This window comes from Stenella coeruleoalba (genome assembly GCF_951394435.1).
Source record: "Stenella coeruleoalba genome assembly, chromosome: X".
In the NCBI taxonomy this organism is placed as follows: Eukaryota; Metazoa; Chordata; class Mammalia; order Artiodactyla; family Delphinidae; genus Stenella; species Stenella coeruleoalba.
In genome coordinates, this window is record NC_137152.1 from 65,763,114 (window position 1) to 66,051,471 (window position 288,358).

Below are 288,358 nucleotides of genomic sequence, written 5' to 3' on the forward strand. Positions count from 1 at the left end.
GCACACAAATCATTCTCCAAGACAGATCACATATTGGGTCACAATTTACTCCTCGGTAAATTTAAGAAAATTGAAATTATATCAGGCATCTTTTCCCACCACAGTGTTATGAGACTACATACCAATTACAGGGAAAAAACTGTAAAATATTCAAACACATGGAGGCTAAATGATATGCTAATAAACAAAAAAGAGGTCACTGAAATAATCAAAGAGGAAATTTTAAAATACCAAAAAGAAATGACAATGAAAACTGGATGATGGGACACCTATGGGATACAGCAAAAGGAGTTCTAGGAGAGAATTTTATAGCAATAAAATACTACTTCAAGAAACAGGAAAAATATCAAAAAAAAAAAACAAATAAACTTACACATAAAGCAATTAGAGAAAGAACAATAAAGCTGATTCACTTTGTTATAGAACAGAAACGAACACACCATTGTGAAGCAATTGTACTCCAATAAAGATGTTAAAAAAAACTAACCCAAAGTTAACAGAAGGAAAGAAATCATAAAAATCAGATCAGAAATAAATGAAAATGAAATGAAGGAAACAATAGCAAAGATCAATAAAACTAAAAGCTGGTTCTTTGAGAAGATAAACAAAATTGATAAACCATTACTAGACTCATCAAGAAAAAATGGGAGAAGACTCAAATCAACAGAATTAGAAATGAAAAAAGAAAAGTAACAACTGTCACAGCACAAATACAAAGGAACATTAGAGATTAGTACAAGCAGCTATATGCCAAAAAAATGGACAACCTGGAAGAAATGGACAAATTCTTAGAAAAATACAACCTTCCAAGATGGAACAAAGAAGAAAAATAAAATATTAATCTGTGAACCACAAGCATCAAAATTGAAACTGTGATTTAAAATCTTCCAAAAAAACAAAAGCCCAGGGCCTGATGGCTTTACAGGTGAATTATATCAAACATTTAGAGAAGAGCTAACACCAATATTTCTCAAAATCTTCCAAAATATAGAACAGGGAGGAACACTCCAAAACTCATTCTATGAGGCCATTATCACCCTGTGGAATACTGAAAGCATTCCTCTAAGATCAAGAACAAGACTAAGCTGCCCACTCTCACAACTATTATTCAACTTAGTCTTAGAAGTTTTAGCCATGGTAATCATAGAAGAAAAAGAAATAAAAGTAATCCAAATTGGAAAAGAAGAAGTAAAATTGTCACTGTTTGCAGATGACATGATACTATACATAGAAAATCATAAAGATGCCACCAGAAAACTACTATAGCTAATCAGTGAATTTGGTAAAGTAGAAGGATACAAAATTAATGCACAGAAATCTCTGGCATTCCTATACACTAACAATGAAAATTCAGAAGGAGAAATTAAGGAAACACTCCCATTTACCATTGCAACGAAAATAACAATATAAGTAGGAATAAACCGACCTAAGGAGACAAATGACCTATATGCAGAAAACTCTAAGACACTGATGAAAGAAATCAAGGGTGATACAACAGATGCAGAGATATACCATGTTCTTGGATTGGAAGAATCAACATTGTGAAAATGACTATACTATCCAAAACAATTTACAGATTCAGTACAATCCCTATCAAATTACCAATGGCATTTTTTACAGAGCTAGAACAAATATTCTTAAATTTTTTATGGAGACACAAAAGACCCTGGGTAGCAAAAGCAAACTTGAGAAAGAAAAACAGAGCTGGGGGAATCAGGCTCCCTGACTTCAGAGTATACTACAAAGCTATAGTAATCAAGACAGTATGGAATTGGTGCAAAAACAGAAATATAGATCAATGGAACAGGATAGAAAACCCAGAGAGAAACCCACACAACTATGGTCAACTAACATGATAAAGGAGGCAATAATATAAAATGCAGAAAACACACGCTCTTCAATAAGTGGTGCTGAGAAAACTGGACAGCTACATGTAAAAGAATGAAATTAGAACACTTCCTATTAGCATACACAAAAATAAACTCAAAATGGATTAAAGACCTAAATGTAAGGCCAGACACTATAAAATTCTTCAAGGAAAACATAGGTAGAACACTCTATGAATTAAATAACAGCAAGATCCTTTTTAACCCACCTCCTAGAGTAATGGAAATAAAAACAAAAATAAATAAATGGGACCTAATGAACCTTAAAAGCTTTTTCACAGCAAAGGAAATCATAAACAAGATGAAAAGACAACCCTCAGAAAGGGAGAAAATACGTGCAAATGGAGCAACTGACAAAGAATTAATCTCCAAAATATGCAAGCAGCTCATGCAGCTCAATATCAAAGAAACAAAAAATCCAATCCAAAAATGGGTGGAAGACCTAAATAGACATTTCCCAAAGAAGACATACAGATTTCCAACATACACATGAAAAGATGCTTCACATCACTAATCATTAGAGAAATGTAAATCAAAACTGCAATGAGGTATTACCTCACACTGGTCAAATGACCATCATCAAAAAATCTACAAACAATAAATGCTGGAGAGGTTGTGGAGAAAAGGGAACCCTCCTGCTGTGTTGGTTGGAATATAAATTGATCCAGCCACAAAAGAGAACACTATGGATGTTCCTTAAAAATCTAAAAATAGAACTACCGTATGACCCAGCAATCCCATTAGTGGGCGTATACCCTGAGAAAACCATAATTCAAAAGGAGACGTGTACCACAATGTTCATTGCAGCACTATTTACAATAGCCAGGACATGAATACAAACAAAATGTCCAGTGACAGATGAATGGGTAAAGAAGATGTGGCACATATATCCAATGGAATATTACTCAGTCATAAAAAGAAATGAAATTGAGTTATTTATAGTTAGGTGGCTGGACCTAGAGTCTGTCATATAGAGTGAAGTAAGTCAGAAACAGAAAAACAAATACCATATGCTAATGCTTATATATAGAATCTAAAAAAAACCAAGTTGCTGATGAACATATTAGCAGGACAGGAATAAAGACGTTGACATAGAGCACGGCCTTGAGGACACATGGAGGAAGGGGAACCTGGGGCAAAGTGAGAGTAGCATTGACATATATACAATACCAAATGTAAAATGGATGGCTAGTGGGAAGTTGCTCTATAGCACAGTGAGATCAGCTCGATGCTCTGTGATGACCTAGATGGATGGTATAGGGCATTTGGGAGGGAGACTCAAGAGGGAGGAGATATGGGGATATATGTATACATATAGCTGATTTACTTTGTTGTACAGCAGAAACCAACACACCATTGTAGAGAAAATATAGTCCAATAAAGATGGAAAAAAAGCCAATTACAGAATGTTTGGATTTGCAGAAGAACACAAGGATAAACAGTCAAGAGCTTATTTAAATAAAACAATTGCTGAGAATTTCCCAAACCTGGGGAGAGACTTGGCCATCCCAGCTCATGAAGCTTATAGCTCATACCATTATTTGAATCTAAAATGATCTTCTCCAAGAATTATAATAAATTTTCAAAAATCAAGGACAAAAGATAAGCCTAAAGGCAACAGGAGAAAAGATTTTGACTTACAAAGGAACCTCATTATGCCTAGTATTGCATTTCTCAACAGAAACCTTACAAATCAGAAGATAGTGGGATGATATATTCAAAGTGCAAAAAGAAAAAAAAATTGGCTACCAATAACACTCTATATAGCAAAGTTATCCTTCAAAAGTGAAGGAGAAATAGAATTCTACAGAAACAAAGCTGAGAGAATTAATCACCACTAGACCTACATTACAAGAATTGCTGAAAGGAGCTTTCTCTCTTTTCTTCATGGTGAGTCTAGCTAAAGGATTATTAATTTTGTTTATCTCTTCAAAGAACCAACTGATAGTTTTATTGTTATTTTCCATTTTTTTTTGTCTGTGTTACATATATTTCCACTTAGCTCTTTATTATTTTCTACTAACTTTGGGCTTCATTTGTTCTTCTTTTTCTAGCTCCTTTAAATAAAAACTTAGATTGCTTATTTAAGACATTTCTTGTTTTTGAGGTAGGCCAGTATCGCTATAAACTTCCCTCTTAGAACTGCTTCTGCTACATCCCATGGATTTTGAAATGATGTATTTCCATTTTTATTTGTCTCAAGGTATTTTTTTTAATTTCCCTTTTGATTTCTTCATTGGTCTATTGGTTGTTCTGTAGCATGCTGTTTGATCTCTACACATTTGTGTTTTTTCTGGTTATATTCTTATAATTGATTTCTAGTCATATTATTTCTATTTTTGTCTGATTCAGTCTTGGAAGTATACCTTTCTAAGAATTTGTCCATTATTTCCAGGTTGTCCATTTTATTGGCATATAGTTGCTTGTAATAGCCTCTTATGATGCTTTGTATTTCTCTGGTGTCCATTGTAACTTCTCCTTTTTCATTTCTATTTTTATTGACTTGATTCCTCTACCTCTTTTTCTTGATGAGTCTGGCTAAAAGTTTATCAATTTTGTTTATCTTCTCTTAAAACCAGCTTTTTGTTTTATTGGTCTTTGCTATTGTTTCGGTTGTTTCTATTTAATTTAATTCCGCTCTAATCTTTATGATTTTCTTCCTACTACTAACTTTGGGTTTTGTTTGTTCTCTTCCTACTACTAACTTTGGGTTTTGTTTTTCTTCTTTCTCTAGTTCCTTTAGGTGTAAATTTAGGTTGTATATTTGAGATTTTTCTTGTTTCTTGAGGTAGGATTGCATTGCATAAACTTCCCTCTTAGAGATGCTTTTGCTGCATCCCATAGGTTTTGGATCATCGTGTTTTCATTGCCATTTGTCTCTAAGTATTTTTGATTTCCCGTTTGCTTTCTTCAGTGGTTTCTTGGTTATTTAATACGGTATTGTTTAGCATCCAAATGTTTGTGTTTTTTACAGTTTTTTTTTCCTATAATTGATTTCTAATCTCATAGCATTGTGGTCACAAAAGATACTTGATATGACTTCAATTTTCTTAAATTTACTGAGGCTTGATTTGTGGCCCAAGGTGTGATATATCCTGGAGAAAGTACCATGTGCACTTTAGAAGAAAGTGTAATTTGCTGTTTTTGGATGAAATGTCCTATAAGTATCAATTAAATCTATATGGTCTATTGTGTCATTTAAAGCTTGTGTTTCCTTGTTAATTTTCTGTCTGGATGATCTTTCCATTGGTGTAAGTGAGGTGTTAAAGTACCCCACTATTGTTGTGTTACTGTTGATTTCCTCTTTTATAGCTGTTGGCATTTTCCTTACGTATTGAAGTGCTCCTATATTGTGTGCATAGATATTTACAATTGTTATATCTTCTACTTGGATTGATCCCTTGATCATTACATAGTGTCTGTCCTTGTCTCTCATAATATTCTTTATTTTAAAGTTTATTTTTTTCTGATATAAGTATTGCTACTCCATCTTTCTTTTGATTTCCATTAACATGGAATATCTTTTTCTATCCCCTCACTTTTGGTCTGTATGTCTCCCTAGGTCTGAAGTGGGTCTCCTGTAGACAGCATATATACAGGTCTTGTTTTTGTATCCATTCAGACAGTCTGTTTCTTTTGGTTGGAGCATTTAATTCATTCTCATTTAAGGTAATTATCGACATGTATATTCCTATTATCATTTTCATAATTGTTTTGGGTTTGTTTTTGTAGGTCCTTTTCTTCTCTTTTATTTACCACTTAGAGAAGTTCCTTTACCATTTGTTGTAGAGCTGGTTTGGTCATGCTGAATTCTCTTAGCTTTTACTTGTCTATAAAGATTTAGATTTCACCATCAAATCTGAACGATAACTGGGTAGCATATTCTTGGTTCATCTTCTTCCCTTTCATCACTTTAAATATGTCCTGCCACTCCCTTCTGGCTTGCAGAGTTTCTGCTGACAAATCTGCTGTTAACCTGATGGGGGGTCCCTTGTATGTTATTTGCCATTTTTTCCTTGTTGCTTTTAATAATTTTTCTTTGCCTTATTTTTTTTTTCAATTTGATTACTATGTGTCTCAGAGTATTTCTCCTTGGCTTTATCCTGCCTGGGACTCTCTGAACTTCCTGGACTTTGGTGGCTATTTCCTTTCCCATTTTAGGGATGTTTTTGACTATAATATCTTCAAATATTTTCTCAGGTCCTTTCTCTCTCTCTTCTCCTTCCAGGACCACTATAATGCAAATGTTAGTGCATTTAATGTTGTCCCACGGGTCTCTTAGGCTGTCTTCATTTCTTTTCACTCTTTTTTCTTTAATCTGTTCCATGGCAGTGATTTCCACCATTCTGTCTTCCAGGTCACTTATCCATTCATTGCCTTAGTTATTCTGCTATTGATTCTTTCTAGTGCATTTTTCATTTCAGTTATTGTATTGTTCATCTCTGTTTGTTCTTTAATTCTTCTAGGTCTTTAACATTTCTTGCATCTTCTTGGTCCTTGCCTCCATTCTTTTTCTGAGGTCCTGGGTCACCTTCACTTTCATTCTGAATTCTTTTTCTGGAAGGTTGCTTATCTCCACTTCATTTAGTTGTTTTTCTGGTGTTTTATCTTGTTCCTTCATCTAGGACATAGGAATCTGCCTTTTCATTTTGTCTGTCTTTCTGTTATTGTGGTTTTCATTCCAAAGGCTGCAGGATTTTAGTTCTTCTTGCTTCTGCTGTCTGCCCTTTGGTGGATGAGTCTATCTAAGAGGCTTGTGAAAGCCTCCTGATGGGAGGGACTGGTGGTGAGTAGAGCTGCTTGTTGCTCTGGTGGGCAGAGCTCAGTAAAACTTTAATCTACTTGTATGCTGTTGGGTGGGGCTGAGTTTCCTCCCTGTTGGTTGTTTGGCCTGAGGCAACCAGCACTGGAGACTACAGGCTCTTTAGTGTGTCTAATGGTGGACTCTGTGATGGCTGACACCACTGAGTACTTCAGAGGACTTCTGCTGCAAGTGCCCTTGTCCCTATGGTGAGCCACAACAACAAACCCCCACAGGACACCCTCCAATACTAGCAGGTAGGTCTGGTTCAGTGTCCTATGGGGTCACTGCTCCTTCCCCCTCGGTCCTGCTATGCACACTACTTTGTGTGTGTCCTCCAAGTGTGGAGTCACTTTTTCCCCTAGTCCTGTGGAAATCTTGCAATCAAATCCTGCTGGCCTTCAAAGTCTGATTCCCTGGGGATTCCTCCTCCCATGGCTGGAGGCCCAGGTTGGGAAGCCTGAAATGGAGTTCAGAACCTTCACTCCAGTGGGTGGACTTCTATAGTATAATTGTTCTCCAGTTTGTGCGTCACCAACCCAGCAGTTATGGGATTTGATTTTATTGTAATTGCACCACACCTACCATCTCATTGTGGCTTCTCCTTTGTCTTTGTATGTGTGATATCTTTTTTGGTGAGTTTCACCGTCTTCTCGATTATTGTTCATCAGTTAATTGTGATTCCACTGCTCTTGCAAGAGAGAGTGAGCACACATCTTGATGAAATTTTTGTCTGAAGATCTATCCAAAGATGTCAATGAGGTATTAAAATCCCCAACTGGGACTTCCCTGGCGGTCCAGTGGTTAATACTTTACACTTCCATTGTAGGGGCCACAAGTTCAATCCCTGGTTGGGGAACTAAGATCCTGCATGTAGTGTGGCACAGCCAAAAATAAAAATAAAATGAAAGCAAGCAGTACAATATATTTAAAGTCTCCTAATATTATTGTATTGCTTTCAATATCTCCCTTTATGTATGTAAATATTTTCTTTATATATTTAGGTTCTCTACCAATATACACTTAGTAGCCAGATGTACTAGTTATTCTTTGTTTTTAACTTAATTACTTTTACATATTAATAAGGTGACCAATTGGATATCAAGAATTTACACAAAGTAATATTGCTTTGATAAAGTCACCATGGTCCAGATACATCTGGGCTTAATCTTCGAAGATTTATAATCTGGACATACTAGTAAGCAATCCAATGAAGAGAATATTTTCAATAGCTGACATACAATAAGTTCTCCAGGCCAAAGTGACCTTGAGAAAAGAACAAAGCTGGAGGCATCACTCCCTGCTGTCAAACTATACTACAAAACTACAGTAATCAGAACAGATTTTTACTGGCAAAGAAAGGAGCAGAAATCAATAGAAAAGAATATAGAGCACAGAAATAAACCCACCCTTGTATGATCAATTAATCTATGACAAAGGAGGTAAGAATATACAATGGTGAAAAGAAGCATCTTAAATTAGTTTGGGAAAACTTAATAACTACAAGCTAAGGAATCAAAGTGATTAATTTCTCACACCATATAAAAAGAGAAACTCAAAATGGATTAAAGTCTTAAATGTAAGATATGAATCCATAAATTTCTGAGAAGAAAATATAGGTTCTCTGACATCAGTTCCAGGAATATTTTTTTTTAATATATCTCCTTACACTAGGGGAACAAAAGCAAAAATAAACAAATAGGACTATCTCAAACTAAAAAGATTTGTACAGCAAAGGAAGCTATCAACAAAATGAAAAGGCATTCTATTAAATGTGATAAGATATTTTAAACAATATATCCAATAAGAGTTTAGTATCAAAATATGCAATGTATTCATAGAACTAAACACCAAAACAAATGAAGAAACAAGATCCAGTTTAAAAATGGACAAAGGACCTGAATAGACATTTTAATAAAGAAGATATACATATCACCAACAGACACATGAAAAGATTCTCAATGTCATTATTCATTAGGTAAATACAAATCAAAACCACAATGCGGTACAACCTCACACCTGACAGGATGGCTTTCATCCAATAGAAAACAAATTACAAGTGCTGACAAGTATGAGGAGAAAAAAGAATCATTGTGCACTGTTGGTGGGATTGTAAATCAGTGCAGTCAGTACAGAAAACAATATGGAGTTTCCTCAAAAAAAAAATAGAACTTCCATATGAACCAGCAATTTAATTTCTCAGTATTTACCTGAAGAAAACAAAAACACTATTTTAAAATTATGTATGTACACCAAAGATTTTGCAACATTTTTTACAATAGCCAAGATATGGAAAACATAAATATCCATTGACAGATAAATGGATACATATAATAGAGTGTATATAAATGGAATATTATTTATTACTGTGCCATTAAAAATCTTGCCATTTTCCACAACATGGATGGATCTAGTATGTATTATCTTAAATGAAATAAATCAGACAGAGAAAACAAACACCATATTATTGTCTCACTTATATATGAAATCTAAAAAGCTAAAGAAACAAACAAAACAAAATGAAAACTAACTCACTGGTATAGAGAACCAAAGGTTGGTTGCCAAAGTGGAGATGGCTGTGGGGGCAAAATAGGTGCAAACCTGAGATAATAATGTTGAAGTAGGAGAACACTGATCTCACTTCCCTCCATGAACACATCAAAAAGTGCATCTATATGTGGAGCAACTCTTACTGGAAACAAAATAGAGAGTGCCAGAAATACTCTTCAGCAACCAAGGCTGTAAAGAAAAATCCACATGGAGTTCAGTAGGAACGGAGGAGAAGTGATCAGATTGGGACCTTTGCCTCTTGCAGGGAACACAGAAGATGATAGAGATATCATGAGCTCAGAAATACTCATCAGTAGCATGAAGTTTCAGCCACATATTGTTGCTCCCCAATCCTGAGGTCCAACCCCAAGAGGAAGAGTCCCATAAGCTAGTTTGAAAACCAGTGGGATTTACAGGAGGGATGTAAGAAACTGAGACTCCATTCATGAAGAACATGCACACGTGCTTGCTTACTCCTGGGAAAAAGGCACAGGAAGAAGGTAGAAACTTCCTGGGACTTTGGCCAGTTACACATGATCACCCCTGCATAGGACTGTCCCAGCCCCTCTTACTCAGGCACAGCTCCCCACTAAGGAAGAGGCTGCAATTGCAGAGGATGGTGTACACACGGTGGGGAAAGAGCTGGCTTGAACCCAGCCCTGCATTTGAATAGGGCAAGAGTGGCCTTTGCTGGTATTCACAAGGGAGGTGGATTGGGAGGTGTCTGAAGCTTTATCTAGCATGTTGTACTGTCCCAGAATGCACTGCATTCTGCACTGGGTGCCTAATCCAGCACCCCTTGCATCAGTGTTGCTCCCCATAGAGGTAAATGTGCTAATACCAAGAGGGGAGAGAGCATACACTTAAAAGGAATGGAACCAACTCAGACCCAACACTGGTCTTTTGCTCTAGAACTTTGAATACAACTCAAGCCTGCTAGGATGGTGATGGCCACATAGCATAGGAGAAGACACAGCTCACATCTGACTCTGGCTTTAGTCCCTCCATCTGCAGCCTCACCTCCCACCTAGGTAATAGCTGCCAGCACACTCTGGGGGAAGACATGACTCACACTCACTTCAGATCCATCTATCCCACCAAAGTCACTGGGCAAATACAGACTGCATAAGGATGCTCCAACAGAAAGACACCCCTTCAAGACCGGAATAGGTAACTGTTACACCTAATTTCATAGATACAGAGAAAATTAAACAAAAGGAAAAAAACATGGGATTTGTTTCAAACAAAAGAACAAGAAAAATCTCTTGAAAAAACATCTAATGAAACAGAGATAAATAATTTACCAGATAAAGGGTTCCAAGCATTAGTAATAAGAATACTAACTGAACCAGGAAAAACAAAAAAAGATGAACACAGTGGAAATTGTAACAAGAAACTAAAAAATATAAAAAGAACCAGTAAGAGATAAAGAATCAAATAACTGAAATGAAAAACACACTAGAAGGAATTAACAGCAAACTAGGTGATACAGGGGAATGCATAAGTGATCTGGAAGATAGAATAATGGATATCACCCAATAGGAACAGCCAAAAGAAACACAAAATGACTAAATTAGGACAGTTTGAGGGACCTCTGGGACAAAATCAAGCATACCAACATCTGCATTATAGGGATCCCAGAAGGAGAAGGGAGAGAATGTGGTCAAAAGTGGATGAAATTATGGATGAAAACTTCCCAGAGCTAAAGAAACAAACAAATTTCCAGGTACAGAAAGCACAGAGATTTCCAAAGGAGATGAACCTAAAAAGACATACTCCAAGACAAATCATAATTAAAACAGCAAAGTTAAAGATAAATAGAGAATTTTAAAGTCATCAGGAGAAAAAACATATATTCACATACAAGGTAACCCCATAAAGCTATCAGTTGATTTTTCTGCAAAACCTTTGCATACCAAGAGGGAGTGACATGAAATATTTAAAGTGCTTAAAGGGAAAAAAAAACTTTACAATGTAAAATACTCTACCTAGTAAAGTTATCATGAAGAATTGAAGAAGAGATAAAGAACTTCTCAGAGAAGCAAAAACTAAAAGATTCAACAAAGCTAAACTGACCCTACAAGAAGTGTTACTATGACTTCTCTAAGTGGAAAAGAAAAGGATATAAGAAGAAGGAAGAATGTATGAGAAAGGAAAGAATCTCACTAGTAATGACAAATATATTGTAATGGCTGTAGATCAAGCACTTAAATAAATTATTATGAAGACTAAAAAAAATAAACTGTAAAATCAACTATAACTACAATAAACAGTAAAGAGATAAACATGAAGATGTAAAATATAAGATCAAAAACATAAAACACGCAGGGGATAAAAAAGGTGGATCTTCAGAATGTGTTTGAACATGAATGACTGTCAGTTTAAAAAAGTAGATATAGTTATAGCTCAACATATATGAACTTCATGATAAACACAAATCAAAATTCTGTAATAGATACACAAAAACTAGACAGAAAGGAACACAGCATACTAGTAAAGAAAATCATCAAACCACAAAGGAAGAAACTAAAAGAAAAAGAAAAGAACAAAGAAGAACTACAAAAACAACCAGATAACAATTAACAAAAAGGCAATAAGTATATACCTGTCAATAATTACTTTATATATCAATGGACTAAATACTCCAACCAAATAACATAGGGTGGGTGATTGGATTAAAAAAAAAAAGATCTGTCTATATGCTGCTTACAAAATACATATTTCAGACCTAAAGACACACAGAGACTAAATGTGAAATGGAAATGACCAGAGACTGGAGTTAGCAATATTCATATCAGATGAAATAGACTTTAAAACAAAGTCTATAACAAAAGACCAAGAAGGGCATTATATAGTGATAAAATTATCAATACAAAGAGAAGATATTACACTTGTTAACATATGTGCACCCAATACAGGCTTTAAGTATATAAAACCTATATTAACAGGCAGAGGCAGAAATTAACAATATTACAGTAATAGTAGGGGACTTCAACACCCCACCTACATCACTGGACAGATAATCAGACAGAATATTAATAAGGAAACAGTGGCCATAAGTGACACCATAGATCAGTTGGACTTAATAGATATCTACAGGATATTCCATCCAAAAACAGCAGAATACACATTCTTTTCAAGTGCACATGGAACATTCTCCAGGATAGATCACATGCTAGGCCACAAAACAGATCTCAACAAATTTAGGAGAACAGAAATTATATCAAGCATTTTTTTCTGACCACAAGGGTATGAAATTAGGAATCAATTACAGGAAGAAAAATGGGAAAAGCAGAATCATGTGGACACTAAACAACATGCTACTAAAAAACTAATGGTTCAATGAAGAAATCGATGAGGAAATCCGAAAATACCTCCAGACAAATGGAAATGTAAAGCCAACACACCAAAACCTATGTGATAACAACAAAAACAGTTATAAAATAATAGTTTATAGTGATACAGGCCTTCTTCAAGAAACTAGAAAAATCTCAAATAAACAACCTAACCTACCATCAAAAGAAAGTGGAAAAAGAGAAAACAAAGCCCATAGTCAGTAGAAGGAAGGAAATAATAAAATTCATAAAGAAAATAAATAAAATATATAGAGAAAATGGAAAAAATTAAACCAAAAGCTGATTTTTTGAAAACATAAACAAATTTGATAAACAAATTTATCCAGGCTCATCAAACAGAAGAGAAGACTTAAACAAAATAATAAATAAAGAGGAGAAATAACAACTGTTACCACAGAGAAACAAAAAGTTATAAGAGAATGTTATGAACAGTTATATGACAACAAATTGGACAAACTAGAAGAAATGGACAAATGTCAAGTAACATACAACCTGACAAGATTGAATAAGGAAGAAAGCCAATCTGAACAGACTGATCACTAGTAGTGAAATTGATTTTGTAATACAAAAATACTCCCAGGAAACAAAAGTCAAGGACCAGACAGCTTCACAGGGGAATACTAACAAACATATAAAGAACTAATACCTATCTTCTCAAACTATTCCAAATAATTGAAGAGAAAGGAACACTACCAAACTTATTTTATGAAGTCATCACTGGTCTGATACCAAACTAGAAAAAAAAGACATTACGAAAAAGAAAATTACAGGCCAGTAACTCTGATGAATATAGATGCAAAAATCCTCAACAAAACTTTACCAAACCAAATTCAACAATATATCAAAAGGATCATACACAATAATCAAGTAGAATTTACTTCAAGGATACCAGGATGGTTCACTATCCACAAATCAATCAAGATGATATGTCACATTATGAAAAGGAAGGCTAAATATCACATGTTCATCTCAATAGATTCAGAAAATCATTTGATAAAATTCAACACCTGTTCATAATAAAAACTCTAATCAGTGTTGATATCGAGGGAACATATCTCAACATAATAAAGTTCAAATATGACAAATCCACAGCTAACATCATACTCAACTGTGAAGAGCTGAAAGCATTTCCTTTAAGAACAGGAGCAAGACAGGGATGTCCACTCTTGCCACTTCTATTTAACATAGTGTTGGAAATCCTAGCCATAGCAATCAGACAAGAAAAAAAAAATAAAATGTATCCAAATTGGAAGGGAAGAAGTAAAACTGTTACCATTTGCAGATGACATAATACTATATAGAGAGAACCTTGGCATCTCCATGAAAAACTATTAGATCTAATAAATGAATTCAGTAAAGTTGAAGGATACAATATTAATATACAGAAATCTGTTGCTGTTCTATACAATTATAATTCATTATCAGAGTGAAAGAATGAAAATAATCTCATTTAAAATTGAATCAGAAAGAAAAAAATATCTAGGAATAAGCTTAACTAAGGATGTGAAAGACCTATACTCTGGAAACTATAAAATATTGATGAAAGTAATTGGAAATGATACAGCAAAATGAAAAAATATACTATGTTCATAGATTAGAAGAATTATTATTGTTGAAATATCCATATCACCCAGATAAATCTATAGATTTAATGTAATCCCTACCAAAATGCTCATGATTTTTTTACAAAATTGGAACAAATAATCCTAAAATTTTTTGGAACCACAAAATATCCCAAATAGACAAAGTAATCTTGAGAAATAAAGAATAAAGCTAGAGGTATCATGCCCACTGACTTCAGACTATACAACAAATTTATAGTAATCTAAACAACATGGTACTGGCACAAAAACAGATACACAGGTCAATGGAACAGAATTGAGAACCCAGAAATAAACCCACGCACTTATGGTCAATGGATCTATGACAAAGTAAATGAGAAGATACAATAGAAAAAAGAGCTTCTTCAATAAGTGGACCTGGGGAAACTGGATAGCTACATATAAGAGAATGAAAGTAGAATATTTTCTCACACCATATACTATATATTTTATATATATATAATTAAAGACCTAAATGTAAGATTGGAAACAATAAAACTCCTAGAGAAAACATAGGCAGACATTCTTTGACATAAATTGCAGCAATATTATTTTGGATCTGTCTCCTAAGGCAAAGGAAAGAAAAGGCAAACATAAATAAATTAGACCTTACTGAACTGAAAAGCTTTTGCACAGCAAGGGTAACCATTGATAGAATGAGACAACAACCTAAAGAATGGGAAAAAATATTACTAAGTGATATGTCCAATATGGTTTTTAATATCCAAAATATACAAGCAACTCATCAACTCAATATAAAAGAAAATACCCAATTAAAAAATGAACAGAAGTCTTGAATAGACTTTTTTTCCCAAAAAGGACACGCAGATGGCCAACAGGCAAATGAAAAATGCTCAACGTCACTAATCAATAGAGAAATGCATATCAAAACCACAATGAGATATCACATCACACCTGTCAGAATGGTTGTCATCAAAAAGATCACAAATAAAAATTGCTGACAAGAATGTGGAGAAAAGGGAAGCCTTGTACACTATCAGTCATAAAGTAAATTGGTGTAGCCACTTTGGACAATAGTATGGAGGTTCCTCAAAAAACAAAACTACACATGATCCAGCAATTCCACTCCTTGCTATATATTCAAAGAAAACTAATACACTAATTAGAGAAGATAAGTACACCTTGATGTTTATAGCAGCATTATATACAATTGCTAACATATGGATGCAACTTAAGTGTTTTTCAACAGATGAATGCTTAAAGAAGAAGTGATCTACATATACAATGGAATATTATTCAGCCTTAAAAAATGATTTTTTTTTCATGTGTAACAAGATGAGTGGACATGGAGGATACAATGCTTAGTGAAATTACTTAGATATAGAAAGCCAAACACCATATGTTATAACTTATATGTGAAATCTAAAAAATAAAATAAAAGAATATAACAAAATAGAAACAAGCTCATAAATATAGAGGTCAAACTCTATAGTTTGATAGAGTTTGATATAGATCAAACTCTATATCAAACAGGCTTATAAATATAGAGATCAAACACTCTATATAGTGTTTGATCAAACTAGTGTTTACCATTTGGGGGAAAGAAAGAAGAGGGATAAGATAGAGATAGGGGATTATGAGGTACAAACTATTATGTATAAAATAAATAAGCTAGAAGGATATTTTGTATAGCACGGGGAATGTATCCAATATTTTATAAGAACATTAAAGGGAGTACAATTTATAAAAATATTGAATCACTATGTTGTACAGCCAAAATTAATATGATTGTAAATCAACTATACTTCAATAAAAATTAATTACCTAATAATAAAATATCTTTTCAGTAAGTCTGATGTCTGTGCTTCCTCAGCAATTGTTTTTGCCAATTTATTTTCTTCCTTTGAGTGGATCACGTTTTCTTGTTTCTTTGTTTGCCTTGTGCTTTTTATTGGGCATCTGAAAAATGAACACTTCCAGGATTGTTATATCAGCTTTGTGCAAGGACAGTTCTCTGATTATTAGCTACATATTATTTAAGCTTTGAGATTAATCTGTTGTGAAGACTTAAGTTTATTTTGTGTCTTTTCTGAACATGTGTTGCCTGAATCTGTGTGTGTTTCTGCATGCCTGAGAGTGGCTCTTGCAATTCCCCTATATACATGGCTGTTTTTGTATTTCTTAATTTCCCAGAGTCTCACCCCAGCTTTTCCTTGGGAGCATAGAAGTTCTATTGTTTGTCTCTACTAATAGTCTTTTGGCACAGTCCTCTGTAAGTCTTTACACCCCTTAAAGATTGTATTAGCAGTGCCCACTTGCTTTCTGCCACTTTTCACAACCCAAAATCTAAGTTATACCACTTTCATCCCCTGATCTCTTCTTTAGTCAATACAGAGACTAGTTTTTCAAGCAGTCCCCAAGATTAGGGAGAACTTTGAAAAATAAGGTATGCTCTGATCCCTCATGTTTGAGGGAGTGAATGAATTTGGGACTGTGTTGCTACCTTCTCCAGACCAAGACCACGCTACATCAGTGAGGTATGAGGCAAAGGTAAAATAAAATTTCCTCCAATTTCCTACAGTTTTGAATGTGGCTATTTCTTAATTAGACATTCACTTGATTATTCTAGACTTTAACTGTTTTCCAGAACTCCTATTAAATTAGTTTAGCTAGTCTTTAGTATTTTTTTAATGTTTCCATGTGGCAATAAAGGCCTGGGTGTTTCTAGTCTGACATTTCTCTGATGTCCTACATAAAAAAAAAAATTTTTCCTTCTACCCTTATGTTAGGAACCATTAAGAATTTTAGGGATTACTTAAAAACTTCATGCCAGTTTTCATCAAAAAATAAGACTAAATTTTTCAAACTAATATTTTCTACAAGAAACTGGTGAATGTCTGTTATAGCTTTTTCCAGAAGAAATTAATTTTTGTACCAGACAGACCAGGGTTTGTGTCTTGGTACTGTCTCTTGCTAGACATATATTTGCTTCTTATCTTACCTGTGTCTCTATGCTTCCCTTTACTTATTAGTAAATTGATATTATTATAATACTGCAATTCTCACTTCATAGGATGTATGGAGGAATTAATTTAGATAATATATTTATAATGCTTAGCACACATCCTGATACATAATACATTCATAAGTAATCACTAATACTTTTTTTTTTTTTTGCAGTACGCAGACCTCTCACTCTTGTGGCCTCTCCCATTGTGGAGCACAAGCTCCAGACACGCAGGCTCAGCGACCATGGCCCATGAGCCCAGCCACTCCGTGGCATGTGGGATCTTCCTGGACCAGGGCACGGTCCCCTCCGTTGGCAGGCAGACTGTCAACCCCTGCACCACCAGGGAAGCTCCACTAATATTTTTTAAAAATTAGTTTATGTTTGACACTGACCCATCTATTACCATCCCTTTTTTCAGAGAAAGAAAATATATGGGTCTAATCAAATTGCACAACTTCAGAATAGATTTTAGACTATAGATTTTTCATTGGAATCATTTTCACAATAACATGACTATAATAAAATTAGGTCAATAGTTCAATCTTCAACAGTGTTAACAACAATTGCATCCTAGCATACTTTCTTTTTAATATTTACCTTAATAACCTTGTACAGATAACAGGTTGTATTTTCTGTACTAGAAGCAGTCTTAGGTATATTTGAAACTGTTGATCAGTTAATAGAAAGATCAACCTATCATAAACGATTATTTTATACTTGGTTTGTGTTCACCCAAAATTTTTGTAATCAATCTTAACTACATTCAACATGTCAAAACATTTAACTACATGGAGGTGTATTTTGAAATTGTTTCATTTCAGTCTGCTCATAGAAACCCTCTCATTTTTTAATGAAATACACTTGCAAGAATCTTCCCTTTAGAGAATATTTGCTCGCCTCTTGAAAATCTGATTGAAAGTATTTTTTCACCGTTCTAATATCCTATACATGTGTCTTAACTGGCTATATAATTTAAAATAATGTAATTTAATGTTTCCTTTTTGCTGTGGATTCTTGGAGGCTGACATACTGCCAAATTCAGTTTTGAAATGAATAAATTAGCTCATCTTACGTCAGAGGAAGAGAGTGGAGCCTTGCTAAAGATATATATTATTAGTTTAGTAATAACTAATAACAACAGGCCAGCCACACTATTATGTCTAATATTTTTAAATTAGGACTTACCTTAGAATTTATTTTTATTCACTCATTGGTCTTTTTGTACTACGTGTTCTGCCTTCTATTTTTAAGGATTATTTTTCCTTCTCTCACTAGTTCACTTATGTAAATGAGATTATATCCACAGAAACTTTCAGAAGCAGAGATTTATTGTAGAACTTTGGAATTATGAGAATCTGGCTAAAATCAACATTGCTAAATCCAGTTCTAACTCCCAAAGGGAAAAAGTCTAGTAAAAAGTCAATGATAGGAGAAACAAGGCACTTTTTATAACTAGCTATATTCATTCTGGACCAATAAGATATTATCACTGATGAACTGGGAAGAGTTTTGACCAATGCACATTCTTGAGTATGTAAAACAATCCCATGGGCATCATGAGAGGAAAAATACTAGTGGAAAACTAAGGCAGTAGAAAAGGTTTTATGTTTCTCTTTACTTTTTACGCTGAATAAAAATAAACTCTGAACTATTAGCTACACATTCATGTTTAAAACGGGCTTCTTTAGAAATGTGAACCCCATCTCCCATTTTCCCAAAATCTATTAACTACAGATTTTTCAAATTATGAATGGAAGATACTCATTTCAATTATTTCACTTAAATAGAAAACATTTTATTTTTCCATTTTCCCAAGATATGCAAATGTTGTTTGTCTAAATTTATGAATGAGAATCTTCATGAAAAGGACATTTTGAATACTTATTATTTGAAGGTTATGAGTAAGCATAACCCCTTCTTTGTGAACACAAGGCAATGTTTTTTTTAAATTACACATTGGGAATAATCTCTAAGACACAGTTTCACAATATTTTGCATTCATTTAAAAGTGAAGTATATTTTATTTGTCTCCTTGCCAACATTTTGAAGTCTCCTTCCCAGGGTCCTGTCCTTTTTTATGAACCCCTTAGGACTGCTTTTATGCTTCTCAAATGAAAGATTCTACTCCCTTGAACACATGAAATTGTCAGAATTGGACTCTTTCCCAGAATGAAGGAGACTGTTGGAGGGAGAAATTAAATTGAACTGTATCCACTCCATCCTGAGCTGCATTCATTCCTATCATCAGTATATTTTTAAATGCTTAACAAGGACAATATTTTCAGTACTAAAATTGAATTACTAAACCAAATATCATAACTTCCAACAATAAAAATATCATTCTTTCTTTTTAACAATCTTTCTTTCCTAGTGACACACCTTCTTCCAATAATTTGCAGGTGAATGCTAAGTGTTCCATATTATAATTAGGGGACAAAATAAACTAGAACTATAACTAAAATCCTACCTTTATTTATTTACCCCATTGGTCGTATTATTAATAACAACAAAAATATCTATAGCCATTTCCTTATGTATAGTTTTCCTGTAATTTCAGAGAATACTCAGATCAAGGACCAAACATATTAAGGAAAATTTGTATTTATATTTTTCAGAATGTGACTTGATGGTGAGGTTTTGTTGATTTTGCACAAGAATTAGTTGCTTCTGTGATCTGTAGCACAACCCCAGTAATACATACAAAGTGTTGCTATTTAGAATAAATGAATTTGCATTTCAGTTTCTGATCTCCAGTAGCAAGTGTTAGACTGCCCTCTGCAGTTCTCAGAGCCAGGTCACATTTGCTTAGTTTGAAACAAGTGGAAACACTAAACAATTTATTTGAAAAATCAAATGTAAACTGGGTACTGAGAAATTATCTTTTACTACACATTTTTAGCTTTGTTTCTCACCAAAATTCCCCACACACAATTGAAGCTCCTTGGTACCCTGAATGCTCCCAGCACTTTCTGTTGTCTGTTCATTGTACTACTGCCTGAGGTGTTTCCTTGCTGACTGACCCAGACCTTGGCCCAATCCAGCCTCCATGAACACATGGCAAATTTTTCCTGTCTGGGTGTGCATGTGTCCAAATTTCCCTTTTCTCATAAGGACACCAATCATTGTATTAGGGCCCACCATAATCCAGAATGACCTCATCTTAACTTGATTACACCTGTAAAGACACTATTTCCAAATAAGGTCAAGTTCACAAGTACCAAATGGTAGGTCTTGAATATATCCTTATAGGGGACACAAGTCAACTCACAACACTGGGTGCTGGGTTGCCTTCTCTACTGAAGGGATAGCTCCTATAATTAACCCTTCTTCTGTATCCTCATTTTTTCTTTTTATTACCCAGTTTTATGGAGACAATTAGCATATAACATTGTGTAAGTTTAAGGTGTGCAATTTGATGATTTGTTGCACATTTATATTGCAAAATGATTACCACTGTAAGGTTACTTAACACATACATCACACAGTATAATCACTGTTTCTTTTTTGTGGTGAGAATATTTCAGGTCTACTCTCTTAACAACTTTTAAGTATATGATATGGTACTGTTAACTACTGTCTATTAGACCCTCAGAACTTATTCATCTTATGATTGGAAGTTTGTACCTTATGACTGACACCTCCACATTTCCCCCACACTGCAGCCCCTGGCAACTACCATTCTACTATCTGTTTCTATGATTTCAAATTCTTTTATATGTCACAAATAAGTGAATCATATAGTATTTATCTTTCTCTGTGTAACTTATTCCACTTAGTATAATACCCTTAAATTTCATCAGTCTGGTCACAAATGGCAGGATTTACTTTTTACCATGGCTGAATTACATCCTATGGTATATCACACTTTCGATGTCCATTCATTTGTAGACAGACATTTATGTTGCTTCAATATATTGGCTATTGTAAAAATGCTTCAATTAACATAGGAGTGCAGATGTCTCTCTTTTTAATATATATTTATTTATTTGTTTTTATTTTTGGCTGTGCTTGGTCTTTGTTGCTTTGCACGGGCTTTCTCTAGTTGCGGCAAGCGGGGGATACTCTTCATTGCAGTGCATGGGTTTCTAATTGCAGTGGCTTCTATTGTTGTGGAGCACAGGCTCTAGGCACATGAGCTTCAGATGGTGTGGCACACAGGCTGTAGAGTGCAGGCTCAGTAGCTGTGACGCACAGGTTTAGTTGCTCCGTGGCATGTGGGATCTTCCTGGGCCAGGGATTGGACCTGTGTCCCCTGCATTAACAGGCAGATTCTTAACCACTACGCCACCAGGGAAGCCCTCTCTTTTTTAAATATTTTAATTTTATTGGTGTATAGTTGAGTTACAATATTGTGTTAGTCTCAGCTGTACAGCAAAATGATTCAGTTATATATATATATATATATATATATATATATATATATATATACACATACATACATACATATATTCATTCTTTTTTAGATTATTTTCTCAAATAGGTTACCACAAAATAGAGAGTACAGTTCCCTGTGCTATACAGTAGGTTCCTGTTGGTTGTCTATTTTATAAATAGTAGTGTGTGTATGTTCATCCAAAGTTCCTGATTTTTCCCTCCCTCACAATGTTTCTGCTTTGGTAGCAAGTTGGTTTTAGATTTCTGTAAGTCTGTTTCTGTTTCGTAAATAAGTTCATTTGTATATTTTTTAAAATTCGGTTCCACATTTGAGTGATATTATATGATATTTGTCTTTGTCTAACTTACTTCATTTAGTAAGATAATCACTTGGTCAATTGATGTGGCTGCAAATGGCATTATTTCATTCTTTTTTACATCCAAGTAATGTTCCATTGTACATATCTACCATGTCTTCTTTATCAATTCCTCTGTCGATAGACATTTAGGTTGCTTCCATATCCTGGCTATTGCAAATAGTGCGGCAATGAACATTGGGGTGCATGTATCCTTTCAGACTATGTTTGTTTCTGGATATATGCCCAGGAGTGGGATTGCTGGATGATGTGGTTGTTCTATTTAAGTTTTATAAAGAACCTCCATACTGTTCTCCATAGTGGTTGTACCAATTTATATTCCCACCAACAACAATGTAGGAGTGATCCCTTTTCTCCATACCCTCTCCAGCATTTATTTTTTGTAGACATTTTGTTGATGGCCATTCTGACCAGCGTGAGGGGATATCTCATTGAAGTTTTGGTTTGTATTTCTCTGATACTTAGTGATGTTGAGCATGTTTTCATGTTCCTGATGGTCATCTGTATGGCCTCTTTGAAGAAATATTTATTTATATCTTCTGCCCATTTTTTGATTGTATTTTTTGTTTTTTTATTATTAAGCCTTATGGGTTGTTTGTATATTTTGGAGATTAATCCCTTGTTGGTTGCTTCATCTTTTTGTTTTGTTGATGGTTTCCTTTGCTGTGCAGAAGATTTTAAGTTTAATTAAGTCCCATTTGTTTATTTTTGGTTTTATTTTAATTGTTCTAATAGGTGGATCAAAAGAGATATTACTATGATTTATGTAAAAGAACGTTCTGATTATGTTTTCCTGTAAGAATGTTTTACTGTCCAGCCTTACATATAGGTCCTTGATCCATTTCAAGATTTTTTTCTTTTTCTGTTTCTTTTTTTTTTTCTGGATAGAGTTAGAAAATATTCTGATTTCATTCTTTTATGTATAGCTGTCAGGTTTTCCCAGCACCACTTATTGAAGAGACTGTCTTATCTCCATTGTATATTCTTGTCTCCCTTGTCATAGATTAATTCACAATAGGTTAGTGAGTTTATTTCTGTGTTTTCTATCCTATTCCATTGATCTATATTTCTGTTTTTGTGCCAGTACCATACTGTTTTGATTACTGTAGCTTTAAAACTTCCAACAAACAGAAGTCTAAGACTGATGACTTCTTCGCTGATGAATTCTATCAAACATTTAGAGAAAAGATAACAACTATCCTTCTGAAACTCTTCTGAAAAATTTCAGAGGAAAGAACACTCTCAAGCTCATTCTATGAGTCAACCATCACTTTGATAGCAAAAGGAGACAAAAAAAAAAGGAGGATGGGAACCTTCAAAATGGCAGAGGAGTAAGACATGGAGATCACCTTCCTCCCCACCAACACATCAAAAATACATCTACATGTGGAACAACACCTACAGAATACCTACTGAATGCTGGCAGAAGACCTCAGACTTCCCAAATAGCAAGAAAATCCCCACAAGCCTGGGTAAGGCAAAGCAAAAACAAAAATCAGAGACAAAAGAATAGGGATGGGACCAGCACCTCTGGGAGGGAGTTGGGAAGGAGGAAAAGTTTCCACACACTAGGATGGACCTTCACTGGCAGAGATGGGGGTAGGTGGGGGGGGGGAAACTTTGGAGCCATGGAGGAAAGCATAGCAACAGGGGTACAGAGGGCAAAGGGGAGAGATTCCTGCACAGAGGATTGGTGCCCACCAGCATTCACAAACCCTAGAGGCTTGTCTGCTCACCCACCAGGACAGGTGGGGCTGGGAGCTGAAGCTTGGGCTTTGGAAGTCAGATCTCAGGGAGAGGACTGGGGTTGGCTGCATGAACACAGCCTGAAGGGGGCTAGGTCACCACAGCTAGCAGGGAGGGTGTCGGGGAAAAGTCTGGAACTGCCTAAGACGCAAGAGACCATTGTTTTGGGGTGCACAAGGAGCTGGGATTCCTTCCCTGTCTGCCCACAGAAGGCAGAGCATCATAAGTGAACTCCAGAGACAGGCACACAATGTGACTATCAGCTCAGACCCCAGAGACTGGTATGAAATGCTAACGCTGCAGCTGCAGCCACCAAGAATCCTGTGTGCAAGCACAGGTCACTATCCACAAACCCCCTGGGGAGCCTGTGTAGCACACCACTGCCAGGGCCCCATGATCCAGTGACAAGTTCCCCAGGACAACATATGGTGCACCTCAGGCTGTTGCAACAACACGCCAGCTTCTGCTGCCACAAACTTGTCCTGCATTCCAATTATAACTACAGTACCGCTCCGTCCACAAGGCCTGAATAAGAAAGATCCCCCTAATCAGCCGCTGTTTAACCCCTTCCTATCTGGGAGGGAACAGAGGCTTGAGGGCGACATACACACAGAGGTGGGGCCAAAACCAAAGCTGAACTCCAGGAGATGTTCCAAAAAAAGAAGAGAAAGGGAAATTTCTCCATGCAGTCTCAGGGGCAGCAGAATAAATCTCCACAGTCAACTTGAGGTACCCTGCATCTGTGGAATAACTGAATAGAACAATGATCATCCCAAACTGAGGTGGTGGACCTTGGAAGCAGCGGTAGACTTGGGGTTTGCTGTCTGAGACTGATTTGTTTCTGATTGATATGTTTAAATTAGTATAGTTTTAGCACTTGCTATCATTGCTGGATTGTTTACTGCTTTTGTTGTTATTTTTTTTATTGTTTGTTTTTAATTAATTTTTTTTCTCCCTTTTCTTCTGAGCCATGTAGCTGACAGGGTCATGGTGCTACAGTCTGGTGTCAGGTCTGAGCTTCTGAGATGGGAGAGGCAAGTTCAGGACATTGGATCACTGGAGAACTCCCACCCCACAAAATATCAAACAGCAAGAGGTCTCCCAGAGATCTCTGTCTGAATGCTAAGACCCAGTTCCGCCCAAAGGCCAGAAAGCTCCAGTACTGGATGCCCCATACCAAAAAATGAGCAAGACAGGAACACAACACCACCCATTAGGAGAGATTGTCTAAAGTAATACTAAGTTCACAGACACAAATAAACACACCAGCAGATGTGGCCATGCCCACCAGAAAGACAGAATACAGCCTCACCCACCAGAACACAGGCACCATTCCCCTCCACTAGGAAGTCTACACAAACCACTGAAACAACATCACCCACAGGGGGCAGACACCAAAAACAACAGGTACTATGAACCTGCAGCCTGTGGAAAGGAGGCCACATACACAGTAGGTTAAAATGAGAAGACAGAGATATATGCAGCAGATGAAGGAACAAGGTAAAATCCCACCAGATAAAAAATGAAGAAGAAATAGGTAGTCTACTGGAAAAAAAATTCAGTGTAATGAGAGTAAAGACGATCAAACATCTTGGAAATAGAATGGAGAAAATACAAGACATGTTAACAAGGACCTGGAAGAAATAAAGAGCAGACAAACAATGATGAACAACACAATAAATGAAATTAAAAATTCTTGAGAAGGGATCAATAGCAGAATAACTGAGACAGAAGAATGGATAAGTAACCTGGAAGGTAAAATAGTGGGAATAACTACCACAGACCAGAATAAAGAGAAAAGAATGAAAAAATTTGAGAACAGTCTCAGATAACTCTGGGACAACTTTAAATGCAACAACATTCGAATTATAAGGGTCCCAAAAGAAGAAGAGAAAAGCCCTGAGAAAATATTAGAAGAGATTATAGATGAAAACTTCCCTAACAAGGGAAAGGAAATAGTCAATCCAGTCGAGGAAGCACAGTGAGTTCCATACAGGATAAATCCAAGGAGTAACATGCCGAGACACAAATTAATCAAACTATCAAAAATTAAATTCAAAGAAAAAACATGAAGAGCAGCAAGGGAAAGGCAACGAATAACATACAAGGGAATCCCCATAAGGTTAAGAGCTGATCTTTCAGCAGAAACTCTGCAATCCAGAAGGAAGTGGCAGGACATATTTAAAGTGATGAAAGGGAGAAAACCTACAATCAAGGTTACTCTACCCAGGATGATTTCATTCAGATTCAATGGAGAAATTGAAACCTTTAAAGAAAGCAAAAGTTCAAAGAATTCAGCACCACAAAAGGACATTACAACAAATGCAAAGTGAACTTTTCTAGGCAGGAAACAGAAAAGAAGGAAAAGACCTACAAAAAAAAAAAAAAAACCCCAAAACAAGAAAATGGTAATAGGAACATACATATTGATAATAACCTTAAATGCGAATGGATTAACTGCTCCAACCAAAAGATATAGACTGGCAGAATGGATAAAAAAACAAGAACCACATATATGGTGTCTACAAGAGACACATTTCAGACCTAGGGACACATATAGACTGAAAGTGAGGGGATGGAAAAAGATATTCCATGCAAAGGGAAATCAAAAGAGAGCTGGAGTAGCAATTCTCATATCAGAAAAAATAGACTTAAAAAAGAAGACTATTCCAAGAGACAAAGAAGGACACTACATAATGATCAAGGGATCAATGCAAGAAGAAGATATAACAATTGTAAATATGTATGCACCCAATAAAGAGCACCTCCATACATATGACCAATGGTAACAGCCAAAAAGGGGAAATTGAAAGTAACACAATAATAGAAGGGGAGGTTAACACCCCACATTCACCAATGGACAGATCATCCAAAATGAAAATAAATAAGGAAACACAAGTTTAAATGATGCATTAAACAAGATGGACTTAACTGATTTTTATAAGACATTCAATCCAAAAACAGCAGAATTCACTTCCTTCTCAAGAGCTCATGGAACATTCTCCAGGATAGATCATCTCTTAGGTCATAAATCAAGCCTGAGTAAATGTAAGAAAATTAAATCATATCAAGTAACTATTCTGAGCACAACGCCATGTGACTAGATATCAATTACAGGAAAAAAATGTAAAAAATACAAACATATATAGGCGAACAATACGTTACTGAATATCCAAGAGGTCACTGGAGAAATCAAAGAGGAAATTGGAAAACACCTAGAAAAAAAAGACAATCAAAACACGATGACCCAAAACCTGTGGGATGCAGAAAAAGCAGTTCTAAGAGGGAAGTTTATCTGTAAAATCTTCCCGCATGAAACAAGAAAAAACTTCAAACAAACAACCTAAACTTACATGTAAAGCAATTAGAGAAAGAAGAACAAAATAACCCCAAAGTTAGTGGAAGGAATAAAATCATACATAACAGATCAGAAATAAATCAAAAAGAAACGAAGGAAAGAATTGAAAAAAAACACTTAAATCAGGTTCTTTGAGAAGATTAAAAATTTTGATAAATGATTAGCCAGACTCATCAAGATAAAAAAGGAGAAGACTCAAATCAACAGGATTAGAAATGAAAAAGGACAAGTAACAAATGACACTGTAGAAATACAAAGCATCAAAAGAGATTACTACAAACATTTATATGACGTTAACTTGGACAAAATGGAAGCAATGGACAAACTCTTCGAAAAGCACAATGAACTAAGACTGAATCAGGAAGAAATAGAAAATATAAACAGGCCAATCACAAGCACTGAAGTTGAAACTGTGATTAAAAATCTTCCAATAGGGCTTCCCTGGTGGCGCAGTGGTTGAGAGTCCGCCTGCCGATGCAGGGGACAAGGGTTCCTGCCCCGGCCCGGGAAGATCCCACATGCCGCGGAGCGGCTAGGCCCGTGAGCCATGGCCGCTGAGCCTGCGCATCCGGAACCTGTGCTCCGCAACAGGAGAGGCCACAGCAGTGAGAGGCCTGCGTACCACAAAAAAAAAAAAAAAAAAAAAAAAAAAAATCTTCCAATAAACAAAAGCCCAGGACTAGACGGCTTCACAGGTGAATTCTATCAAATATTTAGAGAAGACCTAATGCCTATCCTTCTCAAACTCTACCTAAATATAGCAGAGGGAGGAACACTCACAAACTCATTCTACGAGGCCACTATCACCCTGATAGCAAAACCAGACAAATATGAAATAAAGAAAGAAAACTACAGGCCAACACCACTGATGAACATAGATGCAAAATTCCTCAATAAAATATGAGCAAACAGAATCCAACAGCACATTTAAAGGATCATACACCATGATCAAGTGGGATTTATCCCAGGAATGCAAGGGTTCTTCAATATAAGCAAATCAATCAATGTGATACACTATATTAAAACATTGACAAATAAAACCATGTGATGATCTCAATAGATGCAGACAAACATTTGCTAAAATTCAACACCTATTTATCATAAAAACCCTCCAGAAAGTAGGCATAGAGGGAACTTATCTCAACATAATAAAGACCATATATGACAAACTCACAGCCAACATTGTCCTCAATGATGAAAAAATGAAACCATTTCCACTAAGAACAGGAACAAGACAAGGTTGCCCACTCTCACAACTATAATTCAACATTGTTTAGGAAGCTTTAGCCACAGCAATCAGAGAAGAAAAAGAAATAAAAGGAATCCAAATATAAAAAGAAGTAAAACTGTCACTGTGTGCAGAAGACATGATATTCTACATTAGCAATCCTAAAGATGCTACCAGAAAATTACTAGAGATAATCAATGAATTTGGTAAAGTAGCAGGATACAAAATTAAGGCACAGAAATTTCTTGCATTCCTATACATTAATGATGAAAAATCTGAAACAAAATTTAAGGAAACACTACCATGTACCACTGCAACAAAAAGAATAAAATACCTAGGAATAAAACTACCTAAGGAGACAAAAGAACTATATGTAGAAAACTATGAAACACTGAAGAAAGACATTATAGATGATACAAACTGATGGAGAGATATACCATGTTCTTGGATTGCAAGAATCAACATTGTGAAAATGACTCTACTATACAAAGTAATTGACAGATTCAATGCAATCCCTATCAAACTACCACTGGCATTTTTCACAGAACTAGAAGAAAAAAGTTCACAATTTGTATGGAAACACAAAAGACCCTGAATTGCCAAAGCAATCTTGAGAAAGAAAAACGGAGCTGGAGGAATCAGACTCCCTGAATTCAGACTATACTACAAAGCTACAGTAATGAAGACACTATGGTACTGACACAAAAAGAGAAATATCATGAATGGAACAGGACAGAAAGCCCAGAGATAAACCCATGCACATATGGTCACCTTACTTTTGATAAAGGAGTCAAGAATAACAATGGAGAAAAGACAGCCTTTTCAATAAGTAGTGCTGGGAAAACTAGACAGCTACATGTAAAAGAATGAAATTAGAGCACTCCCTAACTCCATACACAAAAATAAACTCAAAATGGATTAAAATCTAAATATAAGGACAGACACAAAAAAAATCTTACAAGAAAACAGGCAGAAAACTCTATGACAATAGTGACAGCAAGATCCTTTTTGATCTATCTCCTAGAGAAATGGAAATAAAAACAAAAATAAACAAATTGGACCTAATGAAACTTCAAAGTTTTTACAGCAAAATAAACCATAAACAAGACAAAAAGACAACCCTCAGAATGGGCGACAATATTTGCAAACGATGCAACTGACAAAGGATTAATATCCAAAATATACAAACAACACATGCAGCTCAATATCAATAAAACAAACAACCTAATCCAAAACTAGACAGAAGACCTAAATAGAGATTTCTTCATAGAAGATATACAGATTGCCAACAAACACATGAAAGGATGCTCAACATAACTAATCATTAGAGAAATGCAAATCAAAAATACAATGAAGTATCACCTCACAACTGTCGGAATGGCCATCATCAAAAATCTACAAAAAATAAATGCCTGAGTGGGTGTGGAGAAAAGGGAACCCTCTTGCACTGCTGGTGGGAATGTAAATTGATACAGCCACTATGGAGAACAGTATGGAGGGTCCTTAAGAAACAAAAATGGAACTACCATATGAGCCAGCAACCCTACTACTGGGCATATACCCTGAGAAAACTATAATTCAAAAAGTCATGTCCCACAATGTTCACTGCAGCTCTATTTACAATAGCCAGGACATGGAAGCAACCTAAGTGTCCATCAACAGATGAATGGATAAAGAAGATGTGGCACATACATACAATGGAATATTACTCAGCCATAAACGAAATTGAGTTATTTTTAGTGAGGTGGATGGACCTAGATTCTGTCCTACAGAGTGAAGTAAGTCAGAAAGTGAAAAAAAAGTATTGTATGCTAACACATATATATGGAATCTAAAAAAAAAAGTTCATGAAGAACCTAGGGTTAGGACAGGAATAAAGAAGCAGACTTACTAGAGAATGGACTTGAAGACACAGGGAATGAGAAGCATAAGCTGGGACAAAGTTAGAGACTGACATGGATGTATATACACTACCAAATGTAAAATAAATAGCTAGTGGGCAGGAGTCACATAGCACAGGAGATCTTCTTGGTGTTTGTGCCCACCTAGAGGGGTGGGATAGGGATGGTGGGAGTGATGGAGACTCAAGAGGGAAGATATATGGGGATATATGTATATGTATAACTGAGTCACTTTGTTATAAAGCAGAAGCTAACACACCATTGTAAAGCAATTATACTCCAATAAAGATGTTTAAAAAAATGCCTACAAACAAATGACAATGAAAACAGGATGACACTAAACCTGTTGAATGGAGCAAAAGCAGTTCTAACAGGGATGTTTACAGCAATAAAATCCTACCACAAAAAACAAGCAAACTCTCAAATAAACAGCCTAACCTTTCACCTAAAGCAATGAGAGAAAAAACAAATATTAAATATCCAAAAGGTAGAATAAGAAAAGTAATCATAAAGGTCATATCAGAAATAAATGAAAAAGAAATGAAGGAAATAATTGCAAAGACCAATAAAACTAAAAGATTTCAGAAGGTAAACAAAGCTCATAAACCATTAGCCAGACTCATCAAGAAAAAAAGGGAGAAGGCTCAAATCAACAGAATTAGAAATGAAAAAGAAGTAATATCTGACACTGCAGAAATACAAAGGATCATAGAAATTACTACAAGCAACTATATGCCAATGAAATGGACAACCTAGAAGGAAAGGACAAAGTCTTAGAAAAGCACAACCTTCTGGGACTGAACCAGGATGAAATAGAAAATATGAACAGACCAATCACAATCACTGAAATTGAAAATGTGATTAAAAATCTGCAACAAACGAAAGCTCAGGACCAGATGGCTTCACAGGCAAATTCTATCAAACATTTAGAGAAGAGCTAACACCTATCCTTCTCAAATTTATCCAAGGTAAAGCAGAGGGAGGAACATTCCCAAACTCATTCTACATGGCCACCATCACCCTGATACTAAAACCACCAAAGGTGTCACAAAAAAATAAACCTACAGGACAATATCACTGATGAATATAGATGCAAAAATCCTTAACAAAATACTAGCAAACAAAATCCAACAGCACATAAAAAGGAACATACACCATGATCAAGTGGGGTTTATCCCAGGAATGCAAGGATCCTTCGGTATATGCAAATCAATCAATGTGATACACGATATTAAAAAATTGAAGGATAAAAACTGTAAGATCACCTCAGTAGATGCAGACAAAGCTTTCAACAAAATTAAACAACAATTTATAATAAAAATTCTCAAGAAAGTAGGCACAGAGGGAACCTACCTCAACAAAATAAGCGCCATATATGAAAAACACACAGCCTACATCTTGGTCAATGGTGAAAATATGAAACAATTTCCTCTAACATCAGGAACAAGACAATGTTGCCCACTTTCTCCACTATTATTTAACATAGTTTTGAAGTTTTAGCCAAAGCAATCAGAGAAGAAAAACAAATAAAACAGATCCAAATCTGAGAAGAAGAAATAAAACTTTCACTGTCTGTGGATGACATGATACTATACATAAAGAATCCTAAAGATGCTACCAGAAAACTACAAGAACTAATCAATGAATTTGGTAAAGTAGAAGGATACAAAATTAATGCACAGAAATCTGTTGCATTCCTATACACTAATGATGAAAAATCTGAAAGAGAAATTAAGGAAACACTTCCATTTACCTTTGCAAAAAATAAAATACATAGGAATAAACCTATCTAAGGAGACAAAAAACTTTATGCAGAAAGTTATGACAATTATGGTGAAAGAAGCTAAAGATAATACAATCAGATAGAGAGATATACCATGTTTTTGAATTAGAAGAATCAACATTGTGAAAATGACTCTACTACCCAAAGCAATCTACAGATTCAATGCAATCCCTAACAAACTACCACTGACATTTTTTAACAGAACTAGAACAAAAAATTTCACAATTTATATGGAAACACAAAACACCCTGAATAGCCAAAGCAATCTTGAGAACTAAAAATGGAGCTGCAGGAATCAGGCTCCCTGACTTCAGACTATACTACATAGCTACAGTAATCAAGACAGTGTTGTACTGGTACAAAAACAGAAATACAGATAAATGAAACAGGATAGAAAGCCCAGATATAAACCCACGCACCTATGGTCACCTTATCTTTGATAAAGGAGGCAAGAATATACAATGGAGATAAGACAGCCTCTTCAATAAGTGGTGCTGGGAAAACTGGACAGGTGCATGTAAGAGTATTAAATTAGAACACTCCCTAACACCATACAAAAAAATAAACTCAAAATGGATTAAAGACCTAAATGTAATAACAGACACTATAAAATTCTTAGAGGAAAACGTAGGCAGAACACTCTATGACATAAATCACAGCAAGATCCTTTTTGACCCACCTCCTAGAGAAATGGAAATAAAAACAAAAATAAACAAATGGGACCTAATGAATCTTCAAAGCTTTTGCACTGCAAGGGAAACCATAAACAAGACCAAAAGACAACCCTCAGAACGGGAGAAAAAAATTGCAAAGGAAGCAAGTGACAAAATATTAATATCCGAAATATACAAGCAGATCATGCAGCTCAATATCAAAACAACGAAAAACCCAATCCAGAAATGGGCAGAAGACCTAAAGAGACATTTCTCCAATGAAGATATACAAATTGCCAACAAACACATGAAAGGATGCTCAGCCTCATTAATCATTAGGGAAAAAGTAATCACAATTACAATGAGGTATCACCTCGCACTGGTCAGAATGGCCATCATCATAATATCTAGAAATATTAAATGCTGGAGAGGGTGTGGAGAAAAGGGAATCCTTTTGCACTGATGGTGGGAATGTAAATTGATACAGCCACTATCGTGATCAGTATAGAGCTTCCTTAGAAAACTAAAAATAGAAAAACCATATGACCCAGCTATCCCACTACTGGGCGTATACCCTGAGAAAACCATAATTCAGAAAGCCTCATGTACCACAATGTTCATTGCAGCTCTATTTACAATAGCCAGGACGTGGAAGCATCTTAAGTGTCCATTGACAGATGAATGGATAAAGAAAATGTGGCACATATATACAGTGGAATATTACTGAGACATAGAATGAAACAAAATTGAGGTTTTTGTTCTGAGGTGGATGGATCTTGGGTCTGTCAAACAGAGTGAAGTATTTCAGAAAGAGTAAAACAAATAAGTATGCTAACATTATACATATATATATATATATATATATATATATATATGGAATTTAAAAAATTGTTTCTGATGAACCTAGGGGCAGGACAGGAATAAAGACAGAAGTAGAGAATGGATTTGAGGACATCGGGAGTGGGAAGTGTAAGCTGGGATGAAGTGAGAGTGTAGCATTTACATATATACACTACCAAATGTAAAATAGATAGCTTGTGGGAAGAAGCTACATAGCACAGGGAGATCAGCTTGGTGCTTTGTGACCACCTAGAGGGGTGGGAAAGGGAGGGTAGGAGGGGATGTAAAAGACAGAGGATATGGAGATATATGTATACATATAGCTGATTCACTTTTTTATACAACAGAAACTAACACAACATTGTAAAGCAATTATACTCCATTAAAGATGTTAAAAAAATTTAAGGCTGATTTAGAATATTTCTCGCCATGTTAAAAGAATTTATAGAAATGATAATTCTTAAAATGATGAGCAACTTTTTTCACTTCAGTGGATTATATAATTTTCATTGAGGACAAGATTTTGTTCTATAAATTTAAGTGCTAAGTAAATTGTATACCCTAAACTCCAAAAGAAACAAAAAAAAAAAACAAGATGCAAATGTAGAGAATGGACTTGAGGACATGGGGAGGGGGAAGGGTAACCTGGGACGAAGTGAGAGAGTAGCATTGACATATAAACACTACCAAATGTAAAATAGATAGCTAGTTGGAAGTAGCTGCATAGTCCAGGGAGATCAACTTGGTGTTTTGCAACCACATAGAGGGGTGGGACAGGGAGTTTGGGAGGGAGATGTAAGAGGGTGGGTATATGGAGATATATGTACAGATTTTCACTGATTCACTTTGTTATACAGCAGAAACTAACACAACATTGTAAAGCAATTATACTCCAATAAAAATGTTAAAGAAAAAAGAAAAAGAAAATCCCATGCCCGTAGCACTGATGAATACATAGAGGGGTGGGACAGGGAGTTTGGGAGGGAGATGTAAGAGGGAGGGTATATGGAGATATATGTATAGATTTTCACTGATTCACTTTGTTATACAGCAGAAACTAACACAACATTGTAAAGCAATTATACTCCAATAAAAATGTTAAAGAAAAAAGAAAAAGAAAATCCCATGCCCGTAGCACTGATGAATACAGATGCTAAAATACTCAACAAGATACTAGAAAGCCAAGTCCAGCAATACATTAAAAGTATCATACACCATGATCAATTGGGATTCATCCCAGGGATGCAAGTGTTCTTCAATATCTGCAAATCAATCAGTGTGATATACCACATTAACAAACTGAAGAATAAAATCTATATGATCAGCTCAATAGATGCAGTAATAGTTTTTGACAAAATTCAGCATCCATTTGTGATAAAAAGCTCTTACTAATGCTGGAATAGAGGGAACATATCTCAATATAATAATGGCCATATATGTCAAACCCACAGTTAACATCATTCTCAATGATGAAAAACTGAAATCATTCCCTCTACGATCAGGAACAAAGCAAGGATGTCCATTGTCACCACTTTTATTCACTGTAGTTTTGGAAGTCCTAACCATGGCAATCAGAGAAGAAAAAGAAATAAAATGAATCCAAATTGGAATAGAAGAAGGAAAACTGTCACTGTTTGCAGATGATATGATACTATATATAGAAAATTCTAAAGATGCTACCAGAAAACAACTAGACTCATCAGTGAATTCAGTAAAGTTGCAGGATAAAAATTTAATGCACAGAAATCTCTTGCATTCCTATACACTAACAACAAACTATCAGAAAGAAAAATGATAGAAACAAACCCATTTCCTGTCTCATCAAAAAGAATAGCATACCTAGGAATAAACTGAAGTAAGGAGACAAAAGTCCTCTACCCTGAAAACTGTAAGACATTGATGAAAGTAACTGGAGATGACACAAGTTATCAGAGATGGCAAAATTAGAGTGGAACAACCAATATGGTCAAAATAACTATATTACCCAAGTCAATTACATATTCAATGCAATTCCTCTCAATTACCAATGGCATTTTTCATAGGACTAGAGCCAATATCTCTTTGATAGAATGATTTCATTTCCTTTGGATATATATCCAGAATTGGGATTGTGGAATCATATCGTAGTTCTATTTTTAGCTTTAGAAAAACCTCCATCCTGTTGTCCATAGTGGATGTACCAATTTATATTTGCACCAAGGGAACACAAGGGTTCCCTTCTTTCATAGTCTTGCTAAAACTTGTTGTATTTTCCCTTTTAGGTAAGAGCCATCCTAACAGGTCTGAGGTGATATCTCATTCTGGTTTTGATATGGATTTCCCTGATGATTATAGATGTCAAGCATTTTTTCTTGTGCCTGTTGACATTTTGTAGGTTGTCTTTGGAAAAGTGTCTATTTTATTCATTTTCACATTTTAACATTAGGTTTTTTTTTTTTTTTTGCTATTGAGTTGAATGAGATCCTATTTTATTTGGGATATTAACCCCTTATCAGACAGATGGTTTGCAAATATTTTATCCCATTCCCTAGGCTACCCTTATGTTTTGATGATTGTTTCTTTTCTGTACAGAAGTTTTTCAGTCTGATATAGTTCCCCTTGTTTATTTTTGTTATTGGTGATGGTGGCACGTTTGGTGTAACTTTCATATAACTGTTTGTTACTTGTACCTATCCTTTGAAAATATATCTTAAGGTCTTTACCCATTTTAAATCAGGATTCTACTTTACTATTGAGTTGTATGAGTTCCTTAAATATTTTGGATGTTAGTTCCTAACCAAATAATTGGTTTGCAAATTTTCTCCCATTCCATTTACTGCTTTTTCATTCTATTGAATGTTTCTTTGCTGTGCAGAACTTGTTATGTGAAGTAGTCCCACATGTTTATATTTTCTTTTGTTGCCTCTGCTTTTGATGTCATACCCAAAAATCAATGTAAGAGTATATCAAGGAGCTTTTCCCCTATGTTTTCTTCTAGGAGTTGTACAGTTTCAGTTCTTATGTTCAGGTCTAATCTATTTCAAGTGTTGTGTAAGATAGGGATCCACATTTATACTTTTGTGTGTGGATATCCAGTTTTCTCTTATGGAAGTGATTATCCTTTCCCTATTTTGTGTTCTTGGTGTTCTTGGGATTAGTGAACCAAATATTCATGGGTTTATTTGTGGATTCTTAATTTTATTAATTTGCTCTATGTTTTTGTTTTTATGCTAGTACCATACTGTTTTGAATAGTATAGCTCTGTAGATTAATTTGCAATCAGGAAGTCTGATGTCCCTAGATTTATTCTTCTTTCTCAGGAATAATTTGGCTATTCATAGTCTTTTGTGGTTCCATACGAATTTTAGAATTGTGTTTTTAATTTCTGTGAAAAATGACATTGGTATTTTGCTCAGGATTGCATTTAATCTATATAATTGGCTGTTGGAAGTACAGATATTTTAACAATATTAATTCTTATGATCCATAAACATGGGATATCTTTCCATCTGTTTGTATCATCTTCATATTCTTTCCTCAAAATCTTAGAGTGTACAGGTATTTAACTTCCTTGCTTAAATATATTCATAAGTATTTTATTATTTTTATACTTTTGTGAATGAGATTTTCTTTCTTTTTTCTTTCTTTGTTTCTTTGTTTCTTTCTTTCTTTGATTGTTTCTTTCTTTCTTTCTTTCTATCTTTTTCTTTCTTTTCAGACATTTTTTGGTGTGCAGAAACACAATTGATTTTTGTGTGTTGACTTTGTATCTTGCAAGTTTACTGAATTCACTGATTAGTTCTAACAGTTTTTGGTGGAGAGTTTAGGATTTGCTACATATAAGGTTATATCATCTGCAAAAAAACATAATTTTACATACTCCTTTCTATTTATATGCATTTTTTACTTCCTATCTTACTTAATTGCTCTGGCCAGAGCTTCCAGTACTATGTTCCTAATCATACAGGAAAATCTTTCAACATTTCACCATTGAGTATAATGTAAGCTGTGGGCTTGTCATAGACGGCCTTTACTACTTTGAGATATATTTTTTCTATAGTCAACTTGTCCAGAGTTTTATCATGAAAGAATATTGTATTTTGACAGAAGATTTTTATGCATCTATTGAGATAATAATTAATTTTTTCCTTCATTCTTCTAATGTGTATCACATTTACTGATTTGCATATGTTGAGGCATTCTTGCATCCCAGGGATGAATCTCACTTGATCATGGTATATAATCCTTTTAGTGTGCAATAATTTAGTTTGCTAATATTTTGTTGAATGTTTTGCCATAACATTCATCAGGGATATTGGCCAGAATTTTCTTTCCTTACAGTGTCCTTTTATGGCTTTGGTATCAGGGTAATGCTGACTTCTTAAAATGAGATTGTTAATGTTATCTCCTCTTTGACTTTTGGGAATTGTTTGAGAAAGATTAACATTAGTTCTCCTTTAAGTGTTTGGTAGAATTCACTAGGGAAGCCAAATGATACTGGATATTTCTTTATTGGGAGATTTTAAATTACTGAAGCAATCTCCTTACATATTATTGGTCAGTTCAGATTTTTTATTTTTTCATGGATCAATCTTGGTCAGTTGTAAGTTTCCAGGAGTTTATCCTGTTCTTCTAGGTTTTACAATTTTTTGACATATAATTGTTCATAGTAACCTTTTATGGTCTTGTATTTCTGTAGTAATGTTTGTAATGTCTCCTTTTTCATTTATAATTTTATTTATTTGAATCTTTCCTCTTTTTTCTCAGTTAGTCTAGGTAAAAGTTTGTCAATTAAAAAAAAAACAGGTCTTAGTTTTATTGATATTTTCTATTGTTTTTCTGGTGTTTATTTTATTTATTTCTATTCTTTTTCTTATAGTTCCTTCCTTTAAACTTGGGCTTAGTTTGTTTTTATTTTTCTAGTTCCTTGAGATGTAAAGTTAGATTGTTTACTTGAAATATCTCTTTTTCTTAATGTAGTTGTTTATTGTGATAAAACTTCTTTGTCCTGCTTTTGCAGCATCCTATTTTTTGCTATGTTGTTTCCATTTTCATTTTATTAATATATTTTTGGATTTCCCTTTGGACATCTTCTTTGACACATTGGTTGCTCAGGAGTGTGTTTAATTGCCATATATTTTTGAATTTTTCCATATATCTGTGAATTTTTCCCTTTTTTTTCCTGTTTTAGGTTTCTAGTTTCATACCACTATGGTTGGAAAAGATACTTGGTATAACTTCAATCTTGTAAATTTCGCTAGTACCATTTTGTGGCCTAACACATAATCTATCCTGAAGAAGGATCCATGTGAACTTGAGAAGAATGTCTATTATGCTGCTATTGGATGAAATTATTTGTATATGTTTTTCAGGACTGTTTGGTCTAAAGTATAATTCAAATCCAATGTTTTCCTATTGATTTTCTGTCTGGATCATCTTTGCATTGTTGAAAATGGAATATTGATTTTCCCTACTTTTATTATACTTTTCTCTATTTCTCCCTTTGATCTGTTAGTATGTGTCTACTATATATAATTACTCTGATGTTGAGTGTACATATACTTATGATTTTTATATCCTTTTCATTAATTGAATTCTTTATTATTATATAATGATCTTCTATGTTTCTCATTACAGCTATTTTTTTCTGATATAAATATTTTTATCCCTATTTTCTTTTGATGTACATTTGTATGGAATATCTCTTTCCATCTTTTCATTTTCATCCTAAAAGTGTCCTTGAATCTGAAGTGAGTGTCTTACAGGAGTGCATAGTTGGGTCTCATTTTTATCCATTTAGCCAATCTGTGCCTCTCAACTTGAGAATTTAATCAATTTATATTTAAAGTAATTATTAATAGGTATTGCTGTGTTGTTAATTGATTTTTGGCTCTGTTGTAGTTCCTTTTTTCCTTTATTTCTCTCTTGATATCCTCCTTTGTGAATGATGATTTTCCATAGTTGTATATTTTGATTGTTTTCTCTTTATCTTTTGTGTATCTACTATAAGTTTTTGTTTTGATTTTTGTTTTGGTTTGCTTTTTCTTCCAGTTTTATTGAGATATAATTGATGTACAGCACTGCATAAGTTTAAAGTGTACAACATGATTTGACATACATATGTCATGAAATGATTGCCATTATAAGTTTAGTGAATATCCATCATCTCATGTAGATTTAAACTAAAAAAAATATTTTTTCCTTGTGATAAGGACTCTTAAGATTTACTATCTTAACAACTTATATATATATATAGCGTTCAGCAGTGTTAATTATACTAATCCTGTGTACATTACATCCTTATTTATCTTATAACTGCAAGTTTATTTATAGTACACTGTATAAAGTTATTTATAAATTTGACCACTTTGTTTTGTAATTACCCAGAGGTTTACTTGAAACTTTATAAATACAACATTCTTTTTTAAATGTGTAAGTTAATTTTGATCACATACTAAAACTCTACCCACTTATTCCCTTTTATATACTTATGATGTTGCAATTTGCCACTTTTTAGTTGTGTATCTGTTAACAAATTACTGTATCTGTAGATATTTTTCATAATTGTTGTCCCTTAACCTTTAAATTAGAGTTAAGTGGTTAACATGTCCTCTTATTATGATATTAAAATATTTTGAATCTGACTATATTCTTACATTTATAAGTGTGTTGTATACTTTCATATATGTCTTCATGTTACTAGTTAGTATCCTTTTGTTTCAGCTTGAATGACTTTTCTCAGCATTTTTAAAATTTATATATTAGGCTTAGGTGTACAACATAATGATTTGACATTTTTATATATTGCAAATGATCATCACAATAAGTCTAGTTAACAACCATCATCATACTTAGTTACAGATTTTTTTCTTGTAATATGAATTTTCAAGATTTACTCTCTTGGTAACTTTCAAATATACAATACGGTATTATTAACAGTGGTCACCATGCTGTATATTACACACCCATGATTTATTTATTTTATAACTGGAAGTTTATATTTTTTTAATCCTTTTACTGATTTAGCCCAGCTGAATGCTCCGTCTATGGCTAACCCAACCTGTTTCTGCATCTATGAGCTTGGTTGTTTTGTTTTGTTTAATTTTACATGTAAGTGAGATCAAATGGAATTTGTCTTTCTCTGGCTGACTTATTTAACTTAGCATAATGCCTATAAGGTCCATTCAGATCTAACTATGTTGTTGTGAATGACAAAATTTCGTTTTTATAGATGAATAATATTTCAGTATATATATGCATATGCATACATAATTTTCTTTATCCACCCATCCATCAGTGGACATTCACACTGTTTCCATTATAGTTGCTACTGTCAATGATGCTGCAATGAACATGAGGGCACACATATCTTTTCAAGTTAGCTTTTTCATTTCTTTACATAAACACACAGAAATGGAATTGCTGGGTCATATTGTAATTCTGTATTTAATTTTGTGAGGAACTGTTTTCCATAGTGAAAGCACCAATTTACTTTCCTACCAACAGCTCACAAATGTTCCCTTTTCTCCACATCCCTCCAAACCTTTGTATCTCTTGTCTTTTTGATGATAGCCACTCTAACAGATGTAAAGTGATATCTCATTGTGGTTCCAATTTACATTGCCCTATGATTATTGATGCTGAACATCTTTTTATGTACCTGTTGGACATCTATATGTTTTCTTTAAAAAAATGTCTATTCTGATCCTCTGCCCATATTTTAATAGAATTGTTTTGTTTTTATCTGTTGAGATTTATGACTGACATATATTTTGGATATTAATCACTTATCAAATATAGGATTTACAAATATTTTCTCCCATTCTGGTTTTTTTAATCTTAATTGGAGTATAATTGCTTTACAATGGTGTGTTAGTTTCTGTTTATAACAGAATGAATCAGTTATACATATACATATGTTCCCATATCTCTTCCCTCTAGTGTCTCCCTCCCTCCCACACTCCCTATACCACCCACCTAGTTGGTCACAAACCACCGAGCTGATCTCCCTGTGCTATGCAGCTGCTTCCCACTAGCAATTTATTTTACGTTTGGTAGTGTATATAGGTCCATGCCACTCTCTCACTTTGTCACAGCTTACCTTCCCCCTCCCCATATCCTCAAGTCCATTCTCTAGTAGGTCTGTGTCTTTATTCCTGTCTTAGCTGTAGGTTCTTCATGACATTTTTTTCCCTTAAATTCCATATATATGTGTTAGCATATGGTATTTGTCTTTCTCTTTCTGACTTACTTCATTCTGTATGACAGACTCTAGGTCCATCCACCTCACTACAAATAACTCAATTTCATTTCTTTTTATGGCTGAGTAATATTCCATTGTATATATGTGCTACGTCTTCTTTATTCATTCATCCAATGATGGACACTTAGGTTGCATCCATCTCCTGGCTATTGTAAATAGAGCTGCAATGAACATTTCGGTATATGACCCTTTTTTTTTTTTTAGTGGTACGTGGGCCTCTCACTGTTGTCACCTCTTCCGTTGCAGAGCACAGGCTCCAGATGCACAGGCTCAGTGACCATGGCCCACCTGCTATGCGGCATGTGGGAACTTCCCGGACCGAGGCACAAACCCATGTCCCCTGCATCAGCAGGTGGACTCAACCACTGTGCCACCAGGGAAGCCCACATGACTCTTTTTGACTTATGGTTTTCTCAGTGTATATGACCAGAAGAGGGATTGCTGGGTTGTATGGTCATTCTACTTGTAGTTTTTTAAGGAAGTTCCATACTGTTCTCCACAGTGGCTGTATCAATTTATATTCCAACCAGCAGTGCAAGAGTGTTCCCTTTTCTACACACCCTCTCCAGCATTTATTGTTTCTAGATTTTTTAAGGATGGCCATTCTGACAGGTGTGAGATAATATCTCATTGTAATTTTGATTTGCATTTCTCTAATGATTAATGATGTTGAGCATGCTTTCATGTGTTTGCTGGCAATCTGTATATCTTCTTTGGAGAAATGTCGATTGAGGTATTCTGCCCATTTTTGGATTGGGTTGTTCGTTTTTTTGTTATTGAGCTGCATGAGCTGCTTGTAAATGTTGGAGGTTAATCCTTTGTCAGTTGCTTCATTTGCACATATTTTATCCCATTCTGAGGGTTGTCTTTTTGTCTTGTTTATGGTTTCCTTTGCTGTGCAAAAGCTTTTAAGTTTCATTAGGTCCCATTTGTTTATTTTGTTTTTATTTCCATTTCTCAAGGAGGTGGGTCAAAAAGGATCTTGCTGTGATTTATGTCATAGTGTGTTCTGCCTATGTATTCCTCTAAGAGTTTGATAGTTTCTGGCCTTACATTTAGGTCTTTAATCCATTTTCAGTTTATTTGTGTGTATGGAGTTAGGAAGTGTTCTAAGCTCATACTTTTACATGTGCTTGTCCAGTTTTCCCAGCACCACTTATTGAAGAGGCTTTCTTTTCTACATCGTATATTCTTGCCTCCCTTATCAAAGATAAGTTGACCATATGTGCATGGGTTTTTCTCTGGGATTTGTATCCTGTTCTGTTGATCTATATTTCTCATTTTTGCCAGTACCACACTGTCTTCATTACTGTAGCTTCGTAGTATAGTTTGAAGTCAAGGAGCCTAATTACTCTAGCTCTATTTTTCTTTCTCAAGATTGTTTGGTTATTTGGGGTCTTATGTGTTTCATAAAATCTGTGAAATTTTATTTTCTAGTTTTTTGAAAAATGCCGGTGGTAGTTTGCTAGGGATTGCATTGAATCTGTAGATTGCTTTGGGTAGTAGAGTCATTTTCACAATGTTGATTCTTCCAATCCAAGAACATGGTATATCTCTCCATGTATTTGTATCATCTTTAATTTCTTCCATCAGCGTCTCAGAATTTGCTACATACAGGTCTTTTGTGTCCTTAGGTAGGTTTATTCCTAGATATTTTATTCCTTATGTTGCAATGGTAAATGGTAGTGTTTTATTAATTTCAATTTCAGATTTTTCATCATTAGTGTATAGGAATGCCAGAGATTTCTGTGCATTAATTTTGTATCCTGCTACTTTACCAAATTCATTGATTAGCTGTAGTAGTTTTCTGGTAGCATCTTTAGGATTCTCTATGTATAATATGTCATCTGCAAACTGTTACAGCATTACTTCTTTTAATTTTGAATGCTTTATTTCTTTTTCTTCTCTGATTACTGTGGCTAAAACTTCCAAAACTATGTTGAATAAGAGTGATGAGAGTGGGCAACCTTGTCTTGTTCCTGATCTTAGTGGAAATTCTTTCTGTTTTTCACCATTGAGGACGATATTTGCTGTCGGTTTGTCATATATGGCCTTTATTACATTGAGGAATGTTCCTTCTATGCTTACTTTCTGCAGGGTTATTATCATAAAAGGGTGTTGAACTTTTCCAGGTGCTTTCTCTGCATCTATTGAGATGATCATATGGTTTTTCTCCCTCAATTTGTTAATATGGTGTTTCACATTGATTGATTTGCATATATTGAAGAATCCTTGCCTTCCTGGAATAAACTCCACTTGATCATGGTGTATGATCCTTTTAATGTGCTGTTGGATTCTGTTTGCTAGTATTTTGTTGAGGATTTTTGCATCTATGTTCATCAGTGGTATTAGCCCATAGTTTTATTTCTTTGTGACATCCTTGTCTGGTTTTGGTATCAGGGTGATGGTGGTCACGTAGAATGAGTTTGGGAGTGTTCCTCCCTCTGCTATATTTTGGAAGAGTTTGAGAAAGATAGGTGTTAGCTGTTCTCTAAACGTTTGATAGATTTGGCCTGTGAAGCCGTCGGGTCCTCGGCTTCTGTTTATTAGAAAATTTTTAATCAGAGTCTAAATTTCAGTGCTTGTGATTTTTCTGTTCATATTTTCTGTTTCTTCCAGATTCTGCCTTGGCACATTGTGCATTTCTAAGAATTTGTACATTTCTTCCATATTGTCCATTGTATTGGCATAGAGTTGCTTGCAGTAATCTCTCATGATCCTTTGTATTTCCGCAGTGTCAGTTGTTACTTCTCCTTTTTCTTTTGTAATTCTATTGATTTGAGTCTTCTCCCTTCTTTTCTTGATGCATCTGGTTAAGGGTTTATCAATTTGTTTATCTTCTCAAAAACCAGCTGTTCGTTTTATTGATATTTGCTATCATTTCCTTCATTTATTTTTCTTTTATATCTGATCTGATCTTTATGATTTCTTTCCGTTTGCTAAACACGTTTTTTTTTTTTGTTATTCTTTTTCTAATTGCTTTATGGTCAAGATTAGGTTCTTTATTTGAGCTGATTCCTGTTTCTTAAGGTAGGATTGTATTGCTATAAACTTCCTTCCTAGAACTGCTTTTGCTATCTCCCATAGGTTTTAGGTCGTCGTGTCTCCATTGTCATTTGATTCTAGGTATTTTTTGATTTCCTCTCTCATTTCTTCAGTGATCACTTCATTATTAAGTAGTGTATTCTTTAGTCTCCATGTGTTTGTATTTTTTACAGATCTTTTCCTGTAATTAATATGTAGTGTCATAGCATTGTGGTCGGAAAAGATACTTGATATGATTTCAATTTTCTTAAATTTACCAAGGCTTGATTTGTGACCCATGATATGATCTATCCTGGAGAATGTTCCATGAGCACTTGAGAAAAATGTGTATTCTGTTGTTTTTGGATGGAATGTCCTATAAGTATCAATTAAGTCCATCTTGTTTAATGTATCATTTAAAGCTTGTGTTTACTTATTTATTTTCATGTTGGATGATCTGTCCATTGGTGAAAGTGGGGTGTTAAAGTCCCCTTCCATGAATGTGTTACTGTCAATTTCCCCTTTTATGGCTGTTAGTATTTGCATTATGCATTGAAGTGCTCCTATGTTGGGTACATAAATATTTACAATTGTTATATCGTCTTCCTGGATTGATCCCTTCATCATTATGTAGTGTCCTTCTTTGTCTCTTGTAATAGTCTTTAGTGTAACGTCTATTTTTTCTGACATAAGAATAGCTACTTCATCTTTCCTTTGATTTCTATTTTCATGGAATAACTTTTTCCATCGCTCACTTTCAGTCTGTATGTTTCCCTAGGTATGAAGTGGGTTTCTTGTAGACCACATATATATGGGTACTTTTTTTTTAATCCATTCAGCCAGTCTGTGTGTTTTGTTGGGAACATTTAATCCATTTACATTTAAGATAATTATCTATATGTATGTTCCTATTCCCATTTTCTTAATTGTTTTGGGTTTGTTATTGTAAGTCTTTTCCTTCTTTTCTCTTTCTTGCCTAGAGAAGTTCCTTTAGCATTTGTTGTAAAGCTAGCTTTGTGGTGCTGAACTCTCTCAGCTTTTCCTTGTCTTTAAATGTTTAATTTCTCCATCAAATCTGAATGAGATCCTTGCTGGAGAGAGTAATCTTGGTTGTAGGTTTTTCTCCTTCTTCACTTTAAATATGTCCTGCAACTCCCTTCTGGCTTGCAGAGTTTCTGCTGAAATATCATCTCTTAATGTAATGGGATTTCCTTGTGTATTATTTGTCATTTTCCCCTTGCTGCTTATAATATTTTATATTTAATTTTTGACAGTTTGATTACTATGTGTCTTGTTGTGTTTCTCCTTGGACTTATCCTGTATGGGACTCTCTGTGTTTCCTGAACATGATTAAATATTTCCTTTCCCATATTAGGGAAGTATTCATCTACAATCTCTTCAAATATTTTCTCAGTCCCTTTCATTTTCTCTTCTTCTTCTGGGACTACTATAATTCGAAAGTTGGTGCATTTAATGTTGTCCCAGAGGTCTCTGAGACGGTCCTCAGTTCTTTTTATTCTTCTTTCTTTATTCTGCTCTGCAGTAGTTATTTCCACTATTATATCTTCCAGGTCACTTATCCATTCTTCTGCCTCAGTTTTTCTGCTATTGATCTCTTCTAGCGTATTTTTAGTTTCATTTATTGTGTTGTTCATTGCTGCTAGTTTCCTCTTTAGTTCTTCTAGGTCCTTGTTAAATGTTTCTTGCATTTTCTCTATTCTATTTCCAAGATGTTGTATCATCTTTACTATCATTATTCTGAATTCTTTTTCAGGTAGATGCCTATTTCCTCTTTATTTGTTAGTCCTGGTGTGTTTTTTCCTTGCTCCTTTATCTGCTGTGTGTTTGTCTGCCTTCTCATTTTGCTTATCTAACTGTGTTTGGGGTCTCCTTTTTGCAGTCTGCAGGTTCGTAGTTCCCATTGTTTTGGTGTCTGTCTCCAGTGACTAAAGTTGGTTCAGTCCGTTGTGTAGGCTTCCTGGTGGAGGGGACTAGTGCCTGTTTCCTGATGGATGAGGCTGGATCTTGTCTTTTTGGTTGGTAGTTCCACGTCTGGTTTTGGGGTGTCTGTGGCCTTATTTTGATTTTAGGTATCCTCTTTGCTAATGAGTGGGGTTGTGTTCCTGTCTTGCTAGTTGTTTGGCATAGGGTGTCCAGCACTGTTGCTTGTTGCTCGTTGCGTGAAGCTGGGTCTCGGTGTTGAGATGGAGATCTGTGGGACATTTTCACCATTTGATATTACATGGAGCTGGGAGGTCTCTTGTGGACCAGTGTCCTGAGCTTCACTCCCCCACCTCAGAGGTATAGTATTGACTCCTGGGTGGACCATTAAAAGCCTTTCATCCACATGGCTCAGAATAAAAGGGAGAAAAATTAGAAAGAAAGAAAGAAAGAAAGAAAGAAAGAAAGAAAGAAAGAAAGAAAGAAAGAAAGAAAGAAAGAAAGAAAGAGGATAAAATAAAATAAAGATAAAATAAGATAAATTAATAAAATAAAAAAGAATTATTAAGAAAAAAATAATTTTTAAAGTAAAAAAAAAAATAGTATCGGACCGACCGAACCCCAGGACAAATGGTGAAAGCAAAGCTATACAGACAAAATTTCACACAGAAGCATACACAAGCACAATTCCAAAAAGAAGAAAATGGGAAAAAGTAATATATTTTGCACTCAAAGTCCACCTCCTTAATTTTGCATGATTCTTTGTCTATTCAGGTATTCCGTAGATGCAGGATACATCAAGTTGATTGTGGAGATTTAATCCTCTGCTCCTGAGGTTGCTGGAAGAAATTTTCCTTTGTCTTCTTTTTTCACACAGCTCTCAGTGTTCAGCTTTGGATTTGACCCCACCTCTGCCTGTAGGTCGCCTGAGGGTGTCTGTTCTTCATTCAGACAGGACGGGGTTAAAGGAGCTACTGATTTGGCGGTCTGGCTCACCCATGCTGGGGGACAGAGGTGTACGGGATGAACCTTCGGTGGCAGAGCCTGGTGTGACATTGCACCAGCCTGAGGCACACTGTACATTCTCCCAGGGAAGTTGTCCCTGGGTCATGGGACTCTGGCAGTGGTGGACTGCACAGGCTCCCGGGAGGGAGGTGCGCATAGTGACCTGTGCTCGCACACAGGCTTCTTGGTGGCGGCAGCAGCAGCCTTAGTGTCTCATGCCCATCTCTGGGGTCCACTCTGATAGCCGCAGCTAGCGTCCATCTATGGAGCTCCTTTACGCAGTGCTCTTAATCCCCTCTCTTTGAGCACCAAGAAACAAAGAGGGAAGAAAAAGTCTCTTGCCTCTTCAGCAGGTCCAGACTTTTTCCCGGACTCCCTCCCGGCCAACCATGGTGCACTAACCCCTTCAGGCTGTTTTCACGCTGCCATTCCTCTCCCTGCGATCTGACTGAATCCCAAGCCTCAGCTCCCAGCAACCGCCTGCCCTGGTGTTTGAGTACACAAGCCTCTCGTTCTGGTGAGTGACGTTCAGCACGGACCCTCTGTGCAGGACTCTCTCAGCTTTGCCCTCAGCACCCCTGTTGCTGTGGTCTCCTCCACGGCTCCAAAGCTTCCCCCCTCTGCCAACTGCAGTCTTTGCCTACCTCTCCCATTCTGTTGATTTACCTTTTCATTTTGTTGATGCTTTCCTTTTCGGTGCAGATGGATTTTAGTTTGATGTAGTCCCAGTTGCTAATTTTTGCGTTTGGTGTCAAATCCAAAAAACATTGCCAATATGGATGTGAAGGAGCTTACCACTGATGTTTTCTTCTAGGATACTTTTTTAAGGTTTCAGGTCTTATGTTCAAAGCTTCAATCCTTTTTCAGTTAGTTTTTGTGTAAGGTGTAAGATAGTGGTCCAATTTCATTCTTTTGCAGGTGGCTATCCATTTCTCCCATCACCATTTATTGAAGAGACTGCCTTGTCCCCATCATGTACTGTTGGCTCCTTTGTTGTAAATTAATTGATCCAATATGGATGGATTTATTTCCAGGGTCTCTATTATGTTGCATTGACCTATGTGTCTCTTTTTATTCCAATACCATACTATTTTGATTACTCTAATTTGACATCAAGGATTGTGGTACCTCCAGCTTTGTCCTTCTTTCTCACGAGTGCTCTGACTATGTGAGGTGTTTTAAGGTTTTATAAAATAGCTCCTTTCAGCATTCCTTGTGAGGCAAATATAGTCGTGATGAACTCCCATGGCTTTTCTTTGGGGAAGTCTTTATCTCATATCTGAAGGAAAACTTTGGTGGGCAAAGTGTCCTTGATTGGCAGGGTTTTTTTCTTTCAGCATTTCACTATAACACCCCACTTTCTCCTGACCTGCAACGTTTTTGTTGAGAAATCCACTTATAGACTTATGGTAATTCCCTTGTATAAGACAACTCTTTTTTCTCATGCTGCCTTTGAAATTTTACCTTTGTCTTTGATATTAGACATTTTTATTATAGTGTGTCTTGGAGAATATTGTTTTGGATTGAAATTATATTGTGACCTCTTAGCTTCATGAACTCAGATGTCCAAATTACTCCCCACTTTGAGAAGTTCTCAGTCCCTTTTCCTTAAATAATCTTTTTGTCCCTTTATCCTTTCTTCTTCTTCTGGGATTCCACTAATATGTAGATTTTTCTCTTAAAGTAAGCCATAGACTTTATTCATTCTTTTTCACTCTTTTGTTGTTATTGTTTTTCCTTTGTCTCTATAACTTCAAATGGTCTGTCATTGTGCTCACTGATTCTTTCTTCTGATGTTACAGGCTGCTATTTAATCTCTTTGTTAAACTCTTCAGCTCAATCATTATACTCTTCGGTTCTAAGTTTATTTTTTTTGTTTTCTATCTTTCTGTTGGACTTCTACTTGTATTCTTCTACTGTTTTTATAATTTTGTCAAAGTGTTTTTCTGTGTTCTGTTATAGGTGCTTGAACCTCTTTAGAATAATTATTTTGAATTATTTGTTGCACAACACCTGTAGTTCCATTTCTTTGGAGTCAGTTACTGGATGTTTACTTTGGTTCGTGGTGGTGTCATGTTTTTCTTGGATACTTTGTGACCCCAGTGGCTTTGTGTAGGTATCTGCATATTTGAAGCAGCAATCACGTCTTCCAGACTTTATGGACAGACTTCAGTAAGAAAGAAGTTGATGGAGGTATGCTGGAGCACCCTATGACCACATGTCTAGTAGTAAATGGAGCCAAGTGTAGGGACATATGGTGGCTATAGGTCTGGGAGGCAACATAATGTCTCATCTGCAAGGCCACTGGAGTCCATAACATTTCCAACTGTGTGGGTCTTAACAAGTTCTATAGGGTTCTCTAATGGTGCCTAGGGCTATTGGTGTCCTCAGCGTCACATCCTGGTCCAATGGCAAAGCACCATGCATACAGCATTGGTGGCTGAGACCAGTGGTGTTCAGATTCACAGCTGTGTGTGTGTCATGGCTTTGTTAAAATAATATTTGTTCAGTAGAGCACAGAATGTTGAACAGTGAGCCATGGTTCAACAATAGCCTACAAAAAAATGGAAATAGAGAAATTTGTTACTCACAGGTCCTGGTGGAAATACATAGCATACCTTGTTGGACTACATAAGAAGGTCAAGGCAGAATGTAGACAGAGAAATATGGGACCTAGGTCTCATATGTTTATTAAGTTCCATAGGTGGAGTACATTGTGGTTTCCCAGCTAGGCTGAGATGGTCAATAAAAGCCAAAAGAGAGGAGTTTGATAAGCTCCATAGGGGTCCTATTTAAGAAGCATATAAGGCATACAGGCCCTAGGAAGCAGGGAAGACTGTTGATCACAAGGGCTTTTGGGGAAGTCATATCAGAAACTTAAATCTGCTTGTGATTCTGTGGTTGCTATCTAGGGAATGCATTTGCATGAGGGAGTTATTGTGAGTCTAAAGTGAACAGTTGGGGGCGATCTCTGTTGGTGCACCCAGTGGTATTGGCCAGTGACAGGAGATAGGCCAAACCCAGGCCCAGAAGCCGCTGGTAAGTATCTTTGCTGTCAGCATGCACTTCCATAGTTATAGGGTCTCACCACTGGCATAGCACATGGCAGTAGAGGCTGATGATGAGAGGTAGGACAGCAGCATGTATGTGCACAGCTGGAGGGTTTATCCCCAAGTGAACTCTTATTTGTAGGGGTCAGTCGAGGGTGGACTAGGCTGGTGATTTGCACTCATGCATCTTCAGATGCTGCCTGCATGGATCATGTGCTCCAGAAGAGGTGAAAGGGAAAGGGAGTGGGAAGGGTCTCAGGATGCTGGTGTCTGTGGTAAGGAGTAGTTCTTGAATAAAAACAAACAAACAAACAAAACAATAAAATCTGCAGTGGATCCATGGTGGCTGTGCTGGTCTTTGCTTACTTCAGTGGTGACAATTGCTGGAGTCTTCTGCAGAACAAGCCATCTGGAACCGTGCTTGCTCCCACTGCACAGCTACTACTAGTAGTCTCTGCTATTCTTCCTTGTTCATATATGTCTTTGTAAGTCACAGATTTGCCAGTCTTGGGGGAGGTGAAACCAAAGTGGGTCCTTCGTGCTGTGCTCTAAAAGGTGAGCAAAGCTAGACACTCACCCCACTCTCCTTTTCTCAGTGAGGGTTATTCTTTCTAGCTGAGGAGTTCTCCCCCTAGCTGCTGAGACATGCTGGCCGGGGAGATGAAGTGATGCAGGCAAAATGAAGCCATTCCATTTTCCCCTTTTGTGCATTTGTTCTCAGATTTTTTTTGTTCCACTGTGATGCTGAAGTTTCTTAAGTGGACACCTGTGCTCTCACAGAGCTGGTTTTGTTCATGAATAGCAGTCTAATTGTTGATCTTTCAGTGGAGTAGAGGCTGAGGTCTTCTACTTTGCCATCTTGGTGACATCACACTTTTTAATACTGACCTGCACTCATTCTAGTCTGCTTTTTATTCTTTATATGTTAAGTGTCTGTCTCATTCCACTAAACCATAAAACCCTAGATGGAAGAGTTAATGAAACATTCCTTTCTGTAGGTTATATAGTGCCTTACATAATAGGGATTCAATAAATATACATTGAATTCAATTAAGTCAATGATTAGATAGGGAGACTGAGTAGGTTTTCTTATCAATGTTATTTAAACAAGAGTCTCTGTTTCTTTTGTGTAATCTAGTGTGATACATAAATATGTGGTTTCAATTATTTTATTATGGTCTCTATATTATTTTTCCCCAAAACACATTCTTTCCAATTTGAAGCCAACAAAGTGATCAGAGTTGTTATGAAATTCTTCCTGCTAGTGGTTAAATTCATAAGGTTACGTTCCTTACATTCCTTTCTTAATGGAGATTATTTTTAAATTGATATGTTAACAGTATTCTTCAGAGTGTGGTATCAACGTCCCATTACCAAGAATTATTTATAATCATTACTTTTCAGAATGAAAGAAACCACAAAAGATAACTTCATTCTGAATCCTTCCCTCAAGGACACAAGGTTTTATTATCTCAATTTTAAAGAAAAGACAATTAAGGCCTGGAGATGTTAAGTTACTTCAGATCATACTGGTGGTCAGTAGCAGATTAAGTTGCAGAATTCTCAATCAAAATTTCTTTCCCTAATAACACTCTACCTCCCTCTTGGGACAACAGAAAATCACTATTAAAATTTGTTTCAGTGCACTAAATGATAGTGTTGGTCTGATGGAGCAATTGAGGTGCATTAGGTGATACAATGGTTTGCTAGAAGAAAGAGCTACTTAAGGTTAATGTATACTTGCTAAAAAAAAACTAACAAATAATACTCACCATAGAGTTAAATTCTGAAAAGGAAACCTAGTTTTTAGCTTTATATGATTTTATTATAAAAATATGAAATGTAAAATGTTTTTCAACTCTCATCTTATGGATGGTAAATATGTATAAATTTCAATCATTTATTCAACATTCAACATACAGGTATATATCCTGTACAAGATATAAAATTGTGGAAGGCAGTTTGAGGAGATGTGACCAAGAGGACTCACCATCATATGCACATGAGACTAGACTACTTGTAAAGGTCATTTTTAACTCTGACACCCTGTGAACTTATGCATGTATAAACTCCCTTCTGCTTTTGTGCTGTGTTTTTTCTTTCTTTTTTTGATCTCTCCCAGTACAGCTTGCTCAAATCTAGGTTACTGCATTTGCCAGCTTAACAAGCTCTAGACTTTTCATACACTTTTTAAAAAGACGGAAGTATAGTTGACTTATAATACTGTGTTAGTTTCAAGTATATAGCAAAGTAATTCAGCTATATATTTTTCAGATTGTATTCCATTATAGGTTATTACAAGGTACTTAACGTAATTCCCTGTCCTATACAGTAAATTCTTGTTGTTTATCTATTTTATGTATAGTAGTTTGTATCTGTTAATCCCATACTGCTAATTTGTACTACCTTCCCTCTCCCTCCCCTTTGGTAACCATAAGTTTGTTTTCTATGTCTGTGAGTTTGTTTCTATTTTGTATATAGATTCATTTGTATTATTCTTTAGATTTCACATATAAGTGATATCATATAGTATTTGTCATTGTCTGAATTACATCATTAAATATAATATTCTCTAGGCCCATCCATATTGCTGCAAAGGCAATATTTTATTCGTTTCATGGATGAGTAATATATATATATATATATATATATATATATATATATATATATATATATATATATATATGCCTCACATCTTCTTAAGCCAGTCGTCTGTTGATGGGCACTTGGGTTGTTTCCGTGTTTTGGTTATTGTAAGTAGTGCAGCTGTGAACATTGGGATGCACATATATTTTTGAATAAGAGTTTTCCTTCTTCTGAGATATATGCCCAGGAGTGTGATAGCTGGATCATATTGTAGCTCTATTTTTAATTACTTAAGGAACCTCCATACTGTTCTCCATAGTGGCTGTACCAATTTACATTCCCACCAACACTGTAGGAGGGAATCTTTTCCTCCACACTCTTTCTAGCATTTATTGTTTGTAGACTTTTTGATGATAGCCATTCTGAATGGTGTGAGGTGATAACTCATTTTGGTTTTGATTTGCATTTCTCTAATAATTAGCAGTGCTGAGCATCTTTTTATGTGCCTGTTGGCCATCTGTATATTTTCTTTGGAGAAATGTCTATTTAGGCCTTCTGCCCAATTTTGGTTGGGTGTTTGTTCTTTCAATATTGAGTTGTATGAGCTGTTTGTATATTTGGATATTAACCCCTTGCTGGTCACATCATTTGTAAATATTTTCTCCCATTGTATAGGTATCATTTCATTTTGTTTATAGTTTGCACTGATGTACAAAGGCTTTTAAGATTGATTAAGCCCCATTGATTTATTTTTATCTTTTATTTCTTTTGCCTTGGGAGACTGACATAAGAAAATATTGATATAATTAATGTCAGAGAACGTTTTGCCTATGTTCTCTTCTAGGAGGTTTTTTTTTTTTTTTTCAGTACGCAGGCCTCTCACTGTTGTGGCCTCTCCCATTGCAGAGCACAGGCTCCAGACATGCAGGCCGCAGGCTCCGTAGCCATGGCTCACAGGCCCAGCTGCTCCGCGACATGTGGGATCTTCCCAGACCGGGGCACGAAGCCGTGTCCCCTGCATCGGCAGGCGGACTCTCAACCACTGTGCCACCAGGGAAGCCTTCTTCTAGGAGTTTTATGGTGTCATGTCTTATATTTAAGTCTTTAAACCATTTTGAGTTTATTTTTGTATATGGTGTGAGAGATTGTTCTAATTTCATTAATTTACATGTAGCTATCCAGCTCTCACAACACCACTTGTTGAAGAGTCTCTCTTTTCTCCATTGTATATTCTTGCCTCCATTGCAGTAGATTAATTGAATGTAGGAGTGTGGGTTTATTTCTTGTCTCTCTATTCTGTTCTATTGATCTATATGTCTGTTTTTCTGTCAATACCACATTGTTTTGATTACTATAGCTTTGTAGTATATTCAGAAGCCTGGAAGAGTTATGACTCTAGCTTTGTTTTTGTTTTGTTTTGCTTCTCCCCCTTCCGGATTGCTTTGGCAATTCTGGGTACTTTGTTGTTCCATATAAATTTTAGGATTATTTGTTCTAGTTCTGTGAAAAATTTCCTGGGCATTTTGATGGGATTGCAATGAACCTGTGTTTGCTTTGGGTAGTATGGCCATTTTAACAACATTAATTCTTCCAACCCAAGAGCATGTGATACCTTTTTCATATTTTTGAGGTGATTTTAACTGTGTTTTTTTTTTTTACATTCTGGTATTTCATTATTCGTGTAAAAAAATGCCACAGACATGTATATCATGTGTCCTGCTACCTTACTTAATTCATTTATTCATTCTAATAGTTTTTGTTTGGAGGTTTTAGGGCTCTCTATACAGAGTATCATGTCCTCTACAAACACAACTTTTAACTCTTTCCTTCAAATTTGGATACATTTTATTTCTTTTTCCTTTCTGATTGCTTTGGCTAGGACATCCAATGCTATGTTGAATAGAAGTCGTGAGAGTTGGCCTCCTTGTCTTGTTCCTGAATTTAGTGGGAAGGCTTTGGCTTTTCACCACTATTTATTATTTGTGGGTTTGTTGCAAATGACTTTTATTATGTTGAGATATGTTCCCTCTATACCCACATTGGTGAGACTTTTTATCATGAATGCATGTTTAATTTTGTCAAATGCTTTTTCTGTGTCCATTGAGATGATCATGTGGTTTTTGTTTTTCTTTTCATTAATGTGATGTATCACATTGATTAATTTGCATATATTGAACCATTCTTGCAAATCCAGAATGAATCTGACTTGATCATGGATCATGGAGTATTATCCTTTTTATGTATTGTTGGATTCACTTTGCTAATACTTTGTTGAGGAATTTTGGATCTATAGTCATCAAAGAATGACCTGTACTTTTCTTTTTTTGCAGTCTCTTTGTCTGGTTTTGTTATCAGCATGGTTGTGGCTTCATAAAATGAATATTGAATTTTCTCCTCTTTAATTTTTCAGAATAATTTAAGAAGGATGGGTATAAGTTCTTCTTTGCATGTTTGCTATAATTCTCCAGTGAAGCTCTCTGGTACTGTACTTTTGTTTGCAGGGAGTTATATTATTATTAGTATTATTACAGATTCTGTTTCACTCCTGGTGATTGATCTATTTAAATTATCTCTTTCTTCTTGACTCAGTTTTTGCAGGCTGTGTATTTCTTCAAACTTGTCCATTTCTTCTAGGTTATCCAATTTTTTGGCATATAACTGTTCATGGTATTCTCTTATGATATATTTTTTTACTTACGTAGTATCAGTTTTTATTTCTCCTTTTTCATTTTCTATTTTCTTTATTTGGTCTTCTCTCTTTTCTTCTTGGTGAGCTTGTTAGAGGTTTGCTGATTTTGTTTATCTTTTCAAAAACCAGCTCTTGGTTTTATTGATAATTTTTATTATCTTTTATCTCTGCTTGATGTATTTTCTCTCTGAGCTTCATTATTTCATTCCTTCTGCTGACTTTTTGTTTTGTTTTTTTTTCTGTTTATTTTAGATAGTAGGTCAGGTTGTTTATTTGTTTTTTTGTTTCTTGAGGAAGACCTTATTGCTATGAACTTCCATCTTAGAACCGATTTTGCTTTATCCCATGGATTTTGTTAGGTTGTGTTTTTACTTTCATTTTTCTTTAGGTATTTTCTGATTTCTTGTTTGATCTCAACTTTGACCCATTGATTTTTCAATAGCACATTGTCTAGTCTCCATGTGTTTGTTTTTTTTCCCATTTTTTCTATCTGTGCTTGATTTCTAATTTCATTCTGTTGTGGTCAGAAAAGATGATTGGAATAATTTCTATCCTCTTAAATTTGTTGAGGCTTGTTTTGTGACCTAGTGTGTGGTCTATCCTAGAGAACATTCCATGCATGCTTGAAAAGAATGTGTACTCTGTTTTTGGGGGGGGATGTAGTGTCCTGTAGACATCAATTAAGTCCAACTGGTCTATTGTTCCATTTAGGACCTCTGTTGCCTTACTGATTTTCTGTCCAGGTGATCTGCCCTTTGATTTCAGTAGGGTTTTAAAGTCTCCTAATTCTATTGTATTATTGTCCATTTCTCCCTTTATATCTGTTAATACTTGTTTTATATACTTAGGAGCTCCTCTATTGAGTGCACATATATTAATGAGGGTAATATCCTCTTCTTATATTGATCCCTTTTTCATTACATAATGTCTTTCTTTGTGTTTCTTTCTAGCCTTTGTTTTCAAGTCTATTTTGTGTGATATGAGTTTTTCTACCTCCACTTTCTGGTCATTTCCATTTGCATGAAATATCTTTCTCCATCCCCTCACTTTCAGTCTGTGTATGTCTTTCACCCTGAAGTGAGTCTAATGTAGGTAGCATATTATAGATTCTTGTTTTTTTTTAATCTAACATGCCATCCTATGTCTTTTGATGAGAACATCTAGTCCATTGAGAATTTGTAATTTTCTTGTCCTATTTTTATCTTCATGTTTATCGTTTTACTGTTAATTGCAGTTGTAATCACTTTTAAAATCTTTTTACTATTTTTAAATCTATATACTTGTTTATTTAGGTGACCTTCAATCCTTTTATAAATTTCTTACTGTGATTTTCCCTTTTCTATAGATTGTTGCTTCTTTTATATTTAGGGAAAACTCTTCAATATTTATTTCTGGGTAGCTTTAGTATTGTTGTATTCTTTTAGTTTTTGCTTGTTTAAGAAATTCTTTATCTCTCCTTTTATTCTAAATTATAATATTGCTGGGTAGAGTATCCTAGGGTGCAGTTTTTCTCTCTCAGGACTTTGAATATATCATGGCATTTCCTTCTGACCTGAGAAGTTACTGCCAGTAAATCAGCTGATATACCTTATGGGGACCCTTGTAAGTGACAGTTTTCTCTTGCTGTCTTTAGAATCTTCTCTTTATAAAGATTTGCCTTTTGTATTATGATGTGTCTTGGTGTGTGTCTGTTTGAATTATTCTTGTTTGGGACCCTCTGTCATTCCTGTAGGTGGATATCTGTTTCCTTCTTTAGTTTGGGGAAATTTTCAGCCATAATTCATTAAGAGGCATTCTTGATCTCCTTCTCTCTATATTCTACTTCTGGAATCCCTTTTATGAATAAGTTGGCACACTTTATATTACCCCACAGATTTCCAATGTTGCTTTAATTTTTTTTGTTTTTTTTGTCTTTCTGTCTGCTGTTCTGGTTGGGTGATTTCCATTATTCTATCAACTTATCACTTAATTCTTATTCTGTGCTGTTTAGCCTGCTGTTTGTTGTTTCTAGATTGGTTTTTATCTCAGAAATTGAGTGTCTATTTTTGATTGGTCCATCATAATAGTTTCTAGTTTCTTGTTAAAGTGATCTGCATTTCTATTGAGAAATTTTCTTAATTTCTGTGGCATTTTTATTACCTCCTTTTTGAACTCAGGTTTTAGTAGATTGTTGAGGTCTGTTTCATCATTTGTTTTTCAGGGGATTTCTCTTTTTCATTTAATTGTGAATAATTCCTCTGTTTTTTTTCATTTTAGTTAACTCTCTGTCTCTATGAATTTAGGTGAAATAGTTACCATTTACAATGGAGAAAACACAGTCTCCTCAGTAAATGAAGAGAATAAATGGTGGTTGGAAAACTGGACAGCTACATTTAAAAGAATGAAATAAGAACAATCACTAACAACATGCACAAAAATAAACTCACAATGAATTAAACACCTAAATGTAAGACAGGATACTATAAAAGTCATAGAGGAAAACTTAGGCAGAACACTCTTTGACATTAGTCACAGCAAGATTTTTGTGATCCACCTCCTTAGAATAATGAAAATAAAAAGAAAAATAAACAAATGGGATTTAATTAAACTCAAAAGCTTCTGCACAGCAAAGAAAACCATAAACAACATGAGAACCCACAGAATGGGAAAAAATATTTGCAATTGATGTGACTGATAAGGGATTAATTTCCAAATTTACAAACACCTCATGTAGTTCAATATCAAAAAAAAAACAACCCAATCAAAAATGGACAAAAGACCTAAATAGACATTACTACAAAAAGACATACAGGGAGAGAAGATGGCGGAAGTGTAAGATGTGGCGATCACCTTCCTCCACACAGATACATCAGAAATACATATACATGTCGAACTGTTCCTATAGAACAGACACTGAATGCTGGCAGAAGACCTCAGACCTCCCAATAGGCAAGAAACTCCCCACATACCAGGGTGGGGCAAAAGAAAAAAGAAAAAACAGAGACAAAGGAATAGGGGCAGGATCTGCATCAGTGTGAGGGAGCTGTGAAGGAGGAAAGGTTTCCACACACTATGAAGCCACTTCGTGGCGGAGACTGCGGGTGGCAGAAGGGGGAAGCTTTGGAGCCATGAGGAGTGTGCAGCAACAGGGGTGCAGAGGGTACAGCAGAGAGATTCCTACACAGACGAGTGGTGCCGACCAGCACTCACCAGCCCAAGAGGCTTTTCTGCTCTCCTTCCAGGAATGGTGGGGGCTGGGAGCTAAGGCTCGGGCTTTGGATGGATCACAGGGAGAGGACTCAGGTTGGTGGCATGAACACAGCCTGAACGGTGCCAGTGCACCACGGCTAGCAAGTAGGGAGTCTGGGAAAATATCTGGACCTGCCAAAGAGTCAAGAGACTTTTTCTTCCCTCTTTGTTTCCTGGTGCATGAAGAGAGGGGATTAAGAGCACTTGCACTGCTGGTGGGAAGGTGAATTCGTTCAGCCACTATGGAGAACAGTATGGAGGTTCCTTAAGAAACTACAAATAGAATGACCATATGACCCAGCAATCCCACTACTGGGCATATGCCCTGAGAAAACTATAATTCAAAAAGAGTCATGTACAAAATTGTTCACTGCAGCTCTATTAACAATAGCCAGGAGATGGAAGCAACCTAAGAGTCCATCAACAGATGAATGGATAAAGAAGATGTGGCTCATATATATAATGGAATATTATTCAGCCATATCAAGAAACGAAATTGAATTATTTGTAGTGAGGTGGATGGACCTAGAGTCTATCATACAGGGTGAAGTAAGTCAGAAAGAGAAAAACAAATACTGAATGCTAACACATATATATGTAATCTATGAAAAAAAATTTCATGAAGAACTTATGGGTAACACAGGAATAAAGACACAGACTGACTAGAGAATGGACTTGAGGATATGGGGAGGGGGAATGGTAAGCTGTGACAAAGTGAGAGAGAGGCATGGACATATATACACTACCAAATGTAAAATAGATAGCTAGTGGGAAGGAGCTGCATAGCAAAGGGAGATCACCTCGGTGCTTTGTGACCACTTGGAGAGGTGAGATAGGGAGGGTGGGAGGGAGGGTGACACAAGAGGCTTTGATATGGGAGCGTGTGTGTATGTGTGGCTGATTCACTTTGTTGTAGAGAGGAAACTAACACACCATTGTGGAGCAATTATACTCCAATAAAGATGTACAAAAAAAAGTTCATGATGAAATGAAAATATTATTCTCAATATAATTTGTTTTCTCTTAGGCTAAATTTATAAAATTTTCTGTGTTTACCTTTAAAAAAATAAAAGAGTGCTGCTTAAAGGAGCTCCAGAGAGGGGCGTGAGCTGCGGTTACAAGCGCGGACCCCAGAGACGGGTATGAGACGCTAAGGCTGCTGCTGCAGCCACCAAGAAGCCTGTGTGCGAACACAGGTCACTATCCACACCTCCTCTCCCGGGAGCCTGTGCAGCCTGCCACTGACAGGGTTTCAGGATCCAGGCACAAATTCCCCGGGAGAGTGCACAGTGTGCATCAGGCTGGTGCAACGTCACGCCGGCCTCTGCCGCCACAGGCTCATCCCACATCCGTACCTCTCCCTACCCCCAGTCCTGATAAGCCAGAGCCAGCAAATCAGCTGCTCCTTTAACCCCGTCCTGTCTGAGCAAAGAACAGAAGCCCTCCAGTGACCTACACACAGAGGTGGGGCCAAATCCAAAGCTTAAATGTGGGAGCTGTGTGAACAAAGAATACAAAAGGAAATTTCTCCCAGCAGCCTCAGAAGTAGTGGATTAAAGATCCACAATCAACTTGATGTACCCTGCATCTATGGAATACTTGAATAGACAAAGAACCACCCCAAATTGAGGAGGTGGACCTTGGTAGCAATATATATTATTTTAACCCTTTTTCCTCTTTTCTTGAGTGTGTATGTGTATGCTTCTGTGTGAGATTTTGTCTGTATAGCTTTGCTTACAACATTTGTCCTAGGGTTTTGTCCAGCCGTTTTTTTTTTCTTTTTTTGTTTCTACTTAAAAAAACTTTTTCTTAATAATATTTTTTTTATTTTAATAACTCTATTTTCTTTTATCTGTTATTTTATTTTATCCTCTGTCATTTTTTCTTTCTACTTTTTCTCCCTTTTATTCTGAGCTGTGTGGATGAAAGCTCTTGGTGCTCCAGACAGGCATCAGGGCTATGCCTCTGAGGTGGGAGATCCATCTTCAGGACACTGGCCCACAAGAGACCTACCAGCTCCAAGTAACACCAAATGGTGAAAATCTCCCAGAGATCTCCATCTCAACACCAAGACCCAGCTTCACTCAACAACCAGCAGGCTACAGTGCTGGACACTCTATGCCAAACAACTAGCTAGGCAGGAACACAGCACCATAAATTAGCAGAGAGGCTGCCTAAAATTATAATAAGGCAACAAACACCCCAAAGCACACCACCAGACGTGGACCTGCCCACCAGAAAGACAAGATCCAGCCTCAGCCACTACAAAACAGGCCCCAGTCCCCTCCACCAGGAAGCCTACACAACTCATTGAACCATCCTTAGCCACTGGGAAGAGACACCAAAAACAACGGGTACTGCGAACCTGCAGCCTGCAAAAAGGAGATGCCAAACACAGTAAGATAAACAAAATGAGAAGACAGAAAAATACAGCAGATGAAGGAGCAAGGTAAAACCACACCAGGCCTAAGAAATGAAGAGGAAATAGGCAGTCTACATGAAAAAGAATTCAGAATAATGATAGTAAAGATAATCCAAAATCTTGGAAATAGAATAGAGAAAATGCAAGAAACATTTAACAAAGACCTAGAAGAACTAAAGAGGAAAGAAGCAATGATTAACAACATAATAAATGAAATTAAAAATACTCTAGAAGGGATCAATAGTAGAATAACTGAGGCAGAAGAATGGATAAGTGACGGGGAAGATAAAATATTAGAAATAACTATTGAAGAGCCGAATAAATGAACAGATCATCCAAGATGAAAATAAATAAGGAAACACAAGCTTTAAATGATACATTAAATAAGATGGACTTAATATTTATAGGACAATCCACCCCAAAACAACAAAATACACATTTACCTCAAGTGCTCATGGAACATTCTCCAGGATAGATCATATCTTCAGTCACAAATCAAGCCTTGGTAAATTGAAGAAAATTGAAATTGTATCAAGTACCTTTTACGACCACAACGCTATGAGACTAGATATCAATTACAGGAAAAGATCTGTAAAAAATACAAACACATGGAGGCTAAACAATTCACCAATTAATAACGAAGTGATCACTTAAGAAATCAAAGGGGAAATCAAAAAATACCTAGAAAGAAATGACAATGGAGACACGATGACTCAAAACCTATGGAATGCAGCAAAAGCAGTTCTAAGAGAGAAGTTATAGCAATACAATCCTACCTTAATAAACAGGAAACAACTCGAATAAACAACCTAAACTTGCAACTAAACCAATTAAAGAAAGAAGAACAAAAAATCCCAAAGTTAGCAGAGGGAAAGAAATAAAGATGAGATCAGAAATAAATGAAAAAGAAATGAAGGAAACGATAGCAAAGATCAATAAAACTAAAAGCTGGTTCTTTGAGAAGATAAACAAAATTGATTAACTATTAGCAAGACTCATCAAGAAAACAAGGGAAAAGACCCAAAACAAGAGAAGTAGAAATGAAAAAGGAGAAGTAACAACTGACACTGGAGAAATGAAAAGGATAATGAGAGATTACTACAAGCAACTATATGCAAATAAAATGGGCAACTTGGAAGGAATGGACAAATTCATAGAAATGAACAACATTCTGAGATTGAAACAGGAAGAAATTATAAAATATGAACAGAACAACCAGAAGCATTGAAACTGAAAATGTGATTAAAAATCTTCCAAACAACAAAAGCCCAGGACCACATGGCTTTACAGGTGAATTATATCAAACATTTAGAGAAGAGCTAACACCTATTCTTCTCAAACTCTTCCAAAGTATAGCAGATGGAAGAACACTCCCCAACTCATTCTACAAGGCCACCATCACCCTGACACCAAAACCAGACAAGGATGTCACAAAGAAAGAAAACTACAGGCCAATATCACTGATGAACATAGATGCAAAATTCTTCAACAAAATACTAGCAACAGAATTCAACAGCACATTAAAAGTATCGTACACCATGATGAAGTGGGGTTTATTCCAGGAATGCAAGGATTCTTCTATATATGCAAATCAATCAATGTGATACACCATATTAACAAATTGAAGGAGAAAAAACATATGAACATCACAATAGATGCAGAGAAAGCTTTCGACAAAATTGAACACCCATTTATGATAAAAACCCTGCAGAAAGTTGGCATAGAGGGAACTTTCCTCAACATAATAAAGGACATATATAACAAACCCACACCAACATCATCCTCAATGGTGAAAAACTGAAACCGTTTCCCCCACGATCAGGAGCAAGACAAGTTTGCCCACTCTCACCACTCATTCAACATAATTTTGGGAGTTTTAGCCACAGCAATCAGAGAAGAAATAGAAATAAAAGGAATCCAAATCGGAAAAGAAGAGGTAAAGCTGTCACTGTTTACAGATGACATGATTCTATACATAGAGAATCCTAACGATGCTACCAGAAAACTGCTAGAGCTCATCAATGAATTTGGTAAAGTAGCAGGATACAAAATTATTGCACAGAAATCTCTGGCATTCCCATACACTAATGATGAAAAATCTGAAAGTGAAATTAAGAAAACACTCCCATTTACCGTTGCAACAAAAACAATAAAATATCTAGGAGTAAACATACCTAAGGAGAATAAAGACCTGTATGCAGACAATTATAAGACATTGATGAAAGAAATTAAAAATGATACAAATAGTTGGAGAGATATACCATGTTCTTGGATTGGAAGAATCAACAGTTTGAAAATGACTGTACTACCCAAAGCAATCTAGAGATTCAATGCAGTCGCTATCAAACTCCCACTGGCATTTTTCACAGAACTAGAACAAAAAAATTCACAATATGTATGGAAATACAGAAGACCCCGAATAGCCAAAGCAATCATGAAAACTAAAAATGGAGCTTGAAAAATCAGGCTTCCTGACTTCAGACTATACTTCAAAGCTACAATAATCAAGACAGTATGGTACTGGCACAAAAACAGAAATATTGATAATGGGACAGGATAGAAATCCCAGAGATATACTTATGCACATATGGTCACCTTATCTTTGATAAAGTAGTCAAGAATATACAGTGGAGAAAGGACAGCCTTTTCAATAAGTGGTGCTGGGAAAACTGGACAGGTCCATGTAAAAGTATGAAATTAGAACACTCCCTAACACCAAACACAAAAATAAGCACAAAATAGATTAAAGACCTGAATGTAAGGCCAGACACTATCAAACTCGTAGAGGAAAACAGGCAGAATACTCTATGAGATAAATCACAGCAAGGTAGTTTTTGACCCACCTCCTTGAGAAATGGAAATAAAAACAAAAATAAACAACTGGGACCTAAAGAAACTGAAAAGCTTTTGTAGAGCTAAGGAAACCATAAACAAGACCAGAAGACAACCTTCAGAATGGGAGAAAACATTTGCAAATGAAGCAACTGACAAAGGATTAATCTCTAAAGTTTACAAGCAGCTCATGCAGCTCAATATCAGAAAAACAAACAACCCAATCAAAAATGGGCAGATGACCTAAATAGACATTTTCTTCAAAGAAGATATACGGATTGCCAGCAAACACATGAAAGAATGCTCAACATAATTAATCATTAGAGAAATGCAAATCAAATCTACAATGAGATATCATCTCACACCGGACAGAATGGCCACCGTCAAAAAATCTAGAAACAATAAATGCTGGACAGGGTGTGGAGAAAAGGGAACCCTCTTGCACTATTCGTGGGAATGTAAATTGATACAGCCACTATGGAGAACAGTATGGAGGTTCCTTAAGAAACTAAAAGTAGAACTACCATACGACCCAGCAATCCCACTACTGGGCATATACCCTGGGAAAACCATAATTTAAAAAGGGTCATGTACCAAAATGTTCATTTCAGCTCTATTTATAATAGCCAGGATATTGAAGAAACCTAAGTGTCCATCATTGGATGAATGGATAAAGAAGATGTGGGACATATATACAATGGAATATTACTCAGCCATAAATGAAATTGAGTTATTTGTAGTGAAGTGGATGGACCTAGAGTCTGTCGTACAGAGTGAAGTAAGTCAGAAAGAGAAAAACAAATACAGTATGCTAACACATATATATGGAATCTAAGGATAAAATATAATTCATGAAGAACCTATGTGTAAGACGGGAATAAAGACACAGACCTACTGGAGAATGGACTTGTGGATATGGTGAGGGGGAAGCGTAAGCTGTGACAATGTGGGAGAATGACATGGACATATATACACTACCGAACGTAAAATAGGTAGCTAGTGGGAAGCAGCTGCATAGCACAGGGAGATCAGCTCAGTGCTTTGTGACCACCTAGAGCGGTTGGATAGGGAGGGTGGGAGGGAGGGAGATGCAAGAGGGAAGAGATATGGGAACATATGTATATGTATAACTGATTTGCTTTGTTATAAAGCAGAAAATAACACACCATTGTAAAGCAATTATACTCCAATAAAGATATTAAAAAAATTTAAAAAGACATACAGATGGCCAACAGGCACATGAAAATATGCTGAGAATTGCTTATTATTGGAGAAATGCAAATCAAAACTACAATTAGATATCATCTCACACCAGTCCGAAGGGCCATCAACAAATAGTCTACAAACAATAAAACCTGGAGAGGGTGTGGATAAAATGGAACCCTTCTACACTGTGGCAGGAACGTAGTTGATATAGCCACTATGAAGAACTATATGGAAGTTTCTTGAAAAAACTAAAAATAGAACTACCATATGATCCAGCAATTTTGGGCATATATCTGGAGAAAACCTCAGTTCAAAAGGATACATTCACCCTAATGTTCACTCTTGCAATAGTCAAGACATGGAAGCAAACTAAATGCCCATTGAGAGATGAATGATAAAGAAGATGTCGTACATATATACAATGGAATATTTCTCCACCATTGAAAAGAATGAAATAATGCCATTTGCAGCAACATGGATGGACCTACAGATTATTATACCTAGTGAAGTAAGTCAGACAAACACAAATATCATATGATGTCACTCATAGGTGGAATCTAATTTTTAAAAATTATATAACTGAACTTATTTACAAAACAGAAACAGACTGACAGACATAGAAAACAAACTTATGGTTACAGGGGGGTAAGGGCTGGGGGTAGAAATAAATTGTGAGTTTGGGTTTGACATTTACACACTGTATTATATTTGAAATAGGTAACCAACAAGGACCTACCATATAGCACAAGAAACTCTGTTTAATATTCTGTAATAACCTAAATGGGAAAAGAATTTGAAAAAGAATATATATATATACATATATATATATATAACTGAATCACTTCACTGTACACCAGAAACTAACACAACACTGTAAATCAACTATAGTCCAATATAAAATAAAAATTAAAACAGGAGATAGTTACCTATTATGGTCTTGAAAGAGTGTTTTTATGTGTGAGCATCCCTATGTAGACTGTGTTTGCCCTATTCTTTTGGTGGGAGGGCTGGTTTTGATATAAACTCCATTCACGTCTTTCCCCAGGATATGCTAGCAGCTTGGTAATAGGTGTAGCTGGTGATGGAGGAGCTGGAGCCTGTGCCAGATTGAGTGCAAGGATGTGGTGTGGAGTAGGCTAGGGCTGGGTGTTGGACATTGTGACTGCAGGAATTAAGGTGGCTGTGTTGTCTCTTGAGGTCTGGACTGCCTCTGTGACAGACTTCACCCAGGACTTATCTGCCCCAGATCTAGCACTAAGCTGTGAGTGGAGTGGGAAGAGCCTGGGCTCTCTCACTGGGAAACAAACTGCTGTGTACTCTAGCCCAGTACTTATCTGCCTGAGATTCAGTACTTAGCCACTGTGCATTTTTGTCACACCACCCAGTGTTTGCACTGACAGTTGCCACAGTGGCTTTACTTGTAGCACTGTGCATGCACTGACAATGGGCTCTGCAGCTTCACCCAGATCACACCCTAGGCCCTTCAGGCTGTTTCTGCATAGCTGGATTGAGTCCTCCCCCAGTACCTGTCTACACTAGATTCAGCCCTTAGCCTCTGAGCATTCTTGTTATGCCACTCCGTGGGTGTGCTGACAATGTTCTCCACTGGCTCCACCCAGATCACAACCCAGGCTCCTGGTCTGTCTGTGTAACTAAACAGAATCTTTGCCCTGATCTCACAAAAGCTGTAGTGTGGGCTGAGCAGGACGTGGTGTTCATCTCTTTGGATTGGGAAGTGTAACAAGGCAGCAGCCACCAGTGCAAGGTTCTAGGCCCTTATTGTTAGCAAGCCAGCATGCATGCACTCCTCATGAGTAGAGTCTAGGATTCTCCAGCCATCCTATCTGTCTCAGCAGACTCCCCAGCAGGCAAGGGTTCTTGTCTCCTCCCTGCAGGGTCCCAGGACTGGGATCCCTAGATTGTGCATCAACCTACTGACTCCCCAGTTTGAGGGGGCCACCTGTGTATATTTTCTTATCCTTACAGATCCCTCCCAGGGGCCCAGGTCCAGACCTGATGTCTTTTTGTCCCATCCTACCCTGTTAAGCGGAGATCATTCTTGCAGCTTTCACAGTATAGGAGTGATTCTTCCAGTTTCCACTTAGTTTTCTGTGAGAATTGTTCCATATGAAGATGTATCTTTTGATGTATTTGTTTGGGGGAAGTGAGCTCCACATTTTCCTACTCCACCATCTTAAGCCCTCTCCTCCATACACTTCTGATTATTTGGATTTTACATTTATCTAACTTATGCAGTTAAGTCCAGAGTTATGGTATACCAGATCCATGCTGTTTTATAATACTGACTCTAATGTACCACCTGTCAAGAAGTTCAAACTCAATTAAATGGCATAAAATATATAAATACATAATTACAATGTAAGGATACATGTTAAATATCACTTAAAGGATACAAGCTGAATGTTAATGTTGTTCAGAGAATATGGATGATGTTTTAGAAGTAAGGATCACAAAAGTGATACTTTACCTGGTCTTTAAGAAAAAATGAGAAGGAGCATTCTGGCCACAGGTGTGGTGATAGAAAAATGTAATATGTCCTTTAGGAAATTACTAAAGAAAACATGTGGAAGAAAAGAGAGAAGTCTGGGAAAGGTAGATTTAGGCCCTATATGGATTTTTTTTTAATGACAGGGAAGAAATTTAGACTGAATTCAGTAGGAGATGGGAACCAAGTAAAGACTTTTGAAGTCGAGGCTGTATTGTACGAAGAATATTTTGTTGCTGTTAAGGACAGATTGTAGAAGAGGAGACCATTTCATGAAATTTGGAGTCTAATGCAGTGATCCACAGGAGGGGGAATTAATTCCTAATCTAAGATGATGGCATTATAAATGAAAAGTAAGGAATGTACTTAATGGATACAGACTAATTCCACAAATAATTTACTAATTTTAAGAATGTTGCCTTAGTACTTGTGGGAAGTATGAAAGAAAAATGTATCCTTCCTGAAAAGTAAGAAGGAATTTTGAGCACTTGAATGCCTATAGGGAATTCTTGAATGGTAAGTGGAAGAGAAAGAGTTATTAGAAGTGACCATTACCTGTGGTGTTTCAGAAAGACTCCCAACTAAAAATAGTTCCCCCTTTCAAGTACCATAATATTTTTGGTTCTACAATTAGAGATTGATCTCTTGAAGTTAAATCTTGTCATATTCATGTTTCCTTTGAAAATAAATTTGAAAAACATCATACATTTTTTTCTAATGCCTTAGTAAATATGAGTTTATCAGATGCTTTCTCCCTGCTTGAAGAGACAAGTCAGATTGATAAAAGTGACAGCTAACATTTATTGAATATTTTCTATGTTCCATTTACTGTGCTTAATATATTACACACATATTCTTATGTAATTCTCATAACAGCTCTGTGAGATAGATTCTATTATATCTACATTTTACAGATGAGAAAACTGATGTACATAGGAATGAAGTAGCTTGCCCAAGTTACTTCAGATAGTAAATGGCAAAAAAGTGAGAGAGTGGCATAGACATATATATATACTACCAAATGTAAAACGGATAGCTAGTGGGAAGCAGCCTCATAGCACAGGGAGATCAGCTCTGTGCGTTGTGACCACCTAGAGGGGTTGGATAAGGAGGGTGGGAGGGAGGGAGATGCAAGAGGGAAGAGATACGGGAATATATGTATATGTATAACTGATTCAGTTTGTTATAAAGCAGAAAATAACACACCACTGTAAAGCAGTTATGCTCCAATAAAGATGTTAAGAAAATCAATATTTTAAACAAGGGCTTTTGGACACAAAAGGTACACTGCTAAAAACCTCGTTATACTGGGCAATACAGTTCCAGATAGAATGGTTGCTGGAGGGTAATGGAGGGTAGCACAAATGGAGAAAAATGTTGTCAAGTGACTTTGAAAACCAAATTATGAACTTGAAAAGTTGACCAATGGCCCAGAAAGATATTACTGAGAATTGGGAGTACTCACATGTCAGGGGAAAGCTGGAGGTATCTGTTTCCCTATTTACCCTATATTACTGGAATCTTTATTTACTCTAGCATGGATGGGGTTCTAGGTTAGTCCATAGTCAAACAAAATTTCTGCTGATAGGGAGAATAATGCCCTTCCAAAGATGTGTACTTCTTAATTCTTTTTAAAAAATAATTTAATATACAAAAGAGATGAGGTGGATGACAGATGAGTCTGCCATACAGAGTGAAGTAAGTCAGAAAGAGAAAAACAAATACCATATGCTAACACATATATATGGAATCTAAAAAAAAAAGAAAAATGGTTCTGATGAACCTAGGGGCAGGACAGGAATAAAGATGCAGACACAGAGAATGGACTTGAGGACATGGGGAGGGGTAAGGTAAGCTGGGACAAAGTGAGAGAGTAACAGTGACATATATACACTACAAAATGTAAAATAGATAGCTAGTGGGAAGCAGCTGCATAGCACAGGGAGATCAACTCGGTGCTTTATGACCACCTAGAGGGGTGGGATAGGGAGGGTGGGAGGGAGGCAAAAGAAGGAGGGTATATGGGAATATATGTATATGTATAACTGATTCACTTTGTTATAAAGCAGAAACTAACACACCATTGTAAAGCAATTTTACTCCAATAAAGATGTTAAAAATTAAAAATAAAATAAGCAAATATTTGTTGAAAAAATAAATAAATGTACCCTTAGTGTAATGTGACTCAAAATGACACTACCTTTGTGTTCTTTATTTCCCGAACCTGTAACCCAGTCTAATCATGAAGAAAATAAACAAATTCAAATAGAAGGACAATTTTCAATATACCTCAAAATTATCAAGGTCATTAAAAACAAGGGATGTCTGAGAAACTGTTACAGTCAGGAGGCACCTATGAAGACACGACAACTAAATGTTGTCTAGTATATTTTATGGGATCGTGGAACAGAAAAAGGACACTAGTGGAAAAACCAGTGGAATTTGAACAAAGTGTGTGTAGTTCATAGTAATACACTGACATCAGTTCTTTAGTGGTGACAAAGGTATCATAGTTGTATGTAAAGTGTCACCTTTGCTGTACCCTAGCCAGTGGTTGAAAAGTTCCTTCTTAAACCTTCCAAGCCACAAATTGAGGGAGCCTGTTCCAGCTTTAGTCAGCTCTGAAGATTAGATTACTCACTTTTCATTCCCAGTCATTCATTCAATTAGGACTGGTTGCACACCTTAAGACCTCCTGCTAGACATAAAGGTACATCAGTAAAGAAAATAAATGTGGCTTCTGTCCCCCAGGGGTGAATAGGAAGTGCATGCCTTCAATAAGAAGACATCAATTTCCTTGCAGTATTTACCCAGTGATCCTAGTTCTACATGTCTTTGTGCCACAAAGTATATAGAGAATCTCTCTTGCTCAAAAAAATCTTCAAATTTAGGATGGCAAGGACCATGCTTCCTCCGAATTTGCTCCAGACAAAATGCTGTCTCTTCCCTTCAGTATTTTCTCAAATATACAGTCTTGGTTCTCCTCTAAATCCTGTTTGTCTTCCAGGTTTTTCATATTCTTCCTGGGGTATGGAGTTCAGAATAATTTTAACCACTACTATGTACCTAGTCTGCTAGTTGTGTGACATACTTTCACAAACGGTTTATTTTTGATAACCTGCAAAGCTGATATTGTTACCTCATGTTACTGATGAGAAACTGGTACCTAGTTTAAGGACATTAATTCATTTACAAATGAATTTATTGAGGAACTACTTTGTACCAGACCCTCTTCAAAGTGATGGGGATAAAACAGTGAATAAAGCAGATTAAGTCTCAAAATAAAATCTACAAACAATAAATGCTGGAGAGGGTGTGGAGAAAAGGGAACCCTCTTGCACTGTTGGTGGGAATGTAATTTGATCCAGCCACAGTGGAGAACACTATGGAGGGTCCTTAAACAACTAAAATTAGAACTACCTTATGACCCAGCAATCCCACTACTGGGCATATACCCAGAGAAAACCATAATTCAAAAAGAGTCATGTACCACAATGTTCTTTGCAGTTCTATTTACAATAACCAGGACATGGAAGCAACCTAAGTGTCCACTGACAGATGAATAGATAATGAAGATGTGGCACATATATACAATGGAATATTACTCAGCCATAAAAAGAAACGATATTGAGTTATCTGTATTGAGGTGGATGGACCTAGAGTCTGTCATAAAGAGTGAAGTTAAGTCAGAAAGAGAAAAACAAATACCATATGCTAACATAAATATATGGAATCTAAAAAAAAATGGTTCTGATGAACCTAGGGGCAGGACAGCAATAAAGACGCAGACATAGTGAATGGACTTGAGGACATGGGGAGCGGGAAGTATAAGCTGGGATGAAGTGAGAGAGTAGCAATGACGTATATACACTACCAAATGTAAAATACATACCTAGTGGGAAGCAGCTGCATAGCACAGGGAGATCAGCTCGATGCTTTGTGACCACCTAGAGGGGTGGAATAGGGAGGGTGGGAGGGAGATGCAAGAGAGAGGGTATATGAGGATATATGTATACATATAGCTGATTCACTTTGTTATACAGCAGAAACTAACACACCATTGTAAAGCAATTTTACTCCAATAAAGGTGTTAAAAAAAGGATAAACAAAAACATAGTGTATGATAGCCAGCCGCTATTTGTGGCCCAGTTGAGCTCCATGACTATAAATTTACAATGGTATCATCCGTCTACTTTTGTACATTCTAATTCTTGAAACCTTTGAATATGTCACCTTACATGTCAAAAGGAAAGGGGGATTTTGAAGATGCAATTAAAGACCCTGAGCTATAAAGAGTTTATTCTGGATTTAATCTAATTACATAAATCCTTAAAAGCTGAAAATCTTCCACAGTTTTAGTCACTCAGAAGGAGATGTGACTATGGAAGAATGTTCAGAGACATGCAAAATTTCTGGCTCTGAAAATGGAGGAAGGAGGCAGAAGCCGAGTAATATGGGCAGCTTCTAAAAGCTGAAAAAGACAAGGAAGCACTCTCTACTACAAACTCTGGAAAATTATTTTAGCCCAGTAAGATTTTGTACTTCTTACCTGCTGAACTGTAGGGTAATAAATTTGTGTTGTTTTAAGCTACTGGGTCTCTGGTAATTTTTTTACAGAAGCAATAGAAAACGAATACATTACTCAAAGAGCTTAGTATTATTATCAGATGAGTAGGTTGGAATAATTTGTGCATTGTTTTAAAAATAATTTATTTAAATTAAATTCATATAACAAAATTATTATCTTAAAGTGAAAAATTCAGTAGCACTTATTACATTCACAGTGTTTTACAACCACCCCTCTATCAATTCAGAAGTATTTCCAACACTCCAAAGTAAAACTGCTTATCCATTAAGTATTTTTCCCCTACTCCCCACATCCCCTATGGCTTGGGAATCTCCAATTTGTATTCTGCCTCTGGATATTTTATATAAATGAAATAAAACAGTATGTGATTATCTGTGCCTGGTTTCTTTCACTTAGCATAATGCTTTGAGCTTCGTCCACATTGTAGCATTTATCAGTGTTTAATTTTATGACCGAAAAATATTTCATATATATATGTATATATATACATACATATATATATGTGTGTGTGTATATATATATATATATATATATATATATACCACAATTTGTTATCCATTTATCTATTGATGGATATTTGGGTTATTTCCCCTTGTTGACTCTTCTGGGCTATTCTGAACAGTGCTTCTATGAGTATGCATGTATATGCATTTGTTTGAGTACCTGTCGTTAATTCCTTTAGGTATATACCTAGAAATGGAATGTGGAATCATGTGGTAATGCCACGTTGAAATTTTTGAAGAACTGCCACAATGTTTGCAACATTTTTAATTGTTTTGCATTCCTACCTGCAAAGTACAAAGATTCCAATTTCACCACATCATTTCCAACACTTTTTATTTTCTGGGTTTTAACAATTGTTATAGCCATCTTATTGGGTGTGAAGTAGTAATTCATTGTAGTTTTGATTTGCTAATGACTAATGATGTTGAACATTGTTTCATGTTTCAGTGGCCATTTGCATATCTTCTTTGGAGAGATATTCAAGTTCTTTGCCCTTTTTTAAGTTGGGTTGCTTGTCTTTTTAATGTTGAGTTGTAACTGTTCTCTATATATTCTGGATACCAGATCCTTATCAGATTTACAAATATTTTCTCCCATTCTGTGGCTTGCCTTTTCACTCCATTGTTACCGTCCTTTGATCCACAACAATTTTTTTTGATGATGTCCAATTTTTTTCCTTCTGTTGCTTCTGCTTTTGATGTCATGAAAAAATAATTGCCAATCAAAAGTCAAGAAGATTTATACCTATTATCTTCTATGAGTTTTACAGTGATACCTCTCATATTTAGGACATTAGTGTGTTTATGAACTTTTTGGGCAGCTCAATATTTTGGGTCCTTTTTTTAAAACATTTTGTGAGGTAGCAGTCTGACTTTATTCTTTTGCATGTGGATATCCTGTTGTACTAGCAGCATTTGTTAAAGAGGTTATTCATTCATTGAATAGTCTTGGCATCCTTGCCTACAATCAATTGGACATAAATGTATGGGTTTATTTCTGAACTTTAACTTCTATTTCATTGGTATATATGCCTATCCTTTGCCAGTAACATACTGTTTTGATTACTGTAGCTTTGTAGTAAGTTTTGAAGTCAGTAAGTGTGAATCCTCTAACTTTGTTCTTGTTTTTCAAGATGTTTTTGACTATTTGCGTCCCCTAGCAATTCCATATGATTTGATGATCAGCTTTTCTTCCAAAAAATGCCACTGGAATATTAGTGGATTGCATTGAGTCTGTAAGTTTCTTTGGAGAGTATTAACATTGTAACAATATTAAGTTTTCCCATTCATGAACACAGGATGCTTTTTCTATTTATTTAGGTTTTCTATAATTACTTTCAGCAATGTTTCAGAGTTTTTGGTGCACAATTTTTCATTTTCTTTGTTAAGTTTATTCCTCAGTATTTTTGAGGCTATTGTAATTGAAATTGTTTTCTTAATTTCCATTTTACCTGTTTCATTGCTGATATGTTGAAGCACAAGTGATTTTTGTGTGTTGAGCCTGTAACATACAACTTGGTTATTTTTTTTAATTAATTCTAGTAGATTTTTGTATATTCTTTGATATTTTCAATACTATGTCATTTATAAATAGTTTTGCTCTTTCTTTCCAATTTGGATGACTTTTATTTCTTTCTTGCCTAATTGCTCTGGCTAGAACTTCAAGCACTATGTTAAACAGAAGTGTCAAAAGTGGTCATGATTGTCTTTTCTTCTGATTATAGAGGTAAGGCTTTAAGCTTTTAAGATATTAGCTTTTAAGAATTTTCATATATGGCTTTTATTATGTAGGTAGTTTCCTTCTATCTCTCCTTTTTGTGTGTTTGTCTCATAAAATGTGTTTAGTTTTCTCAAATACTGTGGCCATCAATTGAGACAACTTGTTTCTTTTTTTTCCAGTTGCTCTGTTAATGTAGTGTATTACAATGATTACTTCTTTATCTTGAAACATCCTTGCATTCCAGAAATAAATCCACTTGGTTATGGTGGATAATCTTTTCCATATACTGTTTTAATTCTGTTTGGGAGTATATTGTTGAGGATATTTGCATCAATATTTATAAGGGATACTGGCCTTTATAGTCTTTTCCTGTAGTGTTTTTGCCTGGCTTTGGTATCACAGCAATGCTGGCCTCATCAGATATGTTTGGAAGTATCCTCTCCTCTGTAATTCTTTGGAATAGTTTGAAAATAATTGGTATTAATTATTCTTTAAATGATAGAATTCACCAGGGAAGGCATTTGCTCTTAACTTTTCTTATAGGGAGATTTCTGAATGCTGATTCAATCTCCTTACTGTTCAGGTTTTCTATTTCTTCATGATTCAGTGTTGGCAGGTTATGTGTTTTTAAGACTTTGTCCATTTCATCTAGGTTATACAACTTGTAGGGTTTAATTGTTCATAGCACTCTCTAATAATCCTTTTTATTTATATAAAATTGGTAGTTATGTCCCCATTTTCACTTCTGATTTTATTTATTTGAGTCTTCTCTTGTTTTCCCTAGCTAAAGGTTTGTCAATGTTTTTGACCTTTTTGGAAAACCAACTTTTGATTTTCTTAATTTTCTCAATTGTTTCTCTATTATCTATTTTATTTATCTCTATTGAAATATTTATTACTTCCCTTCTTCTGCCAGCTGTGAGTTGAGTTTGTTCTTTTTGGTTCCTTAAGTTGGAATATTAGGTTTTTGTTGTGAACTCTTTTTTTATATAATATAAGAATTTACAGCTATACATTTCCCTCTTAGCACTGCTTTTGCAGTGCTAAATTATCTCATAAGTTTTGCTATGTTGATTTTTCATTTTCATTTATTTCAAAATATTTTCTAATTAACCTTATGATTTCTTCCTTGACTCATTGATTATGAGTGTGTTGTTTAATTTCCACATATATATAATTTTTCAGGTTACCTTTTACTATTGATTTCTAGTCTCATTCCATTATAATCAGAAAAGGGTATATATTGTCTTATTCAACTCAGGCCATAACAGAGTACCATAAATTTGATGGCTCATAAACAACAGATATTTGTTTCTCACACTTGTGAAGACTGAAATTCTAAGAGTAAGTTGCTTGCAGATTTGGTGTCTGGTGAGATCCCACTTCCTGGCTAAGGACTAACAACTTCTTACTGTGCCCTCACAAAGCAGAAGGGGGTGAGAGAAACTTCTGTGGTCTCTTTTATAAGAGTACTAATCCCATTCATGAGGGCTCAACCCTTATGACTTAATTACCTCCCAAACCACCTCAGTGTTAGTATAATGTGTCTTAGAGAAGGTCTTTTTGCATTGAGATAATAGATTGATCTATGATTTGTGAACTTGAATATCCAAGTCTTTCCACAGGTTTGGGAAGTTCTCACCTGTTTTTTTAAATAGATAATTTTTTTGCTCTTTTCTCCTACCCTTCTCCTTTTGATATTCCAATTATTCTAATATTTGTTCTTTTGATGGAATAGTATATCACACAGGCTTTCTTTGCTCTTTTCATATGGTTTTGCTTTTTGCTGAGTTATTTCAAAATTTCTATCTTCTAACTCAATTATTTAATTTTCTATTTGCTCTACACTACTGCAGATGCTCTCTACTGCATTTTTCATTTTGTTCATTGAGTTCTTCAACTCCAGATTTTCTGTTTGTTTCTTTTTCATTTCAATCTCCTTTACTATTTTATTTCTATTTCTTTGGTAAAACTGTCATTTTTATCATATATAATTAGAGATTTTCTTGAATTGTCTTTTGGAATTTTTTTGTAACTCATTGAGTTTCTTCAAAACAGCTATCTTTAATTCATTATCAGCTAGATCAAAAAATTCCATGCCTTGGAGCTCAGTTATTGGGAAATGAATATTTTCTTTTTGTGATGGCATGTTTCCTTGATTTCTCATGTTTCCTGTGGTTTTGCATTGCTGCTTTCATATTTGAAGTAGCAGACACTTTCTTAAATATTTGCTAGTTGCCTTCAGATGGCAAACTCTGTCCATTGTTGATATTACCTACAGGATTTTCTTGGTCTTTGTATGGGTACACGACTCCACTCTTCTTTCTCCCCCTTGCGGCAGAATTCTTAAGCTTTTATGTCCTCTCTTGTCCTTACAAATCACCAGACTTCCTACTAAAAGCCTCTTTTTTCTTTCCTAAAAAGTTGCATTATAACTCAATTTCGCATTTTTCTCCCCTGCTCATAGACTGTGCCCTGTTTTCTGAGAACACTCCCTGTCTACCCTAGATCTCTCATGCTGCTGCACATAGAGGCATGAACAAGGAAGCAGCCACAGCATGGGAAGAGGTATGGCTTAACACTCAAGGCATGAGAGGTGTCCACAGATCTGATAAGGAGATCCCTGTTTGTGGTATTCCCCGGGCATGTGGGTAGACTTACTGCTGAGTGCAATCCCTTAATTCCCTTGGAAATTTTTATCTGTTCTTTTCTTAATCTCTTCCCTCACCCCAGTCACAGAGGTCTCAACTTAGTACTCTAGGTGCTGAAGAACAGAGATAGGATTTTTTCAGCCACATCTTGCACAGCTGAGGTAGTGAGACACTCACCAATCTCCTTTTTCCTCATAGGAGAGGGTGCTCTAGCTAGATAGACCATCCTGATGCAATATCCTTGGGAGTGGGGGGCAGTGCTAGAATAGTTTCTCTTATTTTCCTCTCCACTGTGACAAAACTTATATTTGGAGGAAGTCCAATCATGTGTGGGAATCTCCCCTCAAGAAGTTTAGATGGCTGAAATTTTTCTCTGGTGTGTGGATATATGTTCAGATCAGCAGTCTCCAGATTTTGTTTTCCCCAAATAAGAAGGGTCTGTGCAGGTTTATTGATCTGCTGTTTATGCAGCCTACACCAAGTTATTTCTGCCTATTAACAGATACACAGGTAATTGAGACTCCTCCTGGTTCCCTTGGCATGTGTTACTAGATCCCACAACACCCACAAAAGCACTTTTGTCTGTGGATGAATGTCTAATTTGTTGCTTAAAATACTAGGGATAAAAAAGAGGAATATTTTATGCCAGCATGATGCTGATATCATTTCAGCTACTTTAAAATATCTTAATTTCCCTAATATATTCTACTTCTTCTCTGGTTCTTAGATTTTCTGTGTTATTCCTCTGCCTGTCATCGCTTTCCCCCAGTCATTCATGGGTCTGTTGTCCCCCAGTGGTTTTCACAAACTGCAGTGCCTTACATTGCCTCCTGCAATTTCCAACATAAGATTGAAACTATGCTGTTATTCCTGTTTGAGCTCAAAGTGAGGCAATACAGAAATCAGCTTGCTGCTAACAAGCAAGTCAGGATGCTGCAAACAAGTTCATTCACTTCTTTCATCCTGAGGCAGGGAACAAGGAATTGGGCCACTTCTTCCCAACTGTGCCATGCTTTTCTGGGGAGGAGGTGAAGCAAGAGTGAATAAAAACACCCTGAAATTTCCTACCATTTTGCGTGTGGCTTTTTTCTTGGTTGGATTTTGCTTGGTTGCTGCTTATCCATGATTGGTTTCCAGATCATCCCCAAAGCTATTTGAGTCAGTCTGTAGTTGTTTACTTGAGTTTACATGGGGGAAAAGGGGCATGGATTTTCCTGGTCCACAACCTTGCTGACTGCATACTGATCACTCTTTTTTTCCCAGCTTTGTTGAGGTATTATTGACAAATAAAAATTGTATATATTTAAGGAGCACAGTGTGATTATTTAATATAGGTAATTATGGTGAATGATTACAACCATCAAGTTAACACATCCATCACCTCACACAGTTGCCATACTTTTGAGAATACTTAAGATATTATCTTTCACCAAATATCAAGTCAATAATACAGTATTATTAATTATAGCTACCATGCTGTACATTATATCCCAGAATGTATTAATCTTATAACTGAAAGTTTGTACACTTTCAACAATATCTCCCTATTTTCCCCACCTCCTATCCCCTGACAACCATCGTTCTACTCACTTCCTCTATGAGTTTGACTTTTTAATATTTTATATTAAAATGATATTATACAGTATTTGTCTGACATTTCCCTTATCATAATGTCCATCAGTTTTATCTATGTTATAGCAAAAGGCAATGTTTCTGTCTTTTTTATGGCTGAATAATATTCCATTGTATATATAAACCATATTTTCTTTATCCATTCATCTGTCAGTGGAAACTTAAGCTGTTTCCATATCTTGGTTATTGTGAATAATTCTACAATGAATATGGGGATGCAGATATCTCTTTGAGATACTGATTCATTTCTTTTAGGTATATACCCATAATGGGATTTCTGGATCATATGATAGTACTATTTTTAATTTTTGAGGAACTTGTATACTGCTTTTAATAATGTTAATTAATTAATATATCATCTTCTCACATATTTACCTTTTTTTATGAGCACAGCTGAAATCTATTACCTGAGCATATTACCAGTGTTCAATATAGTATTATTAAGTATAGTTATCATATGGGTACATTAGATCCCCAAACTTATTCATCCTACATAATTGAAATTGTGTACCTGTTGACCAACATCTCCCCATTTCCCTCACCTCCTGGCCCCTGATGGCCACCGTTATATTCTCTGTTTCTATGAGTTTGCCTTGTTTTTTTTAAAATTTAGATTTCATATATAGGTATTTGTCTTCCTCTATCTGGTTATTACACTTAGGGTAATATCCTCTATTTCCATCCTTGTTGTCACAAATGTCAGGAATTCCTTCTTTCTCATAGCTGAATAATATATATATATATATATCTCACATCATCATTATCCATTCATCCACTCATTGATGGACACTGAAATTGTTTCCATCTTTCCTCCTGTGAAAATGCTTCAATATACATGGGAGTGCAGATATCATTTTGAGATACTGATCCTGTTTACTTTAGATATATGCCCAGAAGTGGGACTGCTGGATTATGTGGCACTTGTATTTTTCATTTTTTGAGGAAGCTCCATACTGTTTTCCGTAATGACTGCACCAATTTACATTCCCACCAACAGTGTAAAAATGTTCCTTATTTTGCATGTCCTCACCAACATTTGCTATCTTTTTTTAAAATAATAGCCATTTTAACAGGTGTGAGGTGGTCTCTCATTGTGGTTTTGATTGGCATTTTTCTGGTAATTAGTGATGTTGAATACTTTTTCATATATCTATTAGCAATTTGTATGCCTTTTTTAAAAAATATTTATTCATGTTCTTTGCCTATTTTTAAATTAGGTTGTTATTTTCTTGCCATTGAGTTGTTTGTGTTTTTAATATGTTTTGAATACTAATCACTTAGATTATGGTTTGCAAAAATTTTCTCCCATTCCATAGGTTGTCTCTTTACTCTGTTGATAGTTTCCTTAGATGTGCCAAAGCTTATTAATGTGAAAAATTGCTTTGAATTTTAATAGGGATTGCATTGAATCTGGAGATCACTTTGGGTAGTATGGATCTTTTAACAATAATAATTCTTCCAGTATATCAACAGGAGATATCTCTCAATTTATTTGTGTCCTGTTCAGTTTCTTTCATTGGGATCTTATGGTTTTCAGTGTACAAATCTTTTACCCTCTTCGTTAAATTCATTTCTAAGTACTTTTCGTTGCTATTGTAAATGGGATTGTTTTCTTAAATTCTTTTTCAGATAGCTCATTGTTAGTGCATAGAAATGCAACTGATTTTTGTATGTTGGTTTTGAATCCTGCATCTTAACTAAATTTCTTCATTAATTCTCAGTTTTATTGTGGAGTCTTTTGGGTTTTCTATATATAATATAATGTCATCTGCAAACAGAAACTGTTTTATTTCCTTCTTCCTGATTTGAATGCCTTTTATTCTTGCCTCATTGCTCTGACTAGGACTTCCAGTACTATGTTGAATAGGAGTGGCAACAGTGTCCTTGTCTTGTTCGTGAAAAATTTTCAGCTTTTCATCCATCGAGTTTGATGTTACCTGTGGTTTTGTCATATATGGCCTTTATTATGTTGAGGTACATATCTGTTGAGAGTTTTTATTATGTAAGTGTGTTGAATTGTTTCAAATGCTTCTTTTGAGATTATCATATGAGTTTTCCTTCATTCTCTTAACATAGTGTGTCACATTCTTTGATTTGTGTGTGTTGGATCATCCTTGCATCCCAGGGATAAATACCATTTGATCATGTTGAATATCTTTTTAATATGCTGTTGAATTTGGTTGGTTAACATTTTGTTGAGGATTTTTGTATCTAGATTCGTCAAAGGTATTGTCCTGTAATTTTCTTTATTTTATAGTGTTATTGTCTGGCTTTGGTATCATGGTGATACTGAACCCATAAAAAGGATTAAAAGTGTTTCCTCCACTTTAATTTATTTGAAGAGCTTGTGAAAGCTTGTTATTAATACTTCTTTAAACATTTGGAAGATTTTACCAATGAAGCCATTTGGTTCTGGGTTTATTTGTTGGGAGGTTTTTGATTAGTGACTCAATCTTCTGACATATTGGTCAATACATATCATTTGTTCTTTTTTCCAGTTCAATGAGGTGTGAAGTTATGTTGCTTGTTTGAGGTATTTCTTTTTTCTTTTGTAGGGATTTCTTGCCTCTAAGAACTAATTCTGCTGCATCCTATAAGTTTTAGTATGTTGTGTTTCCATTTTCATTCATCTCAATCTATTTTTTTAATTTCCCTTTGCATTTTTTGACCTATTTATTGTTCAGAGTTATATTGTTTTATTTCCACGTATTTAAAATTGTCTAAGTTATTTACTGCTATTGATTTCTAATTTCAGACCATTATGGTCAGAAAACATATGTGACATAATTTCAATATTCTTAAATTTTTTATAAATTATTTTGTGAACTTACACGTTATTTATCCTGGAGACAGTTTCACGTCTTTGAGAAGAATGTTTATTCGGGTGCAATTGAATTGAACTGAATTAGGATCATGTTGCCAATAATATTGTTCAAGTCCACTATGTCCTTATTGATTTTCTGTCTGGATGTTGTAAGTGGGGTATTGAAGTTCTCTATTATTATTGTATTGCATGGTTTTTTTCTCCCTTTTGTTCTGTTAGTATTTACTTGATATATTTAGGTGCTCTAATATTGGGTGCATATGTATTTAGAATTGTAATATACTCAATAATTGACTCTTTTATCACTATATAATGACCTTATTTGTCTCATTACTGTTTTTGACTTAAAGTCTGTTCTGTCTGATACAAGCATAGTCACCTCTGCTATCATTTGCTTACTATTTGAGTGGAATATCCTTTTCTATTCCTTCACTTTAAGCTTAAGCATGTCCTTAAAGCTAAAGAGAGTCTTATGTAGGCAGCATATTGTTAGATCTTGTTGATTTATCCATTCAGACACTATGTCTTTTGATTGGAGACTTTAATCCATTTACATTTAAATTAGTTATCAATAGGTAAGGATTTGCTCTTGATATTTTGTTCATTGTTTTCTGACTGTTTTGTAGGAGTTTTTTGTTGGTTTCTTCCTCTCTTGCTATCTTCTTTTGTGATTTGGTAATGTTTTGTAGTGGTATGCTTTGATTTCCTTTTTTTAATCTTTCATGTGTCTATTCCAGGATTTTAATTTTTGGTTACAAATAGGCTTACATAAAATATGTTATAGATATAATATAATATTTAAGTTGATAACAACATAACTTCTATAGCATACAAAAACTCTGCATGTGAATTACTTTTCCTCTCACATATTACATTACTGATATCACAGTTTACATCTTTTATATATGGTGTATCCATGAACTCATTATTGTAGCTATAATTAAGACAACTTTCACTGAGCTTTTATCTCATTGTGAGAAGTAATTAATGTATCACAATATAGTATTCGAGTATTCTGAAAAGTCTCACCTTGTAGTTATTTTTGTACTTTCACATATTTTAATGTTGGTGTCCTTTCCTTTCAACTTGAAGACCTCTCTTTTTCATTTCTTGAAAGGCAGGTCTAGTTGTGATAAACTCCAACAGTTTTTCTTTGACTGGGAAAGTGTTTAATTTTCTTTCACTTTTGAAGGACAAGTTAGCTGGGAATTCTTGGTTGGTCCTTTTATTATTTTAGCACTATTGTCATCCTACTCCCTTACACCCTGAAAGTTTCTGCTAAAAGTTCAATGATAGACTTTTGGGGTCACCTTTTATGTAAGATATTTTTTCTCTTGCTACTTTTAAATTTCTTTATTTTTGATTTTTATACACTTTTATTATGATGTGTTTTGGAGAAATTTTGAGGGACAAAATTTGGGGGAGAAGTCTAGGAGCTCATGCACTTGGATATCCAAATCTCTTCCTAGATCTGTGACGTTTTCAGACAATATTTTTGTTTGTTTGTTTGTTTGTTTGCGGTACACGGGCCTCTCACTGTTGCGGCCTCTCCTGCTGCAGAGCACAGGCTCCGGACGCACAGGCTCAGCGGCCATGGCTCACGGGCCCAGCCGCTCGCAGCATGTGGGATCTTCCTGGACCGGGGCACAAACCTGTGTCCCCTGCATTGGCAGGCAGACTCTCAACCACTGCGACACCAGGGAAGCCCACAGACAATATTTTTATAATTAACGTTTCTGCCCCTTTCTCCCTCTCTTCTCCTTCTGGGATAGCAATAATGTGTAGATTGTATCTCTTAATGGTATCCCATAATTCATGTAGGCTTTTTACTCTTGTATTTTATTTTCTTTTTTCTCCATTGACTAGATTGTTTCAAATGTCTTGTACTCAAGATACTGACTCCTTCTTCTGCTTGGTGGGTCTACAGTTGAAGTGGTGTGTTGAAATCTGCAGTTTTGTCATTTCTTATACTCTAGGATTTCTGTTTGACTTTTGTGTTCCTTTGTATTGAGATATAGCTGATGTAAAATAATATATAAGTTACAGATGTACAAAATAGTGATTCACAATTTTTTAAGTTATTCTCCATTTACAGTTATTAAAATATTAGCTATATTCCCAGCATTGCACAATGTATCCTTGTAGGTTATTTGTTTTATACATAAGAGTTTGTGCCTCTTAATCCCCTTCCCCTGTCTTGCTCCTCCCATTTCATTCCCCACTGTTAACCATTAGATTGTTCTTATATCTCTGAGCTTGTTTTCTTTTTGTTATATTCACTAGTTTGTTTTATTGTTAAGATACCACATATAAGTGATAACATACAGTATTTATATATATCTGACTTATTTCACTTAGCATAATACCCTCCAAGTCTATCTATGTTGTTGGAAATTGCAAATTTTCATTCTTTTTCATGGCTGAGTAGTATTCCACTGTAGATTGCTTAGATTGCTTCCATATCTTGGGAATTGTAAATAATGCTACTATGAACATTGGGGTGCATGAATCTTTTTGAATTAGTGGGTTTTTTTGAGGGGAGTGGTATATACCCAAGGGTGGAAATGCTGGTTCATATGGTAGTTCTATTTTTACCTTATTGAGAAACCACTATACTCTTTTCCACCAATTTACATTCCTACAAACAGTGTGCGAGGGTTCCCTTTTCTCCACATCCTTGCCAACATTTATTCATTGTCGCCTTTTTGATGATAGCCATTCTGGCAATATTGAAGTGATATGTCACTGTGATTTTAATTTGCATTTCTTTGAAGATTAATGATGATGAGATCATTTCATATTCCAGTTTGCTATCTGTATGTCTTCTTTGGAAAAGTGTCTATTCAAATCTTTGGCTCATTTTCTAATTAGGTTGTTTGCTGTTAAATGGAGTTGTATGAGCTTTTTATATATAATATTTTGGATATTAACCCTTTATTGGTCATATCATAAGGAAATAGTTTCTCCCATTCACTGGCTGTCTTTTCATTTTGTTGATGGTTCCTTTTGCTTTGCAAAAGCTTTTAGTTCTAATTAGGTCCCATTTAATATTTTTTTTTCTTTTATTTCCTTTACTTTAGGAGACAGATCAAAAAAAATATTGCTACAATTTATGTCAAAAAGTGTTCAGTCTATGTTTTCCTCTAGGAGTTTCATCGTTTTCAGTCTTAATTTTAGGCCTTTAATGCATTTTATATTTACTTTTGTATATGGTGTGAGAAAATGTTTTAATTTCATTCTTCTACATGTAGGGGTCCAGACTTCCCAGTACCACTTATAGAAGATAATGTCTTTCCTCCATTGTATATTCTTACCTCATTTGTCATAGATTTTTTTATTGTAATTGATTTATGATGTTGTGTTAGTTTCTGATGTACAGAAAAATGTTTCAGTTATACAAATATGTAATATTCTTCTTCATATTCTTTTCTATTATGATTTATCACAAGATATTGAACATAGTTCCTTGTGCTATACAGTAGGACCTTATTGTTTATCTATTTTATGCATAGTAGTTTGTATCTGCTAACCCCAAACTCCTAATTTATCCCTCCCCAACCCCTTATCCTTTGGTAAACATGTTTATTTTCTATATCTGTTAGTCTGTTTCTGTTTTGTAAATGAGTTCATTTGTGTTATATTTTAGATTCCACATATAAATGATATCATATAATATTTGTCTTCCTGTTTCTGACTTACTTCACTTAGTATGATGATCTCTAGGAGGATCTCATCCACGTTACTGTAAATGACAATATTTCATATTTTTATGGCTGAGTAGTATTCCATTGTACATATATATACCACATCTTCTTTATCCATTCATCTGTTGATGGACATTTCCATTGCTTCCATGTCTTAACTATTGTAAATTGTGCTGCTATGAACATTGGGGCACATATATCTTTTCAAATTATAGTTTTCTCTGGATATATGCCCAGGAGTGAGATTGCAAGATCATATGGCAACTCTATTTTTAGTGTGTTAAGGAACCTCCATAATGTTCTCCATAGTGGCTGTACAAATTTACGTTCCCACCAACAGTGTAGGAGGGAGGCCTTTGCTCCACACTGTCTCCAGCATTTGTTATTTATAGACATTTTGTGTGTGTGTGTGTGTGTGTTACACGGGCCTCTCACTGTTGTGGCCTCTCCTGCTGCAGAGCACAGGCTCCGGACGTGCAGGCTCAGTGGCCATGGCTCACGGGCCCAGCCGCTCTGTGGCATGTGGGATCTTCCCAGACTGGGGCATGAACCCAGGTCCCCTGCATGGGCAGGCGGACTCTCAACCACGGCGCCACCAGGGAAGCCCTATTTATAGACTTTTTAATGATGGTCATTCTGATTGGTGTGAGGTGGTACCTCACTGTGGTTTTGATTTGAATTTCTCTAATAATTAATAATTTTGAGCATTTTTTCATGTGTCTGTTGGCCATCTGTTTGTCTTCTTTGGAGGAATGTCTAGATAGGTCTTGTGCCCAATTTTTAATTGGATTTTTTTTATTATTGTGTTGCATGAGCTTTTTGTGTTTTTTAGAAATTAAGCCCTTGTCAATAGCATCATTTGCAAATATTTTCTTCTAGTCTATATGTTGTCTTTTCATTTTGTTTATGGTTTCCTTTGCTGTGCCAAAGCTTATAAGTTTGATTAGATCTTACTTGTTTATTTTTGCTTTTATTTCTATTGCCTTGGGAGACTGACCTAAGAAAACTTTGGTATGATTTATGTCAGAGAATGTTTTGCCTATGTTCTCTTCTAGGAGTTTTATAGTGTCTTGTGTTATATTTAAGTCTTTAAGCTATATTGAGTTTACTTCTGTGTTTAGTGTGAGGGTGTGTTCTAACTTCATTGATTTACATACAGCTGTTCAGCTTTCCAAACACCAGTTGCTGAAGAGACCATCTTTTCTCCATTGTATATTTTTGCCTACTTTGTCAAAGATTAATTGACCATAGGTGTGTGGGCTTATTTCTGAGTGTTCTATTCTGTTCCATTGATCCATGACAATACCACCTGTTTTTGTGCCAATACCACACTGTTTTAATTACTATAGCTTTGTGGTATTGCCTGAACTCTGGGATGGTTATGCCTCCAGCTTTGTTCTTTTTCCTCAGGATTGCTTTGGCAATGTTGGGTCTTCTATCGTTCCATATTAATTTTAAGATTATTTGTTCTAGTTCTGTGATAATTACCATGAGTAATTTGATAGGGATCACATTAAACCTGCAGATTTCTTTGAATAGTGTGGCCATTTAACAATATTAATTCTTCCAATCCAACAGCATGACATATCTTTTCATTTTGTTGAATTATCTTCAAATTCCTTTATCAATATTTTATAATTCTCAGCATATAAGCCTTTCACCTCCTTGGTCAATTTTATTCTTAAGTATTTTATGTTTTGATGCAGTTTTAAAAGGGATTTAAAAAAATTTCTTTCTGATATTTCATTGTTAGTGTTAAAAAAAGTAACATATATCTGTAAATTAATTTTGCATCCTGCTACCTTGCTGAATTCATTTATCAGTTCTAGCAGTTTTATTTCTTTTCCTTGTCTGATAGCTGTTGCTAGGACTTCCAATACTATGTCGAATAGAGGTGGTGAGGGTGGGGAACCTTGTCTTGTTCCATATTTTACTGGGAAGGTTTTCAGCTTTTCACCATTGACTATTATGTTGGCAGTGGGTTTGTCATAAATAGCTTTTATCATGTTGACAAATGTTCCCTCTATACTCACTTTGGCAAAATTTTTATCATGAATGGATGTTGAATTATTATTATTTTTTTAGTGATATGCGGGCCTCTCACTGTTGTGGCCTCTCCTGTTGTGGAGCACAGGCTCCGGACATGCAGGCTCAGTGGCCATAGCTCACAGGCCCAGCAGCTCCACGGCATGTGGGATCCTCCTGTACCAGGGCATGAACCCGCGTCCCCTGCATTGGCAGGTGGACTCTCAACCACTGCCCCACCAGGGAAGCCCTGGAAGTTGAATTTTATCAAATATTTTCTCTGCATCTTTTGAGATAATCATGGGATTTTTGTCTTTTATTGATATGGTGTATATCACATTGATCAATTTGAGCTGTCCTTGTGACACTGGGGTGAATCCAACTTGATTGTGGTATATGATCCATTTTATGTGTTGTTGAATTCTGATTGCTAACATTTTCTTGAGAATTTTTTTCATCACAGCTATTGGCCTATGATTTTTTTTTGATGTTGTCTTTGCTTTTGTTATCAAGGTGATAGTGGCTTCAAAGCATGACTTTGGGGCTCTTCCCTCCTCTTCATTCTTTGGAAAAGTTTGAGAAGGATTGGTATAAGTTCTTCTTTGTATGTTTGTTAGAATTCCCCAGTGAAGCCTTCTAATCCAGGACTTTTGGTTGCAGGGATGTTTATGTTGTTGTTTTTGTTTGTTTGCTTGTTTTTTTAATACAAATTCCATTTTAATGCTAGTGATTGGTTTGTTCAAATTACCTATTTTTTCTTTATTTAGTTTTGGTGGGCTGTAGAAACTTATTCATTTTTTCTAGGTTGTCCAGCTTATTGGCATATGATTGTTCATAGTATTCTCTTTTTTTTTAATTATTGTAGTATCAGTTGTTATTTCTCCACTTTCATTTCTTATTTTGTTTATTTTGGTCCTCTATTTTTCTTGGTGAGCTTTGCCAGAGGTTTATCAGATTTTTTTTTACCCTTTCAAAGAACCCACTCTTGGTTTTATGGATTTTTCTCTTGTTTTTTAACCTCTATTTTATTTATTTCCCCTCTGATCTTTATAAATTCCTTCCTTGTGCTGAATTTAGGTTTTGTTTGTTCTTATTTTGATAACTCTTTTAAGTGGAAGGTTAGGTTGTTTATTTGAGATTTTTCTAGTTTTTTGAGGAAGGTCTTTATCACTATGAACTTCCCTCTTAGGACTGCTTTTGCTGCATTCCATAGATTTTGTATGGTTTTGTTTCATTGTCATTTGTCTCAAGATATTTTTTTAATTTCCTCTTTGTTACATTGTTGACTCATTTGATATTTAGTAGCATGTTGTTTTGTCTCCATATATTTTTTTTCTCGTTACTCTTTCTGTGGTTGATTTTTAGTTTCAGACTCCTGTGGTCAGAAAAACTGCTTGAAATAATTTCTATCCTCTTACATTTGTTGATGCTTGCTTTGTGTCCTAGTATATGGCCAATCCTAGAGCATGTTCCATGTGCACTTGAAAAAAATATGTATTTTGGGTTTTTTAGGATGCAATGCCCTGAAAATATCAATTACATCTAATCATTCTATTGTATCATTTAGGATCTCTTTTGCCTTATAGGTTTTTGGTCAGGAAGATTTATCCATTGACATAAGTGGATAACAGTAATAACTCCTACTGTTATTGTATCACTGTCATTTTCTCAATTTATATTAACATTTGTTATATGTATTTAGGTACTCCTATATTGTGTGCATATATTTTAACAAGTGTAATATCCTCTTCTTGTATTGATCATTTTACACAGTGTCCTTTATCTTTCATTATGGCTTTTGTTTTAAAGTCTTTTGTCTGATATGAGTATTTCTACCACTGTTTTCTTGTCATTTCCACTTGCATGAAATATTTTTCCATCCTTTCACTTTCAATCTATTTGTGCTCTTTGCTCTAAAGTGGGTCTTTTGTAGGCAGCATATTGTAGGCTCTTTTTTTCTTAAAATCCAATCTGCCACTCTATGTCTTTTGATTGGACATTTATTCTATTGTCATTTAAGGTAATTATTGACAGATATGTATTTATTGCCATTTTAAACATTGTTTTCCAGTTGATTTTGTATTTCTTCTTTGTTTCTTTCTTTTTCCTTTTTTTTTGATTTGATTGTTTTATTTTGTATTATGCTTGTGTCCTCTGGTTTTTGGTTTTTGTTAATCTCCTGTATGTTTTTTATTTGTGGTTACCCTGTTTTTCAAGTATGTTAGCCCATTACTATGTCTACTTTTTTAGACTGTTAGTCATATAAGTTCAAACACATTCTTTAAAAAATTCTACATTTTCTTACTCTCCTCCCCCCCCCACATTTTATGATTTTGATGTCCTGTTTTACATTTTCATGTTTATCCTTTTGTTGTTCACTGTAGTTATCATCACCTTCACAAACACAAAAAAGAATGTGCACTGGCCTTTAAAAGAAGGAAATTCTGCAATATGGGACAACATGGCTGAACCTTAAGGATGTTATGCTAAATGAAGTGAGCCAATTACAAAATGATGAATACCACATAATTCCATTTATATAAGGGTCTAAAATAGTCAAATTAATAGAATCAAAGAGTCGAATATCGTTTGTAGGGGCTGGTGGGGAGAGTGAATTGGGGAGTTACTACAATGGGCATAAAGTTTCAGTTGAGCAAAATGAATTAGTTTTAGAAATCTGTTGTACAACATTGTAACCATAGTCAACAGTATTATATTGCACTCTTAAAAAATTATTAAAAGGATAGATCTCAGGTTAAATATTCTTGCCACAGTAAATAATTTTAAAAATGTGTACTGGCTTATTTAAGTGATTTACTTTCCATGTGTGATTTTCTCTCTCCTATAAATTCTTGCTACTTTTCTGTTTAGAGAATACCTTTAGATATTTATTTTAGGATAAGTTTAATATTGCTATATTCTTTTAGCTTTTTCTTGTCTGAGAAACTCTATCTCTCCTATTCTAAATGATAATCTTGCTGGGTAGAGTAGCCTAAGTTGCAAGCTTTTCCTTTTTAGGACTTCAAATATATCTTGCCACTCCCTTCTGACCTGCACTTTTCTGTAGAGAAATCAGCTGAGAGCCTTAGGGGGTCTTTGTATTTAACTCTTTGTTTTGTTGTTGCTGTTTCTTTTGTTCTTGCTGCCTTTAGAATCCTCTCTTTATCTTTAACTTTTGCCATTTTAATTTTAAAATATCTTCGTGTAAGTCTGTTTTGGTTCATCTTGTTTGGGACTATCTGTGCTTCCTGTACCTAGATATCTGTTTCCTTCCTAGGTTTTGGAAGTTTTCAGCCATAATTCCTTCAAATACATTTTTGATCTCCTTTTCTCTTTCTTCTCCTTCTGGGATCCCTATTATGCATATATTGGGACACTTCATATTATCCCATAGGTCTTGTATATTGCTTTCTTTTGTCTTCTTGTCTGTTGTTCTGATTGGGTGATTTCCATTATTCTAACTTCCAGATCACTTATTCATTCTTCTGCATTTTCCAGTCTGCTATTTATTGCCTTTAGCTCAGCTTTTGTCTCAGCAAATGAGTTTTATAATTTTAATTAGCCCTGCTTTATAGTTTCTAGTTAAATGTTACAGTAATCTGCATTTCTACCTATAGGTCTTTAAAATTCCTTCAGTAATTTTTTTTGGCTCTACCCCATGGCATGTAGGATCCAAGTTCCCCGACCAGGGATTAAACCCATGCCCCTGCAGTGGAAGCACAGAGTCCTAACCACTGGACCGCCAGGGAAGTCCCTCGTTCTGTATTTTTATTACCTCCATTTTGAACTTGGGATCTGGTAGACTGGAGCTGTCTGTTTCATTGTTTGTTCTTTCATGGAAATTCTCTTGAGTTTTAAATTAGGAGTGATTCCTCTGCTTCTTCATTTTACTTATATTTTTATGACTATGAGTTTAGGAGAAACAGTTATCTACTATGGTTTGAAGGGATGTTCTTATGTGAGAGTGTCCCTGTGTAGCCTCCATGAGTCTAATATTTTTGGTGAGAGGGCTGTTTTTAGAATGGATGCCTGCCACATCTTTTCTCAGTGTGTGCTGGCTGTTATCCCCTTAAAAGGGGTATGATTGTTGTGGTGGTGATGAGAGCTTACACTGGATGTTGAGCAGGGCCTCCTATTTGCTTTGTGGTTGTCACAGCCCTGTCAGAGGCAGAGTTTGCTCCCCCAGTTGCTTCAATAAATGCTCCCAGATCCGTTTCTGAATTGCAGTGTGAGGTAGGTGGGATAAGAGTGTTCCCACTGGGAGAGGAGCCACTGAGTATACCTCTGCAGGAGCTGTCCACTGGGAAGTGTGCTCTGTGGTGTCACTTGTCACCCATTGTGAGGGCTCACAAAATACAGTTTTGGGGGACTGCTCTCAGTCTTGCCTCAACCACGGGAATTCAGGAGGTTGGCCCAGGTGTCCCTCAGGCACTGTGCTCACAAAGTGACTAGCACAGATTCATTGGCATGGAACCACTGAGGTCAGGCACTGGGACTGCCATAGTCATGCATGTAGACATGCCATGGATGATACTGAGTTAACTCAGACATGGGGCCCTGTCTCTGTGCACATGCCTGGAGAACCTGCAGCAGGGCCTGCCACAGACACGGAAGCACCAGTAATTCACTCAGATGTCCCGCAGGCTCTTGGTTTACAAAGCAACCTCTGGTGCATAAATCCACGGATCACAAAGTCCCTGAGACACTCAGGTTCCAGCCCTGTTGAAGTCACGACCTCCGGGGATTTCAGCCCCACCTCCCAGTGTGGGCAATCCTAGGGAGCTTATGAGCTCCCACAACTCATAGAGGTGGAGCCACATCCACAGTGAGCATGCCAAGAGTGGGGCTGCTATGGTGGGCCCCACACTTCACTCCCTGTTAATATTTTAACAATGGGGTTTCAATGGCAGACCTGGGCTCCTTCCTGTGCACACCACTGGTTGTGGCTAGGAGCATGCTCCAGCCCCTTTAGGATGTCTCCACACAGCCAACCCCAGTCCTCTCCATGGGTCTGTCCTCTGAAGACTGAGGACACCCTATTTGCACCAGAATGCAAACATTTCAGGCTGGGAATGCAGTGAGGTGACAGGGACCCTCTTTGCTGGTCTCTCTCTGTTTTGTCTCCCACAAACTGTGTGCTGCACTCTCTTCTGAGCCTGTGAAACTCTTTCTGTCCTGGCTGATCTCCCCACTGGTAAAGGTGCTTCCCAGGGTGACAGAGCAGCTTCCTCCCAGGGGCACAGCTTCCTCCCAGGGGCACAGGTCTTGTCCTGATTACGTTTTTTTCCTACCAAATTACATGGTGATCTTTCTTGTGATTTTGGTTTTATGTGATCATCTGCCAGTGTTCTGCAGGTATTGTGATAATTTTTCCACATGTAGATGTATTTTTGATGTATTTGTGGGAGAAGGTGAGCTACACATCCTTCTATTTCACCATCTTGATCCGGTCTGTCATATATTAATTAACCATAAGTGTGAGTGTTTACTTCTGGGCTCTCTATCCTGTTCCATTGATCTATATGTCTATTTTTTTGTGGCAGTACTGTACTGTTTTGATTACTGTAGCTTTGTAGAATAGTCTGAAGTCAAGAAGCATGATTCCTCCAGATCTGATCTTCTTTCTCAAGATTGTTTTGGCTATTTGGATTCTTTATGTTTCCATGTAAATTTTAAAATTATTTGTTCTAGTTCAGTGAAAAAATGCCTTAGGTATTTTGATGGATATTGCATAGAATCTGTACATTGCCTTGGGTAATATGGTCATTTTAGCAATATTAAGTCTGCCAATCTATGAACATGGTAAATCTTTCCATATGTTTGTGCTGTCTTCAATTTCTTTCATCACTGACTTACAGTTTTCTGAGTACAGGTCTTTAACCTCCTTCAGTAGGTTTATTCTTAGGTATCATTCTTTTTGATATGATGATACATGTGGTTATTGCCTTAATTTCTCCTTCTGACAGTTTGTTTTTAGTGTAAAGAAATGCAACAAATTCCTCTATATTAATTTTGTATCCTGCAACTTTACCAAATACATTGGTGAACTCTAGTATTTTTCTGGTGGTGTCTTTAGCATTTTCTATGTATAGTATTATGTCATTTGTAAGCAGTGACAGTTTTATTCTTCTTTTCCAGTTTGGACTCCTTTTATTGTCTGATTGTTCTGGTTAGGAGTACAAATACTATGTTGAATAAAAGTGGTGAGAGTGGGAGTCCTCATCTTGTCCCTGATCTTACAGGAAATGCTTTCAGCTTTTCAACATTGAGTATGATGTTAGCTGTGCATTTGTCATATATGACTTTTATTATGTTGAAGTATGTTCCCTCTATGCCCACTTTCTGCAGAGTTTTTATCATAAATGATGTTGAATTTATCAAAAGGTTTTTCTGCCTCTATTGTGATGATCATACGGTTTTTATCCTTCGATTTGGATTTGTTAATGTGTTGTGTCACATTGATTGATTTGTGGATATTAAAAAATCCTTGAATCCCTGGGATAAATCCCACTTGATCATGGTGTACAATCCTTTTAATGTATTGTTGGATTTGGTTTGTTAGTATTTTGTTGAGGATTTTTGCATCTATGTTCATCAGTGATATTGGCCTGTAATTTTCTTCTTTGGTGGTATGTTTTTCTGGTTTTGGTATCAGGGTGATGCTGGACTCACAGAATGAGTTCAGAAACATTCCTTCCTCTGCAAGTTTTTGGAATATATTGAAAAGGATAGGTGTTAACTCTTCTCCAGTTATTTAGTAGAATTCACCTGTGAAACTATCTGGCCCTGAACTTTTGCTTGTTGAGAGTTTTAAATCACAGATTCATTTTTTTTTTTTATTGATAGTTGGTCTGTTCACATTTTCTACTTATCCCTGGTTCAGTCTTGGGAAATTGTATATTTGTAAGAAGTTGTCCATTTCTTCTAGATTCTCCATTTTGTTCACATATAAGTGTTCATAGTAGTCTCTCATTATATTTTGTATTTCTGTAGTGTTGGTTATAACTTCTTTGTCATTTCTGATTTTATTGATTTGGGCCCTCTCTTTTTCTCTTGATGAGTCTGGCTAAAGTTTTATCAATTCTATTTATCTTTTCAAAGAATCAAGAATCATAGTTTCATTGATATTTTCTATTGCTTTCTTCATCTCTGTTTCACTTACTTCTGCTCTGAGATTTATAATTTCTGTCCTTCTACTAACTTTGGGTTTTGTTTGTTTTATTTCTAACTCTTTTAAGTGTAAAGTTAGGTCATTTATTTGAGAGTTTTTTCTTTTTCCTGAGGTAAGGGTCTACTGCTCTAAACTTCACTCTTAGAACTGCTTTTGCTGCTTGTCATAGATTTCGGATTATTTTGTTTTTGTTTTCATTTTCATTTGTCTTCAGGTATTTTTTTATTTCTTCTTTGATTTCTCCAGTGATCCATTGATTGTTTACTAGTATATTGTTTAGCCTCCATGTGTCTGTGTATTTTGCAGGTTTTTTTCTTGTGGTTGACTTTTAGTCTCATAGCATTGTGATTGGAAAAAATGCTTGATATGATTTCAATTTTCCTAAATTTACTAAGCCTTGCTTTGTGGCCTACCGTGTGATCTATCATAGTGAATGTTCCATGTGCACTTGAAAAGAGTGTGTGTTCTGAGGATTTTTGATGGAATGTTCTACATATATCAATTAACTTCATCTGCTCTAATTTGTCATAAGACCAGTTTTGCCTTATTTGTTTTCTGTCTGGATGATCTGTCCATTGACATAAGTGGGATGTTAAATTCCACTAAATTTGTCACTGTCAGTTTCTCCCTTTATATCTGTTAATAGTTGCATTATGTACTTAGGGTGGTCTTATGTTTGGTGCATATATACTTACAATTGAGGTATCTTCTTCTTTATTGATCTCTTTATCATTCCAAAATGTTTTTATTTGTCTCTTATTAGAGTCTTTACTTTAAAATTTACTTTGCCTAATGTAAATATTGCTATGTTTCTTTCCTTTGACTTCCATTTGCATGGAATGATTTTCCCCATCCCCTCACCTTCAGTCTGTGTGTGTCCTTAGATGTGAAGTGAGTCTCTTGTAGGCAGCATCTATATGGGTCTTGTTTTTGTACACATTCAGCCATTGTATGTCTTTTGATTTGAGCATTTATTCCATTTACATGTACAGTAAATATTGATATGCATGTTCTTATTGCCATTTTGTTGTGTTGGGGTTGTTTTCATAGGTGTTCTTTGTGTCTTTCTACTTTTGTCCTTTTCTATTGTGATTTGATGACTGTCTTTAGTGTTTTGTTCATATTACATTTTTTTGTTCTGATGTATCTACTATAGCATTTAATTTTTCGTTACCATGAAGTTGTTATATAGCTAACATCTATCTATCTATCTATCTACATGACTGTTTCATTTCAAGTTGCTGATCTCATACTTTCAAATGTATTCTAAAAACTCTGCAGTTGTATTATCATTCCCTCACAATTACACTTTTTAATATCATATTTTACATCTATTTATTTTATTGTATTGTATTTTTATTGTCTTTTTCTAACATCTTTATTGGAGTATAATTGCTTTACAATGGTGTGTTAGTTTCTGGTTTATAACAAAGTGAATCAGTTATACATATACATATGTCCCCATATCTCTTTCCTCCCTCACACCCTCCAAATCCCACCCCTCTAGGTGGTCACAAAGCACTGAGCTGATCTCCCTGTGCTATTCTACTGCTTCCCACTAGCTATCTGTTTTATGTTTGGCAGTGTATATATGTCCATGCCACTCTCTCACTTTGTCACAGCTTACACTTCCCCCTCCCAGTATCCTCAAGTCCATTCTCTAGTAGGTCTGTGTCTTTATACCCCTCTTGCCCCTAGTTCTTCATGACCATTTTTTTTTTAGATTCCATATATATGTGTTAGCAAACGGTATTTGTTTTTATCTTTCTGACTTACTTCACTCTGTATGACAGACTATATGTCCATCCAACTCACTACAAATAACTCAATTTCACTTCTTTTTATGGCTGAGTAATATTCCGTTGTATATATGTGCCACATTTTCTTTATCCATTAATGTGTTGATGGACACAGAGCATGTTTACATGTCCTGGCTATTGAAACTAGAGCTGCAATGAACATTGTGGTACATGACTTCTTTTGAATTATGGTTATCTCATGGTATATGCTCAGTAGAGGGATTGCTGGGTCGTATGGTAGTTCTATTTTTAGTTTTTTTAAGGAACTTCCATACTTTTCTCCATAGTGGCTGTATCAATTTACATTCCCACCAACAGTGCAAGAGGGTTACCTTTTCTTCACACCCTGTCCAGCATTTGTTTTTTGTAGATATTTTGAAGATGGCCATTCTGACTGGTGTGAGATGTTATCTAATTGTAGTTTTGATTTGCATTTCTCTAATGATCAAACTCTTAGAGGACAACATAGGCAGAAAACTCTATGACATAAATCACAGCAAGATTCTTTTTGACCCACCTCCTCGAGAAATGGAAATAAAAATAAACAAATGGGACCTAATGAAATGTAAAAGATTTGCACATCAAAGGAAATCATAAACAAGACGAGGAGAGAGGGGGAAGATGGTGGAAGAGTAAGATGCGGAGATCACCTTCCTCCCCACAGGTACGTCAGAAATACATCTACACGTGGAACAACTCTTACAGAACACATACTGAACGCTGGCAGAAGACCTCAGACATCCCAAAAGGCAAGAAATTCCCCACGTACCTGGGTAAGGCAAAAGAAAAAAAATAAACAGAGACCAAAGAATATGGACAGAACCTGCACCAGTGGGAGGGAGCAGTGAAGGAGGAAAGGTTTCCACACACTAGGAAGCCCCTTTGCGGGGGGAGACTGTGGGTGGCAGAGGGGGGAAGTGTCAGAGCCGCAGAAGAGAGCACAACAAAAGGGGTGCGGAGGGCAAAGCAGAGAGATTCCAACACAGAGGATTGGTGCCAATCGGCACTCACCAGCCCAAGAGGCTTCTCTCTCACTTGCCAGGCTGGGTGGGGCTGGGAGCTGAGGCTGGGGTTTTGGTCAGAGCACAGGGAGAGGACTGGTTTTGGCAGTGTGAACACAGCCTGCAGGGGGTTAGTGCACCACGGCTAGACAGGAGGGAGTCCAGGGGAAAGTCTGAAACTGCCAAAGAAGCAAGAGACTTTTTATTCCCACTTTGTTTTCTGGTGCACAAGATGAGTGGATTAAGAGCTCTGCTTAAAGGAGCTCCAGAGACAGGCATGAGCCATGACTAACAGCACGGACCCCAGAGACAGGCATGACACTCTAAGACTGCTGCTGCCACCATGAAGAAGTCTGTGTGTGAGCACAGGTGACTATCCACACTGTCCCTCCCGGGTGCCTGTGCAGCCCACTACTGCCAGGGTCCCGTGATCCAGGGACAACTTCCACGGGAGAATACACGGCATGCCTCAGGCTGGCGCAACATCATGCTGGCCTCTGCCGCTGCAGACTCGCCCTGCACTCGATACCCTTCCTTCCCCCCAGCCTGAGTGAGCCAGAGTCCCGGAAGCAGCAGGTCCATTAACCCCGTTCTCTCTGAGCGAAGAACAGACGCCCTCCAGTGACCTAAATGCAGAGGCGAGGCCAAATCCAAAGCTGAGCCCCTGGAGTTGTGCGGAAAAAAAAATAGAAAGGGAAAACTCTCCAAACAGCCTCAGGAGCAGCGCATTAAATCACCACAGTCAGGTTTCCCTGGTGGCCCAGTGGTTGAGAGTTTGCCTGCCAATGCAGGGGACACGGGTTCATGCCCCAGTCCAGGAGGATACCACATGCCACGGAGCAGCTTGGCCCGTGAGCCATGGCTGCTGAGCCTGCACGTCCGGAGCCTGTGCTCCGCAGTGGAAGAGGCCACAATAGTGAGAGGCCCACGTACCATAAAAAAAAAAAATCTGCAATCAACTTGATGTACCTGCATCTGTGGAATACCTGGATAGAGAAAGAATCATCTCAAATTGACGAGGTGGGCTTTGAGAATAATATGTATTATTTTTTCTCCTTTTCCTCTTTTTGTGTGTATGTGTATGCTTCTGTGTGACACACTGTCTGTATAGCTTTGCTTTCACCATTTGTCCTAATGTTCTACTCGTCCATTTTTATTAAAATATTTTTTCTTAATAATTATTTTTATAACTTTATTTCATTTTATCTTACTTTATTTTATTTTCTTTTATCCTATATCTTGTTTCTTTCTTCTTTTTCTCCCATTTATTCTGAGCCGTGTGGATGAAAGGCTCTTGGTGCTCCAGCCAGGAGTCAGTGTTGTGCCTCTGATGAGGGAGAGCCAACTTCAGGACACAGGTCCACAATAGACCTCCCAGCTCCATGTGATATCAAACAGTGAAAATCTCCCAGAGATCTCCATCTTAACACCACACCAACTTCACTCAACGACCAGCAAGCTACAGTGCTGGACACCCTATGCAAACAACTAGCAAGAAAGGAACACAACCCCACCCATTCGCAGAGAGGCTGCCAAAAATCATAATAAGGCCAAAGACACCCCAAAACACACCACCAGACATGAACCTGCCCACCAGAAATACAAGGTCCAACCTTATCCACCAGAACACAGGCACTAGCCCCCACCACCAGGGAGCCTACAAAACCCACTGAACCAACTTTAGCCACTGGGGACAGACACCAAAACAACGGGAAGTACGAACCTGCATCCTGCAAAAAGGAGACCCCAAACACTGTAAGATAAGCAAAATGAGAAGACAGAAAAACACACAGCAGATGAAGGAACAAGGTAAAAACCCACCAGACCTAAAAAATTAAGAGAAAATAAGCAGTCTACCAGAAAAAAAATTCAGAATAATGATAGTAAAGATGACCCAAATCTTGGAAATAGAATAAAGAAAATGCAAGAAACATTTAACAATTACCTAGAAGAACTAAAAATGAAACAAGCAATGATGAACAACACAGTAAATGAAATTAAAAATACTCTAGGAAGGATCAATAGCAGAAAAACTGAGGCAGAAGGACGGATAAATGACCTGGAAGATAAAATAGTAGAAATTACTACTGCAGAGCAGAATAAAGAAACAAGAATGAAAAGAACTGAAGACAGTCTCAGAGTCTTCTGAGACAACATTAAATGCACCAACATTCGAATTATAGGGTTCCGAGAAGAAGAAGAGAAAAAGAAAGGGACTGAGAAAATATTTGAAGAGATTGTAGTTGAAAATTTCCCTAATATGGGAAAGGAAATAGTTAATCAACTCCTGGAAGCACAGAGAGTCCCATACAGGATAAATCCAAGGAGAAATATGCCAAGACACATATTAATCAAACAGTCAAAAATTAAATACAAAGAAAACATATTAAAAAGCAGCAAGGGAAAAACAGCAAATAACACACAAGGGAATCCCCATAAGATTAACAGCTGATCTTTCAGCATAAACTCTGCAATGGAGAAGGGAGTGGCAGGACATGTTTAAAGTGATGAAGGAGAAAATCCTACAAACAAGATTACTCTACCCAGCAAGGATCTCATGCAGATTTCATGAAGAAATTAAAACCTTTACAGACAAGCAAAAGCTGAGAGAGTTCAGCAGCACAGAGTCAGCTTTACGACAAATGCTAAAGGAACTTCCCTAGGCAAGAAAAAGACGAGAAGGAAAAGACCTACAATAACAAACTGAAAACAAGTAAGAACATGGGTATAGGAACATACATATTGATAATTAACTTAAATGTAAATGGATTAAATGCTCCCACCAAAACACACAGACTAGCTGAATGGATACAAAAACAACACCCATATATATGCTGTCTACAAGAAACCCACTTCAGACTTAGGGACACATACAGACTGAAAGTGAGGGGATGGAAAAAGTTATTCCATGCAAATGGAAACCAAAAGAAAGCTGGCATAGTAATTCTCATATCAGACAAAATAGACTTTAAAATAAAGACTATTAGAAGAGACAAAGAAGGACACTACATAATGATCAAGGGATCGATCCAAGAAGAAGATATAACAACTGTAAATATTTGTGCACCCAACATAGGAGCACCTCAATACATAAGGCAAATACTAACAGCCATAAAAGGGGAAATTGACAGTAACACATTCATAGTAGGGGACTTTAACACCCCACTTTCACCAATGGACAGATCATTCAACATGAAAATAAAGTAGGAAACACAAGCTTTAAATGATACACTAAACAAGATGGGATTAATTGATATTCATAGGACATTGCATTCAAAAACAACAGCATACACATTTTTCCCAAGTGCTCATGGAACATTCTCCAGGATAGATCATATATTGGGTCACAAATCAAGCCTTGGTAAATTTAAGAAAATTGAAATTGTATCAGGTATCTTTTTTGACCACAACACTATGAGACTAGATATCAATTACAGAAAAATATCTGTAGAAAATACAAACAAATGGAGGCTAAACAATACATTCCTTATTAACAAAGTGATCACTGAGGAAATCAGAGAGGAAATCAAAAAATTACCTAGAAACAAATGACAATGAAGACATGATGACTCAAAACCTATGGGATGCAGCAAAAACAGTTCTAAGAAGGAAGTTTATAGCAATACAATGGTACCTTAAGAAACAGGAAACATCTCGAATAAACAACCTAAGCATACACCCAAAGCATTTAGAGAAAGAAAAAAAAAAACCCAAAGTTAGCAGAAGGAAAGAAATCATAAAGATCAGATCAGAAATAAATGAAAAAGAAATGAAGGAAACGATAGCAAAGAACAATAAAAGTTAAAGCTGGCTCTGAGAAGATATACAAAATTGATAAACCATTAGCCAGACTCAAAAAGAAAAAAAGGGTGGAGACTCAAATCAATAGAATTAGGAATGAAAAAGGAGAGGTAGCAGCTCACACTGCAGAAATACAAAAGATCATGAGAGATTCCTACAAGCAACTCTATGCCAAAAAATGGACAACCTGGAAGAAATGGACAAATTCTTAGAAATGCACAACCTGCCAAGACTGAACCAGAAGAAATAGAAAATATGAACAGACCAATCACAAGCACTGAAATTGAAACTGTGATTAAAAATCTTCCAACAAACCAAAGCCCAGGACCAGATGGCCTCACAGGCGAACTCTATCAAACATTTAGAGAGAGCTAACATCTATCTTTCTCAAACTCTTCCAAAATATAGTATAGGGAGGAACACTCCCAAACTCATTCTATGAGGCCACCATCACCCTGATACAAAAACCAGACATGGATGTCACAAAGAAAGAAAACTACAGGCCAACATCACTGATGAACATAGATGCAAAATTCTCAACAAAATACTAGCAAACAGAATCCAACAACACATTAAAAGGATCATACACCATGATAAAGTGGGGTTTATTCCAGGAATGCAAGGATTCTTCAATATACGCAAATCAAACAATGTGATACACCATGTTAACAAATTGAAGGAGAAAAACCATATGGTCATCTCAATAGATGCAGAGAAAGCTTTCGACAAAATTCAACACTGATTTATGATAAAAACCCTCCAGAAAGTAGGCATAGAGGGAACATTCCTCAACATAATAAAGGCCATATATGATAAACCCACAGCCAACATCGTCCTCAATGGTGAAAAACTGATAGCATTTCCACTAAGGTCAGGAAGAAGACAATGTTGCCCTCTCTCACCACTCTTACTGAACATAGTTTTGGAAGCTTTAGCCACAGCAATCAGAGAAGAAAAGGAAATAAAAGGAATCCAAATCAGAAGAGAAGATGTAAAGCTGTCACTGTTTGCAGATGACATGATTCTATACAAAGAGAATCCTAAACATGCTACCAGAAAACTACTAGAGGTAATCAATGAATTTGTTAAACTAGCAGCATACAAATTAAGGCACAGAAATCTCTGGCATTCATATATTCTAACGGTGAAAAATCTGAAAGTGAAATCAAGAAAACACTCTCCTTTACCATTGCAAAAAAACAATAAAATACCTAGGAACAAACCTACCTAAGGGGACAAAAGACCTGTATGCAGAAAATTGTAAGACACTGATGAACGAAATTAAAGATGATACAAATAGGTGGAGAGATATACCATGTTCTTGGATTGGAAGAATCATCAGTGTGAAAATGACTCTACTATCCACAGCAATCTACAGATTCAATGCAATCCCTATCAAACTACCACTGGCATTTTTCACAGAACTAGAAAAAAAATTTCACAATTTGTATGGAATCACAAAAGACCCCGAATAGCCAAAGCAATCTTGAGAAAGAAAAACGGAGCTGGAGGAATCTAGCGCCCTGACTTCATACTATACCACAAAGCTGTAGTAATCAAGATAGTATGGTACTGGCAGAAAAACAGAAATATAGATCCATGGAACAGGATACAAAGCCCAGGGATAACACCATACACATATGGTCACCTTATCTTTGATAAAGGAGGCAGGAACTTATGGCAGAGAAAGGACAGCCTCTTCAATAAGTGGTGCTGGGAAAACTGGACAGCTACATGTAAAAGTATTAGATTGGAACACTCCCTAACTCCATACACAAAAATAAGCTCAAAATGGATTAAAGACCTAAAGGTAAGACCTGAAACTATCAAACTCTAGAGGAAAACTTAGGCAGAACACTTTATGACATAAATCACAGCAAGATCCTTTTTGACCCACCTCCTAGAGAAATGAAAATAAAAACAAACATAAACAAATGGGACCTAATGAAACTTCAAAGCCTTTGCACAGTAAAGGAAACCATAATTAAGACCAAAAGACAACCCTCCAAATGGGAGAAAATATTTGCGAATGAAGCAACTGACAAAGGATTAATCTCCAAAATTTACAAGCAGCTCATGCAGCTCAATAACAGAAAAACAATCAACCCAATCCAAAAATGGGCAGAAGACCTAAATAGACATTTCTCCAAAGAAGATATACAGAGTGCCAGCAAACACATGAAAGAATGCTCAAAATCATTAGAGAATTGCAAATCAACACTACAATGAGATATCATCTCACACCTGTCAGAATGGCCATGATCAAAAAATCTAGAAACAGGAAATGCTGGAGAGGGTGTGGAGAAAAGGGAACACTTTTGCACTGCTGGTGGGAATGTGAGTTGGTACAGCCACTATGGAGAACAGTATGGAGGCTCCTTAAAACACTACAAATAGAACTACCATATGACCCAGATATCCCACTACTGGTTATATACCCTGAGAAAACCATAATTCAAAAAGAGTCATGTACCAAAATGTTCATTGCAGCTCTATTTACAATAGCCAGGAGATGGAATCAACCTAAGTGTCCATAATCGGATGAATGGATAAAGAAGATATGGCACATATATACAATGGAATATTACTCAGCCATAAAAAGAAACGAAATTGAGTTATTTGTAGTGACGTGGATTGACCTAGAGTCTGTCATACACAGTGAAGTAAGTCAGAATGAGAAAGACAAATACCATACGCTAACAAGTATATATGGAATCTAAGAAAAAAAATGTCATGAAGAAACTAGGGGTCAGGCAGGAATAAATACACAGACCTACTAGAGAATGGACTTGAGGTTATGGGGAGGGGGAAGGGTAAGATGTGAGAAACTGCGAGTGTGGCATGGACATATATACACTACCAAACGTAAAATAGATAGCTAGTTTGAAGCAGCCACATAGCACAGGGAGATCAGCTCGATGCTTTGTGCCCACCAAGAGGGGTGGGATAGGAAGGGTGGGAGGGAGGGAGATGCAAGAGCGAAGAGATATGGGAACATATGTACATGTAAAACTGATTCACTTTGTTATGAAGCAGAAACTAACACACCATTATAAAGCAATTATACTCAAATAAAGATGTAAAAATTTAATAAAAAATAAAAAAAAATAACAAGACGAAAAGACATTCCTCAGTATGGGAAAAAATATTTACCAATGAAGCAACTGACAAAGGATTAATCTCCAAAATTTACAAACTGCCCATGCAGCTCAATATCAAAAAAACAAACATCCCTATCCAAAAATGGGCAGACCACCTAAATAGGCATTTTTCCAAAGAAGATATACACATTGCCAACAAACACATGAAAGAATGCTTACATCTATTTATTTTGTGTATCTGTTAACTGCTTATTGTACATATAGATGATTTTACTATTTTTTTTTCTTTTAACCTTCCTCCTAGCTTTGTGTGTGGATGATTTCCTACTTTTACGGTATGTTTACCTTCACCAATGAACTTTTTTTAAATTAATTTTCATGTTTCTAATTGTAGCCTTTCATTTTTCACTTAGAGAAATTTCTTTAATATTTTCTTGTAAAGCTGATTTGGTAGTGCTGACCTCATAGATTTTGCTTGTCTGTAAAGCTTTTGATCTTTCCATCAAATCTGAATGAGAGTGTTTCTGAGTAGAGTGTTCTTGGGTGTATGTTTTTCCCTTTCATCACTTTAAATATATCATGCCATTCCATCTGATCTGTGGAATTTCTGCTGAAATGTCAAATGATCATTTTATGAGGTTTCCGTTGTATGTTATTCGTTGCTTTTCCTTTGTTGTCTCTAAAATTCTCTCTTTATCTTTAATTTTTGCCATTTTAATTACAACATATCTTGTAGTGTTCCTATTTGAGTTAATTCTGTATGGGACTGTGCGTTTCTTTGGCTTTGCTGTCTGTTTCCTCTCCTAGGTTAGGTAAGTTTTCAGGTATGTCTTCAAATATTTCCTCAACTCCTTTCTCTCTTTTCCTTCTGTGACCCATATAATATAAGTATTACCGACCTTGTTGTTGTCCCAGAAGTCTCTTAAACTTTCCTTATTTATTTTCATTATTTTTTTCTTTTTCCTGTTCAGCATCAGTGATTTCCACAACTCTGTCTTCCAGATCACTGATTCATTCATCTGTATCATTTAGTATACTGTTGATTCCTTCTAGTGTATTTTTCTTTTCAGTTATTGTATTGCTCATCTCTGGTTGTTCTTTATGTTTTCTAACTCTTTGTTAAAAAACTTCTAAATTCTCACTCTGTGCATCCATTCTTTATTTTTCGGTACGCGGGCCTCTCATTGTTGTGGCCTCTCCTGCTGCAGAGCACAGGCTCAGGACACGCAGGCTTATTGGAACTTTACTAGTTTCCTCTGTTACATAATGTTTTCTTGATTATTTTTGACACCTGTGGTCTTTAAATTGGTGTCTACACATTTGAAGAAATAGACCCCTCTTTTAGTCTTTACAAACTTGCTTCAGCAGGTGATTCTTCACCAATCAGCTGATTATAGGTGTGCAGTTGGGTTGTATCCACAGGTGATTTTGTTGCTGAAGTCCTTGGATGTGCAGATCTGGTGCCTGGGTTAGCAGGTGGTCTTGCCTAATGCCTCAGTCCATAGCAGTGAGACTGGAGCCTAGTCTACTGGGGCAGGACTCTCATTTGGGTTCACAGAGTGGGCCTATTTCCTGAGTCTGCAGTGATTGGCCTAGGACCTGAGTCCACATGGTAGACCTGGATCCTGGGTCCTCAGCTTATTGGGGACCACTAGGATGGGCCTGATAAGTGGAATTGTGAAAGTAGTCCTGGTGTCTGGGTCCATGGGTTCCACTATGGAGGCTGAGTCTGCAGTAGTTAACCCAACACTGAGACGTGGCTGCACCCTGAGTGTGGGAGATAGCCTACAGCTTAGGTTCATGGAGGTTTTCTTGAAACTGGGGCAAGAATGAAGACTGGGCCACAGGACTCAACCTGGTGTTGACGTGGGCAGGGAGTGTTGGTCCATGGGAGACAACTTGGAGCCTGTGTCTGTGGGGACAGCTTGGTGCTGGGGTTATCCTAGAGGCTGGGGTTCCAGGTACAGGTTTGGCAGTTGGGTAAAGAGTGGCTGGTCATGTACTTGGGTGGTCTGGAAATTTCGAGTTCACAAGTGATGGTTTGGAGATTGGCCTGCCCAGCCTAGTTTGGAGCTGAGGGGCAAGGGAACTTGGGGCTATGGGAGCTTGCCTGTGGTGCTGAGACTACAGTGCTGGTCTGACACTCATACTAGACTGGTGATGGGTTTCATGGTTTAAGTTGGGTGCTCACTTAACTCCATTTTCCATGGAGAGGTTGTGTCTCTCCATGCTGGTATACTCAGGTTTGGAGGAGGGGTGATGGGAGTAGAAGGAAACTGTCTTTTCTACTCTCTTCAATCTGTTTTTTCTTAATCTGGGCTCCACCACATGCTATAATTTCTCATTTGGAATATTTAGCTCTTGTAAAAGTACCTGTGTACACTGATAGCTATTCAAACTGCTTTGGATATTTATAATCATTTTATGGTTCCATAAAAATTTTATGATTATTTTTCTATTTCTGTGAAAAATGCCATTGAAATTTTTAAGGAAATTTCATTAAATCTGTAGATTGCCTAAGGTAGTATGCACATTTTACAATTTAAGTTTCCAATCCATAAACGTGGGATATCTTTGTGTTTATTTGTTTCCCCTTAAGTTTCTTTCATGAGTGTATTATAGTTTTCAGTGTACAGATTTTTAACTTCCTTGAGTTAATGTATTCTTAAGTATTTTATTCTTGTTGATACTACTCTATATGGGATTTCTTTCTTAATTTCTCTTTCAGATAGTGTGTTGTTAGTGTGTAAACATGCAACTAAATTTTTATGTTGATTTTGTACCCTGCAGGTTTACTGATTTTTTGTTAGTTTCTACCAGTTTTTTTGTGAAGTGTTTAGTTTTCTATATACAATGTCATGTCATATGCAGAGACAATTTTTATAAACATCTTTATTGTAGTATAATTGCTTTACAATGGTGTGTTATTTTCTGCTTTATAACAAAGTGAATAAGTTATATATATACATATGTCCCCATATCTTTTCCCTCTTGTGTCTCCCTCCCTCCCACCTTCCCTATCCCACCCCTCTAGGAGGTCACAAAGCACCAACCTGATCTCCCTGTGCTATGCAGCTGCTTCCCACTTGCTATCTATTTTACATTTGGTAGTGTATATATGTCCATGCTACTCTCTCACTTTGTCACAGCTTACCCTTCTGCCTCCCAGTATCCTCAAGTCCATTCTCTAGTAGGTCTGTGTCTTTATTCCTGTCTTGCCCTTAGGTTCTTCATGACCTGTTTTGTTTTTTTTTTAGATTCCATATATATGTGTTAACATACAGTATTTGTTTTTCTCTTTCTGACTTACCTCACTGTGTATGATAGACGCTAGGTCCATCCACCTCACTACAAATAACTCAATTTCATTTCTTTTTATGGCTGAGTAATACTCCATTGTATATATATGCCACATTTTCTTTATCCATTCATCTGTTGATGGACACTTAGGGAATGTAAATTGATACAGCCACTATGTAGAAAAGTATGGAGGTTCCTCATAAACTAAAAATAGAACTACCATATGACCCAGCAATCTCACTACTGGCATATACCCAGAGAAAACCATAATTCAAAAAGAGTCATGTACCAAAATGTTCATTCCAGCTCCATTTACAGTAGCCAAACAGAGACAATTTTATTTCTTACTTTCTGATTTGTTACAATTTCTTTCTTTTTCTTGCCTAATTTCTCTGACTAGGGCTCCTGTACTATTCTGAACAAAAGTGGTGAAAGTGAGCACTAGTGTCTTAATCTTGATCTTAGAGGAAAAGATTTCAGTTTTCATCATTGAGCATGAGGTTAGCTCTAATCTTCTATTATATTGGCCAAGATTATCTTTAAAAACAGGAAATAAAAATCTTTAAGATTTCCATTAGAATCCAGAAACATTTGGACATCCTTTATCAACTCCAAAGAGCAGCTTATAAAATCAATATTTTGGTAAATATTTTCTCTTGTGAAAACACTTTTCATATTTTAAAATGTAATTTTAAACGTACTTTGTAGATAAGGCAGATTCCTACAAGAGCAGAAATTTTTAATAAAACAATAATTCACTAATAATTACAACTGATTCCCTTCATAAGGACTGCACAATGTTTAATATCTTATTATCTAAAGTACAGAACACCTTAATCTGCTGATACAATTGAAACTGTTGTTATAAACATATCTTTATACAGCCCTCATGTTTTAAAAAAATATTTATTTTATGATATTTTGGGGTTCATACTGACTGTAAATTCACCATGGAAAATCCAAAACTAAACTATGGAAAATTAAACTTTGACAGAATACACAAATAGTGGGATGGATTTCCTAAATCATTCATAGACATGCCAGTTTTGGGAACTATACTTTCATTGCCTTGGTGGACCAAATCCAATCAGAAAAGCAATTAAATAAGTCTATGCCCAGATGATTGACCATATTCACAGTCTTTCTAAATAAGAAGTCTAGTTCAGGGCTCAGTATTTTAAAATAAACTTATACCTCAGTAGTTGAACAAGCAGAATTTTATACCAAAAATAAAGCAAATAATTAAATAAACCTTACACTAAACCTACTTGCTGAACTCCAAATGACATATTATTTAAGAAAAATGCAACCTAAAAAAATTTTGAACTTGTTAAAATTCGTAGTAAGCTTGTGTATTCTGTAAAACAATTGAAATGATACAATGATACAAGTCCACTGGAAATTGGTCCAAACAAAACCTGAATTTAACTGACTCATTTTGATCCAATTCTAATCTGAAATATAATTTCAATTTTTCTTATTGATTTTGATGTTTCTTTGGTAATGGCTGAGTCCTTAGTTAAGGAGGTAGGGGATGAATTCAATTTTAAGTATTTAATGCTTTCAAAGTTTAGAATACTTTCTGAATATTCTAGATAATAATTAAGTCCTTGTTTTGCTGAAATGACTTAGGACACAACTTTTTAAAATGGAGTTTAAAAAATTAATTTTTTATGCATATGCAAAAAAAACCCTCAGTATTTGAATAGAATGTGCATAGTAGTATAGGGTGAGATGGACGAGATAAAAGAGAACTAAACACATCCAATATAAGAGTTATGGTTCATAAAGTAATGTAAAAATAAAACAGTAAAAATCTACTTTGCCCTCGAGGTGTTTGTGTTATCACAATTCTTGATGAATAGTTTTCTACATTATAAATTACTATTTTATTTGACTCTGAGCCAGACAATTAACACCTCTGTGTTTCAGGCTCCTTCTACCACAAAATATAGATCTTCTAATCCTGCACTTTTTATCATCAAAAAACCCTTCAAAGATGAATGAATCATAACTATGTAAAGGTGAGAAAATACTTTTAAGAAGTGTGTATGTTAAGAAAGGAAAAACTGATGGTTAAATAGGCATATTGCAGAGTTCAATTTCGTAGTTAATCCAAATTAATAAATTCCCCAAACCTCTAATTATACTTTGTACTTTATACCTTGTTTGTTCAGATTTTTGAGTGAATGACAGATTAACAAAACTAAAATGTGCATAGATGAAAGTTCTGAGAAGCAGTTGTTGACAAATGTGAAAAGTTTTACTCCTAAGAAGAGTTCATAGATCACTACAATTATAAGGTTAACTCAAAGGTGTACATTTCATATTCTATGATAATCAAGGAGTTATTTGACCTGTAGATTTTTCAGATATAGGATGTTACTGACTGAGGTGAAACCCCAGATTGAAGTCTTAAAGTCTAAAGTAGCCATTTAGTCACCACAAAGACATTTTTTCCATTCTGGACTTAACTCTTCAATTAAGATTCTTCATTTTAAGTTAGGTAAGGGACTTTGAGAAAACACTTTACTTCTTCATACGTATATTTATTTCATCATCAAAAGGGTATCATAGGGCTTCCCTGGTGGCACAGTGGATGAGAGTCCGCCTGCCAATGGAGGGGACACGGGTTCGTGCCCCGGTCTGGGAAGATCGCACGTGCCGCGGAGCGGCTGGGCCCGCGAGCCATGGCCGCTGAGCCTGCGCGTCCGGAGCCTGTGCTCCACAACGGGAGAGAGGCCACTACAGCTAGAGGCCCGCGTACTGCAAAAAAAAAAAAAAAAAAAAAAAAAAAAAAAAGGGCATCATAATGCCTGTACAACTTACCTTACACAATGTTTGAATAAGAGGATGTGAAGCATTTTGAAAAAAATGTAAGAATACTATTCACATGTAGTTTTGAAGGTCAACCTACCTACATCTTACGAAGTCCTCACATGCTGTGTCAAGTTCCATACACTTCAAAAACTCCCCCCAGAGAGTACCAGCTCATCTTATGCTATCATCTATTTATCGTATTGTTTGCTTTTGAGTCAAGTACACATATTTTGTTTTCTTAATCGACTATAACTTGATGATAGGAATGAGCATGTCTTAAAATACTTTGATATTCTCTACTTTACCTAGCACAGGGTTAAGCAGATAATAGACATTCAATTTTCTTTCTGAGTGTGTGGTATATAAAAAAAGAAATCTACCCTATTAAAAAGTTTAAGTGTACAGAAGAGTATTGTTAAGTATAGGCACATTGATTCTTGCACAGAAGATCTCTAGAAACTTGCATGACTGAACCATTATATTCATTGCACAGCAACTCTCTATTTATGCATCTCTTCAGCCCCTGGTAACCACCATTCTTCTTTAATAATATTTTTTGACAAACAAAATAAAGTGATTTGCTTAAAATATCTGCAAGGTCCTTAACAAATCTAAAGAGTCTCTGAGTCTATGATTAGTGATACTCTCTGAGACACTGTCAAAGTAGATTATGTAGCCAAAGATAAATACAACCTTTCTTCCATCTTTATATTATATCTTCTGGGGGGCAGAATGGTGTTGCTTTCTTTGTAGCTACATAACTTGTCATGCACCTCTCTTACTCTATAATTTTCTGTCTTCCATTGAAAGAAGTACATAATGTGACATATTCTGGTTTTCAGGGTCAATGCTGGAGATAATACTCTTTATTTTTTGGAGATAATAATACTCTTGAATGTAAAATGCATTGAATGATTGATGGGCATATGAAACATATCCCTTATTTCTATCCCTTATTCTTTATTCTCTCTGTCATCTATCCCTCTCCATCCAATCTTAATTTCTTCTGACCTGATTTTTTATGTCTCCTCAATGGGTCTATGATTCTAATACAACTTATTCATTGTGAGCAGAGTGATCTCCCTAAAACGTTTTCTTTGATAATGTCACCAAATTATTTGAAACTATGCAATATCTCTCCATTGACCACAGAATTAAGTCTAAAGTCCTTCACATAAAAATCAAGGTATCAATGATTGGGCCCAAACATCTTATCCTCTCGGCATTATTACCTACTGCATATTGCATTCTTACCTTGCATTTTAGTCAAATCAAATAATTTGCCATGTTGTGACTACTCTTCTCCAGCTTCCCTGAAGTTGCATTTGTTCATGATATTCTTTTCTCCTGAAATCTTTTCCTCTCAGCTTGTTGAAATCCCACTTATTCTTCTGGATTTGATCTAAACAATAATTTCCTAATTGATACAAAAACACTTTTAGACCACTCTTACATTATTACACTCTGTTTTGTGTTGTAATTATTTGTACATATTTTGTGTACACTTTGCCACTTCTACTTGAGGGCAGAGATGTTTTTTTTTGCTCATCTGTGTATCCTTCTACAGTACTTAGTACATAAGAGACACTCAGAAAATGTCCATTAAATTGAATTTAAATTGATGAAATATTTTCTGTCTTGCCAAAAGGAGCTTTTATTAAAATTATTAAGAAACTCAAGCCATAAAATTAAGACAAATTACATTAAGAATGATATTAGTAGCAAAGTTTGTGGTTACATATTAGAAGGGGTAGAGCATATTTCATGGTTTGATAAAGCATGATATTCTAATAACCATTAAACAGTATGCTACAATAAGAAACAACACATGTAAGAAATGTGTACAGAGTCCAAGTCCTATGTATAACATAAAAGTAAAAGCTCAGGGGAATGTCATGAAAGGAAGAAAATAAACTGTCAAAAATACATCATGGTTCTGGTTCAAGATGATGACATAGGAGGATCCTGAACTTACCTCATCCCATGGACACACCAGATCTGCAACTACATATGTAACAATTTCCTCTGAAAAAAAAAAATTAAAACTCTCTGAGTGACTCCTACATTTTGGGCAAATGAGAGAGGGGCCACACTGAAGCTGGTAGGAAAGCTGGGACACAATCTCACTATAATCTCCATCCCCAGAGCAGCAATTCACAATTGAGAGAGAGCTCAAAACCTGTAGCTACTCCCTGAGGAGAAAAGAATTTGACCCCTACATTGGGAACACCAACTTATAAGACCTGATCCTGAGAAATAAGCCCGCTAAACATCTAGCTTTGAAAACATATCAGGTTCATGTCTTTGAGACCCACAAGGTATAACAAACTGAGAAGCAGCTCTTAAAGGGTTCATGCACGGACTCACCCACAGAAACAGTTGATTGAGAGGTGCCCAGATTTTATGTGAGAATGGCTCAGTTTCTAATTTTAAAGTGTAGGCCTGAGGAGGAGGGATCTAATTTAATACACATCTAGGGACATGCTGATTGGTGGGCACTATCTTTGCAGTATTCTTCTACCTCCCTCCAGTCAGCAGGTATACTCACCCTCTACCACACTATAGAGTGTCAATATCTCCTAGAGAGGAGCTTTTACATCTGGTGCTCTGGTATTTACATCTGGTGTCTCAATTTTTGTAACTGGAACACAGGGGACATTCCTTGATCACCTGGTTCTGGAGGCCAGAGGGGCTTGTGTACCTGGATCCCATGGGACTGTAATAATTATAGAGACCATTCCTGGGAGGCTACCACATCTAGGGCCCTGTACAGACAGCAGACTGAAATACAACCCCAGTCTATCTATGAAAGATCCCCTTTTGTTTGTCTTGGAGCTTCAACCTCTGAGGCAGGTTTCAGGTCTTGCATATATCTAGAGACTACACAGGTTCTCTCTGGAAACATAGACTTATGAATGTTGTCTTTGAACTCTCTCTCTCTGTGCTTTGCTATAGCTTGCTGCTGTCTCCCAGAAAGGAGATTGTATGCTCATCTGGAGCCCCTATTTTCATTACTGCCACCCAGGGAACAACTCCAGATCACCTGGCTCTGGTGGCCAACAGAGCTTACACTTGTGGTCCCATAGGGCTACATATAATTACATATTTTTAAAGCTCTGCCTGCATGGAATAGGACCCCTGACTCTCCTCCCACAGACACACCAAATCTACAGCTACATGTGGAACAACTTGTTATGAAAGAAATCTAAAAACTGGTTCAAAAACCTCCTAGGTGAAGGAACAAAGGCTCACATCAAAGCAGGTGAAAACTGAAGCACTGAGAGATTAAGAACCATGACAAAAAGTAGCATAACTAAACATTCCAGAACCAGAGTTGTTTCAGGGATGCAGCCTTGAGAGAGTAAGGTGGTGTTGAAAACATCTGAACTAAATACATGACTTAACCCATATAAGAATATTTAAGATTCTGGGGGATGTGTGTGGAAATCTACTCATCTTGCCTCAGCCCAAGACAAGACTCCCTCAAGACTAATTTAGGTGAAAACCAGATGGAAAGTCTGATAGTGAAGGTTGTTGAATTATAATGTATCCATCTCAACACCAAGACCTGGCTCCACCAAACTGCCTGCCAGTGCTGGACACCTCATGCCAAATAACCAGCAAGACAAGAACACAGCCCCACTCTTCAGCAGACAGGCTGCTTAAAGTAATACTAAGCTCACAGATACCCCAAAACACATGACTTGATGCAGCTCTGCCTATCAGAGGGAAAAGACACAGCACCACCCACCAGAGGCCAGACACCAGTCCCTTCAACCAGGAGGCCTGCACAAGAACATGCACTAACCTCACCCACCAAGGGACAGAGAACAGAAACAAGAGGAAGTAAGACCCTGCATCCTGTGGAAAAGAGACCACAAACACAGTAAGTTAGAAAAAAAATGAGATGACAGAGAAATATGTTGCAGATGAAGGAGCAAGGTAAAACCCACAGGACCAAATAAATGAAGAAGAAATAGGCAATCTACCTGAAAAAAAATTTAGAGTAATGATATTAAAGGTGATCCAACACCTTGGAAAAAATACGGAGGAACTGATTGAAAAGATACAAAACAATATTTAACAAAGACTTAGAAGAATTAAGAATGAACAAACAGTGATGAAAAACACAATAACTGAAATTAAAAAGACACAAGAAGGAATCAATAGCAGAATAACCGAGGCAAAAGAACAGATAAGTGAGCAGGAAGATAGAATGGAGGAAATAACTGCCATGGAACAGAATAAAGAAAAAGGAATTAAAATAATTCAGGACAGTCTCAGAGACCTCTGGGACAAAATTAAATGCACCAACATTCAAATTAAAGAGGTCCAAGAAGAAGAAAAAGGAAAAGGATATGAAAAAACATTTGAAGAGATTATAGTCGAAAACTTCCCTAACATGGGAAAAGAAATAGTCAATCAAAGCCAGGAAGTGCAGAGTCCCATACAGGATAAACCCAAGAAGAAATATCCCGAGACACATATTAATTAAACAATCAAAAATTAAATACAAAGAAAAAATATTAAGAACAGCAAGGGAAAAGTAACAAATAAAATACAAGGGAATCCTCATAAAGATATCTGCTGATTTTACAGCAGAAACTCTACAGGCCAAAAAGGAGTGTCAGGATATATTTAAAGTGATGAAATGGGGGCTTCCCTGGTGGTGCAGTGGTTGAGAGTCCGCCTGCCAATGGAGGGGACAAGGGTTCGTGCCCTGGTCTGGGAAGATCCCACATGCCATAGAGCGGCTGGGCCAATGAGCCATGACCGCTGAGCCTACACATCCAGAGCCTGTGCTCCGCAATGGGAGAGGCCACAAGAGTGAGAGGCCCGCATACCACACACACACACACAAAAAACTGATGAAATGGAAAAACCTACATCAAAGATTACCCTACACAACAAGACTCTCATTCAGAATTGATGGAGAAATCAAAAGCTTTACAGACAATCAAAAGATAAGAGAATTCAGCACAAGCAAACCAGCTCTAAAGCAAATGCTAAAGGAACTTCTCTAGGAGGGAAACACAAAAGAAGAAAAAGATCTACAAAAACAAACAGTAAACAATTAAGAAAATGGTAATAGGAACATACATATTGATAGTTATCTTAAATGTAAATGGATTTAATGCTCCAACCAAAAGACACAGACTGGCTAAATGGATACAGAAACAACACCCATATATATGCTGTCTACAAGAGACCCACTTCAGACCTGGGGATGCATACAGACTGAAAGTGAGAGGATGGAAAAAGACATTCCATGCAAATGGAAATCAAAAGAAAGCTGGAGTAGCAATACACATATTAGACAAAATAGACTTTAAATTAAAGACTATTACAAGAGACAAGAGCACTACATAATGATCAACGGATCAATTCAAGAAGAAGATATAAAAATTGTAAATATTTATGCACCCAACATAAAAGCACCTCAATACATAAGGCAAAAGCTAACAGCCATAAAAGAGGAAATTGACAGTAACACAATAATTGTGTGGGACTTTAACACTCCACTTACACTAAAAGATAGATCATCCAGACAGAAAATTAATAAGAAAGCAAAAGTCTTAAATGACACATTAGTTGAGACAGACTTAATTGATATTTATAGGACATTCCACCTGAAAGTAGCAGAATAATCTTTCCTCTCAAGTGCACCCAGAACATTCTCTGGGATAGATCATATCTTGAGTCAAAAATTAAGCTTCGGTAAATTTAAGAAAATGGGGATTGTATCAAACATCTCTTTTGACCACAACACTATGAGACTAGAAATCAATTACAGGAAAAATATACTGTAAAAAACAAAAGCACATGGAGGTTACTAAATAACCAGTGGATCACTGAGTAAATCAAAGGGGAAATCAAAAAATACCTAGAAGGAAATCGCAACGAAAACACACTGACCCAAAACTTATGGGATGCAACAAAAAGAGTTCTAAGATGGAAATTTATAGCAATAAAATCCTCCCTCAAAAAACAAGAAAAATCTCAAATAAACAACCTAACCTTCCATCTAAAGGAACTAGAGAAAGAAGAACAAACAAAACCCAAAGTTAGTAGAAGGAAAGAAATTACAAAAAACAGAGCAGAAATAAATGAACTAGAAACAAAGAAAAAATAGCAAAGCTCAATGAAACTAAAAGCTCGTTCTTTGAGAAGGAAAAAATTGATAAAACTCTAGCCAAACTCATAAAGAAAAAAAGGGAGAGGACTCAAATCAATAGAATTAGAAATTAAAAAGGAGAAGTTACAACTGACAGCACAGAAATACAAAGGATCATAAGAGACGACTACAAGAAACTATATGCCAATAAAATGGAAAACCTGGAGGAAATGGACAAATTCTTAGAAAATTACAACCTTCCAAGACTGAACCAGGAATAAATAGAAAATATGAACAGACCAATCACAAGTACTGAAATAAAAACTGTGGCTAAAATTCTTGCAATATACAGAAGTCCAAGACCAGATGGCTTAACAGGCGAATTCCATCAAACACTTAGAGAAGAGCTAACACCTATCCTCAAAATCTTCCAAAAAATGGCAGAGAGAGGAGCACTCCCAAATTCATTCTACAAAGCCACCATCACCCTGATACCAAGACCAGAAAAATATATCACAAAAAAGAAAATTACAGGCCAATATCACTGATGAACATAGATGCAAAAATTCTTAACAAAATATTAGCAAACTGAATCAAACAACACATTAAAAGGATCATACACCATAATCATGTGGGATTTATCCCAGGGATGCAAGGATTCTTCAACATATGCAAATCAATCAATGTGATACACCATCTTAACAAATTGAAGAATAAAAACCATATGATCATCTCAATAGATATAGAGAAAGCTTTTGATAAAATTCAACACCCATTTATGATAAAAACTCTCCAGAACGTGGGCATAAAGGAAATCTACCTCAACATAATAAAGACCATATCCACAAACACATAGCTACCATCATTCTCAATGGTGAGAAACTGAAAACACTTCCTCTCATATCAGGAAGAAGACAAGGATGTCCACCCTGGCCACTGTTATTCAACATAGTTTTGGATGTCATAACCATGGCAATCAGAGAAGAAAAAGAAATAAAAGGAATACAAATCAGAAAAGAAGTAAAACTGTCACTGCAGATGACATGATATTATACATAGAAAATCCTAAACATGCCACCAGAAAATTACTAGAAATAATCAATGAGTTTAGTAAATTTGCAGGATATTAATACACAGTAATCTCCTGCATTCCTATACACTAACAATGAAGGATCAGAAAGAGAAATTAAGGAAACAATCTCCTTTACCACTGCAAAAAAAAATAAAATTCCTAGGAATAAACCTACGTCGGGAGGTGAAAGACCAGAAAACTATAAGATACTGGTGAAAGAAATCAAAGACGACACAAACAGATGGAGAGATATACCTTGTTCTTGGGTTGGAAGAATCAATATTGTGAAAATGACTACACTATGCTCAGCAATCACAGATTCAATGCAATCCGTATCCAATTACCAATGGCATTTTCCACAGAATTAGGTGAAAAATTTTACAATTTGTATGGTAACACAAAATACCCTGAATAGCAAAAGCAATCTGAGAAACAAAAATGGAAGGGAAAAATCAGGCTCCCTGACTTCAGAATATACTACAAAGCTAAGGTCATCAAGATAGTATGGTACTGGCACACAAACAGAAATATAGATCAATGGAACAGGATAGAAATCTCAGAAATAAACCAACGCACATATGGTCACCTAATCTATTACAAAGGAGGAGGCAAGAATATACAATGGAGAAAAGACAGTCTCTTCAATAAATGGTGCAGGGAAAACTAGACTGCTACATGTAAAAGATGAAATTAGAACACTCCCTAACACCATATACAAAAATAAACTCAAAATGGATTAAAGACCTAAATGTAAGGCCGGATACTATAAAACTCTTACAGGAAAACATAGGCAGAACACTCTGACATAAATTGCAGCAAGATCATTTTTGACCCACCTCCCAGTTTAATGAAAATTTAAAAAAATCAAGAAATGGAACCTGATGAAATGTAAAAGCTTTAGCACAGCAAAGGAAACCATAGATACAAAAACACAACCCTCAGAATGAAAGAAAGTATTTGCAATGAAAGGAACTGACAAGGGACTAATCTCCAAAATATATGAACATCTCATGCAGCTCAATATCAAAAAACAAACAACCCAGTCAAAAAGCATGCAGATGACCAAGAAACAAATGAAAAGATGCTCAACATCACTAATTACTAGAGAAATGCAAATCTAAACTACAATGCAGTATCATCTCACACTGGTCAGAATGGCTGTCATCAAAAAATCTACAAACAATAAATGCTGGAGAGGGTGTGGAGTAAAGGGAACCCTCTTACACTGTTGGTGGGAATGTAATTTGATAGAGTCCACTATGGAGAACACTATGAATCTTCCTTAAAACTGACAGTCTGTCATACAGAGTGAAGTAATTCAGAATGAGAAAAACAAATACCATGTGCTAACACATATATATGGAATCTAAGACAAAAAAAAAAATCGTCATGAAGAACTTAGGGGTAAGACAGTAATAAAGACACAGACCTACTAGAGAATGGACTTGAGGATGTGGGGAGGGGGAAGGGTAGGCTGTGATAAAGTGAGAGAGTGGCATGGACATATATACACTACCAAACGTAGAATAGATAGCTAGTAGGAAGCAGCCGCATAACAAAGGGAGATCAGCTCGGTGCTTTGTGACCACCTAGAGGGGTGGGATAGGGAGGGTGGGAGGGAGGGAGATGCAAGAGGGAAGAGATATGGAAACATGGGTATATGTATAACTGATTCACTTTGTTATAAGGCAGAAACTAACACACCATTGTAAAGCAATTATATTCCAATAAAGATGTTAAAAAATAAATAAATAAAAGAACTTTATGTAACAACAACAACAAAAACTAAAACTAGAACTACTATATCACCCAGCAATCCCACTCCTGGGCATATACCCAGAGAAACCATAATTCAAAAAGACACATGCATCCCAGTGTTCATTGCAGCACTATTTACAATAACCAGGACATGGAAGCAGCCTAAATGTCCATCAACAGAGGAATGGATAAAGAAGATGTGGTACATATATACAATGGAATATTACTCAGCTATAATAAGGAATGAAAGTGTGTCATTTGCAGAAACTTGAATGGACATAGAGACTGTCATACAGAGTGAAGTAATTCAGATACAGAAAAACAAATATTGTATATTAATGCATATATGTGAAATCTAGAAAAATAGTATAGATGAACTTATTTGCAAAGCAGAAATAGAGACACAGATGTAGAGAACAAACATATATGGATACCAAGAGGGTAATGAGGGTTGGGATAAATTGAAAGATTGGGATTGATACATATATGTACACTACTATGTATAAAATAGATAACTAATGAGAACCTATGTATAGCACAGGAAACTGCTTGGTGCTCTGTGGTGACCTAAATGGGAAGGAAATCCAAAAGAGAGGATATATGTTTATGTATGGCTGATTCACTTTGCTGTACAGCACAAACTAACACAATTGTGTAAAGCAAGTATACTCCAATAAAAAAAAGAAAGAAAGAAGAAAGAAAGAAAGAAAGAAAGAAAGAAAGAAAGAAAGAAAGAAAGAAAGAAAGAAAGAAAGAAAGAAAGAAAGAAAGAAAGAAAAGGAAGAAAGGAAGGAAGAGAAATGAAAGCTCTGCCTGAAGGTCTAGCTTTCAATAAGCTTGAATGTTTGTGCTGACTGAGATTCCCCCCTTTTGAATACTTCATGTCTTGTCAACCCTGAACTATGGGGAGTCATTGAAACTGCATTATATATATATATATATATATATATATATATATATATATATATCAATGTTTCTTTAAAGGGAAATGAGGGAAATGTGCCTTGGAAGAGAAGGGCCCAGAAAATTATTAAGTGAACATTAAAGAAGCTAAAACAATAAACGTATAACTGGAGAAAGATATGAGAGCAGACATAATTGAAATAATCCTCACCAGGTTAAATAGGATATGTTAGTTTTTTTTAAGTTAATTACAAATTTCCTGAAATATGATGCTGATTTTTGTGCTGACATTTATTAATATTCCATATAAAAAATAATTGCATTTAAAAGGTAGGGACCCCTCCTCTTCCCGCGTGTTACCCAACCTCCAGCCTAACAATCTTGCTGCCAGACTTTCACTCAAGGAGAGCACCAGCTCATGGGTTTCCTATATATTACTGAAATGTTTCTGTCCCCTCCTGACTCAGCTAACTTAGCAATAATTTCTGTGCCCTTTTGGTGTGGGAAACTCAGGGGTGACAAATGATCCAGCCTTGGGTCATCATGGTATCTCTGATCCCACCCTCCTTTTCTAGTGCACAAGCTTGTGTTGCTCCATGTCTTGCAGAGTTAGTATGGGTGGCTGGAGTGACACACTATTTAACTTCTTGATGTTGTAATCCCTGTGATCATCAGTTTGCCCAAAACTGTGGATCATGGAAGCAGGAGTTTTCATTCTGCATTGGTATCAAATTTCTCTTACTCAATAAAAGCTAACTGAGGTGGGTAGGGTGGGATACTGGGGAAGAGCACTGGACTATGAGTGAGAAGTACTAAGTTCTATTTTCTGTAGAGCCTATTTGAGATTTTAGGTAGGGGTGAGCTTGAGTGGTATTGACAGCTTTGATAAAGTGGAAAGAGAATGGCTTTGGAATAAACAGATGTGGGTTTAAGAATTTAAATACAATTTAGCTTAGTGGTTTTCAAGTCTTCACACCTCAGTTTCCTCTAAAGTAAGGTCAATAATTCTAAAAAATTTGGTTAGAGGCAAATGAAATAAAGTGAAAATGCTTTCTAAGCTTAAATAATTATATGAATATTATCATTAGCTCACTGTGTGACCTTGTTATTTTGTTGATCTGTAACTTACTTTTTTATCTGTAAAATAAAGAAAATTGCATGAAATTGTGTCTGGGGTAAATATATATATATATATAATTTATAAACTATATGTGTAAATAATTCAAAAATATATAAATAGCAATAATTTGGGAAGGGGGAAATGACTGTAGGTTCTTTAATTTCTCTTAAAAGCCTGCCCTCTTCAGGTCTCCTAAACCACAACTACTTTTCCACTATCCCTAGAACAATATCCTTCCAAGCATATCATATGAAAGAAAAAATACATTGGGTATGAAAACAAAATACTAAACATTTTATTCATGAGTTATAATGTATCTAATTTATATTTGTGAATAATCTACAGAGAACATGAGCTCAGTGTTTTAAAAGACTGATATGGGTATGCAGTCAACCTAAGTTATTATTTAGTTTGCCATATTTGTGTGTCCTGTCTGTAAGCTACCTCAGAATAGGGACCATGCTTTAGATCATTGTATTTTCAGGATGTAGTCCACTATATCTTACGTATACTATGTGTCCAATAAATGTTATATGATGCCTCCAGAATCAGCAATCATTCAGAGGCTTCAGTGAATTGAAAGGGAAAGAATACAAATATACTTATATGAATATCACCAAAGGAGTTACCTTGGACCCAACTTAATACAACTTTCTTCCCTATCCGTAAAAAGGAATCTGCGAGATCTCTTATTCACTCTCTGTAGCCACGATGGGATGAATTGAGAGAGGTGGAGGAAAGTAGGTAAAGATAGTGACAAACCAAACATTCATATTAAAAGGAGAAGGGGAAAAGGAGTTAAGATTACAATTACATGGTTTTGTACATTGTTTTGTGATATAATAATGCTTTTCATATCCAATAATAATATTTATTTTCAAAACAGGTAATGTAAATCACTGCACTCAAGGAAACTGTTCAAGAAAATGGAACACATGGATAATTCAAAATTAAATGTAAAATCTAAAAGTAAAGACCTTGTGGTTTCTACAATTATACATAGAGTTCCAATATGAAAATTTCCAAAAGGAAGTCTTAAAAAATAGCCACACAGGACTCACTTTTAAGAGAAAGATCCTTACAAAGCCTACAACACTAATGAGTTGGAAGCTTTAGTGAGATTTTGAAAATCTAAACAATTATTTAATGTTCTGCTTTTTCTACATTGGAAGATGACTATTTTAATACAAGATCATATATAAGTACTGAATCTGAGGAAACATAAAACTGAGGAAGATAGTGGTGATGAGGAGGAATTTTTTGATGCATTGGAAACTCTTGAAGAAGAACCAACTCCCAAAATTCATGAAAAAGTAACTGTTCCACAGGAAATAAATGATACAGCATGTATGACATATTCCATATTATAATTCAGTTCCAAGACAAAGATCAGAGAATAAAAAGAAAATTCTCAGCATTCCCCAGTATAAGATATTTGAAAAAATTTAATGTTCTAAACTAAAAACTTAAAGACTTAAAAAATTCTTTCCATCTTAGAAAGTAGCAATATTTTTTTCAAAATTTTTAACTATCAAACTTTGAAAGGAGATGACAAAGTCAAGATTTCCTAGTTATTTTCTGGATTTGATGCCAAGTTTGTGATAGAATTCTACAGATAGAAAGAACGTAGGTCTCAGGTTGAACTAGATGATCTTAATATAAATTCCCTACAAGCTCTAAAATCCATTTTTAGATAGATTTTGTGATAGATGATGATTATGATTATGTTGATGAAGATAGATAAATAGATAGATAGATAGATGATAGGTTTTGTGAAGTGTCAAGGATTCAATTATTTTGTTTTATGCTCTTATCATTTTTTATTTGTTTGAATCTGTGAAAAAAATGTTAAGTGCTTCAAACACATAAATATGTCTTATTTTCTCACCCCAATCCCATTCACATATTGTACATAACTATACTGTAGGAATTTAACCAAACACACAGCCAATTAAAAGGAAGGTGTCTCTAGTACACTCTCCTTCAGTATAAGAGAATATTTCTGTCTGCAATATTTCAGGGAAGCTTTTCTGTGGGTAGGGCTAGTCTGCCTAATTGAACAATTTCCAACAATATTTTTACATTTGTTTTTCTGCCCTTTATATAAACTTTCAATAAAGTTTTTATAGCACCAGACAGGTCAAAATACAAAACAAAACTTCATAACAAAAATAAAAGGCTCACAACCAATTCACTTAATTGTAAATCCCTGAATATATCTCTAAAAATATTGGCAAAAATGTTGTTTTTTAAAACATATGAAAGAATAAGTTTGAAAACAAATGTATAATTTTTTAAAAATCATTACATGTTTTAGTCCCCTGATTCACATGGGACTTATTAATGCTAAAAGGTGGTATGAGCAGAAAATATAAAGCATTAAGAAGGAAACATCTATATTTATATCTATCTATCTATCTATCATCTATCTATCTATCTATCTATCTATCTATCTATCTATCTATATGGGATTGTGTGTCAGAATTCCTGGCCTAGGACTCTTAGTATTTTTATTATTTTTTTTTGTGTCTGTGAGCAAATCATTTCTTCTCTCTGAGGCTTAAGTTTTATGTTTGTTTGTTTGTCTGTTTCCTGCTAAATGTGAAAGTAATAAATAATATTGAATGAAGTCTACAGTCTATTTAATCACTGGGATTCTATTAAATCCACAGAAAGTTTAAGAAGTTTTAGGAAGAGCTTAGATAAATTAATGGATGATAGATCATAAGGGATTTTCTAAAAGATATTAAAGATTTTTAAGGGACATTCCTATTCTGTGGATCATGGAAAGTGACTACTGTACTTTCTCACAGAATATCTCTGGTGTATCTGACAGAGATAAAGCTGTAGTTGGAAAATCCAATGTCATGACCCAACACAGCCATGCTTAGGTTCTCTTAGAATATTTATTTTTGAGTCTGTCTTAAGAGAAATTCCTTTATGTGGATTAAAATTTGGGAACTTACATTTCCCATTGAGTGAAAATAAACTAACATCAAGTGTTGATTAGACAGGTGAGCTACACTGTGAATTTTTTTTCCTTAGAAGCAGTATGCTTATAAATGTTAAAATTCTAGTGTCATGATCAGAACCACCATAAGAAAGAGAGAAACACACTGACCTAGACACACCTTTTAATGTAATCTCAAGCATAAAGATTTGCTGGATATTACTATTATTGATTTCATTCCCAGTGGTTAATTTTATGCATAATATTGGTCTTGGAAAGAAATGAGTTTTTGGTGACTACATCCATAAAATTAAAAAATAGTAATAAGTTTAGTACCCCTTTCCTAGAGCTAGATTCCATTACTGGTGAATTACCTCCAAAATCAACCATTAAAATCAGTCTCCACTTTCTGAAGCCTGTTGGTTCCCAAAGAAGAGCTAAATCTAAGTATTTTGCCAACAATGCAAAAGCTGTGTATTTAGCATCCAAATTATATTTTACACAACAAAATAAGATCTATTTATTGTGACTAGTACTATTTATGGCATGAGAAATGACAAAAGCCAACGTGGTCTAGCATCACTATGTCACGTTAGTCATTTCTGAAAAACTCGATATGAAGTAAAACTCATTTATGTTGAATCATGCTTTCCCTTTGCCTTTTCAAAGACCTATTTCAGCACAGGGTAGAAAAATAATCTAAGTATAAAAGAAAACACAATGAAGAATTCTAAATTTCACTTCACATATTTTGCTTTTAAAAATTCCTAATGTGCTTAAATCCCCAACAAAAACTGAAGGGATTAGTTAATGAACAATCAATCCACATGAAGAACTGTTCGCATTTAAAAACACTAAGTTAAAAACAATGAGACAGAAAAAATATGTCACAGACAAAGGAGCAAGGTAAAATCCTACAAGACCAAATAAATGAAGATGAAATAGGAAATCTACCTGAAAAAGAATTCAGAGTAATGACAGTAAACATGATCCAGAATCTCGGAAATAGAATGGAGGTACAGATTGAGAAAATACAATAAATGTTTAACAAAGATCTGGAAGAACTAAAGAACAAACAAACAGAAAGGAACAACACAATAACTGAAATGAAAAATACACTAGAAGGAATCAATAACAGAATAACTGAGGCAGAAGAACGAATAAGTGAGCTGGAAGACAAAATGGTGAAAATAAATGCCAAGGAGCAGAATAAAGAAAAAAGAATGAAAAGAAATGAAGACAATCTCCAAGACTTCTGGGGCAACACTAAACTCAACAACATGCGAATTATAGGGGTCCCAGAAGAAGAAGAGAAAAAGAAAGGGTCTGAGAAAATATTTGAAAAGATTAGAGTGGAAAAATTTCCTAATATGGGAACAGAAATACTCACCCAAGTCCAGGAAGCACAGAGAGTCCCATACAGGATAAACCCTAGGAGAAACACAACAAGGCATACATTAATCAAACTAACAAAATTAAATTAAAAAAAATATTACAAGCAGCAAGGGAAAAAACTAAAAATAACATACAAAGGAATCCCCATAAGGTCATCAGCTGATTTATCAGCAGAACCTCTGCAGACAAGAAGGGAGTGTCAAGATATACTTAAGGTGCTGAAAGAGAAAAACCTACAATGAAGATTACTGTACCCAGCAATGATCTCATTCAGATTTGACAGAGAAATCAAAAGCTTTACAGACAAGCAAAAGCTAAGACAATTCAGCACCACCACACCAGCTTTACAACAAATGCTAAAGAAACTTCTCTAGGTGGGAAACACAAGAGAAGGAAAAGACCCACAAAAACAATTAAGGAAATGGTAATAGGAACATACAAATCAATAATAACCTTTAATGTAAATGGATTAAATGCTCCAAACAAAAGACACAGACTGGCTGAATGGATACAAAAATAAGACCCATATATATGCTGTCTACAAGAGGCACAGGTCAGACCTAGGGACATATACATACTGAAAGGGAAGGGACAGAAAAAGATATTCCATGCAAGAGGAAATCAAAAGCTGGAGTAGCAATACTCATATCAGATAAAATAGATTTTAAAATAAAGTCTGTTACAAGAGATAAGGAAGGACACTACATAATGATCAAGGGATCAATCCAAGAAGAAAATATAGCAATTATAAATGATTATGCACCCAACATAGGAGCAACTTCATACATAAGTCATATATTAATAACCATGAAAGGGGAAATCGACAGTAAAACAATTATAGTAGGGAACTTTGACACCCCATTTACACCAATGGACAGATCATACAAACAGTCAATAAATAAGGAAACACGACTTTAAATGACACAATAAACCAGCTAGATTTAATTGATATTTATAAAACATTCCACCCGAAAGTGGCAGAATACTCTTTCTTCTCAAATGTGCATGGAACTTCTCCAGGATAGATCACATCTTGGGTCACAAATCAAACCTCAAAAATTGAAGAAAATTGAAATCATATCAAGCATCTTTTCTGACCACAGAGCTATGAGATTGGAAATCAATTAGAGTAAAAAAAAAAAAACTGAAAAAACCCACAAATACATGGAAGCTAAACAATGCACTACCAAATAACCAAGAAATCACTGAAGAAATCAAAGAAGAAATTAAAAAATACATAGAAACAAATGACAATGTACGCATGATGACCCAATACGTATGGGATGCAACAAAAGCAGTTCTAAGAGGGAAGTTGATAGCAATTCAATCTCACCTCATGAAACAATAAAACTCTCAAGTAAACAATCTAACCCTGCACCTAAAGCAACTAGAGAAACAACAAAGAAAACCCAAAGTCAGTAGAAGGAAAGAAATCATAAACATCAGAGCAGAAATAAATTAAATAGAAACAAAGAAAACAATAGCAAAGCTCAATAAAACTAAAAGCTGGTTCTTTGAGAAGATAAACAAAATTGATAACCCTTAGCCAAACTCATGAAGAAAAATTGGGAGGGCACGCAAATCAATAAAGTTAGAAGTGATAAAGGAGAAATCACACTGACACTACGGAAATACAAAGGATTATAAGAGACTACTACAAACAACTATATGCCAATAAATTTGACAACAATGAAGAAATGGACAAATTCTTGGAAAAGTACAATTTTCCAATACTGCACCAGGAAGAATTAGGAAATATAAACAGACCTATCACAAGTAATGAAATTGAAACTGGAATTAAAAATTTTCCAACAAAATCCAGGACCAGATGGCTTCACAGATGAATTCTACCAAACATTTAAAGAAGAGCTAGCACCAATCCTTCTCAAACTCTTCCAAAAAATGGCAGAGGGAGGAACACCCCCAAATTCATTCTACAAAGCCACCATCACCCTGATACCAAAACCAGAAAAATATCACAAAAAGGAAAATTATAGACCAATATTGCTGATGAACATAGAAGCAAGAATCCTGAACAAAATATTAGCAAACAGAATCCAACAACATATTAAAAGGATCATAGACCATGATCAAGTGGGATTTATCCCAGGGATGCAAGGATTCTTCAATATATGCAAATCAATCAATGTCATACACCATATTAATATATTAAGGAATAAAAACCATATAATCATCTCAATTGATGCAGAAAAAGCTTTTGACAAAATTTAACACCCAGTTATGAGAAAAACTCTGCAGAATATGGGCATAGAGTGAACCTACCTCAACATAATAAAGGCCATATATGACAAACCCACAGCTAACATTGTTCTCAATGGTGAAAAACTAAAATAATTTCCTCTAAGATCAGGAACAAGACAATGTTGCCCACTCTCACCACTCTTATTCAACATAGTTTTGGAAGTCCTACACCAGCAATCAGAGAAGAAAAAGAAATAAAAAGAATCAAAATTGGAAAGGAAGAAGTGAAACTATCACTGTTTGCAGCTGACATGATATTATACATAGAAAATCCTAAAGGGACCACGAGAAAGCTACTAGAACTAATCAATGAATTTGGTAAGGTTGCAGGATACAAAATTAATTAACAGAAATCTCTGGCATTTCTATACACTAACAATGAAAAATCAGAAGGAGAAATTAATGAAACAATTTCATTTACCATCGCAACATAAAGAACAAAATACCTCAGAATAAAACTATCTAAGGAGGTGAAAGACTTGTACTCAGAAAACTGTAAAACACTGATGAAAGAAATCAAAGATGACATAAACAGATGGAGAAATATACCATGTTCTTTCATTGGAAGAATGAATATTGTGAAAATGACTATACTACCCAAAGCAATCTACAGATTCAATGCAATCCCTATCAAATTACCAATGGTAATCTTTATAGAATTAGAACAAAAAAATTTACAGTTCATATAGAAACAAAAAAGACCCCGAATAGCCAAAGCAGTCTTGAGAAAGAAAACTGGAGCTGGAGGAATCAGGCTCCCTGACTTCAAACTATACTACAAAGATACAGTATTCAAGAGAGTATGTTATTGGCCAAAAACAGATATATAGATCAATGGTACAGGATAGAAAGCCCAGAGAGAGACCCATGCACATATATTTGTCATATAATTTATGACAAGAGAGCCAAGAACATACAGAGGATGAAAGACAGCCTCTTCAGTAAGTGGCTCTGTTTCTAGATATTTTGATGATGGCCATTCTGACCAGTGTGAGATGATATCTCATTGTAGTTTTGATTTGCATTTCTCTAATGATTAATGATGTTGAGCATTCTTTCATGTGTTTGTTGGCAATCTGTATATCTTCTTTGAAGAAATATCTATTTAAGTCTTCTGCCCATTTCTGGAGTGGGTTGTTTGTTTTTTGTTATTGAGCTGCATGAGCTGCTTGTAAATCTTGGAGATCAATCCTTTGTCAGTTGCTTCATTTGCAAATATTTTATCCCATTCTGAGTGTTATCTTTTTTGGTCTTGTTTATGGTTTCCTTTACTGTGCAAAAGCTTTGAAGTTTCATTAGGTCCCATTTGTTTATTTTTGTTTTTATCTCCATTTCTCTAGGAGGTGGGTCAAATAGGATCATTCTGTGGTTTACGTCATAGAGTGTTCTGCCTATGTTTTCCCCTAAGAGTTTGATAATGTCTTTCCTTACATTTAGGTCTTTAATCCATTTTGAGTTTATTTTTTTGTATGGTGTAAGGGAGTGTTCACACTGGTCAGAATGGCCATCATCAAAAAATCTAGAAATAATAAATGCTGGAGATGGTGTGGAGAAAAGGAAACACTTTTGCACTGTTGGTAGGAATGTAAATTGATACAGTCACTTTGGAGAACAGTATGGATGTTCCTTAAAAAACTAAAAATAGAATTACCATACGACCCAGCAATCCCACTACTGGGCATATACCCTGAGATAACCATAATTCAAAAAGAATCATGTACCAAAATGTTCATTGTAGTGCTATTTACAATAGCCAGGACATGGAAGCAACCTAAGTGTCCATCATTGGATGAATGGATAAAGAAGATGTGGCACATATATACAATGGAATACTACTCAGCCATATAAAGAAATGAAATTGAGATATTTGTAGTGAGGTTGATGGACCTAGAGTCTGTTGTACAGAGTGAAGTAAGTCAGAAGGAGAAATACAAACACCATATACTAACACATATATATGGAATTTAAGAAGAAAAAAAGGTCATGAAGAACCTAGGGGTAAGATGCGAATAAACACACAGACCTACTAGAGAATGGACTTGAGGATATGGGGAGGGGATAGGGTAAGCTGTGACAAAGTGAGAGAGTGGCATGGACATATATACACTACCAAAGGTAAAATAGATAGTGGGAAGCAGCCACAGAGCACAGGGAGATCAGCTCGGTGCTTTGTGACCACCTGGAGGGGTGGGATAGGGAGGGTAGGAGGGAGGGAGATGCAAGAGGGAAGAGATATGGGAACATGGGTATATGTATAACTGATTCACTTTGTTATAAAGCAAAACTAACACACCATAGTAAAGCAATTATACTCCAATAAAGATCTTAAAAAAAAAAGAAATCAGATGTTCAAATTTGGAAAAGAAATCGAAAATGTGGACCTGGGAAAACTTGACAGCTACATGTAAAAGAATGAAATTAGAACATTACCTAACACCCTACCCAAAAATAAACTCCAAATAGATTAAAGACCTAAATATAAGGTCTGGCACTATAAATCTCTTAGAGGAAAACAGGAAAAATACTCTTTGACATAAACCACAGCAAGATATTTTTTTTACCCTCTTCCTAGAGTAATGAAAGTAAAAACAAAAATGAACAAATGGGACCTAACTAAACTTAAAAGCTTTTGCCCAGCAAAGAAAACCATAAGCAAGATGAAAAGACAACACTCAGAATGGGAGAAATTTTTTGCAAATGAAACAACAAAGGATTAAACTCAAAAATATAAAAACAGCTTATAGAGCTCAGTATCAAAAAAACAAACAATCCAGTTAAAATATGGCTGGACGACCTAAATAGACATTTTACCAAAGAAGACATACAGATGGCTAAGAGTCACATGAAAAGTTGCTCAACATTACTAATTATTACAGAAATGCAAATCAAAATTACAATGAGGTATCACCTCACACCAGTCAGAAAGGTCATTATCAAAAAATCTAGATAAAATGAATTCTGGAAAATGTGCAGTGAAAAGGGAACCTCCCTGCACTGTTGATGGGAATGCAAATTGATACAACCACTATGGGGAACAGTATGGTGGTTCCTTAAAAAACTAAAAATAGAACTACCATATGACCCAGCAAACCTACTACTTGGCATATACTCTGAGAAAATCATAATTCAAGAAGAGACATGTACCATAGTGTTCATTGCAGCACTATTTAAAATAGCCAGGACATGGAAGCCACGTAAATGTCCATCAACAGAGGAATGGATAAAGAAGATGTGGCACATATATACAATGGAATATTACTCAGCCATAAAAAGAAACGAAATTGAGTTATTTGTAGTGAGGTGGATGGACCTAGAGTCTGTCATTCAGAGTGAAGTAAGTCAGAAAGAGGAAAACAAATATCATATGCTACGCATATATATGGAATCTAAAAAAAATATGGTACTTATGATCCTAGTGGCAGGGTATAAATAAAGATGTAGACATAGAGAATGGACTTGAGAACACGTGAGGGGAGGGGGAACCTTGGGCGAAGTGAGAGTAGAAATGACATATATACACTACCAAATATAAAATAGTTAGCTGATGGGAAGCTGCCACATAGCACAGGGAGATCATCGCAGTGCTTTGCACTGACCTGGAGGGGTGGAGTAAGGAGGGTGGAAGGGAAGCTTAAAAGGGAGGGGATGTGGGGTATATGTATGCATATGGCTGATTCACTTTGTTGTACAACAGCAACTAACACAGTATTGTGAAGCAATTATACTCCAGTAAAGATCTATAAAAAATATACTATAGATTAGTAAAGCAACTATACTCCAATAAAGAAAGAATAAGGCAAAAAATATACCATAGATTAGTATCCATTTCACTGAGAATTTTCTTTGCTTCCAACAACTCTTTTGCCAAATTACTGTGGAGTTTCTTTTTGTGGCTTGGTGGTGCCTATAAAACTTTGTACTTAAACATTCAGAAAATCCTAAGATACAGTGTACTTGTGCATTTATGAAAGTTACATAAAAGAGATTACTCATAGGCTTTGCCAATCAGCTAGTCATGGTAGTTTGTGCTATGGGGAGAGAAACATAGTGCAACTAGTCTACTGCCCTGATATTGAATTCTTCACTTTTAGTGGAAAAAAAATGATGGTTGTGGATTTGTGCAAGATAGAATTTAAATATTTCAGGTGTGTTAATGGCCACCATTTAAAAATATATTCATCTAGTTATGATCACAGTATCAATACACATATCACATTAGTCCATTCTCTATTATAGACTGGTGGAAACTAAAGGAATCCAGAGGGATTTTTAACATCTCTTTAGAGATTTGGATAATAGAGAGTTCCCCAGATTTTCTCATTACATATCACCTTTGAAACTAACTTTGTAATGCTCCTTAAGATTATTTGGAGTTTTGTTTTGTTCTGTATGGCTCAGGTTAGAGATCAGAAAAAGAACCTACCTGGGTGACAAATATATATGTCAACTAAACTGATGCTTTAATTGTTGGATTTTTAAAAATTGAAAATGCAATGAAGAAACCTGTGAAAGCCCAAGTTAAAATAGCTAATAGTAGTTTTTTTCTTATATTACTTTTTTTAATTTTATGTCATGTTTTCCCATAAAGTGATTGGTCAGCTTCTTTGAATTATATTTTAGATTAAAATTTATTAAAGTAACTCTATCTCAAAGAATACATTTCATTGAAATATATTGATAACCTCAATCAAACTACAGAGTCTGTGCCTACAGAGGCCAAAATCAGTTGAAAAGAGAAAGCTTCGGTCAATATATTAATTTGGTCTAAACAATAATATATAACTCATTTCATTTATCATTTCATTAATACTTGTTCTGAAAAAACATCAACTAGATATATTTTTGTGTGCTCTGTAGACTGAATCATAATGAGATTCACCATCCTGCCTCTTCAGTTAAGAGGAAGACATCCCTGCAAGAGAACAAAACACGTTCTATTGAATATCTCTTTGCTGCAGTTATATTATTTAATTCAATTAAATGTTTTTTAAAAACACTCATAGTACTATTTCATCAAGTTCTTGAAACCTGTGTGCAACTGATTCTAGCACTATTTGTGTTCCTAACACCACTCCTGAAACTGTCCTCAAGTTTTGTCATTAAAATATAGGAAACTTATTGAAACTTTGTGCTCTGTACTTATTCTATTACTTATTCTAGATAGTTTTAAAACACTAAGCAATACAGTACAAATACACATGCAATATATCTATTTCTCACCTATGCATCATTTATGGAAAGTCTTTATCTTATTAGTCTCTGAAAACATTGATGAAATCTGCAAAAGCAGACACCTGATGTATTAATAAATGATGGACAATCGAATAAAAGCAAGATGCCATAATGTATAAATAAAGAGGAAGCAATGTAGTATGAAGACAAGAATATTAGAGTGGAATCAGAATATAAGGTCTGTCAAGAGTTTAATTAAATTACCCCACAGTCTTGCTGCCTTGGCAACCATTTTGTTTGGCCAAGCAGCCTATAAGGACTTTAAACCAACACTAGCCCTCTCATGCAAGTGCATGTCGTATATAGCAGCCCACAGTGTCACAAACAAATGCAAGTTCTTGATATGATTTCCCCAACAGCCACTGTGATTGACAGTCTCCCCTGTCTCCCAGAGCCTGTATGCCTTATGTGAACCTTAGATAACACACCCATGGGGCTTACCAAAACCCTGATCTTTTGGTTAGATTGACGAAACCAGGCCTAGCCCAGGAATCTCAATGAACTCCACTCAAGAACTCTAATAAGGCATGTACACAGGCCCTGCCCTTTTCTCTGTCTGTACTCTGCATTGACCTCCTCGTGTGTTCCCTTTGGGTGTGCCATTTAATTCCTCCAAGACTTGTGAGTAACAAATTTCTCTATTTCAAATTCTCTTGTCTGTTGTTGAACCTCATCTCACCATCTGGCACATTGTGCTCCACTTTAATAAAGTCATAACGAGGTCCTAGTTTCATCTCTGATCCTCATGAAAAAAGTCCCTTATGTTCTCTGAGTTTTTAAATCTCTTTGGAGATTGGGATAATGGCGAGATCCCCAGATTTTCTGATTACAAATCACCTTTGTGTCTCAGTAATTTTTTCATGGTACCCTTAGGCCAAAGAAACACCTGACACCTCTGTTTGTCAAGTAATTATGTCCAAACAACTTAATAAGTATATATGCCCTAACAACCTAGTTAACTGTTTGAAAAAACTATATGCATGAATGGAAAGAAAAACATTTTTATTTTATTCTTATATAACCAGAATTACTTACTAATGGAATGAGTGTGTGTATTGGACGCTGTACAACTTCTCAAATTCAGCAATTAGATTGCACACCACCACTCTCATTACCTGTTCATAGGTAATGAATTTCATACAGTACTTGTTTTTTTATCACACCAACTACCATAAACCCAACTTCTAATATGATATCATCAAAAGGAATGTGTTGATATTGAATGTTGACACTGAACTACCTCAGTGTTGAAGATCACTGTTTTTCCTGAACATTAAAATTATCCCATGGCACCCCTGTGAGTTTGCTGTGTGGCAGTGCCTCAGGGCCTTCAGTGCACTGTGATATATGTTCTACCTATTTCATAGCATCATTGTGAGGATTGGATTAAATTAAATAATGGATTGAAATTGCTTTGAAAATTGTAAAATACGTAAGTATAAAGAATTTTTTTTATCACTTGGCAGACATCCACAGCCTATCCCTGAAACAGATAAAATAATTACAAATTTCAGAACCATCTGTGGGATTAGACAGGGCAGAAGTCACTGCCACCTCTAGTTAATTTTATTCAGATAAGGATCTTTGTGCATTAACACCAATTAATATACATATTTTTAAACTAGGTAATATCCTACCCCTTTGTTTCTAAGTTGTGTCACTTTTCTAGGAATTTCTTTTCCAGTTATGTCTAAGAGATGAGTGAATGGATAGATGCAACATATTCTTTACCTTCACTCAATAGGAAGGAAGCTGTTGAGAGGAGGGGCCATAATCTCATACCCCTATCTCTTCATCAGTGCTTCTTATAGTACTAGATACACAGTAGAAAGTCAGTCTTTTTGATTTGATGAAAGATGAACTAATGAATGTTGTCTTTCACTATCAGCTACTGCTGGCAATTATTGACACACAGGTAGTTCATGAGTATAAAGTACACTGAATACGTATAAGGTACAATATTATTAGATTCTTTGAATATAGAGTTAGACTTGATCCCTGTCCACATAGGGTTGTTGAATAGGAGAAAGAATGACTAAAAGGAAATAGAATAATTATAAGCAATATTTGTTCGTTGTAATTATTTCCTCCGTTATAAAGCACATCAAAGGAATTTCCTATCAAACCCACACTGAGAGTTTTCTTTTTCTTTCTAACAACAACAAAAATTCCAGATTCTGATTTAGACTATTCTTGACTATGAGAACAACATGTCTTATGACCCTAAACAGCTTGTTATCTTGTATTTCAAGTTCTACATTTGTAAAACATGCATAATTCTATTTGCACCTCCTCCTTTGTTTCCCATTAATCTCACAGATATTAAATAGGAAATGGCCGCAGGACGCACTGAGTTCTTTGAGAAAAAATATCTAGAAAATGCTATACTCAGACACCATGCTGAGTTAAGAGCAACAGGATCATAAAGTCCCTGTCATCATTTCCATCAGTAAGTAGAAAGTTACTTTTTTCTGAATGAATACTGCATTCAAATTGAAAGCAATAGTGAACCGCTCCTCATCAAGTTATGAATAGTTACACATTGCTCTCTCTCTCATATTCCACCTCATCCTTATTCCCACATCCTTGAGGCCACTTGAACCAAATTTGGAAATACAGGCATACTTTGTTTCTATTGTGCTTCACAGATATTACGTTTTTTTACAAATTGATGGTTTGTGGTAACCCTGAATTGTCAGATGATAGTTAGCATTTTTTGCAATAAAGTAGCTTTTATTAAGGTATCTACCTTGGTTGTTTTAGACATAATGCTATTGCACACTTAATTGACTACAGTATAGTGTAAATATAACTTTTATATGCACTGGAAAACAAAAAAAAATTGTGGACTGACTTTATTGCAATATCTTCTTTATCGCAGTGGTCTGGAAATGAACTTGCAGTATCTCTGAGGTATGCTTGTGTCTGCAATACTACACACACACACACACACACACACGCACACAGAGAGAGACATCAGGCTTTTGCTCAGTCAGTTATTCTATCTCAGGCAAGTTCTAACTATCACATAAGTAGATAGATTTTAAAAATTCTTTTCTGTCTAAAGTTGTCCTTTTTCTTATTTTCATTCTATTTGTGAGACAGTTTAGTGCAGAGGTTGGAACACAGGATTTGGAGTCAGATGATTTAGGTTATAACTCCCAGCTCTACTTTTTAAGATTCAGTACCCTTGGACAAGTTGTTTACCCTTTCTCTGAGCTTCAGTTTCCTCATATGCAAAATTAGTAAACTAACACTCCACTTATTGGATCATCGTCAGGATTAAAGGAGACAATTAATATAAAAGTGCTTAGCACAGTGTTTTGACAAATGTTATATATTTGATAAATGCAACTGTTACTATTTATGATTCAAAAAGGACCCTAATTGTGATTACAAATGACAAGGATGGTTAAAATTACACTCCCATCTCTAGGAAAAAGAAAGCATTGAGTTTTGAACTGAAATTAACAATAAAAAACCAGCAACATTAAATTCCAGAAACATAAGTACCCAGAAGATGCTTCAGAATCTGAAAAATATATATATTCCTAGATTCCTTTATTCTTCTGTAATAACCAACTATTCCTTTTGAAACAACCAGCATTTATATATAAATAAAGTATTAATAAAATACTTTACATTTCTTATATTTTTCTTTTTTATTGTTAGCATTGGAACTACATTGTCTTTTTTTTTCTATTTTTCATTCCAAATGTACACAATCTCATGTACTCGTGAATCACAAATGTACTTCAGAAAAGTATCTGGTTCATAATTTTGGAATTACCCAGCCATTGCTTCCTTCATTCAATTCTAAGGGAGTCAGATTCCTCTAATATGCAGACAACATCTTAGAAGTCACACTAGCTTTCTATCATCATAGGAGTTTTTCATGCCCAGCCAGCAGAATTAATGTATTGGGTTGGCCAAAAAGTGCCTTCGGTTTTTAAGTAAAAATCAAAGCCACATTTTTTATTTTCACCAAGAACTTTATTGAACAACATATTCACCTTTTTTTTGAATTTTATTTTATTTATGTTTTATAGAGTAGGTTCTTATTAGTTATCCATTTTATACATATTAGTGTATATATGTCAATCCCAATCTCCCAGTTCATCACACCACTACCCCCCGTATTCACTCTTTTGTTCCACTACCTTCTGCCATTTTCCAGACAACTTCATAATTCAATCTTCCCAAAACTTTTTTATCTGTTTGAGCAAAGAACTGTTCCAGGTGTCTTTTACATTCTTCCAGGGAATTGAAATTGGTTTCATTAAGAGAATTTTGTAAAGACCTAAATAAATGGAAATCCAAAGGTGCAATATCTGGTGAATACAGAAGATGAATCATAACTTCCAAGGCAAGCTGTAACAGTTTTGGCCAGGTCATCAAAGAAACATGCAGTCTTGCATTTCTTAATGGAAGATTATGTATTTTCTGTTGACTAATTCTGGATGTTTTTCATCAAATGCTGCTTTCAGTTGGTCTAATTGGCAGCAGTACTTGTTGGAATTAATTGTTTGGCTTTCTGGAAGGAGCTTATAATAGAGGACTCCCTTCCAATCCCACCATATACACAACATCACGTTCTTTGGATGAAGACCAGCCTTTGGTGTGGTTAGTGGTGGTTCATTTCACTTGCCCCATGATCTCTTCCATTCCACATTATTTTATAGTATCCACTTTTTTTTTTTATAGTATCCACTTTTCATCGCCCATCACAATCTGTTTTAAAAACAGAACATTTTCATTACATTTAAGTAGAGAATTGCATGCAGAAATATGGTTAAGAAAGTTTTTTTTGCTTAACTTGTGTGGAACCCAAAGATCAAAACGATGAACATAACCAAGCTGGTGCAAATTATTTTCAACACTTGATTTGAATATTTTGAGTATGTCGGTTATCTCCCTTGTGGTATAACATTGATCATTCTCAATTAATGTCTCAATTTGATCGCTATCAACTTCAACTGGTCTACCCAACCATGAAGTGAGAAATCTCCAGCATGAAACTTCACAAACCACTTTTGACCCATTCAATCAGTCACAGCATCTTCTCCATACACTGCACAAGTCTTTTTTTGTATTTCAGTTGCATTTTTACCTTTCTTGAAATAATAAAGCATGATATGCCAAAAATGTTGCTTTTTTTCTTCCATCTTCAATATTAAAATGGCTACGCAAAAATTTACCCATTTTGAAGTCCTTTTTTTAAATGCACACTGATACGACAGAAGTCACATACAATATAACAAAATTGTTTTGAATGAAGTTAAAGACAACTAAGTGGTACTAGAGGCATCTTACAGAAAACAATAAAATAAAATAAAATAAATAAATGAAAGAACAGTTTGGCCAACCAAATAGCTACTACAGAAGGCTGACTTATAATTAGAGACATAATCAGAGACAACATAAATATATGTTTTGTGATCCAAAAGAATTAACTATCATAAATTCATAGTAGGAATCCTCCTGAAGCTTTATGAACTGTACATACTCTGTGTGATCAAGGCTTAGAACACTGACAAGACAGAAAAGAGATATAAAGGAGTACTGATGGATAGAGAATAAATTCTGACTTATTTGTTTAACTCCTCAGCTTCTATGATAGGGTTTCTCATCAAGAAAATTGATTCCAGAGGAGTGAGGCAAGATGGCAGATTAGAAGGATATGAGTTCACACCTTCTTATGGAAACACCAACATCACAACTAACTACTGAACAACAACTAACAAACTAATGCTGGAACTTATCAAAACAGATACCCTACATCCAAAGACAAAGAAGAAACCACAACAAGATGGTAAGAAGGACGCTAATGTGATAAAATCACATTCCATACACCCTGGGTGGGTAACCCATAGACTGGAAAACAATTATACCAAAGAAGTTCTCCCACAGGAATGAAAATTCTGAGCCCCACATCAGGCTCCCCACCCTGGGGGTGTGGCAAGAGGAGGAGAAACCCCCACAGAAACTGGCTTTGATGGCCAGTGAGGTTTGATTTAGTAATTCCACGGGTCTGGGGGAAACAGAAACCCCACCTTTGGAGGGTGCACACAGGCTCTCATGCACACAAGGACACAGGGAAAAAAGCAGTGACCTCATAAGAGACAGTGTCAGACTTACCTGCTAGTATTGGAGGGTTGCCTGTGGAGGAGAGGGACAAATTTGTCTCACTACAGGGACAAGGACACTGGAGGTGGCAGTTCTGGTGAGTACTCATTGGTGTGAGCCCTCTTGGAGGCTGCCATTTTCTCACCAAGACCTGGCCCCACCCAAAAGCCTGTAGGCTCCAGAGCTGGGATGCCTCAGGCAAAGCAACCAACAGGGCAGGAACACAGATACACCCATCAGCAGACAGGCTGCTTCAAGTCTTCCTGAATAAAGAGGTGCCCAATAAACATATCCATGACACAGCCCTGCCCACCAGAGGGACAAGAACAAGCACCACCCCCCATTGGACATGTACCACTCCCTCCTACCAGGAAGCCTGTACAAGCCTCTTAGATAGCCTCATCCACCAGTGCACAGACAGCACAAGAAAGAACTACAAGTCTGCAGCCTGTGGAATGGAAACTGCAATAACAGAAAGTTAGACAAAATGAGACAGCTGAGGAATATGTCCCAGAGGAAAGAACAAGATAAAACCCCAGAATAACAACTAAAATAAGTGGAGATAGGCAATCTACCTGAAAAAGATTTCAAAGTAATAATAGTAAAGATGATACAAGATCTAGGAAAAAGAATGGAAGCACAGATCAAGAAGATACAAGAAATATTTAACAAAGACATAGAAGAACTAAAGAGAAAGCAAACAGAGATGAACAATAAAATAACTGAAATGAAAAATACACTAGATGGAATCAATAGCAGAATAAATGAAGCAGAAGAATGGATAAGTGACCTGGAAGACAGAATGGTGGAAATCACTGCCAAAGAAAAGAATAAAGAAAAAAGGATGAAAAGAAATAAGGACAGTATAGGAGACTTCTGGGACAACATTAAATGCACTAACATGTGCATTATAGGGTTCCAAGAAGGAGAAGAGAAAGAGAAAGCACATGAGAAAATATTTGAATAAATAATAGCTGAAAACTTCCCTAACATGGACAAGAAAACATTCACCCAAGTCCAGGAAGCACAGAGAGTCCCAGGCAGGATAAACCCATGGAGAAACATGCTGAAACACATAGTAATCAAACTGACAAAAATTAAAGACAAAGGAAATATATTAAAAGTGACAAGGGAAAAGCAACAAATAACATACAAGGGAACTCCCATAAGGTTATCAGCTGATTTGTCAGCAGAAACTGCAGGCCAGAAGGGAGTGGCACAATGTATTGAAAGTGATGAAAGGAGATAACCTACAACCAAGAATACTATACCCAGCAAGGTTCTCATTCAGATTCAATGGAGAAATCAAAAGCTTAACAGACAAGAAAAACCTAAGACAATTCAGGACCAACAGACCAACATTGAAACAAATGCTAAAGGATCTTCCCTAGGCAGAAAAAAAAAAAACAAAAAAGGCCACAACTAGAAACAAGAAAATTATGAATGGAAAAGCTCACCAGTAAAGGTCAAAATACAGTAAATATAGGAAATCACCTGCACACAAATATGATATCAAAACCAGTGACTATGAGAAGAGGAGAGCACAAATGCAGGATATTGGAAATGCATTTGAAATGAAAAGGCCAGCAACTTAAAACAATCTTGTTTATATAGAGACTGTTATATCAAAACCTCATGGTAACCACAAAACAAAAATCTACAATAGATACACACACAAAAAAAGAAAAAGGAATCCAAACACAACACTGAAGTTAGTAATCAAATCACAAGAGAAGAGAACAAAAGAGGAAGGGGAGAAAAATGACCTACAGAAAAACAGCCCAAAACAATTAACAAAATGACAATAAGAAAATACATATAGATAACTACCTTAAATATAAATGGATTAAATTCTCCAACCAAAAGATATAGACTGGCTGAAAGGATACTAAAACAAGACCCATATATATGCTGTCTACAAGAGACCCACTTCAGATTGAGGGACGCATATAGACTGAAAGTGAGAGGATGGAAAAAGGATTTTCATGAAAATGGAAATCAAAAGAAAGCTAGAGTATCAATACTCATATTAGAAAAAATACACTTTAAGATAAAGACTGTTACAAGAGACAAAGAAGGACACTACATAATGATCAAGGTATCAATCCAAGAAGATGTAACAATTGTAAATATATATGAACCCAAGTTAACAGCACTTCAAGATACAGTAAGTCCCCTACATACAAACTTTCAAGTTGTGAACTTTCAAAGATGTGAACGTACATTTGCACATCCAGTCATGTAAGTTAGTTCACATGTCTAGTGTACATTGTCACGTCCATGAATCCTCTAAAAGTGGTTGTGCTTCTGTGTAATTTACTGTACAGTACTGTAGAGTACAGTAGTATAGTATCTTTATTTCAAACCCAGGATGTCCAGAAGCAATCATAAAAGCAGCAGTGATGTAGCTGGTACTTCTAAGGAGCATCAAGCTATAATGATGGAAACAAAAGTGAAAATACTTGAGAGAGTGGAGTGAGGCAAAAATATGGTAGACATCACTCATTCTTATAACATGAATCGTTCAACCATTGGCACAATTCTAAAGAACAAGGGCAAGATCATGGAACATGTGAAGTCTGCTGTGCCTATGATGTTGACAATAATATTGAAGAAGTGTGGAAAAATGATGGAGGAGGTGGAGAATTTCTCAGTGTGTGGATGCAGGATCTGTATCAGTGTCAAGTCCTGCTCTGCTTAATGCTGATTCAAGGGAAAACTAACCACCTTTATGAAGACTTGAAGAAGAAACATGGCAAGGAATCATATGTCGCATCTTTTAATGCCAGCCATCGCTGGTTTCATCAGTTCAAGACTAGAGCCATCCTTCACAACGTAAAAGTAAATGGTGAGGCAGCGAATGCAGATACAGTAGCTGCCCAGGAATTTCCTGAAACGCTTTGAGAAATTATTGATGAAGGTGTGTATTTACCTGAACAGGTTTTTAATGTGGATGAGACAGGACTGTACTGGAAGAGGATGCCTGACTGAAGTTACTCAGTATGGAGGAAAAGTTGATGACAGGCTATGAAGCAACAAAGGATAGGTTAACTCTGTTGTTTGGGGCAATTCTTCCTGTGATATGAAGCTGAAGCCTCTCTTAGTTTATCATTCAGAGAACCCAAGAGCCCTTAAAAACAGCCAAGGCCTCTCTTCCTGTTGTGTGGAAGAATAACCCCAAAATCTGTGTTACACAGGCCATTTTCCAGGACTGGCTTTCCACCACTTTATCCCAGAGGTAGAGAAATAGTGCTTGGAGAAGGACATTCCATTCAACATTCTTTTGCTGCTCGACAATGCTCTGGACCACCTCCCATTCATGGACGACTTTCATCCCAACATCAAAGTAGTGCATCTGCCACTGAATACTACATTGCTCATCCAATCCATGGACCAGGAAGTTACAGCAACTTCCAAGAAACATTATTTACATTACACTTTTCATCAGGCAGTAAAGGTGAACAACCTTGGGACAATTTTGGAAGGACTATAACATATACAAGGCTGTAAAATCATTGACTTTGCTTGGTGTGAGGTTAAGTCCATCACTGTGATTGGTGTTTGAAAGAATATTTCCCCGCAGTTTGCTCATGATTTCCAAGGATTTGAGAAGGTGGATGAAGAGTCCAAAGAGGTCTTCAGCAACTTAGTGACCCTCAGCAAGAAGCTGGAGCTAGATCTGCAAGAAGACAGCTTCATTGAACTCCTTGCTCTGCAACATGAGGAGCTTACTAATGAAGGCCTGATGGAATTAGAGGCCCAGAGAAAGGACGAAGAGAGACAAGAGGAAGAAGTAACTGAAGGACTGAAGAGATTCACAATGCAGGAAGTGGCAAGGAGATTTTCTTTATTTGAAGAGGCACTGTTAGTTTTTGAGGCACAGGACCTGAATGTTCAACAGTACAGGAAGGTTGTAACAGCCATTCAGAATGCAATCCAGTGCTACAATGTCATCTATGATGAGAAAAAAAGAGCTACTATGCAGACATCACTGGATCATATTTTCAAGAGGGTATATAGAATTGAATCCAGAAAGGAACCAGAACCTGTGCCATCAATGTTAGGCATGAGCGAAATTGCAGCTTGCACTCTGTCTCCTATTACTAATGATCCTTCAGCTCTACCATCTCCCACCTCCTCTCCCTCCTCCAGTCAGTAACTCTTCTTACCTGTTCATTCGATGCCAGCCCCTGTATATCAGCTGTACTGTACCACTGTAAGATTAAAAACATTTTCTTTATTTTTTGTGTTTGTTTTTTATGTATTTATTATATGTGTGAAAAGTATTATAAACCTATTACAGTGCAGTACTATATAGACAATTGTGTTAGTTGGGTACCCAAGCTAACTTTATTGGACTTATGAATGCACTCTTGGAATGGAACTTGTTCATATGTAGGGAACTTACTGTATGTCTCTTTGACATATTGTTTTAAGTTTTTGTTTTTGTTTTTTTTTCTGAGAAACAGAAGACATAGGAAGGGCTCTGAAAACCAAGAAGTTGCCCTTTTGTAAGAAACATTTACATTTGTAAGGGAAATCTCCATTTGTAAGGGTTTCTCCCTCCCTGTAGCTGGAAGAGGAGGATGACCAAATCTCTAGAAACTCTTCCCAATGGAGAAGGCAATGATTTAAATCTGTACCACAGTCACCTGTTTACTGTGCTTTTCCTGGTAACCTCCCATAACTAACTCTCCTCACGCCCAACATCCTCTTTTGTCTTTAGCAGAGGATGGAATTTGGTGAGTTAGTCAGTTTTCATGCATATATGTTATTAAACTTTTGTTTGATTTTTCTCCTGTTAATCTGTCTCATGTCAATTTAATTCTTAGACCAACTGGAAGAACCTAGAAGGATAGAGGAAAATTTCTTCCTCCCTGACAGTGACATATCAAAAAATTTATTGTCAAGACCATTGTTGAAACTGAGCAGGACTCCTCAGGACCCTCCAGGGGATAAAAGCCCCTCTGTGTCTCCTGTTTCTCATTTGTAAAAAAAAAAAAACAAAAAAAACCAAAAAGGGCTTTTGTGTCCTAGGCCTTCCTTTGGTTCCAAAGAGAAAATTCAGTTACTATGTAGGAAAGTGAAAGAATACAGAAATGAAAAGCAGTCAAGAAACTGTAGTTCAATGATAAAACAGAGTTCCTGTTCCTCCTCAGGTATATACATAACAATATGATGCATATTGCTGCCTAAAAATAATGCACAATGTGAGAGTTGTGAGTTAAGTTTTATTTGGGGCAAAATGAGGACTATAGCCCTGGAGACAGCATTTCAGATAGCTCTGAGAAACTGCTCCAAAGAGGTAGGGGGGGAAGGTCAGTTTATATGTGATTTTGGTGAAGGGGGAGTACACACAATCAAACTTTTTTTTTTTGGCTGTGTTGGGTCTTTGTTGTTGCACGTGGGCTTTCTCTAGTTGCGGTGAGCGTGAGCCACTCTTCATTGTGGTGCACAGGCTTCTCATTGCAGTGGTTTCTCTTGTTGCGGAGCATGGACTCTAGGTGCGTGGACTTCAGTAGTTGCAGTGTACAGGCTCTAGAGCACAGACTCAGTAGTTGAGGTGCATGGGCTTAGGTGCTCCACAGCATGTGGGATCTTCCTGGACCATGGATCAAACCCATGTCCCTTGCATTGGCAGGAGGATTCTTTACCAGCATGCCACCAGGGAAGTCCCTCAAGTGCACATTTTTTCAGAAGGTTTCTGCTAGTCTCTTGAAGGTTATTGCTAGTCACGAGGTGCAGACATCACAATGAAGGATTTTAGTGCTTTTCTAGATATGAGGAGATGCAAGAATTAGCTTCATAAAATCATCTCCTGAAAATATCTAACTATCTGACGACCTGTCCTGCTAGATTTTTTTCCAGAGAACAGAACAGAGTGCCTGATTTCTAATCTCCACCCTGAACTCCTTTCAGGGGGTGTTGAAGGTCAGCAGCTGCAGCAGCTCATAATTTAATGCTTGTAGAGGTGGATGACAAGTGCCAATTTGTAGGTGACAATATATTTGAGTTGTTTTCCAAGAACTAAGGCCCCTATCAAGGTGGGGGAGGGTAACTACATGCTGAGACCCCCAACTGGTTGGAACCAGAAGGTTGATGATTGAGAATCCTGAAACACCATTCTGTTACCTCAGCACCAACCCATCAGAAGACAGTCATGCACCCTGCATTCCTTACCTCAAATGTTGCCTTTAAAAACAATTCCCTGAAAATTTGCATCATTAGAGCTGAGCCCCCTGTACTCCTTTCTTGGCCCTGCAATAAACATTTTTCTTCTCCAAGCTCTGACATTTCAATTTGTTTGGCCTCATTGTGAGTCTGGCACACAAAGTTGGATTTGACAACAATACCAAAAAGTTATTCCCTATATTTTCTTTTCTATATAGGCTATTTGTTAGTTACTGCCTTGACCTACTCTGTTCTGGTATGTTAGATATTTTCCTTTCTTTCAGATGTTTCCTTTATCCAAGTTCCCAAATGCAAGTGTAAGCTTTATGAATTTGGAAATATCCGTATGACCTTTAAATTCTTGGCTTATGAGCATTAAAGGTACTAGAAATCTCAAATAGTACTCATTACCAAGTAGATTAAGTTAATTTATAGACAGTGGCCTTGACCTTGGAATTAACACAAGAAATGAAAACCCCAAACTTAAATTCATCTGTCAGAAAAAGTGGTACACTATTATTATGTCTGGGTGGATATAACCCTCTAAATTAAAACTGGTGTTTTGCATGTGTAGCCTAATTTTTATGTGAAAATATCAAACTGGCATTGCAAGGATTTTTGAAAATGACAATTTTTTGCATAACGTTAATGACACTTGTCATGGGTTAGAAGAGCTAAAAAGGCATAGAGATAAAATGAAGATGAAAAAACCATTAATGTAAAAAAATATTAGTTTTGTAACATACATTTACTATTCTCAGAATAGTAAATGGAATACAAAATTAGTAGCAAGTTAGCTTAGCGATTAGAACTCAACACACATAAAGCCAAAGTCCAAGGCTCTCTTTCCACATTAGTCATCTTATATATCATGATCACAGACAATATGTTTAATACTGGCCATCTATCTTTCAGACAGTTACAAAGGAACTGGGATGATATTAAATCAAACAGGCAGGAAGTAGATGGGCTCCACCAGGGTGAGCAACTGGATTTCGTTCCTTGTAGACAGAAATCCCAAAATGTCAATAGCAGGACAATCAAGAGAGGAGGCTGGGCCCTGCCCAGATAAAAGGATAAGAGACTCCATATTTCTCATTATCGAAGTCAAGGAGACCTTTCTGACTAGAAATTACTTGGAGGTCAAAAGGGGAGTGATGCCAGGCTACCCATAGGCCTCTTCACTGGAATCCATCTTGGCTGAGAGATGTGCACGCACACATGGGAGGACCCTGAGATAAACCAAATACAGACTCAGAACCAGGCAAATCAAAATGATTTGCCAAAAGAAACCCAGAAGAAATGCCCCATATAAGTGATTTAAACTACCACGAGGGCGAGACTCTCTCTCTGAGTCTGCCCGTGTGTCTATCCATATGTACTGTACTCTTTTCCTCCTAATAAACACTTTACTTGTTTCACTACTTTCCATCTTTGTGGGAATACTTTTCGGCAAAGCCAAAGGGCCAGGGCCTTGTCACTGACCAATTGTGTAGTGGCTAGTATTTGGCGTTCTCACTGCTGCGACCTGACCTCAATCTCTGGCTGGGAACCGAAACCCTGCTTCAAGCCACTGCAGGCCGAGGCCACCCGAGATCAAAACTTGCCACTGTTACTAAAAAAAGTACATGCCCTAAAGAAAATGGGTCAGTAGTAAAATCTTTGCTCTAAAAATAATCAGCAAAAAAATGTTTGTGGTCTATTTATGTGTTATTAATTGGCAACCTAGTTATTCTGAGATAGACAGTTTTTAATTAATAAATCTAAATGGAGAGAGTCAAGACAGTGAAGGAATAGCAGGATGTGGACTTTATCTCTCCCCACAAAGGCATCAAGAATACATCTACAAATGGAACAATTTGCATAGAGAACCTGCTGAATGCTAGCAAGGACTTCAGACATCTAAAAGGACAAGAAAGGTCCCTACATAACTGGGTAGGATGAAAGAAAAAAGAAGGGAAAAGGAGGAGGAGAGGAAGTGGGACAGGACCTGCACCCCTAGGGGGGAGCTGAAGGAAAAGAGAGGTTCCCCTCACCAGCAAGGAGATCTGTTGGGACAGGAGGGGAGTTTCAGGGGGCTATTGGAGGAGAGCACAACATCCAGTCTGTGGCAGGCAGGACAGAATGAGGCCTACACAGATGGTACTTACCACAGCCCTGCACACCCCACCCTGAGAGGTGTGTCCACTGTTGCAGATGGGGGCTGGATGTTGGAACATGGGGTTTGGAGAATAGACTCAGGGAGAGGACTGCTGTTGGCTGCAGGGAGACAGCCTGAGGGGATGGGAGTTAGGAAATTGGCAACTAAGAATGCTTGTGGAGGAAACCCGGAACACCATAGAAGCCAAGTGCCATTGTGGAGTGATGCATAGGGGGCAGGGCCGCCATTGCAGCCTCTTTCCCTGGGCACTGGCCCCTGCCTCAGTGGGCACTTGGGAGGTCTCCTGCCAGAATCGGCACTCCCACAACACTGGCATTTGCTGTCCCCTCCTCCATGTCCTGTCCCCACCATGGCAGGCACTCCCGTGACCCCAGCCTCCACCAACTCCATGTCTCCTCCTCACTGGGGCAGATTTGTGTGCTCCAGGGCAGTATCGGGAACAGATCCCTGTGGGTGGGCCACAGGGAGAGGTGGGGCTAAAACAACAGCTGAGCCCCAGGGGCCGTGCACCTAAGGAAGAAAAGCTGAAATCTCTCCTCACAGCTGCACAAATCATGGATTGACATCCCTGCAAATGGCTTTGCAAACTCAGCACCTGCAGAACTTCTGAAAGGACAATGACTGCTTCGGCAGCCAAGATGAGTCTAGCTTTAGCAGCTGTAGATTTTGTGGGAATGTACAAATGGGGGTGGGTCCAGAGTCTGAGCTGCTCCCATAGCACCCACAGTGAGTACAGATCCATAATTACTGCAATCCTGGGACCTGACTTCAGTGAATCTGTGCTGGTGGTCTAGTGAAAACAACACCTGAGAGAAACCAGGACCAATTGCAGGCATGGTCTATCAAACATTTAGAGAAGAGTTAACAGCTATCCTACTCAAACTATTCCAAAAAAATTGTGGAGGAAAGAATATTCTACGAGGCCACCATCACCCTGATACAAAAACCATACAAAGATATCACAAGAAAATAAAACTACAGGCCAATATCACTGATGAACATACACACAAAAATCCTCAACATAATACTAGCAAACAGAATCAAGCAACACATTAAAATGATCATACCCAATCAAATGGGATTTATCCCAGGGATGCAAGGATTCTTCAAAATACCTAAGCCAGTCAGTGTGATAACCCACTTTAACAAATTGAAGAATAAAAGCTATATAAAAATCTCAAAAGATACACAAAAACCTTTTGACAAAATTCAAAACCGGTTTATGATAAAAACTCTCCAGAAAGTGGGCATAGACAGAACATACCTCAACAAAAGAAGCCATATATGACAAAAACACAGCAAACATAATTCTCAATAGTGAAAATCTAAACACATTTCCTCTAAGATCAGGAACAAGACAAGGATGTCTATTCTCACCACTTTTTTCGACATAGTTCTGGAAGTCCTAGCTATGGCAATCAGATAAGAAAAGGAATCCTAATTGGAAAAGAAGAAGTAAAACTGTAACTGTTTGCAGATGACATGATATTATACATAGAAAATTCTAAAGATGCTACCAGAAAACTATTAAAACTTATCAAGGAATTAGGAAAATTGCAGGATACAAAATTAATATGCAGAAATCTCTTACATTCCTGTACACTAAAAACAAAAAATCAGAAACAAAAATTAAAGAAGTAATCTCATTACCATCTCATTAAAATGAATGAAATACCTAGGAATAAAACTACATAAAAAGGCAGAAAACCCATACTCAGAAAACTATAAGCTACTAACAAAAAAACTCAAAGACAACACAAAAAGATGGAGAGATATACCATGTTCTTGGATTGGAAGAATTAATATTATCAAAATTACTATACTACCCAAAACAATCTAGATATTCAATGCAATCTCTATCAAATTACCAATGACATTTTCAACAGAATAAAAAGAAAAATCTTACAATGTGTATGGAATCCAGGACCAAAAGACACCGAATAGTCAAAACAATCTTGAGAAACTAAAACAAAGCTTGAGAAATCAGGCTTCCTGACTTAAGAATATACTACAAGCCTACAGTCATCAAAAGAGTATAATACTGGCACAAAAACAGAAATATAGATCAATGGAACAGGATAGAAAGCCCAGAGGTAAACCCATGCACCTATGGTCAACTAGTCTATGACAAAGGAGGCAAGAATATACAATTGAGAAAAGACAGTCTCTTCAAAAAGTGGTGCTGGGGGGCTTTGCTGGTGGCGCAGTGGTTGAGAGTCCGTCTGCCACTGCAGGGGACACGGGTTCGTGCCATGGTCTGGGAAGATCCCACATGCCATAGAGTGGCTAGGCCCATGAGCCATGGCTGCTGAGCCTGCACATCTGGAGCCTGTGCTCCACAATGGAAGAGGCCACAACAGTGAGAGGACTGTGTACTGCAAAAAAAAAAAAAATGGTCCTGGGAAAACTGGAGAGCTACATATAAAAGAATTAAATTAAAACACTCCTTAACACCACACAGAAAAATTAACTCAAAATGGATGAAAGACCTAAGTGTAAGGCTGGATGCAATAAACCTCCTAGAGGAAGACATAGGCAGAACACTCTCTGACATAAATTGCAGCAAGATCTTTTGTGATCCACCTCCTAGAGAAATGAAAATAAAAACAAAAATAAATAAATGGGACATAATCAAACTTTAGAGCTTTGCACAGAAAAGGAAACCACAAACAAGACAACAAGACAACCCTCAGAATGGGGGAAATTATTTGCAAGTGAAACGACTGACAAGGGGTTAATCTCCAAAATATACAAATAGCCCATGCAGCTCAATAACAATGACAAAAAAAAAACCCTATCAAAAAATGGGCAGAAGATCTAAATAGACATTTCTCCAAAGAAGACATATGGATGGACAGCAAACACATGAAAAGATGCTCAACATCACTAATCATTAGAGAAATTCAAATCATAACTACAATGAGGTATCACCTCACACCTGTCAAAATGGCCATCATCAAAAAACCTGCAAACAATAAATGGTTGAGAGGGTGTGGAGTAAAGGGAAACCTACTACACTGCTAGTGGGAATGTAAATTGGTACAGCCACAATAGAGAACGGTATGGAGGTTCCTTAAAAAACTAAACGCAGAGCTACCATACAACCCAGCAATCCCACTACTGGGCATATACCCTGAGAAAACCATAATTCAGAGTCATGTACCACAATGTTCATTGCAGCTCTATTTACAATAGCCCAGAGATGGAAACAACCTAAGTGCTCATCATTGGATGAATGGATAAAGAAGATGTGGCACATATATACAATGGAATATTACTCAGCCATAAAAAGAAATGAAATTGAGCTATTTGTAATGAGGTGGATAGACCTAGAGTCTGTCATACAGAGTGAAGTAAGTCAGAAAGAGAAAGACAAATACCGTATGCTAAAATATATAAATGGAATTTAAGGAAAAAAATGTCATGAAGAACCTAGGGGTAAGACAGGAATAAAGACACAGACCTACTAGAGAATGGACTTGAGGATATGGGGAGGGAGAAGGGTAAGCTGTGACAAAGCGAGAGAGAGGCATGGACAGATATACACTACCAAACATAAGGTAGATAGCTAGTGGGAAGCAGCCGCAGAGCACAGGGAGATCAGCTTGGTGCTTTGTGACTGCCTGGAAGGGTGGGATAGGGAGGGTGGGAGGGAAGAAGATTCAAGAGGGAAGAGATATGGGAACATATGTATATGTATAACTGATTCACTTTGTTATAAAGCAGAAACTAACACACCATTGTAAAGCCATTATACCCTAATAAAGATGTTAAAAAAAAAAAAAAACTAAAAACTAAAAACAGAGCTACCCAGCAATCCCACTACTGGGCATATCCCCTGAGAAAACCATAATTCAGAAAGAGTCATGTACCACAATGTTCATTGCAGCAATATTTACAATAGCCACGACATGGAAGCAATCTAAGTGTCCATTGACAGATGAGTGGCTAAAGAAGATATGGCACATATATACAATGGAATATTACTCAGCCATAAAAAGAAACGAAATTGGACGAGGGGAAGAGTAAGACATGGAGATCACCTTCCTCCCCACCGATACACCAGAAATGCATGGACACATGGAACAACTCCTACAGAACACCTACTGAACGCTGGCAGAAGGCCTCAGACCTCCCAAAAGGCAAGAAACTCCCCACGTACCTGGGTAGGGCAAAAGAAAAAAGAATAAACAGAGACAAAAGGATAGGGACAGGACCTGCAACAGTGGGAGGGAGCTGTGAAGGAGGAAAGGTTTCCACACACTAGGAAGCCCCTTCGCAGGCAGAAACGGTAGGTGGTGGAGCAGGGAGCTACAGAGCCATGAACTAGAGCACAGCCACAGGGGTGCAGAGGGCAAATAGGAGAGATTCCTGCACAGAGGATCAGTGCCGACCAGCACTCACCAGCCCGAGAGGCTTGTCTGTTCACCCGCCGGGGTAGCAGGAGCTGGGAGCTGAGGCTCAGGTTTCAGTTGGAGCGCAGGGAGAGGACTGGGGTTGGCGGCATGAATAGAGCCTGCAGGGGTTAGTGCAACATGGCTAGCCAGGAGGGAGTCCGGGGAAACGTCTGGACCTGCCGAAGAGGCAAGATACTTTTTCTTCCCTCTTTGTTTCCTGGTGCGTGAGGAGAGGGGATAAAGAGCCCTGCTTAAAGGAGCTCCAGAGACGGGCACGAGCTGCAGCTAACAGCGCGGACCCCAGAGATGGGCGTGATACGCTAAGGCTGCTGCTGCTACCACCAAGAAGCCTGTGTGCGAACACAGGTCACTATCCTCACCCTCTTCTAGGGAACCTGTGGAGCCCGCCACTGTCAGCGTCCTGGGATCCAGGGACAGCTTCCCCGGGAGAACACATGGAGTGTCTCAGGCTGGTGCAACGTCATGCTGACCTCTGCTGCCGCAGGCTCACCCCACCCACGGTACCCATCCGTATCCACGGACTGAGTGAGCCAGACTCCCCGAAGCAGCTGCTCATTTGACCCAGTCCTGTCTGAGCAAAGAACAGATGCCCTCCTGAGACCTACACGCAGAGGCGGGGCCAAATCCAAAGCTGAGCCCTAGGAGCTGTGAGAATAAAGAAGAAAAAGGGAAAATTCTCCCAGCAGCCTCAGAAGCAGCGGATTAAAGCTCCACAATCAATTTGATGTACCCTGCATCTGTGGAATACATGAATAGACAACGAATCATCCCAAATTGAGGAGGTGGACTTTGAGAGTAAGATTTATGATTTTTTCCCCTTTTCCTTTTTTTGTGAGTGTGTATGTGTATGCTTCTGTGTGAGATTTCATCTGAATAGCTTTGCTTCCACCATTTGTCCTGTGGTTCTATCTGTCCGTTTTTGTTTTTTCCTTAAAAAATTTTTTTTCTTAATAATTATTTTTTTATTTTAAAAACTTTATTTTATTTTATCTTACTTTATCTTATTTTATCTTATTTCGTTCTTTCCTTCCTTCCTTCCTTCCTTCCTTCATTCACTCCTCCCTCCCTCCCTCACTCCTTTCTTTCTTTTTTCTTTGTTTGTTTGTTTCTTTCTTTCTTTCCTTCCTTCTTTCTTTCTTCCTGTCTTTCTTTCTTTATTTCTTTCCTTCTTTCTTTCTTTCTTTCTAAATTTTCTCCCTTTTATTATGATCCGTGTGGATGAAAGGCTCTTGGTACTGCAGCCAGGAGGCAGTGCTGCACCTCTGAGTTGGGAGAGCAAACTTCAGGACACTGGTCCACAAGAGACGTCCCAGCTCCACATAATATCAAACGGTGAAAATCTCCCAGAGATCTCCATCTCAACTCCAGCACCCAGCTTCACTAAACCACCAGCAAGCAACAGTGCTGGTCACCCTATGCCAAACAACTAGCAAGACAGGAACACAACACCACCCATTAGCAGAGAGGCTGCCTAAAATCATAATAATTCCACAGACACCCAAAAACACACCACCAGATATGGACCTGCATACCAGAAACACAAGATTCAGCCTCATCCTCCAGAACACAAGCACTTGTCCCCTCCACTAGGAAGCCTACACAACCTAGTGCACCAACATTAGCCACTGGGGACAGACACCAAAAACAAGAGGATCTACGAACCGGCAGCCTGCAAAAAGGAGACCACAAACACAGTAAGATAAGCAAAATGAGAAGACAGAAAAACACACAGTAGGTGAAGGAGCAAGATAAAAACCCACCAGACCTAACAAATGGAGAGGAAATAGACAGTCTACCTGAAAAAGAATTCAGAATAATGATAGTATAGATGATCCAAAATCTTGGAAATAGACTATACAAAATGCAAGAAACATTTAACAAAGACCTAGAAACACTAAATCTGAAACAAGCAACAATGAACAGCACAATAAATGAAATTAAAAATACTCTAGATGGGATCAATAGCAGAAAAACTGAGGCAGAAGAACAGATATGTGACCTGGTAGATAAAATAGTGGAAATAACTACTGCAGAGCAGAATAAAGAAAAAAGAATGAAAACAACTGAAGACAGTCTGAGTCATCTGGGACAACACTAAATGCACCAACATTCGAATTATAGGGTTTCCAGAAGAAGAAGAGAAAAAGAAAGGGACTGAGAAAATATTTGAAGAGATTATTGTTGAAAACTTCCTTAATATGGGAAAGAAAAGAGTTAATCAAGTCCAGGAAGCAGAGAGAGTCCCATACAGGATAAATCCAAGGATAAATATTCCAAGGCATATATTAATCAAATTATCAAAACTTAAATACAAAGAAAGCATATAAAAAGAAGCAAAGGGAAATAACACACAAGTGTATCGCCATAAGATTAACAGCTGATCTTTCAACAGAAACTCTGCAAGGCAGAAAGGACTGACAGGAAATATTTAAAATGATGAAGGAGAAAAACCTGCAACCAACATTACTCTAACCAGCAAGGATCTCATTCAGATTCGATGGAGAAATTAAAACCATTACACACAAGCAAACGCTGAGAGAGTTCAGCACCACCAAACCAGCTTTACAACAAATGCTAAAGGAACTTCTCTAGGCAAGAAACACAAGAGAAGGAAAAGATCTACAATAACAAACCCAAAACAATTAAGAAAATGGGAATAGGAACATACATATCGATAATTACCTTAAATGTAAATGGACTAAATGCTCCCACCAAAAGACAATGTCTGGCTGAATGGACACAAAAACAAGATCCATATATATGCTGTCTACAAGAGACCCACTTCAGACCTAGAGACACATACAGACTGAAAGTAAGCGGATGGAAGAAGATATTCCATGCAAATGGAAACCAAAAGAAAGCTGGAGTAGCAATTCTCATATCAGACAAAATAGACTTTAAAATAAAGACTATTAGAAGAGACAAAAAGGACAACACATAATGATCAAGGGATCGATCCAAGAAGAAGATATAACAAGTGTAAATATTTATGCACCCAACATAGGAGCACCTCAATACATAAGGCAAATACTAACATCCATAAAAGGAGAAATCGACAGTAACACATTCATAGTAGGGGACTTTAACACCACAGTTTCACCAATGGACAGATCATCCAAAAATAAAATAAATAAGGAAACACAAGCTTTAAATCATACATTAAACAAGATGGACTTAATTGATATTTATATGACATTCTATCCAAAAAACAACAGAATACACATTTTTCTCAAGTGCTCATGGAACATTCTCCAGGATAGATCATACCTTAGGTCACAAATCAAGCCTTGGTAAATTTAGGAAAATTGAAATTTTATCAAATATCTTTTTGGATCACAATGCTATGAGACTAGATATCAATTACAGGAAAAGATCTGTAAAAAATACAAACACGTGGATGCTAAACAATACACTACATAATAACGAAGTGATCACTGAAGAAATCATAGAGGAAATCAAAAAATACCTAGAAACAAATGAAAATGGAGACATGACGACACAAAGCCTATGGGATGCAGCAAAAGCAGTTCTAAGAGGGAAGTTTATAGCAATACAATCCTACCTTAAGGAAAATGAAGCATCTCGAATAAACAACCTAACCTTGGAACTAAAGCAATTAGAGAAAGAAGAACAAAAAAGCCCCAAAGTTAGCAAGAGGAAAGATATCATAAAAATCAGATCAGAAATAAATGAAAAAGAAATGAAGGAAATGATGGCAAAGATCAATAAAACTAAAAGCTGGTTCTTTGAGAAGATAAACAAAATTGATCAACCATTAGCCAGACTCATCAAGAAAAAAAGGGAGAAGACTCAAATCAGTAGCGTTAGAAATTAAAAAGGAGAAGTAACAACGGACACTGCAGAAATACAAAAGATCATGAGAGATTACTACAATGAACTCTATGCCAAAAACATGGACAACCTGGAAGAAATGGACAAATTCTTAGAAATGTACAACTGCCAAGACTGAATCAGGAAGAAATAGAAAATATGAACAGACCAATCACAAGCACTGAATTTGAAACTGTGATTAAAAGTCTTCCAAAAAACCAAAGCCCAGGACCAGCTGGCTTCACAGGAGAATTCTATCAAACAGTTAGAGAAGAGGTAACACCTATACTTCTCAAACTCTTCCAAAATATAGCAGTGGAGGAATAGTCCCAAACTCATTCTACAAGGTCACCATCACCCTGATACCAAAATCAGACAAGGATGTCAGGAAGAAAGAAAAATACAGGCCAATACCACTGATGAACATAGATGCAAAAATCCTCAACAAAATACTAGCAAACAGAATCCAAGGGCACATTCAAAGGATCATACACCATGATCAACTGGGTTTTATTCCAGGAGGCAAGGATTCTTCAATATACGCCAATCAATCAATGTGACACTCCATATTAACAAATTGAAGGAGAAAAAAAAATGATCATCCAAATAGATGCAGAGAAAGCTTTCGACACAATTCAACACTCATTTTTGATAAAAGCCCTCCAGAAAGTAGGCATAGAGGGAACTTTCCTCAACATAATAAAGGCCATATATGATAAACCCACAGCCAGCATCATCCTCAATGGTGAAAAACTGAAAGCATTTCCACTAAGATCAGGATAAAGACAAGTTTGCCCACTCTCACCACTCTTATTCAACATAGTTTTGGAAGTTTTAGCCACAGCAATCAGAGAAGAAAAGGAAATAAAAGGATTCCAAATTGGAAAAGCAGATGTAATGCTGTCACTGTTTGCAGATTACATGATACTATACATAGAGAATTCTAACAATGCTACTGGAAAACTACTAGAGCTAATCAATTAATTTGTTGAAGTAGCAGGATACAAAATTAATGCACAGAAATCTCTGGCATTCCTATACACTAATGATGAAAAATCTGAAAGTGAAATCAAGAAAACACTCTCATTTACCACTACAACAAAAAGACTAAAATATCTAGGAATAAACCTACTTAAGGAGACAAAAGACCTCTATGCATAAAATTATAAGACACTGATGAAAGAAATTAAAGATGATACAAATAAAGGGAGAGATATACCATGTTCTTGGACTGGAGTATCAACATTGTGAAAATGACTCTACTACCCAAAGCAATCTACAGATTCAATGCAATCCCTATCAAACTACCACTGGCATTTTTCACAGAAATAGAACAAAAAATTTCACAATTTGTATGGAAACACAACAGACCCCGAATAGCCAAAGCAATCTTGAGAATGAAAAACTGAGCTGGAGGAATCAGGCTCCCAGACCTCAGACTATACTACAAAGCTACAGTAATCAAGACAGTATAGTACTGGCACAAAAACAGAAAGATAGATCAATGGAACAGGATAGAAAGCCCAGAGAAACACCCAAACACATATGGTCACCTTATCTTTGATAAAGGAGGCAGGAATGTACAGTGGAGAAAGGACAGCCTCTTCAATAAGTGGTGCTGGGAAAACTGGACAGGTACATGTAAAAGTATGAGATTAGATCACTCCCTAATACCATACACAAAACTAAGCTCAAAATGGATTAAAGACCTAAATGTAAGGCCAGAAACTATCAAACTCTTAGAGGTAATCATAGGCAGAACACTCTATGATATAAACACAGCAAGATCCTTTTTGACCTACCTCCCAGAGACATGGAAATTAAAACAAAAATAAACAAATGGGATCTAATGAAACTTAAAAGCTTTTGCACAGCAAAGGAAACCATAATCAAGACCAAAAGACACCCCTCAGAATGGGATAAAATGTTTGCAAATTAAGCAACTGACAAAGGATTAATCACCAAAATTTATAAGCAGTTCATGCAGCTGAATAAGAGAAAAACAAACAACCCAATCCAAAAATGGGCAGAAAACCTAAATAGACATTTATCCAAAAGACAAACAGACTGCCTGCAAACACATGAAAGAATGCTCAACATCATTAATCATTAGAGAAATGCAAATCAGAACTACAATGAGATATCATCTCACACCAGTCAGAATGGCCATCATCAGAAAATCTAGAAACAATAAATCCTGGAGCACGTCTGGAGAAAAGGGAAAACTCTTGCACTGGTAGTTGGAATGTGCATTTGTACAGTCACTATGGAGAACAGTATGGAGGTTCCTTAAAAAACTGCAAATGGAACTGCCATATGACCCAGCAATCCCACTACTGGGTATATCCCCTGAGAAAACCATAATTCAAAAAGAGTCATGTACCAAAATGTTCATTGCAGCTCTATTTACAATAGCCAGGACATGGAAACAACCTAAGTGTCCATCATCGGATGAATGGATAAAGAAGATGTGGCACATATATATAATGGAATATTACTCAGCCATAAAAGGAAACAAAATTGAGCCATTTGTAATGAGGTGGATGGACCTAGTGTCTGTCATACAAAGTGAAGTAAGTCAGAAGGAGAAAGCCAAATACCGTATGATAACACATATATGGAATTTAAGAAAAAAAATGTCATGAAGGACCTAGTGGTAAGAAAGGAATAAAGACACAGACCTACTAGAGAACGGTCTTGAGGATACTGGGAGGGAGAAGTGTGAGCTGTGACAGGGCGGGAGAGAGGCATGGACAGATATACACTACCAAACGTGAGGTAGATAGCTAGTGGGAAGCAGCCGCATAGCACAGGGAGATCAGCTCGGTGTTTTGTGACCGCCTGGAGGGGTGGGATAGGGAGGGTGGGAGGGAGGGAGACGCAAGAGGGAAGACATATGGGAACATATGTATATGTATAACTGATTCACTTTGTTATAAAGCAGAAACTAACACACCATTGTAAAGCAATTATACTCCAATAAAGATGTAAAAATGTAAAATAAAATAAAACTTTCTGAGAAAAAAATTATAAAAAGAAACGAAATTGAGTTATTTGTACTGAGGTGGAAGTACCTAGTGTCTGTTATACAGAGGGAAGTAAGTCGTAAAGAGAAAAACAAATACCATATGCTAACACATATACATGGAATTTAAAAAAGCAAAAAAAACAAAAAACGTTGGTTCTGAAGAACTTAGGGGCAGGATAGGTGTAAAGACGCAGACATAGAGAATGGACTTGAGCACACGGGGAGGGGCAAGTGTAGGCTGGGACGAAGTGAGAAAGTGGCATTGACATATTCACACTACCAAATGTAAAATAGATAGCTAGTGGGAAAAAGCTCCATAGCACAGGGAGATCAACTCGGTGCTGTGTGACCACCTAGAGGCGTGGGATAGGTACGGTGTGAGGGAGACACAAGAGTGAGGGGAATATGGGGATATGTATGTATACGTATAGTTGATCACTTTGTTATACAGCAGAAACTGACAGAACAATGTAAAGCAATTATACTCCAATAAAGATGTTTAAAAAAAAAATGGCTTGATGTCATCCTTGGAGAAGCCCAGGGCCCAGGCCAAAACTCATTGTATACAGTATGTGTATATCTTTTAACTCTTTCCTGCTTTATATCCAAGTAAAATCTCATTTAAATGAGTCTGGGAAAGACTTGAGAAATAAAGGGAAATAAGGGAAATCTGGGAAATAAAGGGAAACAGCTGTCACAAAAGAGAAAGAGAAGAAGACACAATCAGCTTCAGTTATGCCTCAATACTGCCTTGTTGATGGGGTTTATAGGGCACGTGCTTGAGCCCCAGATCTTTTCTAGCATTTACTACAAGGCTCTTCTCTGGTTCATCGCTTCACTCATTCTTCCCTCTGCTTCAAACTCCAAATTAATAAGTATAAGTACAAATGGAAAATCAAAAGTTTTAGCATACTCGTCACAAGAGCTAGAATAAGCCATTTACAGCTTTATATTTTCATAGATATTACTTAGTTAATATTTCTTAAGTAACACTTGGAAATTTTGACACTATTTTTTGTCCATTAAAGCCTTATTTTTATATATTTGACTATTTTCATTGATTTAACAAGTATGTCTAAAAAACAAAGTAGTCATTCATCACGATTATTTTTTAATTGGCTTTACCTCAACAGTTTTTTGAAAGTAACGCTTACTGTCTTATCAGCAACAATAATCCAAGAATATAAATGTTCCAAATATCATTTCTATTTTCATTTGCAATTCTTTACATATATTTCTATCAATACATTTTTTTGCTTCTTAATATAGACATACTTTGTAGGAATTTTTAAATGTAAAACATTGTATGCAGAAAATAAAATTACCCATAATCCTGCTATTAGCATTTTGATGTATTTTCTTCCTTTCTTTTCACCATAAATATGTTTGTTTCATGTAGGAAATATCAAACTATACTTACAGTTTTACGTTCCTGTTTTTTTCATGTGAATGCTAGGGCTACGGTGATGAGCAAAACAGACAAGATTCCTGTCCTCATGGAATTTTAATCTAGTAATTTACTGAAACCACTCCCTAATCTGGGACTTTTAGTGTGTTTCCAAATTTTAAAATTGTATGTAAAACTAAAATGAAAGGCTTTGTGTGTAAATAATGTTACTTAGGATGCATCCCTAGGAGTGGAATTACTGGACCTCAGGGTAGGAACATTTTTCAAGGCTCTTCACACATAGTTAGTATTCCTTTTATTCCTTTATATGATTGTGGTCCACTTTTTACTTAAAAATTGAATGGACTTCATTACTTTCCTTTAGAAGGCAATACTATTTGACAGATTTTTGAAACTTAGCTTGGCCAATAAAATGGTTCTGAGATATACTGCATAGCACTGCTCAAATAGAAACTAACTTGATGTCTTGAATCACACTTCCTTCCATTTTCTAAAATAAAATGGGTCAGTTTTATATAAGAAATACAAATTTACATAAATAAAATTAATCCAATGTCAAAGAAAGTGGTTTAAACAAACTGAGAATAACTAATGAATTACTCTTCCTCCCAGGACCAAAACGATGCTCACTTTCAGTTATCTAGGACACATAAAAGACATTCATCTCTGTACACATTCTAACCTACTGAACAAGTTTCCATTTCATATAATGAAAAGTTCACATTCACAAATTTCCTACCAAGTAGAATTTGATAACTTTTTCTAACATAACTCTATACATAATGAATATTTGTGTTCAAGTTTGGGGAGAAAAAAACCACATTTCAGACTTGTTGTTACTATTTTAATAGACATTTTACCTTTGCTTAAAATACATTCCTAAGAATAAACTATATTCAAGTTATTCTGAGGAAAAATCACTGTGAACATATACATAGTCTTGGCTAAAACAAAGCCTGAATGTGAAGAAAATGTACCCAATTACAGTTGCTCTTTATATAGGAATGATTATATTCTTGTATTTTCCTTTCAGCTTATACAGCTCTTTCACACACACACTCATACACATATGCATACATCTGTGTGGACACATGCATGTCCAAAACTTGTGTTAAAATAGGCAGATATCAAACAATTAGATGTTTATTAAACAATCAGATTCAATCAGTGAAAAACTGATTCTCTCATTTCAAGCTGTGAAGCACTGTGTGTGAACATAGCTATGATTATTGAATAGACTTCAAAAGCACCTATGCACTGTGAAATGTAATTACTCTGTCTTTTCCCTTTAACTTCTTGTTTTTTAGTCTCTTTATAATGTCATCACTCAACATTACCAGTTTGAACTTACAGTGCTAAAGTCTTGGCAACAGATGGGCAGGAGAAATGCCTCTTCCAAGACTGTAAGTCAACTTTCCAATATTTTTTAATTGCTTTTAATGGTTAATATGCTCAATTAAGTTGCATATTTATATTTTAATGTAAATAATGTTTCTCTCATGGTAACTTTATGTATAGATTAAAAGTTGTATTATAAAGAGAGGTATAAAATTTCCATTAATATCTTGGGTGTTTTACTTTGAGATTTAGCTATTTCAGGCTCTTTCACCAAATAGCTGCATGGCATTGACGATTTTATCTCTCTGAGTGTGTGTGTATGTGTACTTTTAACCACATCTTATTTTAGAGAGAAGGGAAACAATGTATGTGAAGGCACTTTAAAAAGTAAAGCAGATTACAACATAGTAAGACTTTATTATAGTACATTGGTATACTTAATTTTATATGTAAAGAAAATTAGGCCATTCTGTTGTTCTGATAAAAATGAAGACTTTGTATTATTTCCAATTGAGAAAATTATAGCGAGTTGATTTTTTAAAGTCATCATTAAGTGGATGATAAAATATTATTCATAGGAATTAAATGTATTTCTTCAGGATTTAGTGGCTACATCTTTCAGTGTTTGTCTTTATTTTAAAGGTCAATCTCCTTTAAAAGAATATTGATGAGAGTAATACAAAAAATTATGATAATGTAGGCCACATTGACTTAGAGCTAACAGCTAATATCTATGTGTATTAAGTTTAGCCATATGAGATGATCAATATTCAACCATTTTTTGACCTACAAAAATGGAAATTTCTTATGATACAATCTAATTTTAAAAGCTAGTGGGATTGCAAATTAATAGTCACTATGGAGAACAGTACGGAGGTTCCTCAAAAAACTAAAAATAGAATTACCATATGACCCAGCAATCCCACTACTGGGCATATAACCTGAGAAAACCATAGTTCAAGAAGAGTCATGTACCACAAAGTTCATTGCAGCTCTATTTACAATAGCCAGGACATGGAAGCAACCTAAGTGTCCATAGACAGATGAATGGATAAAGAAGATGTGGAACATATATACAATGGAATATTATTCAGCCATGAAAAGAAACGAAATTGAGTTATTTGTAGTGAGGTGGATGGACATAGAGTCTGTCATACAGAGTGAAGTAAGTCAGAAAGAGAAAAACAAATACTGTATGCTAACACATATATATGGAATAAAAAAATTGTTCTGAAAAACCTAGGGACAGGACAGGAATAAAGATGAAGATGTAGGGAATGGACTTGAGGACATGGGAGTGGGAAGGGTAAGCTGGGACAAAGTGAGAGAGTGGCATGGACATACATACACTACCAAATGTAAAATAGATAGCTAGTGGGAAGCAGCCATATAGCATAGGGAGATCAGCTCGGTCCTTTGTGACCACCTAGAGAAGTGGGATAGGGAGGATGGGAGGGAGATGCAAGAGGGAGGAGATATGGGGATATATGTATACATATAGCTGATTCACTTTGTTATACAGCAGAAACCAACACAACTTCTAAAGCAATTATACTCCAATAAAGAAGTAAAAAAAAAAAAGATACAGTTAAGGTGGCATAGACATAGTTGGAGGATATGAAGAGGTAATTTATAGAAAAGGAAACCTCAAAGACCAGTAAAAATATGAAAAGCTACACAACCTCAATAATGAAATGAATGTTTAGAAAATCTTTGACTCAGAAATTCAAATTCTAAAAAATTATAGGGATTTGTTCCTTTTTAAATGATACATTTCTGTAATGTTTGGATTTTTTCAATGAGTATGTATTACTTTTAGAATCAGAAAAGTCAATACAGTTTGAAAGAAAAAGAATGATTTGATCTAGAAATTAAAATTGAGTTCCCTAGTGCTTTCATAAATGTACTTCTAGTTTGATGTTGCCTACATCTAATCTTACCTCTTACGTCACAAAGGGCTTAGAATTATGTCACTAATGGGCATTATCTCTTTGAAACACAATGTTATAAGCAAAACCCTCTCTAGTGAGACATATTTCCCTCCCCATATTCCCTCATACCACAGGGCTCAGAGGTGCAGTAGGTGTCTGCTTGTTTCCTCAGTGGCATTTCCAAGTCATTCTCCTTCTCTACTCCCTAAAAAGAGTCAGCTTTGAATCTTATGTCATCAGATTATATCACCTGCTACCTTTCCTTTCTATATTCATCTACTGACTTCCAGGTTACTCCCCTTCATTTTCCCATGATTTTTTTTTTGTCTGGCCTACTGCCATTCCACTATCTGTACTCTTGTCTTAATTCCTAGTGATTTTTCTATGTAGACATTGTCATACCCTAACATCTCAATTCTTTGACTTTATCTTCTCCAACTAGCTTGTCTTTCATCTTATTTCAGTGGCTCATGTCCATACATATCACTCCAAAATCTCATTTTCAAAGATTTCACTCTCCAAAGATTGCCTCAGGTAACTTTAATAACCCCACTCCAACGATTATTCTGCCCCTTTAAAACCTACCATTGATTTACCACCTTTGAAATATCACTCATCAATCCCCTCCCTGTGGCTTTACTTATGTTCTTACCCATTATAGATTCTTACCTATCTTAAATTCTTATAGGCTCATGGTGAATCAGCACAAATAATTCCCTGCATACATCCTCAATTCCATTTCCCCACTCTCCTTTTGACACCTCTGCTGACAAAACCCCAAATTTTAGATAAATCCAACTCTCCTATTACTCCATGATAGTAGCTTTGCAACTGAATGTGGTGGAGGAAAGACATGTAACCATGAAAACTGGCTTCAATTTAGATTTATGATGACAAACTGCAAGTACACAGTTAATGTTACCTGGCAATAATATTAAACTTCTATCATCTGTTCACAGCTCTCCTACTCTTGAAGATGAATTTTTCTCACCTTTTCTTTTCTAAAATCTACAATACCTTCACTCTATCCTACTCTCAGCTAATAGAGACAACTAGGGGAAAAATTTACCATTATCACAACTGAATATACTAATCTACATGCATCTTTACAACCCTATTTTCTGCCTTCCCTCCTGTTAGAGCAGATGCCCTCTTCTTGCTCATACCTGAGTATAACTTGAGTGGGTTAATTTCCTAGGGAAGCCAAAACAAATCTCCACAAATCAGGTGGCTTAGTTGTCTCACACTTCCGGAAGCTGAAAGTCCAAAATCAAGGTGTCAGCGATTTGGCTCCTTCTGGAGGCTCTGATGGAGCTCCTATGCCTCTGTCCTAGCTTATAGCAGTTGCTGGCAATCATTGACATTCTTTGGCTTATAGCTGCATCACTTCAATCTCTGCTTCCATTATCACAAGGTTCACTCTCCCTGTGTGTGTTCCAAATTTCCCTCTTCTCATAATGACACCAGTCATTGTATTAGGCCCCACCTTAATCCAGAATGACCTCATTTTAACTTAATTTTAAGTGAGATTGTACAGTATATGTCTTTCTCTGACTTATTTCACTTATCATAATATCCTCAAGGTCCATCCATGTTGTCATAAATGGCAGGATTTCCTTCTTTATCATGGCTAAATTAAATAAATGATAGATAGATAGATAGATAGATAGATAGATAGATAGATGATAGATAGTTGGATGATAGACACACCTCACATCTCTTCAATAGAATGATTTCATTTTCTTTGGATATATGCCCAGAAGTGTGGTTGCTATATCATATGGTAGTTCTGTTTTTAATTTTTAAAGAACCTCCCTCTTGTTGCCCACAGTGACTGTACCAATTAACATCTGCACCAAGAGTGCCAAAGTTCCCTTTTCTCCACAGCCTCAGCAATACTTGTCTCTTCTCTTTTTGGTAAGAACCATTCTAACAGGTATGAAGCGATATCGCACTCTGGTTTTGATATGGATTACTCTGATTATTAAGTATGTTGAGCATATTTTCATAAACCTGTTGGCCATTTGTATACATACTTTGGGAAAGTGTCTCTTCAGTTCCTTTGCACATTTTAAAAAAACTTCAGATTGTTTGGTTTATTTTTGCTGTTGAGTTGTATGAGTGTCTCATATATTTTAGATATTAACCCTTTAACAGATAGATGATTTGAAAATATTTTGTCTCATTTTGTAGTCTGCTTTTTCATTTTTATATTGTTTCTTTTGCTGTGCAGGAGTTTTCAGCTTGATGTTGTTCCACTTGTTTATTTTTCTTTTGTTGATTGTACATTTGGTACATATTTTCATATACCTGTTGACTTTTCGTATGTCTATTTTTGAAAAATATTCACTTCCTTTGTCCATTTCTTAATCTGTTTACTATTTTACTACTGAGTTGTATGGGTTCCTTAAATAATTTGGATGTTAACCCCTTATCAGATAATTGGTTTGCAAATATTTTCTCCCATTATATGTGTTGCTTTTTAAATTTTATTGGTTGTTACTTTGCTGTACAGAAGCTGTTAAGCTTGATGTAGTCCCACTTATTTATTTTTGCTTTTGTTGTCTGTACTTTTGGTGTCATATCCAAAAAATCAATTGCAAGAGAATATCAAAGAGATTTTCCCCTGTTTTCCTCTAGGAGCTGAACATTTTCAATTTTTACGTTTAAGTCATTAATCCATTTCAATTTTTTTTTGAGTTGTGTAAGATAGGGGTCCACTTTTATTCATTTGCATGTGGATATCCTGTTTTCCCAGAAGCATTTAAGAGGCTCTCTTTTCCCCATTTTGTTATCTTGGTACCCTCATAAATAATTTTGTGACCATATATGCAGGGCTTTATTTCTGAGTTCTTAATTCTGTTCCATTGGTCTATGATTCTGTTTCCTATGCCAGTACCATATTGTTTTGATTGCTATAGGTTTGTAGTATAGTTTTCAATCAGTAACTCTGATGTCTTCAGCATTATCCTTCTCTCTCAAGAATGCTTTGCCTATCCATAGTCTTTTGTTGTTTTGTACAAATTTTAGAATTGTTTTTTCTATTTTTGTGGAAAATGCCATTGAAATTTTCATAAGGATTGCATTTAATCTATTTAATATATATATGGCTTTTGATTAGTAGTATGGACATTTTAACAATATTATTCTTTTGATTCATGAACTTGGGATGTCTTTCCATTTATTCATGTCTTCTATATTTTCTTTCATCAAAGTCATAATTTTTAGTGTGCAGATATTTAACTTCCTTGGTTAAATATATTTATAAGTATTTTGTTATTTTTAACTATTGTAAATAAAATAGTTTTCTGTATTTTTCAGATATTTTGGTTTTAGTGTATTGAAGTAAAAGAAATTTCTATGTTTTGTATCCTACAACTTTACTGAATTTCCTGATTAGTTCTAACAGTTTTTGGTATAGTCTTTAGGATTTTCTATATTCAAGATCATATATCTGCAAACAGAAATAATTTGACTTCTTCCTGATTTGGATGCCTTGTATTTATTTTCTTGCCTAATTGATCTGGCCAGGATTTCCTGTCTACGTTGAATAAGAGTGGCAAGAGTGGTCACACTTGTTCCTGATCAGAGAGGAAAAGATTTCAGCATTTCACCATTCAGAGTAATTTAAGATGAGGGTTTGTCATTGATGGCCTTTATTACATTGAGGTACATTTCTTCTATAGTCAATTTATTGAGAGTTTGTTCCTATATGGAAGAATGCTGTATTTTGTCAGTGCTTTTTCTGTATCTACTGAGATAATTATAAGATTTTTATCTTTTATTCTATTAATGTGGATTATCACATTTACTAATTTTTTTATCACAGTGTATAATCATGTTAATACCATTGTGGCTGGTAGATATTTGGTATGGTTTCAATCTTCTTAAAGTGTCTAAGACTTGTTCTGTGATATATTATATTATCTTTCCTGGAGACTGCTCTTGAGAGGAATATGTATCCTGCTGCTATTGGATGGAATATTACATATATGTCAGTTAGACCCATTTGGTATAAAATATATTTCAAATCTAATGGTTCCTTATAGATTTTATGTCTGGAGAATCTATCTATTGGTGCAAGTGGCTACCGAAGTCCCCTACTATTATTGTATTTGTGTCTATTTCTGCCTTCACACATGTTAGTATCTACTTAATATATTTAGGTACTCTAATTCTTTGCTGAATATATATTTCCCATTGTTATGTTCTCTTGATGAATTGATCCCTTTATAATTCTATTTCTCTTCTTTTTCTCTTATTACAGTTTTTGACTTAAAGTCTATTTTGTCTGATGTAAGCATAGCTCCCCCTGTTTTCCTTTGATATCTACTTGTATGGAATATATTTTTCCATCACTTCATTTTGAGCCTATGTGTGTTCTTAAAGCTGAAGTGAGTCTCTTGTAAGTGTCATATAGTTATGTCTTGTTTTTGTATTCGTTCAACCACTCTATGTCTTTTGTTTGGAGAACTTAATCCATTTACATTTAAAGTAATTATTGATAAATAAGGACTTACTAATATCATCTTATTAATTGCCTTCTGGCTGTTTCATAGTTCCCTTGTTTCTTTTTCCTCTCTTGCTGCCTTCCTTTGTAAACTGATTATTATCCATAGTAATATATTTTGATTCTCTACTTCCTCTATCTTTTGTGTATCTATTATAGTTTTTTGTTTTGTGGTTATCATCAGTCTTACCAAAAAATGTCATTGATGTAATATTCTATTTTACACTGATAAATACTCAACTTCAATTAAGTAGTGGTAAATATATCATCATATTACAGTATTAGAGTATTCTGAATTTGACTATATACTACTTTTCCAAATGTGTTAAATATATGCATATGTTTTCATGTTACTAATTATTGTCCTTTAATTTCATCTTGAAGAACTCCTTTCAATATTTCTCGTAAGAAAGTTCTAGTGGTAATGAAATCTGTCAGATTTTGTTCGTCTGGGGAATTTTTTCTCTCCTCTATTTCTGAAGGAAAATTTTGCTGGGTAAAGTATTCTTGGTTGGCAGTTTTTTTGGTTGTTTTTTTTTTTTGTTTTTTGCTTTCATCACTTTGAATATACCATCTCACTCTCTCCTGGCTTGTGAGATTTCTGACTATTGAAGTCAGAAACAAATTGTTCTTTTGATGGTATCTCATATATCGCACAGGCTTTCTTAAGTCTTTTTCATTTATTTCCTTTGTTCTATTCTGACTCAATAATTTCAAAGGTCCCGTCTTCTAATTCATAGATTATTTTCTTCTGTTTGATCTATTCTGGTTGGTGCTCTCTATTGCATTTTTTTTCATTCACCATGTTCTTCAGCTTGAGAATTTCTGTTTATTTCTTTACGATTTCTACCTCTTTGTTAAACTGATCAATTTGTTTGTGTATTGTTTTCCTGATTTCAATGAATTGTCTTTCTGTGTTTTCTTGTACCTCCTCAAAACAGCCATTTTGAATTCTTTATTAGGTAAATTAAAAGTCTCTATATCTTTGTGATTAGTTACTGGAAGATAATTGTGATCCTTTTGTGGTACCATGTTTCCTTGATTTTTCATTTTTCATGAAGTTTTGCATTGCTGTCTTCACATTTGAAGTTGCAGTGACTTTCTCCATTCTTTGGGAGATAAATACCTTCCATCTGCCCTGCTAGGGATTCTGAGGCTTTCTCAGACCCTCTATGGCTATTCCTGCTCCATACTTCTTGATCCATTTTGTTGCAGAATTCTTAAGCTTGTGTACCATCTCTCAATCTTGTAGTGCATCAGGCCAACTGCTGACAGTCTCCCTTTTACTTTCCTAGGGATAGAACAGAAGCTCATGTTTGTGGTCTCTCCTTGGCTCACAGATTCATGCCAACTTTCTGTGCATGCTCACTATTCATCTTTCAAAGTTCACTCTCACCACCATTAAAGGCATGCACAGGGAGCCAGCCACAGGGTGGGAGTATATATGGGTGAGGCACATGGAATTTTGGGGTGCCTGTGGGCCAGTTGGGGGGATCCATGAGCAAGTCATCCCAGCAGCTTGTGGGTAGGCTTCTTGATGTAGTTTGCAACACAGTAGGATTTACTTCCCTTTAATTCCCTCTGAGGGCCATATCTGCTCTTCTCTCAACCTCTTTCCACCCTTGCTGCTCATAAATCAGTACTCTGGATATGGTGAGAGAGAAATGATCCTCTTTGGCAGCATTCTACACAGCTGAGGAAGCTGGGTGCTCACTTACACAACCTCACTGTCCCCCATGGGAGAAATCACAGGACAAGGAGGTTTCTTTTGGCCCTGAACTGTGCTGCCCTAGGCAAGGGGTGATGGCTGTAAAGTCAACTATTGATCTTACCCTTTCCAAGCACCCAAATTTGTATTTTTTTTTTTGCTCTCATGTGGCCTGGAACCTCTCCCCTGGAAACCTGGACTTCCACAAGTGCTTTCTCATCTGTGGCTGATTGTCTAAGACAACGTTCTCCAGGGAATCATGGACCATAGTTGAGAGTGGCCGAGGATAGTTTTTGGGTCACTGCAGAGTCCACAGCTGGGACCAAGGCCTGTTATCCAACACACAGGTGAGCAAGATTATTCCTTGGTCCCTTGGCATGTTGTATTGGATCCCACAGCTCCTACAAAGGCACTTTTGTCTGTGGATGGATAAATTGTTATTGTTGCGGGGGGGTGAGCATGTGGTATGAGTGAGGGATGTCTTATTCAGCCATGTTGCTGACATGACTCTATCATATTTTTCTTAATTCTCAATAGGATCATTCCCATCAGCATATCAAAAAAAAAAGCAGAATGAGTTCCTAGCATTAAAAAATATTCCCTTGACCACACAGCCTCTTTCAGTTACCACCCCATTTTCTATCACCTTTATATAGCAAAATTTTTGAAGTAATTATCCGTATTAGTTATCTCCACTTCCTTTTCTCCCATAAACAATCTTTATTTTAACCAGATTTTAATGAAAATGGTTAATACATATATATGGTAGAAAATTTTAAAAGAACAAAAAGACAAGTCATAAAAAGTTACTTTCCCATACTAGGTCTCCAACCCTCATACCCGAATCCCCAGTCCACTCACTATTACTAGTTTCCCTTTTCACTCAAACTTACCCTAGACTTTCTCTCAAACTACCCTAGACTCCATGGAAACAATGACCTTTACATTTTAAAATCCACTAGCAACATTTGATACAGTTGATCCTCCTTTTTATATTATTTTTCTCTTGGTTATTGTATTACTATCCTCTTTTGTTATCACTTCCATCATACTAGTTATTCCTTTTCAGACTCTATTGCTGTTCTTTCTTCTCTCCAATCTTTAAATGTTGGGAAACCCAAAAACTCAGGCCTTGGACCTCTTCTCTTTCTTATCTATAACTGTTTAATATACAATATCACCAGTCCCATGGTTTTATATATCATCTATATGTTCATGAATTCCAGTTCTCTATTCCAACCAGATCTCTTCTATAATTTATATATATATATATATAACTGCCATATATATATATATAACTGCCTTATTGACATCTCCACAGGAATATCTAATATCTCAAACTCAATATGAAAACAAAATTATTGCTTCATTCTAAACATGGTCATCAACAAATATTCTTCTTCTCAAAAATTGGCACCACTATTCATTTGGTTGTTCAAATACACACACACACACACACACACACACACACACACACACACACACACCCCAACACATTTTTGGTGTCATCCTTGACTGTTCTCTTTCTCTAGCAGCTAAAACCCAGTATATCAGCAAATCCTATAGAGACCACTTAAAAAATATACCTAGAATTCAGTCATTTATCATCACCAATTGTGCCACCAAAATCTAAATCATCTTGATCTCATATCTAGATTGTTGTAAAATCCTCTTACCTTGTGTATTAGTCTCCAATGGCCAATGTGCAAATTACTATAAGCTAAATGTATTAAAATGACATAAGTTCATTATCTTATAGCTCTGGAAAGCAGAAGTTCACAATGAGTTGTTTTGAGCTAAAATCAAGGTGTTGGCAGGGCTGAGTCCTTCCGGAATCTTTAGGGGATAACTCATTTGGTGTCTCCTCCAGTTTTGGTGGCTACCAGCATTTCTTGGATGTGTGACTGTTGTCATATTGTCTCCTCTATTTCTTCAGTCAAATCTCCCTCAGAGTCTCTCTTTAAAAAAACTATTGTGATTACACTTAGGATCCACCTGGATAATCCATGATGCTCTCTCCAACTCAAGTTACTTAACTATCATACCTACAACTTCCCTTTTGCTATATAAAGTAATAATCACAAATTCTAGAGATTAGGAAATGGATATCTTTGGGGTTTATTATTCAATTTACCACAGTCTTCCCTGGACCCCAAAGATGCATGTCCTTCCCATAAGCAAAATACATTGCTCTCAACACAACATCCCCAAAAGTATCAGTCCATTCCAGTATTAATTTAAGTCCATAATCTTATCTAAATTTTACCAGCTGAAAACTCCAAGATCCCATATTCTAAATCATCACAATCAGGTGTAAGTGAAATACTGTGTATGATCTATCTTGGAGCAAAATTTCTTTCCATCTATTGAGCTGAAAAATTAGAAACACATTTTCTGCTCCCAAAATACAATGGTTCGACAAGATAGGATAACAGTCATAGACACTCCCATTCCAAAAGGGCAAAGATGAATGGAAGAAAGGAGTCACCAGTCTTAAGAAGTTTCTAAATCTAACTGGGAAAATTCCATTAAGTTTAATACCTGGGAATAATCCACTGTGGCTTCAGGCTACATCCTCTGGGCCTTCAGCTCTGTTTTTTTCTTGAAGGATAGTACATGTTTACAACTAAATAGTTTTGTCAGCCTGTTTCCTGCCTATAGAATTTTGGCAGTTTAATGGCCTTTTATTTATTTTTTTGTATTTCTGTCCCTTTTGGGTCAAGATGGAAGTGTTTCTGCTTTTATAACATTCTCAAAAAACTTGTGGGCCTCTTGTGTATATCATGAGGATTTATGCCATTAGACAAGAGGCTTCTCCACATATCTTTCATGTACAATCTCATCTCTATTTCTGTATTTTGCTAAGATGGCTAAGTAGGCACATGAGTCATGTGCCTAATCTCTTCTTTACTAGGAAAATTTGTCCAGCCACACTCTTAGTTTTCTCTCCAGAGCACACTTTCCTGCCAGTGAACCTCTTAATTTCAGCATCTATTTAAATCTGGATACGCTGAGAATTTCCCAATTATCAAGTCCTGGTTCTTTTTTCTTAATAATTATTCCCTCAATCTTATATCTCGCCTTTCACATATTACTATAAACAGCAAGAAGAAACCACGTTGTACCTTCAATACTTTACTTGAAAATCTCCCCAGCTAAAAATTCAAGTTTGTCACTTACAATAATGGCTTTCCACATAACCATAGAACACAATTAACCTAAGTTCTAACAATTATATAAAGTACCTCCTTTCCTTCAGTCTCCAATAACATGTTTTTCACTTCCTGCTAAATATTCACCTGCCATACTTTTAATGTTCACATTTCAACCAAAATTCTGTTTATGACAATATAAGTATTCTCTAAGATGATATAAGCTTTCTTTAATGTGCTCCTTACTTCCTTTGGAACCTTCATCGTCAATACCTTTAACATCCATGTTTAACCAATACTCTGTATTTAACAATTTATATATTCTCTAAGGTGATATAGGCTTTTTCTATCATGCCCCTTGCTTTTTCTATAGTCCTCATCAGCAGAGTCTTTAACATTCATATATCTACAAACAGTTTTCTCAAGGCAAATCTAGGCTTGAAAAAAACCTAGCTTCTCTAAATGCTTCCAGCCTCTGCCCACTGCCCAGTTCAAAAATCACATCCAGAGGACTTCCCTGGTGGTCCAGTGGTCAACAGTCTGTGCTTCCAATGCAGGGGGGCATGGGTTTGATCTCTGGTTGGGGAACCAAGATCCCACATGCTAAGCAGCTCAGCCAAAAATTAAATAAATAAAATTTAAATAAAAACAAAGTCACATCCACATTTTTAGGTATCTGTTACAGCAGCACTCACTACTGACACCAAGATTTGTATTAATTTTCTGTTATTACTGTGAAAAATTACCACAAAATCAGTAGATTAAACTGCAAATTTATTTTCTTACAGTTCTAGAGGTCAGAAATCTGAAATCAGTTTTACTAGCCTAAAATCAAGGTGTTAACAGGGCTGGTTTCTTCTAGAGGCTCTTAGGAGATAACCCATTTCCTTGTCTGTTTTTAGCTTCTAAAGACTACCTGAATTCTTTGGCTTGTGTCTCCTCCCTCTTTCTTTGAAGTGCATCATTCCAATCTCTGATTTTACCACCAGACTGCCTTCTTCTCCTCTACCCTTGTTGTTACCCTCTGTAAAAGAAGTCTGGTGATTACATCGAGTGCCTTCCTGGATAATCTAGAATAATTTCCTGATCTCAAGGTTTTAAATTAATCAGATATGCAAAGTCCCTTTTTTCCATATAAGGCAACATTCACAGGTTCCAATGATTTGGATATGAATATTTTGAGGGTCATTTATCAGCTTTTCACAGTGCTCAATATTTATTAGCTGAGTGAATAAATTAATGAAAACCATATAATAATTTCTTATTCAAATTTGAAGGATTAACTCAGTCAATTACCAGGGAATACAATTTCAAGAAAAGTAATGAGTGAAATAAAAGTGGAGCAAAAACAATAGGACAAGAAGGAAGGCATTTTATAAAAGGTAGATTTAAAGTAAGAGATACATAAACTGAGAAGAAATAAAGAATTTTGAGAGCAAGATTTCACTTCAGAAAAAATCAAGCAAATAAAAATTATACAATTATATTAAATGATATAGTATATTTGAAAGTACGTTTTAAACAACAAAACACTATGAAAACATAAAAAGCATATTATTTATTGTTATTACTATTGTCATGACTATACCATTTCTCACAAAAAATATTGAAAGAACTGTGTCTTTTCTTCTATTCATTTTTTTTTTACATTTCCATTACTGTAAAAGGGAAGAGTAATACAGTTTATAACAATCGGATAACAGAAGCCAAATATGTCATTCTATTCCCTTATGGTTATGGAATTATGTGTCCTGTTAAAGAAACATTTATTCCACTATCATTAAGATAGTCTCCTATGTTACCTCCTGGAAACTTTATTATTTTACCTTTCAAATTTAGGTCTACAATATAGCTAGGATTGACTTGGGTGTATAATGTTAGATCAGGTTAAGAATCATATTTTTTCCCTTGAAGATACCCAAATGACTAGTACTGTTTATTGAAAATAACATTTTTCTGTGATGCATAACAGCTTTGGGATAATGCATATGACCATATCTATATAGGTCACTTTTTTTGAACTTCTTAGTCTGTTCTGTTGGTTATTTGTTTTCATGCCAATACAAGATTATCTTAATTGCTGTCACTTTATAATAAGTATATATATTGATGTTTGGTAATATATATCTTTCACATTTATTGCTTTTCTTTCAAATTGTCTTATATATTCTTGCCTCTTTTATTTCCATATAAAATTTAGAATTATCTAGTCAGTTATCAAAAAAAGTCAAAACAAATTTTACTGGGATTGCATTGAATCAATGTATCAATTTGGTAAGAATTGCTAAACTAACAATATTGAATCTTCCATACCCTGAACATGGTATATACCTCCATTTACTTATGTTCTCTTTAATTTATCTTAATATTGATTTGTACCCTTCAGTGTAGAGGCATTGCACATATATATTTAGATTTATATCTAAGTATTTGGTATTTATGTTATATATAAATGTTATTATTACAATGATTTTAATTGTTTTGTTGTATATAAAAATATAATTGATTTTTACATTTAATCTTCATATCTAGCAATTTAGTTAAATTCTTTTAGTAATTCTAATTGTGTGTCTGTAGATATTATTGATTTTCTATGTAAACATGCTGCCAGTAAATACTAACTGTTTTATTTCTTTTTTTTCTATTCTTAGAATTTTTATTTATATTTTTCTTGCCTTATTGCACTAGCTGGGACCCCCCAGTAAAATGTCACATTGAAGTTGTACTAACAGATATCCTTTTCTTGTTCCTGAGCTTAAGGGGAATGTTTCTAATGCTTCACCATTGGGTACTAACATTTTTTTCTAGTTTTCTGTACATTTTGTTTATCAGGCTAAGGAAGTTTTCTTCTATTCCTTGTTTGCTAAAAAATTTACCATGAATGTGTTAGATTTTATCTGCATATTGAAATGTTTATATAAATTTCCCTTCTTTGTTTTAATGTGTTCATGTGGTGAATTTCAAATGTTAAAGTAACCTGAAATAAATTGCATTTGATTGTGATAGAATATCCTTTCTATGTATTTAATTCGTTTAAATGTTTAAGGATTCAGGCATCTATTCAGGCATGTTTATGAGAGATATAGGTCTGTAAATTTTTTTCCTATTAATGACCCCATCAGATTTTGGTATCAAGGTTATGCTCTTCTCATAGAACAAATTGATAAGTGAGTCCACTATTCTATTATTTGGAAGAGTTTTTGAATAGCTGTTACTACCTATTCCTTAGGTGTTTGGGAAAATTAATCAATGAAGGCATCCACACCTGGGATTCTCTATGTCAGTACATTTTTAATTATAAAGGCAATGTCTTTAATATACATACAATAATTCATATTTTCCATTACCCCTTATTTCAGATTTCACATGTGTTCTTTCTTAAGGAACTTATTTATTTTGTCTAAATTTTTAAATATATTGGCATAAAGTTTTTGCTTTCTTTCATTTTTTTCTGTTGGTGTCTTTATTATTTTTTCCTCTTAAATATATTGGCTTCAATCTGATGTTTTGTTTCTAGTTTCATGAAATGGATATTTAAGTCATTGATTTTTCAGCCTATCTTCTTTTTAATATACAAATTTAAAGTTATAAAGATTTTAATAAGTTTTTATATCCCACAGATATTTAACTATTGTATTTTTCTTTATGCTATTCAAAATAATGTTCAAAATATTTTTTAGTTTCCCTTGTTATTCTTTAATCCATAGTTTGTATTATTAATTTCCAATTGTTAGGTATTTTTTAGTATTTTTTTTGTCACTGATTTCTAGATTTATTCAACTGTTATCAGAAAACATATACCATATGATTTCAGTACTTTGATACTTATTGAGACTTGCTTATTGCCTAGTCTATTGTCACTTTTGTTAACTGTTCCATGTGAACTTGAAAAAAATGTATATTGTGCAGTTGTTTGCTGTAAAGTCTTTATACTATGTCAAGTTGTATTAATTATATTATTCAAATTTTCTATATCTCTACTGATACATTTTTGTCTTCTTGGTCTATTAGTTATTAAAATGAGTATGCCAAAGTCTCCAACTATAATTGTCAGTTTGCACATTATGACTTTTCCTTTTAAAATTTTGGTTTTATATTTTTTAAAACTATGTCAGTGGGTACATAAAAATCTTGAATTACTACATCTTTCTATTGGATTGAGCTTTGTACCATTATAAAATGTCCCCATTTATTTTTATTTATCTTAAAGTTAACTTAGTTAAATTAGTTTAGCTCCATGAGCTTTTTTTTTTAACATTTTTATTGGAGTATAATTGCTTTACAATGGTGTGTTAGTTTCTGCTTTATAACAAAGAGAATCAGTTATACATATACATATATCCCCATATCTCTTCCCTCTTGTGTCTCCCTCCCTCTCACCGTCCCTATCCCACCCTTCTAGCTGGTCACAAAGAACCGAGCTGATCTCCCTGTGCCATGTGACTGCTTCCCACTAGCTAGCTATTTTACATTTGGAGGTTATTATCCATTGGTGAGCACAGTGTATCCCTTCTCCATTAAAAAAAAATAACCATTATGTGTCCTTATATTCTTGGTGTATCTCCTATAATCCCCTGTGACATTTTCATTTTTTAAGTGGTGTACTTAGTCCACATACTTTTCTTAACATGAGAACAATCCTCTTACCAATTTTTGTGTGTAAAACACTGTATTGTTAACTATAGGCACAATGTTATACAGAATATTTCTATAACTTATTAATCTTACTCCATTTGCTTTTAATGTAGTTACTTTATGTTTGGATTTAAATATAATATTTAATTTTTTGTTTATTATTTGTCTCATATTTTTTGTTATTTCTCCTTTATTGCTTTCCTTTATGTTAATAAAACATTTTATTTACATTTCCTTCTCTATTATTTTATGCAAATGCCTTTCATTATTCTTTTGTGGTTAGCTTAAAAATGAAAGCATAATCCTTTGATTTATTGATGTTTACCACAAATTAGTATTTTTACCATTCCCCAGAAATGCAAGCTTCTTCTTTTTTTTTCTTAACATCTTTATTGGAGTATATCTGCTTTACAAGAATGTGTTAGTTTCTGCTTTATAACAAAGTGAATCAGTTATACATATACATATGTTCGCATATCTTTTCCCTCTTCATCTCCCCCCTCCCACCCTCCCTACCCCACCCTTCTAGGTGGTCACAAACCACCTAGCTGATCTCCCTGTGCTGTGCGGTTGCTTCCCACTAGCTATCTATTTTACATTTGGTAGTGTATATATGTCCATGCCAATCTCTCACTTTGTCAGAGCTTACCGTTCCCCCTCCCCATATCCTCAAGTCCATGCTGTAGTAGGTCTGTGTCTTTATTCCCTTCTTACCCCTAGGTTCTTCATGACCTTATTTTTTTCTTAGATTCCATATATATGTGTTAGCATATGGTATTTGTTTTTCTCTTTCTGACTTACTTCACTCTGTAGGACAAACTCTAGGTCCATCCACCTCACTACAAATAACTCAATTTCGTTTCCTTTAACAGCTGAGTAATATTCTATTTTACCTGTATGCAGAAAATTATAAGACACTAATGAAAGAAATTAAAGATGATATAAATAGATGGAGAGATATACCATGTTCTTGGATTGGAAGAATCAACATTGTGAAAATGACTGTACTACCCAAAGCAATCTACAGATTCAATCAAACTACCACTGACATTTTTCACAGAACTAGAACAAAAAAATTCACAATATTTATGGAAACACAAAAGACCCTGAATAGCCAGAGCAATCTTGAGAACTAAAAATGGAGCTGGAGGAATCACGCTCCCTGACATCAGACTATACTACAAAGCTACAGTAATCAAGACAATATGGTACTGGCACAAAAACAGAAATGTACAACAATGGAACAAGATAGAAAGCCCAGGGATAAATCCATGCACATATGGTCACCTTATCTTTGATAAAGGAGGCAAGAATATACAGTGGAGAAAAGACAGCCTCTTCAATAAGTGGTGCTGGGAAAACTGGACAAATACATGTAAAATGAGATTTTTTTGAGATTTAAAATGAGATTCTAATCAATGAGATTAGAACACTCCCTAACACCATACACAAAAATAAGCTCAAAATGGATTAAAGTCCTAGATGTAAGGCCAGAAACTATCAAACTCTTAGAGGAAATCATAGGCAGAACACTATATGACATAAATCACAGCAAGATCCTTTTTGACCCACCTCCTAGAGAAATGGAAATAAAAACAGGAATAAACAAATGGGACCTAATGGAACTGCAAAGCTTTTGCACAGCAAAGGAAACCATAAACAAGACAGAAAGACAACCCTCAGAATGGGAAAAAATATTTGCAAATGAAGTAACTGACAAAGGATTAATCTCCAAAATTTACAAGCAGCTCATGCAGCTCAATAACAAAAAAAAAGCAACCCAATCCAAAAATGGGCAGAAGACCTAAATAGATATTTCTCCAAAGAAGATATACAGGTTGCCAACAAACACATGAAAGAATGCTCCACATCATTAATCATTAGAGAAATGCAAATCAAAGCTACAATAAGATTTCATCTCACACCAGTCAGAATGGCCATCATCAAAAAATCTAGAAACAATAAATGCTGGAGAGAGTGTGGAGAAAAGGGAACACTCTTGCACTGCTGGTGGGAATGTAAATTGATACAGCCACTATGGAGAACAATATGGAGGTTCCTTAAAATACTACAAATAGAACTACCATACAACCCAGCAATACCACTACGGGGCATATACCCTGAGAAAACCGTAATTCAAAAAGAGTCATGTACCAAAATGTTCATTGCAGCTCTATTTCCAATAGCCCGGAGATGGAAGCAACCTAAATGTCTATCATCGGTTGAATGGAGAAACAAGTTATGTTCATTTTTGAAGAATAATTTTGCTGGGTTAAGAATCTTAAATTTGCATGGTTTTTTTTTTTTTTTTTTTTTTTTTTTTTTTTAGAATTTTAAATATACCCTTCCATTCTCTTCTGGCTTCTATTACTAATTTTTCCCTTTATGTCAGGATACAGATTCGGATCACCTATGTACCAAAGGAATATACACATAATCATTTATAGCACTAAAAAAGTATATTTTGAAATGAATAAAACTTTTCAGAGGTTTAACTATATTTGAATTTCCAATAATTTGAGACTAAGCCCACATCTATATAAGACAAGCATGTTGGCAGAATTTTCCCATTTCTCACTGTTCCTTGATTGCCCTTTCTAGTGTTTTCCAAAGTGAGGTGCATGTGCAGGACAATCCATTGGATTGTAGGGACAGGATATGAGAATTTTAATTTATATATTTTATTTCATATCAAATTTTTCTATCTTAATATATAATTTATAAGGTATATTATTACAGTAGAATATGAATTATACACACATCACAATTATTGAGTTGTGCTCAAAAGAAAGTTTGAAAAAAATTACTTTAGACTGTAGGAAATAAGTCAAAATCAATGCAGATGCAAAGTATTTTTCCCAGGATGTGAAAGCAGTGATCCAGCCAGCATGTCAGACTTCCAAACTGTTAAATTTCCAAACTCCCAGGCCATATAATCTTCTAGCTACTCTATAGAATGAATATGGTTTCAACACAAACTAATAGACAATTGATCTATATTTTGTAAAAGCAAAACCACAAGCTTTGACTATTTCAGAAATCTATGAAGCTTCCTGTTTCAAGACAATTCAAAGCAGTGATTCTTAACTTCAACTGAGTTTCCAAATAACTTGGAGAGTTTTTAAATACAGGCTTGATAAAGCCACACACAGATATTCTGCTTCATGGGTCCAGGAGCAGTTCTCAGACATGTTTACATTTTAAAAATGTCCAAGTTAATTATCATGTTTACCTCTAGTTGAGAACCACTGGACTAGATATTTTTATTACTCAGTGTCTCCAAAATCTTTCTAAGTAAGTCAGTAGTTATTTAATGATGAATATGGACCAGGCTTTGTGCTGGTACCAAAGCTGTACTTAGGAAATGAAAATAAATTTGACTCATATATAAATATATTTGATCATTTTGACCTATTTTTGTTTGTTTTTACAAACTTGATGGCTTAGGTCAGTCAAAAAATCATGCTCTAAAGTATTTGTGTATATAAGTACAATCTCAGAATTAACAGTGGTCACAACCTACTGTTCCCCTTAATTAATAAGGAAGTAATATTTAAAAATAAATAAAATAATTTTTTTAAAAACATAAAAAATTTTAAAATAGCCCATAAAAATTAAACAATAAAAATAAAAATAAATTATACCATGTGTATCCTCGATGGACAGTATAATTATTACCAGAATAAATGAGTACTTTCCAAGATTTCTCAAAGCATTACTATTAAAGGCATCTTAGTAATAATAGTCATTATTATTATTAGCCATAATACAAATTCAATTAAACATTTTCTTTTTTTTAACAGACGAGAAGTAAACATCAGAACATATGATAATTCCTTACCAAGTAAGGATTTAGTCTTTGGAGCTCAATATTATTTAGATTATATTTGAAAATAATTTTATGGAAAATGACTAGTCTCTTCCATTCAATGTGATAAAGCTTAAAGGCCCTGAATTTTTGCTAAAGTTTAAGAGAACCATGTATATTGGTGTCTGTGTGTGTGTGTGTGTGTGTGTGTGTGTGTGTGCGTTTAAAGTATTTCTGGACTTGATGTGGGTTTCTACTAGCTATTTTAAAAGGAAATATTTAGTTCTTCCTAATTATAAAAATCAAACTTATTTGCAAAAGGTTTTCTTGTTTTTAAAGTTCACCATTACAAAACTCAAAGTAGAGAAGGAAAATATAGTCAGAAAGATGAAAATGGATATTCCAGGTGTTGAAAAGCTACAACTATAGAAGAGTTCTCCTTAATATATTGAGCTGAAATCCACTTGCACTGCTACAACGTTTATCCATTGGTCTAGTTATTCCCTCATGAAACATGTAGGTGAAATCTCTAACATTGTAATTAAGAGCATGTATTCTGGAGCCAAACTATCTGTGTTTGAATCTTAACTCTTCTACTTACTTTATGATTTTGGGGCAAGTAATTTAACCTCTCTCAGTGCTCTATTTTTCTATATCTGTAAAATGGAGGCAATTATAAATTATATTACCTAATTCAAAGGGTTGTGATGATTAATAAGTTGATATATGTAAAGTGCTTAAAACATAGTCTAGCATAAACACTGTATAAGTGTTAGCAGTTGCAGCAATCCTATTGTTACTTTTGCTACCATTCTTGTATATACCAGCTCTTTAAATGTTTGAGTATAATGATCGCATCTCTCATTAACCTCCTCATCTCCAGGAGAAGTATCTGAATTATCTCAATACCTCTTCTTTTGATAGTTCCCAGATAGTTTGATCCTCCTAATCACTCTATTCTGGTGCCCTCAAATGTGTACATGCCCTTTCTGAGTATAATTGCTTTACAATGGTGTGTTCGTTTCTGCTTTATAACAAGGTGAATCAGTTATACATATGTATATATCCCCATATCTCTTCCCTCTTGCGTCTCCCTGCTGCCCACTCTCCCTATCCAACCCTTCTGGCTGGTCACAAAGCACCGAGCTGATCTCCCTGTGCTATGCAATTGCTTCCCATTAGTTATCAATTTTATATTTGGTAGTGCATATATGTCCATATATACATTACTGCTCTCTCACTTTGTCCCAGCTTACTCTTCCCCCTCCCCATGTCCTCAAGTCAATTCTCTAATAGGTCTGTGTCTTTATTCCCATCTTGCCCCTAGGTTCTTCATGAACTTTTTGTTTTTTTTAGATTCCCTATATATGTGTTACCATACGGTATTAGATTTTCTCCTTCTGACTTACTTCACTCTGTATGACAGACTTTAGGTCCATCCACCTCACTACAAATAACTGAGTTTTGTTCCTTTCTATGGCTGAGTAATATTCCATTGTATATATGTGCCACATCTTCTTTATCCATTCATCTGTCGATGGACACTTAGACTGTTTCCATGCCCTGGTTACTGTAAATAGAGCTGCAAAGAACATTGTGGTACATGACTCTTTTGGAATTATGGTTTTCTCAGGGTATATACCCAGTAGTGGGATGTCTGGGTCAGATGGTAGTTCTCTTTTTAGTTTTATAAGGAAACTCCATATTGTTCTTCATAGTGGCTGTATCAATTTACATTCCTACCAACAAAGGGTTCCCTTTTCTCCACACCCTCTCCAGCATTTATTGTTGCTAGATTTTTTGATGATGGTCATACTGACCAGTGTGAGATGATATCTCATTGTAGTTTTGATTTACATTTCTCTAATGATTAACGATGTTGAGCATTCTTTCATGTGTTTGTTGGCAATCTGTATATCTTCTTTGAAGATATGTCTATTTAGGTCTTCTGCCCATTTTTGGATTGGGTTCTTTGTTTTTTGATATTGAGCTTCATGAGCTGTTTGTAAATTTTGGAGATTAATCCTTTGTCAGTTGCTTCATTTGTAAATATTTTCTCCAACTCAATCTACAGATTCAATGCAATTCCTATCAAAGTATCACTGGCTTTTTACACAGAACCAGAAAAAATTTTTCACAATTTGTATGGAAACACAAATGACCCCGAATAGCCAAAACAATCTTGAGAAAGAAAAATGGAGCTGGAGGAATCAGGCTCCCTGACATCAGACTATACTACAAAGCTACAGTAATCAAGACAGTATGGTACTGGCACAAAAGCAGAAATATAGATCAATGGAACAGGATAGAAAGCCCAGAGATAAACCCACACACATATGGTCACCTTATCTTTGATAAAGGAGGCAAGAATATACAGTGGAGAAAAGGCAACCTCTTCAATAAGTGGTGCTGGGAAAACTGGACAGCTACATGTAAAAGAACGAAATTCGAACACTCCCTAACACCATACACAAAAATAAACTCAAAATGGATTAAAGACCTCAATGTAAGGCCAGACACTATCAAACTCTTAGAGGAAAACGTAAGCCGAACACTGTATGACATAAATCACAGCAAGATCCTTTTTGACCCACCTTCTAGAGAAATGGAAATAAAAACAAAAATAAACAAATGGGACCTAATGAAACGTAAAAGCTTTTGCACAGTAAAGGAAACCATAAACAAGGCAAAAAGACAAGCTTCATGCCCTTTCTTTAAATAAGGGTTTCAGACCTTCATGTAGCATTTGGGTCTATGGCCGTAATTTCTGTGACTTGGGAGGTCATTGGGGTCAGAGGAGAACTAAAAGATGCACTTAGGTTTAAGGAATCGAGAGTTTTACTGACTATTCTCGGGATTGTGCTAGCTATTATTGGGATTATAAAAAAAGATGTTATATTTGCTGCAATCCAACCAAAATGACATAAAGAAAAAAAACAACACAGTTGAGTTGATGGAGATGTTTTGATGGAAACAGTGAATTTTTCTCTATTTTCCCTTCTTACACTTTGATTGTATTATTGTAATTATTATGATTTATGTAACTGTGAAAATTGGTTTCATCTAGAAAATAAAATTACCAATGTCATTTTAAAGTTATTTTGGTGCTAAATGGAGAAATCAGTTTTTATCTTTCCTAACTAATATGCAAATAAACTACAAACTCCAGGGGGGAAAGCTATATTTTGAGTGACAACTTAATATATTTATTGCTCAAGAATAGTTCAGGGCTGATGAAAGTCTGGCTATTAACTGCAAATTGTCTATTATTCTCTCTTATTTCAGTCAGGGAATCAAGCAGAAAATTATGGAATCAACAATACTTCACTTTACATTTCCCAAACAACCACAGCCAGGTAGTAAAAAGAGATTAAGACCTTCAGAAACACAAACTGCAGTTCTTGTAAATATTAATGTCATTTATTATGAAATTTAAGATGAGACAATATATAAATATAAATTATATATATATATAAAATTTGAATTTTACTACCAATTGGAAGCAGATATTTCTAAATTTATAACTCCCTGTATAGTAGATTGCCTCCAACTACTTCAGATTAAACTTTATTTATACATGGTTCTCAATTTCAAAGGCATTATATACCTCATAGTCTAGGTAAGCTGGAGAATCTAATGTTGCAACTGGAGGGATCTATCAGGAAAATTTAACTGGCCACAAAACAACATATAAAATTTGAGTCTTAGAAGAGGAGACAATTTTTTCTAAACATCTTTATTGGAGCATAATTGCTTTACAATGCTGTGTTAGTTTCTGCTTTATAACAAAGTGAATCAGCTATATATATACATATATCCTTATACTTCCTCCCTCTTGCATCTCCCTCCCACCCTCCATAACCCACCCCTCTAGGTGGTCACAAAGCACCGAGCTGATCTCCCTGTGATATGCAGCTGCTTCCCACTAGCTATCTATTTTACAATTGGTAGTGTATATATGTCAATGCCACTCTCTCACTTTACCCCAGCTTACTCTTCCCCCTCCCTGTATCCTCAAGTCCATTATCCAGGTCTGTGTCTTTATTCCTGTCCTGCACCTAGGTTTTGCAGAGCCATTTTTCTTTTTTTTTAGATTCCATGTATATATGTTAGCATATGGTATTTTTTTTTCTCTTTCTGGTTTACTTCACTCTGTATGACAGACTCTAGGTGCATCCACATCACTACAAATAACTCAATTTCGTTTCTTTTTATGTCTGAGTAATATTCCATTATATATATGTTCCACATCTTCTTTATTGATTCATCTGTCGATGGACATGTAGGTTGCTCCATGTCCTGACTATTGTAAATAGTGTTGCAATGAACATTGTGGTACATGATTCTTCTTGAATTATGTTTTTTTCAGAGTATATGTCCAGTAGTGGGATTGCTGGGTTGTATGGTAGTTCTATTTTTACTTTTTTAAGGAACTTCCACACTGTTCTACATAGTGGCTGTATCAATTTTCATTCCCAACAACAGTGCAAGAGGGTTCCCTTTTCTCCACAACCTCAGCAGCATTTATTGTTTGTAGATTTTTTGATGATCGCCATTCTGAACACTGTGAGGTGATATCTCATTGTAGCATTGATTTTCATTTCTCTAATGATTATGATGTTGAGAATTCTTTCATGTGTTTGTTGGCAATCTGTATATCTTCTTTGGAGAAATGTCTGTTTAGGTCTTCTGCCCATTTTGCATTGAGTTGTTTGTTTTTTTTTATATTCAGCTGCATGAGCTGCTTGTAAATTTTGGAGCTTAATCCTTTCTCACTTGCTTCCTTGCAAATATTTTCTCCCATTCTGAGGGTTGTCTTTCTGTCTTGTTTATGTTTTCCTTTGATATGCAAAAGCTTTTAAATTTCATTAGGTCCCATTTGTTAATTTTTGTTTGTATTTCCACTTTTCTAGGACATGGGTCAAAAAGGATCTTGCTGTGATTTATGCCATAGAGTGTTCTGCCTATGTTTTTGTCTAAGAGTTTGATAGTTTCTGGCCTTACATTTAGGTCTTTAATCCATTTTGAGTTTATTTTTGTGTATGGTGTTAGGGAGTATTCTAATTTCATTCTTTACATGCAGCTGTCCTGTATTCCCAGCACCACTTATTGAAGATGCTGTCTTTTCTCCACTGCATATTCTTGCCTCCTTTATCAATATGTGCATGGGTTTAACTCTTGCTTTTCTATCCTGTTCCATTGATTTATATTTCTCTTTCTGTGCCAGTACCATACTGTGTTGATTATTGTAGCTTTGCAGTATAATCTGAAGTCAGGGAGCCTGATTCCTCCAGATCCGTTTTTCTCTCTCAAGATTGCTTTGGCTATTCAGGGTCTTTTATGTTTCCATAAAATTGTGAAGTATTTTGTTTTCTTTCTGTGAAAACTGCCATTGGTAGTTTGATAAGGGTTGCGTTGAATCTGTACATTACTTTCGATAGTATAGTCACTTTCACATGTTGATACTTCCAATCCAGGATCATGGTGTATCTCTCCATCTGTTTGTATTATCTTTAATTTCTTTCATCAGGGTCTTATAGTTTTCTGCATAAAGGTCTTTTCTCTCCCTAGGTAGGTTTATTCCTAGGTTTTTTCTTCTTTTTGTTACAATGATAAATATGAGTGTTTCCTTAATTTCTCTTTCAGATTTTTCAATATTAGTGTATAGGAACGCAAGAGAGTTCTGTGCATAATTTTATATCCTGCTGTTTTACCAAATTCATTGATTAGCTCTAGTAGTTTCCTGGTTGCATCTATAGGATTCTCTATGTTTAGTATCATGCCATCTGCAAACAGTGACAGATTTACTTCTTCTTTTCCAGTTTGGATTCCTTTTATTTCTTTTTCTTGTCTGATCACTGTGGCTAAAACTTCCAAAACTATGTTGAATAATAGTGTTGAGAGAGGAAAATCTTGCCTTGTTCCAGATCTTAGTGAAAATGTTTTCAGTTTTTCACCATTGAGAATGATGTTGGCTGTGGGTTTTTCATATATGGCCTTTACTATGTTGAGGTAAGTTTCTTTTATGCCTACTTTCTGGAAGTCTTTTATCATAAATGTTTTTTGAATTTTGTCAAGTGCTTTTTTTGCATCTATTGAGATGATCATATGTTTTTTCTCTTTCAATTTGTTAATATGGTGTATTACATTGATTGATTTGCATATATTGAAAAAATCCTTGCATTCCTGGAATAAACCTCACTTGATCATGGTGTATGATCTTTTTAATGTGATGTTGGATTCTCTTTGCTAGTATTTTGTTGAGCATATTTCCGTCAATGTTCGTCAGTGATATTGGCCTGTAGTTTTCTTTCTTTGTGACATCTTTGTCTGGTTTTCATATCAGGGTTATGGTGGCCTCGTAGAATGAGTTTGGGAGTGTTCCTCCCTCTGCTATATTATGGAAGATTTTGAGAAGGATAAGTGTTTGCTCTTCTCTAAATGTTTGATAGAATTCGCCTGTGAAGCCATCTGTTCCTGGGCTTTTGTTTGTTGGAAGATTCTTAATCACAGTCTCAATTTCACTACTTGAGGAGCCCATCTTGATGAGGTTTCAGGGCCTTTCCATTTTCTTTAATCTGGCATTCAAATACTAGATACTTGGAGATTCACGTTTTCTACTGCTTTTATAAAGTGAAGTTATTCTATCAACTAACAAAAAGAAAAGCTAGCCTACCGAGGTCACCCAGATATCAAAATATATTTTAAAAGTATCTCCCAAAGCAGGGTCACAGTCAATGCATTTATTCAATGGTCATTTTTACATCTGTAGAGATCAAAGTTTCATGCTTCTCTTCATTGTCCTCCTTTAATTCCATATAACAATTCCACTGACTGGTGATATCCCTAATGGATAGCTGAAGGAGTATAAGAAGTAAATGTAAATTAGTCTATGTGGCCACTATGACAACCAGATTTGAGAAATGTTTGGGTTGGAGTAAAAAATATACACTATTGTTACACTAAGAAATGTGTATATAATATTTGTTTTATTTTATGTCTTTGTTTTTGGCAGTATTTCACAGCAGGGATCTTAGGCTTTCAATCTGTTCAGAGACCTTGAAAGTAGGTGTAGAAGTCAAGCTAGACCTGAAGTCTATAAAATTGTAGCCTATCATAAGAATTATCATAACAACCTTCAAGGGCATCAGCTTATTTCTGATCTGACTTGGGGCTGAGGGGTACATTAAATGTTCCAAAATATCTCTCCCCTGTAGGAGTCCAAATGGAACATATTATCAGTTGTGAGGACAGGACCTGAAATGTCATGGATCATGTGGGCCTGCTCTGATCCTAATATTAATCACTGAGGAAATTCTAAGGTTCCTCCTAAATTTATTTTATTTCCAAAGTGGAGTTATCTCACATACACACACAAACACACATAGAATGTTGAAAAGGAAAAAAAAACTATTTAAATAGATGGTTATCTAAAAGCTAGACTATTTTTATGTTTCAATATAACAAGATATAACTAATTCAAAAAACACATCATTATTCTAACCAAATTTTTTTCATAGACATGACAAAAGAAATTTAGATGAAGCTCAGAAGCCAGCTCATATATGGATAATACATTCATTAAGAAAAACAGTTCAAAGGTCATCTATTAATTTAACTATCAGGAGACAGGCTTCACTCAGACATTCTTATACTCTTATCACTCATTCTAAAAAGGCAGAATCTAAAAAGTCCAAAGATGACAAAAAAGGAATAAATTTGAAGAAAGTTTCCAAGAAAGCTATAGGCCCACACAAAACAACTTTAGAATCCAAGAAAACAGTAAATAATGAGAAACCTAAAAGAGGAAATAAAGCAGTTAAAACTCCATCAAAATCATCACATGAAAGTCAACTATCTAAGAAGTCAAAGTCCAATTCAGAAGCAAACCCAGAATCCAAAGGTTCTAAGTCAGTCTCAATAAAGGATAAAAAAAAGATAAGAGATATTCAAAGGATTCCAGGGAGATGGATTTTGAATCCATATGTACAAAGAAGTATTTTAGGAGCTGAAAGAACAATCGTGATGCCAAATCAGAGATTTGCTCAAAAAGTAGTTCAAATATGGATTTAATGATGTATTTAGAGGAGTCTGGTGCTGAACCCATGGAATTTGATATGTGGTTAAATAACTACTCACAGAATAATTTTAAAAAGCTTCCAAAGAAGGATGCAAAAAAGGATACAAAGGGGAAGGGCTCTGATGCTGAATCTGAAGATTCAAAAGATGCAAAGAAAGATGAGAAGAAAGATAAGAAAAGCGCAATGAAAGACAGCAAGAAGGGTGCAAAGAAGGACACAGAGTCTACTGATGCAGAATCTGGAAACTCAAAGGATGCAAAGAAAGATTCAAAGAAAGATGACAAAAAAGATGGCCAGAAGGATGCAGAAGAATCTGTAGATTCAAAAGATGCAAAGAAAAATTCAAAGAAAGATGACAAGGAAAAGGATGCCAAGAAGGATGTTGTGTCTACTGATGCTGATTCTGAATCTGAAGGGGATACAAAAATGGGTAAAAAATTCAAAGAAAGATGACAAAAGGAAGTCTGCAATGAAGTCTGAAGAGTCTACTGAAACCAAGTCTGATTGGGAATCAAAGACGGACAAGAGGATTAAAAGAAGGTTAAGAAAGATTCAAAAAAGATGCAAAAAACAAGGATGCAAAGAAGAACCTAGAGTCTAGTGATGCTGAATCTGATGTGTCTTCCGAGAAAAACCTAAAGAAGTCTGAAACATTGAAAAGTTCAGATGCTGAATCTGAAGAGTCACTATATAAACTTAGGCCTAAAAGGATAGTTGATGAATCAGATGTCACATCTACAGATTCAAAGAAGGAAGCACTGGAACCAAAGAGAAATTTCAAAATGCCATCCAAAAGGACTACATTCAAAGAAAAAGGGAAAAAAGTAGGTACAGGTAGAGTTCCTCCATCAAGAGAAAGACCACCACTACTTCCTTGTGAGACTTTACTGCCATCACCTAAGGCCAAACGTCTCTGTGGGTGCCAGAATCCTCCTCCACCTCCAAAACCAAGATATGCTCCTTTGGTATGATTACTCCTGTTTTATTTTTAGAGAAAATTGGATTAAAAATGAAAGATAGTTTTAAATTTTGAGTTTATATGTTCTCTGAAGAATAGTTCCATTTTCCTGGAATACTGACAAGTTTGGGGCTCACAGATGAGAAAGATGAAGAGTACTTCCAAAGGACTCAAAAGATTTGCAAAACAAATGTCAAAAAGTTAAAAATAATATTTAGACTGGAGCAGAGAGAACTGGCTTGTGATTTAAGAAAATATTTATAATTATTTTTAAAAAGTCATATTACAAAAGTGATTAACTGTTCTATACTTATGAAAGAACCAAAAGGAAAATGACTAAAAATTCTAAAGGACAGATTTTAGTGAGAAATAAAGACATTTCCTAGGCAGTTGTTGCATATAGTAAAAACTCAACCAAATTCAGACACAGCAAGATAGAAACATAGTATACTAGGATTCAGATATGCAAAAACCATATTTAATTATTTAATCCATATCTTTATGAGCAGTCTTTCTTACTGATAATTAGGGGGAAAATGTTAACTTGCTGGAAGTAACTAGATTTTCTCTGGTTTATAGCAGTCTCTTCAAGGTCAATCCAATCTCTTTGGAGGTAAATACTCTGTAAATTTAAAGTTTCTATTTCTCTCCTTTAGAAGATCTCACTTTCAATCCCCCTTCCTTCAAAACCTGGCTGTAAGGGGAAGCTTAGTTAGACATCTCATTTTGGATGGAAGGGCTGCTCTTCCCATTGTTGTCCTCCCTTTTTGGCTCTCTGATCTTTGGTTGAAGTGTAATTCATTTGCATGGTTTCTGGGAATAAGTCTGTGTTTCCTCTACTTTTGCACAGTGTTAATTGTCTATTCTCAGCATGGTAGGTCTGATGCTCTCTGTGCTGCTAAATTCAGAACATCTGTAGATATGGCTGGGTCTCGACCTTGAGCTTTATACTTAATTAATTTTTTCCCGCCCTTTCTCCTCTTCCTCCCTGTCCCCCTATTTTTGTTTTTCCCTCTCAGAGAGCTTCTATTTCCTCTTCTGGATTGGTGAGAATCTCCTTTTACCTTGTATTCCAAGTTTTTTCTATCCTTTGTTTATAATAAAACCTTATATATTGACCTCCATTTGCTCTTCATATATTTTCCATTTGTGGGAGGGATTTATAAATTCCTTTTATCTCTCTCAGAAAGCTTGGTTTTTAAGTCCATTTTTCTCCTGGTGAACTCAAAATGTCAGCTTTGACACTCAAAGCTGAGTAATGACTCCATTATTTAAAGTTCAGTCTTAGAGGTTAAGTCAATGGGTGGATAGTCACAAGAGCAAGATTTATAAGGAATGAAAATATGTTGGTGGATAATTTTTAAGATAAATGAGAAAAAGGGACACTCAAAAAGCTGAATTCTTTTCCAAAAGCAGTTTTTATGAAAAATAAGTAAAATACAAGAAAACAATACAACAAAATTCTTTGGACCGATGATTAATTTTAACTGTAAAAAAGAACTTTCAGGGTATGTTCTGGCCTTGTATATATTCACACCAAGTCTCTTTAATAAACTTCCATGTGCATAGCTACCATCTATTTATGCTCTTCCATACCTACTATTTCACTAAAACTGCTCTTTTCAGAATTACCAAATACCTTCTTGTATTCACATATACTGGTCTCTCTTCTCTCCTCATGTTATTCTATAGTCCAGCAGCATTTAAACCCACCACTTCTTCTTTCTAAAAACACTTTACTTGACTCTATGCTCTCCTGTTCTTTCTACTTACTGGTAGCTTTTCGCCACCTTTATTGTATCCTACTCTTCCTCACCTTTAATGTCGGAATGATCTAAGACTTGGTCCTGGAACTTCTCTATCTAAAATTCTCCTTCATAAGTTCATCTCATTCAACAGTTTTAAATATCATCTATGTATTGATAACTCCAAAATTAATATATCCAACTTTGGTCTTTCCAAACAGTTCCAAATTCTTATATCTAATTGCCTACTTGAAAATTTCAGTGTAGAGCCTACTAGACATCTCAGGCTTAATATATCTCAATAATACTCTTAACCCATCCCCAAACCTATTCCTCCCCAGTATTCTCCATCTTAATAAATGGCATTGTGATCCACCCATTTAATCTTTTAAAATCTGGATATCATATATGATTCTGCTCTTTTCCTCATTCCCCACATGTAATCAATCAGTAAGACTTGTCTACCTTATCTCCAAAATGTATCCTGAATCAGTCCACTCCTACCTTCTCAATCACTACCACCTAAATGATCCCAATCACCATCATAATCTTTGCTGGAATACTGCAAGAGTTCCTAGCTAGCCTTGCTACTTCTACACTCCACTGCTTAAAACACTCTCGTGGTTTCCCATTATATTCAGAATAAACCAAGGCTGCTTACCTTACCTTTCACTGCATATATTATTCCAGCTCCTGCCTATTTTCCACCCTCATCTTGAACCAATTTTCCATTTTATTTTATGATCTAGCCAAACCACATTCTTTTTGTTTCTCATACACACCAAGATTATTTTCTTGCCAAGATTTTGCATGTGCTGTTCCCTCTGCTTGGAATGCTTCTCTCCAGATCTTTGTATAACTACTCCTTCTCATCATTTAGTTTTTCAGCATAAATATTATCTCTTTAGAGAAGGCTTTCCTGATTACTATATCCTATGTTATCCCCTCCCACAACAATTGTCTAGTCACTCTTCTAACCTGAATCCTACCTTATATTTCTTCATAGAATGTATCTTTATATAAAATTCTATATTTATTCATGTGTTTATTAGTTATATTCACCATTAGAATTCAGGCTCCATGCAACAGTGAGCCTGATCTGTATTTTCATTTCTGTATCCGCAGTTCAAAAGCAGCACCTGGACTGCATTCGATTGGTTAAGAATTTGATCTCTCTAAAAGAGCTGCAGATCCTATCACACTCGTGGACTTTCTGACATCCATTTTTCCAGGCATTCCTACTCTAGCAATATTAGACTAAAATGAATAAACAACAGGCATTTTGGAAGGGGAGAAATCACAATAGTGCAAGTTACATTCTAATTGATATCTGAAAAGAAAATATATGTATACTTCTCACTTTTGAGTGAGATATTTATGACCATACTGTGTTAATGCATCTTAGGTCTTTTTTAGTATAAGTTTGAAAAACCATGCCCTTATTCCTCTCACTGGAGTCCTACTGATTTTCACAGCAACACAAAAGTAAGGCTAGTGTTTTTTTTCAGGGCCAGCTCTGTTCTGGATTAAAATAATTCATATTTGAATTATGTTTGTAAAGCTTGACATGCTCCTCAACTATGAATGAAGAATTCTTTATATTACACTTACTGGAGTAGAAAACTAGTCTTAATTTAGAGTGTTTTGTTTTCCATTCTAATTTTTTTCTTTCTAATTTTATTTAGATATAATTGACATACACCACTATATTAGTTTCAGATATACAACATAATGATTCGATATTTGTATAGTTGTAGAAATTATTACCACAACAAGTCTATTTAACCTCCATCACCATGAATAGTTACAAAATACTTTTTTGTGTGATGAAAACTTTTAAAATGTACTCTCTTAGCATTGTCAAATATACATACAGTATTATTGACTACAGTGACCCTGCTGTACATTGTATCTCCATGACTTATTCATTTCATAACTGGAAGTTTGTACTTTTTAACCATTTTGACCCATTTTGTCCACTCCCTAGCCTCTCCACATCTGACAAAAACCAATCCATTTTCTGTAATTCAGTTTTTTGTTTTCATTTTTTTTTAAAAAATTCCTGCATATAACTGAGATCATACAGTATTTGTCTTTTTCCTTTTTTAATAATTTTTCTTAGAGTATAGTTTATTTACAATGTTGTGTAAGTTTCAGGTGTACAGCAAAGTGAATCAGTTATACATATACAAATATCCACTCTTTTAGATTCTTTTCCCATATAGGTCATTACAGAGTATTGAGTAGAGTGCCCTGTGCTATACGGTAGGTCCTTATTAGCTATCTATTTTATATATAGTAGTGTGTATATGTAAATCGCAATTTCCCAATTTATCCCTCTCCCCACTTTCCCCCCTGGTAACCAAAAGTTTCTTTTTTACATCTGTAACTCTATTTCTGTTTGGTAAATGAGTTCATTTGTACCATTTTTGTAGATTCCACAGATAAGTGATATCATATACTTGTCCTCTTTCTGACTTACTTCACTCAGTATGAAAACCTCTAGGTCCATCCATCTTGCTGCAAATTGCATTATTTTGTTCTTTTTAATTGCTGAGATATATCCATAGTATATATGTACCACAAATTCTTAATACATTCCTCTATCGATGGATATTTCAGTTGCTTCCACGTCCTGGCTATTGTAAATAGTGCTACAATGAACATTGGAGTGCATGTATCTTTTCGAATTAGGGTTTTCCTTAGGTATATGCCTAGGAGTACGATTGCTGGATCATATGATAGTTCTATATTTAGTTTCTTAAGGAACTTCCATAGTGTTCTCCATAATGCTTGTACGAATTTACATTCCACCAACAGTGTGGGAGGGTTCTGTTTCTTCCACACACTCTCCAGCATTTACTGTTAGTAGATTTTTGATGATGGCCATTCTGACTGGTGTGAGGTGATACCTCATTGTAGCTTTGATTTGCATTTCTCTAATGATTAGTGATGTTGAGCATCCTTTCATGTGTTTGTTGGCAATCTGTGTATCTTCTTTGGAGAAATGTCTATTTAGGTCTTCTGTACATTTTTGGATTGGGTTTTTGGGGTTTTTTGATACTGAGCTGCATGAGCTACTTGTAAATTCTGGAGATTAATCCTTTTTCAGTTGCTTCATTTGCAAATATTTTCTCCCATTCTGAGGGTTGTCTTTTGGTCTTCTTTATGGTTTCCTTTGCTGTGCAAACCCTTTTAAGTTTCATTAGATTCCATCTGTTTATTTTTGTTTTTATTTCCATTTCTCTAGGAGGTGGGTCAAAAAGGATCTTGCTGAGATTTATGTCATAAAGTGTTCTGCCTATGTTTTCCTCTAAGAGTTTGATGGTGTCTGGCCTTACATTCAGGTCTTTAAGCCATTTTGAGTTTATTTTTGTGTATGGTGTTAGGGAGTGTTCTAATTTCATTCTTTTATATATAGATGTCCAGTTTTCCCAGCACCAATTACTGAAGAGGCGTTCATTTTTACAGTGTAAATTCTTGACTCCTTTATCAAAAATAAGGTGACCATATGTGTGTGAGTTTATCTTTGGGCTTTCTATCCTGATCCATTGATCTATATTTCTGTTTTTTCTGCCAGTACCATACTGACGTGATTACAGTAACTTTGTAGTATAGTCTGAAGTCAGGGAGCCTGATTCCTCCAGCTCCATTTTTCTTTCTCAAGATTGCTTTGGCTAATCAGGGTCTTTTGTGTTTCCATACAAAGAGTGAAAGATTTTTTCTAGGTCTGTGAAAAATGCCAGTGGTAGTTTCATAGGGATTGCATTGAATCTGTAGACTGCTTTGTGTAGTAGAGTCATTTTCACAATGTTGATTCTTCCAACCCCAAAACATGGTATATCTCTCCATCTGTTTGTATCATCTTTAATTTCTTTCATCACTGTCTTATACTTTTCTGCCTACAGGTCTTTTGTCTCCTTTGATATGTTTATTCCTAGGTATTTTATTCTTTTTGTTGCAATAGTAAATGTGAGCGTTTCCTTAAATTCTTTTCAGATTTTTCATCATTAATGTATAGGAATGCCAGAGATTTCTGTACATTAATTTTGTATCCTGCTACTTTACCAAATTTATTGATTAGCTACAGGAGTTTTCTGTTAGCATCCTTAGGATTCTGTATGTAAAATATCATGGCATCTGAAAACAGTGACAGCTTTACTTCTTTTCTGATTTGGATTACCTTTATTTCTTTTTCTTTCTGATTGCTGTGGCTAATACTTCCAAAACAATTTTGAATAATAGTGGTGAGGGTGGACAACCTTGTCTTGTTCCTGATCTTAGTGAAAGTGTTTTCAGTTTTGCACCACTGAGGACAATGTTGGCTGTGTGTTTGTCATGTATGGCCTTTATTACGCTGAGATTAGTTCCCTCTATGCCTACTTTCTGGAGGGTTTTTTTTAATCATATATGGGTGTTGAATTTTGTCAAAGCTTTTTCTACATCTATTGAGATGATCATATGGTTTTTATTCTTCAGTTTGTTAATATAGTGTTTCATATTAATTGATTTGCATATACAGAAGAATCATTGCATTCTTGGGATAAACCCCACTTGATCATGGTGTATGATCCTTTTAATGTGCTGTTGGATTTTTTTGCTAGAATTTTGTTGAGGATTTTTGCATCTAAGTTCATTAGTGATATTGGACTGTAATTTTCTTTCTCTGTGACATCATTTTCTGGTTTTCTTATCAGGGTGATAGTAGCATTGTAGAATGTGTTTGGGAGTGTTCCTTTCTCTGTTATATTGTGCAAGAGTTTGAGAAGTATAGGTGTTAGCTCTTCTCTAAATGTTTGATAGAATTCGCATGTGAAACCATCTTTTCCTGGGCTTTTGTTTGTTGGAAGATTTTTAAGCACAGTTTCAATTTCAGTGCTTGGGTTTCGTCTGTTTATATGTCCTATTTCTTCCTGGTTCAGTCTCAGAAGGTTGTGCTTTACTAAGAATTTGTCCATTTCTTCCAAGTTGTCCATTTTATTGGCATATAGTTGCTTGTAGTAATCTCTCCTGATCCTTTGTATTTCTGAAGTGTCAGTTGTTACTTCTCCTTTTTCATTTCTATTTCTATTTATTTGAGTGTTCTCCCTTTTTTTCTTGATGAGTCTGGCTAATGGTTTATCTATTTTGTTTACCTTCTCTAAAATCCAGCTTTTAGTTTTATTGATGTTTGCTATTGTTTCATTTCTTTTTCATTTATTTCTCATCTGATGTTTATGATTTCTTTCCTTCTGCTAACTTTGGGGATTTTTGTTCTTCTTTCCCTAATTGTTTTAGGTGTAAGGTTAGGTTGTTTATTTGAGATGTTTTTTGTTTCTTGAAGTAGGATGGTATTGCTATAATCTTCCCTCTTAGAACAGCTTTTGCTGCATCCCATAGGTTTTGGGTTGTCATGTTTTCTTTGTCTTTTTTTCTATGTACTTTTTATTTCCTCTTTGATTTCTTCAGTGTTCTCTTGGTTATTAAGTAATGTATTTTTTAGCCTCCATGTGTTTATATTTTTTACAGATTTTTTTCCTGTAATTGATATCTAGTCTCATAGCGTTGTGGTTGGAAAAGGTACTTGATATGATTTCAATTTTCTTAAATTTACCAAGGCTTGATTTGTCACCCAAGATATGATCTATTCTGGAGTATGTTCCATGAGCACGTGAGACGAAAGTGTATTCTGTTATTTTTGGATGGAATGTTCTATAAATATCAATTAAGTCCATCTTGTTTAATGTGTCATTGAAAGCTTGTGTTTCCTTATTTATTTTCAGTTTGGATGATCTGTTCAGTGTTAAAAGTGGTGTTCAAAGTCCCCTACTATTTCTGTGTTAATGTTGATTTCCCTTTTTATGGCTGTTTGCATTTGCCTTATGTATTGAGGTTTTCCTATTTTGGGTGCATAAATATTTACAATCATTGTCTTCTTCTTGGATTGATCCCCTGATAATTTTGTAGTGTCATACCTTGACTCTTGTAATAGACTTTATTTTAAAGTCTATTGTGTCTAATATGAGAATTGCCACTTCAGCTTTCTTTTGGTTTCCATTTGCATGGAATAACATTTTCCATCTCCTCAGTTTCAGTCTGTGTGTGTCCCAAGGTCTGAAGTGTGTCTCTTGTAGACAGCGTGTATGGGTCTTGTTTTTGTAAACATTCAGCAAGCCTGTGTCTTTCGGTTGGAACATTTAATCCATTTAAATTTAAGGTAATTATCAATATTTATGTTTCTATTACCATTTTCTTAATTGTTTTGGGTTTGTTTTTGTAGGTCTCTTCCTTCTCTTGTGTTTCCTGCCTAGAGAAGTTCCTTTTGTATTTGTTTTAGAGCTGATTTGTTAGTGCTGAATTCTCTTAAATTTGCTCCTCTGTTAACGTTTTAATTTCTCCATTGAATCTGAATTATATCCTTGCTGGCTAGGGTAATCTTGGTTGTAGGTTTTTCCCTTTCATCACTTTAAATGTGTCTTGCCACTCCCTTCTGGCTTGCAGAGTTTCTGCTGAAGCTTCAGCTGTTAACCTTATGGGGATTCCTTGTATGTTATTTGTTGCTTTTCCCCTGTTGCTTTTAATATTTTTTCTTTTTATTTAATTTTTGATAGTTTTAATGATATGTCTTGGCATGTTTCTCCTTGGATTTATCCTGTATGGGACTTTCTGCACTTCCTGGACTTGATGGATTATTTCCTTTCCCATGTTAGAGAAGTTTTCAACTATAATCTCTTCAAATATTTTCTGAACACTTTCTTTTCCTCTTCTTCTCCTGGGACCCCTATAATTCGAATATTTGAGCCTTTAATGTTGTCCCTGTGGTCTCTGAGACAGTTCCTAATTCTTTTCATTCTTTTTTCTTTAATCTGCTCTGCAGCAGTTATTTCCCCTATTTTATCTTCCATGTTACTTATACGTTTTTTACCAGTTATTCTGCTATTGATTCCTTCTAGAGAATTTTTAATTTCATTTATCGTGTTGTTCTTCATTGTTTGTTTGCTCTTTTGTTCTTCTGGGTTCTTGTTACATGTTTCTTGTATATTCTCCATTCTATTTCCAAGATCATGGATCGTCTTTACAATCATCACTCTGAATTCTTTTTCAGGTAGACTGCCTATTTTCTCTTCATTTGTTTGGTCTTCTGGGTTTTTACCTTGCTCCTTCATCTGCTGTGTGTTTCTCTCTATTCTCACTTTGCTTAATTTACTGTGTTTATGGTCTCCTTTTAACAGGCTTCAGGTTTGTAGTTCCCATTATTTTTGGTGTTTTCCCCCCAGTGGGTGAGGTTGATTCAATGGCTTTTGTCAGTTTCCTGATGGAGGGGACTGGTGCCTGTGTTCTGTTGGGTGGGACTGGATCTTTTCTTTCTAGTGGGCAGTACCACGTCCAGTGGTGTGTTTTGGGCTGTCTGTGAACTTAGTGTGATTTTAGGCTGCCTCTCTGGTAATGGGTGGGGTTGTGTTCCTGTCTTGCAGGTTGTTTGGCATTGGACATCCAGCACTGGACTCTCCTGGCCATTTGGTTTAGCTGGGTCTTAACGTTGAGATGGATACCTCTGGGAGAGCTCTCACTGATTGATAGTATGTGCTCTGGAAGGTCTCTGGTGTTCCAATGTCCTGAACTTGCCTCTCACACTTCAGAAGGTCAGGCCTGACACCAGGGCAGAACACAAGGACCCTGTCAGCCAGACAGCTCAGAAGACAAGGGAGAAAAAAGGCAAAGAAAATAAATAATAATAAAAATAATAATTCAAATTTAAGAAAATAATAATAATTTAAAAACCAAAACAACCAAACCAATAAACAAATATGCCAATGGTAACAAGCGCTCAAAACTATACTAAGATAAATGTAAAAATCAGAAACAAATCATTTGCAGACAGCAACCCCAAGTATACAGTTGCTCCCAAAGTCCACCTCCTCAATTTTGGGATGATTCTTTGTCTATTCATGTATTCCCCAGATTCAGTGTACATCAAGCTGATTGTGGGGATTTAATCTGCTGCTCCTGAGGCTGCATGGAGAAATTTCTATTTCTCTTCTTTGTTCTCACAGCTTCTAGAGTTCAACTTTGGTTTTGTCCACACCCCTGTGTGTAGGTCACCCTCAGGTATCTGTTCCTGCCCAGACAGGAAGTGGTTAAATCAGCAACTGATTAGGGCCCTGGCTCACTCAGGCCAGGGGGAGGGAAAGGTACTGTAGTTATGGTAGAGGCCCGCAAGACATTTCAACAGTCTGAGTCACTCTATTTTTTCTCCTGGAGAAGTGTCCCTTGATCACACTGCCCACACAGTTGTGTGCTGCACAGACTCCCAGAGGAGGTTGTGGATAGTGACCTGTGCTTGTACACAGGATTCTTGGTGGCTGCAGCTGCAGTGTTAGCTTTTTATGCCTGTCTCTGTGGTCTGATCAGATAGCCGCAGCTTGCTCCCATCTCTGGAGCTCATTTAGGCAGTGCTCTGCCTTCTGTGGGCAGACAGGGGAGGAGTCTCCTCTCCTCGTGCACCCCGAAACAATGGTTTCTTGCCTCTTAGCCAGGTCCAGAGTTTTTCCCGGACTCCCGCCCAGCTACCTGTTGTGCATTAGCCTCCTCCAGGCTGTGTTCACATAGCCAACCCTAGTCCTCTCCCTGGGATCTGACCTCCAAAGCTCGAGCCTCAGCTCCAAGTCCCCACCCACACCCATGGGTGAGCAGACAAGCCTCTCAGGCTGGTGAGTGCTGGTCAGCACCAATCCTCTGTGTGGGAATCTCTCCTCCTTGCTCTCTGTACCACTGTTGCTGAGCACTCCTCCGTGGCTCTGAAGCTTCCCTCCCACCCACCCCCCATTTCAGCAAGTGAAGGGTTTTCCTAGTGTGTGGAAACTTTTCTTCCTTTATAGCTCCCTCCCAGAGTTGCAGGTCCCATCCCTATCCTTTTGTCTCTATTTTTTCTTTTTCCCTACCCAGGTACATAGGGATTTTCTTGCCTTTTGGGAAGTCTGAGGTGTTTTGCTAGCATTGAGTATGTGTTCTGTAGGATTTGCTCCACATGTAGATGTATTTTTGATGTATTTGTGGGGAGGAAGTTGATCTCCACGTCTTACTCCTCTGCCATCTTGAATGTCTCACAAATTCCTTCTTTTTTATGGCTGAATACTTTTACATTGTATATATATATATATACACACACACACACACACACACACATACATATATAGGTATGAATATACATTCTGCAACTTCTTTATTCATCCATTGATAGATACTCATGTTGTTTTCATATCTTTCCTATTGTAAATAATACTGCAATAAACATGAGGGTGCAAATATTCTTTTGAGTTAGTGTTTTCATTTTCTTCTGATTAACCAGAAGTGGGATCGCTGGATTATATGGTAGTTCTATTTTTAACTTTTTGAAAAACCTGCATACAGTTTTCCCTAGTGACTACACTAATTTACATTCCTACCAATAGTGCACAAGGTTTCCCTTTTCCCCAGTCCTCATCAACAATTTTTTCTTGTCTTGTTGATAATAACCATTCTAATAGATGTGAGGCAATATCTCACTGTGGTTTTGATTTGCAATTCCCTGATGATTAGTGATAGTGAGCACATTTTCATGTACCTGTTGGTCATCAATATGCCTTCTTTGGGAAAACGACTATTCAGATCCTCTGTCCATGTTTTAATTGAATTGTTTATTTTCCTTTTGAGTTTTATCTGTTATTTACATATTTTGAATATTAACCACTTATCAGATATACAATTTACAAATATTTTCTCCCATTCTGTAGGTTTGTCTTTTCATTTTGTTAATAGTTTTTTTTCTATGCAAAATCTTTTTAGTTTGATCTAGTCCCACCTGCTTAGTTTTGTTTTTGTTGCCTTTGCTGTTCGTGTCAAATCCAAAAAATTATCACTGACTTATATCAAGAATCTTACTGCCTGTATTCACTTCTAGGAATCTTATGATTTCAGGTCTTATGTTCAAATCATTGATTTGTCTTGAGTAAATTTTTGTGTATGGTATAAAATATAGTACACTTTCATTATTTTGCATTTGGCTCTTCCCTTTTCTCAACACAATTTATTGAAGACTGTCATTTCCTCATTGTATATTCTTGGCTCATTTGTTGTAAATAAATTGACTGTATCTAGGTGGGTTTATTTCTGGGTTCTCTATTCTGTTCCATTGATCTAAGTGTCTGCTTTTATGCCAGAACTATACTGTTTTGATTGCTATAGTTTTGTAATATCGTTTTAAATCAAAGAATATGGTGCCTCCAGCTTTGTTCTTCCTCAAGACTACTTTGGCTACTTGGTGTCTTTTATGGTTCCATACAAATTTTAGGATTTTTAGTTTTATTCTGTTAAAAATGCCATTGGAAATTTGATATTGATTTGTATCTGTAGATTGCTTTGGGGAGTGCAGACATTTCAACAATATTAATTCTTTCAATACATAAACATGGAATAGCTCTCCATTTATTTGTGTCTTTTTCAATTTCTTTTATCAATGACTTGTGGTTTTCAGTGAACAGGTCTTTCATCTCCTGGTTAATTTATTTCTAGGTACTTTATTCTTTTTGATGCAAATATAAATGGAATTGTTTTCTTAATTTCTCTTTCTGTTAGTTCATTGTTAGTATAGAAAAGCACATCAGATTTTTGTTTATTGATTTTATATCCTGCAGCTTTACTGAATGTATTTGTTAGTTCTCACCATTTTGGGTGCAATCTTTAAGTTTTTCCATTTGTAGTATCAAGTCATCTCCAAATAGTTACAGTTTCTTTTCTTTTCTGACTTGGATGTTTTTTATTTCCTCTTCTTGCCTAACTTCTCTGGTTAGGACATCCAATGCTACATTGAATATAAGTGGTGGAGTGGGCATTCTTTTCTTGTTCCTGATCTCATAGAAATAGCTTTCAGTTTTATATCATTGAATATGATATTAGCTGTGGGTTTTTCATATATGACTTTTATTATGCTGATGTATATTCCTTATGTAACATTTTGAGAGTTTTTATTATAAATAAATGTTGAATCTTGCAAATGATTTTTCTACATCTATTGAGATGGTCATATGTTTTTATGCTTCATTTTATGAATGTGATATAACATATTGATTTGCAGATATTGAACCATCCATCCATCCCTGGAATAAATGCCACTTAATCATTGTGTATGATCCTTTAAATGTATTGTTGAATTCAGTTTGCTAATATTTTATGGAGGATTTTTGCATCTATGTTCCTCAGGGATATTGATCCTTTTTTTTTTCCTTGCGGTGTTTTTGTGTGGTTTCAGTATCAGAGTAATGCTGGCCTCATAAATGAGTTTGGCAGTGTTAATTCCTCTTCTAATTTTTGAAAGAGTTTGAGAAGGATTTGTATTAATTATCCTTTAAATATTTGGTTGAAGTCACCAGTGAAGCCATCTGGTCTTGGACTTTCATTTTTTGGGAAGTTTTAAATTACTGGTTCAATCTGCTTACTAGTAATCTGTCTGTTCAGATTTTCTATTTCTTCATGATTCAGTCTTGGTATGTCATATTGTTTTAGGGTTTATCTATTTCTTCTAAGTTGTACAATTTTTTGGTGTATAATTGTTTATAGTAGTCTCATGATCATTTGTATTTCTATTCTATCTGTTGTAATGTCTCCTCTTACTTGTCTAATTTTATTTATATGAATCGTCTCCCTTTTCTTCTTGGTGATTTTACTAAAGATTTGTTTATCTTTTTAATTTTTTAGAGAACCAACTCTTAGTTTCACTGATCTCTTCTATTGGCCTTTTAGGCTTTATTTCATTTATTATTTCTGCTCTAATCTTTCTTACTACCTTCTCTCTTCTAACTTTGGGCTTAGTTTGTTTTGCTTTTTCTAGTTCCTTGAGGTGTAAAGTTAGTTTGCTTATTTAAATTTTTTCTTGTTTCTTGAGGCAAGCATTTATCATGATGAACTTCCTCCTTAAGACTTCTTTAGCTGCATTCCATATTACTTGATAACTTGTAATTCCATTTTCATTTGCCTTAAGGTATATTTTTATTTCTTCTTTGAAACATTCATTTTTTTCAGTAGCATGTTGTTTAAGCTCCACATATCTGTCATTTTTTCCAGTTTTCTTCTTGTAATTTATTTCTATTTTCATGCCACTGTGGTGGGAAAATATGTTTGATATAAATTCCTTCTTCTTAGACTTATTAAGACTTGCTTTGTGGCCTAACATGATCTATACTTGAGAACGTTCCATGTGCACTTGAGAATGATGTGTATTTCATTACTTTTGCATGAAATGCTCAGTATAAAGTTCATCTTGTCTAATGTGTCATTTAAAGCCAATGTTTTCTTACTGATTTTCTTTCTGTATGGTTAACTTTCCTTTATATGTATTTTTAGTAACAAAATTAATACGTATTTATTATTACAACCAGAGTAATACAAAATATATAAAGAAAATCATTTATATCCTCATGCCCATTCCTCCACTCCAAATGTCCCTACATTTCTATCCTCTTGTGGTAACCAGTGTTAGCAACCTCGTGTCCTTTTTTCATTTACATCATCTTCTACTTACAAGCATAAGTAAGCAGATAGATAGATAAATTGTTTTGACTGAAATAAAATCACGCATATGCAGTACTTTATATGTTACTTTATCACTTGATGATACCCTGGTCATCCTTAAAATTCAGTAGACATATATCTAACACTCTTGTTTTTATTTCCAACTTACTTATGAAAACACACATAATTTTACATGATGGGATATTATACATTCCAGATTTGTTTTACTTCAGTCCTTTAATTTTGCTTTCTCCCCACTCCCCATTTCTACTCCCATCCATTGTTACTTTTTATCTCCTCCCTAAATGACATTTATCAACAGTCTACTATGTATCATTCCATACATTTCTCTAAGAGTCACTGTACTGTATCAAACCTTCAAACACACACACACACACACACACACACACACACACACACACACACACACAAACACATCCACATGTGGTGAAGGGGATTGGAGGATGGGAGGAGTGGTGTAGAAAACATGAGAGAGAGTGAGGTTTTGTTATTGTTTTATTTAAAGGCAATAAATAATATTATATATTTCTCTGCATCCCAGTCAGCAATAGTTCTTCCTTTTGACACTCCAATGGATACAAAATTATATCATTGATACTTTTATTTGCATTTCCCTGACAACAATTGAGTTTGAACATCCTTTGAATGTTTTGTGTCACCTTGGGTTTAATCATTTAAGAATCATTCCTTTGTATTCTTTGTTCATTTTTATATCAGTTATTTATAATTTTTTTTGTCAATTTATGAAAGACCCTTTGTATACTTGGAAGTTAATTCTTTATCTGTCTTCTTTGTTGGATTGTCCACAATTCTCACATGTCTATTAATTTTTTATGGTTTATTTTGCTGTGCAATTTTTTAAATTTTTATATAATCAAATGTATCTGTAATTTCTTTTATTTATTCTTGGATTTTTATATTGGCAGAAATTATCTTATCCATAAGGTAGTTTTCAACAGGGGTTAAAAAATTAAAAACTAGTCCTCAGTAAATAATAAACTGTCAACAACTCCAAAACTCTGAGCATTGCAATAAATGAAGTTTTACTATACTGAAATGCGTAAACAAAGGAGATTTCCTAATCTCTCCCCAAAGAACTAAAGCAGTTTGAAAATAGGAAGTGTCATACATGTTGTATAATTTAATGGCTGCTACTACAGCTTTGGAGTAAGACAGATTTGATTTGAATCCTTACTCTACCACTTAGTAGCAGGATACTTTTGAGGAACTTTCTTAATCATTTGGAGCATCATTTTCCTCAATGCAAAATGGGACATTAACAGGACATTCTACAGGGAAAAGAACTATATAAAATACCTAGTATAGTATCTGATATTGTATTATGCATATTGAAGGAGCCCCAACCTTATCAAGATTCCTCAAATAATGACACATGTAGATTTTAATTTCATCCAGGCTCTATGAACACAAGGTAAAAAAAAAAACACATTTAGTACAAAATGTTTAAGTTAATAAACAAACCAATCTATATTTTAGCTGTCACCCTCTGCTTAATAAAATCAGATAATTGATAGCTTATTTCATTTTCCAACAGGTATTGTCATTTACTGAGCACACAGAGGTTAACATGCCATTATACTCAATACTAAGCATTTGATTAAACAGCTCATCTTGTCAAATTCTAGAATTAATTAAGGGCCAAAGAAGGCCAACCAAATAATCAGAAAACACCCCAAAAAAGGAGGTTACAAGATGATTCATTGTTGTTATTCAAGGAAAGTAGGTATTATTTGTATAAAACTGGAATGCACTTCAAAGTATTTATTCTACGTGAAATCAGCCAAAAAACAAATTGAAGTTAAACAGATAGTAACTGTGGGGCTAGGTTACATATATACATTTTTCCTAAAACACATGTTGCAACATGATAAAATAAGGCAAGTGAACCTCTTCCCTATTCTGGGCCTGTTGTTTCATCTCCAAAATGAGGAATCAAACTACATGAACTATAAATTGACACTGGTGTAGACAGCACAGGAGGAAGTGTTTAGTGTTCTCTAATGGTGGCTGAAAGAAGCAATATATCTGCTCATAATTGGGTTAGAATAGGAATGGAATACCCCTAATGAGGTAGCAGAGGTAACTGAACTACTAGAACTCAAGAAATGATGGTGACATTGAATGAACATAATTACCTCATATAATCCTTATTTTTCTTTTTACATCTTTATTGGAGTATAATTGCTTTACAATGATGTGTTAGTTTCTGCTTTATAATGAAGTGAATCAGTTATACATATGCATATATTCCCAAATCTCTTCCATCTTGTGTCTCTCTCCCTCTAACCCTCCCTATCCTACACCTCTAGGTGGTCACAAAGCACTGAGCTGATCTCCCTGTGCTATGTGGCTGCTTCTCACTAGCTATCTATTTTAAGTTTGTTAGTGTATATATGTCCATGCCACTTTCTCATTTTGCCAGAGCTTACCATTCCCGCTCCCAATATCCTCAAGTTCATTCTCTAGTAGGCCTGTGTCTTCATTCCCATCTTACCCATAGGTCCTTCATGAAATTTTTTTTCTTAGATTTCATATATATGTGTTACTATACAGTATTTGTCTTTCTTTTTCTGACTTACTTCACTCTGTATGACAGATTCTAGGTCCATCCACCTCAATACAAATAACTCAATTTCATTTCTTTTTATGACTGAGTAATATTCCATTGTGAATATATGCCAAATATTCTTTATCCATTCATCCAATGATGTACACTTAGGTTGCTTCCATAGCCTGGCAATTGTAAATAGAGCTGCAGTGAACATTTTGGTACATGACTCTTTTTAAATTATGGCTTTCTCAGGGTATATGCCCAGTAGTGGGATTGCTGGGTTGTATGATAGTTCTATTTGTACTTTTCTAAGGAAGCTCCAAACTGTTCTCCATAGTGGCTGTACCAATTCACGTTCCCACCAGCATTGTAAGAGTGTTCCCTTTTCTCCACACCTTCTCCAGCATTTTTGTTTCTAGCTTTTTTGATGACGGCCATCCTGACTGCTGAGAGATGATATCTCATTGTAGTTTCGATTTGCATTTCTCTAATGATTAATAATGTTGAGCATTCTTTCAAGTGTTTGTTGGCAATCTGTATATCTTCTTTGGAGAAATGTCTACTTAGCTCTTCTGCCCATTTTTGGAATGGGTTTTTTGTTTTGTTGTTATTGAGCTGCATGAGCTGCTTGTAAATTTTGGAGATTAATCCTTTGTCAGTTGCTTCATTTGCAAATATTTTCTCCCATTCTGAGGGTTGTCTTTTGGTCTTGTTTATGGTTTCCTTTGCTGTGCAAAAGCTTGGCAGTTATCTTAGGTCCCATTTGTTTATTTTTGTTTTTATTTCCATTTCTCTAGGTGGTGGGTCCAAAAGGATCTTGCTGTAATTTATGTCATACATTGTTCTGCCTATATTTTCCTCTAAGAGTTTGAGAGTTTCTGTCCTTACATTTAGGTCTTTAATCCATTTTGAGCTTATTATTGTGTATGGTGTTAGGGACTGATCTAACCTCACACATTTGCATGTACCTGCCAGTTTTTCCAGCACCACTTATTGAAGAGGCTGTCCTATCTCCACTGTGCATTCCTGCCTCCTTTATCAAAGGTAAGTTGACCATATGTGCATGAGTTTATCTCTGGGCTTTCTATTCTGTTCCATTGATCTATATTTCTGTTTCTGTTCCAGTACCATACTGTCTTGATTACTGTAGCTTTGTAGTATAGTCTGAAGTAAGGGAGCCTGATTCCTCCAACTCTTTTTTTCGTTCTCAAGATTGCTTTGGCTATTCTGGGTCTTTTGTATTTCCATGGAAATTGTGAAATTTTTGTTCTAGTTCTGTGAAAAATGCCAGTGGTAGTTTGATAGGGATTGCATTGAATCTGTAGATTGCTTTGGGTAGTAGAGTCATTTTCACAATGTTGATTCTTCCAATCCAAGAACATGGTATATCTCTCCATCTATTTGTATCATATTTCATTTCTTTCATCAGTGTCTTATAATTTTTTGAATAATGGTCTTTTGTATCCTTTGGGAGGTTTATTCCTATATATTTATTCTTTTTGTTGCAGTGGTAAATGGGAATGTTTTCTTAATTTCACATTCAGATTCATCATCATTACTATATAGGAATGCCAGAGATTTCTGTTCATTAATGTTGTACCCTGCTACTTTACCAGATTCATTGATTAGCTCTAGTAGATTTCTGGTAGTATCTTTAGGATTTCCTATGTATAGTATCAGGTGTTTTGCAAACAGTGACAGATTTACTTCTTCTTTTCTGATTTCGATTCGGTATATTTCCTTTTCTTCTCTGATTGCTGTGGCTAAAACTTCCAAAACTATATTGAATAAGAGTGGTGATTGTGCACAACCTTACATTGTTCCTGATCTTAGTGGAAATGGTTTCAGTTTTTCACCATTGAGGACAATGTTGGCTGTGGCTTTGTCATATATGGCCTTTATTATGTTGAGGAAAGTTCTCTCTATGCCTACTTTCTGCAGTGTTTTTATCATAAATGGGTGTTGAATTTTGCCAAAAGCCTTCTCTGTGTCTACTGAGCTGATCATATGGTTTCTTTCCATCAGTTTGTTAATATGGTGTATCACATTGATTGATTTGTGTATATTGAAGAATGCTTGCATTCCTGGAATAAACCCCACTTGATCATGTGAGATGAGCCTTTTAATGTGCTGTCGGATTCTTTTTGCTAGTATTTTGTTGAGGATTCTAGCATCTATATTCATCAGTGATATTAGCCTCTAGTTTTCTTTCTTTGTGATATCCTTGTCTGATTTTGGTATCAGGGTGAGGGTGGCCTCATAGAATGAGATTGCGAGTGTTCCTACTATACCCAGGAAGGATCACATTCAGATTTGATGGAGAAATTAAAATCTTTACAGATAAGAAAAAGCTGAGACTGTTCAACACCACCAAACAGGCTTTCCAACAAATGCTAAAAGAACTTCTCTAGGCAAAAACCACAAGAGAAGGAAAAGACCTACAATAACAAACCCAAAACAATTAAGAAAATGGGAATAGAAACATACATATCGATAAGTACCTTAACTGTAAATGGATTAAAAGCTCCCACCAAAAGACCTAGACTGGCTGAATTGATACAAAAACAAGACCCATATATGTGCTGTCTACAAGAGACCCACTTCAGACCAAAGGACACATAAAGACTGAAAGTGCGGATATGGAAAAAGATATTCCATGCAAATCGAAACCAAACAAAAGCTGGAGTAGCAATTCTCATATCAGACAAAATAGACTTTAAAATAAGGACTATTAAAAGAGACAAAGAAGGACACTACAGAATGATCAAGGGATTGATCCACGAAGAAGATATAACAATTGTAAATATTTATGCACCCAATATAGGAACACCTCAATACATAAGGCAAATACTAAGAGCCATAAAAGGGGAAATAGACAGTAACACATTCATAGTAGGGAACTTTAACACCTCACTTTCACCATTGCACAGATCATCCAAAATGAAAATAAATAAGGAGACACAAACTTCAAATTATACATTAAACAAGATGGACTTAATTGATATTTATAGGACATTCCATCCAAAAACAAAAGAATACTCATTTATGTCAAGTGCTCATGGAACATTCTCCAGGATAGATCGTATCTTGGGTCACAAATCAAACCTTTGTAAATTTAAGAATATTGAAATTGTATCAAGTATCTTTTCAAACCACAATGCTATGAGACTTGATATGAATTACAGGAAAAGATCTGTAAAAAATACTAACACTTGGAGGCTAAACAGTACGCTACTTAATAACCAAGTGATCACTGAAGAAATCAAATAGGAAATCAAAAAAATACCTAGAAATAAATGACAATGGAGAGATGACGACCCAAAACCTATGGGATTCAGCAAAAGCAGTTCTAAGAGCGAAGTTTATAGCAATACAGTCCTAACTTAAGAAACAGGAAACATCTAGAATAAACAACCTAACCTTGCACCTAAAGCAATTAGAGAAAGAAGAACAAAAAATCCCCAAAATTAGCAGAAGGAAAGAAATCGTAAAGATCAGATCAGAAATAAATGAAAAAGAAATGAAGGAAATGATACCAAAGATCAATAAAACTAAAAGCTGGTTCTTTGGGAAGATAAACAAAATTGGTAAACAATTAGCTAGACTCGTCAAGAAAAAAGGGAGAAGACTCAAATAAATAGAAGTAGAAATGAAAAAGAAAAATAACAACTGACACTGCAGAGATACAAAAGATCATGAGAGATTACTTCAAGCAACTCTATGACAATAAAATGGACAACCTGGAAGAAATTGACAAATTCTTAGAAATGCACAACCTGCCATGACTGAATCAGGAAGAAATAGAAAATATGAACAGACCAATCACAAGCACTGAAATTGAAACTGTGATTAAAAATCTTTCAACAAACAAAAGCCCAGGACCAGTTGGGTTCACAGGCAAATTCTATCAAACATTTAGAGATGAGCTAACACCTATACTTCTCAGACTCTTCCATAGAATCCTTCTTAAGAAAAGATAGAGGAATTCTTAAGGACCACTCTGATTCTGAGTTTTGGAAAAATTTCAAAGATGTATGTACAGGAGGAGACCTTCAAGATGGGGGAAGAGTAAAATGTGGAGATCACCTTCCTCCCTATAAATATAAGAGAAATACATCTACATGTGGAACAATTCCTACAGAACACCTACTGAACGCTGGCAGAAGACCTCAGACCTCCCAAAATACAAGAGACTCCCCACGTACCTGGGTAGTGCAAAAGAGAAAAGAAAAACCAGAGACAAAGAATAGGGATGGGACCTGAACCAGTGGGAGGGAGCTGTGAAGGAGGAGAAGTTTCCACACACTAAGAAGCCCCTTCACTGGTGCAGATGGCAGGTGGTGCAGGAGAATCTTAGGAACCATGGAGGAAAGCAAGCAACAGGGGCACAGAGGGTAAAGCAGAGAGATTCCCGCAAAGAGGATCGGTGCCAACCAGCACTAACCAGCCCGAGAGGCTTTTCTGCTCACCCGCTGGGGCAGGTGGGCCTGGGAGCTGATGCTCAGGCTTCAGAGGTCTGATCCCAGGGAGAAGACTGGGGTTGGTTGTGTGAACACAGCCTGAAGGGAGTTAGTGTACCACAGCTAGCCAGGATGGTGTCTGGGGAAAAGTCTGGAACTGCCAAAGAGGCAAGACAGTTTTTCTTGCCTCTTTGTTTCACAGTGCACAAGGAGAGGGGATTAAGTGCACTGCCTAAATGAGCTCCAGAGATGGATTTGGGCCGTGGCTATCAGTGCAGAACCCAGAGATGAGCATGAGATGCTAATGCTGCTACTGCAGCTACCAAGAAGCCTGTGTGTGAACACAGGTCATTATCCACACCTCCCCTCCTGGATCCTGTGCAGCCGGTCACTGTCACGGTCCTGTGATCCAGGGACAACTTCCCTGAGAGAACACACAGAACACCTCAGGCTGTTGCAATGTGACACTGGCCTCTGCCACCACAGTCTTGCCCCACATTCCACACCCCTACCTCCCCCGACCTGAGTGAGCCAGAGCCCCCTAATCAGCTTCTACTTTATTTATTATTTTTAATTTCTTATTTTATTTTTTAATTTTTGGCTGTGTTGGATGTCCGTTGTTTTGCGTCAGCTTTCTCTAGTTGCAGTGAGCCGGGGCTACTCTTCGTTGCAGTGTGCGGGCTTCTCATTGTCATGGCTTCTCCTGTTGCAGAACACAGGCTCTAGGCACAAAGGCTTCAGTAGCTGTGGCACATGGACTCAGTAGTTGTGGCTCGTGGTCTCTAGAGCTCAGGCAGTGTAGTTGTGGCACATGGGCTTAGTTGCTCCTCGACATGTGGGATCTTCCCGGGCCATGGCTCAAACCCGTGTCCCTTGCTTTGGCAGGCAGATTCTTGACCACTGTGCCACCAGGGAAGCCCTCAGCTGCTACTTTAACCTTGTCTTTTCTGAGTGAAGAAGAGACGCCCTCAGACGACTTAGAAAGAAAGGAAGGGCCAAAACCAAAGCTGAAATCCAAGAGCTGTGCAAACAAAGAAGAGAAAAGGAAATCTCTCCCAGCAGCCTCAGGAGCAGCGGATTAAACTTCCACAATCAACTTGTACCCTGCACCAGTGGAATATCCTAATAGACAACGAATCATCCCAGATTGAGGCATTGGATTTTGGGAGCAATGATATTATTTTTTTCCTTTTTTTTCTCTCTGTGAGTGTATATGTGTATGCTTCTGTGTGATTTTGTCTGTATAGCTTTACTTTTACAATTTGTCCTAGGGTTCTGCCTGTCCGTTTTTGTTTGTTTGTTTGTTTGTTTGTTTAGTATACTTTCTACCACTTGTTATCATTGGTGGACTTGTTGTTTTTGGTTTAGTAGCTCTCTTCTTTCCTGCTTTTTGTAATTACATTTTATTTTTTTATTTTTAATTATTATTTTTACTTTAATTATTTTATTTTATTTATTTACATTTTTTTTCTTGTTTCTTTCTTTTTCCCCCCCGCCCTTTATATTCAGCCGTGTGGATGACAGTGTCTGGGTGCTCTGGCCGTGTGTCAGGTCTGTGCCTCTAAGGTGGGAGAGCCGTGTTCAGGACATTGATCCAACAGAGACCTCCCAGCTCCATGTAATATTAAACAGCGTAAACCTCCCATAGATCTCCATCACAACACCAAAACCAGTTCTACTCAACAACCAGCAAGCTACAGTTTGGGAACTCTATGACAAACAGCTAGCAAGACAGGAATGCAGCACCATCCATTAGCAGAGTGGCTGCCTAAAATCATAATAAGGTCACAGACACCCCAAAACTCATCACTGGATGTGGACCTGCCCACCAGAAAGACAAGATTCAGTCTCATCCAACATAACAGAGGCACTAGTCCCCTCCAGCAGGAAGCCTACACAACTCAGTGAATCAACCTTAGCCACTGAGGGAAGACCCCCAAAACAAAGGGAACTACGAACCTGCAGCCTGCAAAAACGTGACCACAAACAGAGTAAGTTAAGCAAAATGAGAAGACATAGAAACACACAACAGATGAAGGAGCAAGGTAAAAACCCAGCAGACAAAACAAATGAAGAGGAAATATGCAGTCTACATGAAAAAGAATTCAGAATAATGATAGTAAAAGTTATCCAAAATCTTGGAAATAGAATGGAGAAAATACCAAAACAGTTTAAGAAGGACCTAGAAGAATTAAAGAGCAAACAATCAATGATGAACTACACAATAAGTGAAATGCAAAATTTGCTAGAAGGAACCAGTAGTGGAATAACTGAGTAAGAAGAGTGGATAAATAACCTGGAAGAAAAAATAGTGGCAATAACTACTGCAGAGCAGAATAAAGAGAAGAGAATGAAAAGAATTGAGGACAGTCTCAGAGACCTCTGGAAAAACGTTAAACACACGAATATTCTACAGGCAACTCTATGCCAATGAAATGGAGAGCCTGGAAAAAATGGATAAATTCTTAGAAATGCAAAACATGCCAAGACTGGACTAGGAATAAATAGAAAATATGAACAGACCAATCACAAACACTGAAATTGAAACTGTGATTAAAAATCTTGCAACAAACAAAAGCCCAGGACCAGAAGACTTCACAGGCAAATTCTATCAAAAACTTAGAGAAGAGCTAACACCTACCCTTCTCAAACTTCCAAAATATAGCAGAGGGAGGAAAACTCCCAAACTCATTCTACGAGGCCACCATCACCCTGATACCAAAACTAGACAAAGATGTCACAAAGAAAGAAAACTACAGGCCAATATCACTGATGAACATAGATGCAAAAATCCTCACCAAAATACTAGCAAACAGAATCCAACTGCACATTAAAAGGATCATACACCATGATCAAGTGGGGTTTATTCCAGGAATGCAAAGATTCTTCAATATAAGCAAATCAATCAACGTGATACACCATATTAAGAAATTGAAGGAGAAAAACCATATGATCATCTCAATAGATGCACAGAAAGCTTTTGACAAATTTCAACACCCATTTATGATAAAAACCCTTCAGAAAGAAGGCATAGAGTGAACTTCCCTCAACATAATAAAGGCCATATATGACAAACCCACAGCCAACATCAACCTCAATGGTGAAAAAGTGAAACCATTTCCACTAAGATCAGGAACAAGATAAGGTTGCCCACTCTGACTGCTATTATTCAACATAGTTTTGGAAGTTTTAGCCATAGCAATCAGAGAAGAAAAAAGAAATAAAATGAATCCAAATCAGGAAATAAGAAGTAAAATTGTCACTGTTTGCCGATGACATGATAATACTACAAATAGAGAATCCTAAACATGCTACCAGAAAACTAATAGCACTAAGCAATGAATTTGGTAAAGTAGCAGGATACAAAATTAATGCACAGAAATCTCTTGCATTCCTATAGACTAATGATGAAAAATCTGAAAGAGAAATTAAGGAAACACTCCCATTTACCATGGCAACAAAAAGAATAAAATACCTACGAATACAAAAGACCTGTATGCAGGAGACAAAAGACCTGTATGCAGAAAGCTCTAATACACTGATGAAAGAAATTAATATTGATACAAACAGATGGAGAGATATACCATGTTCTTGGATTGAAAGAATCAATATTGTAAAAAAGACTATAGTATCCAAAGGAATCTACAGATTCAATGCAATACCTATCAAAATATCAAAGGTATTTTTCACAGAACTAGGACAAAAATTTTCTCAATTTGGATGGAAACGTAAAAGGCCCTGAATACCCAAAGCAATCTTGAGAAACAAAAATGGAGCTGGAGGTGTTAGGCTCCCTGAAATCAGATTATACCACAAAGCTACAGTAATGAAGACACTATGGTACTGGCACAAAAATAGAAATATACATCAATGGAACACTACAGAAAGCCCAGAGATAAACCCACGCACTTATGAACACCTTATCTTTGATAAAGGAGGCAAGAATATACAGTGGAGAAAGGAGAGCCTCTTTAATAAATGGTGCTGGGAAAACTGGACAGGTAAATGTAAAAGTATGAAATTAGAACACTCCCTAACACCATACACAAAAATAAATTCAGAATGGATTAAAGACCTAAATGTAAGGCCAGACACTATTAAACTCTTAGAGGAAAACAGAGGCAGAACACTCTATGACATAAATCACACTAAGATCCTTTTTGACCCACCTTCTAGAGAAATTGAAATAAAAACAAAAATAAACAGATGAGACCTAATGAAACTTAAAAACTTTTGCACAGCAAAGGAAGCCATAAACAAGATGAAAAGACAACCCTCAGAAAAGGAGAAAATATTTTCAAAGGAAGCAACTGACAAAGGATTAATCTCCAAAATTTATAAGCAGCTCATGCAGCTCAATATCAAAGAAACAAACAACCCAATCCAAAAATGGGCAGAAGACCTAAATAGACATTTCTTCAAAGAAGATATACAGATTGCCAATAACACATGAAAGAATGCTTAACATCACTAATCATTAGAGAAATGCAAATAAAAACTATAATGATGGGGCTTCCCTGGTGGCACAGTGGTTGAGAGTCCATCTGCCAATGCAGCGGTCACGGGTTCTTGTCCCAGTCTGGGAAGATCCCACTTGCCATGGAGTGACTGGGCCCAAGGGCCATGGTTGCTGAGCCTGCACGTCCGGAGCCTGTGCTCCACAACGGGAGAGGCCACAACAGTGAGAGGTCTGCATACCGCAAAAAACAAAAAACAAAAAACAAAAAATAAAACACTACAATGATGTATCACCTCACACTAGTCAGAATGTCCATCATCAAAAAAATCTACAAACAATAAATGCTGAAAGGGTGTGGAGAAAACAGAAGCCTCCTGCACTATTGGTAGGAATGTAAATTGATACAGCCACTATGGAGAACAATATGGAGGCTCCTTATAAAACTAAAAATAAAACTACCATACGACCCAGCAATCCCACTACTGGCCATATACCCTTAGAAAACCATAATTCAAGAAGAGTCATGTACCACAATGTCCATTGCAGCTCCATTTACAATACCAGGACATGGAAGCAACCTAAGTGTCCATCAACAGATGAATGGATAAAGAAGTTGTGGCACATATATACAATGGAATATTGGTCATAAAAAGCAGTGAAATTGAATTATTTGTACTGAGGTGGATGGATATAGAGTCTGTCATACAGAGTGAAGTAAGTGAGAGAGAGAAAAATAAATACCATATTCTAACACATTTTTATGGAATCTAAAAAAAAACGATTATGAAGAACCTAGGGTCAGGATGGGAATAAAGATGCAGATCTTCTAGAGAGTAGACTTGAGGGCAAGGGGGGGAGGAATGGTAAGCTGGAACAAAGTGAGACAGTGGCATGGACATATATACACCACCAAATATAAAATCAATAGCTAGTGGGAAGCAGCCCCATAGCATAGGGAAATCAGCTTTGTGCTTTGTGACCACCTAGAGGGGTGGGTTAGGGAGGGTGGGATGGAGGGGGATGCAAGAGGGGAGAGATATGGGGATATATGTATATGTAAAGCTGATTAACTTTGTTATAAAGCAGAAAATCAATTATTTATAAATTATACAACAATAAAGATGTTAAAAAATGTATGTACAATATACAGTCATGACTTAGGAAGTCATTTTTTTCTGACACTATAATTATCTTTTTTTGAATTTTATTTTTTTTTTGTATAGCAGTTTCTTATTAGTTATCTATTTTATACATATTAGTGTATGTATGTCAATTCCAATCTCACTATAATTACCTAATCTGATCTTTTTATCCAAAGCTACCATTAATTTGAGGTCATCTCACTCTATTTGATGATGAGATATAGATGTATCAGTATAATTTAATCCCCCATACATACAGAAAGACATAGGCACATATTAATGTGTTTTTGTTTGCTGATTACTTCCATATATCTAAATGACATATTTATATGGTTTCTTCTCAATTTTATACATTTTTTGTTGGTTTTCTTCCAAAATGGTTGAAGCTTTTATTCATTTTCTCTTTTTCTAGTAAGATTGTAGCTATTTTTAGTTCATTTATTAATTACCTTTATAGCTTTAACCATTGTATTTGTAACTTTTTTTTTAGTGCTCTTACTTTTCTCTTCAATTCTCCTTTCTTGTCCCCTTTCTCTACTTCTTCTCTTAAAGGCACTCTTTTAATGGTCCCCTGTAATAACCTTTTACAAAATACTATGTCCTTGTTTCCATCTTCATTACCTAGTGACTTCTTGCTTTCATTGGAAATGTGTCTCCCACTGTAACTTTTTGGAATTTCTACTATTATGTTTTCTTTCATCCTTCCTAACCACTATTTATATTCATTTCTGTCACTTCTTCTTCCTCCCATATGCAACTCAAAGTTTCTTCCAGGGGTTCAGTTTTTGGACTTCCACTTTACACACTGTACTTGGAAGCATTCATTTGTTATTATGACTTCAATTTCCACTTTTCTGTGGGTATTTCCAAATCTATATACCTAGACTATTTCTCATCCATACTCTTGTAGGCTATCTCCTCTTTTCAATCAATTTCTAACTTGGAGGAGACACAAAAAATGGATTTGAGACTTAACTCCACAATTAAGTAGCAGTTATTTTGTGATTTGGGTTAAGTCATCTGACAAAAAGAATACCAGTACATAACCTACTCATTAAAACAAATTGTTGTTCAGTTTCAATGACAAAGAAGATGTGAAAGGGTTGTGTAAATGTTAAATCACTACACAAGTGTAAGACTTTATTAGTGATATTATTGCCTTTATTATTTTATTAATATTACTCTCATTTTTTCCTACAATTTTTTCCCCTTCTGTAGGTATCTTTTTCAAAGCTCAACTTCCCCTAAAAACACTATGACACTTACATTGTTATTTATTTGTCAGGTTGATCCTAATATTGTCTTCCAACCAGACTGAAAGCCCTTCATGGGCAGTAATCAAATCTTTTTTTTTATTAACCATGGCACCCAGAACACTGTTTGGCTTGTAGAAGAAAGTTAATACATATATATGACTGATCAACTTTGAGATGTTGCCAGAGCAACCTCCGGTTTTGTTATCTTACAAGTTGAAAGTTTATATTTAGAATAATTTGTGGTGTTCAGTAGAATCATCCATTCTCACTTCTTTGTTTCCTCTGTCAACAAATATTTCTTGAGCAAATATTCTGTGCCAAACACTGAGCTGAACAGAGCACATACACAGATACATGCCTATTTCTGTCATAAAACTTAAGCTTTTCCCCCAGGAAATGAAAACGCCTGCAGCTCATCTTTCACTGTCTTCTCGCTTGAAGCTAGTCTTGCCTGAGAATAGAAATACTCGAAATATCATATAAACATTCCAACTTTATATTCTTTCCTTATCTAGTTTATTCTGAAAACAAGAATTTTAGGTCTTCAGAAAAGTATTTTATAAATTTCAGCATTTATTTAAGATGAAAACACTAATTTAAAAAGGAATAGAGGGGGAGAGGGGGAAGAAGGTGGAAGAGTAAGATGTGGAGCTACATACATCGGAAATACATCTACATGTAGAACATACATCGGAAATACATCTACATGTAGAACAACATCGGAAACATACATCGGAAATACATCTACATGTAGAACAACTCCTACAGAACACCTACTGAACGCTGGCAGAAGACCTCAGACTTCCCAAAAGGCAAGAAACTCCCCACATACCTGGGTAGAGCAAAAGAAAAAAGAAAAAAACAGAGACAAAAGAATAGGGATGGGACCTGCAACTCAGGGAGGGAGCTGTGAAGGAGGAAAGGTTTCCACACACTAGGAAGCCCCTTCGTGGGCAGAGACCGCAGGTGGTGGAGGGGGAAAGCTTTGGAGCTGTGGAGGAGAACACAACAACAGTGGTGCGGAGGGCAATGCAGAGAGATTCCCGCACAGAGGATCGGTTCTGACCAGAACTCACCAGCCCGAGAGGCTTGTCTGATCACCCAACGGGGTGGGAGGGGGCTGGGAGCTGAGGCGTGGGTTTCGGTCGGATCGCAGGGAGAGGACTGGTGGCGTGAACACAGCCTGAAGGGGATAGTGCACCACGGCTAGCTGGGAGGAATCCGGGCAAAACTCTGGACCTGACAAAGAGGCAAGAGACATTTTCTTCCCTCTTTGTTTCCTAGTGCTCAAGGAGAGGGGATTAAGAGAGATGCTTAAAGGAGCTCCAGAGACGGGAGAGAGACACATCTAACAGCATGGACCACAGAGACAGGCATGAGACGCTAAGGCTGCTGCTGCCACAAGCAAGAAGCCTGTGTGCGAGCACAGGTCACTATCCACACCTCCCTTCCGGGAAGCCTGTTCAGCCCACCACTGCCAGGGTCCTGGGATTCAGGGACAACTTCCCCAGAAGAACGCATGGCGCACGTCACACTGGTACAACGTCCCACTGGCCTCTGCCACCATAGGCTCGACCCACACTCCGTACCCCTCCTTCCGCCCAGCCTGAGTGAGCCAGAGCCTCTGAATCAGCAGCTCCTTTAACCCCGTCTTGTCTGAGCGAAGAACAGACACCCTCTGGCGACCTACATGCAGAGGTGGGGCCATATCCAAAGATGAGCCCCAGAGCTGTATGAAAGAAGAAGAGAAAGGGAAATTAAACCCAGCAGCCTCAGGAGCAGTGGATTAAATATCAACAATCAACTTCATGTACCCTGCATCTGTGGAATGCCTGAATGGACAATTAATCACCACAAATTGAGGAGGTGGACTTTGAGAGCAAGATTTATTATTTATTCCCCTTTTGCTCTTTTTGTGACTGTGTATGTGTATGCTTCTGTGTGAGAGTTTGTCTGTATAGCTTTGCTTTCAACATTTGTCCTAAAGTTCTGCCCATACTTACTTATTTTTCATTTTTTTACTTTTTAAAAAGAATTTTTTCTTAATAATTATTTTTTATTTTAATAATTTTACTTTATCTTGTTTTATTTTATTTTATCTTCTTTATTTCTTTCTACATTTTCTCTCTTTTATTCTGAGCCATGTGGATGAAAGGATCTTGGTGTTGCAGCAAGGAGTCAGTGCTGTGCCTCTGAGGTGGGAAAGCCAGCTTGAGGACACTGGAGCACAAGAGACCTCCCATCCCCATGTAATATCACATGGCTAATATCTCCCAGAGATCTCCATCTCAAAACGAGCACCCAGCTTCACTCAACGACCAGCAAGCTACACTGCTGGACAACCTATGCCAAACAATTAGCAAGACAGGAAGAAAACCCCACTGATTAGCAGAGAGGGTGCCTAAAATCAGAATAAGGCCACAGACACCACAAAACACACCAACAGACGTGGACCTGCCCACCAGAAAGACAAGATCCAGCCTCATCCACCAGAACACAGGCACTAGTCTCCTCCACCAGAAAACCTACACAACCCACTGAACCAACTTTAGCCACTGGGGACAGACACCAAAACAAGGGGAACTATGAACTTGCAGCCTGCAAAAACGTGACCACAAACACAGTAAGAAGCAAAATGAGAAGACAGAAAAACACACAGCAGATGAAGGAGCAACATAAAAACACACCAGACCTAACAAATGAAGGGAAAATAAGCAGTCTACCTGAAAAAGAATTCAGAATAATGATAGTAAAGATGATCCAAAATCTTGCAAATAGAATAGAGAAAATGCAAGAAACATTTAACAAGGACGTAGAAGAATTAAAGATGAAGTAGGCAATGATGAACAACACAATAAATGAAATTAAAAATACTCTAGAATGGATCAATAGCAGAATAACTGAGGCAGAAGACCGGATAAGTGATCTGGAAGATAAAACAGTGGAAAAAATTACTGCAGAGCAGAATAAAGAAAAATGAATGAAAAGAACTGAGGACAGTCTCAGAGACCTCTGGGACAACATTAAATGCACCAATATTCGAATTATATGGGTCCCAGAAGAAGAAGAGGAAAAGAAAGGGACTGAGAAATATTTGAAGAGATTATAGTTGAAAATTTCCCTAATATCAGAAAGGAAAGAGTTAATCAAGTCCAGGAAGCACAGAGAGTCCCATACAGTATAAATCCAAGGAGAAACATGCCAAGACATATATAAATAAAATGGTTAAAATTAAATACAAAGAAAACATATTAAAAGCAGTAAGGGAAAAAAACCAAATAACCCACAAGGGAATCCCCATAACATTAACAGGTGATCGTTCAGCAGAAACTCTGCAAGCCAGAAGGGAGTGGCAGGACATATTTAAAGTGATGAAGGAGAAAAACCTACAACCAAGATTGCTCTACCCAGCAAGCATCTCATTCAGATTTGATGGACAAATTAAAAACATTACAGACAACCAAAAGATCAGAGAGTTGAGCACCACCAAACCAGCTTTACAACAAATGCTAAAGAACCTTCTCTAGGCAAGAAACACAAGAGAAGGAAATGACCTACAATAACAAACCCAAAACAATTAAGAAAATGGGAATAGGAACATACATATCGATAATTACCTTAAATGTAAATGGACTAAATGCTCCCACCAAAAGAAACAGACTGGCTGAATGGATACAAAAACAAGACCCATATATATGCTGTCTACAAGAGACCCACTACAGACCTAGGGACACATACAGACTGAAAGTGAGGGGATGGAAAAAGATAATCCATGCAAATGGAAATCAGAAGAAAGCTGGAGTACCAATTCTCATAGCAGACAAAATAGACATTAAAATAAAGACTATTACAAGAGACAAAGAAGGACACTACATAATGATTAAGGGATCATTCCAAGAAGAAAACATAGCAATTGTAATATATATACACCCAACATAGCAGCATATCAATACATAAGGCAAACACTAACAGCCATAAAAGGGGAAATAGACAGTAACACATTCATACTAGGGGACTTTTACACCCCACTTTCACCAATGGAGAGATCAACCAAAATGAAAATAATTAAGGAATCAAAAGCTTTAAATGATACATTAAACAAGGTGGATTTAATTGATATTTATAAGGCATTCCATCCAAAAACAACAGAATACACACTTTTCTCAAGTGCTCATGGAATATTCTGCAGGATAGATCATATCTTCAGTTACAACTCAAGCCTTAGTAAATTTAAGAAAATTGAAATTGTATGAAGTCTTTTCCAACCGCAATGCTATGCGACTAGATACCTATTACAGGAAAAGTTCTGTAAAAAATACAAATACATGGAGGCTAAACAATACACTACTTCATAACGAAGTGATCACTGAAGAAATCAAAGAGGAATTGAACAAATACCTAGAAACAAATGACAATGGAGACACGACACCCAAAACCTATGGGATGCAGCAAAAGCATTTCTAAGAGGGAAGTTTATAGCAATACAATCCTACCTTAAGGAACAGGAAACATCTCGAATAAACAACATAACCTTGCACCTAATGCAATTAGAGAAAGAAGAATGAAAAACCCCCAAGGTTAGCAAAATAAATAAATCATAAAGATCAGATCAGAAATAAATGAAAAAGAAATGAAGGAAATAATAGCAAAGATCAATAAAACTAAAAGCTGGTTCTTTGAGAAGATAAACAGAATTGATAAACCATTAGACAGAATCATCAAGCAAAAAAGGGAGAAGACTCAAATCAATAGAATTAGAATTGAAAACGGAGAAGTAACAAATGACACTGCAGAAATACAAAAGATCATGAGAGATTACTACAAGCATCTCTATGCCAATAAAATGGACAACATGAAAGAAATGGAAAAATTCTTAGAAATGCACAATCTGCCAAAACTGAATCAGGAAGAAACACAAAATATGAGAGACCAATCACAAGCACTGAAATTGAAACTGTGATTAAAAATTTTCCAGCAAACCAAAGCCCAGGACCAGAAGGCTTCACAGGCGAATTCTATCAAACATTTAGAGAAGAGCTAACACCTATCCTTCTCGAACTCTTCCAAAATATAGCAGAGGGAGGAACACTCCCAAACTCATTCTGTGAGTCCACTGTCACCCTGATACCAAAACCAGAGAAGGATGTCACAAAGAAAGAAAACTACATGCCAGTATCACTGATGAACATAGAGGCAAAAATCCTCAACAAAATACTAGCACACGGATTCCAACAGCACATTAAAAGGTTATACAACATGATCAAGCGGATTTTATTCCAGGAGGCAAGGATTCTTCAATATACGCAAATCAATCAATGTGATACACCATATTAAAAAAACTGAAGGAGAAAAACCATATGATCATCTCAATAGATGCAGAGAAAGCTTTCGACAAAATTCAACACCTATTATGATAAAATTCCTGCAGAAAGAAGGCATAGAGGGAACTTTCCTCAACATAATAAAGGACATATATGTCAAACCCACAGCCAACATCATCCTTAATGGTGAAAAACTGAAACCATTTCCACTAAAATCAAGAACAAGAAAAGGGTGCCCACTTTCACCGCTAGTATTCAACATAGTTTTGGAAGTTTTAGGCACAGCAATCAGAGAAGAAAAGGAAATAAAAGGAATCCAGGTCTTCCCTGGTGGTGCAGTGGTTGAGAGTCTGCCTACCGATGCAGGGGACTCGGGTTCGTGCCCTGGTCTGGGAGGATCCCACATGCCGCGGAGCGGCTGGACCCGGGAGCCCTGGCCACTGGATCTGCGTGTCCAGAGCCTGTGCTCCACAACGGGAGAGGCCACAATGATGAGAGGCCTGTGTACTGCAGAAAAAAAAAAAAAAAAAAGGAATCCAAATCGTAAAGGAAGAAGTAAAACTGTCACTGTTTTCAGATGACATGATATTTTGCATAGGGAATCCTAAAGATGCTACCAGAAAACTACTAGAGCTAATTAATGAATTTGGTAAAGTGGCAGGATACAAAATTAATACACAGAAATCTCTGGCATTCGTAGACACTAATGATGAAAATTCTGAAATTGAAATCAAGAAAACACTCCCATTTTCACTGCAACAAAAAGAATAAAATATCTTAGAATAAAGCTACCTAAGGAGACAAAAGACCTCTATGCAGAAAATTATAGGACACTGATGTAAGAAATTAAAAATGATAGAAATAGTTGGAGGGATATACCATGTTCTTAGATTGGAAGAATCAACATTGTGAAAATGACTCTACTACACAAAGCAGTCTACAGATTCAATGCAATCCATACAAAATTGCCACTGGCATTTTTCACAGAACTAGAATAAAAAATTTCACAATATTTATGGAAACACAAAAGACCCTGAATAGCCAAAGCAGTCTTGAGAACAAAAAATGGAGCTGGAGGAATCAGGTGCCCTTATTTCAGACTATACTACAAAGCTACAGTAATCAAGACAGTATGGTACTGTCACAAAAACAGAAATATAGATCAATGGAACAGGATATAAAGCCCAGAGATAAACCCACACACATATGGTCCCCTTATCTTTGATAAAGGAGGCAGGAATGTACAGTGGAGAAAGGACAGCCTCTTCAATAAGTGGTGCTGGGAGATCTGGACACGTACATGTAAAAGTATGAGATTAGAACACTCCCTAACACCATAAACAAAAATAAACTCAAAATGGATTAAAGACCTAAATATAAAGTGAGAAACTATCAAACTCTTAGAGGAAAATATAGTCAGAATTCTCTATGACATAAATCACAGCAAGATCCTTTTTGACACACCTCCTAGAGAAATGGAAATAAAAACAAAAATAAACAAATGGGACCTAATGAAACTTCAAAGCTTTTGCACAGCAAAGGAAACCATAAACAAGACCAAAAGACAACCCTCAGAACTGGAGAAAGTATGTGCAAGTGAAGTAACTGACAAAGGATTAATCTCCAAAATTTATAAGCAGCTCATGCAGCTCAATAACAAAAAGACAAACAACCCAATCCAAAAATGGACAGAAGACCTAAATAGATATTTCTCCAAAGAAGATATACAGACTGCCAACAAACACATGAAAGAATTCTCAACATCATTAATCATTAGAGAAATTCAAATCAAAACTACAATGAGATATCATCTCACACCAGTCAGAATGGCCATCATCAAAAAATCTAGCAACAATAAATGCTGGAGAGCATTTGGAGTAAATGGAACACTCTTGCAGTGTTGGTGGGAATGTGAATTGGTACAGCCACTATAGCGAACAGTATGGAGATTCCTTAGAAAACTAGATAAAGAACTACCATATGACCCAGCAATCCCACTATGCGCATATACCCTGAGAAAACCATAATTCAAAAAGTGTCATGTACCGAAATGTTCATTGCAGCTCTATTTACAATTGCCAGGATATGGAATCAACCTAACTGTCCATCATCGGGTGAATGGATAAAGAAGAGGTGGCACATATATACAATGGAATAGTACTCAGCCATTAAAAGAAACGAAATTGAGTTATTGTTGTGAGGTGGATGGGCCTAGAGTCTGTCATACACAGTGAAGTAAGTCAGAAAGAGAAAGACAAATACCGTATACTAACACATATATATGGAATCTAAGAAAAAAAAATGTCATGAAGAACCTGTGGGTTCAACAGGAATAAAGACACAGACCTATTAGAGAATGGACTTGAGGATATGGGGATAGGGAAGGGTAAGCTGTGACAAAGTGAGAGAGTGGCATGGACATATATACAATACCAAACATAAAATAGATAGCTAGTGGGAAGCAGCCGCATCACACAGGGAGATCAGCTCGGTGCTTTGTGACCACCTAGATGGATGGTATAGGGAGGGTGTGAGGGAGTGAGATGCAAGAGGGAAGAGATATGGGAACATATGTATATGTATAACTGATTCACTTTGTTATAAAGCAGAAAATAACACACCATTGTAAAGCAATTATACTCCATTAAATATTTTTTTTTAAAAAAAGGAATAGAGGATTCCCTTGTCTCGATAATAGTTATCTATCAAAAGATTACAGAAAACACTAAAATCAAGACTCATTTTCATTAAGAATAAAAGGAAGTTACGTTAGAGACATCTTAATTCTTTTTCTTTCACAAACCTTGTTGGATCCTGTTGACTCAAGGTATGTCTAAAATCTGACCACTTGTCAACCACACTGCTGCCATCCTGCTCTCAGCCACTATTTTCTCTCTCTTGTAGTACTACAGTAGCCTCCTAAGAGATCTTCCAGCTTTTAACCTTTACTCTTTATATCCACAACATTGTAAATAGAGTGTTCCTTTAGAAAACGTACATCAGAACACGTCATTCCTCTGCTTAAAAATTTGTAGAGCACCTTTCAGGAGTGAGTGAAATGTTCTGAATCTTGGTTGTGGCAGTGCTTTGACAAATGTGTGTGTCTGACAAATCTCAGCAAGTTGTTAAAATGGATTAAATTAAATGGATAAATTTTATTGAACATACATTTAATCAATAAAGTTGTTTAAAAATATATTTAGAATTAACAAAGTTAAGTTAAATCTAAGAGAAACTAACATGAAAAAAACAATAATAAACTCTAATACTTCATTTCACTCAGAATTAATGTCAAACTACTTACTATTGCCAACAAGTTCCTAGATAATCTGACCTGCTGTTCTCTCTGATCTCATCTTTTCCTCTTCATCAATCTGATGAGGCCATATTGTCATCCTTCCACACATCCCAGGAATATTATTTAGGGCTTTTTTCACTGGTCCATTTCTCTATCTAGAATGTTATTTCCTCAGATTTCCATGTGGTTAATTTTCTCTTTCAAATATTTGCTCAAATATCAATTTTTCAATGAAGTTAATCTAACCACACTATCTAAAATAGCAACAGTCCCCACCCCTACATGTACTTTTTTCCTATGAAATTTCCTGCTTTCCACAGTGTAATTTACTTATTTGTTATGTTTATTTTGTGTATCCTGTGGTAAAAAGTAAACTCTGTGAGGATAAGACATTTTGTTTCTTTACGAATATTCCCAAGAGAGTGGCTGGCACTCAAGATTTATTTAATAAGTCAATAATTTGTAATTTATTAGAAATTAGCAAGAAATGAATGAAAGAATAGCTGGGCACTTTTAAGAATGCAGATGATACTATATAGTATAATTTTTAGTGTGCCCAGTTCATGAATTAACTTATTCGTTCACTCATTCAACAAGGGTAAAAAAAGAGATATTGAGGAGGGGGTAAGATGGCAGAAGAGTAAGACGCGGAGATCACCTGCCTCGCCACAGATACATCAGAAATACATCTACACGTGGAACAACTCCTACAGAACACCTACTGAACGCTGGCAGAAGACCTCAGACCTCCCAAAAGGCAAGAAATTCGCCACGTATCTGGATAGGGCAAAATAAAAGAAGAATAAACAGACACAAAAGAATAGGGATGGGACCTGCACCAGTGGGAGGGTGCCATGAAGGAGGAAAGATTTCCACACACTAGAAGCCCCCTCGTGGGTGGAGACTGCGGGCGGCGGAGGGGGAGAGATATGGAGCCACAGAGGAGAGTGCAGCCACAGGCGTGCGGAGGGCAGGCAGAGAGAAACCAGCACAGAGGATCGGTGCCAACTGGCACTCACCAGCCCGAGAGGCTTGTCTGCTCACCTGCCGGAGTGGGTGGGGTCTGGGAGCTGAGACTCGGGCTTTAGTCGGTGCACAGGGAGAGGACTGGTGGCATGAACACAGCCTGAAGGGGTTAGTGCAACACGGCTAGCCGGGAGGGAGTCCGGGGAAAAGTCTGGACCTGCCAAAGAGGCAAGAGACATTTTCTCCTCTTTGTTTCCTGGCGTTCGAGGAGAGGGGATTAAGAGCACTGCTTAAAGGAGCTCCAGAGATGGGCGTAAGCCACGGCTAACAGCACGGACACTAGAGACGGGCATGAGACACTAAGGCTGCTGCTGCCGCCACCAAGAAGCCTGTGTGTGAGCACAGGTCACTCTCCACACCTCCCTTCTGGAGATACTGTGCAGTCTGCCACTGCCAGGGTCCCGAGATCCAGGGACAACTTACCCGGGAAAATGCATGGTGCACCTCAGGCTGGTGCAACGTCACACTGGTCTCTGCGGATGCAGGCTCGCCTGCACACCATACCCCTCCCTCCTCCTGGCTTGAGTGAGCCAGAGCCCCTGAATCAGTGGCTCCTTTAACCCCGTCTGGTCTGAGTGAAGAACAGACGCCCTCCAGCGACCTACATGCAGAGGCGGGGCCAAATCCAAAGCTGAAAACCAGGAGCTGTGCGAACAAAGAAGAGAAAGGGAAATCTCTCCCAGCAGCCTCAAGAACAGCAGATTAAATCTCCACAATCAACTTGATGTACCCTGCATCTGTGGAATACCTGAATAGACAACGAATCATCCCAAATTGAGGAGGTGAACTTTGAGAGCAAGATTTAGTATTTTTTCCCTTTTCCTCTTTTTGTGAGTGTGTATGTGTATGCTTCTGTGTGAGAGTTTGTCTGTATAGCTTTGCTTTCACCATTTGTCCTAGGGTTCTATCTGTCCATTTTTTTCTCTTTTACTTAAATTTTTTTTCTTAATATTTATCTTTTTATTTAAATAACATTATTTTATTTTACCTTACTTTATTTTATTTTATCCTCTTTCTTTCTTTCATTCTTTCTACTTTTTCTCCATTTTATTCTGAGCCATGTGGATGAAAGGCTCTTTGTGATGAAGCCAGGAGTCAGGGTTGTGCCACTGAGGTGGGAGAGACAACTTGAGGACACTGGTCCACAAGAGACTTCCCAGCTCTGTGTAATATCAAATGGAAAAACCTCCCAGAGATCTCCATCTCAACAGCAACACCCAGCTTAACTCAATGACCAACAAGCTACAGTGCTGGGCACCCTATGCCAAACAACTAGCAGGTCAGAACACAATCGCAACCATTAGCAGAGAGACTGCCTAAAATCATAATAAGTCCACAGACACCCCAAAACACACCACCAGACATGGACCTTCCCACCAGAAAGACAAGATCCAGCCTCATTCACCAGAACACAGGCACTAGTCCCGTCCACCAGGAAACCTACACAACCAACTGAACCAACTTTAGACACTGGGGACAGACACCAGAAACAAAGGGAAATATGAACCTTCAGCCTGCAAAAAGGAGACCGCAAACACAGTAACATAAGCAAAATGAGAATACAGAAAAGCACACAGCAGATGAAGGAGCAAGATAAAAACCCACCAGACCTAGCAAATGAAGAGGAAATAGGCAGTCTACCTGAAAAAAAAATTCAGAACAAATGATAGAAAAGATGATCAAAAATCTTGAAAATAGAATAGTGAAAATGCAAGAAACATTTAACAAGGACCTAGAAGAACTAAAGATGAAACAAGCAACGATGAACAATAAATGAAATGAAACGATAAATGAAACAAAAAGTATTCTAGAAGGGATCAATAGGAGAATAACTGAGGCAGAAGAACAGATAGGTGACCTGGAAGATAGAATATTGGAAAAAACTCTACAGAGCAGAATAAAGAAAAAAAGAATGAAAAGAATTGAGGACAGTGTCAGAGACCTCTGGCACAATATTAAACGCACCAACATTTGAATTATAGGGGTTCCAGAAGAAGAAGAGAAAAAGAAAGGGCTTGAGAAAATATTTGAAGAGATTATAGTTGAAAACTTCCCTAATATGGGAAAGGAAAGAGTTAATAAAGTGCAGGCAACACAGAGAGTCCCATACAGGATAAATCCCAGGAGAAACATGCCAAGACACATATTAATCAAACTGTCAAAAATTAAATACAAAGAAAACATATTATAAGTAGCAAGAGAAAAGCAACAAATAACACACAAGTGAATGCCCATAAGGTTAACAGGTGATCTTTCAGCAGAAACTCTGCAAACCAGAAGGGACTGGCAGGACATATTTAAAGTGATGAAGGAGAAAAACCTACCTCCAATATTATGCTACCAAGCAAGGATCTCATTCAGATTTGTTGGAGAAATTAAAACCTTTACAGACAAGCAAAAGCTCAGAGACATCAACACCACCAAACCAGCTTTACAACAAATGTGAAAGGATGTTCTCTAGGCAAGAAACACAAGAGAAGGAAAAGACCTACAATAACAAACACAAAACAATTAAGAAAATAAGAATATGAACATACATATTGATAATTACCTTAAATGTAAATGGATTAAATGCTCCCACCAAAAGACACAGACTGGCTGCATGGATACAAAAACAAGGCCCATATATATGCTATCTACAAGAGATCCACTTCAGACCTAGAGACACATACAGACTGAAAGTGAGGAGATGGAAAATGATATTCCATGCAAATGGAAACCAAAAGAAAACTGGAGTAGCAATTCTCATATCAAACAAAAGAGACTTTAAAATAAAGACTATTAGAAGAGAGAAAGAAGGACAATACATAACGATCAAGGGATAGATCCAAGAAGAAGATATAACAATTGTAAATATTTATGTACCCAACATAGGAGCTCCTCAATACATAAGGCAAATACTAAGAGCCATAAAAGGGGAAATCGACAGTAACACATTCATAGTAGGGGACATTAACACTCCACTTTCACCAATAGACATATTATCCAAAATGAAAATAAATAAGGAAACACAGCTTTAAATGATACATTAAACAAGACGGATTTAATTGATATTTATAGGACATTGCATCCAAAAACAACAAAATACACATTTTTCTTAAGTGCTCATGGAACATTCTCCAGGATAGATCATATCTTGGGTCACAAATTAAGCCTTGGTAAATTAAAGAAATTGAAATTGTATCAAGTATCTTTTCCGACCACAATGCTATGAAACTAGATATAAACTACAGAAAAAGATCTGTAAAAAATAAAAACAGATGGGGGCTAAACAATACACTACTTAATAACGAAGTGATCACTGAAGAAATCAAATAGGAAATCAAAAAATACCTGGAAACAAATGACAATGGAGACACGACGACCCAAATCCTGTGGGATGCAACAAAAGCAGCTCTAAGAGGGAAGTTTAAACCAATACAATCCTACCTTAAGAAACAGGAAACATATCGAATAAACAACCTAACCTTGCACCTAAAGCAATTAGAGAAAGAAGAAGAACAACAACAACAAAAAACAATGTTAGCAGAAATAAAGGAATCAAAAAGATCAGATCAGAAATAAATGAAAAAGAAATGAAGGAAACGATAGCAAAGATCAGTAAAACTAAAAGCTCTTTCTTTGAGAAGATAAACAAAATTGATAAATAATTAGCCACACTCATGAAGAAAAAAAGGGAGAAAACTCAAAGCAATAGAATTAGAAATGAAAAAGGAGAAGTAACAACTGACACTGCAGAAATACAAAAGATCATGAGAGATTACTAGAAGCAACTCTATACCAATAAATGGACAACCTGGAAGAAATGGACAAATTCTTAGAAATGCACAACCTGCCAAGACTGAATCAGGAAGAAATAGATAATATGAAAAGACCAATCACAAGTACTGAAAGTGAAACTCTGTTTAAAAATCTTCCAACAAACAAAAGCCCATGACCAGATGGCTTCACAGGCAAATTCTATCAAACATTTAGAGAAGAGCTAACACCTACCCTTCTCAAACTCTTCCAAAATATAGCAGAGGGAGGAAAACTCCCAAACTCATTCTACGAGGCCACCATCACCCTGATACCAAAACCAGACAAGGATGTCACAAAGAAAGAAAATTACAGGCCAATAACACTGATGATCATAGATACAAAAATCCTCAACAAAACACTAGCAAACAGAATCCAACAGCACATTAAAAGGATCATACACCATGATCAAGTGGGGTTTATTTAAGGTATGTAAGGATTCTTCAATATATGCAAATCAATCAATGTGATACATCATATCAACAAATTGAAAGAGAAAATCCATATGGTGATCTCAATAGATGCAGAGAAAGCTTTTGACAAAATTGAACAGCATTTATGATAAAAACCCTGCAGAAAGTAGGCATAGAGGGATCTTTCCTCAACATAATAAAGGCCATATATGACAAACCCACAGCCAACATTGTCCTCAATTGTGAAAAACTGAAAGCATTTTCTCTAAGATTAGGAAAAAGACAAGGTTGCCCACTCTCACCACTATTATTCAACATAGTTTTGGAAGTTTTAGCCACAGCAATCCGAGAAGAAAAGTAAATAAAAGGAATCCAAATCAGAAAAGAAGAAGTAAAGTTGTCACTGTTTGCAGATGACATGATACTATACCTAGAGAATCCTAAATATGCTACAGGAAAACCACTAGAGCTATTCATTGAATTTGGTAAAGTAGCAGGATACAAAACTAATGCACAGAAGTCTCTGGCATTCCTATACACTAATGATGAAAAATCTGAAAGTGAAATCAAGAAAACACTCCCATTTACCATTGCAACAAAAAGAATAAAGTATCTAGGAATAAACGAACCTAAGGAGACAAAAGACCTGTATGTAGAAAACTAAAAGACTCTGATGAAAGAAATTAAAGATGATACAAATAGATGGAGAGATATACCATGTTCTTGGATTGGAAGAATCCACATTGTGAAAAAGACTCTACTACCCAAAGCAATCTACAGATTCAATGAAATCCCTATCAAACTACCATGGACATTTTTCACAGAAGTAGAACAAAAAATTTCGCAGTTTGTATGGAAACACCAAAGATCCCGAAAAGCCAATGCAATCTTGAGAAAGAAAAACGGAGCTGGAGGAATCAGTCTCCCTTACTTCAGACTATACTGCAAAGCTACAGTAATCAAGAGAGTATGGTACTGGCACGAAAACTGAAATATAGATCAATGGAACAGGGTAGAAAGCCCAGAGATAAACCCACGCACATATGTTCTCCTTATCTTTGATAAAGGAGGCAGGAATGTACAGTGGAGAATGGATAGCCTTTTCAATAAGTGGTGCTGTGAAAACTGGACAGGTACATGTAAAAGTATGATACTAGATCACTCCCTAACACCATACACAAAAATAAGCTCAAAATGGATTAAAGACCTAAATGTAAGGCCAGAAAATATCAAATTCTTAGAAGAATACATAGGCAGAACACTCTATGACATAAATTACAGCAAGATCCTTTTTGACTCACCTCCTAGAGAAATGGAAATAAAAACAGAAATAAACAGATGGGACCTAATGGAACTGCAAAGCTTTTGCACAGCAAAGGAAACCATAAACAAGACCAAAAGACAACCCTCAAAATGGGAGAAAATATTTGCAAATGAAGCAACTGACAAAGGATTAATCTCCAAAATTTACAAGAAGCTCATGCAGCTCAATAACAAAAGAATAAACAACCCAGTCCAAAAATGGGCTGAAGACCTAAATAGACATTTCTCCAAAGAAGATATCCAGACACCCAGCAAACACATGAAAGAATGCTCAACATCATTAATCATTAGAGAAATGCATATCAAAACTACAATGAGACATCATCTCACACCAGTCAGAATGGCCATCATCAAAATATCTAGAAACAATAACTGCTGGAGAGGGTGTGGAGAAAAGGGAACACTCTTGCACTGCTGGTGGGAATGTGAATTGGTACAGTCACTATGGAGAACAGTATGGAGGTTCCTTAGAAAACTACATATAGAAATACCATATGACCCAGCAATCCCACTACTGGCCATATACCCTGAGAAAAACATAATTCAAAATGAGTCATGTACCAAAATGTTCATTTCAGCTCTATTTACAATAACCAGGAGATGGAAACAATCTAAGTTTCCATCATCAGGTGAATGGATAAAGAAGGTGTGCCACATATATAAAATGGAATATTACTCAGCCATAAAAGGAAACGAAATTGAGCTATTTGTAATGAGGTGGATGGACCTAGAGTCTGTCATACAGAGTACAATAAGTCAGAAAGAGAAAGACAAATACCGTATGCTAACACATATATATGGAATTTAAGAAAAGAAAATGTCCTGAAGAACCTAGGGTTAAGACAGTAATAAAGACACAGACTTACTAGAGAATGGACTTGAGGATATGGGGAGGGGGAATGGCAAGCTGTGACAAAGTGAGAGAGTGGCATGGACATATATACACTACCAAATGTAAAATAGATTGCTAGTGGGAAGCAGCCGCATAGCACAAGGAGATCAGCTCGGTGCTTTGTGACCACCTAGAGATGTGGGATATTTAGGGTGGGAGGGAAGGAGACGCAACAAGGGAGAGATATGGGAACATATGTATATGTATAACTGATTCACTTTGTTATAAAGCAGAAACTAACACACCATTGTAAAGCAATTGTACTCCAATAAAGATATTAAAAATAAAAAGGAGATATTTGAGCTGGGTCATGAAATATAAGAAATGTTTTTGAAAACCAGAGACAATGGGGCAAGTTTTTATGAAAGAATATCCAACTCGTTAATACCATAGCCAGGCTGTGAAATTGCATCATGAGATGGAATATGAGTATGACGTTGAAAGATGATATTAACTTGATATTAACTGAGGGAACAAACAAAATTTCCAGACCAGAAGCCAGACAAATTCGATGGTGGGTGGGACACAGGCTTGGCAACTGGCATATTAAGCCTAATGAAATTCTAAGGGACATAAAAGCAGCAGTAGAAAATTGTGATAACTCTACAGCAGTTTTGTTTTCGTTTTAAGAAATACTAAAGTATAAAATAAATGGAAGGAAGATGAACAAAGTAGTGATTTAGTCCATGATGACTTCTTTGATTTTTTAAAAAATCATATAGTTTAAAAAGATTTCTTTTTGCCTGTTATATAAATGTGTCTGTATACTGCTGCTTTGCTGTGCTCTAAGTGTGCAAGTAATCTACCCCTTTCCCCTCACTCACCGTTAGTTTTGATGTATTCTTGCTGACCTGTGACTCTCAAGAATAAACTCTAATTCCATGATCTGCCTTCCTTCGATGATGTTCCATTTCCTGAACATTTCCTAATCTCTTTTATGTATAGGAAAATATTCTACTACTATTCCCTGAATTGTCAAGCTAATTCCTCATTAAAGTGTTACAAGTTTAATTTTGATTACTGTTTTAGCTCAGGCTGCTATAACAAATACCATAAACTAGATGGCTTAAACAACACTTATTCTCACAGGTTTGGAGGTTAGTCCAAGATCAGGGTGCAATCATGACTGGGTACTTACAAAGGACCTCTTCCTGGCTTGTAAATGCTACCTTCTTGCTGTATCCTCACATGACAGAGAGAGTTCTGTTATCTTCATTTCCTTATAATGGTACAAATCCCATCATGGGGAGCTCCACCTTCATGACCTCCTCAAAACCTAAAAATCTCCTTAAAGCCATACCTCTGAATATCATCACATTTGGGATTAGTGCTTCAAAATATGGATTTTTTATGGGGACGGAAACATTCAATCCATAGAAGTGATCCATCCATAGCAGTTAACTATAGTTTGAGGTCTTTAAAGACCTTAAAGCCAAAATATAACTGAATGAATTTCAAAAGTTTGGATTTGGAGTAATGTGAAATGCTTTAGAAAGTGGCATTTCTAGTACCTCTCCCAAATCACTATATATATATATATATATATATATATATATATATATATATATATATATATATATGTTATTCCACCTATATTTACGACTAGATCCAGTCAACACTTCATCCCAATTATTTGGGCAGCATCATGATGCAGGAAAGAATACTGAACATTGAATCAAGAGTGTTATTTTTAACACACATTTCTGAGAATAAAATTAAGATACTTATAATAAACAGGAACAGAATTTTTACAGGACGAAATAAGCATAAGAAACAAAATCATGTAAAAATATTAACCATGATTAGTAATCAAAGCAACTATTAGAGATCATTTCTTTTATTTTTTTAACATCTTTATTGGAGTATAATTGCTTTAAAATTGTGTGTTAATTTCTCCTTTAAAACAAAGTGAATCAGATATATATAGATATAGATATATAGATATATATATATATAGATATATATATAGCCCCATATCTCCTCCCTGTTGTGTCTCCCTCCCACCCTCCCTATCCCACCCATCTAAATGGTCACAAAGCACTGAGCTGATCTCCCTGTTCTATGTGGCTGCATCCCACTAGCTATCGATAGCTATCGATGTTACATTTGGTAGTGTATTTATGTCCATGCCCCTCTCTCACTTTGTCACAGCTTACACTTCCCCCTCCCATGTCAAGTCTATTCTCTAGTAGGTCTGTATCTTTATTCCCATCCTGACCCTAGGTTCTTCGTAATCTTTTTTTTTTAATTCCATAAAAATGTGTTAGAATATGGTATTTGTTTTTCTCTCTCTGACTTACTTCACTCTGTATGACAGACTCTAGGTCCATCCACCTCACTACAAATAACTCAATTTCGTTTCTTCTTATGGCTGGGTAATAATCCATTGTATGTGTGTGCCACATCTTCCTTATCCATTCATCTGTCGATGGACACTTATGTTGCTTCCATCTACTGGCTATTGTAAATAGAGCTGCAATGAATAATGTGGTACATGACTCTTTTTAAATTATGGTTTTCTCAGGGTATATGCCCAGTAATGGGATTGCTCGGTCATATGGTAGTTCTACTTGTAGTTTTTTAAGGAACCTCCATACTGTTCTCCATAGTGGCCGTATCAATTTACATTCTCACCAACAGTGCAAGAGGGTTCCCTTTTCTCCACACCCTCTCCAGCATTTACTGTTTTTAGATTTTTTTTTTTGATTATGAGCATTCTGAGTGGTGTGAGGTTATACATCTTTGTAGTTTTTATTTGCATTTCTCTAATGATTAGTGATGTTGAGCGTTCTTTCACGTGTTTTTGGCAATCTGTATATCTTCTTTGGAGAAATGTCTATTTAGGTCTTCTGCTCATTTTTGGATTGGGTTCTTGTTTCTTTGATATTGAGCTGCATGAGCTGCTTGTAAATTTTAGAGATTAATCCTTTGCCAGTTGCTTCCTTTGCAAATATTTTCTCCCATGCTGAGGGTTGTCTTTTCATCTTGTTTATGTTTTCCTTTGCTGTGCAAAAGCTTTTAAGTTTCATTAGGTTCCATTTGTTTTTTTTTTTATTTCCATTTCTCTAGGAGGTGGGTCAAATAGGATCTTGCTGTGATTTATGTCATTAGAGTGTTCTGTCTATGTTTTCCTCTAAGAGTTTTATAGTGCCTGGGCTTACATTTAGGTCTTTAATCCATTCTGAATTTATTTTTGTGTATGGTGTTAGGGAGTGTTCGAATTTCATTCCTTTACATGTAACTGTCGAGTTTTCCCAGCACCACTTATTGAAGAGGCAGTCTTTTCTCCATTTTATATTCTTGCCTCCTTTATCACAAATAAAGTGACCATATATGCGTGGGTTTATCTCTGAGTTTTCTATCCTGTTCCATTGATCTATATTTCTGTTTTTGTGCCAGTACCATACTGTCTTGATTAATGTAGCCTTGTAGTATAGTCTGAAATCAGGGAGCCTGATTCCTCCAGCTCCGTTTTGCTTTCTCAAGATTGCTTTGGCTATTTGGGGCCTTTTACGTTTCCATATAAATTGTGAAATTTTTTTTCTCGTTCTGTGAAAAATGCCAAGATCATTTCTTATCTAATATTACAATCATATATACATATATATATATACACATATATGCCTAAATTTTATAAATACATAACATATAAATTTTATATGTATTATCTATGTGAGATATATATATATCTTTTTGGAGCTGTTGATGCTTCAGGGACAGTGGTACATTAATTCCCTGAAGATGGCAAAAGAAGGACAGCATAAACTTGTTTAACCATCCTCTGGGCATAGATGGTACCATATAGGAAATGTCACAAATGGGAAAATACTATTTGACTCAGTAATCTCATTAATAGAAATGTATTGTAATAAAAATATCTGAAGGAAAAAAAAAAACTCTGGGCATGAAGATGATGATTGCAATACTCTGTAGGAGGAAAACTTTGGAATTAAACTAAATGTATGAAATTAGGACTGTAGTTTACTAAAATATAAAATATAGTATGCATTCATTGAAATACTAATTGTGAAACCTTGAGAATTAGAGGGAAATGTTTATACTATAATGTTAAGAAAAATAGGGGAAAATACACTGAGTTTGCAACTAAGAACAATCTGCATGTTTGAGGACACGGGTAGACAGTAATATGCAAATGTGAAAATACTTGTATTAATGTGGTAGAATTTGGAGAGACTATCAGTATTTTAACTGTATTTTTATGTTTTTATATTATCAATTTTCGAAATTCTAGTCCATTAAAATAGTTGTGAGATCTTAGATTCATAATGTAACATTGCCTAGGACCTGGTTCCTACACAAATGCTGGTGGTTGGACTAGCATTCAATATGTCACATCTTTCAGTGGACATTAGGATCATGCATAGAAATTGTTGAACAGGTACATTGCTGACTCCACTTCAGACTTTTACTTGGTAGGTCTGGAGTTGGGTCCAGGGACCTGCATTTTTAATAAGAAATAATAAAAATAATATCCAAGTTCCCTTCCACCTATCACATTTTGTGTTTCATTGTGGTCCTTAACACACTGGGAACTCTCTATAATTAGTAGATTGAAAAGTTTTACTTTTTATTTTAATTTTTTCTACTTTATTCCTCAGTCTGAAGCAAAATGGATTCACAAGCTGCTTTAAAGAACAACTGAGCACTTCATTTCACAGACTGTCCTTACCACAGTTAACACTAGCTACTCTCAGGTGAGCATTTCTACTTCTGTGAAACTGTAATAAATAAAAACAAGTCTTCTGTGAGTACCAGGAGCTGAATTTTTTACATGTAATTTATAAAGGTTATTTATAGAGATGTGTGCTTTATTTACTAAAAGCCTGAAGTACTCAAACCAAAATACTGCAGCATTTTACACCCTTTCACTTTGGAAGCTGTTTTTGACTTTAGGTTGAAACTTAGCAATCTTCTTTGGGATGCTCTTACCATGTTCTGTTAAATTTCTCTTTTATTTTATATTTAGAAAAAATAAAGAAAATGGAAGGTACCAGATATTTCACACACTTAAAAGAAATAGAGAGCTATATGTAGATAGTAATCCCCACCTGCCACATACATATACAGAATTCCAAATGCAATCATTTACATTTAGATATTTTTCTTCAATTTTTTACTTTATTTAATGATAAACTGCAAGGGACCCTCGAAGAATAAGACACATTTATCAACCTTTTACATATTTCCATGAATATGCTTGTCACATTCTTTCCGAAGAGAGGAAAGTGATGTGGAAAGAAAGATAAATAAATAGATACATACATAGAGACAGATAGTCTGTTCAGGCTGCTATAACAAAAATACCATAAACTTGGTAGCTTATAAACAACAAAAATTTATTTCTCAAAGCTCTGGAGGCTGGGGAGTCCAAGACAAAGCACTGAATATTCAGTGTCTGGTGAGAGCCCACTTTCTGCTTCATAGATGGATCCTCTCACTGTGTCCTCGCATAGTGGAAGTGGACTAAGGAGTTCTGTAGGGTCTCTTTTATAAAAGTGTTAATCCCATTCATGAGGGCTCCACCATCCCAAAGCACTTCCCAAAATTCCTACTCTTGTTGGATTAGGCCCTGCACTAATACCATCATATTAGGCATTAGGATTTTAACATAATGAATTTTGAAGAGTACACAAACATTAAATCTATAACAATGATAGATCTACAGATAGAATTACAAATATATATGAATTTGGCAGTCTCCTTCGCTTCACCTAGTCTGCTTTCTGTTTTTTTTTATTATAATATTGATTTCCATTTATTCTCAGAAATTACTAGATTTCGGATCCAATTCTTAAATAGGTATCACTTTTATAGCCTTTTTGATAAATTTACACGTGCCCTAAATGACATATAAAAGGTTTTTCATTGAAACATTGTAAATACAAAAAGTTTAGAAACAATCCAATCATCTGTCAATAAGTGATTGGTTGAATATATAAAAATGCTTCACCACAGTGGAATGTCATGTGAATGTGAAAAAGAATAAGGAAGCTCTCTATGTAGTGAGAGATGGAAAGATGCCCAGTATAAATTTAAGTGAAAAAAATCAGTGTGCAGAAAAGAGTATATGCTCTATGAGCTATAGTATTTTTCCGAAAGGGGGAGAGGGAATATATAGATATTTCACATAAAGAAACCTTGGAAGGATACAAAATAAAATAATAAAAGTAATTACATATAAAGGAGGAATGGTGCTTGGAGAAATGAATAGATAAGGGACAAGGATGAAGTTTAGTTCCTATACTGATATTCAGCTAGTATGCATGAATAGAGCCATACGGTTTGATAAAATACTTCCAAAACAGTTGGTAAGTGGCACCTCACTGTTCACCCTCCACCTTAAATGTCACTCTGACCTTCTCCCCTGAAGCCCCAGCGATTCTCCAGGAATCAAAAGCTAAAATATAATGAGAAGTATAAAAGACTTATTGAGAGAAACACTGATGAGGAGTAAAGGAGAAAGGGAGCAGGAGTAGGTGGGGAGAGCCTTCAGACTATCATGAAATTCTAACCTCTATGAAAGCAGAAAGGAAAGAAAGGAGAGGTGAGTAGGAAGAACCTGACACTGCTGTAACTCAGAGAAAGTCTCAACCAGGCCAATGAGGAGTGAGGGAGTCTGTGTTGGGTTGAAATATCCTGGTCTTAGTGTCCCCATGGTGCTCAATTACTGGCTGAGAACAGTCTAGTGAGAGTGTGGCTGCAGCTTACGCACTGGTGGATCTCAAATTTGCAGCAGTTAGAAGCTGTCAGGTGACTACACTCCTCACATCAGGACTATCACTACACAGATCCACTTCTACCTCCATATTAACTCCTCCAAAGTTTCCCTGGGCTTCTCCTCCTTAGGGGAAATTTAAAAGAGAACGGATAAATACTTCTTCTCCAAAAAAGACATACAGATGGCCAACAGACACGTGAAAATATGCTAAATATCACTAATTATAAGAGAAATGCAAATCAAAACTATAATGAAGTATCACTTCACAACAGTCATAATGGCTATCATCAAAAAGTCTACAAATGGGAATTCTCTGGTAGTTCAGTGGTTAGGACTCGACGCTTTCACTACCGAGGGTACTGGTTCAATCCCTGGTCAGGGAAATAAGATCCCACTAGCCATGCAGCATGGCCAAAAAGAAAAAAAATGTCTACAAATAGTAAATTCTGGGAAGGGTGTGGATAAAAGGGAACCCTCCTATACAGTTGGTGGGAATGTATATTCGTACAACCACTATGGATAACAGTATGGAGGTTCCTTAAGAGACTAAAAATAGAGTTGCCCTATGATCCAGCAGATGCACTCCTGGGCATATATCTGGAGAAAACCCTAATTCAAACAGATACGTGCACCCCAATGTTCATAGCCGCACTATTTACAATAGCCTAGACATGGAAACAACCTAAATGTTCATCGACAGATGAAAAGATAAAAAAGATGTGTGTGTGTGTGTGTGTGTGTGTGTGTGTGTGTGTGTATATACACACACACACACAGTGGAATATTAGCCATAAAAAATGATTGAAATGATGACATTTGCAGCAACATGGATGGACCTAGAGATTATCATACTAAGTGAAAAGTCAGACAGAGAAAGACAAATATCCTATGACATCACTTATATGTGGAATCTAAAAGGAAAAAATGATACAAGTAAACTTACAAAACAGGAATGTACTCACAGATATAGAAAACACACTTATGGTTACCAAAAGGGATAGAGGGGTTGGGAGAGAGATAGATTAGGAATTTGGGGTTAACATATACACACTACTATATATAAAATAAATAAGTAGGTCCTACTGTATAGCACAGGAACTATATTTAATATCTTGTAATAACATATAATGGAAAATAATCTGAAAAAAAATATATATATATATAACTGAATCACTTGGCTGTACACATGAAGCTAACACAACATTGTAAATTAACTATACTTCAACTTTTTAAATGGTTATAAAAAAACAAAATAAATAAAAGGAATAGTGGGAAAACTATAGCCTCCATCACTGTGGTTGATCTTAGGGCCACAATGGGTAGGCTTCCTACACTATTCATTCTAAACTCCCCTCATCCTCAAGTACTGCTTCTACAGGTTCTGATGCCTTACCTAGTGGTACTAACTTAATTCCTGAAGGATTTGAACCCCTAGTAATCATACCCTCCTCAAACCCCTTTCACAGTTAAAACTGGCAAGGGAGTATCCAGAGATGCCCAAGTGGATCATGTGTCTTCTATAGATATTCCTTCCTTCTCATATTGTGAAAAGTAGTTCTACCTCCTCCTGCTCATCAGGTTAAATTACCCTTGTCCAGATGGTGACTCTTCTTCACAATAACTGGCCTCTAGGCATAATGAGTCAAAAGTTTCCTGGCAGTAGCCATAACTTGTACTTCAATAACTACTGTTGTTTTATCCCCTGGCAAGAAAATGTCCCTCTTTTGGGATCAGGACCTATAATTCTGCAATGGACAGAGCTGATGCAACAAGAATATATGCCCCCAGTGAGTCATTGGAAGTGATGGTAAGTGAGGCCACTCCTGAGTATATCCCTTGGTTTCTGGGTATAGGTGTTTTACCTATTGAAAACAAAGCAACATATAGAAGCCTCTGATTTAATGCATATACTGCATCTTAAGGGATGTCACCTGATCTTGCAGAGTATTGCATCTAAGCTAACACTTCATTATGCCTTCAGTAGGTCGTTCAAGCTATCTCTGAAACCAGCTGCTTCTGGATAGTGCAATAGGGAATATGACCAGTGGATTTCATGGTCAGGAGCCTCCTTTACTGTGAAGTGCATCCCCTGGTCGGATGCTATACTCCTTCAAGGCAGCCACTGAGTGTGACTGTAATGCCATTCATTTTAAGCTTGAAGCTGCATACTGAGCCAACCTATTTACAAACCAATCTCATGCTTTCTCTCCTTTTTATATATCTATAGATGCAAGCTGAGGGAGGGTACAGGTGCAAGTATGATGGATGACATAGAGACATGTGTTACCTGTTCACACAGCTTACTTATACACTCTGGTCATACCCAAGCTTGATCCCAGAATAACCATGTCCATTTTATGATGGACAGCTGCTGGGCCTGTCTGACTTTTTGACTTTTTTGTAGATTCACCATAACCTCACTTATAACTGGAAGTTCTGGATGCATGGTCATTTGGTTTCCTATGATACAGCATTTTGTCTCTATTATAGCCCAGTACGATGCCAGAAGCTGGCTCTCAAAGGGCATATAATTCTCTGCTATAGATGGTATGGCTTTGGTCTAGAATCCCAGGGGTCTGCACTGAGATTCTCACACTGGCATCTGTCATAAGTTTCACCTTGCATTTTTTTCCATCACAGACACCTCCAAAACCATAGCATCTTCTTGATTATGTGGCACAAACAGCAGGGCTACCGACACCACAACCTGGACTTGCTGGCAAACTCTTTTCTGTTTCCAGGCCCTATTGAAATCTGGCAGCCTTTAGTGTCACCTAGTAAATGGAATGGATTCATTTTGGAATGTGGCTCCAGAATCCAAAGAATCCCACCAGGCATCGTGTTTGCTTCTGTGTAGTGGAAAATGTAAAACATAGCTATTTTTCTTTTCTATAAAGGGAACAATGTCTCAGCATGCCCTCAACCACTGGATTCCTGAAATTTTTACTGAAGTTTCATGTTCCTGAATATTTTTAAGATTTATCTTCCATTCTCTGGAATACATGTGTCTTAAAAAGCATTCCAGCATACTATTTACCTTTTGATTATCCTGCCTGATCAGCATGATGTGACTGATGTGATGGATCAGTGTGATATTCTATGGGGTGTCCAGGTGTTCCAGAATTTTTGGACTATAGTATGAGAAAGAATGGAAGATTTAACATAATCCTGAGCAAAACGGTAAATGAATATTGTTGTCTGTCCCATGTAAATTTGAACTCTTTCTATTTTCTGTTTGGATAGAAAATAATCCATTGCCCAAATCAGTACACCTGAGGTCTTACTAAGCCAATCAGGCAATGATATAATGTCCAGCAGAGCAGCTGCAATTGGGGCTACTACCTGGATCACATTGTGCTAGTCTACAGTTACTCTCCATGATCCATCCAGTTTCCTCAGTGGCCAGACTGACAAATTAAACAGAGATATGAGTGTGACTGTCACCTCTGCATCCTTTAGATCTTTAAAAGAGGTATAAATCATTGCCAACTGGACCCAGAGGTGATTTATTGATTTTTTTCTTATTTCTTTCCTAGAGGGAGGAGAAGTTTCAAAGATTTACACTTGGATTTCCCCACTATAATAGCTCTTACCCCACATTCATGAACCATACAGAGCATTACTCCAACTGCCAAGTATGTAATTGGCAACTATACATTTAGGAGTCAAGGAAATGACTCGACTGGTAGGTTTTCAAGATACATTAGACCCACTGTAAGCTGAACTATAACCAGGACTCTGTTTATTACCCCTCCACATGTATTTGTTTGCTAGGACTGCCTAGCAAAGTGACAAATGCCTAAGCCACCACAAACTGTGTGACTTAAACAACAGAAATTCATTCTCTCACCATTCTGGAGGCTAGAAGCCCAAAATCAAGGTGCTGACAGAGTTGACTTTTTCTGAGGGCTAAGAGGGAATGACTCTCTCCTTGGCTTATAGACGGCTGTCTTACGCTCCCTCTATGCATGTCTCTGTGTCCAAATTAACCATTTTTATAAGGATACAAGTCATAGTGAATTAGGATATATCCCAGTCAACTCATTTTAACTTGATTACCTCTGTAAAGATGTTATCTCCAAATGAGGTATTGTTCTGAGGTACTAGGGGTTAAGATTTCAACATTTAAATTTGGAGGGGGACACAATTCAACCCATTACGCACTTCCAAGTCCTTACTAAGAAAGACACTGTGATGACGCTTCAGTCCTCTGGATATTAATGGCAAGTCAGATCCTGTGTTCAATAGTCCTCAAAGTATCTGAGTATTCCCATTTCCACAGTGTACAGCAGAGTACAAGTAAAGGGCTCTATGTCCCATTAAGAAAGAACTGAAGGGAGCTCTACTGTACATCTACTGTATAGATATGTATACATACGTATCTAAAATTCCATATAATATATATTATATATATATATATTATATATATATATTATATATATATATCTTACAGTGTTGCAGGGTTCTATCTCATAGGGACTTGACCATATCTTCAATAGGTTCTGGATTTGAATACTGGCTCAGATCCAAGTATTGTGCAAGGAATCATGACTTTAATGGAAGCAACCGTCCTCAGATTCTTGTCTTCTGATTTTAGCTGTTAAGTTTTACTTTCATCACCTACGCACATATTTTGCCCCTAGGGATGCCATGTTTTGTTAACCATATCCTCAGCTCACTCAAGGTTAAGCTGCCGTTGGTGCCTAACCAACTTTGTTAATCATTACAGTAGTTACAACTTCATGGCTTCTGGCAGTTAAGTGCCCCAAACTGACTTCTATTATTTGAGGCCCCACCATTGACTTGGATACTATAAAATCCAATTTTTTGATGGCCTCTCCTACCCACACTGGCCTGCAGAAAGAGCCACTACTGAACGCTTTAATGATGCAAAGTGCCTCTCTCATGAGTGCATTCCTCATGGCCCTAGTGAATGCGATGTCTTCTGGGCCCTCCTGTGGAACATTATCCTTTGCTGTATCTTCTGACCTCACATAATATAACTCTTCCAGCATGTCCCCTTCTTTCAGCATCTTTTTTTTTTTTTTTTTTTTTTTTTTTGTGGTACGCGGGCCTCTCACTGTTGTGGCCTCTCCCGTTGCAGAGCACAGGCTCCGGACGCACAGGCTCAGCAGCCATGGCTCATGGGCCCAGCCGCTCTGTGGTATGTGCGATCTTCCCGGACCGGGGCACGAACTCGAGTCCCCTACATCGGCAGGTGGACTCCCAACCACTGCGCCACCAGAGAAGCCCCTTTCAGCATCATTTTCCCCCAACTTTGTTGAGGTGTAATTGACAAAACTATATATATATTTAAAGCATACAAAGTAATGAGTTTGACATGCATACACATTGTGAAATGATTACCACAATCAAGTTAATTAACACATCCATCACCATCACCTCACATACATATTTTTAGTGAAAATGCTTAAGATCTACTCCCTTAGCAAATTTAGAGGATACGATACAGTATTACTAACTATAGTCACCACGTTATACTTTAGATCATTGGAACTTGTTTATCTTATAACTAAAGTTTGTAACCTTTGACCAACATCACCCCATTTCCCACACCCACCAGCCACTGGCAACCACCATGGAACTTTCTGATTCTACAATTTTGAGTTGTTTTTTGTTCCATTTATCAGTGAGATGATACAGTATTTGTCCTCCTCTCTTGGCCTAATATCACTTAGCATAGTACCCTATAGGTTCATCTAGATTGTTATGAATAGCAGGATTTCCTTCTTTTTATAGCTAAATAATATTCCCTATGTACATATATTTTCTTTATTCATTCATCCATCAATGGACACAGGTTGATTCCATATCTTGGCTATTGTAAATAATACTTCAAACAAAATAGGAGTACATGTAACTCTTCAATATAGTGTTTTATTTCCCTCATATATATAACCAGAAGTGGGATTGTTGGATCATATGGTAGTTCTATTTTTAATTTTTTAAAGAAACTCTATATTGTATCCCATAATGTCTGTACCAAATGACATTCCCGTCAACAGTGTACAAGGGTTCACTTTTCTCCACAGCTTCACCAGCACCTGTTATCTCTTGTATTTTTATAGTAGCTTTTCTGACAGGTGTGGGGTTATAACTCATTGTGGTTTTGGTCTGTATTCCTTGATGATTAGTGATGTTGAACATCTTTTCATATACCTGTTGGTCATATGTGTATCTTTGAAAAATGTTTATCAGAACCATTGTCCACTTTTTAATTGGATTATTATTACTTTTTTCCTATTGAGTTGTATGTGTTCTTTATATATTTTGGAAATTAACCCCATATCAGAATTATGGTTTGCAAATATTTCCTCCTATTTCTTATGTTGCTTTTTCATTTTGCCAATTTTTGCCTTTGCTATGCAGAAGCTTTTTATTTTGACATAGTTCCATTTTTTATTTTTACTTTTCTTTCCTGGGCTTATGGTGTCATATCCAAAACACCATAGCCATAATCAATGTCAAGTAACTTTATCCATATGTTTAATTCTAAGAATTTTATTATTTCAAGTCTTACATTTAAGTCTTTAATTCACTTTGAATTAATTTTTGTGAGTGACATAAGATAAAAGTCCAAATTCCTTCTTTTGCATATGAATATCCAGTTTTCCGAACACCATATATCAAAGGGACTATCCTACTCCTTTGTGTACTGTTGGCAGTCTTTTCAAAGATTAGTTGACAGCGTATGAATGGGCTTATTTCTGGACTCTCTAGTCTGTTCCACTGGTCTATATGTCTCTTGTTATGCCAGTCTCATATTGTTTTGATTACTATAGCTTTATAATATAGTGTGAAATCAAGAAGTGTGATGCCTCCAGCTTTGTTTTTCTTGCTCAACATACATTTAGCTATTTAATAGCCTTTTGTGGTTCTACACAAATTTTAGAATTTTCACTATTTCTGTGAAAAATGCCATTGGAATTTTAGTACGGATTGCATTGAATCTGTAGATAGCTTTGGGTAGTATGGACATTTTAGCAATATTAATACTTTCAATCAAATAACAAGGGATATCTAACCATTTAGTTATGTCTTCTTCAATTTTTTTCATCAGTTCCCTATAGTTTGCACTGTTCAGGATTTTCATCTCCATGATTAAATTTATTACTAAGTATTTTATTTATTGATTGATGTTATTGTAAATGGGACTGTTTTATTAGTTTCTCAGTCACATAGTTCATTGTTAGTGTATAGAAATGGAACTGATTTACTGTCTGCAACTTTACTGAATTCATTCTAACAGTTTTTTTGGTGGATACTTATGGGTTTTCTCTATATATGGTCATGTCAAAGGTATGGCCAAGATGGCAGAGTAGAAACACCCTGAGCTCACCTCTTCCCACAGGCACATGAAAATTACAACTATTTACAGAGCAACTATCTATGAGAATAACCTGGAGACTAGCATAAAAGATTTTCCACAACTAAAGATATAAAGAAGGAACCATAACAAGACAGATAGGAGGGGTAGAAATGTGATATAATCAAGACCCACACCCCTGGGTAGGTGGCACAAAAAAGGGAGGAATTGCAGAGGTTACCCCAAAAGAGTAAGGAGTCTGAACCCCACATTGGACTGCCTAGGCCAGAGCTCTTGCATGAGGAAGACAAGCCAACAGAATGTCTGGCTTTGAAGGCCAGCAGAGCTTGCATATGTGAGAGCCAGAGGGCTACAGGAAACAGAGACTATGCTCTTAAAGGGTGCATGCAAAATCTCACCTGTTCCAAGTCCCAGTACAGAGACAATAAATTAAAAGGAGCCTGGATCCGAGCCACTTGCTAATCTTGGAGAGCCTCCCAGAGAGGCAGGAGGCAACTGGGACAACCCTTGGGGAAATGGATGATGGCAGCAGCCATTTTGGGAAGCTCATTCTACCACAAGGATACTGATGTTGGCAAGCAACATTTTGGAATCCTCCTTCTAGCCTATTAGTACCAGGGGCTTACCCACACACCAGCAGGCTAGCACTAGTCCAGGAACTACCAAGGCTGAGCAGCTAGCTGTGAGGGAACCTGAGCTGGCCCTACAGTGGGCCAACACCAGGCCCAGGTTCCCTGGCCTCACAGCCACCTGCCCCAGGACACAGCCTATCCACCAGTGGGCTAGCACTGGCCCCGGACCCCTCCAGATCCAGAGCCAGCTTCTAAATTAGTAAATTTTTAGATAGCTCTCATTATAAACAGGTGTTTTATTGGTATCTATGGAAAAACAAATTAGAATGTTTGGAAAAAATATGTTTTATTGGCACCTATGGAAAAATATCTATATCTATATCTATATCTATCTATCTATCTATCTATATCTATATATATATATTGTTTAACTTAAAAACTCCCTTAGTTTCAAACAAACAAACAAACAAAAATGGGTTTGGGAAGCTTTATTTGTGGTCTCTGCTTCCCCTCAATGGGTCTTACAGATACTAATAAAAACATTAGGATAATTAATGTTAAGTAGTCAATTAATAGGGAAATAAGAAAAAACTGAAGGGAGAGTCTACAGGCTTCTTCCCAACAAGGTGAAAATTTTAAAGGGACTCATCACAAAAGGATAAAGAAACCTTTAGACGGTTATTAAGCATTGGAATAAATAAAATGGACATTAATGGAATATTAAGAAAAGGTTTTAATACAACACTACCTTAGGTGGGCCAAAGGGACTCCTATTGGCCCCAATATTAAAGGGCCCCCAAAACGTCTGCTCTATTTACCCTAGTTTAATATATATATATGTGATATGTGTGTGTGTGTGTGTGTGTGTGTGTGTGTGTGTATAATGTATATATTTTAAAAGTTGAAATATTGGCAAACGGGTCTGAGTCCCTTGGCTCAACCCCTCATTGGGGACGCCAGAGACTTTTATACAAAAATAGATTAAATAGTCAGGGAATTGAAAAAAAAGAAGAAGGTTTCTGGACTCTTTGTAAAACCAAGGCTTGTTGATGGGGTGCTAATGGAAACAAAATTTAAAGTATAAAAGTTGATAGAAGTGAGTTAAAAGTTAGGGGCTTCCCTGGTGGTGCAGTGGTTGGGAGTCCGCCTGCCGATGCGGGGCACATGGGTTCGTGCCCCGGTCCGGGAGGATCCCACATGCCGCGGAGCGGCTGGGCCCGTGAGCCATGGCCGCTGAGCCTGCGCGTCTGGAGCTTGTGCTCCGCAACGGGAGAGGCCACAACAGTGAGAGGCCCAAGTACAGCAAAAAAAAAAAAAAAAAAATGTTTATAAAAATTGGTATATTTAAATTGGCTTACCTGGTATTATAAGACAGGGCATACGAATCATATCCACAGACAACATTAATTAAACATACTAAAGAAAATGAATACAGTTACCTGAGCCCACACAATATAAAGTAAAAACTGGGAGCTAATATTCAAGAGCTTAAAAATAATGATAGAGATTTTTGCTCTGGATTTAACCTGTCACTCAGAAAGAGGGTCTTTGTTGAAATCCTTGTGCAAACTTTTGAAGTCATGATAAACTGAACCCTAAAGTTCTAGAACACAGAACTCTTGATTTTTAGTTTAGTTAGAAACCTTCTCACTGATACAAAAAACAGAAAAGAAAATTAACAAAAATATATTTGGGCAAATCAGGCTTTTAATGTCATTTAGACAACAGACAACTATTTGGAGAATTAGAAACAACTGTCTGGGCTTCCCTGGTGGTGCAGAGGTTGAGAGCCCGCCTGCCGATGCAGGGGATGCGGGTTCGTGCCCTGGTCTGGGAAGGTCCCGCATGCTGCGGAGCGGCTGGGCCTGTGAGCCATGGCCACTGAGCCTGCGCATCTGGAGCCTGTGCTCCGCAACGGGAGAGGCCACAGCAGTGAGAGGCCCACATACCGCAAAAAAACAAACAAACAAAAAACACAAAAACAAACAAACAAAAAAAAACTGTCTTGGGACTTCCCTGGTGGTCCAGTGGTAAAGAATTTACCTTACAATGCAGGGGATGCAGGTTCAATCCCTGTTCAGGGAACTAAGATACCACATGCTGCAGGACAACTAAGCCTGCATGCCACAACTACTGAGCTCACGCACCACAATAAGAGAGCCTGTGTGCCACAAACTACAGAGCCCATGCACTCTGGAACCCATGCACCACAACTACAGAGCCCCTGCACCCTGGAACCTGGGCCCCACAACTAGAGAGAAGCCCGCGCACTGCAATGAAAGATCCCACATGCCTCAGCAAAGATCCCACGTGCTGCAACTAAGACCCGATGCAGCCAAAAATAATAAATAAATCTTTTTTTTAAAAAATCTGTCTTTGTCTTGCAAATCTCTATAAATCAGAAATGTAAATACAGCCCACAATGACCTGCGACTGAGCCTAATTAACTCAATCAGGTAAAACCTGAAACCAAAGGGGATAAAAGCTGGAAGAAGGGCCTTTTACAACACAAACTGTTGGAAAGGCCCCCTAACCCAAAATAGAGTTCATGGCTTCTTTAAGGATTTATTAAGGACAAATACGAATCCTAAAAATCTATTCCACAAATAGTAAAGCCTTAGTCATCTGTGCAAATAAATTGGACTTATTCCAACTGTTATTTATAAACTAGTAGGTTTTTATTGTAATACTTGATTCATAACTAAGTGCTAAAGTGAAACTATGAGATCTCTAGTTTTGTCTGTTTATATGTCTGTATGTACATTGTTGACTTAAAAAAATGCACAACGTGGGCTTCCCTGGTGGCACAGTGGTTGAGAGTCCGCCTGCCGATGCAGGGGACATGGGTTCGTGCCCCGGTACGGGAAGATCCCACATGCCGCGGAACAGCTGGGCCCGTGAGCCACGGCTGCTGAGCCTGCACGTCCAGAGCCTGTGCTCCGCAACGGGAGAGGCCACAACAGTGAGAGGCCCGTGTACCACAAAAAAAAAAAAAAAAAAAAAAAAAAAAAAAAAATCAAAAAAATGCACAACGTGAGAGTTGCGAGTTAAGTTTTATTTGGGGCAAAATGAGGACTGCAGACCAGGAGACAGCATTTCCAATAGCTCTGAGAAACTTCTCTGAGGACGTGAGGGGAGGAGCCAGGATATATAGGAATTTTGCAACAAAAGACCTGTAGTCAGGACGTCAAAAGATTATTATTAATTAAAGAAAACCAGATATCTCAAGTTAAGGAATTTAGCGCTTTTCTATGTATGGGAAGATGTAACAGTCTGGGCTCACTGAAATCATTCCTTTGATATGCACCTCAGCTATCTGGAGCTATCCTGTATTTTCACGTCCTGGGTTTCCTCAGGGTCCGGAGTGGCTGCAGCCTGATGCCTGCTAGATGGCAGGTATTCTTTTCAGCCCTGAGTTACCTCAGGGCTCACTGGCTTACGTTGGAAGGCTGCAATTTTCGATGACTGTGACATTCTTTGTTTCTTGATGTGGCAGGAAATATTCCATTATAAATATTCCATTTATCAACATTATACAAATGATATGTCTCTACATCCAGATAATATTATCCAAATTAAATTTGTAAAAGAGCCCTATTTAATTGACTTAAAAGTAAACACTTACAAATTAAATAATTCTGAAAAGAAAATGGGCCAGAATGAATTTCAGTTTCACATGCTATAGGAAATATTTAATATTAAATTAATATCTGGTATTAAAGCTAACTTAAGCTTGCTGGGTTAATCAGGTCTTACTTTTGGTGTACCTAAGTTTACTGAAGGTCAATAAGTTCACATTATTTATCTTGCAGAGCTTGTCAGCAAGAAAAATTAACTTGGTGTGATGATATTATCTTTCATTTATTGTTCAATTATTTTATTTCTATAGCTGTATATATTAGATAGATCACACACACCAAATTTAGAAGAGAAACAGGCAATGTGGGAGGCAAAATAAGGCAATAACTGTAGAACAGCTTGACAAATCACTTTTGAATACTCTGGGAGTTAGAAAATTCAGACCTCAAACCTCTTAACTTGTTTCTCCCTGTTTCTCCAAACAGCTTTAAGAAATTAACCAGTTTTGCCAGTCCCAGCACCACTATTCTTATTTTTCCAGTCTCTTTCACCAGAAGTTATTTATACAGGAAAATTATTCAAAAACTATAGATAGCATATAATAACTCAAGATCAAATATGTTATAGATTACCTTAATTAGATAAGGAGTAACAACTAACAAAATATGCATTTATATTTAAATAGCTATATGCAGTTTCCATATCTAAATTAAGAAAAACAGGAAAATTATCTGAATTAAATATAAACATAAAATAAATCCAGACTTTAAAAAAAATTGTGTGACATTTATAGTAGTTTTATTGCTCCTTGCAGTGTATTGGAATTGTCTTTATTTATTTTTACATTTTTAAAACATTTTAATTTTATATTTGAGCACAGTTGTTTAACAATATTGTGTTAGTTTCAGGTGCACAGCAAAGTGATTCCATTATAGATATATATGTATCTATTCCTTTTCAAATTATTTTCCCATTTAGGTTATTACAGAATATTGAGCAGCATTCCCTGTGCTATACAGTAGGTCCTTGTCGGTTATCAGTTTTAAATATAACAGGGTGTACATGTCAATCCCAAATTCCCTAACTATCCTCCCCCACACTCTTACCCCCTGGTAACCATAAGTTCCTTCTCTAAGCCTGTGAGTCTGTTTCTGCTTTGTAAATAAGTTCATTTGTAACATTTTTTATAGCTTCCACATAGAAGCGATATACATAATAGTTGTCTTTCTCTATGTGACTTACTTCACTCAGTATGATAATCTCCAGGTCCATCCATATTGCTGCAAATGGCATTATTTTATTCTTTTTAATGACTGAGAAATACTCCATTGAATATATGTACCATATCTTCTTTACCTATTCATCTGTTGATGAACATTTAGGTTGCCTCCATGTCTTGGCTATTGTAAACTGTGTTGCAATGATCATTGGGGTATATGTATCTGTTTGAACCAGGTTTTTCTCCAGATATAAGCTCAGGAGTGTGAATGCTATATCATATAGTAGCTCTATTTTTAGTTTCTTAAGGACCCTCCATACTGCTCTCCATAGTGGCTGTATCAATCTATATTCCCACCAACAGAGTAGAAGGGTTCCCTTTTCTCCACACCCTTTCCAGCATTTACTGTTTGTAGGTTTTTTGATGATAGCCGTTTTGACAGGTGTGAAGTGATATCTCATTGTAGTTTTGACTTGCATTTCTCTATTAATTAGTGATGCTGAGCATATTTTCATGTGCCTGTTGGCCATCTGTATGTTTCTTTGGAGAAATGTCTATTTAGGTCTTCTGCCCATTTATTGATCAGGTTGTTTGTTTTATTGATATTGAGCCACATGTGCTGTCTGTAAATTTTGGAGACTAATCCCTAGTTGCTCACATCATTTGCAAATATTTTCTCCCATTCTGTGGGTTTTCTTTTCATTTTTTTATGGTTTCCTATGCTGTGTAAAAGTTTTGATTTTAATTAGGCCCCATTTGCTTATTTTTGCTTTTATTTCCCTTACTCTAGGAGATAACTCAGAAAAGATATTGCTGTGATTTTTGTCAAAGAGTGCTCTGCTTATATTTTCTTCTAAGAGTTTTATAATATCCGGTCTTACATTTAGGTCTTTAATCCATTTTGAGTTTACTTTTGTGTATGGTGTTAAAAAATGTTCTAATTTCAGGGTTTTTTTTACCTGTAGCTGTCCTCTTTTCACAGCAGCATTTAGTGAAGACATGGTCTATCCTCCATTGTATATAGTCTTGCCTCCTTTGTCATAGATTGTCCATAGGTGTGTGGGTTTATTTCTGGGCTTTCTCTCCTGTTCTATTGATCTATATTTCTGTTTTGCAGGCAGTGACATACTATTTTGATGACTGTAGCTTTGTCATATACTCTGAAATCAGGAAGCCTGATTGCTCCAGCTCCACTTTTCTTTCTAAAAATTTCTTTGGCTATTCGTGGTCTTTTGTGTTTCCATACAAATTGTGAAGTTTATTGTTCTAGTTCTCTGAAAAATGCCATTGGTAATTTGATAGGCGCTGCATTGAATCTGTAGAGTGCTTTGGGTAGTATAGTCTTTTTCCCAATGTTTATTCTTCCAATCCAAGTACATGGTATATCTCTCCATCTGTTTGTATCATCTTTAATTTCTTTCATCAGCATCTTATAGTTTTCTGAATACAGTTCTTTTGTCTCCTTAAGTAGGTTTATTCCTAGGTATTTTATTCTTTTTAATTTGATGCTAAATGGGATTGTTTCCTTAATTTCTCTGTCTGATCTTTTGTTGTTAGTGTATAGAAATGCAACAGATTTCTGTGTATTAATTTTGTACCCTGAAACTTTAAAAATTCATTGATGAGTTCTAGTAAGTTTCTGATAACATCTTTAGAATTTTCTATGTATAGTATCATGTCATCTTTAAACAGAAACAATTTTACTTCTTCTTTTCCAATTTGGATTCATTTTGTTTCTTCTTCTTCTCTGATTGTCATGATTAGGACTTCCAAAACTATGTTTAATAAAACTAGTGAGACTGTACCTCCTTGTCTTGTTCCGGATCTTAGGGGAAATGCTTTCAGCTTTTCACCATTAGGTATGAGGTTAGCTGTAGTTTTGTCGTATATGGCCTTTATTATGTTGAGGTATATTCACACGATGCCCGCTTTCTGGAGAGATTTTATCATAAATGGATACTGAAGTTTGTCAAAAGCTTTTTCTACATCTATTGAGATGATCACATGGTTTTAATTTTTCAATTTGTTGCTGTGGTGTATCACACTGATTGATTTGTGGATATTGAAAAATCCTTGCATCCCTGGGATAAATCCCACTTGATCATGGTGTATGATCCTTTAATGTATTGTTAGGTTCAGATTGCTAGTATTTTGTTGAGGATTTTTGTGTCTATATTCATCAGTGATATTGACCTGTAATTTTCTGTTTTTGTGACATCGTTGTGTGGTTTTGGTATCGGGGGATAGTGGCCTGGTAGAATGAGCTTGGGATTGTTCTTTCTTCTGCAATTTTTGGAATAGTTTGAGAAGAAAACATTTTAACTCTTCACTAAATATTTGATAGGGTTCGCCTATGAAACCATCTGGTCCTGGATTTTTGTTTGTTGGGAGTTTTATAATCACAGTTTCAATTTCAGTACTTGTGATTGTTCTGTTAATATTTTCTATATCTTCTTGGTTCAGTATTGTGAGATTGTAACTTTCTAAGAATTTTGCATTTCTTCCACGTTTTCCATTTTATTGGCATATGGTTCCTAGTAGTAGTCTCATATGATGTTTTGCATTTCTATGGTGTCAGTTTTAACATTTCCTTTTTCATTTCTAATTTTATTGATTTCAATGTTCTCTCTTCTTTCTTGAGGAGGCTGGCTAAATGTTTATCAATATTGTTTATCTTTTCAAAGAACCAGCTTTTAGTTTCATTAATCTTTTCTATTGTTTACTTCATGTCTATTTCATTCTTTTCTGCTCTGATCTTTATGATTTCTTTCCTTCTACTAACATTGTGTTTTGTTTGTTCTTCTTCCTCTAGTTGTTTAGGTGTAAAGTGAGATTGTTTATCTGTGATTTTTCTTGATTCCTGAAGTAAGATTGTACTGCTATACACTTTCCTCTTAGAACTGCTTTTGCTATGTCCCATAGGTTTTGGATTGTCGTGCATTCATTTTCATATGTCTCTAGATATGTTTTGATTTCCTCTTTGATTTTTTCAATGATCTTTTGGCTTTTTAGAAGAATATTGTTTAGCCTCCACATGTTTGTGCTTTTTACAATTTTTTTGTAGTTGATTTCTAATCTCATAGCATTGAGATCAAAAAAGATGCTGGATATGATTTCAGTTGACTTAAATTTACTGAGGCTTGCTTTGTGTCCCAGCATATGATCAATCCTGGAGAATGTTCTATGTGCAGTTGAGAAGAATGTATATTCTTTTTTTTTAACCATCTTTATTGGAGTATAATTGTTTTACAATGGTGTGTTACTTTATGCTTCATAAAAAAGTGAATCAGCTATACAGATACATATATCCACATATCTCCTCCCTCTTTTATTTTTTTACATCCTTTTTGGTGTATAATTGTTTTACAATGGTGTGTTAGTTTCCACTTTATAACAAAGTGAATCAGTTATACATATACATATGTTCCCATATTTTTTTCCCTCTTGCATCTCCTCCAGATATATGTGGTCACGAAGCACCAAGTGGATCACCCTGTGCTATGCAGCTGCTTCCCACTAGCTATCTATTTTACGTTTGGTAGTGTATATATGTCCATGCCACTCTCTTGCATTGTCCCTGCCCCCTCCCCATATCCTCAAGTCCATTCTCTAATAGGTCTGTGTCTTTATTCCTGTCTTACCACTAGGTTCTTCATGACATTTTTTTCTCTTAAATTCCATATATATGTGTTAGCATATGGTATTTGTCTTTCTCTTCCTAATGTACTTCACTCTGTATGACAGACTCTACGTCCACCCACCTCATTACAAATAGCTCCATTTCATTTCTTTTTATGGCTGAGTAATATTCCATTGAATATATGTGCCACATCTTCCTCATCCATTCATCTGATGATGGACACTTAGGTTGTTTCCATGTCCTGGCTATTGTAAACAGAGCTGCAATGAACATTTTGGTAAATGACTCATTTTGAAATATGGTATTCTCAGGATATATGCCAAGCAGGGGGATTGCTGGGTCATATGGTAGTTCTACTTGCAGTTTTTCAAGGAACCTCCATACTGTTCTCCATAGTGGCTGTACCAATTCACATTCCCACCAGAACTGCAAGAGTGTTCCATTATCTCCACACCCTCTCCAGCATTTATTGTTTCTAGATTTTTTTGATGATGGCCATTCTGACTGGTGTGAGATGATATCTCATTGTAGTTTTGGTTTGCATTTCTCTAATGATTAATGATGTTGAGCAGTCTTTCATGTGTTTGTTGGCAATCTGTATATCTTTTTTGGGGAAATGTCTATTTAGGTCTTCTGAACATTTTCTGATTGGATTTTCTGTTTTTTTGTTATTGAGCTGCATGAGCTCCTTGTAAATTTTGGAGATTAATCCTTTGTCAGTTGCTTCATTAGCAAATATTTTCTTCCATTCTGAGGGTTGTCGTTTGGTCTTCTTTATGGTTTCCTTTGCTGTGCAAAAACATTTAAGTTTCATTAGGTCCCATTTGCTTATTTTTGTTTTTATTTCCATTTCTCTAGCAGATGGGTCAAAAAGGATCTGGCTGTGATTTATGTCATAGAGTATTCTGCCTATGTTTTCCTCTAAGAGTTTGATAATTTCTTGCCTTACATTTAGGTCTTTAATCCATTTTGAGCTTATTTTTGTGTATGGTGTTAGGGAGTGATCTGATCTCATACTTTTACATGTACATCTCCAGTTTTCCCAGCACCAAATATTGAAGAGGCTGTCCTATCTCTGCTGTATATTTCTGCCTCCTTTATCAAAGATAAGGTGACCATATGTGTGTGGGTTTATCACTGGGCTGTCTGTCCTATTCCATTGATCTATATTTAAGTTTTTGTGCCAGTACCATACTCTCTTGATTACTGTAGCTTTGTAGTATAGTCTGAAGACAGGGAGGCTGATTCCTCCAGCTCCGGTTTTCGTTCTCAAAATTGCTTTAGCTATTCGGGGTCTTTTCTGTTTCCATACAAATGGTGAAATTTTTTGTTCTAGTTCTGTGAAAAATGCCAGTGGTAGTTTGATAGGGATTCCATTTAATCTGTAGATTACTTTGTATACTAGAGTCACTTTCACAATGTTGATTCTTCCAATCCAAGAACATGGTATATCTCTCCCTCTATTTGTATCACCTTTCATTTCCTTCATCAGCATCTTATAATTTTCTGCATACAGGTCTCTTGTCTCCTTAGGTAGGTTTATTCCTAGATATTTTATTCTTTTTGTTGCGATGGTAAATGGGAGTGTTTTCTTGATTTCACTTTCAGATTTTTCATCATTAATATATACAAATGCCAGAGATTTCTGTGCATTAATTTTGTATCCTGTTACTTGACCAAATTCATTGATTAGCTCTAGTAGTTTTCTGGTAGCATCTTTAGGATTCTCTATGTATAGTATCATGTCATCTGCAAACAGTGACAGCTTTACTTCTTCTTTTCCGATTTGGATTCATTTATTTCCTTTTCTTCTCTGATTGCTGTAGCTAAAACTTCCAAAATTATGTTGAATAAGAGTGGTGAGAGTGGGCAACCTTGTCTTGCTCCTGATCTTCGGGGAAATGCTTTCAGTTTCTCACCATTGAGGACAATGTTGGCTGTGGGTTTGTCATATATGGCCTTATTATGTTGAGGAAAGTTCCCTCTATGCCTACTATCTTCACAGTTTTATCATAAATGTGTGTGGAATATTCTCAAAAGCTTTCTCTGCATCTATTGAGTTGATCATATGGTTTTTCTCCTTCAATTTGTTAATATAGTGTATCACGTTGATTGATTTGCAAATATTGAAGAATCCTTTCATTCCTGGAATAAACCCCACTTGATCATGGTGTATGATCCTTTTAATGTGCTGTTGGATTCTGTTTGCTAGTATTTTGTTGAGGATTTTTGCATCTGTGTTCATCAGTGATATTGGCCTGTAGTTTTCTTTCTTTTTGACATCCTTGTCTGGTTTTGGTATCAGGGTGATGATGGCCACGTAGAATGAGTTTAGGAGTGTTCCTCCCTCTGCTATGTTTTGGAAGAGTTTGAAAAGGATAGGTGTTAGCTCTTCTCTAAATGTTTGATAGAATTCGCCTGTGAAGCCATCTGGTCCTGGACTTTTGTTTGTTGGAAGATTTTTTTTTTTTTTTTTTTTTTTTTTTTTGCGGTACGTGGGCCTCTCACTGTTGTGGTCTCTCCCGCTGCGGAGCACAGGCTCCGGACGTGCAGGCTCAGTGGCCATGGCTCACGGGCCCAGCTGCTCCGCAGCATGTGGCATCCTCCCGGACCGGGGCACGAACACGTGTCACCTGCATCGGCAGGCGGACTCCCAACCACTGCGCCACCAGGGAAGTCCTGTTGGAAGATTTCTAATCACAGTTTCAATTTCAGTGCTTGTGATTGGTCTGTTCATATTTTCTATTTCTTCCTGATTCAGTCTTGGCAGGTTGTGCATTTCTAAGAATTTGTCCATTGTTTTTGGCATAGAGTTGCCTGTAGTAATCTCTCATGATCTTTGTATTTCTGCAGTGTCAGTTGATACTTCTCCTTTTTCATTTCTAATTGTATTGATTTGAGTCTTCTCCCTTTTTTTCTTGATGAGTCTGGTTAATCGTTTATCAATTTTGTTTATCTCCTCAAAGAACCAGCTTTTAGTTTTATTAATCTTTGCTATTGTTTCCTTCATTTCTTTTTCATTTATTTATGATCTGATGTTTATGATTTCTTTCCTTCTGCTAAATTTATTTTTCTTTTTGTTCTTCTTTCTCTAATTGCTTTAGGTGCAATGTTAGGTTGTTTATTTGAGATGTTTCCTGTTTCTTAAGGTAGGATTGTATTGCTATAAACTTCCCTCTTAGAACTGCTTTTGCTGCATCCCATAGGTTTTGGGTCATCGTGTCTCCATTCTCATTTGTTTCTAGGTGTTTTTTGATTTCCTCCTTGATTTTTCAGTGATCACTTCGTTATTAAATAGTGTATTGTTTAGCCTCCATGTGTTTGTATTTTTTCATATCTTTTCCTGTAATTGATATCTAGTCTCATAGCGTTGTGGTCGGAAAAGATACTTGATACAATTTCAATTTTCTTAAATTTACCAAGGCTTGATTTCTGACCGAAGATATGATCTATCCTGGAGAATGTTCCATAAGCACTTGAGAAAAGTGTGTATTCTGTTGTTTTAGGATGGAATGTCCTATAAATATCAATTAAGTGCATTTTTTTTAATGTATCATTTAAAGCTTGTGTTTCCTTATTTATTTTCATTTTGGATGATGTGTCCTTTGGTGAGAGTGGAGTGTTAAAATCCCCTACTATTAATGTGCTTCTCTCGATTACCCATTTTATGGCTGTTAGTATTTGCCTTATGTTTTGAGGTGCTCCTATGTTGGGTGCACAAATATTTACAAGTGTTATATCTTCTTCTTGGATAGATCCCTTGATCATTCTGCAGTGTCCTTCTTTGTCTCTTCTAATAGTCTTTATTTTAAAGTCTATTTTGTCTGATATGAGAACTGCTACTCCAGCTTTCTTTTGGTTTCCATTTGCATGGAATATCTTTTGCCATCTCCTCACCTTCAGTCTGTATGTATCTCTAGGTCTGAAGTGGGTCTCTTGTATACAGCATATATATGGGTCTTGTTTTTGTATCCATTCAGCAAATCTGTGTCTTTTGGTGGGAGCATTTACTCCATTTATATTTAAGGTAAGTATCAATATGTATTTTCCTATTCCCATTTTCTTATTTGTTTTGGGTTTGATATTGTAGGTCATTTCCTTCTCTTGTGTTTCTTGCCTAGAAAAATTCCTTTAGCATTTGTTGTAAAGCTGGTTTGGTGATGCTGAACTCTGGGGATTCCCTTGTGTGTTATTTGCTCTTTTTCCCTTGCTGCTTATAATATGTTTTCTTTGTATTTAATTTTTGACAGTTTAATTAATATGTGTCTTAGAGTGTTTCTCCTTAGATTTATCCTGTATGGCTTCCTGGATTTTATTAACTCCTTCCTTTCCCACATTAGGGAAGTTTTCAACTATAATCTCTTCAAATATTTTGTCAGTCCCTTTCTTTTTCTCTTCTTCTTCTGGAACCCCTATAATTTGAATGTTGGTGCATTTAATGTTGTCCCAGTGGCCTCTGAGACTGTCCTCCATTCTTTTCATTCTTTTTTCTTTATTCTGCTCTGCAGTATTTATTTCCACAATTTTATCTTCCAGGTCACTTATCCTTTCTTATACCTCAGTTTTTTTGCTATTGACCCCATCTGGAGTATTTTTAATTTCATTTATTGTGTTGTTCATCAGTGCTTGTTTCATCTTTAGTTCTTCTAGGTCCTTGTTAAATGTTTCTTGCATTTTCTCTATTCTATTTGCAAGATTTTGGATCATCTTTAGTATCATTTTTCTGAATTCTTTTTGAGGTAGACTGTCTATTTCCTCTTCATTTGTTAGGTCTGGTGGGTTTTTATCTTGCTCCTTCATCTGCTGTGTGTTTTTCTGTCTTCTCATTTTGCTTATCTTACTGTTTTTGGGGTCTCCTTTTTGCAGGCTGCAGGTTTGTAGTTCCTGTTATTTTTGGTGTCTCTCCCCAGTGGCTAAAGTTGGATCAGTGGGTTGTGTAGCCTTCTTTGTTGAAGGGACTAGTGCCTGTGTTCTGGTGGGTGAGGCTGGATCTTGTTTTTCTGGTGGGAAGGTCCACGTCTGGTGGTGTGTTTTGGCGTGTCTGTGGACTTATGATTTTAGGCAGCCTTTCTGCTAATGGGTGGCGTTGTGTTCCTGTCTTCCTAGTTGTTTGGCATAGGGTGTCCAGCACTGTAGCTCACTGGTCATTGAATGAAGCTGGGTGCTGGTGTTGAGATGGAGATATCTGGGAGATTTTGCCATTTGATATTATGTGGAGCTGGGAGGTCTCTTGTGGACCAGTGTCCCGAAGTTTGCTCACCCACCTCAGAGGCACAGCACTGCCTACTGGCTGCAGCACCAAGAGCCTTTCATCCACACAGCTCCAAATAAAAGGGAGAAAAAGCAGAAAGAAAGAAAGAAAGAAGAAAGAAAGAAAGAAAGAAAGAAAGAAAGAAAGAAAGAAAGAAAGAAAGGAAGGAAGGAAGGAAGGAAGGAAGGAAGGAAAAGAAAGAAAGAAAGAAAGGAGGAAAGAAGGAAAGAAAGAAAGAAAGAAAGAAAGGAAGGAAGGAAAAGAAAGAAAGAAAGAAAGAAGGAAAGAAGGAAAGAAAGAAGGAAGGAAAGAAAGGACGGAAGGATTATGGAAGGGAAGATGGCGGAAGAGTAAGACGCGGAGATCACCTTCCTCTCCACAGATACACCAGAAATACATCTAAACGTGGAACAACTCCTGCAGAACACCTACTGAAGGCTGGCAGAAGACCTCAGACCTCCCAAAAGGCAAGAAACTCCCCACGTACCTGGGTAGGGCAAAAGGAAAAAAGAATAAACAGAGACAAAAGAATAGGGACGGCACCTGCACCAGTGGGAGGGAGCTGTGAAGGAGGAAAAGTTTCCACACACTAGGAAGCCCCTTCGCGGGCGGAGACTGCGGGAGGCGGAGGGGGGAGCTTCGAAGCCGCGGAGGAGTGCACAGCAACGGGTGCGGAGGGCAAAGCGGCGAGATTCCCGCACAGAGGATCGGTGCCGACCGGCACTCACCAGCCCGAGAGGCTTGTTTGCTCACCCGCCGGGACGGGCGGGGCTGCGAGCTGAGGCTCTGAGGCTAGGGTTTCGGTTTCGGACGGAGCGCAGGGAGAGGACTGGGGTTGGCGGCTTGAACATAGCCTGAAGGGGTTAGTGCACCACAGCTAGCCGGGAGGGAGTCCGGGGAAAAGCCGGCACCTGCCGAAGAGGCAAGAGACTTTTTCTTCCCTCTTTGTTTCCTGGTGCGTGAGGAGAGGGGTTTAAGAACGCTGCTTAAAGGAACTCCAGAGACGGGCGCGAGCCGCGGCTAAAAGCGCGAACCCCAGTGACGGGCGCGAGCCGCGGCTGAAAGCGCGGACCCCAGAGACGGGCGCGAGCCGCGGCTGAAAGCGCGGACTCCAGAGACGGGCGCGAGCCGCGGCTGAAAGCGCGGACCCCAGAGACGGGCGCGAGCCGCGGCTGAGGGCGCGGACCCCAGAGACGGGCGCGAGCCGCGGCTGAGGGCGCGGACCCCAGAGACAGGCGCGAGCCGCGGCTGAGGGCGCTGACTCCAGAGACGGGCGCAAGCCGCGGCTGGAGGCGCGGACCCCAAGGCGGGCGGGAGACGTTGGGGCTGCTGCTGCCGCCACCAAGGGGCCTGTGCGCGAGCGCAGGTCGCTCTCCACTCCCCTCTTCCGCGGAGCCTGTGCAGCCCGCCACTGCCGGGTTCCCGGGATCCGGAGACGACTTCCCCGGGAGAGCGCACGGCGGGCCTCGGGCTGGTGCAGAGTCACGCCGGACTTTGCCGCCGCAGGCCCGCCCCGCATTCCGTGCCCCTCCCTCCCCGCCGCCGGCCTCCGTACGCCAGAACCCCCGAATCAGCGGCTCCTTTAACCCCGTCCTGTCTGAGCAAAAAACAGACGCCCTCCAGCGACCTACACGCAGAGGCAGGGCCAAATCCAAAGCTGAGCCCCTGGGAGCTGTGAGAACAAAGAAGAGAAAGGGAAATCTCTCCCAGCAGCCTCAGAAGCAGCGGATTAAAGCTCCACAATCAACTTGATGTACCCTGCATCTGTGGAATACATGAATAGACAGCCAATCATCCCAAATTAAGGAGGTGGACTTTGGGAGCAAGATCTATGATTTTTCTCCCTATTCCTCTTTTTGTGAATGTGTATGTGTATGCTTCTGTGTGAGATCTTGTCTGTATAGTCTTGCTTCCACCATTTGTCCTAGGTTCTATCCGTCCATGGTTTTTTCTTAAAAATTTTTTTTTCTTAATAATCAATTTTAATTTTAAGAACGTTATTATACTTTACCTTCGTCCTTTCTTTCTTTCTTTCTTTCCTTCCTTCCTTCCCTCCTTTAGACAACGAATCATCCCAAATTGAGGAGGTGGTCTCTGACAGCAAGATTTATGATTTTTCCCCCTGTACCTCTTTTTGTGAGGGTGTATGTGTACGCTTCTGTGTAAGACTTTGTCTGTATAGCTTTGCTTCCAACATTTGTCCTAAGGTTCTATCCGTCCCTTTTTTTTTTTTCTTTTCTAATTAAGAATTTTTTAATTCAATAACTTTATTATACTCTATTTTATTTTTACTGTATCTTCTTTCTGTTTTCCCTTCTTTCCCTCCTCCCTTCCTTCCTCCCTCCCTCCTTTCGTTCCTTCTTGCCTTCTTTCCTTCCTCGCTTCTTTCTTTCTTCCTTCCTTCCCTCCTTCCTTCCCTCCTTTAGACAACGAATTATCCCAAATTGAGGAGGTGGTCTCTGACAGCAAGATTTATGATTTTTCCCCCTTTACCTCTTTTTGTGAGGGTGTATGTGTACGCTTCTGTGTAAGACTTTGTCTGTACAGCTTTGCTTCCAACATTTGTCCTAAGGTTCTATCCGTCCTTTTTTTTTTTTTTTTTTTTTATTTTTTTTTCTAATTAAGAATTTTTTAATTCAATAACTTTATTATACTCTATTTTATTTTTACTGTATCTTCTTTCTGTTTTCCCTTCTTTCCCTCCTTCCTTCCTTCCTCCCTCCCTCCTTTCGTTCCTTCTTGCCTTCTTTCCTTCCTTGCTTCTTTCTTTCTTCCTTCCTTCCTTCCTTCCTTCCCTCCTTCCTTCCCTCCTTTAGACAACGAATTATCCCAAATTGAGGAGGTGGTCTCTGACAGCAAGATTTATGATTTTTCCCCCTTTACCTCTTTTTGTGAGGGTGTATGTGTACGCTTCTGTATAAGACTTTGTCTGTACAGCATTGCTTCCAACATTTGTCCTAAGGTTCTATCCGTCCTTTTTTTTTTTTTTCTAATTAAGAATTTTTTAATTCAATAACTTTATTATACTTTATTTTATTTTTACTGTATCTTCTTTCTTTTTGTTTTTACTTCTTTCCCTCCTTCCTCCCTCCCTCCCTCCCTCCCTCCTTTCGTTCCTTCTTGCCTTCTTTCCTTCTTTGCTTCTTTCTTTCTTTCTTCCTTCCTTCCTTCCTTCCTTCCCTCCTTCCTTCCCTCCTTTCCTTCTTTCTTTCCTCATACGTCTACTAATTCCCACTACTTTTTCTCCCTTTTATTCTGAGCCGTGTGGATGAAAGGCTCTTGGTGCTCCAGCCAGGAGGCAGGGCTCTCCCTCTGAGGTAGGAGAGCCAACTTCAAGACACTGGTTCACAAGAGACCTCCCAGCTCCAGATAATATCAAACGGCGAAAATCTCCCAGAGACCTCCATCTTAACACCAGCACCCAGCTTCACTCAACGACCAGCAAGCCACAGTGCTGGACAACCTGTGCCAAACAACTAGCAAAACAGGAACACAACCCCACCCATTAGCAGAGAGGCTGCCTAAAATCATAATAAGGCCACAGACACCCCAAAACACACCACCAGACGTGAACCTGCCCACTAGAGAGACAAGATCCAGCCCCTTCCACCACAACACAGGCACTAGTCCCTTTCACCAGGAAGCCTACACAACCCACTGAACCAACCTTAGCCACTGGAGACAGACATCAAAAACAGGAGGAACTACGAACCTGCAGCCTGCAAAAAGGAGACCCCAAACACAGTAAGATAAGCAAAATGAGAAAACAGAAAAACACACAGCAGATAAAGGAGCAAGATAAAAATGCACCAGACCTAACAAATGAAGAGGAAATAGGCAGTCTACCTGAAAAAGAATTCAGAATAATGATAGTAAGGTTGATCCGAAATCTTGGAGATAGAATGGACAATAGAATGGACAAAATGCAAGAATCAGTTAACAAGGACCTAGAAGAACTAAAGATGAAACAAGCAATGATGAACAACACAATAAATGAAATTAAAAATACTCTAGATGGGATCAATAGCAGAATAACTGAGGCAGAAGAACGGATAAGTGACCTGGAAGATAAAATAGTGGAAATAACTACTGCAGAGCAGAATAAAGAAAAAAGAATGAAAAGAACTGAGGACAGTCTCAGAGACCTCTGGGACAACATTAAACGCACCAACATTCGAATTATAGGGGTTCCAGAAGAAGAAGAGAAAAAGAAAGGGACTGAGAAAATATTTGAAGAGATTATAGTTGAAAACTTCCCTAATATGGGAAAGGAAATAGTTAATCAAGTCCAGGAAGCACAGAGAGTCCCATACAGGATAAATACAAGGAGAAATACGCCAAGACACATATTAATCAAACTGTCAAAAATTAAATACAAAGAAAGCATATTAAAAGCAGCAAGGGAAAAACAACAAATAACACATAAGGGAATCCCCATAAGGTTAACTGCTGATCTTTCAGCAGAAACCCTACAAGCCAGAAGGGAGTGGCAGGACATACTGAAAGTGATGAAGGAGAAAAACCTGCAACCAAGACTACTCTACCCAGCAAGGATCTCATTCAGATTTGATGGAGAAATAAAAACCTTTACAGAAAAGCAAAAGCTGAGAGAGTTCAGCACCACCAAACCAGCTTTACAACAAATGCTAAAGGATCTTCTCTAGGCAAGAAACACAAGAGAAGGAAAAGACCTATAATAACGAACCCAAAACAATATAGAAAATGGGAATAGGAACATACATATCGATAATTACCTTAAATGTAAATGGACTAAATGCTCCCACCAAAAGACACAGATTAGCTGAATGGATACAAAAACAAGACCCTTACATATGCTGTCTACAAGAGACCCACTTCAGACCTAGAGACACATACAGACTAAAAGTAAGGGGATGGAAAAAGATATTCCATGCAAATGGAAACCAAAAGAAAGCTGGAGTAGCAATTCTCATATCAGACAAAATAGACTTTAAAATAAGGACTATTAAAAGAGACAAAGAAGGACACTACATAATGATCAAGGGATCGATCCAAGAAGAAGATATAACAATTGTAAATATTTATGCACCCAACATAGGAGCACCTCAATACATAAGGCAAATACTAACAGCCATAAAAGGGGAAATTGACAGTAACACATTCATAGTAGGGGACTTAAACACCCCACTTTCATCCATGGACAGATCATCCAAAATGAAAATAAATAAGGAAACACAAGCTTTAAATGATACATTAAACAAGATGGACTTAATTGATATTTATAGGACACTCCATCCAAAAACAACAGAATACACATTTTTCTCAAGTGCTCACGGAACATTCTCCAGGATAGATCATATCTTGGGTCACAAATCAAGCCTTGGCAAATTTAAGAAAATTGAAATTGTATCAAGTATCTTTTCTGACCACAACGCCATGAGACTAGATATCAATTACAGGAAAAGATCTGTAAAAAATACAAACACATGGAGGCTAAACAATACACTACTTAATAATGAAGTGATCACTGAAGAAATCAAAGAGGAAATCAAAAAATACCTAGAAACAAATGACAATGGAGACACAACGACCCAAAACCTGTGGGATGCAGCAAAAGCAGTTCTAAGGGGGAAGTTTATAGCAATACAAGCCCACCTTAAGAAGCAGGAGACATCTAGAATAAACAACCTAACCTTGCACCTCAAGCAATTAGAGAAAGAAGAACAAAAAAACCCCAAAGCTAGCAGAAGGAAAGAAATCATAAAAATCAGATCAGAAATAAATGAAAAAGAAATGAAGGAAACAATAGCAAAGATCAATGAAACTAAAAGCTGGTTCTTTGAGAAGATAAACAAAATAGATAAACCACTAGCCAGACTTATCAAGAAAAAAAGGGAGAAGACTCAAATCAATAGAATTAGAAATGAAAAAGGAGAGGTAACAACTGACACTGCAGAAATAAAAGAGATCATGAGAGATTACTACAAGCAACTCTATGCCAATAAAATGGACAATCTGGAAGAAATGGACAAATTCTTAGAAATGCACAACCTGCCAAGACTGAATCAGGAAGAAATAGAAAATATGAACAGACCAATCACAAGCACTGAAATTGAAACTGTGATTAAAAATCTTCCAACAAAGAAAAGCCCAGGACCAGATGGCTTCACAGGCGAATTCTATCAAACATTTAGAGAAGAGCTAACACCTATCCTTCTCAAACTCTTCCAAAATATAGCAGAGGGAGGAACACTCCCAAACTCATTCTACGAGGCCACCATCACCTTGATACCAAAACCAGGCAAGGATGTCACAAAGAAAGAAAACTACAGACCAATATCACTGATGAACATAGATGCAAAAATCCTCAACAAAATACTAGCAAACAGAATCCAACAGCACATTAAAAGGATCATACACCATGATCAGGTGGGGTTTGTTCCAGGAATGCAAGGATTCTTCAATATACGCAAATCTATCAATGTGATAAACCATATTAACAAACTGAAGGAGAAAAACCATATGATCATCTCAATAGATGCAGAGAAAGCTTTTGACAAAATTCAACACCCATTTATGATAAAAACCCTGCAGAAAGTAGGCATAGAGGGAACTTTCCTCAACATAATAAAGGCCATATACGACAAGCCCACAGCAAACATCATCCTCAATGGTGAAAAACTGAAAGCATTTCCACTAAGATCAGGAACAAGGCAAGGGTGCCCACTCTCACCACTCTTATTCAACATAGTTTTGGAAGTTTTAGCCACAGCAATCAGAGAAGAGAAGGAAATAAAAGGAATACAAATCGGAAAAGAAGAAGTAAAGCTGTCACTGTTTGCAGAGGACATGATCCTATACATAGAGAAGCCTAAAGATGCTACCAGAAAACTACTAGAGCTAATCAATGAATTTGGTAAAGTAGCAGGATACAAAATTAATGCACAGAAATCTCTGGCATTCCTATATACTAATGATGAAAAATCTGAAAGTGAAATCAAGAAAACACTCCCATTTACCATTGCAACAAAAAGAATAAAATATCTAGGAATAAACCTACCTAAGGAGACAAAAGACCTGTATGCAGAAAACTATAAGACACTGATGAAAGAAATTAAAGATGATACAAATAGATGGAGACATATACCATGTTCTTGGATTGGAAGAATCAACATTGTGAAAATGACTCTACTACCCAAAGCAATCTATAGATTCAATGCAATCCCTATCAAACTACCACTGGCATTTTTCACAGAACTAGAACAAAAAATTTCGCAATTCGTATGGAAACACAAAAGACCCCGAATAGCCAAAGCAATCTTGAGAACAAAAAAAGGAACTGGAGGAATCAGGCTCCCTGACTTCAGACTATACTACAAAGCTACAGTTATCAAGACAGTATGGTACTGGCACAAAAACAGAAAGATAGATCAATGGAACAGGATAGAAAGCCCAGAGATAAACCCATGCACATATGGACACCTTATCTTTGATAAAGGTGGCAGGAATGTACAGTGGAAAAAGGACAGCCTCTTCAATAAATGGTGCTGGGAAAACTGGACAGGTACATGTAAAAGAATGAAATTAGAACACTCCCTAACACCATACACAAAAATAAGCTCAAAATGGATTAAAGACCTAAATATAAGACCAGAAACTATCAAACTATTAGAGGAAAACATAGGCAGAACACTCTATGACATAAATCATAGCAAGATTCTTTCTGACCCACCCCCTAGAGTAATGGAAATAAAAACAAAAATAAACAAATGGGACCTAATGAAACTTCAAAGCTTTTGCACAGCAAAGGAAACCATAAACAAGACCAAAAGACAACCCTCAGAATGGGAGAAAATATTTGCAAATGAAGCAACTGACAAAGGATTAATCTCCAAAATTTACAAGCAGCTCATGCAGCTCAACAACAAAAAAACAAACAACCCAATCCAAAAATGGGCAGAAGACCTAAATAGACATTTCTCCAAAGAAGATATACAGACTGCCAACAAACACATGAAAGAATGCTCAACATCATTAATCATTAGAGAAATGCAAATCAAAACTACAATGAGATATCATCTCACACCAGTCAGAATGGCCATCATCAATAAATCTAGAAACAATAAATGCTGGAGAGGGTGTGGAGAAAAGGGAACCCTCTTGCACTGCTGGTGGGAATGTGAATTGGTTCAGCCACTATGGAGAACAGTATGGAGGTTCCTTAAAAAACTACAAATAGAACTACCATATGACCCAGCAATCCCACTACTGGGCATATACCCTGAGAAAACCGAAATTCATAAAGAGTCATGTACCAAAATGTTCATCGCAGCTCTATTTACAATAGCCCGGAGATGGAAACAACCTAAGTGCCCATCATCGGATGAATGGATAAAGAAGATGTGGCACATATATACAATGGAATATTACTCAGCCATAAAAAGAAACGAAACTGAGCTATTTGTAATGAGGTGGATAGACCTAGAGTCTGTCATACACAGTGAAGTAAGTCAGAACGAAAAAGACAAATACAGTATGCTAACACATATATATGGAATTTAAGGAAAAAAAAAAATGTCATGAAGAACCTAGGGGTAAGGCAGGAATAAAGACGCAGACCTCCTAGAGAACGGACTTGAGGTTATGGGGAGGGGGAAGGGTGAGCTGTGACGGGGCGAGAGAGAGTCATGGACATATACACACTAACAAACGTAGTAAGGTAGATAGCTAGAGGGAAACAGCCGCATGGCACAGGGATATTGGCTCGGTGCTCTGTGACAGCCTGGAGGGGTGGGATAGGGAGGGTGGGAGGGAGGGAGACGCAAGAGGGAAGAGATACGGGAACTTATGTATATGTATAACTGATTCACTTTGTTATAAAGCAGAAACTAACACACCATTGTAAAGTAATTATACCCCAATAAAGATGTTAATAAAAAAAAAAAAAAAAAAAAAAAAAAAAAAAAAGAAAGGACGGAAGGAAGGAAGTAAGGATTAAAGAAAGAAAGAAAGAAAAGAAAGAAAGAGGAAGGAGGATAAAATAAAGTAAGATAAAATAAAATAAAGTTATTAAAATAAAAAATAATTAGTAAGAAAAAATATTTTTTTAAGAAAAAAGGAAAAACGGACTTATAGAACCCTAGGACAAGTGGGGAAAGCAAAGCTATACAGACAAATTCTCACACAGAAGCATGCACATGCATACTCACAGAAAGCAGAAAATGGGAAAAATAATAAATCTTGCTCTCTAAGTCCACCTCCTCATTTTGGGATGATTTGTTGTCTATTCATGTATTCCACAGATGCAGGGTACATCAAGTTGATTTTGGAGCTTTAATCCGCTGCTTCTGAGGCTCCTGGGAGAGATTTCCCTTTGTCTTCTTTGTTCGAACAGCTCCAGGGTCTCAGTTTTGGATTTGGCCCTGCCTCTGCATGTAGATCTCCAGAAGGCATTTGTTCTTCACTCAGATAAATGGGGTTAAAGTAGCAGCTGCTTTGGGGGCTCTGGCTCACTCAGGCCGGGTAGAGGGAGGGGTGTGGATGCAGGGTGAGTCTGCAGCAGCAGAAGCCAGCGGGACATTGCACCAGCCTGAGGAGCACCGTGAGTTCTCCCGGGGAAGTTGTCCCTGTATCCTGGGACCCTGGCAGTGGCGGGCTGCACAGGCTCCCCAGAAGGGAGGTGTGGATAGTGACCTGTGTTCACACACAGGCTTCTTGGTGGTGGCAGCAGCAGCCTTAGTGTCTTATGCCCATCTCTGGGGTCCATGCTGTTAGTCGCGGCTCACACCCATCTCTGGACCTCCTTTAAGCAGGGCTCTTAATCCCCTCTCCTCATGTACCAGGAAACAGTGGCAAGAAATAGTCTCTTGTCTCTTTGGCAGCTCCAGACTTTTTCCAGGCTCCCTCCCAGCTATCCATCGTGCACTAACCTCTTCAGGCTGTGTTCATGCCGCCAACCCCTGTCCTCTCCCTGGGATCTAAGCTCGGAAGCCTGAGCCTCAGCTCCCAGACCCTGCCTGTCCCAACGTGTGAGCAGACAAGTCTCTTGGGCTGGTGAGTGCCAGTTGGCACTGATCCTCTGTGCGGGAATCTCTCCACTTTATCCTCTGCACCCCTGTTGCTGTGCTCTCCTCCACGGCTCCGAAGTTTCTTCCCCCCGCCCCCCGCAGTCTCCGCCCACGAAGGGGCTTCCTAGTGTATGGAAACTTTTCCTCCTTCACAGCTCCCTCCCACTGGTGCAGGTCCCATATCTATTCTTTTGTCTCTGTTTATTCTTTTTTCTTTTTCCCTACCCAGGTATGTGGGGAGTTTCTTGCCTTTGGGAGGTCTGAGGTCTGAGGTCTTCTGCCAGCATTCAGTAGGTGTTCTGTAGGAGTTGTTCCACGTGTAGATATATTTCTGGTGTATCTGTGGGGAGGAAGGTGATCTTTGTGTCTTACTCTTCCACCATCTTCCTAATTCCCCTCAGAGAAAAACGTATATTCTGCTGCTTTTGGATGGAATGCTCTATGTATATCTATTAATCCCATTTGATCTAATGTGTCATTTATGGCCTGTGTTTCCTTATTGATCTCCTGTCTGGATGATCTGTCCATTGATGAAAGTGGGGTGTTAAAGTCCCCCACTATTACTGTGTTACTGTTGATTTATCCTTTTATGGCTGTTAGTTTTGCCTTATATATTGGGATGCTCCTATGTTTGGTGCATATATATTTACAATTGTTATATTTTCTTCTTGGATTGATCACTTGGTCATTATGTAGTCTCCTTCTTTATCTCTTGTAACAGTATTTATTTTAAAGTCTATTTTATCTGATATGAATATTGATACATCTGCTTTCTTTTTATTTCCATTCGCAAGGAATACCTTTTTCCCTCCCCTAACTTTCATTCTGTATGTGTCCCTAGATCTGATGTGGGTCTCTTTATAGTACATATATGTGTCTTATTTTTGTATCCAGTCAGCCTGTCTATGTCTTTGGTTGAAGCATTTACTCCATTTACATTTAGAATAATTATTGTTATGTATGTTCTTATTGCCATATTTTAAATTGCTTTGGATTTGTTTTTGTAGGTCTTTATTCTTCCCTTTCTCTTTTGTTGTCTTCCCTTGTGGTTTGGTGACAAACTGTAGTGTTGAGCTTGGATTACTTTTTCTTTTCTGTGTGTGTATCTATTGTAGATTTTTAGGTTGTGGTTATCATGAGGTTTTGATATAGCAGTCTCTATATAAATGAGATTGTTTTAAGTTGCTGGTCTTTTCATTTCAAATTCATTTCCAATATCCTGCATTTATGCTCTCCTCTTCTCACAACTGCTGGTTTTGATATCATATTTGTGTGCAGATGATTTCCTACCTTTACTTTACTGGTTAACTTTTCCATTCATAATTTTTTTGTTTGTTTCTAGTAGTGGCCTTTTCTTTTCCACTTAGAGAAGTTCCTTTAGCTCTTGTTGCCAAGATGGTCTAGTGGTGAATTCTCTTAACTCTTGCTTATCTATAAATCTTTTGCCAATCTGAATGAGATCTTTGCTGTGTAGTGTAATCTTGGTTGCAGGTTTTTCCCTTTCATCACTCTAAATATATCATGCCACTTCCTTCTGGCCTGCAGAGTTTCTGCTGAGAAATCAACTGATAATCCTATAGGAGTTCCCTTGTATGTTATTTGTTGCTTTTCCGTTGTTGCTTTTAATATTTTTTCTTTTTCTTTAATTTTGGTCAGTTTAATTACTATGTGTCTCAGCATGTTCCTCCTTGGGTTTATCCTGCTGGGGACTCTCTACTTCCTGATCTGGGTAACTGTTTCCTTTCCTATGTTAGGGAAATTTTCAGCTATTATCTCTTCAAATATTTTCTCACGTCCGTTCTCTCTCTCTTCTCCTCCTGGGATCCCTATAATGTGAATGTTGTTTTGTTTAATGTTGTCCCAGAGGTCCATTAGACTGTCTACATTTCTTTTCATTCCTTTTTCTTTATTCTGTTCCACAGCAGTGATTTCCACGATTCTGTCTTCCAGATCACTTATCCATTCTGCCTCAGTTACTCTGCTATAGATTCCTTCTAGTGTTCTTTTCATGTCAGTTATTGTATTGTTCATCTCTGTTTGTTTGTTCTTAATTCTTCTAGGTCTTTGTTAAATATTTCTTGCATCTTCTCTATCTGTGCTTCCATTCTGTTTCCAAAATCTTGGATCATCTTTACTATCATTACTCTGAGTTCTTTTTCTGGTAGAATTTCTTATCTCCACTTCACTTAGTTTTTCTTCTTAGGTTTTATCTTGTTTCTTCATCTGGGACATATTCCTCTGCTGTCTCATTTTGTTTAACTTTCAGTGATTGCATTTTCCATTCTTCAGTCTGAAGGATTGTAGTTCTTCTTGCTTCTGGTCTCTGCCTTCTGATGAATGAGGCTGTCTAAGAGGATTGTGCAGGTTTCCTGGTGGGAGGGACTGATTCCTGTCCACTGGTGGGTGGAGCCGGGTCTTGTCCCTCTGGTGGGCAGAGCTGTGTTCAGAAAGACTTGAAGGTGCCTGTCTGCTGATGGGTGGGGTTGTGTTCCCACCCTGTTGATTGTTTGTTCTGAGGTGTCCCAGCACTGGAGCCTACAGGCAGTTGGGTTGGTCTAGGTCTTGGGAAGAAAATGGCAGCCTCTAGGAGGGCTCATACTAATGAGCACACACCAGAACTCCCACAGCCAGTGTCTTTGTCCCCACAGTGAGCCACAGCCACTCCTGCCTCAGCAGGAGACCTTCTAATACTAGCAGGTAAATCTGGCCCAGTCTCTTATGAGGCCTCTGCTTTTATCCCTGAGTCCTGGTGCACAAAGGACCTGATGTGTGTGCGCCTTCTAAGAGTGGAATTTCTGTTTCCACCAGTCCTGTGGAATTCCTGTGATCAAACCCATCTGACCTTCAAAACCAGATTCTATGGGATTCATTCTCCTGTTGCCAAACCACCAGGCTGGGAATCCTGACGTGGGGCTCAGGACTTTCACTTCAGTGTGAGAACTTCTGTGGTATAATTATTTTCCAGTTTGTGGGTTGCTCACCCAGTGGGTATAGGATTTGATTTTATCTTGATTGTGCCCTTCCTACTGTCTTGTGTCTTCTTTGTTTTTGGACATAAGGTAACTTTTTGATAGGTTTCAGCATTTTTTTTTGTCTGTGGTTGTTCAGCAGTTAGTTATGATTTTGATGTTTTTTAAAGAAGGATTGAGATAATGTCCTTCTACTCCACCATCTTATCAGCCAATCTATGGATTTCTCTTTATGCTGGATTAACTCTTAGCACTCTTCCAGTGGTCAAATAACTTCCTCTCCAAAACCTTCCTTCACAGTCTCTTGAGCAGCCGAGCTAGTGCCACTCTCACTGAGCAGGGCCAGGGTAGGTAGCACTAGCATTTGCAGCACATAACCCAATCTCAGTCTGCAGCGGGCCACTGTCTCCCACACACTTTTCCTCATCATTGCCAGAGGTGTGCTGTGGGAAACCAAACACAGAGGAATGCCAACAATGAAGAGCCCCACTGGGCAGCAGCCAAATCCATGCAACAAGAAGCTGTCTGAAGAACTAATGATAACCGAGCACCACACTCCACTTTCTCCAAGGGCAGGGGCCCAAAGGGGGTAGAAAGGAGATGCTGAGGAGGAGTTTGGAGATCCCTCTTTCCCTGTGCCTTCTAACTGGTGGCTCTATGAGTGGCTTCTCTGGCCCCACTTGGGAAGTCTGGGGAAGTGCAAGGCAGCCACTTCACTGCTCCACTCAGCAGCAGGAGCAGCCACAGCTCTGCCACATGCTGACCTTGGACTGCTCCCCATGTCCCCTTGCCTGTGCTGATCACACACATGCATGTGGGATGGGGGAGGGCAGTATAATGATATTTTCATAAGTTATAAAATAAATGTAAATGAGATAAGAATTTTCAGGTGAATTTTTTAGGAATAATTATGTTTTGGGTATGTCTATCTAAAATGGATTCTCCATATTTTTGGTAACTTGAAACTTTAGAGTTTTTCTAAGTTAAGTTAAATGTTGGGAATTCATTGAATATTCAAGTCATTTCAAATAAGATATAATACTGGAACGTTAATTGTTAAAGTTTAAATTTACCTACATTTTTTTCCTTATGAGAGTGAAACTAAAGATGTTTGGGTTTATCAGACCCAGTGATGTCTTGTATCATGTTGAGGAAAGAAATTATTCTATGAGAAGATGTATATTTCTAGAAGTTATGGAATATTCCTAAATTTGCCAATCAGGAAATACCAATATGACAAACAGTTCACGATTACTTGCTGCTTGTGGGTTTCATTAGAGATTAAGGTTTTTAAGGGTTAAAATTGTAACATGTAATTAAAGCTACTAAAAATAATAAGGAAAACATTTCATTATGCAAGAAAATAGGATGGTATGAGGAATGGAAATGAGTTTTGTTAAGAGGAGAGAGTGATTTTGTCCTAAATCTGGTTATTTCTAAATGGAAAAGAAAAATAAGGGACAAACTAATATGGGTACTGAAAGCTGTGGAAGGTTTATAGAAAGGTAGCCATGAAAAAGAAGTTTTGTGCATAGTCAGGTTGGGATTGGATTTAATTTAATTAGGTAAATGAATTTTGTTATTGAAGTTAGGTTAATGGAAGGATGGAGCTTACTTTTCTCTCTCTCTCTCTCTCTGTTGAGAGAGCAAAGTTTTCTTGAAACCTTGAGCTACTTTTGATAATAGATTGTGAGTTTCTTTGCCTTCTAAATGACCTGTGTTTGCCTTAAAGATCTTTTACTTCACTTTGGCTGAATAAGTATTGTTTCACTGTGACCTGTGATCCTATTTGACCAGGTGTTTTAAATTTTCTTTTTTTTTTATAAAGTTCCCAAATATCAAATTCTAATTAAGTTTTCTTTGATCTCCAGCTAACTTTGGGATGCTTCTAAAGGACTCTTGAAACAGCCTCAAGTGAGATATTTAATTTAGTTTTATTTGGTAAGTTAAATTTCATGGAAAACATTGTCAGATAAGTGGTGATAAAAAAACCTTCTTATGTTATATTTTGTATGTAAATGTCATTAATACAGTTATTCCAAAATTTATATGGAATTCCTAAAAATGTGATATGTCCTGGTATAATTTTATCAGTCATAATTCTAGTTATTATCTTAAAATATTATATGTCACAGAAAACTAAGTTTCCTGTCAATTGCATTGTAATCAGATCTTTAACCTTGCCATTTTAAGCCTTTTGTTGTTTATAGACAATCATTGTTTTGCTCTATACTTTTATAAAGTAAAGATCTTCAAGAAGATTCATAAAAAGGATATTTTGACAAATATAATTTTCTGATAAATTTTAGATCATATCACTGAAATGGGTAAGATATTACAAAACTCTAATGGAAAACCTGATGTCTTCCTCCAGATTGACAGGAATTGATTACACAGGACTGAATGAACTGATAAATATGATTTATAATTTTATGACTTTTTTCCTAAAATATACTGGTTTTTAATCTTTGTTTTTCTGAAAATCTTTCCTCTTATGATAACCATGACATACAAAAAATTGATAAAGTATACATTTGTAAATGAAGATGAAACGTTTATATTTTTCTGTCTGATCCCTCCAGAATTTGGCTTCTCCAGCTGGCCCGCTGTGGACTTGATGGCTTATTGAAACCAGATTACAGCTAGTTCTACTAATCATTGTTTTAATTTGTCCTTTCCTGTTATTTTTAAATTATGTATGCCTTATGCCTCTCTGCTGTACTATGACTTTATTAATGTTACAGCTGTATTACCTATATCCTTGTTGTCTCTTGCATTACCCAATGTGTAACCAGGCCTCTGACAAAATTAATGAAGGCTAAACATCTTGAGGTAGTTGATCACATATATAACTCTGTATAGAATAACTGTAGTAGTGCAACTCTAGATATGGGAAGAAGCAACAAGAGAAAACATTTCCTGGATCATAATAGACTAGTAAAACAGGCAATCCAGAGAATTTTAGATTGTCAACAGGGCCTAATCCAAAAATTAGCACATGGAGTGGCCTATCAACAGAATCTTTGCTTGATCTAGGAATGAGCCCTCCCAGCATGGTGGGACAAAATTGGTCATGAAATGTCTCCCAAACTTTGGTCTAATTTACGACCAATAAGAGGCACTGTGGACAAGAATGTCACCTGCCATTTCAGTAAACAAAGGATGTTCTGACCATAAAGTCATCAGTCACTTCTATTGCCACCCCTGTGGTGCACCCTGAAGAGAATTTGGGATGGATAAAAATAGATTGCCTGTCACCAAACCAACAGCCAACCCCAATGACATACCCTGAAGGGAATTCATTATGGAGAAAAACAGGATAGTTTTTCTATCTATGGCCCTAGATAGTTAAGATACATACCAAATGAATGATTTCAATAAGCCCAGACTCTTGCCTCTTCTCATACATAGAAAAGTGCTAAAATCATTAACTTGAGATGTCTGTGTTTGTGATTAGCAGTAATCTTTTTTTTTCTTTTTGCGGTATGCGGGCCTCTCACTGTTGTGGCCTCTCCCGTTGCGGAGTACAGGCTCCAGACGTGCAGGCTCAACGGCCATGGCTCACGGGCCCAACCGCTCCGCAGCACGTGGGATCTTCCCGGACCGGGGCATGAACCCGTGTCCCCTGCATCGGCAGGTGGACTCTCAACCACTGCGCCACCAGGGAAGCCCAGCAGTAATCTTTTGATGTTCAACTGCATGGGTTTTTTTCAGCAAAAACTCTTATGTATTCTGGCTCCTCTCTTACCTCTTTGGAACAGTCCCTAAAAGCTATTTGAGAGGCTCTATCCCCGGCTATAGTCCTCAGTAAGCCTACTGAATAAAACATAATTCTCAACTTTTAGGTTGTGCATTTTTTTAGTCAACATCAGTCATGGAGAATCCACAGAGCCAGGATCTGGAATACAGGTACTCATGGAGTGACAGAAGCTTCAGGATTCAGGGTGCTGACTGGCCTGCAGCAGTGATTGCTCCAGTGCTTGAGATGTGGGTATATGCTGAGCAGCCATGAAGTCAGGGTCCAGAGCATTGGTGCACATGGAAAGATAGCAGCTCTGGGGCCCAGACAGTGGCCTACAGCACTGGCAGCTCTGATGCCTGAAACACAGGCACAAGTGAAGTATCTGTGGAGCAGGTATCTGGAGGACAGAACATATGCACAGCAGCTACAGACTAGGTCTGAAGTGTGGGCACATGTGGCGCAGCCATGGCTCTGGGGTCTTGGACCTGTGCAGGTTTGGAGGGGTGGCAGTCCTGGTTCTTGGGAAGTATAATAACAACTCCTTCTGGGAGGTGCACAGCAGTGTCTCCCTCTCTGGGGTATCAGCAGTGGCATGGCTATTCATTACTTCATTGGTGAAAGCTGTTGGTGTCTTCTGTGGAGCAGGCCCCTGAGGGGGCTACACTGTAGGCCAATGAACACTACAGAGTCCTACACTGTTAATCCTGTGGGGGGAGTTGGCAACTGTTGTGGGGGCTATTGAGATGTTTAGCAGCAAAGGCTACAAAGGTCCTCCAAAGAGCAAGCCACTGGGGAATGTGTTTGTATCTGCTGCATAGCTGATACTTATAGCCCTCATCCTTTTTCTTTGTTCCTAGCCATCTCCATATAACAGCTAAGCTGATCTCCACAGTGATCCTTTATAGCGGTTATTCTCCAATTTTTGCTCCACTGTGTTGCTGTTGGTTCTTCACTGGAATTTGGAGCCCCTCCAAGGGCTATTTTTATTCATGGATAGCTGTCTAATTATTGTTTTGGAGGGGGAAATAAATGCTGGTATATCTTACTCTGCCATCTTGGTGATGTCACTCCCCTCCAAAACTTAATTCCTGCCTCTATTATCTGCTGTAACAACTCAGGCATTTCAATTTTATTTAGTGTGGTTCACCATTTTCACCAGGCTTCTATTACTACTCTAGCAGCAATTTTGCCCTATTCTCTGTGTTCCTTCCCAGAATTTTATGTCCTATTTTGCAAGGAAGTACTCCTAATAGAATTCTTACTTATTTAGACTTATGTTCCAACCTCCCCTAACAGGCACCTCCAAAATCCTATCCCAATCATATTCTCATGGCTCATTTTGGTATATTCTATTTACTGCAGGGCCTTTGATGTATAGTCTTCTTTCTTCCTTATCAAGATCAGTATATCTCCAGATGGGTTATAACTGGAGTTTAACCTAGTTATCAGCCTGGCAACCAACAAAAGAGTTGTGGGAAACTCTTGACAGGACACTTGTCCCTCCGCAGAAGAGAAACCCCTGCAGTGTGCTCCTAAATAGGGGAAATGCTAGCTCTTACTGAGAATCAGGCCACCTTGCAAGCTCTGTAGGTCCCACATAGTCTACAGATCCATGATTCTCAGAAGCAGCCACTTAGATACACCCATCTCATATTTAGGGTCCTAAGTTTTCCAAGCCAGGACTCTGAATTTAGCATAAGAAATATGCCTTGGCTGAGCACTTTAAATATCTCTGGCATTCCATTATTCTATCTGTTAAGCTGAGTTTGCTTTCCAGATATGTCTGCTCTTCCAATTCAGGAGATAATGGCCCATTTGTAAGCTACAAAGAAAAATCTCACACTTTTTAACTACAAAAGACCTCACACTTAACCTTTAACTATCTGTTAACCACTCTCTGCAGTATGTAAAAACAACTTAATGATAAACAGCCAACTCTATTGCCCTTATCAATGTTTCCCCCATATGTTTCAAGTATCTGAATCATTATGATGGCAATGGTGTCTTCCTCTATTGGAATATTTTCCTAGGTTATCATGAGTCGAAGTTTGAGCATATGGCCATCATCTTGTGCCCATTCAGGATGAGGGTCCTCCTTTCTAGCTGAAGAGGGACTCATCCAGTGCCAAAATACTATACTACAATATCATAAACAAAATATTGACATAGATAGGTCTGGGTTGGCTTTTGACAAAGTCATAATGCAATTGCTCAATTAGGGGACCTGCCTGCTTTCTCAGACAACTTCTGGTAAAAAGTGTGTCAATTCAGGCACTCCCTTACCTTGGCTTCAGTTTTTCCATATATACAATGACAGAGTTGCCTCTAAAGCATCTAGGTACCTATTGATTCATAAAATGCAAAGAGAATCTTTAAAGGATAAACTACCAAAACTCTTAAACCCACCTCTCTGTGGGTTCCCTTGACTGATTTTGGTCCTGTACTGCCACCAGCAAATCTCATTTCAAACCAGAGTTTGACTGTCAGAATATCTCTATGTAGACAGTTATGGGGCACACTTCACTTGGATACGATGATTGCTCAGAATGATTACTGCTTTTATTTAAGTAATAGAGTGTCATCTTGGCATGAAAGCCTATCTATCACCATAGATATTTTGGGTTTAAGCTGTAATTTCTCCACTAGATAGCTGTATGATATATGACAAGTGCCTGAGCTCTCCCAAACCCCACTATTCCCTCATGTGCAATTTAGATTTTCCCAACTGAGAAATTCACTGAATTAGGAATATTTTTATTAACAATTGTAAAATTAGAATAAAATTGGTTTAATTAAAGCAGAGAAGAAAATTTTTTTCAAAGTAGAACCAGGGTTCCAGATCATGCAAGAAAGAACTTTTATCTCATGTCTGATACAGGTTCTCTAGATGTGAATGGCGTGATAACAACAGCAGCCTTAGATTAAAATACCATACAATCCACAGCAGAGAGCATTTTCCCCCAAATATCTAGAGGTTAGATTCTACAGAACACTCTGGTTGGGTTATTTGCCTACCCACAGACCAATTACGGTATCCATAATAAGAAATTCTGATTGATCAGCCATGATCTCATTCTCAACATTATGGAAGTAGAGGTGGAGCTCCTTGACTGATAATCCCACTAGAATCATATAAAATGAGGGAGGCAGATTTCCTTTAAAAAAAAAAAAGTGTTAAACAGAACAGACCAAAAATAACAGGTGTCTTCTCACTGAGGTTCTCTTTATTTTTGTCCACCTCAAATAAGCCTGGAAAATTATGCAAAAGCAACCCTTTCCCACTCATATATCCAATTTATGGATGAGAGTGCTTTCAACTCTTTGATAGAATATGAGCTATATTTTCAACAAATCTATGCCTTCCTGATTTCAGGAAATTTTAATTGGATATACTAGGCAGGGAAAAACAATAAAATTGCCAGTGGATAATATTATCTGTGGTCATCCCACATTGGTACAACACTAAGAAAGAAATGGTAGCAAAAATATAACAAAGGCTACAGAGGCTTGAATATGGAAGCCATCAGGAACACTTGTGATTTTTTGGGATTCTGTAAGAGGGCTCAGCCTTAGCATCAAACATATAACCATATTCTGCCAAAAGAATCCCATTTATCATTGCATCCAAAAGAATGAAATACCTAGGGATAATCCTACCTAAGGAGGCAAAAGACCTGTACTCCAAAAACTGTAAGACGCTGATAAAAAAAAATGAAGCTGACACAAACAGATGGAAAGATATATTGTGTTCTTGGATTGGAAGAATCAATACTGTCAAAATGACTATACTACCCAAGGAAGTCTACAGATTCAATGCAATCAAAATCAAATTACCACTGGTATTTTCACAGAACTAAAATAAACAATTTTAAAATTAGTATGGAAACACAAAAGGCCCTGAATAGCCAAAACAATCTTGAGAAAGAATAACAGAGATAAAGGAATCACACTCCCTGACTTCAGACCATACTACAAAGCTACAGTAATAAAAGCAGTATGGTACTGGCACAAAAATAGACATATAGATCAATGAAATGGGATAGAAAGCCCAGAAATAAACCCATGCACTTAAGGTCAATTAATCTATGATAAAGGAGGGAATAATATACAGTGGAGAAAAGACAGTCTCTTCAATAAGTGATGCTGGGAAAACTGGACAGCTACATGTAAAGAAATGAAATTAGAACATCTCTAACACCATATACAAAAATAAACTCAAAATGGATTAAAGACCTAAAGGTAAGACCTGAAAACCTAAAATCCCTAGAGAAGAACATAGGCAGCATACTTTATCTAAATTCTGTCAATATTTTTTGGATCATTCTCCTAAGGAAAACCAAATGAAAGTAAAAATAAACAAATGGGACCTATTTAAATTTAAAAGCTTTTGTGCAGCAAAGGAAACCATAAACAAAATGAAAAGAAAACCTACAGATGGAGAGAAAACATTTTGCAAATGAGACTACCAACAAGGGATTAATTTCAATAATATACACACAGCTCATATAGCTTAATATCAAAAAAACAAAAAACTCAATCAAAAAATGGGCAGAAGGGGGTTTCCCTGGTGGCACAGTGGTTGGGAATCTGCCTGCCAATGCAGGGGACATGGGTTCGAGCCCTGGTTTGGGAAGATCCCACATGCCACGGAGCAACTAGGCCCATGAGCCACAACTACTGAGCCTATGCGTCTGGAGCCTGTGCTCTACAGCAAGAGAGGCCGCGATAGTGAGAGGTCCACGCATCATGATGAAGAGTGGCCCCCACTTGCCACAGCTGGAGAAAGCCCTCACAGAAGTGAAGACCCAACACAGCCAAAAATAAATAAATAAATTTATTTTTTTTAAAAATGGGCAGAAGACCTAAATAGACATTTCTCCAAAAAAGACATACAGATGTCCAACAGGCACATGAAAAGATGCTCAGTATAGTTAATTATTAGAAAAATACAAATTAAAACTACAATGAGGTATCACCCCACATCAGTCAGAATGGCCATCATTAAAATGCCTACAAATAATAAATGTTGGAGATGGTGTGGAGAAAAAGGAAGCCTTCTACACTGTTGCTGGGAATGTAAATTGGTGCAGCCACTCTGGAGAACGATATGATGTTCCTTAAAAACTAAATATACTACTACCCTATGATCCAGCAATGCCACTCCTGGGCATATATCTGAAGAAAACTCTAATTGGAAAAGATGCATGCACCCCAGTGTTCACAGCAGCACTATTTACAATGGCCAAGACATGGAAGCAACCTACATGTCCACTGACAGATGAATGGATAAAGAAGATACGATATATATACACAATGGAATATTACTCAGCCATAAAGAAGGACGAAATACTGCCAGTTGCAGCAACATGGATGGGCCTAGAGACTATTACATTATGTGAGGTAAGTCAAGCAGAGAAAGACAAATATCATATGGTATCACTTATATGTGGAATCTAAGAAATGATATAAATGAACTTATTTACAAAACAGCGATAGACTCACAGACATAGAAAACAAACTTATGGTTACCAAAAGAGAAAGGTGAAGGGGGAGGGACAAATTAGGAGGTTGAGATTATCAGATACACACTACTATAAATAAAATAGATAACCAACAAGGACCTACTGTATAGCACACAGAACTATATTGAATATCTTGTAATAACCTATAATGGAAAAGAATATGAAAAGAATATATATATATATACACATATATTCATATATATATATGAATCACTTTGCTGTGCACCTGAAACTAATACAACACATTAATTATACTTCAATTTTTAAAAAAATTGTTAATAAATGGTAAAGTTTTTTAAAAGGCTAAAAAAAAAAAGAAGAAAGCCATAGATTTATCATTGCGAGACTATCTTTGACATATGGTCTTGTAGTCAGACAAGCTGTTGTAGAAAAAGGTATCTTTCTCCTCACAGGTATGATAGATAACAAGTAAAGCCACTGGTCCTTAGTTTATTAAAAGACAAAAAACTAAGATTCTGAATCTGTCTAATGTTTGCTAAAAGAGTCATTATCTGGGCAGGAGCCAAAGGGGTTGGACTTTTAATAGACATAACTACTTTTTAGTTTCTATTTTAATTTCCAAATAAAATCAACATATGTGAAGATGAATTCTGATGTGTAATAGTTCTTGGTATTTTGAACACATCAGGGCCCAGGACTAATGGAAATATCAGGTCTTGTTTAGTCTTGTGGGCCCTTCTTATTAATTTTTTATTTGGTCTTCTAGAAAGTTTGTGTGATTGTGAGGAAGGGAGAAGTGTCAAGGGAAGAGATGACTGAGTGTTAACAAGTGAAAAACAAGGGAAGATGAATGCCTCTAAACTGAGTGACACTGAAAACTAGCAAAGGAAGACAAAAGTAAAGCAAGCAGGTAAAGAGGAAATAATGAGACATATAAGTGAGGTGACAGGAGATGATAATAGGATGCCAAAGTGGAAGAGAGACTATGCAAAGGGAATGGGTGGGGTTGTGAGGAAGAGAAGGTGGGAAAGGCAAAGGTGGGGATAAAGGATATAAGACAATGTGGGTAGGGCACATAAAATTTTGACCACATAGAATTTTGGGGTCAAAGGATTTGTAACCCTATTTTGAAGAGCCTCTGGGAAGACCCTCTGGGTAGTGGGCCATAAGAGAAAACATTTTTTCCTTTCTCTGAGATACATCTCTTGTCTCATGAGTCTTCACAAACTTACCAAAGGACCTTTGCCTCTCCATTGGATTAGGGAACCTGAGAGAGCTCTAAGAAAGTCTCCATTACTGACTAATTCAAAGTAAAAGCAAGTTTCTTCCTTTAATACAGCTTGAGTAGCTTATTTTTTTGTGTGTGTAGAGCCATATATTCTCATTATAGAACAAGACCTTCACTCACATACCACTACAATGGTCATTTTAGCAAAATACCACTGTGGTTGCTTGCTCTAAATTTTCAGTGCCTAACTCTGCAGAGGCAGAATTTTTGTATTTTCAATTGAGAAAATGAATGAATTGTTTAATGGGCCTGTTATTTGTGTGATGAGTTAGAAAAATAAAAAGAACGAACGTGATACATTGAAAATTAATCATCCACAGAAACCAGATTTGTCAAATTCAAACAACCTTAGTTTTTAAAAATTTTTTGCATATAAAGATGTGTTGAGAATAAAAAGGAGTCATTCAGAAAGCAATTGACTTCAGAAAGTAACTGATTAAAAGTAGGGGTAAATTATGGTAACACTATGTACCATGGAATCTTAAGGCATTTATTTAAATTGTTAAAAAATGACATTCATTCATATATCTAATATGACTCTAATATACCTATGCATATTTATCTAATATATACACACATATATATGCATACATACACATATACATATATAATACTGTGTACATATATATGTATATACATGCATATATATGTATGTATTGGCAGATATTGCATTATCACAGAGGATATTTCAGTAACCAGAGTAAACAGTCTCGAACTTCATTCTGCCAGACAAGTGAGCCCACCAGTGTCTTCTAAAACTACAAAGACATATTAAATTATGTTCATTATAATTTTATTGCAAGTCATATACTATTATGGTCTAAGTCCTTGAAATTCTTATATATGAGTGTACATATGTGTTACATGGCATGAACTCCCTTTGAATCACACATCAGTTTAAAAAGAAGGGTAACACTTTTATTCAACATAGTTTTGGAACTCCTACCATGGCAATCAGAGAAGAAAAAGAAATAAAAGGAATCCAAATCAGAAAAGAAGAAGTAAAACTGTCACTGTTTGCAGGCAACATGATACTATACATAGAAAATCCAAAATATGATACCAGAAAATGACTAGAACTCATAAATGAATTTGGTGAAGTGGCAGGTTACAAAATTAATACACAGAAATCTGTTTCATTTCTATACACTAACAATGAAAATTCGGAGAGAGAAATCAAGGAAACAATCCCATTTACCATTGCATCAAAAAGAATAAAATACCTAGGAATAAACCTACATAAGAGACAAAAGACCTGTACTCTGAAAACTATAAGACACTGTTGAAAGAAATCGAAGATGACACAAACAGATGGAAAATATACCATGTTCTTGGATTGGAAGAATCAATATTATGAAAATGAC

At 36.5% G+C, this 288,358-nt stretch overlaps 1 protein-coding gene across 1 annotated transcript; it reads left to right on the forward strand.

Annotated features, from left to right (window-relative positions):
* Positions 1 to 92,326: 92,326 nt before the first annotated feature.
* On the forward strand, positions 92,327 to 239,770 carry CYLC1 (cylicin 1; the record flags this gene model as incomplete). Its single annotated transcript, XM_079910978.1, is given in 10 exon segments — positions 92,327 to 92,567; positions 185,114 to 185,155; positions 185,158 to 185,227; positions 185,229 to 185,231; positions 189,349 to 189,755; positions 189,758 to 189,837; positions 189,841 to 190,346; positions 190,348 to 190,458; positions 190,460 to 190,874; positions 239,738 to 239,770. Coding segments are annotated over 10 exon segments (1,908 nt in total).
* Positions 239,771 to 288,358: the final 48,588 nt, after the last annotated feature.